At 36.0% G+C, this 250,000-nt stretch overlaps 4 protein-coding genes across 10 annotated transcripts in view; 1 reads left to right on the top strand and 3 right to left on the bottom strand.

Moving 5' to 3' along the window:
• dnmt3ab (DNA (cytosine-5-)-methyltransferase 3 alpha b) overlaps positions 1–39,935 on the bottom strand; it is a 79,266-nt gene extending 39,331 nt beyond the window's left edge. Inside the window, exons 1-12 of one of the 2 annotated variants that reach the window (XM_061924529.1) lie at positions 39,720–39,935; positions 33,866–33,964; positions 27,912–28,227; positions 26,356–26,402; positions 23,785–23,931; positions 14,550–14,855; positions 14,278–14,436; positions 5,292–5,399; positions 5,070–5,226; positions 4,858–5,004; positions 2,314–2,358; positions 2,160–2,239 (exon numbers count right to left, since the gene is read on the bottom strand). In XM_061924529.1, coding sequence (XP_061780513.1) covers positions 2,160–2,239; positions 2,314–2,358; positions 4,858–5,004; positions 5,070–5,226; positions 5,292–5,399; positions 14,278–14,436; positions 14,550–14,855; positions 23,785–23,931; positions 26,356–26,402; positions 27,912–28,227; positions 33,866–33,964; positions 39,720–39,785 — 1,677 coding nt within the window. In that variant the 5' untranslated portion in view covers positions 39,786–39,935. Of the gene's footprint in view, positions 1–2,159; positions 2,240–2,313; positions 2,359–4,857; positions 5,005–5,069; positions 5,227–5,291; positions 5,400–14,277; positions 14,437–14,549; positions 14,856–21,384; positions 21,453–23,784; positions 23,932–26,355; positions 26,403–27,911; positions 28,228–33,865; positions 33,965–39,719 lie in introns of those variants that run through there. The other variant, XM_061924530.1, reaches the window with a different exon arrangement.
• A 34,892-nt stretch (positions 39,936–74,827) lies between these two features.
• dtnbb (dystrobrevin, beta b) lies at positions 74,828–166,865 on the bottom strand. 4 transcript variants are annotated; one of them, XM_061924544.1, is made up of 19 exons: positions 166,417–166,865; positions 161,148–161,191; positions 151,367–151,434; positions 148,470–148,550; positions 148,181–148,394; positions 126,581–126,666; positions 126,342–126,496; positions 126,080–126,185; positions 118,716–118,882; positions 114,149–114,273; positions 100,495–100,585; positions 100,290–100,378; positions 96,251–96,364; positions 93,501–93,597; positions 87,376–87,396; positions 87,139–87,298; positions 86,977–87,066; positions 78,089–78,142; positions 74,828–75,860 (listed from the first exon to the last, which is right to left on the bottom strand). In XM_061924544.1, exons 3-19 carry the CDS (start codon positions 151,431–151,433, stop codon positions 75,835–75,837), a joined length of 1,743 nt encoding a protein of 580 aa, XP_061780528.1. In that variant the 5' UTR covers position 151,434; positions 161,148–161,191; positions 166,417–166,865; the 3' UTR covers positions 74,828–75,834. The 4 variants fall into 4 exon arrangements, with proteins under 4 accessions (XP_061780528.1, XP_061780530.1, XP_061780529.1 ...); XM_061924546.1 differs by having other exon boundaries at positions 93,501–93,591; XM_061924545.1 differs by having other exon boundaries at positions 126,080–126,182.
• Positions 166,866–177,682: 10,817 nt separating this feature from the next.
• asxl2 (ASXL transcriptional regulator 2) lies at positions 177,683–218,454 on the bottom strand. 3 transcript variants are annotated; one of them, XM_061924531.1, is made up of 12 exons: positions 218,270–218,454; positions 213,563–213,645; positions 208,113–208,221; positions 207,911–208,052; positions 205,906–206,027; positions 198,087–198,207; positions 194,749–194,808; positions 194,519–194,679; positions 194,360–194,456; positions 191,187–191,292; positions 186,850–187,558; positions 177,683–180,048 (listed from the first exon to the last, which is right to left on the bottom strand). In XM_061924531.1, the coding sequence occupies exons 1-12, from the start codon at positions 218,330–218,332 to the stop codon at positions 178,663–178,665; spliced, it is 3,159 nt and encodes a 1,052-aa protein (XP_061780515.1). In that variant the 5' UTR covers positions 218,333–218,454; the 3' UTR covers positions 177,683–178,662. The 3 variants fall into 3 exon arrangements, with proteins under 3 accessions (XP_061780515.1, XP_061780516.1, XP_061780517.1); XM_061924532.1 differs by having other exon boundaries at positions 207,911–208,049; XM_061924533.1 differs by lacking the exon at positions 194,749–194,808.
• A 12,373-nt stretch (positions 218,455–230,827) lies between these two features.
• LOC133571967 (F-box/LRR-repeat protein 14-like) lies at positions 230,828–233,115 on the top strand. Its single transcript, XM_061924534.2, has one exon. It carries the CDS (start codon positions 231,540–231,542, stop codon positions 232,749–232,751), a length of 1,212 nt encoding a protein of 403 aa, XP_061780518.1. The 5' UTR covers positions 230,828–231,539; the 3' UTR covers positions 232,752–233,115.
• Positions 233,116–250,000: the final 16,885 nt, after the last annotated feature.

Genomic DNA, 250,000 nt, shown 5'->3' with positions numbered 1-250,000 from the left:
GGCACAGAGAAAACACAACCAAATACACTATATTGCCAAAAGTATGTGGCCACCCGTCCAAATGATGTCCTAATCACTTGGCCCGGTGTATCAAATCAAGCACTTAGGCATGGAGACTGTTTCTACAAACATTTGTGAAAGAATGGGCCGCTTTCAGTGATTTCCAGCGTGGAACTGTCATAGGATGCCACCTGTGCAACAAATCCAGTCCTGAAATTTCCTCGCTCCTAAATATTCCAAAGTCAACTTTATTATAAGAAAAGTGAAGAGTTTGAGGAACAACAGCAACCAAGTGGTAGGTCACGTAAACTGACAGAGAGGTCAGCATAGTGCAAAGACTTTCTGCACAGTCAGTTGCTACAGAGCTCCAAACGTCATGTGACCTTCCAATTAGCCCACGTACAGTATGCAGAGAGCTTCATGGAATGGCTTTCCATGGCCGAGCAGCTGCGTCTAAGCCATACATCACCAAGTCCAATGCAAAGCGTGGGATGCAGTGGTGTAAAGCACGTCGCCACTGGACTCTAGAGCAGTGGAGACGCCTTCTCTGGACTGATGAATCACGCTTTTCCATCTGGCAACCTGATGGACCAGTCTGGGTTTGGAGGTTGCTAGGAGAACGCTACATTTCGGACTGCATAGGGAAATTTAATGGAGGAGGAATTATGCTGTGGGGTTGTTTATCAGGAGTTGGGCTTGGCCCCCTTAGTTCCAGTGAAAGGAACTTTGAATGCTCCAGGATACCAAAACCTTTTGGACAATTCCATGTGAGAACAGTTTGGAGCGGGATGAATAAATTAATTAATTGTTTTAATTCCTTGCTTCTTGTCTTGTTTAATAAATGCCATCAGTGTTTGAACCTGACACTGGGTTTGAAGGTTGCCAGAAGAACGCTACATTTCGGACTGCAGTGTGCCGAGTGTGAAATTTGGTGGAGGAGGAATTATGGCGTGGGGTTGTTTATCAGGAGTTGGGCTTGGCCCCCTTAGTTCCAGTGAAAGGAACTTTGAATGCTCCAGGATACCAAACATTTTGGACAATTCCATGTTGGAACAGTTTGGAGCGGGGCCCCTTCCTCTTCCAACATGACTGTGCACCAGTGCACAAAGCAAGGTCCATAAAGACATGGATGACAGAGTCTGGTGTAGGATGAACTTGACTGGCCTGCACAGAGTCCTGACCTGAACACCTTTGGGATGAATAAATTAATTAATTAATTATGTCTCTATTTAATTCCTTGCTTCTTGTCTTGTTTAATAAATGCCATCAGTGTTTCAACCTGACACTGGGCTTGGAGGTTTCCAGGAGAACGCTACATTTCGGACTGCATTGTGCTGAGTGGTAAATTTAATGGAGGAGGAATTATGGTGTGGGGTTGTTTATCAGGAGTTGGGCTTGGCCCCCTTAGTTCCAGTGAAAGGAACTTTGAATGCTCCAGGATACCAAACATTTTGGACAATTCCATGTTGGAACAGTTTGGAGCGGGGCCCCTTCCTCTTCCAACATGACTGTGCACCAGTGCACAAAGCAAGGTCCATAAAGACATGGATGACCCAGTCTGGTGTAGGATGAACTTGACTGGCCTGCACAGAGTCCTGACCTGAACACCTTTGGGATGAATAAATAAATTAATTAATTATGTCTCTATTTAATTCCTTGTTTCTTGTCTTGTTTAATAAATGCCATCAGTGTTTGAACCTGACACTGGGTTTGGAGGTTGCCAGGAGAACGCTACATTTCGGACTGCATTGTGCTGAGTGGTAAATTTAATGGAGGAGGAATTATGGTGTGGGGTTGTTTATCAGGAGTTGGGCTTGGCCCCTTAGTTCCAGAGAAAGGAACTTTGAATGCTCCAGGATACCAAACATTTTGGACAATTCCATGTTGGAACAGTTTGGAGCGGGGCCCCTTCCTCTTCCAACATGAGGTCCATAAAGACATGAATGACAGAGTCTGATGTAGGATGAACTTGACTGGCCTGCACAGAGTCCTGACCTGAACCCGATAGAACACCTTTGGGATGAATTAGAACGGAGACTGAGAGCCAGGCCTTCTCGACCTCACCAATGCGCTTTTGGCAATATAGTGTACGTTCTTTAACGCAAATGTGAGCTGCGATACTTTAAGCGGCCACTAGTTGGCGGCGAGCGATGGCTGACCTTGCAGCCCAGGCACATTCCTCCGGCAAAGAGCGGGTGTTCGATGCTCACGTGCAGACTTCCACAGGAGATACAAATGTCTGCGTGGGGGGAAATGATAGACAGTGGTTACATCCCACATGTGGTGTGTCCTCAGCGGAATGACGGGACTTACCCTCGATGTTGTGGATCTTCTGTCTCACGTCGTGAATGAGTCGCTCTGCAAACACAAGATTGAAGAAGTAAATGGAGTTGGTCAATGTTTTTTTTTGACGGCGCCAAAAAACTCAAGAACGGAGAGGGTTCTAGAACGTATGCCTGTGATACACCACCGCCTATTGGTAGGGCTGGGCCATAAATCTGTTACGGTACAGGGAGAAGAAGACGGCACAGAATGCAGGGACGTAGTTTTAGCTCTATTTATTATATTTACAAAAGTATGGAGTGTGAAACTAAACCAAAATGTGTGTGGCGTGCGACTATGTGTAGAGATGATCTGATGAGTGTTACCGGAAGTGTTGAGCGAGGTGCGGGAGGCCAAGGCGTGAGGTCAAAGGCAGGGGCGAGGTCGCAGAGTCCGTGTCCAGGTGGAGATCCAAGAGACAGCCAGGGAACCAGAGGGAATAGGGGGAGACGAGACGCACAGCTCGTGACGCGGGAACGGGGTAATGCTGTGTACTGGAACAGGTCGCTACGTTCTGGCCCGGAACGCAGGTTCGAACTGGCTTAAGGAGCCCAGGGAGCTGATCAGCGACAGGTGTGTTGAGTGCTGACTGATTGGCGATTGAATGCTGCAGCCGGAGCGGTGCGTGCAGGCGAGGGGAGCGCAGCGTACTGATGAATGGGCCGTGACAAAAACAATATCAATACACCGTATTTTCCGGACCATAGGGCACACCGGATTATAAAGGGCACTGCCGATGAATGGTCTATTCAGGTCTTTTTTCCATATATAAGGCGCACTGGATTATAAGGCGCATTAAAGGAGTCATATTATTATGATTATTTTCTAAATGTAAAAGACTTCCTTGTGGTCTACATAACATGTGATGGTAGTTCTTTGGTCAAAATGTTGCATAGATGATGTTTTACACATCATCTTCAAGTCAGGATGCGCTGTTTTGTGGGCGGGTCTTATTTACGTGGCTCGCCTTCGACAGCGTCTTCTCCCCGTCATCTTTGTTGTAGCGGTGTAGCGTGCAAGGACGGGAGTGGAAGAAGTGTCAAAAGATGGAGCTAACCGTTTTAATGACATTCAGACTTTACTTCAATCAATAACGGAGCAGCGTCTCCTCATCCGTGGCTCGCTAGTGCAACAACAAGGCTCGAAATGTGTCCCGTGAAAAAACGTCCGGAAAATTAGCTCAAAAAGCGAGCACTTTAATGTTAGCATGCTAGCATGCAAACATAAACATGCTAACGGTTAGCATGTGTCACATACCAAATTATACGTGTATGGCTGTGTAATTAGAGAAAGAAAAAAATCGTAAAGTTAGCTAAAAAGTTAGCACTATAATGTTAGCGTGCTAGCATGCTAAAGTTACCACGCTAACAGTTAATTAGTGTCAAATTCCAAGTTATATAGAATTTGACAAAAAAGTGCAATATTAGCTGGAAAAGTACTAATGCTAATGTTAGCATAATAGCATGCTAACGTGACCATAATAATAGTTAGCATGTGTCACATACCAAGTGATATGACTCTAAGGTGTAAGGCAGGGGAATTACAGAAAAAAAAGAAGAAAAAAAAGAGTACAAATAGCTAAAAAAGTTAGCACTTTCAGGTTAGCATGCTAACATAAGCATGCTAGCAGTTAACAAGTGTCACATACCAAATTATATGACTGTAAGGTAATGGCTGTGTAATTAGAGGAAAAAAACATGTAAAGTTAGCACTATAACGTTAGCATGCTAAAGTTACCACGCTAACAGTTAATCAGTGTCAAATTCCAAGTTATATAGAATTTGACAAAAAAAAGTGTAATATTAGCTGGAAAAGTTCTAATGCTAATGTTAGCATGCTAGCATGCAAACATAAACATGCTAACAGTTAGCATGTGTCACATACCAAATTATATGACTGTAAGGCTGTGTAATTAGAAGGAAAAAAAAACGTAAAGTTTGCTAAAAAGTTAGCACTATAATGTTAGCATGCTAAAGTTACCACGCTAACAGTTGATTAGTGTCAAATTCCAAGTTATATAGAATTTGACAAAAAAAGTGTAATATTAGCTGAAAACTTTCTAATGCTAATGTTAGCACACTAGCATGCTAACGCACGCTAACTGCTAGCAAACTTGCTCGACACTTGAACTGGGGGGGGGAGTGGGGGGGGCTCTGCTATCTGTCTACGTTGTGTGTCCAGTTTAATAATTATTTTTTACAGTTTGTCCTTTTATAATGTGTAGAAAACAATAGGTGTACAAATATGTAACGGCATACGTCAGCAGACTAATTAGGAGTCTTTGTTTAGGATTTTTTTGCTCAAATAAAGTGAATAATGACATTTTTTCTGGTCCCCTTTATTTAGAAAAGTGCTGAAAAGTATCGAAATACATTTTGGTACCGGTACCGGTACTAAAATATTGTACCCAGGAGGTAGAGTAATGTATTGAAGGACAGATGCTTAGAGATGGCGGAATGTTCCAAAGTAAGAATTTAACTGAAAAAAAAACAACACAAAATGGATCGTCTTACTTCTAGCATTTTCCGTGCTTACCTCGCGTCCTTTCGTCGACCACGTCCTTGTTCTTGGGTTTCTCCGACGTGCTTTTGCGAGGCCTTTTAGCCGGCGGGGGCGTGTAGGCCGCCGCTTCAGGCTCCGCCCACATTTCCGTGTAGACCTCCTTGTACGGGTTACGCTCCTCTGAGGGTACGACCAGCGTGGGATCAGTCGGACCGTCGCGTTCTCACCTTCCGGCTTTTTCTTACCTTCCGGCGGCTCCAAACCTTTGGGTCCTGCGGGCTGGAATCCCGCCAAAGCCCAAGCGATCATCTCCTTGTTCAGGACCTCCACAGACTTGGACGTCTCCGTCTCCTCGCTGTCGGGACACGCGGCGAACTTCTTGCCCGCTCGGCTGCCCGCCGCCTGGGAGGAGATTTGACCTGAGCTACAAGGGTGTGCAGGTTTTCATGGTGCAGGTGAGACCTCACCTGGAGCACCTCGTAGATGGCCTTCCTGTACATGGGCTGCTTGCTGTAGGTCGCCTGGTGGAAGGCCATGTTGAAGGAACTGAAAGGCAAGAGTTTCTCAACACAAACCTGCAAACACACAAGATATGTTATGTGCTGGTATCGCACATGATATCACACATGAGTAAACAGGTTGCAGGACTATTTGTATCGCACATGATATCATGCATAAGTAAACATGCTGCAGGACTGCTTGTATCGCACATGATATCGCACATAACTATCACGCTGCAGGACTGCTTGTATCGCACATGATATCACACATAAGTAAACACACTACAGGACTGCTTGTATTGCACATGATATCACACACAAGTAAACACGCTGTAGTACTGCCTGTATCGCACATGATATCACGCATAATGAAACACGCTGCAGGACTGCTTGTATTGCACATGATATCACAAATAAGTAAACATGCTGTAGTACTGCTTGTATCGCACATGATATCACACATGAGTAAACATGCTGCAGGACTGCTTGTATCACACATGATATTGCACATAACTAAAACGCTGCAGGACTGCTTGTATTGCACATGATATCACACACACAAGTAAACATGCTTCAGGACTGCTTGTATTGTACATGATATCACGCATAATGAAACACGCTGCTTGACTGCTTGTATCACACATGACATCACACACATGTAAGCACAATGCAGGACTGTTTGTATCACACGTGATATCACACACAATTAAACATGCTGCAGGATTGTTTGTATTGCACATGATATCACACATAAGTATACACGCTACAAGACTGCTTGTATTGCACATGATATCACACACAAGTAAACACGCTGCAGGACTGCTTGTATCGCGCATGATATCACACATAAGTAAACATGCTGCAGGACTGCTTGTATCGCACATGATATCGCACATAACTAAAACGCTACAGGACTGCTTGTATCGCACATGATATCACACATAAGTAAACACACTACAGGACTGCTTGTATTGCACATGATATCACACACAAGTAAACACGCTGCAGGACTGCTTGTATTGCACATGATATCACACACAAGTAAACATGCTGCAGGACTGCTTGTATCGTACATGATACCAAATATAAGTAAATACCCTGCAGGACTGCTTGTATTGCACATGATATCACACACAAGTAAACACGCTGCAGGACTGCTTGTATTGCACATGATATCACACACAAGTAAACATGCTGCAGGTCTGCTTGTATCGTACATGATACCACATATAAGTAAATACCCTGCAGGACTGTTTGTATCGCACCTGATATCAGACACAAGTAAACATGCTGCAAGACTGCTTGTATCACACATGATATTTTACACATAACTAAACACGCTGCAGGACTGCTAGTATCGCACATGATATCACGCATAACTAAACACACTGCAGGACTGCTTGTATCGCACATGATATCACGCATAACTAAACACGCTGCAGGACTGCTTGTATTGCACATGATATCACACACAAGTAAACATGCTGCAGGACTGCTTGTATCGGACATGATATCACGCATAACTAAATACGCTGCAGGACTGTTTGTATCGCACATGATACCAAATTGTAAGTAAATACCCTGCAGGACTGCTTGTATTGCACATGATATCACACACAAGTAAACACGCTGCAGGACTGCTTGTATTGCACATGATATCACACAGAAGTAAACATGCTGTAGGACTGCCTGTATCGTACATGATACCACATATAAGTAAATAGCCTGCAGGACTGTTTGTATCGCACATGATATCAGACACAAGTAAACATGCTGCAAGACTGCTTGTATCACACATGATATTTTACACATAACTAAACACGCTGCAGGACTGCGAGTATCGCACATGATATCACGCATAACTAAACACGCTGCAGGACTGTTTGTATCGCACATGACATCACATACAAGTAAACATGCTGCAGGACTGCTTGTATTGCACATGATATCACACATAAGTAAACATGCTGCAGGACTGCTTGTATCACACATAACTAAATACGCTGCAGGATTGCTTGTATCGCACATGATATCACACATAACTAAAACGCTGCAGGACTGCTTGTATCGCACATGATATCACACATAAGTAAACACACTACAGGACTGCTTGTATTGCACATGATATCACACACAAGTAAACATGCTGCAGGACTGCTTGTATTGCACATGATATCACACACAAGTAAACACGCTGCAGGACTGCTTGTATTGCACATGATATCACACACAAGTAAACATGCTGCAGGACTGCCTGTATCGTACATGATACCACATATAAGTAAATAACCTGCAGGACTGTTTGTATCGCACATGATATCAGACACAAGTAAACATGCTGCAAGACTGCTTGTATCACACATGATATTTTACACATAACTAAACACGCTGCAGGACTGCTAGTATCGCACATGATATCACGCATAACTAAACACGCTGCAGGACTGCTTGTATCGCACATGACATCACACACAAGTAAACAAGCTGCAGGACTGCTTGTATCGCACATGACATCACACACAAGTAAACATGCTGCAGGACTGCTTGTATCGTACATGATATCACACATAAGGAAACACACTACAGGACTGCTTGTATTGCACATGATATCACACACAAGTAAACACGCTGCAGGACTGCTTGTATTGCACATGATATCACACACAAGTAAACATGCTGCAGGTCTGCTTGTATCGTACATGATACCACATATAAGTAAATACCCTGCAGGACTGTTTGTATCGCACCTGATATCAGACACAAGTAAACATGCTGCAAGACTGCTTGTATCACACATGATATTTTACACATAACTAAACACGCTGCAGGACTGCTAGTATCGCACATGATATCACACATAACTAAACACGCTGCAGGACTGCTTGTATCGCACATGACATCACACACAAGTAAACAAGCTGCAGGACTGCTTGTATCGCACATGATATCACACACAAGTAAACATGCTGCAGGACTGCTTGTATCGGACATGATATCACGCATAACTAAATACGCTGCAGGACTGTTTGTATCGCACATGATACCAAATTGTAAGTAAATACCCTGCAGGACTGCTTGTATTGCACATGATATCACACACAAGTAAACACGCTGCAGGACTGCTTGTATTGCACATGATATCACACACAAGTAAACATGCTGTAGGGCTGCCTGTATCGTACATGATACCACATATAAGTAAATAGCCTGCAGGACTGTTTGTATCGCACATGATATCAGACACAAGTAAACATGCTGCAAGACTGCTTGTATCACACATGATATTTTACACATAACTAAACACGCTGCAGGACTGCTAGTATCGCACATGATATCACGCATAACGAAACACGCTGCAGGACTGCTTGTATTGCACATGACATCACACACAAGTAAACAAGCTGCAGGACTGCTTGCATCTCCCACATGATATCACACAAGTAAACATGCTGTAGTACTGCTTGTATCGCACATGATATCACACATAACTATCACGCTGCAGGACTGCTTGTATCGCACATGATATCACACATAAGTAAACACACTACAGGACTGCTTGTATTGCACATGATATCACACACAAGTAAACACGCTGCAGGACTGCTTGTATTGCACATGATATCACACACAAGTAAACATGCTGTAGGACTGCCTGTATCGTACATGATACCACATATAAGTAAATACCCTGCAGGACTGTTTGTATCGCACCTGATATCAGACACAAGTAAACATGCTGTAGTACTGCTTGTATCACACATGATATCACACACAAGTAAACACGCTACAGGACTGCTTGTATTGCACATGATATCACACATAACTAAACACACTGCAGGACTGCTTGTATCGCACATGATATCACGCATAACTAAACACGCTGCAGGACTGCTTGTATGGCACATGATATCACACACAAGTAAACATGCTGCAGGACTGCTTGTATCGGACATGATATCACGCATAACTAAACACGCTGCAGGACTGCTTGTATCGCACATGATATCACACATAAGTAAACATGCTGCAGGACTGCTTGTATCACGCATAACTAAATACGCTGCAGGATTGCTTGTATCGCACAAGACATCACACATAAGTAAGCATGTTACAGGACTGCTTGTATCACACATGATATCACACATAACTAAATACGCTGCAGGACTGCTTGTATGGCACATAATATCACACATAAGTAAACACGCTGCAGGACTGCTTGTATCGCACATGATATCACGCATAACTAAACACGCTGCAGGACTGCTTGTACCGCACATGACATCACACACAAGGAAACATGCTGCGGGACTGCTTGTATCGCATAACTAAACACGATGCAGGACTACTTGTATCGCACTCGATATCACACACAAGTAAACACGCTGCAGGATTGCTTGTATCGCGCATGCCATCACACACAAGTAAACACCCTGCAGGACTGCTTGTATCGCGCATGACATCACACATGGGTAAACACGCTGCAGGACTGCTTGTATCGCACATGATATCACAAAGACGGAACTGACTAGCCAACACACCACGGAGCGATGCCGATATCAATATGGGATCACTACACAAGTTACAGCACAACAAACACAAAGAGCACTCAACTTTACAGTTCTGTCAAAGTGAGGACCTCACGGTTCTGTCAAAGTGAGGACCTCACGGTTCTGTCAAAGTGAGGACCTCACGGTTCTGTCAAAGTGAGGACTTCACGGTTCTGTCAAAGTGAGGACCTCACGGTTCTGTCAAAGTGAGGACTTCACGGTTCTGTCAAAGTGAGGACCTCACGGTTCTGTCAAAGTGAGGACTTCACGGTTCTGTCAAAGTGAGGACCTCACGGTTCTGTCAAAGTGAGGACCTCACGGTTCTGTCAAAGTGAGGACCTCACGGTTCTGTCAAAGTGAGGACTTCACGGTTCTGTCAAAGTGAGGACCTCACGGTTCTGTCAAAGTGAGGACTTCACGGTTCTGTCAAAGTGAGGACCTCACGGTTCTGTCAAAGTGAGGACCTCACGGTTCTGTCAAAGTGAGGACCTCACGGTTCTGTCAAAGTGAGGACCTCACGGTTCTGTCAAAGTGAGGACTTCAGGGTTCTGTCAAAGTGAGGACTTCAGGGTTCTGTCAAAGTGAGGACCTCACGGTTCTGTCAAAGTGAGGACCTCACGGTTCTGTCAAAGTGAGGACTTCACGGTTCTGTCAAAGTGAGGACCTCACGGTTCTGTCAAAGTGAGGACCTCACGGTTCTGTCAAAGTGAGGACCTCACGGTTCTGTCAAAGTGAGGACTTCAGGGTTCTGTCAAAGTGAGGACTTCAGGGTTCTGTCAAAGTGAGGACCTCACGGTTCTGTCAAAATGAGGACCTCACGCACGGTTCTGTCAAAGTGAGGACCTCACGGTTCTGTCAAAGTGAGGACTTCACGGTTCTGTCAAAGTGAGGACCTCACGGTTCTGTCAAAGTGAGGACTTCACGGTTCTGTCAAAGTGAGGACCTCACGGTTCTGTCAAAGTGAGGACTTCACGGTTCTGTCAAAGTGAGGACCTCACGGTTCTGTCAAAGTGAGGACCTCACGGTTCTGTCAAAGTGAGGACCTCACGGTTCTGTCAAAGTGAGGACTTCACGGTTCTGTCAAAGTGAGGACCTCACGGTTCTGTCAAAGTGAGGACTTCACGGTTCTGTCAAAGTGAGGACTTCACGGTTCTGTCAAAGTGAGGACCTCACGGTTCTGTCAAAGTGAGGACTTCACGGTTCTGTCAAAGTGAGGACCTCACGGTTTTGTCAAAGTGAGAACCTCACGGTTCTGTCAAAGTGAGGACCTCACGGTTCTGTCAAAGTGAGGACTTCACGGTTCTGTCAAAGTGAGGACCTCACGGTTCTGTCAAAGTGAAGACCTCACGGTTCTGTCAAAGTGAGGACTTCACGGTTCTGCCAAAGTGAGGACCTCACGGTTCTGTCAAAGTGAGGACTTCACGGTTTTGTCAAAGTGAGGACCTCACGGTTCTGTCAAAGTGAGGACCTCACGGTTCTGTCAAAGTGAGGACTTCACGGTTCTGTCAAAGTGAGGACCTCACGGTTCTGTCAAAGTGAGGACTTCACGGTTTTGTCAAAGTGAGAACCTCACGGTTCTGTCAAAGTGAGGACCTCACGGTTCTGTCAAAGTGAGGACTTCACGGTTCTGTCAAAGTGAGGACCTCACGGTTCTGTCAAAGTGAAGACCTCACGGTTCTGTCAAAGTGAGGACTTCACGGTTCTGCCAAAGTGAGGACCTCACGGTTCTGTCAAAGTGAGGACTTCACGGTTTTGTCAAAGTGAGGACTTCACGGTTCTGTCAAAGTGAGGACCTCACGGTTCTGTCAAAGTGAGGACTTCACGGTTCTGCCAAAGTGAGGACCTCACGGTTCTGTCAAAGTGAGGACCTCACGGTTCTGTCAAAGTGAAGACCTAACGGTTCTGTCAAAGTGAGGACTTCACGGTTCTGTCAAAGTGAGGACCTCACGGTTCTGTCAAAGTGAGGACTTCACGGTTCTGTCAAAGTGAGGACCTCACGGTTCTGTCAAAGTGAGGACTTCACGGTTCTGTCAAAGTGAGGACTTCACGGTTCTGTCAAAGTGAGGACCTCACGGTTCTGTCAAAGTGAGGACTTCACGTTTCTGTCAAAGTGAGGACGTCACGGTTCTGTCAAAGTGAGGACCTCACGTTTCTGTCAAAGTGAGGACTTCACGGTTCTGTTAAAGTGAAGACCTCACGGTTCTGTCAAAGTGAGGACTTCACGGTTCTGTTAAAGTGAAGACCTCACGGTTCTGTCAAAGTGAGGACTTCACGGTTCTGTCAAAGTGAGGACCTCACGGTTTTGTCAAAGTGAGGACCTCACGGTTCTGTCAAAGTGAGGACTTCACGGTTCTGTCAAAGTGAGGACCTCACGGTTCTGTCAAAGTGAGGACTTCACGTTTCTGTCAAAGTGAGGACGTCACGGTTCTGTCAAAGTGAGGACTTCACGGTTCTGTCAAAGTGAGGACTTCATGGTTCTGTCAAAGTGAGGACTTCACGGTTCTGTCAAAGTGAGGACCTCACGGTTTTGTCAAAGTGAGGACCTCACGGTTCTGTCAAAGTGAGGACTTCACGGTTCTGTCAAAGTGAGGACCTCACGGTTCTGTCAAAGTGAGGACTTCACGTTTCTGTCAAAGTGAGGACGTCACGGTTCTGTCAAAGTGAGGACCTCACGGTTCTGTTAAAGTGAAGACCTCACGGTTCTGTCAAAGTGAGGTCTTCACGGTTTTGTCAAAGTGAGGACCTCACGGTTCTGTCAAAGTGAGGACTTCACGGTTCTGTCAAAGTGAGGACCTCACGGTTCTGTCAAAGTGAGGACCTCACGGTTCTGTCAAAGTGAGGACCTCACGGTTCTGTCAAAGTGAGGACCTCACGGTTCTGTCAAAGTGAGGACCTCACCCTATCAAAGTGAGGACTTCACGGTTTTGTCAAAGTGAGGACCTCACGGTTCTGTCAAAGTGAGGACTTCACGGTTCTGTCAAAGTGAGGACCTCACGGTTCTGTCAAAGTGAGGACCTCACGGTTCTGTCAAAGTGAGGACCTCACCCTATCAAAGTGAGGACTTCACGGTTTTGTCAAAGTGAGGACTTCACGGTTCTGTGAAAGTGAGGACCTCACGGTTCTGTCAAAGTGAGGACTTCACGGTTTTGTCAAAGTGAGGACTTCACGGTTCTGTGAAAGTGAGGACCTCACGGTTCTGTCAAAGTGAGGACCTCACGGTTCTGTCAAAGTGAGGACCTCACGGTTCTGTCAAAGTGAGGACCTCACGGTTTTGTCAAAGTGAGGACTTCACGGTTTTGTCAAAGTGAGGACCTCACGGTTTTGTCAAAGTGAGGACTTCACGGTTCTGTCAAAGTGAGGACCTCACGGTTTTGTCAAAGTGAGGACCTCACGGTTCTGTCAAAGTGAGGACTTCACGGTTCTGCCAAAGTGAGGACTTCACGGTTCTGTCAAAGTGAGGACTTCACGGTTCTGCCAAAGTGAGGACTTCACGGTTCTGTCAAAGTGAGGACTTCACGTGAGGACCTCACAGTTCTGTCAAAGTGAGGACCTCACGGTTCTGTCAAAGTGAGGACCTCACGGTTCTGTCAAAGTGAGGACTTCACGGTTCTGTCAAAGTGAGGACTTCACGGTTTTGTCAAAGTGAGGACCTCACGGTTCTGTCAAAGTGAGGACCTCACGGTTCTGTCAAAGTGAGGACTTCACGGTTTTGTCAAAGTGAGGACCTCACGGTTCTGCCAAAGTGAGGACTTCACGGTTCTGTCAAAATGAGGACCTCACGGTTCTGTCAAAGTGAGGACCTCACGGTTCTGTCAAAGTGAGGACTTCACGGTTCTGTCAAAGTGAGGACTTCACGGTTCTGTCAAAGTGAGGACTTCACGGTTCTGTCAAAGTGAGGACCTCACGGTTCTGTCACAGTGAGGACTTCACGGTTCTGTCAAAGTGAGGACTTCACGGTTCTGTCAAAGTGAGGACCTCACGGTTCTGTCAAAGTGAGGACCTCACGGTTCTGTCAAAGTGAGGACCTCACGGTTCTGTCAAAGTGAGGACCTCACGGTTCTGTCAAAGTGAGGACCTCACGGTTCTGTCAAAGTGAGGACCTCAGGGTTCTGTCAAAGTGAGGTCCTCACGGTTCTGTCAAAGTGAGGACTTCACGGTTCTGTCAAAGTGAGGACTTCACGGTTCTGTCAAAGTGAGGACTTCACGGTTCTGTCAAAGTGAGGACCTCACGGTTCTGTCAAAGTGAGGACTTCACGGTTCTGTCAAAGTGAGGACCTCACGGTTCTAAAGGTCTGCGGCTAGAGGTCGTTAACAAATGTAGCCTTGTGGTTAAAACGTGACATGGTCGTCTCAACCCGACTTTGTTTCTGAGAACCCTGCTTTGACCAGAAGTAGGAAATGCTCACCACTGAGAATTTCCCGTCCCCGAACCACATGACCCATCTGGTCCCCTCCACGGCCCTGCTGCGCCCCGTCATCCACCAGGACACGATGCGTCCCGGCCACCACGAGAACCCTCGCAGCTTCCCCCAGATCAGATCTCCGATGCCGAAACCCCGATCGTCCTGGGAATGAAACGTCAGCTTTGAGAGGTCAACAGCTTAGAGCCGTACCCGGGGATCCAGGATCCTATTAAGGAGCCAAAGCCGAAGACCACATTTGGAGTTTGTCGTCTCACCTCGTACTCGGGTTCAGTGTCTCCGGACTTGGGGGAAGTCTTGTCGCCACCTGTGATGGAGGCGGGCTCGGGGGCGGTGGCTACGGTGGGGGAGGCGGGGTCAGTAGGCTGTTGCTGATGTTGTTGTTGTGGTGACGGCTGTGACGGCGACGGACGCTGAGGCGGACTGTGCGACTGCGGCGGTCTGGGGGATGGCGAACACGGACTTGGGGAGACTTCCTGTTTCTGCGTCTCTTCTTCCTCCTTCTCCTCCTCGGGGTTGTTGGTCGAGTCCATCGCTGGCATCAGTTTGGACTTTTTCTCTGCCTGCAAACAAATCCAGGTAGGAAATGTGTTACGCAGTGTCAATACAGCTAATAAATGGGCAAACACTCACTGGGGCATCATTTACCCTTCACTAAGTGGCCACTCTGCTGCCCCCTGTTGATTGGGAGTGTGGAATGAGAATTTTTTTTATCCAAAGTGGGTCATTGAAAGCAAGCAATGGTTGGAGAGAAGCTTTTATTTTGAAAATACAGTATTAAAAATAATTATATGTATTACTTAGTGTTACTATTGACTACTAGGAAATGCAGTTTTGGATGTATACGGTACCTGCTAAACTAGAGGAAGAACAAAAAAAAAACGAGAGAAAAGCTAGCATGCTAACGTTAGCATTCAAATGCTAGCATGGTAAACATGTTTGAAGTAACGAAAATTGACTTTGAAGTGCGTCAGGTGAGCAGAAACAACCTTGCATGCTAACTGCTAACGCTAGCATGCTAGCACGTCAGAAATGAGCAAAGAAAGGCTTGCATGCTAAGTGCTAACGCTCGCACGCTAACATGCTAATATCGACATACTGAGGGTGAACATGCTTGATATGAAGTATTTGACTCTATTCGCATGCTAACTGCTAACATGATAACGCCCGCATGCTAAAAGGTAAACATGCTTGAAATAAGACAATATTTGACTCTGAGGTGTATAGCTGCAGAATTAGCCGAGAAGCTACAACGCTAACTGTCAGCACGTGTTGTGAATCAACAAAAATTTGACTTGCATGCTAACTGCTAACGTTAGCATTCTAAAGGTAAACATGCTTGAAATAACAAAATATTAGACTCTGAGGCGTGTAGGCGCTAAAAGCTAAAAAGCTACCATGCTAACGTTAGCATGTATTGTGAAGTAACAAAATGTTTTACTTTGAAGTGTATCAGGTAGACACTTCAGTAATGAGCAAAGAAAAGCTTGCATGCTAACTGCTAACGCTTGCATGCTAACATACTAATAGCAGCATGCTAAGGGTGAACATGCTTGAAATTAAGTATTTGACTCTGCTTCGCTTGCTAACTGCTAACGCTAGTGTCACAAAACTTTGTGTTGCCATGAGTTCCCGGCGAGAGGACAAAAGCTGTCTTTGATCCTACCAAGAAGGCTTGTAAAACTCCACTGTGTAGGATGGGAAGCAACATGAAGGTGTTCTGTTTCTTTGATGTATTGTAATCAACAGAAAGATATTGTCTTGACCCGAGAACTACAAAGCAGAGAGGAAGCAGGACCAGACTCCCCTCCAGACGACCTGTTCTTTGAACTGTTTTACGACCTTTTCTTTGAACTGTTTGTAACCAAGGGCGATGGCTGTTTACGACCCCCCTCCCTTAGAAACAGCTGTTGCCATGTAACCAGGGAAAATATTTGACTTTCAAGTGCATAAAGTAGACACTTCAGAAATGAGCAAAGAAATGACTAAGTCAGCAGTAATATGATGACATAGTCGTGAACAACAATTGTAACGCCAACATTTTATAGCGCATGCAGAGCTAGCTAACGCTGCCGGTCGTACTGTACTCCTCACAGCTGTGTTTACTTTGCACCCTCTCAGGTTTGTTGGGAGGAGGCGGGGCCTGCGTGAAGGGGGAGGGCTTTAAGTAGAAACATGTGCTCTTCAATGCCAAAGTGCTTTATAAATATCCTTCAAAGGCCTCAGGACACACGTGCTCTGACAACACTGCACTCTGTGTTCCTGCGCGCTCGCTTCCAGATGGCCGCTGAAGCCAACGTCAAAACGCCACGTTAGCGCGCACGCACACGCACGCCGCCGAGAAGACGAAACTAAACACTAACATGTTCTTCTCTATCAGGGGAAGGAGTAGAAGTAGAATACAAGTACAGTAAAAGTACAGTGAAAGTATAGTGAAAGTACAGAAAGTAAAGCAAAAGTAAAGTGTAAATATTTTAAAAGTATAGTGAAAGTAGAGTGAAAGTACAGTAAAAATATAGTTCAAGTACCGTGAAAGTACAGAAAGTAAAGCCAAAGTACAGCATGAATATATTAAAAGTATAGTGAAAATATAGTAAAAGTACAGTAAAAATATTGTTGAAGTACCGTAAAAGTATAGTGAAAATATAGTCAAAGTACAGTAAAAATAGAGTTAAATTACTGTGAAAATATAGTAAAAAGTACAGAAAGAAAGTCCAGTGTACATATATATTAAAAGTATAGTGAAAATATAGTAAAAGTACAGTAAAAATATGGTTGAAGTATAGTGAAAGTATAGTGGAAAATATAGTAAAAGTACAGTAAAAATATAGTTTAAGTACCGTGAAAGTATAGTGAAAGTACAGAAAGAAAAGTGAAAGTCCTGAGGAAATATATTAAAAGTATAGTGAAAATATAGTGAAAGTACAGTAAAAATATAGTTTAAGTACCGTGAAAGTATAGTGAAAGTACAGACAGAAAAGTGAAAGTCCTGAGGAAATATATTAAAAGTATAGTGAAAATATAGTGAAAGTACAGTAAAAATATAGTTTAAGTACCGTGAAAGTATAGTGAAAGTACAGACAGAAAAGTGAAAGTCCAGCCTACATATATTATGAAAGTACAGTAAAAAATATAGTTAAAGTACAGTGAAAGTATAGTGAAAGTACAGAAAGAAAAGTGAAAGTCATGAGGAAATATAGTAAAAGTATAGTTAAAGTACAGTAAAATTACAGTGAAAGTATAGCGAAAGTACAGTGAAAGTACAGAAGGAAAAGTGAAAGTCCACTATAAATATATTAAAAGTATAGAGAAAATATAGTCAAAGTACAGTAAAAATATAGTTAAAGTACAGAAAGAAAAGTGAAAGTCCAGAGGAAATATAGTATAAGTATAGTAAAACTATAGTTTAAGTACAGTAAAAGTACAGTGAACGTATACAAAAAGATATAGTGAAAGTACTGTAAAGGTACAGAAAAGTATAGTAATTGTACAGTAGAAAAGCGAAAATATAGTAAAAGTATAGTGAAAGGATAGCAAAGGTAAAGTGAAAGCGAAAGTATAAGTAAAATACATTCAAAGTATGGTGAAAATATAGTAAAGGTATACTAAAAGTAAAGTGAAAGTACAGCAAAAGTACAGTGAAAGTATAGTAAAAGTAAAGTGAAAGTAAAGCGAAAGTACAGCGTAAATATATTAAAAGTATAGTGAAAATATAGTCAAAGTACAGTAAAAATATAAAGTACCGTGAAAGTATAGAAAGAAAAGTGAAAGTCCAGAGGAAATATAGTAAAAATATAGTTTAAGTACAGTAAAAAGTACTGTAAAAGTACAGTGAAAGTATAGTAATTGTACAGTAGAAAAGCGAAAATATAGTAAAAGTATAGTTAAAGTATGGTGAAGTGAAAGTGAAGGTAAAATACATTCAAATTATAGTGAAAGTATAGTAAAGGTAAAGTGAAAGTAAAGTGAAAGTACAGTGAAAGTATAGTAAATGTAAAGTGAAAGTACAGCAAAAGTAACGCAATAGCAAAAATAAAGTGAAAGTACTGTAAAAGTACAGTAAAGTATAGTAATTGTACAGTACAACTATAGTTAAATCTCAGTGAAAGTACAGGAAATGTATAGTAGAACAATAGTAAAAGTACACTAAATGTATAGTAGAACTATAGTAAAAGTACAGTAAATGTATAGTAGAACTATAGTAAAAGTGCAGTAAATGTATAGTAGAACTATAGTAAAAGTGCAGTAAATGTATAGTAGAACTATAGTAAAAGTACAGTAAACGTATAGTGGAACTATAGTAAAAGTACAGTAAATGTAAAGTAGAACTATAGTAAAAGTGCGGTAAATATATAGTAGAACTATAGCAAAAGTGCAGTAAATGTATAGTAGAACTATAGTAAAAGTTTATTAAAAGTACAGTAAAAGTACAGTGCTAGAAGGAAATGTAAACCTCTTTTTTGGGGACGGGGCCTCACTGTGTGTATGTGTGTGTGTGTGTGTGTGTGTGTGTGTGTGTGTGTGTGTGTGTGTGTGTGTGTGTGGAAAGACTGGCCTGCAGCGTTTAAAAAGGGAGAGACTAGTAGATCATTTATGCAAGCGTGTACATATATACATACATATATACATATATATACACACATATATACATATATATACACACATATACATATATACATACATATATGTATATATACACACATATATACAAATACATACATATACACACATACATATACAAATATATACACATATATATACCGGTACACACATACATACATATACATATATACATACATGTATATATATATATATATATATATATATATACATACATACATATACACATACGTATATATATATATATATATATATATATACATTATATTGCCAAAAGTATTTGGCAAGTTGCCGATAAACATATATATATATATATATATATATATATATATATATATATATATATATATATATATATATATATATATATTTACACATATATATATATATATATATATATATATATATATACTGTACATACATATATGTATATATAAACATATATACATATATGCACATATTTTTGAGAGAAAGGGGACTCAATTGTGTTCCTCTACAGATGAGCTTGCCTTGAGTACACAACTACTTCAACTTTTGAGGTGGGGGGGGTGTATGAGTAGGCTTCACTACATGTCTTAAAATAAATCCTGTAGCGACAGATGCAGGAGCTGGAAATGCTATGCTAGTAGTGCTAACCTAGCATGATGTTCAATTGTAATGTTAGCATGTAGCTCACATAGATATGCTAGTGTTGCTAACCTAGCATGATGTTAAAATGTAATGTTAGCATGTAGCTCACATAGTTATGCTAGTGTTGCTAACCTAGCATGATATTAAAATGTAATGTTAGCATGTAGCTCACATAGATATGCTAGTGTTGCTAACCTAGCATGATGGTAGAATATAATGTTAGCATGTAGCTCACATCGCTATGCTAGTAGTGCTAACCTAGCATGATGTTCAATCGTAATGTTCGCATGTAGCTCACATAGATATGCTAGTGTTGCTAACCTAGCATGATGTTAAAATGTAATGTTAGCATGTAGCTCACCTAGATATGCTAGTGTTGCTAACCTAGCATGATGTTAGAATGTAATGTTAGCATGTAGCTCACATAGTTATGCTAGTGTTGCTAACCCAGCATGCATGATGTTAAAATGTAATGTTAGCATGTAGCTCACACAGCTATGCTAGTGTGGCTAACCTAGCATGATGTTAAAATGTAATGTTAGCATGTAGCTCACATAGCTATGCTAGTGTTGCTAACCTAGCATGATATTCAATTGTAATGTTAGCATGTATCTTACATCGCTATGCTAGTGTTGCTAACTTAGCATGATATTAGATTATAACAATAGCATGTAGCTCACATCGCTATGCTAGTGTTGCTAACCTAGCATGATGTTCAATCGGAATGTTAGCATGTCGCTCACATAGCTATGCTAGTGTTGCTAACTTAGCATGATATAAAATTATAACAATAACATGTAGCTCACATAGCTAGCATGATTTTCAATTGTAATGTTAGCATGCAGCTCACATCGCTATGCTAGTGTTGCTAACCTAGCATGATGTTCAATTTAATGTTAGCATGTAGCTCACATAGCTATGCTAGTGTTGCTAATTTAGCATGATATAAAATTATAACAATAGCATGTAGCTCACATAGCTATGCTAGTGTTGCTAACCTAGCATGATGTTCAATCGTAATGTTAGCATGCAGCTCAGATCGCTATGCTAGCGTTGCTAACCTAGCATGATGTTCAATTTAATGTTAGCATGTAGCTCACATAGCTATGCTAGTGTTGCTAACTTAGCATGATATAAAATTATAACAATAGCATGTAGCTCACATAGCTATGCTAGTGTTGCTAACCTAGCATGATGTTCAATCGTAATGTTAGCATGTAGCTCACATCGCTATGCTAGCGTTGCTAACCTAGCATGATGTTCAATTGTAATGTTAGCATGTAGCTCACATCGCTATGCTAGTGTTGCTAACTTAGCATGATATTAAAATACAACAATAGCATGTAGCTCACATCGCTACGCTAGTGTTGCTAACATTTACCGCTCTAACGTGTGCTCAATTGAAGCGTTGCTATGGAAACTATGTCCATGTATTTTAAGTTTCCGGCACTTATTGCGATTTAAATCCCTTTTTTTGTTAAAGTCACACTCATTAAACGAATAATCGAAGCCACAAAATATGAATGGTCACAAGTCATCTACTTCCTGTCCCTTACATCAGATACTGTTAAGTGACCATATTTGGTCGCTAAGGTGCTGGCGTAGAACAGGAAACACTTTAAGCACGTATCAAACCCACAGAGGAAAAAACTTTCTCAAACGCCTCCTCACATGCTCACATTGCCTCCACCCACCCCCACCCCCACCCCCGCTTCAAGCCGCAGATGGTGCACAAGAAGGTTTTCTAGAAAGAGCTGCAGTCAGCATATTTCCCCCAACCTTTTTGCTAAAATGCTACGTTGCTAAGTGGACGTGCAAAACAAACACATGCGGCACACATACCCAAACACGCCACGAGCCTCATGATCCAGTGTGGAGGGGAGGGCGGCTTTTTTTTTTTTTTTTTTTTTAAACAACTCTCCCCCTCGCACCCCCTCAAGAAAAAAAAAACATTTCTTTGTCTGGGAATTCGGGGGTCAGGTGGTCGCTGAGCACATTCCTGGTTGGCTGCAGGCCACTCCAGCAAAGCCTTGGCAGCCCGCCAGGAGGCCTTCAGCACACTCCTTTCCAGGGTGGGGGGGTTTGGGGGAGGGGGCTCCAGTGTTTAAAAAAATAATAAAAATAAAATAAGTTTGAGTGAGAGAGATGTTTCCAGGAGAAAGTGCAAGATAATCCCACAGCAGGAAAAAGTGCAGCTAAAAAATATCATTGCCTTCCTCAAAAAAAAAAAAAAAAAGGTCTGCAAATAAAAAAAACTAATTCTCCAAATTAAAAAAAAAGGTTTGCCGGTAAAATAAATGTTGTTTCTGGAAAAAAAATTTAAAAAAAAAAATTCGCAAGTAAAAAATTTTTTTTTTCTGCAAATACTTTTTTTTTTCGCAAGTTAAAAAAAAAGAGACAAAAATTCTGCGAATAAAATAAACGTTTCGCAAGTGAAATCAATTTTTTGGTTGCAAATTAAAAAACGATTCGCAAGTAAAAAAAAATGATTTCCTGGAAATAAAAAAACAATTTTTGCCAGTAAAACATTTTTTTTTTTGCAAATGAAAAAACGATTCGCAAGTTAAAAAAACAAAAACGTTTTTCTGCAAATAAATATTGTTTTCGCAAGTTAAAAGAAAAGAAGAAAATTCTGCAAATAAAATAAACGTTTCGCAAGTAAAATACATTTTTTGTTGCAAATTAAAAAATGATTCGCAAGTAAAAAAAAATATAATTTCCTGCGAATAAAAAAATATTTTTTGCCAGTAAAAAAATATTTTTTCTGCAAAAAAAAAATAATTTGCAAGTACAAAAAATGTTTTTCTGTAAATAAAAAAATGATTCACAAGTTAAAAAAAATAAATAATGTAAATAAAATAAACGTTTCGCAAGTAAAATCAATTTGTTTTTGTAAATTAAAAAACTATTTGCAAGTAAAAACATTTTTTATTTCCTGCAAATAAAAAACATTTTTTACCAGAATTTTTTTTTTTTGCAAATTAAAAAAAACAATTTGCAAGTAAAACATATTTTTTTCTGCAAATTAAAAAACGATTCGCAAGTAAAATTAAAAAAAGAAAACAATTCTGCAAATAAAAAAAACGTTTCGCACGTAAAATAATTCTTTTTGTTGAAAATGAAAAAACGATTCGCAAGTAAAAAAACAAATAATTCTGTACATGAAAAAAAAGATTTGCAAGTGAAAGGAACAATTTTCTGCAAATAAAAAAACAGATTTGCGGGTAAAAAAAATGTTTTTTCTGCAAATAATTTAAAAAAAGATTCGCAAGTAAAAATCAAAAAACTTTCTGCAAATAAAAAAACGATTTGCAAGTTTTAAAAAAAAGTATTTTTTGAAAACGAAAAAAAGATTTGCAAGTAAAATAATTTTTTTCTGCAAATTAAAAAAACGATTCGCAAGTAAAAAAAAAGAAAACAATTCTGCAAAGAAAAAAAACGTTTCGCAAGTAAAATAAATGTTTTTGTTGCAAATTAAAAAGAATATTTGCAAGTAAAAGAAAATTTGTTTTTGAAAATCAAAAAAACAATTTGCAAAAAAAAAAAAACATTTTCTGCAAATAAAAACAAATGTTGCCAATAAAAAAAATAATATTTTTTTCAAATGTAAAAATTTATTCGCAAGTAAAAAAAAAAAAAGAAAACAATTCTGCAAATAAAAAAAACGTTTCGCACCTAAAATAATTTTTTTTGTTGAAAATGAAAAAACGATTCGCAAGTAAAAAAAAAAAAAATTCTGTACATGAAAAAAAAGATTTGCAAGTGAAAGAACAATTTTATGCAAATAAAAAAAACAGATTTGCGGGTAAAAAATTTTTTTTTCTGTAAATAATTAAAAAAAAAGATTAGCAAGTAAAAATAAAAAAACTTTCTGCAAATAAAAAAACCATTCGCAAGTTTAAAAAAAAAAGTATTTTTTGAAAATGAAAATAAGATTTGCAAGTAAAATATTTTTTTTTTTGCAAATTAAAAAAAACATTTGAAAGAAAAAAAAAAAAATCTGTAAAACCCCCCCCCCCCAAAAAACAGCAACAATTGTCAGCACAAAAGCCAGAAAGCTGTTCCAGTGCTATTGTCATGTCGTATTAGATGATGTCATATAAGATGATGTCATATCAGATGATGCATCAAGTACTATGCTCCATCTCCCAAAATAAAATGGCAGCGGAGCTCCACGCCTGACTTTCTGTAGCCCCGCCCCCTTGCCAGAGATGGCGGCCGGAGGAGAGCAGTGGTACTCACCTCCATCTTCCACTTGGCCAGCCACTCCTCTCTGGTCCGCTTGCTAATGTAATAAGGGTCGCCAGCCTGGAAGGTAACTCTGGGCACGGGCCTCTGGCGAAGGCTGACTTCCCAGGCCACGCCCCCTCGCAGCCTCTCACCACCTCCCTGTTCAAGGCGTTCACAACAACAACACAAATTAGCTTCTCGCTTTTTTTGTTAGCTTTCTCTTTCAAACACAGCGCCGCCCTAGCAACCTTCTCCTTCTCCTGTATCTTCCATCATCAGCATCACTTTCCTTCATCACGCCAACGCCTCGCCATGGCGTCCATTTTTCATCTTTTCAGCTTCAGGAGCGTAAAAACACAGTCGTGTGTTCCTCTTCTCGCACAATCTTCACTTACAATCTTTGTTTCCGCTGAAACATAACCAACCAGCGAGCATCTGAAGCTTCATATAACTCAACTCTTCAACTGGCGACCCATCCCGCCCAATAATCGTGACACGCCCCTTGATGACATCACCTGTTATTGACGTCACGCCCGTTGATGACGTCACACCCATTATTGACGTCACGCAAAACATTATTGACGTCATTCCCATTATTGGCGTCACGCCCGTTGATTACGTCATGCCCATTGATGACATCACCCCTGTTAACGTCAACCCACGTTCATGACGTCATACCCGGTGTTGACGTCACGCCCGTTGACGCCTCTTATTTAAGTCACGCCCGTTACTGATGTTACGCCCGTTGATGACATCATCCTCGTTGACGACATAACCCTCATTGATGACGTCATGCCCCTTAATGGCGTCACACCCATTGATGACGTCACCCCTGTTGATGACGTCACGCCCGTTATTGATGTCACGCCCGTTGATGACGTCACCCTCGTTGATGACGTCATGCCCGTTATTGACGTAACACCCGTTGATGACGTCATCCCCGTTGATGACATCACCCCCGTTGATGATGTCACACCCGCTGATGACGTCACCCCCGTTGATGACGGCACGCCCGTTGATGACGTCACGCCCGTTGATGACGTCACGCCTCTTATTTATGTCACGCCCGTTGATGACATCACCCTCGTTGATGACGTCATGCCCCTTATTGACATCACGCCCGTTGAACACATCACACTTGTTGATGACGTCATGCCCGTTATTGACGTCACACCCATTGATGACGTCACCCCTGTTAATGACGTCACGCCCGTTATTGAGGTCACGCCCGTTGATGACATCACGCCCGTTATTGACGTCACGCCCTTTGATGACGTCACGCCCGTTGATGACGTCACCCTCGTTGATGACGTCATGCCCGTTATTGATGTCACACCCATTGATGACGTCATCCCTGTTAATGACATCACCACCGTTGACGTCACACCCGCTGATGACGTCATGCCCGTTGAAGACGTCACACCTGTTGATGACATCACCCTCGTTGATGACATCACCCTCGTTGATGACGTCATGCCCCTTATTGACATCACGCCCGTTGAACACATCACACTTGTTGATGACGTCATGCTCGTTATTGACGTCACACCCATTGATGACGTCACCCCTGTTATTGAGGTCACACCTGTTGATGACATCACGCCCGTTATTGACGTCACGCCCGTTGATGACGTCACCCTCGTTGATGACGTCATGCCCGTTATTGATGTCACACCCATTGATGACGTCATCCCCGTTAATGACATCACCACCGTTGATGACGTCACACCCGCTGATGACGTCACGCCCATTGATGACAGCACCCCCGTTGATGACGTCACGCCCATTGAAGACGTCACACCCGTTGAAGACGTCATGCCCGTTGAAGACGTCACACCCATTGATGACGTCACGCCCGTTATTGATGTCACCCCTGTTGATGATATCACGTCCGTTATTGACGTCACGCCCATTGATGACATCACCCTCGTTGATGACGTCATGCTCGTTATTGACGTCACACCCATTGATGACGTCATCCCCGTTGATGACGTCACCCCGGGTGATGACGTCACACCCGCTGATGACGTCACCCCCGTTGATGACATCACACCCATTGATGACGTCATGCCCGTCATTGACGTCATGCCCGTTGAAGACGTCACACCCGTTGATGACGTCATGCCCGTTATTGACGTCATGCCCGTTGATGACATCATATAGAGGATCTTTGACTCGTTTATTTTTTTTTAATGGAATCTTAAAAACTGTTCCTGTTATATAGAGGATCTTTGACTCGTGTTTTTGTAATGAAACCATAAAAGACAGCTTCTGTCACATTGAGGATCTTTGACCTGTGTTTTTGTAATGGAACCTTAAAAACAGTTCCTGTCATAAAAAGGATCTTTAACTCGTGTTTTTTTTTAATGAATCTTAAAAACAGTTCCTGTCGTATAGAGGATCTTTGACTGGAGTTTTTGGTAGTAGAACCTTAAAAACATCTCCTGTCATATAGAGGATCTTTTACAATCCGGACGAGACTGTTTTCACTTGGATGGCAAACGTAAGACGAAGTAAGAGAGTCCGGGACTTGTCCCATGGAAATGGACGAGCAGGAAAGAGGAAGTCCTCACGCTGACTTACCTCCATTTTCATCTCTTCACTCCCGTCCTCGTCTGTGTGCTCCACATCTGGAGAGGAAACGTTCATTTTAGTTTGGAAAAACTCATCCTTAGTCACCTACAAGAGGTTTGTACATGCAGAGCTTTTCTTCCTGTCACTCACACACACACACACCAGTGACCTGGACACACCTGACGGTTGTCAAAGGTTGTTTGTTCTGCAATAGTTGAATACTTATAAAATATGCTGACAGTTATTATTTCACTGATTATTATTATTTTTTACTTTTTCAATGTTATTTCAAGTAAAAAAAACTGGGGTTCCAGTTCTGCTGCAAAAAATATTGGGAGTGATTTTTTAGAGGCGTAATATTGATGATTATACATGCAACCAGCAGGTGGTGCTACTAGATTTTAAAAACTGACCAATCACAGCTCGGCCAGGATTTCTGGGCGGTACACGTAGGCCAAGACGGCAAGTTACGTGAGGCGAGAATATACGCCGGGCTTAACAGCCAATCGGGTAGCAGTATCAACTACCAATTTTGGTTGTGCCGGCTTGTTGCGTCGCAGTTGATTCTCTGCATGGAGTGAAAAGAGAGTAGTAAAAATGAAGAAATTGTGGAGACAAGAGGAAAATTCACCTCAACAGTGTGGTATTTTTTGGGGGGGGATATTTCCAAAGGTGGTCTGTGAATTAACACCTTAGTTGTGCTCACCCTTTAGAGCACAGCTGTTACTTCCTGGCTCTAAACCTGCAGACAATAGTTATTCTCAGGTTTCTCTACGTTTACATTCTCACACTATTTTGTTTCACCTTATTAAGCATTTCTTAGTAATTATCAGCCCTGATTACGTTTACATTCTCACACTATTTTGTTTCACCTTATTAAGCATTTCTTGCTAATTATCAGCCCTGATTACGTTTACATTCTCACACTACTTTGTTTCACCTTATTAAGCATTTCTTAGTAATTATCAGCCCTGATTATGTTTACATTCTCACACTATCTTGTTTCACCTCATTATGCATTTCTTACTAATTATCAGCCCTGATTATGTTTACATTCTCACACTATTTTGTTTCACCTTATTAAAAGCGTTTCTCACTAATTATCAGCCCTGATTATGTTTACATTCTCACACTATTTTGTTTCCCCTTAAGCATTTCTTACTAATTATCAGCCCTGATTATGTTTACATTCTCACACTATTTTGTTTCACCTTATTAAGCATTTCTTGCCAATTATCAGCCCTGATTATGTTTACATTCTCACACTATTTTGTTTCACCTTATTAAGCATTTCTTGCTAATTATCAGCCCGGATTATGTTTACATTCTCACACTATTTTGTTTCACCTTATTAAGCATTTCTTACTAATTATCAGCCCTGATTATGTTTACATTCTCACACCATTTTGTTTCACCTTATTAAGCATTTCTTACTAATTATCAGCCCTGATTATGTTTACATTCTCACACTATTTTGTTTCACCTTATTAAGCATTTCTTACTAATTATCAGCCTTGATTATGTTAAGTATTGTTATGTTATGAGTCAAACTAACAAGTACTTACATTTAGTCGGGCGCTCCAGTTTCCGTCTCCCTCGCTTCTGGTGCGGCGTCACCCGGTTGTCCCGCTCGCCGTCCTGCCGGAGTCTGTCTCCCTGAGAGGGACTCTGGTCCTGGGTGTGGTCCTCTGCTCGGCAGGAGGAGGAAGAGGAGGATAGTGATGAAGACGACCAAGGCTCCCTGAGGACCCCGTTCTTCACTTCCGTCCTCTCCGCCTTGGCGTCGGACGTCCCGTCTCTGTGCCCGCCCACGTCGCCGTTGTAGGACGAAGGCGGTGCCAGCCTGGCGCCCTCGTTGTTGAAGGAAATGCAGCTTTCTACCTGCGGGTGGAGGCGAGACAGGTTAGCACTCTGGATGTGGATCTTCAGGGTCACACAACGTGTTACTTGAAATGTGTTAACTGTTAACTTTTTCAGCCATTCACCTCAGGGTACAAGACACCTACCAACTGTTAGCATGCTAGCATGTTCACATTAGCACGCTAACTTTTTCAGCTAGTTGTGCAGCCGTTCACCTTAGTCATGTAACTTGATACTTGACACATGCTAACTGTTGGTATGCTAATGTTACCATGCAACCTGTTTCAGCTAATTTTGCAGCCGTTCACCTTAGGGTACTGGACACATGCTGTTAGCATGCTAAAAAAAATTTAAGCTAATTTTGCAGCCGTACACTTTAGTCATATAACTTGATACTCGACACATGCTAACTGTTAGCATAATAACATTTGCATGCTAACATTTGCATGATAATTTTTTTAAGCTAATTTTGCAGTCGTACACTTTAGTCATAAATGTTGATGATTGACACATGCTAACTGTTAGCATAGTAACATTTGCATGCTAACTGTTTTAGTTACTATTGCAGCCATTAGTCATATAACTTGATACTTGACACATGGTAACTGTTAGCATGCTAACATTAGCACACAAGCTGTTTCAGCTAATTTTGCAGCCGTTCACCTTAGGGTACTGGACACATGCTGTTAGCATGCTAACATTTGCGTGCTAATTTTTTTTTTTTTTTTGCGAATTTTGCAGCCGTACACTATAGTCATATAACTTGATACTTGACACATGGTAACTGTTAGCATGCTAACATTAGCATGCTAGCTGTTTCAGCTAATTTTGCAGCCGTTCACCTCAGGGTACTTGACACATGCTAACTTTGCATGATATATTTTTTTGCTAATTTTGCAGCTGCACACCTTAGTCATATAACCTGATACTTGACACATGCAAACTGTTAGCATGCTAACATTAAAATGCTAGCTGTTTCAGCTAATTTTGCAGCCGTTCACCTCAGGGTACTTGACACATGCTAACTTTGCATGATACATTTTTTTGCTAATTTTGCAGCTGCACACCTTAGTCATATAACCTGATTCTTGACACATGCTAACTGTTAGCATGCTAACATTAACCTGTTAGCTGTTTCAGCTAATTTTGCAGCCACTCACCTCAGGGTACTTGACACATACTAACATTTGCATGCTAATATTTTAGCTAATTTTGCAGCCGTTCACCTCCAGGTACTTGACATGTGCTAACTGTTAGCATGCTAACATTTGCATGCTAATTTTGCAGCTGCACACCTTAGTCATATAACCTGATACTTGACATATGCTAACTGTTAGCATGCTGACATTAAAATGCTAGCTGTTTCAGCTAATTTTGCAGCCGTTCACCTCAGGTCACTTGACACATGGTAATTGTTAGCATGCTAACATTAGCACACAAGCTGTTTCAGCTATTTTCACCTTAGGGTACTGGACACATGCTGTTAGCATGCTAACATTTGCGTGCTAATTTTATTTTATTTTTGCGAATTTTGCAGCCGTACACTATAGTCATATAACTTGATACTTGACACATGGTAACTGTTAGCATGCTAACATTAAAATGCTAGCTGTTTCAGCTAATTTTGCAGCCGTTCACCTCAGGGTACTTGACACATGCTAACTTTGCATGATAATTTTTTTGCTAATTTTGCAGCTGCACACCTTAGTCATATAACCTGATACTTGACACATGCAAACTGTTAGCATGCTAACATTAAAATGCTAGCTGTTTCAGCTAATTTTGCAGCCGTTCACCTCAGGGTACTTGACACATGCTAACTTTGCATGATACATTTTTTTTGCTAATTTTGCAGCTGCACACCTTAGTCATATAACCTGATTCTTGACACATGCTAACTGTTAGCATTCTAACATTAACCTGTTAGCTGTTTCAGCTAATTTTGCAGCCGCTCACCTCAGGGTACTTGACACATGCTAACTGTTAGCATACTAACATTTGCATGCTAATAGTTTAGCTAATTTTGCAGCCGTTCACCTCCAGGTACTTGACACGTGCTAACTGTTAGCATGCTAACATTTGCATGCTAATTTTGCAGCTGCACACCTTAGTCATATAACCTGATACTTGACACATGCTAACTGTTAGCATGCTGACATTAAAATGCTAGCTGTTTCAGCTAATTTTGCAGCCGTTCACCTCAGGGCACTTGACACATGCTAAATGTTAGCATGCTAACATTTGCATGCTAATTTGTAGCTAATTTTGCAGCCGTACACCTTAGTCACGTAACTTGACACTCGACACATGCTAAAGTTAGCATGCTAGCTGTTCCGGCTAATTTTGCAGCCGTACACCATAGAGTCACATAACCTGTTAGCACGCTAACATTTACATGCTAACTTTTTAACTAACTTTGCAGCTGTACACTTTAGTCATATAAATTGACACTAGCTTGACACATGCTAACTGTTTTAACTAATTTTGCAGCTGTATAACTCAGAGTCATATAACTTGGTACTTAAAAAATGTGCAGTTAGCAGAAAGGTAAAAAAAACAAACAATAAATACAGAACATTATTACAAATATCCTCAATGTTTCATAATCATTGGACAAATGCTACCAGGCAAAATATTAGCCACCACACCTTAAAAATTTGTTTTGTTTTTGTGTGAAAACAAAATAAAGTAATATAAATGTATGTATTTATCTTTTATTGCCAATTTTATGCTAAACACAGGCCCAATTCCAACAAGTATTTCCTCATTTCTCAGTCTCCGCCCACACGATGCGTTCATGCTCACAGACCGTGGGAAAAATTAGCATCCACATTCTTCAATATGTGAAAAAGTCGCAATGTTGTACAAAATTAAATATACATTTTAAGAGAATAATATAAAAAAAATTATGTGTATCGGGTGTTTTGAGAGATTAAATAGAAGATCTCAAAAAAGCGTTTTTTTTTCCAGAAAAAAAGAGTAATATTTAGAAAATTCGGCGGGAATTTCACTAGAATAGTCATTATTTCATAAGAAGATAGTAAAAAAAAAAAAAAATTATATATATACGTATATATCTATATATATATATAATTAAATAATATATATATTATTTAATATTCCAAAAAATACATGTTATTTTATGAGAATAAAGTCAGCTCAATGTTTTGTTTTGTTTTTTAAATAAAAAAAATTTTGCGATAAAGTCAAATTATTTTTAAGGAAAAACCTAATTTTGCTATTGCTATTGTTTTTTTTGTTTTTGTTTTTTTTACCACAGCACGCAAACATGTCAAGAATGTTAGCTGCTAATGTGTAGTGTAGTGTGTGTGTGTGTGTGTGTGTGTGTGTGTGTGTGTGTAAAAATAGAAACATTTAGTGGGCCAATGCGGGCGTAAAGTGGGACATGTCTTGTGAGATTTTGTCTGTGGAAACACTTTACTGGAAGACAAAAATGCTACATGCTAACATTACATTTTAACATCATGCTAAGTTAGCAACATTAACATAGCTATGTGAGCTACATGCTAACATTACAGTTTAACATCATGCTAGGTTAGCATATCTACTGCATTGTTGTATGTGATATAAAGTGACAGAAATGTGCTAGCTCGATGCTAATTTACATTGGCTATCCCATATACATGCTACTGATTAGCATTAGCGATTTTACATGGCGATTTCAACACCTTCAAATGTGTGCAGGAAAAGTACAACTACGATGCATGTTAAGATGTGTGTAAAAAGTACAACACTTACAGTATGAACACTTTGTTGGATGCCACAAAAGACGAGACTCAGTGGCTAATAGATAACTTCCTGACTACGGCAGCACACACAGGACGGACTGAAATTAATGCTACTCAGAAGTGTAAGAAGTTGTAGTGCAAAAGTGAAAGGTGTCAGATTTTACACAACTTATTTGGAACTTTGGAAAACAAACTTACAAGGAAAAAATTGATTTTCAAGATAAAAGTTGATTTTCAAGACAAAAAATTATTTTCAAGGTAAAAGTTTATTTTCAAGACAAAAAATTATTTTCAAGACAAAAAATTATTTTCAAGACAAAAAAATATTTTCAAGGTGAAAGTTTATTTTCAAGGTAAAAGTTTATTTTCAAGACAAAAAATTATTTTCAAGGTAAAAGTTGATTTTCAAGACAAAAAAAGATTTTCAAAGTAAAAGTTGATTTTCAAAGTAAAAGTTGATTTTCAAGACAATAAATTATTTTCAAGCTAAAAGTTGATTTTCAAAGTAAAAGTTGATTTTCAAGACAAATGATTTTCAAGGGAAAAAAAGATTTTCAAGGTAAAAGTTGATTTTCAAGGTAAAAGGTGATTTTCAAGGTAAAAGTTGATTTTCAAGACAAAACATGATTTTCAAAGTAAATGTTGATTTTCAAGACAAAAAATGATTTTCAAGGGAAAAAAATGATTTTCAAGGTAAAAGTTGATTTTCAAAGTAAAAGTTGATTTTCAAGACAAAAAATGATTTTCAAGGGGAAAAAAATGATTTTCAAGGGAAAATTTGATTTTCAAGGTAAAAGTTGATTTTCAAGACAAAAAATTATTTTCAAGGTAAAAGTTTATTTTCAAGACAAAAAATTATTTTCAAGACAAAAAATTATTTTCAAGACAAAAAAATATTTTCAAGGTGAAAGTTTATTTTCAAGGTAAAAGTTTATTTTCAAGACAGAAAATTATTTTCAAGGTAAAAGTTGATTTTCAAGACAAAAAAAGATTTTCAAAGTAAAAGTTGATTTTCAAAGTAAAAGTTGATTTTCAAGACAATAAATTATTTTCAAGCTAAAAGTTGATTTTCAAAGTAAAAGTTGATTTTCAAGACAAATGATTTTCAATGGGAAACAAATATTTTCAAGGTAAAAGTTGATTTTCAAGGTAAAAGGTGATTTTCAAGGTAAAAGTTGATTTTCAAGACAAAACATGATTTTCAAAGTAAATGTTGATTTTCAAGACAAAAAATGATTTTCAAGGTAAAAGTTGATTTTCAAGGTAAAAGTTGATTTTCAAGACAAAAAAATATTTTCAAGGTAAAAGTTGAATTTCAAAGTAAAAGTTGATTTTCAAGACAAAAAAATATTTTCAAGGGGAAAAAAATTATTTTCAAGGTAAAATTTGATTTTCAAGGTAAAAGTTGATTTTCAAAGTAAAAGTTGATTTTCAAGACAAAAAATTATTTTGAAGGGGGAAAAAATGATTTTCAAGGGAAAATTTGATTTTCAAGGGAAAATTTGATTTTCAAGGTAAAAGTTGATTTTCAAGACAAAAAATGATTTTCAAGGTAAAAGTTGATTTTCAAGATAAAAAATGATTTTCAAGGTAAAAGTTGATTATTCAAGACAAAAAATTATATTCAAAGTCAAAGTTGATTTTCAAGACACAAAATGATTTTTAAGGGAAAAAAATTATTTTCAAGGTAAAAGTTGATTTTCAAGACAAAAAAATATTTTCAAGGAAAAAAAAATATTTTCAAGGTAAAAGTTGATTTTGAAGGTAAAAGTTGATTTTCAATGTAAAAGTTGATTTTCAAGGTAAAAGTTGATTTTCAATGTAAAAGTTGATTTTCAAGGTAAAAGTTGATTTTCAATGTAAAAGTTGATTTTCAAGGTAAAAGTTGATTTTCAAGACAAAAAACTTACAGGAAGTTGCTTCCGCTTCCGTGCTAGCTTGGCGTGCGCAGACGAGGTGCAGTTAGCCTGGTCCGTCATCAGGTCCAAGTCCCGTACCGCGTTGTCTCGCTGCAAAGAAGGACAAACAGCACTTTTGGAACAAAGTCATTTTATATGTTTGTAGTTATTCATAATTATTATTAGAATGTCTTTTGCTGCCTGCGGATCATTCTAAAAATTCTATTATAAAAAATGTAAAACATAAAAATATGTAAAAAAGTTTTCCTTGGCAAAAAGGGCATAAAACAAACATAAAAAAATATTCAAAAATTATAATTGACGGATAGATCAGAAGTTGAGCTCGTAATATAAGAGTTGGAAGTAAAAAAAAAAAAAAAAAAAATGTATAATTTTTATTTTATGTTTTTTAATTAATTTTTATTATTATTTACTATTTTATATTTTGGTGTTTTTCTTTGAAACGGTCATCGTTCAAAAGAGTAATATACTGTAATCAACATTGTTGTGAATTATTGAAAATAAATAAATAAATAAAAAATAAATGAATATGGCTTATTTTTAACACTTCTATTAGTGTGGCCATTTTCAATCCCCAATCATTTTAGTGGGATTTTGTTTTAAACTGTCATTGCTCAAAAATAATAATCAATCAAAATTAATGTTATGAAATATTTATCTATTTAAGGCTTCAATTACTTCACATCAAATATTCCACCTTGAAATATTTTATGGGGGAATATTTTGTGTATTTTCCATTAAAAAAAACTAAGTTTTATTTGACGAAAATGCAAAAAACAAAACAAAAAAACCCATGTATGACTTATTTGTAAAAAAAAATCTTTGAGTGGGGCTCTTTTTGATTTTTGTTTTTTTAATTTGCTCAAAAAATAATAATCAATGTTGTCATGAATTATTGACCTATCTACGGCTCCAATTACTTCACATCAAATATTATACTTTGAAATATTTTTGAAGTATTTTTTACCATAAAAAAACTGTTTTATTTGACAAAAAATGCACAAAAAAAAAAAAAAAAAAAAAAAAAAAAGAACATGTATGACTTATTTGTAAAACTTTTTTGAGTGGGGCTCTTTTTAGATTTTTTAAAAATTAGCTAAAAAAAAAATAATGATTTAAAATCAATGTTGTCATGAATTATTGACCTATTTAAGGCTCCAATTACTTAATGTCAAATACTCCACTTTGAAACATGTTTGAAGTATTTTTTTTGCCATAAAAAACAAAGTTTTATTTGACGAAAAATGCAAAAAAAACAAAACAAAACATGTATGACTTATTTGTAAAACTTTTTTGAGTGGAGCTCTTTTTGGATTTACAAAAAAAAACTTACTTAAAAAATAATAATCAATCAAAATGAATAATGTTATGAATTATTGACCTATTTAAGGCTCCAATTACTTCACATCAAATATTCCACTTTGAAATATTTTGGGGGAATATTTTGTGTATTTGCCATAAAAAAAACAACTAGTTTTATTTGACAAAAATGCAAAAAATCAACAAAAAAAACATGTATGATTTATTTGTAAAAAACCTTTGATTGGGGCTCTTTTTGATTTTTTTAAAATGTGCTCAAAAAATAATAATGTTGTCATGAATTATTGACATATCTCAGGCTCCAATTATTTCACATCAAATATTACACTTTGAATTATTTTTGAAGTATTTATTTACCATAAAAAAACTACGTTTTATTTGACGAAAAATGCAAAAAAATAAATAAATAATACCATGTATGATTTATTTGTAAAACTTTTTTGAGTGGGGCTCTTTTTGGATTTTTTTAAAAATTTGCTCAAAAAATAATAATTGTTGTCATAAATTATTACCATTTCTCGGGCTCCAATTATTTCACATCAAATATTACACTTTGAAATATTTTTGAAGTATTTTTTTGCCATAAAAATGTTTGTTTTATTTGACGAAAAATGCAAAAAAAAGACTAACAAAAACAAAAAACCATGTATGACTTATTTGTAAAACAGTGGAAAAAGTTAGGACACCCCTGCTGTAAATGCCTTCATCACTGAAGAGCACGGCAGGTGTGGTGAAGAGTCTGCAACACGCCATTTTTTTCCCCTTTAGGGGGTAAAGAATCTACCAGGAAGATTTTCTGTCTTCAGGCTGGGGTGAAGCCTACGTGTGTGTGTGTGTGTGTGTGTGTGTGTGTGTGTGTGTGTGTGTGTGTGTGTGTGTGTGTGTGTGTGTGTGTGCGTGCGTTTACCATTACTGTCGAAGTAGCCGCTTACTACGGCTGTTGCTAGGCAACAAGATGGAGGCCAGTGCTGTGTAATGGCAACGTGGAAGCAAAAGGACACAACTGCCTTACGCTTACTACTACACCCCCCCCCCTCAAGCAGCCAACGCCCTCGCCACATACAGTATGTCACACCATCATCATCATCAAACATGGCACCAGTCCCATAATAAAGCGTCGGCGTGATGAAGTCCATTCACAAAAGAGGCGAGCGAGGTTATGAATTTAGACTTTTTCATTGAATTTATGTCAGATTATTTCTGTCAATCACTCGCTGGGTGATGTCAAATAAACACAAAAACCTGACGTTTGATGTCAAATAAACACAAAAACCTGACATCTGATGTCAAATAGACACAAAAACCTGACATCTGATGTCAAATAAACACAAAAACCTGACATTTGATGTCAAATAAACACAAAAACCTGACGTTTGATGTCAAATAAACACAAAAACCTGACATCTGATGTCAAATAAACACAAAAACCTGACATCTGATGTCAAATAAACACAAAAATCTGACATCTGATGTCAAATAAACACAAAAACCTGACATCTGATGTCAAATAAACACAAAAACCTGACATTTGATGTCAAATAAACATAAAAACCTGACATCTGATGTCAAATAAACACAAAAACCTGACATTTGATGTCAATAAACACAAAAACCTGACATTTGATGTCAAATAAACACAAAAACCTGACATTTGATGTCAAATAAACACAAAAACCTTACATCTGATGTCAAATAAACACAAAAACATGTTTTACATATATTTATGATACTATATTTTATTATTTCAATTTTTTTTCCCTTCGAATTTAGATATTTTTTAATTTAGGTTGTTTTAAATATATCTAATTTTAGAAATATAAACATAATATACATATACACACACAAATAGATATGTAATACTGTAAATATTTTTTTAAATGAATGTCATTTTTTTTATTTTTTTTTATGTATATACAGAATATATATGTCTGTAATTAAATTTTTATACGCTTTTTTTCCATTTAGGTATACATCTTTTAATTTAGATTTTCTTTTTAAATGGTAAATGGTTTGTCTTTATATAGCGCTTTACTATCCCTGGAATAATACCCAACCCAGTCACACACTGATTTTAAGTTGAATATATATTCATATTCTGTTCACTTAATGCACATAATATTTATTTGTTTTAAATTTCAATATAATTAAAAAAAAAAATGTTAAGTTTGATATATCTATATTTTGTTCACTTTATACACGGTGCACTATATATATTTATTATTTTACACTTAGCTATACATTCTTTAATTCTGATATATTTTTTAAATTAAATTATTTTTATTTTTTTTTCATTTTGGTATCTTTTAATTTTTCAATATATTTTTAAGTTTAATATACGTATATTCTTTTTTTTTACATTTAGATATACATTTTTAAATGATGATATTTTTCAAGTTTAATATATATTCTATATGTTTTATCTATATTTTGTTCACTTTATATATATATATATATGTGTATTTTTTTACATTTAGATATTCATTCTTTAGTTCTAATATTTTCTTAAGTTTAACATATATTTTTATTTTGTTCATGTATGAAATGTATATTATTTTGCATTTCCATACTTTATTTATTCTATTTTTTCAAGTTTAGTAAATCTATATTTTGTTCAGTTTATATTCTTTATATATGATATAAATTGTCATATAATATGTATTTATGTTTTATGTTTCGATATATCTTCTTTACGTCTGATATTTTTTCGAGTTTAATATACATTTTATAAATTAAATCTATTCATACTTTTTTTTCATTTTGGTATATATATATATTTTAATTTGGAGGTTTTAAGTTTAATATATATTCGTATTTTGTTCACTTTATTTACACTATTTTTTACTTCTAGATGTATATTTTTATTACCATTTTTTTTAAGTTTAATATATCAATATTTTGTTCACTTTATATATGCTATATATATTTATTTTTTTACATGTTGATATTTTTTCAAGTTTTATATATTTTTGAGCTGTCAAAGTTAACGCGTTAACTCTAACTTCTTTGTTTTGTAATGCAATCTGTGATATTTCCACCTAAACAAATGTTTTATAGCAGATTGAAACAAAGTTTATATTCTTTTATAACCTGTTCTCATTAAGAGTCTACAATTACAGAATGTTTAACAGGCTGAATATTACATTTGACTAATAAATAGAGACGGTTAAGACATTGTCATGCAGAGACATGAATATTATTAACTTGTCCAACATGTAATGTACAGAATATCAGGAGCATTTCTTTGACAATCAAAGCGTGATCGTAACAATCCACATTTTGTGTTATTAATGCGTGAAACTGGTGTCTAAACACGGAAGTGTAGCTCCTCCCATCTGAATGCAAGTGCTCCTACAGCAGGAACACACATTTTGTACTCCTACAAAATCTGGGAAGACACCGACACACTGCAGGGTTTTTTTTTAATTCCCTTTAAAAGCATGTTTATATCTTTTTTGTTTTGAGCTGTTTAAAAAAGCGTAATGTTTAAAAAAAACCGTTTAATTAAAGCAAACTAATTGTCCAGTCATGGCAATAAAAACTTGAAAATAATCTGTTTCGGGTTCTCTTATAAATAACAAAAAATTATATCTATCTGTGATTAATTTTGAGGTTACTATGAACAAACTGCGATTAAATGTTTTATTTTGTACATATATATATATATATATATAAAAAAAAATTGTGGTTATAGTTTATTTTTTTTTAAATGCATATTCTTTAATTTTGATATTTTCTTATTTTAATATATTTTTATATTTTGTTCACTTTTATATACTTTAGATATTTTTATTTATTTAAATACATATTCTTTAATTCTAATATTTTTTCAAATGTTATACATTTATTGTGTTCATGTTTAAAAAATGTTTTTCATTTAGGTATATACATTCCTAGTCTTTCAGTTTGATATTTTTATAAAGTTAATATATAATTGTATTTTTTCACTTCATATATATATATATATATATATATATATATATATATATATATATATATATATACACACACACATGTATATATATATATATATACACACACACATGTATATATATATATATATATATAGTTAAAAAAATAAATCAAATAATCAAAAATATATATATATATTTTTTTTTTTGTTTGTTTGTTTTGTTTTGTTTGTTTGTTTGTTTGTTATTTATTTTATGGGGTGTTTTTTTTGTTTTTTTTTAACATCAGTTTTGTGGATTTTCCTCAAATTCGGGGAACATCCAAACAATATTCAAATAAATACTTTTTTTTTCGGAAATGAAAAAGTGTGTAAAAATGCTACATTTCAACATTAGATAACCTGCCTGTCAACTAAAAATGGAGTTTGGTGTTTGTGTTGCAGCTGATGTCGACTTAAAATCAGTCCAAACTCGCCACCTCGACAAAAGAATATGACGAGTCAGCACGTGAGAAGTTGAAGTACGGGTTGGTTAAAAGTAGAAGTTAGCCGTACAATTTTGTATCAAAGGTAATATAAAAAAAAGGCAAAGTTGAACAAAGTTTTTAAGCTTCTTACCATTCTGCTTCCTGTAGAGTCGGCGGGGCCTTTGAATGTGGCGTTGGGGACGGCGTTGGACAGCATGGCGATGGGGTGGCGGGCGTTTGGGGTGATGATGATGATGATGGGTCACGTTGATGAAGATAAGAGAAAAAAAAAATAAAAAAAATGAGATGATCCCTCCTTTCTCCTAAAAAAAAAACACGACAAAATGAGACATTTTTACAGTTATGTTCTTCATGGACGACAATCAAATAAATAAAATAATAGGTTAATATGATAAAAAAAATTATTGATTAAATTAATTATGATTTGTTTTTAATTATATACATTTTTCATATAGTTAATGAATTAACAAATTAATAAATAAATAAAAGGAAAAAAAAATGAGATGGTCCTTATTCTCTCCCCCTAAAAACATGATCAAATTAGACATTTTTACAATCACTTCAACATATATCTGACATTGTAAAATACCAAAATTATAATTAATAAATTACATTAATTATTACAATTTATTTTATTATTTTAATTCGTTTTTTAATTAATCATCAACTTGGTTTGCAGTCCATCTCACTTTGTAAAATAATAGGATTATAATTATTACATTAAATTGATTACAATTTATTTTATTAATTTAAGTAGTTTAAAAAAATTAATTATCAATTAATAATTAATCAATTAAAAATTAAATAAAAATGAGATGGTCCTTCTTCTCTCCTGAAATAAACATGACCAAAATAGACATTTTGACAATCACTTGGTTTACAGGCTATCTCACTTTTATAATTATTAAATTAAATTAATTATTACAATGTATTTTATTCGTTTTATTGTTAATTTCATTTTTTTAAATATATATATATATATATATATATATATATATATATATATATATATATATATATATATATATATATATATATATATAAAATTAATAATGAACAATTAATTACTTAAAAATAAAAACAAACGAGATGGTCCTTCTTCTCTCCTAAAATAAACATGACAAAATCACTTCAACATCCAAGCTGGTTTACAGCCTATGTCGCTTTGTAAAATAATAGGGTAATATAATAAAAATTAATTAATTAAAATAACATATATATTTTTTATCAATTTATTTAAATGTTTTATTTAAATTTGGACACAATTATACATTTTTATAATCACTTTAACATCCAAGTTGGTTCACAGTTTATAATGCTTTGTAAACTAAGAGGACAATATAATTAAATTAACTAGTTAAATTAATTAATTATTATTAATATTTTTCATAATTTATTTTTTTTGTTTAAAAAAATATAAATGTTATTACTAATTAGAAATAACATACAAAATTAGATGATCCTTATTCTCTCCTCCAAAAAACATGACCAAATTAGGCATTTTTACAATCACTTCAACATCCAACTTGGATTACAGTCCATCTCACTTTGTAAAATACGAGAATTATGATTATTAAATTAACTTATTTATTACAATTGATTTCATTCATTTAATTAATAATTCAATTAGTTTAATTTTTATTAATTATCAATTAATAATAAATTACTTAAAAATAAAATAAAATTGAGATGGTCCTTCTTCTGTCCTAAAATAAACATGACAAAATTAGACATTTTTTCGATCACTTCAACATCCAACTTGGTTTACAATATATGTCGCTTTGTAAAATACTATAATTATAATTAATATTTAAATTAATTATTACAATTTATTGTATTAATTTAATTTATTTAATTAATAATGAATTACTTAAAAAATAAAATTAAAATGAGTTGGTCCTTCTCTCCTAAAATTAGACATATTTTAGAATCACTTCAACATCCAAGCTGGTTTACTGGTTGTAAAATAATAGGGTAATATAATGAAAAATAATTAGTTAAAATATTTATTTATTTATTTAAATTTGGACAAAATTATACGTTTTTACAATCACTTCAACATCCAAGTTGGTCCACAGTTTATATTGCTTTGTAAACTAATAGGATCATATAATAAATCATCTAGTTAAATTAATGAATTATTATTTAAATATTTTTCATAATTTATTTATTTTTTTTTTCAAAAAATAAATTATTTTATTACTGATTAGAAATAACATAAAAATAAGATGGTCCTTCTTCTCTCCTAAAATAAATATGACAAAATCACTTCAACATCCAAGCTGGTTTACAGTCAATGGTGCTTTGTAGAATAATAGAGTAATATACACAAAAAAAATTTAATTAAAAGAATATTCTTTTTTAAATTAATTTATTTACATTTTTTTTATTTAAATTTGGACAAAATTATAAATTTTTACAATCACTTCAACATCCAAGTTGAAGTGATAATAATATATATATATTTTTAAATATTTATAAAAAAATAAAAATAATTAATATTTAAACAAAAGTATAGATTTTAGAAAAGAATAATAAAATAATTGGCCCTAGAGTGTGAATGTGAGTGTGAATGTTCTGTGTTGGCCCTGCGATGAGATGGAGACTTGTCCAGGGTGTACCCCGCCTTCCGCCCAAAATGCAGCTGAGATAGGCTCCAGCACCCACCGCGACCCCAAAAAAGGGACAAGCGGTAGAAAATGGATGGATGGATGAATAATAAAATAATAAGGTAATATAATAATTTAAAAAAATACAATGATATATATTTTTTTAATTAATTAATTTAAAACATTTTTTTTTTTAATTTGGACAAAATTATAATTTTATACAATCACTTCAACATCCAACTTGGTTCACAGTTTATATTGCTTTGTAAAATAATAGGATAATATTATTAAATTAACTAGTTAAATTAAGTAATTATTGTTATTTCTCATAATTTATTTTGTTATTAAAATAAATAAAAAAATACATTATTTTTTAAACATTTGTAACATCAGTGGGTGTGTGAATGGGTGAATGTGGAAATACTGTCAAAGCGTTTTGAGTACCTTGAAGGTAGAAAAGCGCTATACAAGTACAACCCATTTATTTATTTATTATAAAACGATGTGTAATTATTCTTAGTTACTTTTTTTTTTTTTTTTTAATAAGTTATTTTTTTTAAACATTTGTAAAATAAGAAATGACAAAATGTTATTTTTTTTTTTTTTTAATAGTTAAAAGCGACAACGCATTCAAATGCACAGCAGGTGATGCGTTCACTTGCGCCATGATGGTGGGGAAAAACAGCTTTTTCGTCTCCCGCAGGTGAATAATGGCAGAATTTCGGCATGTTAAAATGCAATAATGGCTGTCAAGGTGACATGTGGCGATTAATCCGTCCTGCAGTAGGACCCTGAAGATCGATTATGGTAGCCAGAGAGGGTCTCCTCTTGCAGGCCGTGCTCGTCATGTTAGACGTCCCCTTCATGGCGGTTCTTTCCCCGCAAGTAGAAGTAGAATATGTCCGTGCTAACCCTCCTTTGCCACCTCCACCCTCCCAGCGCCTCATTTGCTGCCCGGCTTCCGATCGCTCTTCCCCGCCAGCATGCTCGCCCTCCCCCGCCTCCCTCCGCTTCCGTAGAAAAGGTGTGTGAGTGTGTTCGTTACCCGGCGTCCCTCCTCCCGAGTCCCGGACCTGACCCGTCCTCGCTCCGGTCTCGTCCACCCGGAGCCTCCTTCTTCCTCTCTTGTCTCTTCCCCGTCCTCCGCCTCCCCCTGGCCGGCCAGCGCTCCTCCAGATGCTCCGCTCTCTCTGCAGCGGGCCTTCACGCTGGCCAACCCGGGCGCCCCCGGGTCCTAAAGCCCGCCAAGGCAACTTAATCAAGGGTCAATTAGGACACAATACAATAAATAAATAACTTAATTATCATAGGAAATTATTACATACATTTTAAAAAAATTTTTTTTAGAAAAGTAAATTCAGTCATTGAATGATTTCAATATTTATGCAATAATTAAATTAAATTATCGATTACGTGATTCCTTCAATATTTCAGAAGGTTAAAAAAAGAAGGTTAAAAGAAAGTCAATTGAAGGTAAATTTAAAGTAAAAGGAAGGTAAACGAAAGTAAAACGAGTTAAATAGAAGGTAAATAGAAGATAAAACAAGATAAATATAAAGAAAAAAGAAAGTAAATTAAAGGTAATAGAAGGTAAAAATACGGAAGCATTTTTGTAGTAACATTTACAAATGCATACATCAGTACTCACCTGTCTGTCAACTAAGTGTGTGTGTGTGTGTGTGTGTGTGTGTGTACTCACCACTAGAGGGCGCCACTCACACTCTTGTTGAACATTTTATTTCCATCATGTTTTAGAAATAAAAAGTTGATGTTTTAGCAGCAACTTATTTTGTACTCAAATAAGTTGTTAGTCATTTATTTTCTTTTACCTTATTTTACATTCTATTAAACTGCTGTTACCTTCAATTTACCTTGTTTTACATTCTATTAACCTTGTTTTATTTTTTTATTTACCTTGTTTTACTTTTTGTTTGCCTTCCATTTACCTTGTTTTACTGTCTATTAACCCTCAATATACCTTTTATTTACCTTATTTTACATTCTATTAACCTTATTTTACCTTCTATTTGCCTTGAATTTACCTTGTTTTACTATCTATTAACCCTCAATATACCTTTTATTTACCTTATTTTACCTTCTATTAAACTTATTTTACCTTCTATTTACCTTGTTTTACATTTCATTAAACTTATTTTACCCTCTATTTACCTTCTTTTACATTATTAACCTTATATTACCTTGTATTTATCTTGAATTTACCTTGTTTTACTATCTATTAACCCTCAATATACCTTTTATTTACCTTATTTTACATTCTTATAACCTTATTTTACTATCTATTTACATTGAATTCACCTTGTTTTATTATCTAGTAACCCTCTATATACCTTTTATTTACCTTATTTTACATTCCATTGACCTTATTTTACCTTCTATTTACTTTGAATTTACCTTGTTTTACCTTCTATATACCTTGAATTTACTCTCTTGTTTACCTCATTTTACCTTATTTTACATTCCATTAACCTTATTTTATATGGCCCCGACTAAGACGTGGTTGAATTGTAGATGATTGATGAGCCTTTTGTTTGCTTTTGTGTATTGCTGCACCGAAGTGCAGTTGTCTGTGGCTTGATATCAATTTCATATATATCTTTATATTCTCTATATTTCAAATATCAGCCTGCACTGATATTTTTTTTTTTGAAGCAATCGATCCTGTCTCAGAATCAACCAATGAGGTGCTTGAGTCTTAAATTAGCAGAAGTGGGCCTTGAGTTTTGAAGAAACTACAATTTTCGCAATTAATTTATATACACTGCATTTTTTTAAACAGTAAATTCTTGTAAACTGTTTTTTTTTTTTTTTTTTTTTACACTGAATTTTTATAAGCATTTTTTACATTTTTCACATTGTCATAGGGTATTGTGTGTAGAATTTTGAGAACAAAAATGATAGTGTTAGATTTTGGAATAAAGACACACATTAACCGCCATTGTTCAGTATTTGAAAATTCATTGCAGAAAAATTCAGTATATAAACATTTTTTGTCACCGAACTTTTTTTTTTTTTTTAATGAAATTTTACCCGCTTTTTTTTAACATGAAATTTTACCACACTTAATTTTAAACATGGTTGCACCACTGTAATAAGTCCAGAGGTTTTTGCTTATTTTCTGCCATTTTTACAGGTAAATGTTGATAGTTATTATAGAACCTACAGCCTTCAAAATAAAAGCACGTCAGTAAAATAACACTGTTGCACCGCAGTAATAAGTCCAGAGGTTTTTCCTTATTTCCTTATTTTTACACTGAATTTTTATAAGCATTTTTTTACATTTTTCACATTGTCATAGGGTATTGTGTGTAGAATTTTGAGAACAAAAATTAATGTGTTAGATTTTGGAATAAAGACACACATTAACCGCCATTGTTCAGTATTTGAAAATTAATTGCAGAAAAATTCAGTATATACAAATTTTGTGTCACCGAACTTTTTTTTTTTTTTACATGAAATTTTACCGGCTTTTTTTAACATGAAATTTTACCACACTTAATTTTAAACATGGTTGCACCACTGTTATAAGTCCAGAGGTTTTTGCTTATTTTCTGCTATTTTTACAGGTAAATGTTGATAATTATGATAGAACCTACAGCCTTCAAAATAAAAGCACGGCAGTAAAATAACATGGTTGCACCGCAGTAATAAGTCCAGAGGTTTTTGCTTATTTTCTGCTATTTTTACAGGTAAATGTTGATAATTATGATAGAACCTACAGCCTTCAAAATAAAAGCACGGCAGTAAAATAACATGGTTGCACCGCAGTAATAAGTCCAGAGGTTTTTCCTTATTTCCTTATTTTTACACTGAATTTTTATAAGCATTTTTTTACATTTTTCACATTGTCATAGGGTATTGTGTGTAGAATTTTGAGAACAAAAATGATAGTGTTAGATTTTGGAATAAAGACACACATTAACCGCCATTGTTCAGTATTTGAAAATTCATTGCAGAAAAATTCAGTATATAAACATTTTTTTGTCACCGAACTTTAATTTTTTTTTTACATGAAATTTTACCCGCTTTTTTTAACATGAAATTTTACCACACTTAATTTTAGGTTTTTGTTTATTTTCTGCCATTTTTACAGGTAAATGTTGACAGTTATTAAAGAACCTACAGCCTTCAAAATAAAAGCACGGCAGTAAAATAACACTGTTGCACCGCAGTAATAAGTCCAGAGGGTTTTTGCTTATTTTCTGCTATTTTTTTTTTTACAGGTAAATGTTGATAGTTATGATAGAGCCTACAGCCTTCAAAATAAAAGCACGGCAGTAAAATAACATGGTTGCACCGCAAGAATAAGTCCAGAGGTTTTTCCTTATTTCCTTATTTTTTTACAATGCATTTTTATAAGCATTTCTTACATTATTCACATTGTCATAGGGTATTGTGTGTAGAATTTTGAGAACTAAAATTATAGTGTTAGATTTTGGAATAAAGACACATTAACCGCTATTGTTCAGTATCGGAAAATTCATTGTGAAAAATTTAATTTCAGAAAAATTCAGTATATAAACATTTTTTGTGTCACCAAAATTTTCTTCTTTTTTTTTTACATAAAATGTTACCCGCTTTTTTTTTTTTTTTACATAAAATTTTACCACACTTAAGTTTTCTGCAAGGATATATCTTTTTTTTGGGTGGTTGCAAAAAAAAAAAAAAGAACAATCAATTTGTACTGTGTTGTATTTCTGTTAGCTGGTGTGTAAAAAAAAATGTTAAAAAAAGAAAAGAAGAAAAAAAAGAACAAACAGTATTTGAAGTCTTTTTTTGATATCTCTCATTTGATTTATTTACAAAAGACGGCGGCTTGATCACATAAAAGTATGCATCTGTTTTTAAAAACAACTTGAGAAAGAAAATGTATTTACCGAAAGCATAAACATACAGAACACGCACGCACGCATGCACACACACACACACACACGCACACACACACACACACACACACACACACATATATAAATACTAATAAATAACATCAGGTGTTTACAAAATGAGTTAAAATGAAAAAGCAAACCTTAGCATAAGCACTTTTCTTTGACCGGCATTGTAAAAGAAAAACATGTCGGTAGATTTTATTGTAAAAAAAAAAAAATGGCTGTTTACTGTAATAATAACAGTGTTACCATTTTTCCATTGTAAAAAAAAACAAAAAAACATATATTTTACAGTAAAAAAAACTGTCAACTCAGTCGCCTTACTTTTTACTGTAAAAATAACAGTGGTACCGTTTTTGCATTTACAGTAATTCAGCATTAAAAAAAATATTGTGACTGAGCTGCCAGTTCTTTACCGCAAAAACAACAGATGAATTATTTTTTTTACAGTGTGTTTTAATTCAACTCTCTGCAGGGCGTAACACAAATTCTTTTTTTTTGGGTGAAACAAGCGACATTTGAGCGACGACGACGACGACACACGCTACTATAAACACTGCGGACAATGCGGGACGACACCGGCTGTGATCGTACGGGCGACTGCACAGTTTGGCACAAATGTAGAAAAAGGCTCGCTTGAAGAAATGAAGTCACACAGAGGCCGGCCGCGTCGTGGTTTTACAGCACTTTAAGAAAACCCATCAAAATAAGTCATGACTCGTGCATTTTGTGGCGTTTGCCTCAACTAACGGGAAGACAAGTCGCACCTGCTTTGTGTCGCGCGGCCGTGTTGTGGCCGTAAAGCAAGCAAAGAGACCGTGACTGGAAACAAAGCAAAGAAATTACGAGTGGAAACGAAGCAAAGAAATTGCGAGTGGAAACAAAACGAAGAAATTGCGAGTGGAAACAAAGCGACGAAATTGCGAGTGGAAACAAAGCAAAGAAAAGATTGCGAGTGGAAACAAAACAAAGAAATTGCGAGTGGAAACAGAGCAAAGAAGTTGCGAGTGGAAACAAGAACAAAGAAATTGCGAGTGGAAACAAAGCAAAGAAATTGCGAGTGGAAACAGAGCAAAGAAGTTGCGAGTGGAAACAAGAGCAAAGAAATTGCGAGTGGAAACAAAACAAAGAAATTGCGAGTGGAAACAAAACAAAGAAATTGCGAGTGGAAACAAAACAAAGAAATTGCGAGTGGAAACAGAGCAAAGAAGTTGCGAGTGGAAACAAGAGCAAAGAAATTGCAAGTGGAAACAAAGCAAATAAATTGTGAGTGGAAACAGAGCAAAGAAATTGCGAGTGGAAACAAAACAAAGAAATTGCGAGTGGAAACAAAACAAAGAAATTGCGAGTGGAGACAAAACAAAGAAATTGCGAGTGGAAACAAAGCAGAGAAATTGCAAGTGGAAACAGAGCAAATAAGTTGCGAGTGGAAACAGAGCAAATAAGTTGCGAGTGGAAACAAGAGCAAAGAAATTGCGAGTGGAAACGAAACAAAGAAGTCGCGAGTGGAAACAAAGCAAATAAATTGCGAGTGGAAACAGAACAAAGAAATTGCGAGTGGAAACAAAGCAAATAAATTGCGAGTGGAAACAGAACAAAGAAATTGCGAGTGGAAACAGAGCAAATAAGTTGCGAGTGGAAACAAGAGCAAAGAAATTGCGAGTGGAAACAAAGCAAAGAAATTGCGAGTGGAAACAGAACAAAGAAATTGCGAGTGGAAACAAAGCAAAGAAATTGTGAGTGGAAACAAAACATAGAGATTGCGAGTGGAAACAAAACAAAGAAATTGCGAGTGGAAACAAAGCAAAGAAAAGATTGCGAGTGGAAACAAAGCAAAGAAAAGATTGCGAGTGGAAACAAAGCAAAGAAAAGATTGCGAGTGGAAACAAAACAAAGAAATTGCGAGTGGGAACAAAGCAAAGAAATTGCGAGTGGAAACAAGAGCAAAGAAATTGCGAGTGGAAACGAGCAAAGAAATTGCGAGTGGAAACAGAGCGAATAAATTGCGAGTGGAAACAAAGCAAAGAAATTACGAGTGGAAACAAAGTAAATAAAATACAAGTCGCACCTGCTTTGTGTCGTGCGGCTGTGTTGTGGCCGTAAAGAAAGCAAAGAAGTTGCGAATGGAAACAAAACAAAGAAAATGCGAGTGGAAACAAAGCAAAGAAAAGATTGCGAGTGGAAACTGAACAAATAAATTGCGAGTGGAAACAAAGCAAAGAAATTACGAGTGGAAACAAAGCAAATAAAATACGAGTGGGAACAAAGCAATGAAATGGCGAGTGGAAAGAACGCAGAGAAAAGATTGCGAGTGGAAACAAAGCAAAGAAATTGCGAGTGGAAACAAAGCAAAGAAATTATGAGTGGAAACAAAGCAAAACAATTGCGAGTGGAAACAAAGCAAAGAAACTGCAAGTAGAAACGACAACAAAGAAGCTTGTTGTTTTTCTTAGAGAAAATACCAGAATATTGAAATGCTTTGTGGTCCAGCTTATTCGGAACCTTACGCTAGCCTCGCTCACAAAGCCGTACCGCATCGTATTACCACACCACCAAAGCGGAGAAGCGATCCACACCTCAACGTGTAATTAATTACATGTGCAATAACATCGGCGACAATCGTTTTCAACACAACAGTACACGCGTTTAACCCGATGCCTCACACACAGACATCCTGACGCTGGAATATTGCCGGGGCCACATTCTACCTCCATGCGGCTCATACGGCAGCGCCAAAGCACCGTAAATGCTCCAATTGATGCCAGTAATTATTATGATCATATATCATAATTATTGCCAGTGGCTGTAGGCAACCCCTCTGATGACATTTATCATATGGATTTGATCATCTGGAATCGACGTATGCTGTCTTTAAGGTTATTTTTTAGCAACACCTGGTGGCCACAATAATCTATTGAACTCATGGTGCATTAAATTGAGTGATGCGGACACGTTTGTTACTGGATACGTTTTAATACGCTGCTGCTTTAGGGACATTTTGTCTGTATTTGATATTTAACATCCCTCGATATTAAGTCGTATCAACATTTTAGCTTCAGCTCTATTTTTTCTTATATGTTTATTTGTTTTGTTTGATTTTACTTTGATGGCTGCAAACTGCAAATAGCCCCTACTGGAGCCGGTAAAGTCAGGCCTTCAAAATAAAAGCACGGCAGTAAAATAACACGGTCGCACCGCAGTAATAAGTCCAGAGGTTTTTGCTTATTTTCTGCTATTTTGACAGGTAAATGTTGATAGTTATGATAGAACCTACAGCCTTCAAAATAAAAGCACGGCAGTAAAATAACATGGTTGCACCGCAGTAATAAGTCCAGAGTCCAAAGTTTTTTGCTTATTTTCGGTTATTTTTACAGGTAAATGTTGATAGTTATGATGGAACCTACAGCCTTCAAAATAAAAGCACGGCAGTAATAAGTCCAGAGGTTTTTGCTTATTTTCTGCTATTTTTACAGGTAAAAGTTGATATTTATGATAGAACCTACAGCCTTCAAAATAAAATCACGGCAGTAATAAGACCAGAGGTTTTTGCTTATTTTCTGCTATTTTGACAGGTAAATGTTAATAGTTATGATAGAACCTACAGCCTTCAAAATAAAAGCACAGCAGTAAAATAACATGGTTGCACCGCAGTAATAAGACCAGAGGTTTTTGCTTAATTTCTTCTATTTTTACACGTAAATGTTGATAGTTACGATGGAACCTACAGCCTTCAAAATAAAAGCATGGCAGTAAAATAACATGGTTGCACCGCAGTAATAAGTCCAGAGTCCAAAGTTTTTTGCTTATTTTCGGTTATTTTTACAGGTAAATGTTGATAGTTATGATGGAACCTACAGTCTTCAAAATAAAAGCACGGCAGTAAAATAACAAGGTCGCACCGCAATAATAAGTCCAGAGGTTTTTTGCTTATTTCCTGCTATTTTGACAGGTAAGTGTTGATAGTTATGATAGAACCTACAGCCTTCAAAATAAAAGCATGGCAGTAAAATAACATGGTTGCACCGCAGTAATAATTCCAGAGTCCAAAGTTTTTTGCTTATTTTCGGTTATTTTTACAGGTAAATGTTGATAGTTATGATGGAACCTACAGCCTTCAAAATAAAAGCACGGCAGTAAAATAACAAGGTTGCACCGCAATAATAAGTCCAGAGGTTTTTGCTTATTTTCTGCTATTTTGACAGGTAAATGTTGATAGTTATGATAGAACCTACAGCCGTCAAAATAAAAGCATGGCAGTAAAATAACAAGGTTGCACCGCAGTAATAAGTCCAGAGGTTTTTGCTTATTTTCTGCTATTTTGACAGGTAAATGTTGATAGTTATGATAGAACCTACAGCCTTCAAAATAAAAGCACAGCAGTAAAATAACATGGTTGCACCGCAGTAATAAGTCCAGAGTCCAAAGTTTTTTGCTTATTTTCGGTTATTTTTACAGGTAAATGTTGATAGTTATGATGGAACCTACAGCCTTCAAAATAAAAGCACGGCAGTAAAATAACAAGGTCGCACCGCAATAATAAGTCCAGAGGTTTTTGCTTATTTTCTGCTATTTTGACAGGTAAATGTTGATAGTTATGATAGAACCTACAACCTTCAAAATAAAAGCACCGCAGTAATAAGTCCAGAGGTTTTTGCTTATTTTCTGCTATTTTTACAGGTAAATGTTGATAGTTATGATAGAACCTACAACCTTCAAAATAAAAGCATGGCAGTAAAATAACATGGTTGCACCGCAGTAATAAGACCAGAGGGTTTTTGCTTATTTTCTGCTATTTTGACAGGTAAATGTTGATAGTTATGATAGAACCTACAGCCTTCAAAATAAAAGCACAGCAGTAAAATAACATGGTTGCACCGCAGTAATAAGACCAGAGGTTTTTGCTTATTTTCTTCTATTTTTACACGTAAATGTTGATAGTTATGATACAACCTACAGCCTTCAAAATAAAAGCACGGCAGTAAAATAACATGGTTGCACCGCAGTAATAAGTCCAGAGTCCAAAGTTTTTTGCTTATTTTCGGTTATTTTTACAGGTAAATGTTGATAGTTATGATGGAACCTACAGCCTTCAAAATAAAAGCACGGCAGTAAAATAACACGGTTGCACCGCAGTAATAAGTCCAGAGGTTTTTGCTTATTTTCTGCTATTTTGACAGGTAAATGTTGATAGTTATGATAGAACCTACAGCCTTCAAAATAAAAGTATGGCAGTAAAATAACATGGTTGCACCGCAGTAATAAGACCAGAGGTTTTTGCTTATTTTCTTCTATTTTTACACGTAAATGTTGATAGTTATGATAGAACCTACAGCCTTCAAAATAAAAGCACGGCAGTAAAATAACAAGGTCGCACCGCAATAATAAGTCCAGAGGTTTTTTGCTTATTTTCTGCTATTTTGACAGGTAAATGTTGATATTTATGATAGAACCTACAGCCTTCAAAATAAAAGCACGGCAGTAAAATAACACGGTCGCACCGCAGTAATAAGTCCAGAGGTTTTTGCTTATTTTCTGCTATTTTGACAGGTAAATGTTGATAGTTATGATAGAACCTACAGCCTTCAAAATAAAAGCACGGCAGTAATAAGTCCAGAGGTTTTTGCTTATCTTCTGCTATTTTTACAGGTAAAAGTTGATATTTATGATAGAACCTACAGCCTTCAAAATAAAAGCACGGCAGTAAAATAACATGGTTGCACCGCAGTAATAAGTCCAGAGGTTTTTGCTTATTTTCTGCTATTTTTACAGGTAAATGTTGATAATTATGATAGAACCTACAGCCTTCAAAATAAAAGCACGGCAGTAAAATAACATGGTTGCACCGCAGTAATAAGTCCAGAGGTTTTTGCTTATTTTCTGCTATTTTTACAGGTAAATGTTGATAATTATGATAGAACCTACAGCCTTCAAAATAAAAGCACGGCAGTAAAATAACATGGTTGCACCGCAGTAATAAGTCCAGAGGTTTTTGCTTATTTTCTGCTATTTTTACAGGTAAATGTTGATAATTATGATAGAACCTACAGCCTTCAAAATAAAAGCACGGCAGTAAAATAACATGGTTGCACCGCAGTAATAAGTCCAGAGGTTTTTGCTTATTTTCTGCTATTTTTACAGGTAAATGTTGATAATTATGATAGAACCTACAGCCTTCAAAATAAAAGCACGGCAGTAAAATAACATGGTTGCACCGCAGTAATAAGTCCAGAGGTTTTTGCTTATTTTCTGCTATTTTTACAGGTAAATGTTGATAATTATGATAGAACCTACAGCCTTCAAAATAAAAGCACGGCAGTAAAATAACATGGTTGCACCGCAGTAATAAGTCCAGAGGTTTTTGCTTATTTTCTGCTATTTTGACAGGTAAATGTTGATAGTTATGATAGAACCTACAGCCTTCAAAATAAAAGCACGGCAGTAAAACAACATGGTTGCACCGCAGTAATAAGACCAGAGGTTTTTGCTTATTTTCTGCTATTTTTACAGGTAAATGTTGATAGTTATGATAGAACCTACAGCCTTCAAAATAAAAGCACGGCAGTAAAATAACATGGTTGCACCGCAGTAATAAGTCCAGAGGTTTTTGCTTATTTTCTGCTATTTTTACAGGTAAATGTTGATAGTTATGATAGAACCTACAGCCTTCAAAATAAAAGCACGGCAGTAAAACAACATGGTTGCACCGCAGTAATAAGACCAGAGGTTTTTGCTTATTTTCTGCTATTTTTACAGGTAAATGTTGATAGTTATGATAGAACCTACAGCCGTCAAAATAAAAGCATGGCAGTAAAATAACAAGGTTGCACCGCAGTAATAAGTCCAGAGGTTTTTGCTTATTTTCTGCTATTTTGACAGGTAAATGTTGATAGTTATGATAGAACCTACAGCCTTCAAAATAAAAGCACAGCAGTAAAATAACATGGTTGCACCGCAGTAATAAGTCCAGAGTCCAAAGTTTTTTGCTTATTTTCGGTTATTTTTACAGGTAAATGTTGATAGTTATGATGGAACCTACAGCCTTCAAAATAAAAGCACGGCAGTAAAATAACAAGGTCGCACCGCAATAATAAGTCCAGAGGTTTTTGCTTATTTTCTGCTATTTTGACAGGTAAATGTTGATAGTTATGATAGAACCTACAACCTTCAAAATAAAAGCACCGCAGTAATAAGTCCAGAGGTTTTTGCTTATTTTCTGCTATTTTTACAGGTAAATGTTGATAGTTATGATAGAACCTACAACCTTCAAAATAAAAGCATGGCAGTAAAATAACATGGTTGCACCGCAGTAATAAGACCAGAGGGTTTTTGCTTATTTTCTGCTATTTTGACAGGTAAATGTTGATAGTTATGATAGAACCTACAGCCTTCAAAATAAAAGCACAGCAGTAAAATAACATGGTTGCACCGCAGTAATAAGACCAGAGGTTTTTGCTTATTTTCTTCTATTTTTACACGTAAATGTTGATAGTTATGATACAACCTACAGCCTTCAAAATAAAAGCACGGCAGTAAAATAACATGGTTGCACCGCAGTAATAAGTCCAGAGTCCAAAGTTTTTTGCTTATTTTCGGTTATTTTTACAGGTAAATGTTGATAGTTATGATGGAACCTACAGCCTTCAAAATAAAAGCACGGCAGTAAAATAACACGGTTGCACCGCAGTAATAAGTCCAGAGGTTTTTGCTTATTTTCTGCTATTTTGACAGGTAAATGTTGATAGTTATGATAGAACCTACAGCCTTCAAAATAAAAGTATGGCAGTAAAATAACATGGTTGCACCGCAGTAATAAGACCAGAGGTTTTTGCTTATTTTCTTCTATTTTTACACGTAAATGTTGATAGTTATGATAGAACCTACAGCCTTCAAAATAAAAGCACGGCAGTAAAATAACAAGGTCGCACCGCAATAATAAGTCCAGAGGTTTTTTGCTTATTTTCTGCTATTTTGACAGGTAAATGTTGATATTTATGATAGAACCTACAGCCTTCAAAATAAAAGCACGGCAGTAAAATAACACGGTCGCACCGCAGTAATAAGTCCAGAGGTTTTTGCTTATTTTCTGCTATTTTGACAGGTAAATGTTGATAGTTATGATAGAACCTACAGCCTTCAAAATAAAAGCACGGCAGTAATAAGTCCAGAGGTTTTTGCTTATCTTCTGCTATTTTTACAGGTAAAAGTTGATATTTATGATAGAACCTACAGCCTTCAAAATAAAAGCACGGCAGTAAAATAACATGGTTGCACCGCAGTAATAAGTCCAGAGGTTTTTGCTTATTTTCTGCTATTTTTACAGGTAAATGTTGATAATTATGATAGAACCTACAGCCTTCAAAATAAAAGCACGGCAGTAAAATAACATGGTTGCACCGCAGTAATAAGTCCAGAGGTTTTTGCTTATTTTCTGCTATTTTTACAGGTAAATGTTGATAATTATGATAGAACCTACAGCCTTCAAAATAAAAGCACGGCAGTAAAATAACATGGTTGCACCGCAGTAATAAGTCCAGAGGTTTTTGCTTATTTTCTGCTATTTTTACAGGTAAATGTTGATAATTATGATAGAACCTACAGCCTTCAAAATAAAAGCACGGCAGTAAAATAACATGGTTGCACCGCAGTAATAAGTCCAGAGGTTTTTGCTTATTTTCTGCTATTTTTACAGGTAAATGTTGATAATTATGATAGAACCTACAGCCTTCAAAATAAAAGCACGGCAGTAAAATAACATGGTTGCACCGCAGTAATAAGTCCAGAGGTTTTTGCTTATTTTCTGCTATTTTTACAGGTAAATGTTGATAATTATGATAGAACCTACAGCCTTCAAAATAAAAGCACGGCAGTAAAATAACATGGTTGCACCGCAGTAATAAGTCCAGAGGTTTTTGCTTATTTTCTGCTATTTTGACAGGTAAATGTTGATAGTTATGATAGAACCTACAGCCTTCAAAATAAAAGCACGGCAGTAAAACAACATGGTTGCACCGCAGTAATAAGACCAGAGGTTTTTGCTTATTTTCTGCTATTTTTACAGGTAAATGTTGATAGTTATGATAGAACCTACAGCCTTCAAAATAAAAGCACGGCAGTAAAATAACATGGTTGCACCGCAGTAATAAGTCCAGAGGTTTTTGCTTATTTTCTGCTATTTTTACAGGTAAATGTTGATAGTTATGATAGAACCTACAGCCTTCAAAATAAAAGCACGGCAGTAAAACAACATGGTTGCACCGCAGTAATAAGACCAGAGGTTTTTGCTTATTTTCTGCTATTTTTACAGGTAAATGTTGATAGTTATGATAGAACCTACAGCCTTCAAAATAAAAGCACGGCAGTAAAATAACATGGTTGCACCGCAGTAATAAGTCCAGAGGTTTTTGCTTATTTTCTGCTATTTTTACAGGTAAATGTTGATAGTTATGATAGAACCTACAGCCTTCAAAATAAAAGCACGGCAGTAAAACAACATGGTTGCACCGCAGTAATAAGTCCAGAGGGTTTTTGCTTATTTTCTGCTATTTTTACAGGTAAATGTTGATAGTTATGATAGAACCTACAGCCTTCAAAATAAAAGCACGGCAGTAAAATAACATGGTTGCACCGCAGTAATAAGTCCAGAGGTTTTTCCTTATTTCCTTATTTTTACACTGAATTTTTATAAGCATTTTTTTACATTTTTCACATTGTCATAGGGTATTGTGTGTAGAATTTTGAGAACAAAAATGATAGTGTTAGATTTTGGAATAAAGACACACATTAACCGCCATTGTTCAGTATTTGAACATTCATTGCAGAAAAATTCAGTATATAAACATTTTTTGTCATCAAATTTTTTTTTTTTTAACATGAAATTTTACCACACTTAATTTTAAACATGGTTGCACCACTGTAATAAGTCCAGAGGTTTTTGCTTATTTTCTGCCATTTTTACAGGTAAATGTTGATAGTTATTATAGAACCTACAGCCTTCAAAATAAAAGCACGGCAGTAAAATAACACTGTTGCACCGCAGTAATAAGTCCAGAGGTTTTTGCTTATTTTCTGCTATTTTTACAGGTAAATGTTGATAGTTATGATATAACCTACAGCCTTCAAAATAAAAGCACGGCAGTAAAATAACATGGTTGCACCGCAGTAATAAGTCCAGAGGTTTTTCCTTATTTCCTTATTTTTACACTGAATTTTTATAAGCATTTTTTTACATTTTTCACATTGTCATAGGGTATTGTGTGTAGAATTTTGAGAACAAAAATGATAGTGTTAGATTTTGGAATAAGGACACACATTAACCGCCATTGTTCAGTATTAGAAAATTCATTGCAGAAAAATTCAGTATATAAACATTTTTTGTCACCAAACTTTTTTTTTTTTTTTTACATAAAATTTTACCACACTTAATTTTAAACATGGTTGCACCACTGTAATAAGTCCAGAGGTTTTTTGCTTATTTTCTGCCATTTTTACAGGTAAATGTTGATAGTTATTATAGAACCTACAGCCTTCAAAATAAAAGCACGTCAGTAAAATAACACTGTTGCACCGCAGTAATAAGTCCAGAGGGTTTTTGCTTATTTTCTGCTATTTTTTTTTTTACAGGTAAATGTTGATAGTTATGATAGAGCCTACAGCTTTCAAAATAAAAGCACGGCAGTAAAATAACATGGTTGCACCGCAAGAATAAGTCCAGAGGTTTTTCCTTATTTTCTTATATTTTTACAATGAATTTTTATAAGCATTTCTTACATTATTCACATTGTCATAGGGTATTGTGTGTAGAATTTTGAGAACAAAAATGATAGTGTTAGATTTTGGAATAAAGACACACATTAACCGCCATTGTTCAGTATTTGAAAATTCATTGCAGAAAAATTCAGTATATAAACATTTTGTGTCACCAAACTTTTTTTTTTTTTTTTTACATAAAATTTGACCACACTTAATTTTAAACATGGTTGCACCGCAGTAATAAGTCCAGAGGTTTTTGCTTATTTTCTGCTATTTTGACAGGTAAATGTTGATAGTTATGATAGAACCTACAGCCTTCAAAATAAAAGCACGGCAGTAAAACAACATGGTTGCACCGCAGTAATAAGACCAGAGGTTTTTGCTTATTTTCTGCTATTTTTACAGGTAAATGTTGATAGTTATGATAGAACCTACAGCCTTCAAAATAAAAGCACGGCAGTAAAACAACATGGTTGCACCGCAGTAATAAGACCAGAGGTTTTTGCTTATTTTCTGCTATTTTTACAGGTAAATGTTGATAGTTATGATAGAACCTACAGCCTTCAAAATAAAAGCACGGCAGTAAAATAACATGGTTGCACCGCAGTAATAAGTCCAGAGGTTTTTGCTTATTTTCTGCTATTTTTACAGGTAAATGTTGATAGTTATGATAGAACCTACAGCCTTCAAAATAAAAGCACGGCAGTAAAACAACATGGTTGCACCGCAGTAATAAGACCAGAGGTTTTTGCTTATTTTCTGCTATTTTTACAGGTAAATGTTGATAATTATGATAGAACCTATAGCCTTCAAAATAAAAGCACGGCAGTAAAATAACATGGTTGCACCGCAGTAATAAGTCCAGAGGTTTTTGCTTATTTTCTGCTATTTTTACAGGTAAATGTTGATAGTTATGATAGAACCTACAGCCTTCAAAATAAAAGCACGGCAGTAAAACAACATGGTTGCACCGCAGTAATAAGACCAGAGGTTTTTGCTTATTTTCTGCTATTTTTACAGGTAAATGTTGATAGTTATGATAGAACCTACAGCCTTCAAAATAAAAGCACGGCAGTAAAATAACATGGTTGCACCGCAGTAATAAGTCCAGAGGTTTTTGCTTATTTTCTGCTATTTTTACAGGTAAATGTTGATAATTATGATAGAACCTACAGCCTTCAAAATAAAAGCACGGCAGTAAAATAACATGGTTGCACCGCAATAATAAGTCCAGAGGTTTTTGCTTATTTTCTGCTATTTTTACAGGTAAATGTTGATAATTATGATAGAACCTACAGCCTTCAAAATAAAAGCAAGGCAGTAAAATAACATGGTTGCACCGCAGTAATAAGTCCAGAGGTTTTTGCTTATTTTCTGCTATTTTTACAGGTAAATGTTGATAATTATGATAGAACCTGCAGCCTTCAAAATAAAAGCATGGCAGTAAAATAACATGGTTGCACCGCAGTAATAAGTCCAGAGGTTTTTGCTTATTTTCTGCTATTTTGACAGGTAAATGTTGATAGTTATGATAGAACCTACAGCCTTCAAAATAAAAGCACGGCAGTAAAACAACATGGTTGCACCGCAGTAATAAGACCAGAGGTTTTTGCTTATTTTCTGCTATTTTTACAGGTAAATGTTGATAGTTATGATAGAACCTACAGCCTTCAAAATAAAAGCACGGCAGTAAAACAACATGGTTGCACCGCAGTAATAAGACCAGAGGTTTTTGCTTATTTTCTGCTATTTTTACAGGTAAATGTTGATAGTTATGATAGAACCTACAGCCTTCAAAATAAAAGCACGGCAGTAAAATAACATGGTTGCACCGCAGTAATAAGTCCAGAGGTTTTTGCTTATTTTCTGCTATTTTTACAGGTAAATGTTGATAGTTATGATAGAACCTACAGCCTTCAAAATAAAAGCACGGCAGTAAAACAACATGGTTGCACCGCAGTAATAAGACCAGAGGTTTTTGCTTATTTTCTGCTATTTTTACAGGTAAATGTTGATAATTATGATAGAACCTATAGCCTTCAAAATAAAAGCACGGCAGTAAAATAACATGGTTGCACCGCAGTAATAAGTCCAGAGGTTTTTGCTTATTTTCTGCTATTTTTACAGGTAAATGTTGATAGTTATGATAGAACCTACAGCCTTCAAAATAAAAGCACGGCAGTAAAACAACATGGTTGCACCGCAGTAATAAGACCAGAGGTTTTTGCTTATTTTCTGCTATTTTTACAGGTAAATGTTGATAGTTATGATAGAACCTACAGCCTTCAAAATAAAAGCACGGCAGTAAAATAACATGGTTGCACCGCAGTAATAAGTCCAGAGGTTTTTGCTTATTTTCTGCTATTTTTACAGGTAAATGTTGATAATTATGATAGAACCTACAGCCTTCAAAATAAAAGCACGGCAGTAAAATAACATGGTTGCACCGCAATAATAAGTCCAGAGGTTTTTGCTTATTTTCTGCTATTTTTACAGGTAAATGTTGATAATTATGATAGAACCTACAGCCTTCAAAATAAAAGCAAGGCAGTAAAATAACATGGTTGCACCGCAGTAATAAGTCCAGAGGTTTTTGCTTATTTTCTGCTATTTTTACAGGTAAATGTTGATAATTATGATAGAACCTGCAGCCTTCAAAATAAAAGCATGGCAGTAAAATAACATGGTTGCACCGCAGTAATAAGTCCAGAGGTTTTTGCTTATTTTCTGCTATTTTTACAGGTAAATGTTGATAGTTATGATAGAAGCTACAGCCTTCAAAATAAAAGCACGGCAGTAAAATAACATGGTTGCACCGCAATAATAAGTCCAGAGGTTTTTGCTTATTTTCTGCTATTTTTACAGGTAAATGTTGATAATTATGATAGAACCTACAGCCTTCAAAATAAAAGCACGGCAGTAAAATAACATGGTTGCACCGCAGTAATAAGTCCAGAGGTTTTTGCTTATTTTCTGCTATTTTTACAGGTAAATGTTGATAATTATGATAGAACCTGCAGCCTTCAAAATAAAAGCATGGCAGTAAAATAACATGGTTGCACCGCAGTAATAAGTCCAGAGGTTTTTGCTTATTTTCTGCTATTTTTACAGGTAAATGTTGATAGTTATGATAGAACCTGCAGCCTTCAAAATAAAAGCAAGGCAGTAAAATAACATGGTTGCACCGCAGTAATAAGTCCAGAGGTTTTTGCTTATTTTCTGCTATTTTTACAGGTAAATGTTGATAGTTATGATAGAACCTACAGCCTTCAAAATAAAAGCACGGCAGTAAAACAACATGGTTGCACCGCAGTAATAAGACCAGAGGTTTTTGCTTATTTTCTGCTATTTTTACAGGTAAATGTTGATAATTATGATAGAACCTATAGCCTTCAAAATAAAAGCACGGCAGTAAAATAACATGGTTGCACCGCAGTAATAAGTCCAGAGGTTTTTGCTTATTTTCTGCTATTTTTACAGGTAAATGTTGATAGTTATGATAGAACCTACAGCCTTCAAAATAAAAGCACGGCAGTAAAACAACATGGTTGCACCGCAGTAATAAGACCAGAGGTTTTTGCTTATTTTCTGCTATTTTTACAGGTAAATGTTGATAGTTATGATAGAACCTACAGCCTTCAAAATAAAAGCACGGCAGTAAAATAACATGGTTGCACCGCAGTAATAAGTCCAGAGGTTTTTGCTTATTTTCTGCTATTTTTACAGGTAAATGTTGATAATTATGATAGAACCTACAGCCTTCAAAATAAAAGCACGGCAGTAAAATAACATGGTTGCACCGCAATAATAAGTCCAGAGGTTTTTGCTTATTTTCTGCTATTTTTACAGGTAAATGTTGATAATTATGATAGAACCTACAGCCTTCAAAATAAAAGCAAGGCAGTAAAATAACATGGTTGCACCGCAGTAATAAGTCCAGAGGTTTTTGCTTATTTTCTGCTATTTTTACAGGTAAATGTTGATAATTATGATAGAACCTGCAGCCTTCAAAATAAAAGCATGGCAGTAAAATAACATGGTTGCACCGCAGTAATAAGTCCAGAGGTTTTTGCTTATTTTCTGCTATTTTTACAGGTAAATGTTGATAGTTATGATAGAAGCTACAGCCTTCAAAATAAAAGCACGGCAGTAAAATAACATGGTTGCACCGCAATAATAAGTCCAGAGGTTTTTGCTTATTTTCTGCTATTTTTACAGGTAAATGTTGATAATTATGATAGAACCTACAGCCTTCAAAATAAAAGCACGGCAGTAAAATAACATGGTTGCACCGCAGTAATAAGTCCAGAGGTTTTTGCTTATTTTCTGCTATTTTTACAGGTAAATGTTGATAATTATGATAGAACCTACAGCCTTCAAAATAAAAGCACGGCAGTAAAATAACATGGTTGCACCGCAGTAATAAGTCCAGAGGTTTTTGCTTATTTTCTGCTATTTTTACAGGTAAATGTTGATAATTATGATAGAACCTACAGCCTTCAAAATAAAAGCACGGCAGTAAAATAACATGGTTGCACCGCAGTAATAAGTCCAGAGGTTTTTCCTTATTTCCTTATTTTTACACTGAATTTTTATAAGCATTTTTTTACATTTTTCACATTGTCATAGGGTATTGTGTGTAGAATTTTGAGAACAAAAATGATAGTGTTAGATTTTGGAATAAAGACACACATTAACCGCCATTGTTCAGTATTAGAAAATTCATTGCAGAAAAATTCAGTATATAAACATTTTTTGTCACCAAACTTTTTTTTTTTTTTTACATAAAATTTTACCACACTTAATTTTAAACATGGTTGCACCACTGTAATAAGTCCAGAGGTTTTTGCTTATTTTCTGCCATTTCTACAGGAAAATGTTGATAGTTATTATAGAACCTACAGCCTTCAAAATAAAAGCACGGCAGTAAAATAACACTGTTGCACCGCAGTAATAAGTCCAGAGGGTTTTTGCTTATTTTCTGCTATTTTTTTTTTTACAGGTAAATGTTGATAGTTATGATAGAGCCTACAGCCTTCAAAATAAAAGCACGGCAGTAAAATAACATGGTTGCACCGCAAGAATAAGTCCAGAGGTTTTTCCTTATTTTCTTATTTTTTTACAATGAATTTTTATAAGCATTTCTTACATTATTCACATTGTCATAGGGTATTGTGTGTAGAATTTTGAGAACTAAAATTATAGTGTTAGATTTTGGAATAAAGACACACATTAACCGCCATTGTTCAGTATCGGAAAATTCATTGTGATAAATTTAATTGCAGAAAAATTCAGTATATAAACATTTTTTGTGTCACCAAAATTTTTTATTTTTTTTTACATAAAATTTTACCCGCTTTTTTTTTTTTTTTTTACATAAAATTTTACCACACTTAAGTTTTCTGCAAGGATATATCTTTTTTTTGGGTGGTTGCAAAAAAAAAAAAGAACAATCAATTTGTACTGTGTTGTATTTCTGTTAGCTGGTGTGTAAAAAAAAATGTTAAAAAAAGGGAAAAAAAAGAACAAACAGTATTTGAAGTCTTTTTTGATATCTCTCATTTGATTTATTTACAAAAGACGGCGGCTTGATCACATAAAAGTATGCATCTGTTTTTAAAAACAACTTGAGAAAGAAAATGTATTTACCGAAAGCATAAACATACAGAACACGCACGCACGCACGCACACATACACACACACACACACACACACACGCACACACACACATATATAAATACTAATAAATAACATCAGGTGTTTACAAAATGAGTTAAAATGAAAAAGCAAACTTTAGCATAAGCACTTTTCTTTGACCGGCATTGTAAAAGAAAAAAATGTCGGTAGATTTTATTGTAAAAAAAAAAAAATGGCTGTTTACTGTAATAATAACAGTGTTACCATTTTTCCATTGTAAAAAAAAACCAAAAAACATATTTTACAGTAAAAAAAACTGTCAACTCAGTCGCCTTACTTTTTACTGTAAAAATAACAGTGGTACCGTTTTTGCATTTACAGTAATTCAGCATTAAAAAAAATATTGTGACTGAGCTGCCAGTTCTTTACCGCAAAAACAACAGATGAATTATTTTTTTTACAGTGTGTTTTAATTCAACTCTCTGCAGGGCGTAGCACAAATTATTCTTTTTTTGGTGAGACAAGCGACATTTGAGCGACGACGACGACGACACACGCTACTATAAACACTGCGGACAATGCGGGACGACACCGGCTGTGATCGTACGGGCGACTGCACAGTTTGGCACAAATGTAGAAAAAGGCTCGCTTGAAGAAATGAAGTCACACACAGGCCGGCCGCGTCGTGGTTTTACAGCACTTTAAGAAAACCCATCAAAATAAGTCATGACTCGTGCATTTTGTGGCGTTTGCCTCAACTAACGGGAAGACAAGTCGCACCTGCTTTGTGTCGGGCGGCCGTGTTGTGGCCGTAAAGCGAGCAAAGAGACCGTGAGTGGAAACAAAGCAAAGAAATTACGTGTGGAAACGAAGCAAAGAAATTGCGAGTGGAAACAAAACGAAGAAATTGCGAGTGGAAATTGTGAGTGGAAACAAAACAAAGAAAAGATTGCGAGTGGAAACAAAACAAAGAAATTGCGAGTGGAAACAAAGCAAAGAAATTGCGAGTGGAAACAAAACAAAGAAATTGCGAGTGGAAACAGAACAAAGAAATTGCGAGTGGAAACAAAGCAATAAAATTGTGAGTGGAAACAAAGCAAAGAAAAGATTGCGAGTGGAAACAAAACAAAGAAATTGCGAGTGGAAACAAAACAAAGAAATTGCGAGTGGAAACAAAACAAAGAAATTGCAAGTGGAAACAGAGCAAATAAATTGCGCGTGGAAACAAAGCAGAGAAATTGCAAGTGGAAACAGAGCAAAGAAGTTGCGAGTGGAAGCAGCAGCAAAGAAATTACGAGTGTAAACAAAGCAAATAAATTGCGAGTGGAAACAGAGCAAAGAAATTGCAAGTGGAAACCAAACAAAGAAATTGCGAGTGGAAACAAAGCAAAGAAATTGCGAGTGGAAACAGAACAAAGAAATTGCGAGTGGAAACAAAACAAAGAAATTGCGAGTGGAAACAAAGCAAAGAAATTGCGAGTGGAAACAAAGCAAAGAAATTGTGAGTGGAAACAAAGCAAAGAAATTGCGAGTGGAAACAAAGCAAAGAAATTGCGAGTGGAAACAAAGCAAAGAAATTGCGAGTGGAAAAAAAACAAAGAAATTGCGAATAGAAACAAAGCAAAGAAAAGATTGCGAGTGGAAACAAAGCAAAGAAATTGCGAGTGGAAACAAAACAAAGAAATTGCGAGTAGAAACAAAACAAAGAAATTGCGAGTGGAAACAAAGCAGAGAAATTGCAAGTGGAAACAGAGCAAATAAGTTGCGAGTGGAAACAAGAGCAAAGAAATTGCGAGTGGAAACAAAAGAAAGAAATTGCGAGTGGAAACAAAGCAAATAAATTGCGAGTGGAAACAAGAGCAAAGAAATTGCGAGTGGAAACAAAACAAAGAAATTGCGAGTGGAAACAAAGCAAATAAATTGTGAGTGGAAACAGAACAAAGAAATTGCGAGTGGAAACAAAGCAAAGAAATTGCGAGTGGAAACAAAGCAAAGAAATTGCGAGTGGAAACAAAACAAAGAAATTGCGAGTGGAAACAGAGCAAAGAAGTTGCGAGTGGAAACAAGAACAAAGAAATTGCGAGTGGAAACAAAGCAAAGAAATTGCGAGTGGAAACAAAGCAAAGAAATTGCGAATGGAAACAAAGCAAAGAAATTGCGAGTGGAAACAAAGCAAAGAAATTGCGAGTGGAAACAAAGCAAAGAAATTGTGAGTGGAAACAAAACAAAGAAATTGCGAGTGGAAACTATAGAAAGAAATTGCGAGTGGAAACAGAGCAAAGAAGTTGCGAGTTGAAACAAGAGCAAAGAAATTGCGAGTGGAAACAAAACAAAGAAATTGCGAGTGGAAACAGAGCAAAGAAATTGCGAGTGGAAACAAAGCAAAGAAATTGCGAGTGGAAACAGAGCAAAGAAATTGCGAGTGGAAACAAAACAAAGAAATTGCAAGTGGAAACAAAACAAAGAAATTGCAAGTGGAAACAGAGCAAATAAATTGCGAGTGGAAACAAAGCAGAGAAATTGCAAGTGGAAACAGAGCAAAGAAGTTGCGAGTGGAAACAACAGGAAAGAAATTGCGAGTGGAAACAAAACGAAGAAATTGCGAGTGGAAACAAAGCGACGAAATTGCGAGTGGAAACAAAACGAAGAAATTGAGAGTGGAAACAAAGCGACGAAATTGCGAGTGGAAACAGAACAAAGAAATTGCGAGTGGAAACAAAACAAAGAAATTGCGAGTGGAAACAGAACAAAGAAATTGCGAGTGGAAACAAAGCAACAAAATTGTGAGTGGAAACAAAGCAAAGAAAAGATTGCGAGTGGAAACAAAACAAAGAAATTGCGAGTGGAAACAAAACAAAGAAATTGTGAGTGGAAACAAAACAAAGAAATTGCGAGTGGAAACAAGAGCAAAGAAATTGCGAGTGGAAACGAGCAAAGAAATTGCGAGTGGAAACAGAGCAAATAAATTGCGAGTGGAAACAGAGCAGAGAAATTGCAAGTGGAAACAGAGCAAAGAAGTTGCGAGTGGAAACAAGAGCAAAGAAATTGCGAGTGGAAACAAAGCAAAGAAATTGCGAGTGGAAACAGAGCAAAGAAATTGCGAGTGGAAACAAAACAAAGAAATTGCGAGTGGAAACAGAACAAAGAAATTGCAAGTGGAAACAGAGCAAATAAATTGCGAGTGGAAACAAAGCAGAGAAATTGCAAGTGGAAACAGAGCAAAGAAGTTGCGAGTGGAAACAAAGCAAAGAAATTGCGAGTGGAAACAGAGCAAAGAAATTGCGAGTGGAAACAAAACAAAGAAATTGCGAGTGGAAACAAAGCAAAGAAAAGATTGCGAGTGGAAACAAAACAAAGAAATTGCGAGTGGGAACAAAGCAAAGAAATTGCGAGTGGAAACAAGAACAAAGAAATTGCGAGTGGAAACAAAACAAAGAAATTGCAAGTGGAAACATAGCAAAGAAATTGCGAGTGGAAACAGAGCAAAGAAATTGCGAGTGGAAACAGAGCAAAGAAATTGCGAGTGAAAACAGAGCAAATAAATTGCGAGTGGAAACAAAGCAAAGAATTTGCGAGTGGGAACAAAGTAAATAAAATACAAGTCGCACCTGCTTTGTGTCGTGCAGCTGTGTTGTGGCCGTAAAGAAAGCAAAGAAGTTGCGAGTGGAAACAAAACAAAGAAAATGCGAGTGGAAACAAAGCAAAGAAATTACGAGTGGAAACAAAGTAAATAAAATACGAGTGGAAACAAAGCAAAGAAATTGCGAGTGGAAACAAAGTAAATAAAATACGAGTGGAAACAAAGCAAAGAAATTACGAGTGGAAACAAAGCAAAACAATTGCAAGTGGAAACAAAGCAAAGAAACTGCAAGTAGAAACGACAACAAAGGAGCTTGTTGTTTTTCTTAGAGAAAATACCAGAATATTGAAATGCTTTGTGGTCCAGCTCATCTTCCTTCCGGAACTTTACGCTAGCCTCGCTCACAAAGCCGTACCACATCGTATTACCACACAACCAAAGCGGAGAAGCGATCCACACCTCAACGTGTAATTAATTACATGTGCAATAACATCGGCGACAATCGTTTTCAACACAACAGTGCACGCGTTTAACCTGATGCCTTACACACAGACATCCTGACGCTGGAATATTGCCGGGGCCACATTCTACCTCGATGCGGCTCATACGGCAGCGCCAAAGCACCGTAAATGCTCCAATTGATGCCAGTAATTATTATAATCATATATCATAATTATTGCCAGTGGCTGTAGGCAACCCCTCTGATGACATTTATCATATAGATTTGATCATCTGGAATCGACGTATGCTGTCTTTAAGGTTATTTTTTAGCAACACCTGGTGGCCACAATAATCTATTGAACTCATGGTGCATTAAATTGAGTGATGCGGACACGTTTGTCACTGGATACGTTCTAATACGCTGCTGCTTTAGGGACATTTTGTCTGTATTTGATATTTAACATCCCTCGATGTTAAGTCGTTAAGTCGTATCAACATTTTAGCTTCAGCTTTATGTTTATTTGTTTTGTTTGGTTTTACTTTGATGGCTACAAACTGCAAATAGCCCCTGCCTTCAAAATAAAAGCACGGCAGTAAAATAACACGGTCGCACCGCAGTAATAAGTCCAGATGTTTTTGCTTATTTTCTGCTATTTTGACAAGTAAATGTTGATAGTTATGATAGAACCTACAGCCTTCAAAATAAAAGCACCGCAGTAATAAGTCCAGAGGTTTTTGCTTATTTTCTGCTATTTTGACAGGTAAATGTTGATAGTTATTATAGAACCTACAGCCTTCAAAATAAAAGCACGGCAGTAAAATAACACGGTTGCACCGCAATAATAAGTCCAGAGGTTTTTGCTTATTTTCTGCTATTTTGACAGGTAAATGTTGATAGTTATGATATAACCTACAACCTTCAAAATAAAAGCATGGCAGTAAAATAACATGGTTGCACCGCAGTAATAAGACCAGAGGTTTTTGCTTATTTTCTTCTATTTTTACACGTAAATGTTGATAGTTATGATACAACCTACAGCCTTCAAAATAAAAGCACGGCAGTAAAATAACATGGTTGCACCGCAGTAATAATTCCAGAGTCCAAAGTTTTTTGCTTATTTTCTGCTATTTTGACAGGTAAATGTTGATAGTTATGATAGAACCTACAGCCTTCAAAATAAAAGCACGGCAGTAAAACAACATGGTTGCACCGCAGTAATAAGTCCAGAGTCCAAGGTTTTTTTGCTTATTTTCGGTTATTTTTACAGGTAAATGTTGATAGTTATGATGGAACCTACAGCCTTCAAAATAAAAGCACGGCAGTAAAATAACAAGGTCGCACCGCAATAATAAGTCCAGAGGTTTTTTGCTTATTTTCTGCTATTTTGACAGGTAAATGTTGATATTTATGATAGAACCTACAGCCTTCAAAATAAAAGCACGGCAGTAAAATAACAAGGTTGCACCGCAGTAATAAGTCCAGAGTCCAAAGTTTTTTGCTTATTTTCGGTTATTTTTACAGGTAAATGTTGATAGTTATGATGGAACCTACAGCCTTCAAAATAAAAGCACAGCAGTAAAATAACATGGTTGCACAGCAGTAATAAGACCAGAGGTTTTTGCTTATTTTCTTCTATTTTTACACGTAAATGTTGATAGTTATGATAGAACCTACAGTCTTCAAAATAAAAGCACGGCAGTAAAATAACATGGTTGCACCGCAGTAATAAGTCCAGAGTCCAAAGTTTTTTGCTTATTTTCAGTTATTTTTACAGGTAAATGTTGATAGTTATGATGGAACCTACAGCCTTCAAAATAAAAGCACGGCAGTAAAATAACATGGTTGCACCGCAATAATAAGTCCAGTGGTTTTTGCTTATTTTCTGCTATTTTTACAGGTAAATGTTGATATTTATGATAGGACCTACAGCCTTCAAAATAAAAGCACAGCAGTAAAATAACACGGTTGCACCGCAGTAATAAGTCCAGAGGTTTTTGCTTATTTTCTGCTATTTTGACAGGTAAATGTTGATAGTTATGATAGAACCTACAGCCTTCAAAATAAAAGCACGACAGTAAAACAACATGGTTGCACGGCAGTAATAAGTCCAGAGGGTTTTGCTTATTTTCTGCTATTTTGACAGGTAAATGTTGATAGTTATGATAGAACCTACAGCCTTCAAAATAAAAGGTTGCACCGCAGTAATAAGTCCAGAGTCCAAAGTTTTTTGCTTATTTTCTGCTATTTTGACAGGTAAATGTTGATAGTTCTGATGGAACCTACAGCCTTCAAAATAAAAGCACGGCAGTAAAATAACAAGGTTGCACCGCAATAATAAGTCCAGAGGTTTTTTGCTTATTTTCTGCTATTTTGACAGGTAAATGTTGATAATTATGATAGAACCTACAGCCTTCAAAATAAAAGCACGGCAGTAAAATAACACGGTTGCACCGCAGTAATAAGTCCAGAGGTTTTTGATTATTTTCTGCTATTTTGACAGGTAAATGTTGATAGTTATGATAGAACCTACAGCCTTCAAAATAAAAGCACGGCAGTAAAATAACATGGTTGCACAGCATTAATGAGTCCAGTGGTTTTTGCTTATTTTCTGCTATTTTTACAGGTAAATGTTGATAGTTATGATGGAACCTACAGCCTTCAAAATAAAAGCACGGCAGTAAAATAACATGGTTGCACCGCAGTAATAAGTCCAGAGTCCAAAGTTTTTTGCTTATTTTCGGTTATTTTTACAGGTAAATGTTGATAGTTATGATGGAACCTACAGCCTTCAAAATAAAAGCACGGCAGTAAAATAACAAGGTCGCACCGCAATAATAAGTCCAGAGGTTTTTGCTTATTTTCTGCTATTTTGACAGGTAAATGTTGATAGTTATGATAGAACCTACAACCTTCAAAATAAAAGCACCGCAGTAATAAGTCCAGAGGTTTTTGCTTATTTTATGCTATTTTTACAGGTAAATGTTGATAGTTATGATAGAACCTACAACCTTCAAAATAAAAGCATGGCAGTAAAATAACATGGTTGCACCGCAATAATAAGACCAGAGGTTTTTGCTTATTTTCTTCTATTTTTACACGTGAATGTTGATATTTATGATAGAACCTACAGCCTTCAAAATAAAAGCACGGCAGTAATAAGTCCAGAGGTTTTTGCTTATTTTCTGCTATTTTCACAGGTAAAAGTTGATAGTAATGATAGAACCTACAGCCTTCAAAATAAAAGCACGGCAGTAATAAGTCCAGAGGTTTTTGCTTATTTTCTGCTATTTTTACAGGTAAAAGTTGATATTTATGATAGAACCTACAGCCTTCAAAATAAAATCACGGCAGTAATAAGACCAGAGGTTTTTGCTTATTTTCTGCTATTTTGACAGGTAAAAGTTGATAGTTATGATAGAACCTACAGCCTCGTTTGCATCAACAGGAGCATTTACAGCCGTTGTCGTCAGTATTTGTTTTTAGCGCCCCCCGGTGACGGACATGTTGCTTTGCTAATAAAAAAAGATACAAACACAAACAATATCCAACATGCGTCACCAAAATAAAACATCCAACTTAAAAACAGTTTGAATCCAAAACATAAGTTTGCATTGCAGTCTTTTCACCTAAAAAGCTTGTTGGTCACTTAAAAGCCTTCGTTTGTTTCTTCGTTATAAAAGCATTTGAATTTATTTGACACTGAAGTGATGCAACTGGATTGTTGTTGTGGTTGAATTATGCTTAGAATGTGGGAATCACCAGTTCAAGTTCCTACTTTTTGACGAAAACACGCCTAAAAAGACACGCTAAAAAATAAAAATTAATTGTCATTTTTACTTTGAAAAATGACCCAAGGCTGTAAAGAAAATCAAAAATAAATCATTCAAATAATATAACGAATACTAGCTTATCGTGGTTGTCGGCCTTGTTTTTGTTTACGTTTGACTCAACTAGAGATAAACCTGAATTCCCAAATAGGTGTTGCTCATGCACTTTTCTTCTTTCAAGACAATTCCGATACAGATAACTTCCTGCCTATCGAGACCGATACGGATAACTTCATTTTTTTTTTTTACTTGCAAATAATAGTTTTTTTTACTTGCAAATCATTTTGTTTACTTGCAAATAATAGTTTTGTACTTGCAAATCATTTTGCTTACTTGCAAAAAATAGTTTTTTAATTCCAAATAATTTTGTTTACTTGCAAAAAATTTTGCTTACTTGCAAATAATTTTGTTTACTTGCAAAAAATAGTTTTTTACTTGCAAATAATTGTGTTTACTTGCAAATAATTTTGTTTATTTTCAAATAATAGTTTTTTACTTGCAAATAATTTTGTTTACTTGCAAAAAATAGCTTTTTTACTTGCAAATAATTTTGTTTACTTGCAAAAAATAGTTTTTTGACTTGTAAATAATTTTGTTTACTTGTAAATCATTTCGTTTTTATTTGCAAAAAATAGTTTATTACTTGCAAATAATTTTGTTTACTTGCAAAAAATAGTTTTGTGACTTGCAAATAATTTTGTTTACTTGCAAAAAATAGTTTTTTGACTTGCAAATAATTTTGTTTACTTGCAAATTATTTTGTATACTTGCAAAAAATAGTTTTTTACTTGCAAATAATTTTGTTTACTTGCAAATAATTTTGTTTACTTGCAAATAATAGTTTTTTACTTGCAAATAATTTTGGTTACCTGCAACTAATTTTGTTTACTTGCAAATAGTAGTTTTTTACTTGCAAATAATTTTGGTTACTTGCAAATAATAGTTTTTTTTACTTGCAAATAATTTTGTTTACTTGCAAATAATTTTGTTTTTATTTGCAAATAATAGTTTATTTACTTGCAAATCATTTTGGTTACTTGCAACTAATTTTGTTTACTGGCAAATAATAGTTTTTTACTCGCAAATAATTTTGGTTACTTGCAAATAATTTTGTTTACTTGCAAATAGTAGTTTTTTACTTGCAAATAATTTTGGTTATTTGCAACTAATTTTGTTTACTTGCAAATAATAGTTTTTTACTTGCAAATAATTTTGTTTACTTGCAAATAATTTTGGTTACTTGCAACTAGTTTTGTTTACTTGCAAATAGTAATTTTTTACTTGCAAATAATTTTAGTTTTATTTGCAAAAAATAGTTTATTACTTGCAAATAATTTTGTTTACTTGCAAATAATTTTGTTTACTTGCAAATAATTTTGTTTACTTGCAAAAAATAGTTTTTTTTACTTGCAAATAATTTTGTTTACTTGCAAATAATTTTGTTTACTTGCAAATAATAGTTTTTTACTTGCAAATAATTTTGTTTACTTGCAAATAATTTTGTTTACTTGCAAATCATTTTGTTTACTTGCAAAAAATAGTTTTTTACTTGCAGATAATTTTGTTTACTTGCAAATAATTTTGTTTACTTGCAAAAAATAGTTTTTTACTTGCAAATAATTTTGTTTACTTGCAAATAATTTTGTTTACTTGGAAAAAATAGTTTTTTTGAGTTGCAAATAATTTTGTTTACTTGCAAATAATTGTATTTACTTGCAAATAATAGTTTTTTACTTGCAAATAATTTTGGTTACTTGCAAATAATTTTGTTTACTTGCAAATAATAGTTTTCTACTTGCAAATAATTTTGGTTACTTGCAAATAATTTTGTTTACTTGCAAAAAATAGTTTTTTACTTGCAAATAATTTTGTTTACTAGCAAATTATTTTGTATACTTGCAAAAAATAGTTTTTTACTTGCAAATAATTTTGGTTACTTGCAAATAATTTTGTTTACTTGCAAATAATTTTGTTTACTTGCAAATAATAGTTTGTTTACTTGCAAATAATTTTGTTTACTTGCAAATAATTTTGTTTACTTGCAAATAATAGTTTTTTACTTGCAAATAATTTTGGTTACTTGCAATTAATAGTTTTTTTTTACTTGCAAATAATTTTGTTTACTTGCAAATAATTGTTTTTATTTGCAAAAAATAGTTTATTACTTGCAAATAATTTTGTTTACTTGCAAATAATTGTTTTTATTTGCAAATAATAGTTTTTTTACTTGCAAATCATTTTGGTTACTTGCAAATCATTTTGTTTACTTGCAAATAATTTTGGTTACTTGCAAAAAATAGTTTTTTACTTGCAAATAATTTTGTTTACTTGCAAAAAATAGTTTTTTTGACTTGCAAATTATTTTGTTTACTTGCAAACAATTTTGTTTACTTGCAAATAATTTTATTTACTTGCAAATAATAGTTTTTTACTTGCAAATAATTTTGGTTACTTGCAAATAATTTTGTTTACTTGCAAATAATTTTGTTTACTTGCAAAAAATAGTTTTTTGCTTGCAAATAATTTTGTTTACTTGCAAATTATTTTATTTACTTGCAAATAATAGTTTTTTACTTGCAAATAATTTTGTTTACTTGCAAATAATTTTGTTTACTTGCAAATAATAGTTGTTTACTTGCAAATAATTTTGTTTACTTGCAAAAATTAGTTTTTTACTTGCAAATAATTTTGTTTACTTGCAAAAAATAGTTTTTTTGACTTGCAAATAATTTTGTTTACTTGCAAAAAATTGTTTTTTACTTGCAAATAATTTTGTTTACTTGCAAATAATTTTATTTACTTGCAAATAATATTTTTTTACTTGCAAATAATTTTCTTTACTTGCAAATAATTTTGTTTATTTGCAAATAATTTTGGTTACTTGCAAATAATTTAGTTTACTTGCAAATAATTTTGGTTACTTGCAAATAATAGTTTGTTTACTTCCAAATAATTTTGTTTACTTTCAAATAATAGTTTTTTTACTTGCAAATAATTTTGGTTACTTGCAATTAATAGTTTTTTTACTTGCAAATAATTTTGTTTACTTGCAAATAATTGTTTTTATTTGCAAAAAATAGTTTATTACTTGCAAATAATTTTGTTTACTTGCAAATAATAGTTTTTTACTTGCAAATAATTTTGTTTACTTGCAAAAAATAGTTTATTACTTGCAAATAATTTTGTTTACTTTCAAATAATAGTTTTTTTACTTGCAAATAATTTTGGTTACTTGCAATTAATAGTTTTTTTACTTGCAAATAATTTTGTTTACTTGCAAATAATTGTTTTTACTTGCAAAAAAATATTTTTTTACTTGCAAATCATTTTGTTTTTATTTGCAAAAAATAGTTTATTACTTGCAAATAATTTTGTGTACTTGCAAATAATTTTGTTTTTATTTGCAAAAAATAGTTTATTACTTGCAAATAATTTTGTGTACTTGCAAATAATATTTTTTTACTTGCAAATAATTTTGTTTACTGGCAAATCGTTGGACACGTTTGTGGAGTTTGGGCAGTCATTCCACGCCGTAGTACAGGTACTACTGCGTACTCGCGTTGTTGCGATGCTAACGTCCTAGCATGAAGTTTTGTTTACTTGCAAAAAAAATCGTTTTTTACTGGCAAATAATTTTGTTTACTGGCAAATCGTTGGACACGTTTGTGGAGTTTGGGCAGTCATTTCGCGCCGTAGTACAGGTACTACTGCGTACTCGCGTTGTTGCGATGCTAACGCCCTAGCATGAAGTTTTGTCGGGCGCTAAGGCTTAGTTATGCTACAGCGTCGTCGCCGCGCGAGGTCTGAGCGTGTGGCTTGCAGTTCACTGCCAAAAAAGCTAGGGGGCAGTGTTTTCCTGAGCGACCCTCGTTTCGAGCCATTTAGGTGATACCGGTTTTTTTTCCCGAGGGGCGGAGCCTTTAGCACGACAACGCCTTAGAGTCGTTGCAGCAACGCTAGCTTGTTTGAGACCAGCATTCCTGGCGCCGTACTTGTCGCTAATGCTAAGCTAGTCATTCTCTGTGTTCCGTTGCAGAGAGAACCATTAAAAAGCAGCATTTTTTTTGTTTTTTTCTCCATTTCTAAACGCCTAAAATAAAGTCCATACATGTGGCGAAGGTAGCTTATGCTACGTATAACATTGTAAACACGTGTTGATAAAGTGCTGCCTAGCAAGTGTACAGTAGTGATGGCCACACGTGAGCGTCATGCAAAGATGTGGGGGGGCGGGGCTAATCTTGTGACCGGAGCCAAGCGCCATTGTGGGCGTGGCCACGTGACGGCGGTGTTCTATGTACACGATGAGGCGCCGCGATGGCTAATTACGCCTGCTGCTTTCCGCAACATTGTTTACCATTTAGCTGAGATTACAGCATGCATAACTCTACGTGCTAATGGTGCGGGTGTTGTTGTTGTTGTTGTTGTTGTTGTTGTTGTTGTTGATGTTACGGATCGTTCCTGTCGGATGACCTGCAAGGATGGACTTGTCTCCTCCGCTCACTGCTTGTGTACTCGCATGGTGCCTGCACAAACACAAGACGACACCGAAATAAGCAGGGGCGTCCATGATAACGTTGCTCCAAAAGTTGTATGTACCTTTCAGCATTAATGGTGCCTTCAAAGATGTGTAAGTTACCCATGCTTTGGCCACTAATACACCCCCATACCATCACACATGCTGGCTTTTACACTTTGACAGTAGAACAGTCGGGATGGTTCTTTTCCTCTTTAGTCCCGGAGGACACGACGTCGACAGTTTCCAAAAAACAATTTGAAATGTCGACTCGTCAGACCACGGAACACTTTTTCCACTTCAGTCCATCTTAGATGAGCTCGGGCCCCGGGTGTTGTTGATAAATGGCTGTGGCTTTGCACAGTAGAGTTTTAACGTGCACTTACAGATGTAGCGACCGACTGTTGTTACTGACAGTGGTTTTTCTGAAGCGTTCCCGAGCCCATGTGGTGATATCCTTTACACACCAATGCCGCTTTTTGACGCAGTACCGCCCGAGGGATCCAAGGTCCGTAATATCACGGGTGTTGTTGATAAATGACTGTGGCTTTGCACAGTAGAGTTTTAACGTGCACTTACAGATGTAGCGACCGACTGTTGTTACTGACAGTGGTTATTCTGAAGTGTTCCTAAGCCCATGTGGTGATATCCTTTACACACCAATGTGGCTTTTTGACGCAGTACCGCCTGAGGGATCCAAGGTCCGTAATATCACGGGTGTTGTTGATAAATGACTTTGGCTTGGCATAGTAGAATTTTAACTTGCACTTACAGATGTAGCGACCGACTGTAGTTACAAGACAGTGGTTTTTCTGAAATGTTCCCGAGCCCATGTGGTGATATCCTTTACACGCTGATGCGGCTTTTTGATGCAGTACCGCCTGAGGGATCCAAGGTGCGTAATATCATGGCTTACGTGCAGTGATTTCTCCAGATTCTCTGAACCTTTTGATGAAATTACGGAGCGTAGATGGTGAAATCCCTAAATTCCTTGCAATAGCTGGTTGAGAAATGTTGTTCTTAAACAATTTGCTCAGGAGGACACGACGTCGACAGTTTCCAAAAAACAAGTTGAAATGTGGACTCGTCAGACCACGGAACACTTTTTCCACTTTGCATCAGTCCATCTTAGATGAGCTCGGGCCCCGGGTGTTGTTGATGAATGGCTGTGGCTTTGCATAGTAGAGTTTTAACGTGCACTTACAGATGTAGCGACCGACTGTAGTTACTGACAGTGGTTTTTCTGAAGCGTTCCCGAGCTCATGTGGTGATATCCTTTACACACCAATACCGCTTTTTGACGCAGTACCGCCTGAGGGATCCAAGGTCCGTAATATCACGGGTGTTGTTGATAAATGACTTTGGCTTGGCAGAGTAGAATTTTAACTTGCACTTACAGATGTAGCGACCGACTGTAGTTACTGACAGTGGTTTTTCTGAAGCGTTCCCGAGCCCATGTGGTGATATCCTTTACACACCGATGCCGCTTTTTGACGCAGTGCCGCCTGAGGGATCCAATGTCCGTAATATCACGGGTGTTGTTGATAAATGACTGTGGCTTTGCACAGTAGAGTTTTAACTTGCACTTACAGATGTAGCGACCGACTGTTGTTACTGACAGTGGTTTTTCTGAAGCGTTCCCGAGCCCGTGTGGTGATATCCTTTACACACCGATGCCGCTTTTTGACGCAGTGCCGCCTGAGGGATCCAAGGTCCGTAATATAACGGGTGTTGTTGATAAATGACTGTGGCTTTGCATAGTAGAGTTTTAACGTGCACTTACAGATGTAGCGACCGACTGTTGTTACTGACAGTGGTTTTTCTGAAGTGTTCCCGAGCCCATGTGGTGATATCCTTTACACACCGATGTCGCTTTTTGATGCAGTACCGCCTGAGGGATCCAAGGTGCGTAATATCATGGCTTACGTGCAGTGATTTCTCCAGATTCTCTGAACCTTTTGATGATATTACGGACCGTAAATGGTGAAATCCCGTCTCCGGGTGTTGTTGATAAATGACTTTGGCTTTTGCATAGTAGAGTTTTAACTTGCACTTACAGATGTAGCGATTAACCATTTTGGGGAAAAGTCTCGCGAAAAGGACGGAAAAGAAAGCAGGGGCTGATGTTTGGTACCATTTTGCAAGGTGGGATCTGAAGGCGTGTTGTCATGGCAACCACAACTCAGCTCTTTGCTTTATTCAACAATGAAACAGTATTTGTGGAAGTTGACATCTCACCTCTCTCTCCGCCGTTCCTCATGTTGGTCTCCTCCTCGTCCATGACGTCGTCCACTGCAAGGGTCAACATGGTATTGCATCATCACAACACACCATGCGACTTCTCCTCACACACCAAAACAACAAAGATTTGACTGAATTTGTGGCCCCCAAAAAACATTGCCTTTATTTTGGGATACTGTATTTATGTTTTACTTGTTTTATAGCACACAGACTTAAATGCAGATGGCAGTCAAAGCACATACTCGTTGTTAAATCATTTTACTGTTTGAGTTCATGATAGCCTACTATCAAAATGACTTTAAAAGTCTTATATAGTGTTATAATGAAGGCAACGCATGACGTAAGTGTCTATATTAGCCTACTATCAAAATTACTTTAAAAGTCTTATATAGTGTTATAATGAAGGCAACACATGATGTAAGTGTCTATATTAGCCTACTATCAAAATTACTTTAAAAGTCTTATATAGTGTTATAATGAAGGCAACACATGATGTAAGTGTCTATATTAGCCTACTATCAAAATGACTTTAAAAGTCTCATATAAGTGTTATAATGAAGGCAACACATGTTGTAAGTGTCTATATTAGCCTACTATCAAAATGACTTTAAAAGTCGTATATAAGTGTTATAATGAAGGCAACACATGATGTAAGTGTCTATATTAGCCTACTATCAAAATGACTTTAAAAGTCTTATATAAGTGTTATAATGAAGACAACACATGTTGTAAGTGTCTATATTAGCCTACTATCAAAATTACTTTAAAAGTCTCATATAAGTGTTATAATGAAGGCAACACGTGATGTAAGTGTCTATATTAGCTATATTAGCCTACTATCAAAATGACTTTAAAAGCCATATATAAGTGTTATAATGAAGGCAACACATGACGTAAGTGGCGATATTAGCCTACTATCAAAATGACTTTAAAAGTCGTATGTAAGTGTTTTAATGAAGGCAACACATGATGTAAGTGTCTACATTAGCTATAATAGCCTACTATCAAAATGACTTTAAACGTCTTATATAAGTGTTATAATGAAGACAACACATGTTGTAAGTGTCTATGTTAGCCTACTATCAAAATGACTTTAAAAGTCTTATATAAGTGTTATAATGAAGGCAACACATGTTGTAAGTGTCTATATTAGCCTACTATCAAAATTACTTTAAAAGTCTCATATAAGTGTTATAATGAAGGCAACACGTGATGTAAGTGTCTATATTAGCTATATTAGCCTACTATCAAAATGACTTTAAAAGCCATATATAAGTGTTATAATGAAGGCAACACATGACGTAAGTGGCGATATTAGCCTACTATCAAAATGACTTTAAAAGTCGTATGTAAGTGTTTTAATGAAGGCAACACATGATGTAAGTGTCTACATTAGCTATAATAGCCTACTATCAAAATGACTTTAAACGTCTTATATAAGTGTTATAATGAAGACAACACATGTTGTAAGTGTCTATATTAGCCTACTATCAAAATGACTTTAAAAGTCTTATATAAGTGTTATAATGAAGGCAACACATGTTGTAAGTGTCTATATTAGCCTACTATCAAAATGACTTTAAAAGTCTCATATAAGTGTTATAATGAAGGCAACACACGACGTAAGTGTCTATATTAGCTATATTAGCCTACTATCAAAATGACTTTAAAAGCCATATATAAGTGTTATAATGAAGGCAACACATGACGTAAGTGGCGATATTAGCCTACTATCAAAATGACTTTAAAAGTCGTATGTAAGTGTTTTAATGAAGGCAACACATGATAAAAGTGTCTACATTAGCTATATTAGCCTACTATCAAAATGACTTTAAAAGTCTTATATAAGTGTTATAATGAAGGCAACACATGATGTAAGTGTCTATATTAGCCTACTATCAAAATGACTTTAAAAGTCTTATATAAGTGTTATAATGAAGACAACACATGATGTAAGTGTCTATATTAGTCTACTATCAAAATTACTTTAAAAGTCTCATATAAGTGTTATAATGAAGGCAACACATGTTGTAAGTGTCTATATTAGCCTACTATCAAAATGACTTTAAAAGTCTTATATAAGTGTTATAATGAAGACAGCACATGGTGTAAGTGTCTATATTAGCCTACTATCAAAATGACTTTAAAAGTCTTATATAAGTGATATAATGAAGGCAACACATGATGTAAGTGTCTATATTAGCCTACTATCAAAATGACTTTAAAAGCCATATATAAGTGTTATAATGAAGGCAACACATGACGTAAGTGGCGATATTAGCCTACTATCAAAATGACTTTAAAAGTCGTATGTAAGTGTTTTAATGAAGGCAACACATGATAAAAGTGTCTACATTAGCTATATTAGCCTACTATCAAAATGACTTTAAAAGTCTTATATAAGTGTTATAATGAAGGCAACACATGATGTAAGTGTCTATATTAGCCTACTATCAAAATGACTTTAAAAGTCTTATATAAGTGTTATAATGAAGACAGCACATGGTGTAAGTGTCTATATTAGCCTACTATCAAAATGACTTTAAAAGCTTTATATAAGTGTTATAATGAAGGCAACACATGATGTAAGTGTCTATATTAGTCTCCTATCAAAATTACTTTAAAAGTCTCATATAAGTGTTATAATGAAGGCAACACATGTTGTAAGTGTCTATATTAGCCTACTATCAAAATGACTTTAAAAGTCTTATATAAGTGTTATAATTAAGACAGCACATGGTGTAAGTGTCTATATTAGCCTACTATCAAAATGACTTTAAAAGTCTTATATAAGTGATATAATGAAGGCAACACATGATGTAAGTGTCTATATTAGCCTACTATCAAAATTACTTTAAAAGCCTTATATAAGTGTTATAATGAAGGCAACACATGATGTAAGTGTCTATAATAGCCTACTATCAAAATTACTTTAAAAGTCTCATATAAGTGTTATAATGAAGGCAACACGTGATGTAAGTGTCTATATTAGCTATATTAGCCTACTATCAAAATGACTTTAAAAGCCATATATAAGTGTTATAATGAAGGCAACACATGACGTAAGTGCCGATATTAGCCTACTATCAAAATGACTTTAAAAGTCGTATATAAGTGTTATAATGAAGACAACACATGACGTAAGTGTCTATATTAGCCTACTATCAAAATGACTTTAAAAGTCTTATATAAGTGTTATAATGAAGACAACACATGATGTAAGTGTCTATATTAGCCTACTATCAAAATGACTTTAAAAGCCATATATAAGTGTTATAATGAAGGCAACACATGACGTAAGTGGCGATATTAGCCTACTATCAAAATGACTTTAAAAGTCGTATATAAGTGTTATAATGAAGACAACACATGACGTAAGTGTCTATATTAGCCTACTATCAAAATTACTTTAAAAGTCTCATATAAGTGTTATAATGAAGGCAACACATGTTGTAAGTGTCTATATTAGCCTACTATCAAAATGACTTTAAAAGTCGTACATAAGTGTTATAATGAAGACAACACATGACGTAAGTGTCTATATTAGCCTACTATCAAAATGACTTTAAAAGTCTTATATAAGTGTTATAATGAAGACAACACATGATGTAAGTGTCTATATTAGCCTACTATCAAAATGACTTTAAAAGTCTTATATAAGTGTTATAATGAAGACAACACATGTTGTAAGTGTCTATATTAGCCTACTATCAAAATGACTTTAAAAGTCTCATATAAGTGTTATAATGAAGACAACACGTGATGTAAGTGTCTATATTAGCTATATTAGCCTACTATCAAAATGACTTTAAAAGCCATATATAAGTGTTATAATGAAGGCAACACATGACGTAAGTGGCGATATTAGCCTACTATCAAAATGACTTTAAAAGTCTTATCTAAGTGTTATAATGAAGGCAACACATGATGTAAGTGTCTATATTAGCTATATTAGCCTACTATCAAAATCACTTTGAAAGTCTTATATAAGTGTTATAATGAAGACAACACATGATGTAAGTGTCTATATTAGCCTACTATCAAAATCACTTTGAAAGTCTTATATAAGTGTTATAATGAAGACAACACATGACGTAAGTGGCTATATTAGCCTACTATCAAAATGGCTTTAAACGTCTTACGTTTGTATGTAACATAATCATAATGACATAAAGGAACGCCACTAAAGGTTCTTGTTGTCGTCCACAAGTTGCAGACGTTCTCTATGTTGGTTTTACTCTTGAAACGTCTTTGTCCATTTTAATGACACATAGTCATTTTGATAGTAGGCTAATATAGACACTTACATCATGTGTTGTTTTCATTATAACACTTATATAAGACTTTTAAAGTTGTTTTGATAGTAGGCTAATATAGCTAATATAGACACTTACATCATGTGTTGTCTTCATTATATCACTTATATAAGACTTTTAAAGTCGTTTTGATAGTAGGCTAATATAGACACTTACATCATGTGTTGCCTTCATTATATCACTTATATAAGACTTTTAAAGTCATTTTGATAGTAGGCTAATATAGACACTTAGATCATGTGTTGTCTTCATTATAACACTTATAAGACTTTTTAAGTAATTTTGATAGTAGGCTAATATAGCTAATATAGACACTTACATCATATGTTGTCTTCATTATAACACTTATATATAAGACTTTTAAAGTCATTTTGATAGTAGGCTATTATAGACACTTACATCATGTGTTGCCTTCATTATAACACTTATATAAAGCTTTTAAAGTCATTTTGATAGTAGGCTAATATAGACACTTACATCATGTGTTGCCTTCATTATATCACTTATATAAGACTTTTAAAGTCATTTTGATAGTAGGCTAATATAGACACTTACACCATGTGCTGTCTTCATTATAACACTTATATATAAGACTTTTAAAGTCATTTTGATAGTAGGCTATTATAGACACTTACATCATGTGTTGCCTTCATTATAACACTTATATAAGGCTTTTAAAGTCATTTTGATAGTAGGCTAATATAGACACTTATGTCATGTGTTGTCTTCATTATAACACTTATATAAGGCTTTTAAAGTCATTTTGATAGTAGGCTAATATAGACACTTACATCATGTGTTGTCTTCATTATAACACTTATATAAGACTTTTAAAGTCATTTTGATAGTAGGCTAATATAGACACTTACGTCATGTGTTGTCTTCATTATAACACTTATATAAGACTTTTAAAGTCATTTTGATAGTAGGCTAATATAGACACTTACATCATGTGTTGTCTTCATTATAACACTTATATAAGACTTTTAAAGTCATTTTGATAGTAGGCTAATATAGACACTTAGATCATGTGTTGTCTTCATTATAACACTTATATAAGGCTTTTAAAGTCATTTTGATAGTAGGCTAATATAGACACTTACGTCATGTGTTGTCTTCATTATAACACTTATATAAGACTTTTAAAGTCATTTTGATAGTAGGCTAATATAGACACTTACATCATGTGTTGTCTTCATTATAACACTTATATAAGACTTTTAAAGTCATTTTGATAGTAGGCTAATATAGACACTTAGATCATGTGTTGTCTTCATTATAACACTTATATAAGGCTTTTAAAGTAATTTTGATAGTAGGCTAATATAGACACTTATGTCATGTGTTGTCTTCATTATAACACTTATATAAGGCTTTTAAAGTCATTTTGATAGTAGGCTAATATAGACACTTAGATCATGTGTTGTCTTCATTATAACACTTATAAGACTTTTTAAGTAATTTTGATAGTAGGCTAATATAGCTAATATAGACACTTACATCATATGTTGTCTTCATTATAACACTTATATATAAGACTTTTAAAGTCGTTTTGATAGTAGGCTATTATAGACACTTACATCATGTGTTGCCTTCATTATAACACTTATATAAAGCTTTTAAAGTCATTTTGATAGTAGGCTAATATAGACACTTACATCATGTGTTGCCTTCATTATATCACTTATATAAGACTTTTAAAGTCATTTTGATAGTAGGCTAATATAGACACTTACACCATGTGCTGTCTTCATTATAACACTTATATATAAGACTTTTAAAGTCATTTTGATAGTAGGCTATTATAGACACTTACATCATGTGTTGCCTTCATTATAACACTTATATAAGGCTTTTAAAGTCATTTTGATAGTAGGCTAATATAGACACTTATGTCATGTGTTGTCTTCATTATAACACTTATATAAGGCTTTTAAAGTCATTTTGATAGTAGGCTAATATAGACACTTACATCATGTGTTGTCTTCATTATAACACTTATATAAGACTTTTAAAGTCATTTTGATAGTAGGCTAATATAGACACTTACGTCATGTGTTGTCTTCATTATAACACTTATATAAGACTTTTAAAGTCATTTTGATAGTAGGCTAATATAGACACTTACATCATGTGTTGTCTTCATTATAACACTTATATAAGACTTTTAAAGTCATTTTGATAGTAGGCTAATATAGACACTTAGATCATGTGTTGTCTTCATTATAACACTTATAAGACTTTTTAAGTAATTTTGATAGTAGGCTAATATAGCTAATATAGACACTTACATCATATGTTGTCTTCATTATAACACATATATAAGACTTTTAAAGTCATTTTGATAGTAGGCTATTATAGACACTTACATCATGTGTTGCCTTCATTATAACACTTATATAAAGCTTTTAAAGTCATTTTGATAGTAGGCTAATATAGACACTTACATCATGTGTTGCCTTCATTATATCACTTATATAAGACTTTTAAAGTCATTTTGATAGTAGGCTAATATAGACACTTACACCATGTGCTGTCTTCATTATAACACTTATATATAAGACTTTTAAAGTCATTTTGATAGTAGGCTATTATAGACACTTACATCATGTGTTGCCTTCATTATAACACTTATATAAGGCTTTTAAAGTCATTTTGATAGTAGGCTAATATAGACACTTACATCATATGTTGCCTTCATTATAACACTTATATAAGGCTTTTAAAGTCATTTTGATAGTAGGCTAATATAGACACTTACACCATGTGCTGTCTTCATTATAACACTTATATATAAGACTTTTAAAGTCATTTTGATAGTAGGCTATTATAGACACTTACATCATGTGTTGCCTTCATTATAACACTTATATAAGGCTTTTAAAGTCATTTTGATAGTAGGCTAATATAGACACTTATGTCATATGTTGTCTTCATTATAACACTTATATATAAGACTTTTAAAGTCATTTTGATAGTAGGCTAATATAGACACTTACATCATGTGTTGCCTTCATTATATCACTTATATAAGACTTTTAAAGTCATTTTGATAGTAGGCTAATATAGACACTTACACCATGTGTTGCCTTCATTATATCACTTATATAAGACTTTTAAAGTCATTTTGATAGTAGGCTAATATAGACACTTACACCATGTGTTGTCTTCATTATACCACTTATATATGAGACTTTTAAAGTCATTTTGATGGTAGGCTATTATAGACACTTACATCATGTGTTGCTTTCATTATAACACTTATATAAGGCTTTTAAAGTCATTTTGATAGTAGGCTAATATAGACACTTACATCATGTGTTGTCTTCATTATAACACTTATAAGACTTTTTAAGTAATTTTAATAGTAGGCTAATATAGATAATATAGACACTTACATCATGTGTACCTTCATTATATCACTTATATAAGACTTTTAAAGTCATTTTGATAGTAGGCTATTATAGACACTTACATCATGTGTTGCCTTCATTATAACACTTATATAAGACTTTTAAAGTCATTTTGATAGTAGGCTAATATAGACACTTACACCATGTGCTGTCTTCATTATAACACTTATATATAAGACTTTTAAAGTCATTTTGATAGTAGGCTATTATAGACACTTACATCATATGTTGCCTTCATTATACCACTTATATAAGGCTTTTAAAGTCATTTTGATAGTAGGCTAATATAGACACTTATGTCATGTGTTGTCTTCATTATAACACTTATATAAGGCTTTTAAAGTCATTTTGATAGTAGGCTAATATAGCTAATATAGACACTTACATCATATGTTGCCTTCATTATAACACTTATATAAGATTTTTAAAGTAATTTTGATAGTAGGCTAATACAGCTAATATAGACACTTACATCATGTGTTGTCTTTATTATAACACTTATATAAGACTTTTAAACTCATTTTGATAGTAGGCTAATATAGCTAATATAGACACTTACATCATATGTTGCCTTCATTATAACACTTATATAAGATTTTTAAAGTAATTTTGATAGTAGGCTAATATAGCTAATATAGACACTTACATCATGTGTTGCCTTCATTATAACACTTATATAAGACTTTTAAAGTCATTTTGATAGTAGGCTAATATAGACACTTATGTCATGTGTTGTCTTCATTATAACACTTATATAAGGCTTTTAAAGTCATTTTGATAGTAGGCTAATATTAAAGTTAAAGTACCAATGATAGTCACACACACACTAGGTGTGGCAAAATTATTCTCTGCATTTGACCCATCACCCTTGATCACCCCCTGGGAGGTGAGGGGAGCAGTGAGCAGCAGCGGTGGCCGCGCCCGGGAATCATTTTTTGGTGATTTAACCCCCAATTCCAACCCTTGATGCTGAGTGCCAAGCAGGGAGGTAATGGCTCCCATTTTTATAGTCTTTGGTATGACTCGTACAGCTAATATAGACACTTCATTATAACACTTATATATAAGTCATTTTGATAGTAGGCTAATACAACCATAGGTCATAAAACAAATCAAGAGTTATGGATATAAAATGGTGACAGAGTTCAAAGCCCACCTGAGTGCAGTTCTTTCACCAGCGACGACATGGTGTTGGTGATGGAGTCGGCAGCCACCAGGAGGTCGTTGCGCAGATTCCGAGGTACACCTGCGACACCCAGAGCATTCCTTTACCTTTCCGGCCCCGCCCACTTTTATAAAAACAAATTATTTTTTTTACCCTGAGCAAAGGCCTCCAGCACGTCGCCTCCCACGCCCGCCAGGCAGTCCTGTGGCGTGTGGGTGGGGGTGGAGCCAGCCGAGGTGGAGCGTATAGGCATGGGCATGGAGCAGCCCGCCCCGTGACTGGGGGACGAGTGGGGGGAGCCTCCGGACTGGGACTGCAACAAAGACCGGGGCAAGGTCAGAGGGAAAAAGGCCTACTCCTCGCCAATCAGGGTAAGTTTATAGAACTTACTCCCTGCTTCTGTTCCTCGTCCTGCCAGTCGGCCAGAGAAGAGCATCGTTAGCATACATGTACATACCGCATGTTCCGGACTATAGGGCGCACCGGATTATAAGGCGCACTGCCCATGAGCGGTGTGGTGTGCAAGGACGGGAGTGGAAGAAGTGTCAACAACAACGGAAACAACGGGAAAAAAAGTTCGACCGGAACTCTCTAATAACTAAATTTACTTGGGTGAATAATGTAAACTCACTACACCGGTATGTTTTAGTGCTTTCATGGTGAGTTTACTGACAGATATAAGTAAGAACTTTACACTACTTTATATTAGAAATTTATGTTTTAGTGTTTTAGGTATGTTTTAGGTATGTTTTAGGTATGTTTTAGTGCTTTCATGGCGAGTTTACTGACAGATACAAGTAAGAACTTTACACTACTTTATATTAGAAATTTATGTTTTAGTGTTTTAGGTATGTTTTAGGTATGTTTTAGGTATGTTTTAGTGCTTTCATGGCGAGTTTACTGACAGATATAAGTAAGAACTTTACACTACTTTATATTAGAAATTTATGTTTTAGTGTTTTAGGTATGTTTTAGGTATGTTTTAGGTATGTTTTAGTGCTTTCATGGTGAGTTTACTGACAGATATAAGTAAGAACTTTACACTACTTTATATTAGAAATTTATGTTTTAGTGTTTTAGGTATGTTTTAGGTATGTTTTAGGTATGTTTTAGTGCTTTCATGGCGAGTTTACTGACAGATATAAGTAAGAACTTTACACTACTTTATATTAGAAATTTATGTTTTAGTGTTTTAGGTATGTTTTAGGTATGTTTTAGGTATGTTTTAGTGCTTTCATGGCGAGTTTACTGACAGATATAAGTAAGAACTTTACACTACTTTATATTAGAAATTTATGTTTTAGTGTTTTAGGTATGTTTTAGGTATGTTTTAGTGCTTTCATGGCGAGTTTACTGACAGATATAAGTAAGAACTTTACACTACTTTATATTAGAAATTTATGTTTTAGTGTTTTAGGTATGTTTTAGGTATGTTTTAGTGCTTTCATGGCGAGTTTACTGACAGATATAAGTAAGAACTTTACACTACTTTATATTAGAAATGTATGTTTTAGTGTTTTAGCTATGTTTTAGGTATGTTTTAGTGCTTTCATGGCGAGTTTACTGACAGATATAAGTAAGAACTTTACACTACTTTATATTAGAAATTTATGTTTTAATGTTTTAGCTATGTTTTAGGTATGTTTTAGTGCTTTCATGGCGAGTTTACTGACAGATATAAGTAAGAACTTTACACTACTTTATATTAGAAATTTATGTTTTAGTGTTTTAGGTATGTTTTAGGTATGTTTTAGGTATGTTTTAGTGCTTTCATGGCGAGTTTACTGACAGATATAAGTAAGAACTTTACACTACTTTATATTAGAAATTTATGTTTTAGTGTTTTAGGTATGTTTTAGGTATGTTTTAGTGCTTTCATGGCGAGTTTACTGACAGATATAAGTAAGAACTTTACACTACTTTATATTAGAAATTTGTGTTTTAGGTATGTTTTAGTGCTTTCATGGCGAGTTTACTGACAGATATAAGTAAGAACTTTACACTACTTTATATTAGAAATTTATGTTTTAGTGTTTTAGCTATGTTTTAGGTATGTTTTAGTGCTTTCATGGCGAGTTTACTGACAGATATAAGTAAGAACTTTACACTACTTTATATTAGAAATTTATGTTTTAGTGTTTTAGGTATGTTTTAGGTATGTTTTAGTGCTTTCATGGCGAGTTTACTGACAGATATAAGTAAGAACTTTACACTACTTTATATTAGAAATTTATGTTTTAGTGTTTTAGGTATGTTTTAGGTATGTTTTAGGTATGTTTTAGTGCTTTCATGGCGAGTTTACTGACAGATATAAGTAAGAACTTTACACTACTTTATATTAGAAATTTATGTTTTAGTGTTTTAGCTATGTTTTAGGTATGTTTTAGTGCTTTCATGGCGAGTTTACTGACAGATATAAGTAAGAACTTTACACTACTTTATATTAGAAATTTATGTTTTAGTGTTTTAGGTATGTTTTAGTGCTTTCATGGCGAGTTTACTGACAGATATAAGTAAGAACTTTACACTACTTTATATTAGAAATGTATGTTTTAGTGTTTTAGGTATGTTTTAGGTATGTTTTAGTGCTTTCATGGCGAGTCTACTGACAGATATAAGTAAGAACTTTACACTACTTTATATTAGAAATTTATGTTTTAGTGTTTAGGTATGTTTTAGGTATGTTTTAGTGCTTTCATGGCGAGCTTACTGACAGATATAAGTAAGAACTTTACACTACTTTATATTAGAAATTTATGTTTTAGTGTTTTAGCTATGTTTTAGGTATGTTTTAGTGCTTTCATGGCGAGTTTACTGACAGATATAAGTAAGAACTTTACACTACTTTATATTAGAAATTTATGTTTTAGTGTTTTAGGTATGTTTTAGGTATGTTTTAGGTATGTTTTAGGTATGTTTTAGTGCTTTCATGGCGAGTTTACTGACAGATATAAGTAAGAACTTTACACTACTTTATATTAGAAATGTATGTTTTAGTGTTTTAGGTATGTTTTAGTGCTTTCATGGCGAGTTTACTGACAGATATAAGTAAAAACTTTACACTACTTTATATTAGAAATTTATGTTTTAGTGTTTTAGGTATGTTTTAGGTACGTTTTAGTGCTTTCATGGCGAGTTTACTGACAGATATAAGTAAGAACTTTACACTACTTTATATTAGAAATTTATGTTTTAGTGTTTTAGGTATGTTTTAGGTATGTTTTAGTTATGTTTTAGTGCTTTCATGGCGAGTTTACTGACAGATATAAGTAAGAACTTTACACTACTTTATATTAGAAATTTATGTTTTAGGTATGTTTTAGGTATGTTTTAGTGCTTTCATGGCGAGTTTACTGACAGATATAAGTAAAAACTTTACACTACTTTGTATTAGAAATTTATGTTTTAGTGATTTAGGTATGTTTTAGGTATGTTTTAGGTATGTTTTAGTGCTTTCATGGCGAGTTTACTGACAGATATAAGTAAGAACTTTACACTACTTTATATTAGAAATTTATGTTTTAGGTATGTTTTAGGTATGTTTTAGGTATGTTTTAGGTATGTTTTAGTGCTTTCATGGCGAGTTTACTGACAGATATAAGTAAGAACTTTACACTACTTTATATTAGAAATGTATGTTTTAGGTATGTTTTAGGTATGTTTTAGTGCTTTCATGGCGAGTTTACTGACAGATATAAGTAAAAACTTTACACTACTTTGTATTAGAAATTTATGTTTTAGTGTTTTAGGTATGTTTTAGGTATGTTTTAGGTATGTTTTAGGTATGTTTTAGTGCTTTCATGGCGAGTTTACTGACAGATATAAGTAAGAACTTTACACTACTTTATATTAGAAATTTATGTTTTAGTGTTTTAGGTATGTTTTAGGTATGTTTTAGGTATGTTTTAGGGCTTTCATGGCGAGTTTACTGACAGATATAAGTAAGAACTTTACACTACTTTATATTAGAAATTTATGTTTTAGTGTTTTAGGTATGTTTTAGGTATGTTTTAGGTATGTTTTAGTGCTTTCATGGCGAGTTTACTGACAGATATAAGTAAGAACTTTACACTACTTTATATTAGAAATTTATGTTTGAGTGTTTTAGGTATGTTTTAGGTATGTTTTAGTGCTTTCATGGCGAGTTCACTGACAGATATAAGTAAGAACTTTACACTACTTTATATTAGAAATTTATGTTTTAGTGTTTTAGGTATGTTTTAGGTATGTTTTAGTGCTTTCATGGCGAGTTTACTGACAGATATAAGTAAGAACTTTACACTACTTTATATTAGAAATTTATGTTTTAGTGTTTTAGGTATGTTTTAGGTATGTTTTAGGTATGTTTTAGTGCTTTCATGGCGAGTTTACTGACAGATATAAGTAAGAACTTTACACTACTTTATATTAGAAATTTATGTTTTAGTGTTTTAGCTATGTTTTAGGTATGTTTTAGTGCTTTCATGGCGAGTTTACTGACAGATATAAGTAAGAACTTTACACTACTTTATATTAGAAATTTATGTTTTAGTGTTTTAGGTATGTTTTAGGTATGTTTTAGTGCTTTCATGGCGAGTTTACTGACAGATATAAGTAAGAACTTTACACTACTTTATATTAGAAATTTATGTTTTAGTGTTTTAGCTATGTTTTAGGTATGTTTTAGTGCTTTCATGGCGAGTTTACTGACAGATATAAGTAAGAACTTTACACTACTTTATATTAGAAATTTATGTTTTAGTGTTTTAGGTATGTTTTAGTGCTTTCATGGCGAGTTTACTGACAGATATAAGTAAGAACTTTACACTACTTTATATTAGAAATTTATGTTTTAGTGTTTTAGGTATGTTTTAGGTATGTTTTAGGTATGTTTTAGTGCTTTCATGGCGAGTTTACTGACAGATATAAGTAAGAACTTTACACTACTTTATATTAGAAATTTATGTTTTAGTGTTTTAGGTATGTTTTAGGTATGTTTTTAGGTATGTTTTAGGTATGTTTTAGTGCTTTCATGGCGAGTTTACTGACAGATGTAAGTAAGAACTTTACACTACTTTATATTAGAAATGGCAACAGCGGAGGATGAATGTCACATAACAAGAAGATAGAGGAAAAGAAGAAGCTTATGGACTACGGTGTTGACACGGACTACAAAGGCGGACGGGCGCAAATTTTCAGGACTTATGCAGATCCCAAATACAGATCAGATCCCAAATACTCACCCGGAAACAACAACCGTGAAAAAAACGTTCGACCGGAACCCTCTAATTAATAAAGTTCCTTGGGTGAATAATGTAAAGTCACTACACCGGTATGTTTTAGTGCTTTCATGGTGAGTTTACTGACAGATATAAGTAAGAACTTTACACTACTTTATATTAGAAATTTATGTTTTAGTGTTTTAGGTATGTTTTAGGTATGTTTTAGTGCTTTCATGGCGAGTTTACTGACAGATATAAGTAAGAACTTTACACTACTTTATATTAGAAATTTATGTTTTAGTGTTTTAGGTATGTTTTAGGTATGTTTTAGTGCTTTCATGGCGAGTTCACTGACAGATATAAGTAAGAACTTTACACTACTTTATATTAGAAATGGCAACAGCGGAGGATGAATGTCCCATAACAAGAAGATAGAGGAAAAAAAGAAGCTTATCGACTACGGTGTCGACACGGACTACAAAGGCGGACGGGCGCAAATTTTCAGGACTTATGCAGATCCCAAATACAGATCAGATCCCAAATAATCATCCGGAAACAACAACCGTGAAAAAAACGTTCGACCGGAACCCTCTAATAACTAAAGTTCCTTGGGTGAATAATGTAAAGTCACTACACCGGTATGTTTTAGCGCTTTCATGGCGAGTTTACTGACAGATATAAGTAAGAACTTTACACTACTTTATATTTGAAATGGCAACAGCGGAGGATGAATGTCCCATAACAAGAAGATAGAGAAAAAGAAGAAGCTTATCGACACAGACACAAATTTTCAGGACTTATGCAGATCCCAAATATCGGATCAGCAGGTACCGGAAGGTAAGAAAAGTTGCTTTTGCATAATATTGCGAAACAAAACGCCACATAATATGTCTTACCTTATACACACACCATAATAATACTCCTATGTTGAAGCACAGTACAATCCATCAAGCGGTGTGGCTTCATAGCTTACCAAAGTCCTACTAAAACATTTTCATAGATTTTTAAAGGCCGTGTGTAAGGTTCTATATTTTCAATGGAACATATAAAATGTTGGTGTTGTTCACTTGAGTCATTTTGCCATCATATTGCAGTCTACACGTATCTCTTATGTCTGACTGCCATCTCCTGGCCACACTTGTCATTGCGCCGCGTACCGAATGAATTAGCTTCGAGGTCGGTAAGCACAACCAGAGTTATTCCGTACATTGGGCGCACCGGGTTATAAGGCGCACTGTTGAGTTTTGAGAACATTAAAAGGCTTTTAAGTGCGCCTTATAGTCCGAAAAATAACGGTATTTTAAATATTGGTACCTTCAGCAGCCTCATGAGTCCTTCCAACTGCACCATCAGCTCCCGCCGGCTCTCCTGCAAGGCCGACATGCGACGCTCCAGCTCGTCTTTTCTGTGTCTGAACCACACACACACACACACACACACAAACACACACACACACACACACACACACACACACACACACACATTCTTGTATTTGTTACCTTCCCGAGACCTGAGAACAAAGCTTCCCTCTTTAGGACCAGCCTTTCTAGATATATAAAGAAGTGTATTTACAACATTAATAATATATACATACTATGCAAATATAAAAAGGCTTGTTGTGAAAAATGAGTTGGAATTTCACAAGAAAAAGGTCACAATTTCACAAGAAAAACTTAGAATGTTGGCAGTGTTATAATAAAAGTCATAAAATTACTCAGCGCAAGTCGACATTTTCCAAGAAAAACTGAACATTTGTGCAAAATGATGATAAAAGTTGGAATTTTACTCGATAACAGTCGCAATTTTACAAGAAAAGCTTAAAATTTGGGCAATTTTTTTTGATTGATTGATTGAAACTTTTATTAGTAGGTTGCACAGTACAGTACATATTCCGTACAATTGACCACTAAATGGTAACACCCGAATAAGTTTTTCAACTTGTTTAAGTCGGGGTCCACGTTAATCAATTCATGGTAACATTTTATGAAAAGAGTCGTAATTTTACTCGACAAAAGTCACAATTTTGTAAGAAAACTTTTAAAATGTTGGCAATATAACAATAATCGGAATTTTACTTTGAAAAGTCATAATTTTACTTAAAAAATGTCACTATTTTACAAGAACAACAACAAAAATTGGCAATATTGTGATAAAAGTCAGAATTGTATATGACAAATGTCACCATTTTTTAAGTTAAAGTACCGATGATTGTCACACACACACGAGGTGTGGCGAAATTATTCTCTGCATTTGACCCTTGATCACCCCCTGGGAGGTGAGGAGAGCAGTGAGCGGCAGTGGTGGCCACGCCCGGGAATAATTTTTTTGGGTGATTTAACCCCCAATTCCAACCCTTGATTACTGAGTGCCAAGCAGGGAGGTAATGGCTCCCATTTTTATAGTCTTTGGTATGACTCGGCCGGGGTTTGAACTCACAACTTTTGCATTAAAAAGTAATAATTTTACGAGAAAATATTGCAATATTACAGAAGCAGGAAGAATATGAGAAATTTTTCCCAATTTTATAAGAAAAAAGACTGCTTTTAGTGAATTTTTTGTTGTTGAATTTTTTGGTTTGTAATTGGTTTTTAATCTCCATTATTTACTTCAAGTTATGTTCCTATATACATATGTATTATTTTTTTTTTTTTGATACATTTTGGCCAAATTGGGGAGCACTTCAAATTGTTCCACACACTTGTTATTTCATATGTTGACCGGAGGGGGAGCACTTCAAGTTCTTACACACACTTGTTATTTCATATGTTGACCAGAGGGGGAGCACTTCAAGTTCTTACACACACTTGTTATTTCATATGTTGACCAGAGGGGGAGCACTTCAAATTTTTTCTACACACTTGTTATTTTATATGTTGACCAGAGGAGGAGCACTTCAATTTTTTTCCACACACTTGTTATTTCATGTGTTGACCAGAGGGGGAGCACTTCAAGTTCTTACACACACTTGTTATTTCATATGTTGACCAGAGGGGGACCACTTGAAATTCTTACACACACTTGTTATTTCATATGTTGACCAGAGGGGGAGCACTTCAAATTTTTTCCACACACTTGTTATTTCATACGTTGACCAGAGGGGGAGCACTTGAAATTCTTACACACACTTGTTATTTCATATGTTGACCAGAGGGGGAGCACTTCAAGTTCTTACACACACTTGTTATTTCATATGTTGACCAGAGGGTGAGCACTTCAAATTTTTTCCACACACTTGTTATTTCATATGTTGACCAGAGGGTGACCACTTCAAATTTTTTCCACACACTTGTTATTTCATATGTTGACCAGAGGGGGAGCACTTCAAATTTTTTCCACACACTTGTTATTTCATATGTTGACCAGAGGGGGACCACTTGAAATTCTTACACACACTTGTTATTTCATATGTTGACCAGAGGGGGAGCACTTCAAGTTCTTACACACACTTGTTATTTCATATGTTGACCAGAGGGGGACCACTTGAAATTCTTACACACACTTGTTATTTCATATGTTGACCAGAGGGGGAGCACTTCAAGTTCTTACACACACTTGTTATTTCATATGTTGACCAGAGGGGGAGCACTTCAAATTTTTTCCACACACTCGTTATTTTATATGTTGACCAGAGGGGGAGCACTTCAAATTTTTTCCACACACTTGTTATTTCATATGTTGACCAGAGGGTGAGCACTTCAAATTTTCTCCACACACTTGTTATTTTATATGTTGACCAGAGGGGGAGCACTTTTAAAAGCGACACACAGTCAAAGTGAAAAATCCGTTCTTTTTGGGACCACCCTCATTTTGATAGATGTCACCACCAGGGGGTGCAAATGAGACATTCTCTATTAGATGCAATGTTATTGGGACCATGATTTATGTCCTCACTTGTTCACACCTCCTCATATGGAAGATACTTTTCCTTGTCGATGTCTCAAGTAAGGGTAGAAATACGAGCACACTTAAAAGGGTTCCACTGCATGAAAACGCCAATCTTCCAATAGCAGAGTGCTGGAACAAGAAGTCATAATAAAATAAATAAAAATAAATAAAGTGGCTACCTCAGCAGCCGCAGCTCGGTGAGCAGCGTGGGGTTCTGCTGGGCCTTCTCCGGCGTGGGCTGGGAGGCCTGCTCGTGCTCCAGGCGCAGCCTCTGGATCTCCTGCAGGATCTCCCTGGGGAACAATCAGCAAAGACATCACTTTTTCATGAAAAAGGCTGAAAATAAGCTTGTTTTAAAGAAGCAGCTGCTCTCCTTTCTGGGCGAGGTTCTTCAACATTATACATAGCTAGCTAACTTGATTACAGATGTCCGATAATGGCTTTTTTGCCGATATTGTCCAACTCTTAATTACCGATACCGATATCAAGCGATACCGATATATACAGTGGTGGAATTAACACATTATTATGCCTAATTTTGTTGTGATGCATTAAACTTGGGGTGCTCATTACGTCGATCGCGATCTACCGATCGATCGTGGAGGGTGTGGTGTGTCAGTCGATCACCAGCCAGGCATTAAAAAAATAGTCCTAAAAATGAGCGATCATAAATCTTCACTATGACGTCACTTTCGTCACTTGATTGACATTCACGGCACCCGAGGGTCTTCTGAGATGACGCTGGCTGCTGCCAGCTCATTAAAATTACCGACTGGAAGGCGAGAAACACTTTATTTCAACAGACTCTGGCGCCGTACCTGTCGTCAAAACTCCGACTGCACAGTTGCACAATAAAAGCTCTGCTTCATCCTGCCTGCGCTACCAAAATAAGAGTCTCAGAAAGCTGGCGTGCACAAGCTAGCAAGCTACGGAGTTTTTTTTGCCGTCAATGTATTTCTTGTAAAGTGTATACAAAGGAGTACGGAAGCTGGACAAATAAGATGCCAAAAACCAACCACTTTCATGTGGTATTAGACAGAAAGGAGGACTTTTTTTCTCCTCCATTCGAAAATGCGGACGTTATCAGCACCACTGTCTGATTCCTATCAATGCAAGTCATCACAATCAGGTAATACACCAACTTATATTCTTGTCTTCATGAAAGAAAGGAATCTATATGTGTTAAACATGCTTGTATTATCTTTAAACACCTTTAACTTGTTAACAATATTAACTATTTGTGTTAAACATGCTTGTATTATTTTTAACCACCTTTAACTTGTTAACAATATTAACTATATGTGTTAAATATGCTTGTATTATCTTTAACCACCTATAAGTTGTTATCAATATTAACTATATGTGTTAAACATTATTGTATTATCATTAAACCCCTTTAATTTATTAACAATATTAACTATATGTGTTAAACATGCTTGCATTATCTTTAAACACCTTTAACTTATTAACAATATTAACTATATGTGTTAAACATGCTTGTATTATCTTTAAACACCTTTAACTTGTTAACAATATTAACTATATGTGTTAAACATGCTTGTATTATTTTAACCACCTTTAACTTGTTAACAATATTAACTATATGTGTTAAACATGCTTGTATTATTTTTAACCACCTTTAACTTGTTAACAATATTAACTATATGTATTAAACATGCTTGTATCATCATTAAACACCTTTAATGTATTAACAATATTAACTATATGTGTTAAACATGCTTGCATTATCATTAAACACCTTTAACTTGTTAACAAAAACATATATTTCATAAATAAGTAAATATAAATGATATATATGAATGAGGTAGATCCCCACGACTTGATCAAATGAAAAGTAGCTCGCCTGCAGAAAAAGTGTGAGCACCCCCTGCATTAAACAAGGTTTTCCAAAATAAATCAACTCAAATTATGGAAAAAATGCCAACATGGCACTGCCATATTTATTATTGAAGTCACAAAGTGCTTTATTTTTTTTTAACATGCCTCAAAACAGCAGCTTGGAATTTGGGACATGCTCTCCCTGAGATAATCCTGATACCCACTACAACTATGGGAAATACTATACTTTGACTTTCACAAAGTGCATTATTTGTATTTATTTCTAAACATGCCTCAAAAACAATGAAGGCACACAGCTTCAGTCCAGAGTATACTAGAGTAATAAAGTAAACAATAACATAGTCCTCCTTTAGTGCAAGACTGCCTGGCATACTGTCCATCCATCCATACATCTTCTTCCGCTTATCCGAGGTCGGGTCGCGGGGGCAGCAGCCTAAGCAGGGAAGCCCAGACTTCCCTCTCCCCAGCCACTTCGTCCAGCTCTTCCTGTGGGACCCCGAGGCGTTCCCAGGCCATCCGGGAGACATAGTCTTCCCAACGTGTCCTGGGTCTTCCCCGCGGCCTCCTACCGGTCGGACGTGCCCTAAACACCTCCCGAGGGAGGCGTTCGGGTGGCATCCTGACCTGATGACCGAACCACCTCATCTGACTCCTCTCGATGTGGAGGAGCAGCGGCTTTACTTTGAGCTCCCCCCGGATGGCAGAGCTTCTCACCCTATCTCTAAGGGAGAGACCCTCCACCCGGCGGAGGAAACTCATTTGGGCCGCTTGTACCCGTGATGTTGTCCTTTCGGTCATAACCCAAAGCTCATGACCATAGGTGAGGATGGGAACGTAGATCGACCGGTAAATTGAGAGCTTTGCCTTCCGGCTCAGCTCCTTCTTCCCCACAACGGATCGATACAGCGTCCGCATTACTGAAGACGCCGCACCGATCCGCCTGTCGATCTCACCATCCACTCTTCCCTCACTCGTGAACAAGACTCCGAGGTACTTGAACTCCTCCACTTGGGGCAAGATCTCCTCCCCAACCCGGGAGATGGCACTCCACCCTTTTCCGGGCGAGAACCATGGACTCGGACTTGGAGGTGCTGATTCTCATCCCAGTCGCTTCACACTCGGCTGCGAACCGATCCAGTGAGAGCTGAAGATCCTGGCCAGATGAAGCCATCATACTGTATAACAGGGAATTATAAACCGGGCTCAATCTGACCCGCTCTAACGTATTTGTATGAGTAACACAAATGTTCTGCAAGCTGGTGGTGAGTGCTTGGAGTTGCCTCGCAGTCACGTTGAGACAGGGCACCTCCGTTCACTGCAAGCTGCCAAGTGTGCGCCATGCAGGGCAGACTCCATTGGAGCTTTTGCCATACTGCGTGCGTTGTCCCTGACCATAACGTGAGCTTTCGCCCCGAGGTGGTTTTTGTTGTATTTTTGTTTTTTCCCGGCGGAGTCTTTTAGCGACAACTGTGTAGTACTACTTTTTTCGGTGTTTGCTTTTCATCCGTCTTCCGCTTGTATTCATCATGTATCTCCTTATGATTCTTGAAGAGGTGGCAGATCAAATTGGTTCCTCCTCGCAAAACCAACTTTTTGCAGTCATTGCAAATTGCCAGTTTTTTTTATCCGTCAGAGACACTTTAAAATAATCCCAAACCATAGACATGGTGTCGTTAGTCAGTCACCGAGCGAGCTCGCTTGTTAGCCACGGCTACAGCACCGGCAACGACACACTCTTGTTGTTATGCTCCGCTTGCGGCGGTTTGATGAGGTCATCAAGCGTCGCCAGTAAACCTCTCATGCTGCAGTTGTCAACTCCTGTGTTGTGTGTGGGAGAGGGGAGGGGCTACTGACTGGGAGACGCTCCTGTTCTGTACTTATCCCTACGTCCGGCGTTATAAAAAGTCATTAATTTCACTTTTTGAAACCGATATTTTCCGATATTACATTTTAAAGCATTTAAATATTATCGGACATCTCTAAACGTGATGAAGCAGTCGGAGTGGAGCCTTACGAGTCTGCACCGTACCGAAGCGGAGGACGTTCCCATAATGTTTAAACGACGGACATGTATCCATGAAAATATGGAGAAGCTGCTGGAAGGAGATAGCATTTATTGTACAATATTATTACATTCCTACATGCAACTACTACGTTGTATTGTATTGTACACAATATTACTAAGCAGCAACATTTAAAAGGAATGTTATATGTTAAAATTGTGATGTTTTTGAGGCCAAGCTACGATTAAAATGATTTTAATTCATTTCAGAATGCGAATTTTTCAAAGTACGAGCTGCGTCACGTAACCCGTCAAACTACCGCTGTTATCTTTGATTAAAAAGCGATGAATCTGACCTGTTTTTGTTCTCCAGCTCTGCAATCAGCTGCCTCTGCTGCTTGTTGGCATCAAAGTTGAAGCCCAAGTCGGAGGGAGGACATTGTTGCTGCGTGGCAAAGAAGAAAATCAAACAACATTCAAACTAGAGTCAGACTGGCTTTGACCAAAACAAAAATCTCATTCATCACAAAAAAAGGACGACGAAGCTCATCAGGAACTCACCGTAGAGTTCCCCGCCTCGGCCGCCAGGCGTGCGGCGTAGCGGGCGATCAGGCGATGCTCCTCGTCCAGCCGGCTGGGACTCTCCAGGACGCTGCAGAGTTACAGACACACTTTGTCATCACGTGAAGGCATCAAGACATGACGCGGGATGCTGATGGTCGCATGAACAGGAGATTTATGGACGCATCTCACTGGAGAGGGAGAGAGAACGTGTGAGCAAGGGAGGGAGAGAGAGAGAGGGAGAGAGGAAGGGAGTGTGAGAGGAGGAGCAAAAGAGAGAGAGAGAGAGAGAGAGAGAGAGAGACAGATATGCAGAGAGAGAGGGAGAGAGAGAGAGACAGTTAGAGAGAAGGAGAGAGAGAGAAAGAGAGCACAAGAAAGAGCAAGAGCAAAAGAGAGAGAGAGAGACAGAAAGAGAGAGAGGTACAGAGAAAGAGAGAGAGGTACAGAGAAAGAGAGCAAAAGAGAGAGGGAGAGGTACAGAGAAAGAGAGAGGGAGAGAGTGTGAGAGAGAGAGAAAGAGAGTGTGAGAGGAGGAGCAAAAGAGAGGGAGAGAGTGTGCACGAGGGAGTTGGAGAGAGAGAGAAAGAGATGCAGAGAGAGAGGGAGAGAGAGAGAGACAGCTAGAGAGAAGGAGAGAGAGAAAAAGAGAGCACAAGAAAGAGCAAGAGCAAGAGAGAGAGAAAGAGACAGAGAGAGAGAGGTACAGAGAAAGAGCGAAAGAGAGAGAGGTACAGAGAAAAAGAGAGGGGGAGAGAGAGAGAGGTACGGAGAAAGAGAGAGGGGGAGAGGGAGAGAGGTACAGAGAAAGAGAGAGAGAGAGAGGTACAGAGAAAGAGAGAGAGAAAGAGAGAGAGAGAGAGAGGTACAGAGAGAGAGAGGGAGAGAGAGAGAGAGAGAGGTACAGAGAAAGAGAGAGAGAAAGAGAGGGACAGAAAAAGAGAGAGAGAGAAAGAGAGAGAGAGAGGGAGGGAGGGAGAGAGAGAGAGAGAGAGGGGTACAGAGAAAGAGAGGGAGAAAGGTACGGAGAAAGAGAGAGGGGGAGAGAGAGAGGGAGAGAGAGGTACAGAGAAAGAGAGGGAGAGAGATAGAGAAAGAGAGAGAGGTACAGAGAAAGAGAAAGACAGAGAGAAAGAGAGAGGGAGAGAGAGCGAAAGAGAAAGAGAGAGGGAGAGAGAGAGGTACAGAGAAAGAGAAAGACAGAGAGAAAGAGAGAGGAAGAGAGAGCGAAAGAGAGAGAGAGGGGTACAGAGAAAGAGAGAGAGAGAGAGAGAGAGAGGTACAGAGAAAGAAAGAGAGAAAGAGAAAGAGGGGTACAGAGAAAGAGAGGGAGAAACAGTGAGACAGCTAGAGATAAAAAGAGAGATAAAGAAAAAGAGGGAGACAGGAGGAGAGAGAGAGCAAAAAAGACAAAAAGAGTAAGAGCAAAAGAGAGAGAGACAGAGAAAGAGAGAGAGAGAGAGAGAGAGAGAGAGAGAGAGAGAAAGAGCGAGACAGCTAGAGATAAGGAGAGAGAAAAAGAAAAAGAGGGAGACAGGAGGGGAGAGAGAGCAAAAAAGACAAAAAGAGTAAGAGCAAAAGAGAGAGAGACAGAGAAAGAGAGAGAGAGAGAGAGAGAGAGAGAGAGAGAGAGAGAGAGAGAGAGAGAGAGAGAGAGAAAGAGCGAGACAGCTAGAGATAAGGAGAGAGAAAAAGAAAAAGAGGGAGACAGGAGGAGAGAGAGAGCAAGAAAGAGCAAGAGCAAAAGAGAGAGACAGAAAGAGAGAGGGTGAGAGAGAGAGAGAGAGAGAGAGGGAGGGTGAGAGAAAGAAAGATAGAAAGAGTGAGACAGAGAAAGAAAGAGGGAAAGAGAGAGAGAGAAAAAGTAAAAGAGACAGCGAGAGCGAGAGAAAAAAACAGTGAGATAGAAAGAGAGTGAGATGCTAAACTTTTATTTAGTTTTTAGTTTGTAATTGTTTTAAATCTTCATTATTTACTTCAAGTTATTACAGTATATATATATAATTATATATATATATATATATATATATATATATATATATATATATATATATATATATATATATATATATATATATATATATATATGATATTAATTTTGGCCAAAGGGGGCGCATTTCAATGTCTTACACACACTTGTTATTTCATATGCTGACCAGAGGGGGAGCACTTTTAAAAGCGACACGCAGTCAATGTGAAACATCCCTCTTCATTTTCATAGATGTCACCACCAACTTGGTCACACCTCCTCATATGGAAGCTACTTTGCCTTCTTCGTGTCTCAAGAAGGCTAGAAACACACACACACACATACTGTGTGTGTATATATATATATATATATATATATATATATATCTTCTTCCGCTACTACATTGCTGCTGTCGCCACGGTAACTCCACAGTCACATGACCTGATGACGTCATAGATTCTCTCTCTCCAGTCTATGAATCTCCTCGTCTGACCCCGCCCCTCACCCTCAGTCCATAAATACAGCATGTTATATACGCTCTTAATACATACATATATATAGCTCTTTTTTTACTTTTATGATCAGACCCTTTTTGGATCCCTGAGACCTCTTAGTGTCATTTAAAAAATAACTACACTGTCAATGCTCCAAAATAATAATGAATCAAATCAATATTATCAATTCAAGGCTCCAATGACTTCACATCAAATATGGCATATTTTGTGGTTTTTTTATACATAAAAACAGGGATTTTTTTTTTTACCAAAAAAAAACAACCATGGCGTGGCCCTCAGTGGAAGTCATTGACACTGAATATAATGATTGGAGGAATGTTGTATATTGTTGCACACGCAGCACAAGTTGCCGTGTGATGTTGTTGTCATCTTTATTCTCTGCTATTTTGGTGATTTCAAAGCCTGCAGCCTTCCTCGGCTGTCAAGTGCCAGCAAAAACGCTTGAAAACGCCATCAGAACAGCGAGGAGAAGACAACTGGGAGAAGAGCGTCTGTTCAATCTGGGACACACACTCACACACACACACACACACACACACACACACACACACACACACACACACACACACACACACACACACACACACACACACACACACACACACATTTTTGTATTTCTTACCTTATTGAGACCTGAGAAAAATGCCTCCCCCTTTAGGACCAGCCTTTCTAGATATATAAAGATGTGTATTTACAACATTAATAATATATACATACTATGCAAATATAAAAAAGTTTGTTGTGAAAAATTAATTGGAATTTCACAAGAAAAAGGTCACAATTTCACAAGAAAAACTTAGAATGTTGGCAGTATTTTAATAAAAGTCATCATTTTACTCAACGCAAGTCAAAATTTTGCAAGAAAAAGTGAACATTTGTGCAATATTACGATAAAAGTTGGAATTTTACTCGATAACAGTTGCAATTTTACAAGAAAAGCTTAACATTTTGGCAATTTTATGCAAAGAGTCGTAATTTTACTGGACAAAAGTCCCAATTTTATAAGAAAACTTTAACATTTTGGCAATATTATAAAAATAATCGTAAATTTTACTTGGCAAAATGACGACAAAAGTCATAATTTTACTCAAAAATGTTTACTTTTGTATGCACATTAAATCAACAAAAAATCCTGACTTTGGAGCAATGTTCACGGACTCTATTAGATGCAATTTTATTGGACCATGATTTATGTCCTCACTTGTTCACACCTCCTCATATGGAAGATACTTTTCCTTGTTGATGTCTCAAGAAGGGTAGAAATACAAGAACACACACACACACACACACACACACACACACACACACACACACGCACACACACACACACACACATTCTTGTATATTGTACCTTCTTGAGACCTGAGAAAAATGCCTCCCTCTTTAGGACCAGCCTTTCTAGATATATAAAGATGTGTATTTACAACATTAATAATATATACATACTATGCAAATATAAAAAAAGCTTCTTGTGAAAAATGAGTTGGAATTTCACAAGAAAAAGGTCACAATTTCACAAGAAAAACGTATCATTTTGGCAGTATTATAATAAAAGTCGTCATTTTACTCAACGCAAGTCAACATTTGACAAGAAAAACTGAACATTTGTGCAATATTACGATAAAAGTTGGAATTTTACTCGATAACAGTTGCAATTTTACAAGAAAAGCTTAACATTTTGGCAATTTTATGCAAAGAGTCGTAATTTTACTGGACAAAAGTCCCAATTTTATAAGAAAACTTTAACATTTTGGCAATATTATAATAATAATCGTAAATTTTACTTGGTAAAATGACAACAAAAGTCATAATTTTACTCCAAAATGTTTACTTTTGTATGCACATTAAATCAACAAAAAATCCTGACTTTGGAGCAATGTTCACGGACTCTAGTATTTGGCTCTCTATAAGATGCAATGTTATTGGGACCATGATTTATGTCCTCACTTGTTCACACCTCCTCATATGGAAGCTACTTTTCCTTGTTGATGTCTCGAGAAGGATAGAAATACAAGAACACACACACACACACACACACACGCACACACACACATTCTTGTATATTGGACCTTCTTGAGAGCTGAGAAAAATGCCTTCCTCTTTAGGACCAGCCTTTCTAGATATATAAAGAAGTGTATTTACAACATTAATAATATATACATACTATGCAAATATAAAAAAAAGCTTCTTGTGAAAAATGAGTTGGAATTTCACAAGAAAAAGGTCACAATTTCACAAGAAAAACGTATCATTTTGGCAGTATTATAATAAAAGTCGTCATTTTACTCAACGCAAGTCAACATTTGACAAGAAAAACGGAACATTTGTGCAATATTACGATAAAAGTTGGAATTTTACTCGATAACAGTTGCAATTTTACAAGAAAAGCTTAACATTTTGGCAGTTTTATGCAAAGAGTCGTAATTTTACTGGACAAAAGTCCCAATTTTATAAGAAAACTTTAACATTTTGGCAATATTATAATAATAATCTGAAATTTTACTTGGCAAAATGACGACAAAAGTCATAATTTTACTGCAAAATGTGTACTTTTGTATGCACATTAAATCAACAAAAAATCCTGACTTTGGAGCAATGTTCACGGACTCTAGTATTTGGCTCTCTATTAGATGCAATGTTATTGGGACCATGATTTATGTCCTCACTTGTTCACACCTCCTCATATGGAAGCTACTTTTCCTTGTTGATGTCTCAAGAAGGCTAGAAACACACACACACACACACACACTTGTATTTCTTACCTTCTTGAGACCTCCGAATACGTTAACATTTTGGCAATATTATAATAATGATCGGAAATTTTACTTGGCAAAATGACGACAAAAGTCATAATTTTACTCCAAAATGTTTACTTTTGTATGCACATTAAATCAACAAAAAATCCTGACTTTGGAGCAATGTTCACGGACTCTAGTATTTGGCTCTCTATTAGATGCAATGTTATTGGGACCATGATTTATGTCCTCACTTGTTCACACCTCCTCATATGGAAGCTAATTTTCCTTGTTGATGTCTCAAGAAGGCTAGAACACACACACACACACACACACACACACACACACACACACACACACACACACACACACACACACACACACACACACACACACACACACACACACACACACACACACACACACACTTGTATTTCTTACCTTCTTGAGACCTCCGAATACGTTAACATTTTGTCAATATTATAATAATAATCTGAAATTTTACTTGGCAAAATGACGACAAAAGTAATAATTTTACTGCAAAATGTGTACTTTTGTATGCACATTAAATCAACAAAAAATCCTGACTTTGGAGCAATGTTCACGGACTCTAGTATTTGGCTCTCTATTAGATGCAATGTTATTGGGACCATGATTTATGTCCTCACTTGTTCACACCTCCTCATATGGAAGCTACTTTTCCTTGTTGATGTCTCAAGAAGGGTAGAAAAACAAGAATACACACACACACACACACACACACACACACACACACACACATTCTTGTATATTGTACCTTCTTGAGACCTGAGAATAATGCCTCCCTCTTTAGGACCAGCCTTTCTAGATATATAAAGATGTGTATTTACAACATTAATAATATATACATACTATGCAAATATAAAAAAGTTTGTTGTGAAAAATTAATTGGAATTTCACAAGAAAAAGGTCACAATTTCACAAGAAAAACTTAGAATGTTGGCAGTATTTTAATAAAAGTCATCATTTTACTCAACGCAAGTCAAAATTTTGCAAGAAAAAGTGAACATTTGTGCAATATTACGATAAAAGTTGGAATTTTACTCGATAACAGTCGCAATTTTACAAGAAAAGCTTAACATTTTGGCAATTTTATGCAAAGAGTCGTGATTTTACTGGACAAAAGTCACAATTTTATAAGAAAACTAACGTTTTGTCAATATTATAAAAATAATCGGAAATTTTACTTGGCAAAATGACGACAAAAGTCATACTTTTACTGCAAAATGTGTACTTTTGTATGCACATTAAATCAACAAAAAATCCTGACTTTGGAGCAATGTTCACGGACTCTAGTATTTGGCTCTCTATTAGATGCAATGTTATTGGGACCATGATTTATGTCCTCACTTGTTCACACCTCCTCATATGGAAGCTACTTTTCCTTGTTGATGTCTCGAGAAGGCTAGAAACACACACACACACACACACACACACACACACACACACACACACACACACACACACACACACACACACACACACACACACACACACACACATTCTTGTATATTGTACCTTCTTGAGACCTGAGAATAATGCCTCCCTCTTTAGGACCAGTCGTTCTAGATATATAAAGATGTGTATTTACAACATTAATAATATATACATACTATGCAAATATAAAAAAAGCTTCTTGTGAAAAATGAGTTGGAATTTCACAAGAAAAAGGTCACAATTTCACAAGAAAAACGTATAATTTTGGCAGTATTATAATAAAAGTCGTCATTTTACTCAACGCAAGTCAACATTTGACAAGAAAAACTGAATATTTGTGCAACGTTATGATAAAAGTTGGAATTTTACTCGATAACAGTTGCAATTTTACAAGAAAAGCTTAACATTTTGGCAATTTTATGCAAAGAGTCGTAATTTTACTGGACAAAAGTCCCAATTTTATAAGAAAACTTTAACGTTTTGGCAATATTATAAAAATAATCGTAAATTTTACTTGGCAAAATGATGACAAAAGTCATAATTTTACTGCAAAATGTTTACTTTTGTATGCACATTAAATCAACAAAAAATCCTGACTTTGGAGCAATGTTCACGGACTCTAGTATTTGGCTCTCTATTAGATGCAATGTTATTGGGACCATGATTTATGTCATCACTTGTTCACACCTCCTCATATGGAAGCTACTTTTCCTTGTTGATGTCTCAAGAAGGCTAGAAACACACACACACACACACACACACACACACACACACACACACACACACACACACACACACACACACACACACACACACACACACACACACACACACACACACACACACACACACACACACATTCTTGTATATTGTACCTTCTTGAGACCTGAGAAAAATGCCTCCCTCTTTAGGACCAGCCTTTCTAGATATATAAAGATGTGTATTTACAACATTAATAATATATACATACTATGCAAATATAAAAAAAGCTTCTTGTGAAAAATGAGTTGGAATTTCACAAGAAAAAGGTCACAATTTCACACAAAAAACGTATAATTTTGGCAGTATTATAATAAAAGTCGTCATTTTACTCAACGCAAGTCAACATATGACAAGAAAAACTGAACATTTGTGCAACATTATGATAAACGTTGGAATTTTACTCAATAACAGTCGCAATTTTACAAGAAAAGCTTAACATTTTGGCAATTTTATGCAAAGAGTCGTAATTTTACTGGACAAAAGTCCCAATTTTATAAGAAAACTTTAACATTTTGGCAATATTATAAAAATAATCGTAAATTTTACTTGGCAAAATGACGACAAAAGTCATAATTTTACTCCAAAATGTTTACTTTTGTATGCACATTAAATCAACAAAAAAATCCTGACTTTGGAGCAATGTTCACGGACTCTAGTATTTGGCTCTCTATTAGATGCAATGTTATTGGGACCATGATTTATGTCCTCACTTGTTCACACCTAACCCTCATATGGAAGATACTTTTCCTTGTTGATGTCTCAAGAAGGGTAGAAATACAAGAACACACACACACACACACACACACACACACACACACACACACACACACACACACACACACACACACACACACACACATTTTTGTATTTCTTACCTTCTTGAGACCTGAGAAAAATGCCTCCCTCTTTAGGACCAGCCTTTCTAGATATATAAAGATGTGTATTTACAACATTAATAATATATATATACTATGCACATATAAAAAAAAGCTTCTTGTGAAGAATGAGTTGGAATTTCACAAGAAAAAGGTCACAATTTTACAAGAAAAACGTATAATTTTGGCAGTATTATAATAAAAGTCGTCATTTTACTCAACGCAAGTCAACATTTGACCAGAAAAACTGAACATTTGTGGAATATTACGATAAAAGTTGTAATTTTACTCGATAACAGTTGCAATTTTACAAGAAAAGCTTAACATTTTGGCAATTTTATGCAGAGTCGTAATTTCACTGGACAAAAGTCCCAATTTTATAAGAAAACTTTAACGTTTTGGCAATATTATAAAAATAATCGTAAATTTTACTTGGCAAAATGACGACAAAAGTCATAATTTTACTCCAAAATGTGTACTTTTGTATGCACATTAAATCAACAAAAAATCCTGACTTTGGAGCAATGTTCACGGACTCTAGTATTTGGCTCTCTATTAGATGCAATGTTATTGGGACCATGATTTATGTCCTCACTTGTTCACACCTCCTCATATGGAAGCTACTTTTCCTTGTTGATGTCTCAAGAAGGGTAGAAATACAACACACACACACACACACACACACACACACACACACACACACACACACACACACACACACACACACACACACACACACACACACACACTCTTGTATATGTTACCTTCTTGAGACCTGAGAATAATGCCTCCCTCTTTAGGACCAGCCTTTCTAGATATATAAAGAAGTGTATTTACAACATTAATAATATATACATACTATGCAAATATAAAAAAAGCTTCTTGTGAAAAATGAGTTGGAATTTCACAAGAAAAAGGTCACAATTTCACAAGAAAAACGTATAATTTTGGCAGTATTATAATAAAAGTCGTCATTTTACTCAACGCAAGTCAACATTTGACAAGAAAAACTGAACATTTGTGCAATATTACGATAAAAGTTGGAATTTTACTCGATAACAGTTGCAATTTTACAAGAAAAGCTTAACATTTTGGCAATTTTATGCAAAGAGTCGTAATTCTACTCGACACTTAAACTTAAACATTTTGGCAATATTATAATATTCAGAATTTTACTCGCCAAAGTAATAATTTTACTCAAAATATGTCACTATTTTATAAGAACAAAAAAAATGGCAATATTGTGATAAAAGTCAGAATTTATAAGGCAAATGTCACCATTTTGCATTAAAAAGTAATCATTTTACATTGAAAAAGTAATCATTTTACGAGAAAATATTGCAACATTACAGAAGCAGAAAGAAAATGAGAAATTGTTCTCAACTTTATAAGAAAAAAGTCGACACATTGTGAGAAAAAGACTGTTCTTAGTTATTTATTTTTTTTGTAAATGTTTTGTTTGTAATTGTTTTTTAATCTTCATTATTTATTACAGTATGTCTCTATATACATATATATATATATATATATATATACATATATATATACATATATATATATATACATATATATATATATATATATATACATATATATATATATATATATATATATATATATATATATATATATATATATATATATATATATATATATATATATATATATATATATATATATTTTTTTTTTTTTTCATTAATTTTGGCCAAAGGGAGCGCATTTTAAATTTCTTACACACACTTGTTATTTCATATGTTGACAAGAGAGGAGCACTTCAAATTTCTTACACACACTTGTTATTTCATATGTTGACCAGAGGGGGAGCACTTACAAATTCTTACACACACTTGTTATTTCATATGTTGACCAGAGGGGGAGCACTTACAAATTTTTACACACACTTGTTATTTCATATGTTGACCAGAGGGGGAGCACTTTTAAAAGCGACACACAGTCAATTTGAAAAATCCCTCCTTTTTGGGACCACCCTCATTTTGGATAGATGTCACCACCAGGGGGTGCAAATGAGACATCCTCTATTAGATGCAATGTTATTGGGACCATGATTTATGTCATCACTTGTTCACACCTCCTCATATGGAAGATACTTTTCCTTCTTGGTGTCTCAAGAAGGGTAGAAATACAAGAACACACACACACACACACACACACACACACACACACACACACACACACACACACACGCACACACACTTCTAGGATTGGCAACAACATTCCTCTAATGTGTCATCAATAACAAAACTTGGCAGTGTTCCTGCCAACCATTCAGTCTGAGGGAAGACTTTTGTAGACAACAAATATGGGAACACTTGGCAAATATACATGTTTTTATTTGAAAACACTCAATCTTTGGAGTATTTCGCTGTGAGCCAGCGGCGTTTCCGGGTGTTGTTGATAAATGGCTTTCGCTTTGCATAGTAAAGTTTTAACTTGCACTTACAGATGTAGCGACCAACTGTAGTTACTGACAGTGGTTTTCTAAAGTGTTCCTGAGCCCATGTGGTGATATCCTTTACACACCGATGTCACTTTTTGATGCAGTACCGCCTGAGGGATGGAAGGTGCGTAATATCATGGCTTACGTGCAGTGATTTCTCTGAACCTTTTGATGATATTACGGAGCGTAGATGGTGAAATCCCTAAATTCCTTGCAATAGCTGCTTGAGAAATGTTGTTCTTAAACAATTTGCTCAGGCATTTGTTGACAAAGTGGTGACCCTCGCCCCGTCCTTGTTTGTGAACGACTGAGCATTTCATGGAAGCTGCTTTTATACCCAATCATGGCACCCACCTGTTCCCAATTAGCCCGTTCACCTGTGGGATGTTCCAAATAAGTCTTTGATGAGCATTCCTCAACTCTCTCAGTCTTTTTTGCCACTTGTGCCAACTTTTTTTGAAACATGTCGCAGGCATCAAATTCCAAATGAGCTAATATTTGCAAAAAATAACAAAGTTTACCAATTCAAACATGAAATATCTTGTCTTTGCAGTCTATTCAATTGAATATAAGTTGAAAAGGATTTACAAATCATTGTATTCTCTTTTTATTTACCATTTACACAACGTGACAACTTCACTGCTTTTGGGGTTTGTACATAAGTGTTTATATGTACATTTGTGTATATATATATTCATATATATAATCAAATGCATAGGCAATTGTGTAATAATAATATCATGTAATTAGACATAAAAAATCATATATATATTCATTGTTATTAGTGGCCCTTGGAGAGCAGCCATAAATGCAATGTGGCCCTCAATGAAAAGGACTTTGACACCCCTGGTATATGACATCTAGGGCTATAAAACAATAACAATATTTATCGTATTAATCGATGATAAAAAATATGTTTGGTAAAACGTTCGATAATTATTAGTCACGCAAAAAGTGCTCACTAAAAGCACTTTTAAACCGTCTATAGTCCAGCATCAAGACAACACACTTCTACACTTATTGAAAATTGTTTAAAAAAATAATAAAATAGAATAAAATAAAATAAATAAAATAAATACATACATAAATAAATAAAAGAAATACATAAAAGAAATAAAAGAAATAAATACATAAATAAATAAAATACAAAACAAAATAAAAGAAATAAAAGAAATAAAAGAAATACATACATAAATAAATAAAAGAAATACATAAAAGAAATAAAATAAATAAATACATTAAAAAAATAAAAATAAAACAAAATAAAATAAATAAGATAAATACAATAAATAAATACATAAATAAATAAAATAAATACATAAAATACATTAAATAAATAAATAAATACATAAATAAATAAAATAAATACATAAATAAATAAAATAAATAAAATAAATAAAATAAATAAAATAAATAAAATAAATACATACATAAATAAATAAAATAAATACATAAAAGAAATAAAAGAAATAAATACACAAATAAATAAAATATAAAACAAAATAAAATAAATAAGATAAATACAATAAATAAATACATAAATAAATAAAATAAATACATAAATAAATAAAATAAATAAAATAAATAAAATAAATAAAATAAATAAAATAAATAAAATAAATAAAATAAAGTAGAATAAAGAACCTGTTAGTGTTTTCTGTACAACAATACGTTGTTTGTGTTTGTGTGTCACAGCAACAAAAAACACAAAACGTTTTGTAGTGAAAATTGATGATGGGAGTCAGACATTTTTCAGCCCATTTCTCCAATGATGACTGGCAGACATTTATTCCCTCGGCCGAGCTTCTTTTCCAGCACGAGCCGCACCAAGTGTACATCAACACTTCTAGACCAGCCGATAACGCACCGGATTATAAGGCGCATTAAAGGAGTCATATTATTATTATTATTTTTCTACATGTAAAACACTTCCTTGTGGTCTACATAACATGTAATGGTGGTTCTTTGCTCAAAAATGTTGCATAGATGATGTTTTACACATCATCTTAAAGTCGCTTTGTGACAGTCGCTTCCGGATGCGCCGTCTTATTTACGTGCCTCCACTTCGACAGTGTCTCCCCATCCGTGGCTTACTAGTGCAACAACAACAAGGCCGGAAATGTGTCCCAGTGGAAAAACCGTCCAACCGGAACTCTCTAATAACTAAAGTTCCTTGGGTGAATAATGTAAAGTCACTACACCGGTATGTTTTAGTGCTTTCATGGTGAGTTTACTGACAGATATAAGTAAGAACTTTACACTACTTTATATTAGAAATGGCAACAGTGGAGGATGAATGTCCCATAACAAGAAGGTAGAGGAAAAGAAGAAGCTTATCGACGACAGTGGACTTTTCAGGACTTATGCAGATCCCAAATACAGATCAGCAGGTACCAGAGGGTAAGAAAAGTTGCTTTTGCATAATATTGCGAAACAAAACGGCAGATAATATGTCTTACCTTATACACACACTGTAATAATACTTGTATCTCTGACTATGGTAGTCGTAATGAGCCAAGCGGTGTGGCTTCAAAGTCGTACTAAAACATTTTGACAGATTTTTGAGTGCTGTGTGTAATGTTCTTTATTTTCAATGGAACATTTCAAGTTTTGGTGTTGTTTACTGGCGTCATATTGCAGTCCACACGTATCTCTTATGTGTGACTGCCATCTACTGATCACACTTATAATTACACCATGTACCAAATAAAATAGCTTCGAGGTCGGTAAGCACAACCAGGATTAGTCCGTACATTAGGCGCACCGGGTTATAAGGCGCACTGTCGATTTTAAAGAATTTTAAGTGCGCCTTATAGTCCGGGAAATAGGGTAAGCGGCGCGAGGACGCGGGCGCTGACACTTACACGGTGTGAGGGGGGTCTTGGGGTCTCTCGGCCTGCTCGGGGAACACGGGGTGGGGGGGCTCTCCGATGGGGACGCAGCCCAGAGATTTACTGATGGCGTGGCTCAGCTTTTTGGCGGGAGACTTCTGCAAAGACCACGGCAGAGAAGGGTCAGCCTCACAACAAAGATCAAAACACAAAATACTTTTTAGCAGGTATTTCTAACCACAGTGATAATGATACTTTCACAACTCCAAACCAATCCCCGCCTGCAACACTTCCAGTAAAAAGTATCTTCCAAGTATTATCATCACGATCATAACTAACCGCCAAAGCAAAAAAAGGAGTTTCTTACAAGTCCAATTATCAATATCACCGCTTGTCCCCGTATGGATGGATTATACTGTAAATAACTGCTAAAGGTTGTTTTTTTTACACAAAAACACACCCCCAAAAAAAGTTATTATTATAACTATTATTATAAATGACCGGTAAAGCGCTGTTTTTACACGCAAAAAAAAGTTTTTGTGAGTAACATTATAAGTCACCACTAAAGTGTTTTTTTTACACACAAACACAACACCGAAAAAAAATGTATACTAAAAATAATCACTATAAATAAAAGCTAAAGTGTTTTGTTTTTTACACAAAAACACACCAAAAAAAGTTTTTTCCAAGTATCATTATCACTGTCATTATAAATAACAGTGTTCTTTAAACAAAAACATTGAAAAAAAAAAAACGTTTCTTACAAGTATATCACTATCATAAAGTGTATCTAAAGTGTTTTTTTTTTTACAAAAAATTTTTTTGTTTATACAAAAAATGTTTTTGTTTACACAAAAAATGTTTTTTTACACAACATTTTTTTTCTTCCATGTATCATTATCACTTTTATTATATATATAAAAGATAGTGTTTTTTTTAAACACAAAAACATCCAAAAAGGAAGTTTTTTCCAAGTATCATTATCACTATCAGTATACATAACAGCTAGTGTCTTCTAAAGTTTCTTCTAAAGTATATCACTATCATAACTGCTAAAGTGTTTTTTTACACCATTTTTTTTCTTCCCAAGTATCATTATCACTATCATTATATATTTATATAAACGATAGTGTATTTTTAACACAAAAACACACAAACATTTTTTTTCCAAGCATCATTATCACTATCATTCCAAATAAAAACTAGTGTATTTTTACACAAAAACAAAATACCCTAAAAGAAAGTTTTTTCCAAGTATCATTATCACTATCAGTATAAATAACAGCTAGTGTTTTTACAAAAACACACAAAAAACGTTTCTGCCAAGTATATCACTATCATAAAGTGTATCTAAAGTGTTTGTTTTTTTAAACACACTTTTTTTTTTAAAACAAAAAAATGTTTTTTTTACACAAAAAAATGTTTTTTTACACAAATTATTTTTTCTTCCAAGTATCATTAACACTATCATTCCAAATAAAAACTAGTGTATTTTTACACAAAAACAAAACATCCTAAAAGAAAGTTTTTTCCAAGTATCATAATCACTATCAGTATAAATAACAGCTAGCGTTTTTACTCAAAAACACAAAAGAAACCTGTTTCTTTCAAGTATAGCACTATCATAAAGTGTATCTAAAGTGGTATTTTTTTTTACACAAAAAATGTTTTTTTACACAAAAAATGTTTTTTTTTTACACAAAAAATGTTTTTTTACACAAAAAATGTTGTTTTTCCAAGCATCATTATCACTATCATTATATATTTATATAAAAAAGAGTGGGTTTTTTAACACAAAAACAACACCCAAAAAGGAATTTTTTTCCAAGTATCATTATCACTATAATTACATATAAAACTAGTGGTTTTTTTACATAAAAACACACAACAAAACGTTTCTTCTAAAGTGTATCATTATCATAACTGAAACACCCTAAAAGAAAGTTTTTTCCAAGTATCATAATCACTATCAGTATAAATAACAGCTAGAGTTTTTACACAAAAACACAAAAAAAACCTGTTTCTTCCAAGTATATCACTACCATAAAGTGTATCTAAAGTGTTTTTTGTACACAAAAAATGTTTTTTGTACACAAAAAATGTTTTTTGTACACAAAAAATGTTTTTTGTACACAAAAAATGTTTTTTCTGTACACAAAATTTTTTTTTTCTGTACACAAAAAATGTTTTTTCTGTACACAAAAAATGTTTTTTGTACACAAAAATGTTTTTTGTACACAATTTTTTTGTACACAAAAAATGTTTTTTTGTACACAAAAAATATTTTTTTTTGTACACAAAATATGTTTTTTTTGTACACAAAATATATTTTTTGTACACAAAAAATGTTTTTTTTGTACACAAAAAATGTTTTTTTTTGTACACAAAAAATGTTTTTTTTGTACACAAAAAATGTTTTTTGTACACAAAAAATGGTTTTTTTGTACACAAAAATGTTGTTTTTTTACCCAATTTTTTTTTCTTCCAAGTATCATTATCACTATCATAATACTGTATATAAAAGATAGTGTTATTTTTTTTAACACAAAAACATCCAAAAAGGAAGTTTTTTCCAAGTATCATTATCACTATAATTACATATAAAACTAGTGTTTTTTACATAAAAACACACAACAAAACGTTTCTTCTAGTGTATCATTATCATAACTGAAACATCCTAAAAGAAAGTTTTTTCCAAGTATCATTATCAGTATAAATAACAGCTAGAGTTTTTACACAAAAACACAAAAAAAACTGTTTCTTCCAAGTATATCACTACCATAAAGTGTATCTAAAGTGTTTTTTTACACAAAAAATGTTTTTTTTGTACACAAAAAATGTTTTTTGTACACAAAAAATGTTTTTTCTGTACACAAAAAATGTTTTTGTACACAAAAAATGTTTTTTGTACACAAAAAATGTTTTTTGTACACAAAAAATGTTTTTTCTGTACACAATTTTTTTTTATTCTGTACACAAAATTTTTTTTTTCTGTACACAAAAAATGTTTTTTCTGTACACAAAAAATATTTTTTGTACACAAAAATGTTTTTTGTACACAATTTTTTTTGTACACAAAAAAATGTTTTTTTTGTACACAAAAAATGTTTTTGTACACAAAAAATGTTTTGTGTACACAAAAAACGTTTTTTCTGTACACAAAAAATGTTTTTGTACACAAACATTTTTTTCTGTACACAAAAAATGTTTTTTTTTGTACACAAAAAATTGTTTTTTTTGTACACAAATATGTTTTTTTGTACACAAAAAACATGTTTTTTTGTACACAAAAAATGTTTTTTTGTACACAAAATATGTTTTTTTTGTACACAAAAAATGTTTTTTTTTGTACACAAAATATGTTTTTTTTTGTACACAAAAATGGTTTTTTTTGTACACAAAAATGGTTTTTTTTGTACACAAAAAATGTTTTTTGTACACAAAAAATGTTTTTTCTGTACACAAATTTTTTTTATTCTGTACACAAAAAATGTTTTTTCTGTACACAAAAAATGTTTTTTCTGTACACAAAAAATGTTTTTTCTGTACACAAAAAATATTTTTTGTACACAAAAATGTTTTTTTGTACACAATTCTTTTTGTACACAAAAAAATGTTTTTTTTGTACACAAAAAATGTTTTTTTTTGTACACAAAAAATGTTTTTTGTACACAAAAAATGTTTTTTGTACACAAAAAATGTTTTTTCTGTACACAAAAAATGTTTTTGTACACAAACATTTTTTTCTGTACACAAAAAATGTTTTTTTTTGTACACAAAAAATGTTTTTTTGTACACAAAATATGTTTTTTGTACACAAAAAATATGTTTTTTTGTACACAAAAAATATGTTTTTTTGTACACAAAATATGTTTTTTTTGTACACAAAAAATGTTTTTTGTACACAAAAAATGTTTTTTTTGTACACAAAAAATGTTTTTTTTTGTACACAAAAATGTTTTTTTGTACACAAAAATGTTTTTTTTTGTACACAAAAATGTTTTTTTTTGTACACAAAAATGTTTTTTTTTGTACACAAAAATGTTGTTTTTTTACACAAATTTTATTTTTTCAAGTATCATTATCACTATCATTATACTGCATATAAAAGATAGTGTTATTTTTTTTAACACAAAAACAACATCCAAAAAGAAAGTTTTTCCAAGTATCATTATCACTATCATTACATATAAAAACTAGTGTGTTTTTTTTTTACACAAAATGTTTTCTTCCAATTATTATTATCACTATCATTATAAATAACAGCTAAAGTGTTTTACACAAAAACACAACACACACAAAAAAAACCTTTTCTTCCAAGCATCATTATCACTATCCTTATAACTCACTGCTAAAGTGTTTTTTTTAATACACAAAAACACCGAAAAAATAGGGAAAAAGTTTCCTCCAACTATCATAACTCTGAAAAAAAATTTTTTTTACACAAAAATACACCAAAAAGTATCTTCCAAGTATCATTATCACTGTCATTATAACTCACCACTAAAGTGTTGATTTTTTTGTATTTATCTTTGGAGCCAATCAACAATGAATACAATTTCCGCCCCGAGAGCGATATCGACTTTTCACCTCATCTTACCCAGGACGAGTGCTCCTTCATCTGGTGCTGGTTGCTATGGGGACCGTTGGCGTGGCCCCGCCAGAAGCAGCTCTGGCACAGCTGGTAGCCGTGGCACTGTTGGCACCTGTAGCGGAAACCCATCATGCTCTCGCTCCGGCAATAGGAACATTCCACCGGATGGAAGACTGAAGGGGAGGGGGGAGAAATGTGATTGGCTGGAGGATTTCAAAGAGGCGGAGCTCTTGTGTGGATAAGTGTAGTTGATGTTTTGTATGGAGGGTCAAATCGGACAAAATTAAATTAATTAATCTTCGAAATGTGTCATTAATTAATTATAATTATATAATAAATATGTTATGAAATGTGTCATTTAATTTAAAAGTACATTTAATTATTATTATTATTATTTGTTTCAATCACTGGACTAGATTTATGTAAGCCCCGCCCACTGACTTTGATGGCTGAGTTTGACAGACAAAATAAATTGATAAAGTAAATAAATAAATAATGAAATCACAAAAAAATTACTTAAATCATGAAATAATTCATTAAATTAGCAAAGATGAAATGGTACATAAATAATTAAACATTTAATTTATTCTTCAAATGATTTTAAAAATTAAATGGAAATTCACATTAAATAAATTAAGGAAACATCTAAGTAATAATTTAAAGATTGATTTATCTAATTTTGTCCCACTTGACCCTCCATATTTAATTATTGATTTAATTATTTTTATTTTTATTATTTCAATCACTGGACTAGATTTGTGTAAGCCCCGCCCACTGACTTTGATGGTTTCGTTTGACAGACCAAAATAAATTGATGAAGTAAATAAATAAATCATGAAATCACAAAAAAATAACTTAAATCATGAAATAATTCATTAAATCAGCAAATATTAAATGGTACATAAATAATTAAACATTTAATTTATTCATCAAATGATTAAAAAATTAAATGGAAATTCACATTAAATAAATTAAGGAAACATCTAAGTAATAATTTAAATATTGATTTATCTAATTTTGTCCCACTTGACCCTCCATATTTAATTATTGATTTAATTATTTTTATTTATATTATTTCAATCTCTGGACTAGATTTGTGTAAGCCCCGCCCACTGACTTTGATGGCTTCGTTTGACAGACAAAATAAATTGATGAAGTAAATAAATAAATAATGAAATCACCAAAAATGACTTAAATCATGAAATAATTAAATCACGAAATAATTAATTAAATCAGCAAATATTAAATGGTACATCAATAATTAAACATTTAATTTATTCATCAAATGATTAAAACAATTAAATGGAAATTCACATTAAATAAATTAAAGAAAAATCGAAGTAATAATTTAAAGATTTATTTATCTAATTTTGTCCCACTTGACCCTCCATATTTAATTATTTAAGTTTTTTGTTGCGCCCTAAAAAGTGTTCATACTGTAGGTATTGTACTTATTACACAGCAGCTGTTTGATTGTAACATGCATCTTAGTTGAAGTTTTAATTAACAAATTTGGAGGTGTTGAAACCGCCATGTAAAATCGCTAATGCTAATACAGCCTATCTATGGCAAACCCAATGTACCTTAGCATCGAGCTAGCACATTTTGTAAAAGTGGAGCGGTTTTTTTTGAGTCAATGACAGTTGCAAGGGCAAGACATTAGAGGGCAGTAGTGTATAGTGCATGGTGTGTCCTTTAGGTTTTTGTTGCGCCCTAAAAAAGTGTTAATACTGTAGGTATTGTACTTATTACACAGCAGCTGTTTGATTGTAATGTGCATCTTAGTTGTAGTTTTAATTACAAATTTGGAGGTGTTGAAACCGCTATGTAAAATCGCTAATGCTAATAGCCGCCTTTCTATGGCAAATCCAACGTAAATTAGCATCAAGCTAGTACATTTTGTAAAAGTGGAACGTTTTTTTTGAGTCAATGACAGTTGCAAGGGCAATACATTAGATGTAAGTAGTGTATAGTTTATGGTGTGTTAAGTTTTTTGTTGCGCCCTAAAAAGTGTTCATACTGTAGGTATTGTTCTTATTACACAGCAGTTGTTTGATTGTAACGTGCATCTTAGTTGAAGTTTTAATTAACAAATTTGGAGGTGTTGAAACCGCCATGTAAAATCGCTAATGCCAATAGCAGCCTATCTATGGCAAATCCAATGTAACTTAGCATCGAGCTAGCACATTTTGTAAAAGACAAGCAGTTTTTTTTGAGTCAATGACAGTTGCAAGGGCAAGACATTAGAGGGCAGTAGTGTATAGTTTATGGTGTGTTGTTTTGGTTTTTGTTTCACCCTAAAAAGGGTTAATACTGTAAGTATTGTACTTATTACACAGCAGCTGTATGATTGTAACGTGCATCTTAGTTGAAGTTTTAATTAACAAAATTGGAAGTGTTGAAATCGCCATTTGTAATATCGCTAATGCTAATAGCCGCCTATCTATGGCAAATCCAATGTAAGTTAGCATCAAACTAGCACATTTTGTAAAAGTGGAGTGTTTTTTTTGAGTCAATGACAGTTGCAAGGGCAATACATTAGATGTAAGTAGTGTATAGTTTATGGTGTGTTTAGGTTTTTGTTGCGCCCTAAAAAGTGTTAATACTGTAGGTATTGTACTTATTACATATTAGTTGTTTGATTGTAACGTGCATCTTAGTTGAAGTTTTAATTAACAAATTTGGAGGTGTTGAAACCGCCATGTAAAATCGCTAATGCTAATAGCCGCCTATCTATGGCAAATCCAATGTAAGTTAGCATCAAACTAGCACATTTTGTAAAAGTGGAGTGTTTTTTTTGAGTCAATGACAGTTGCAAGGGCAATACATTAGATGTAAGTAGTGTATAGTTTATGGTGTGTTTAGGTTTTTGTTGCGCCCTAAAAAGTGTTAATACTGTAGGTATTGTACTTATTACATATTAGTTGTTTGATTGTAACGTGCATCTTAGTTGAAGTTTTAATTAACAAATTTGGAGGTGTTGAAACCGCCATGTAAAATCGCTAATGCTAATAGCCGCCTATCTATGGCAAATCCAATGTAAGTTAGCATCAAACTAGCACATTTTGTAAAAGTGGAGTGTTTTTTTTGAGTCAATGACAGTTGCAAGGGCAAAACATTAGATGGCAGTAGTGTATAGTTTATGGTGTGTCCTTTAGGTTTTTGTTGCGCCCTAAAAAGTGTTAATACTGTAAGTATTGTACTTATTACACACAAGTTGTTTGATTGTAACGTGCATCTTAGTTGAAGTTTTAATTAACAAAATTGGAGGTGTTGAAACCGCCATGTAATTTCGCTAATGCTAATAGCAGCCTATCTCTGGCAAATCCAATGTAAATTAGCATCAAGCTAGTACATTTTGTAAAAGTGGAGCGTTTTTTTGGAGTCAATGACAGTTGCAAGGGCAAGACATTAGATGGCAGTAGTGTACAGTTTATGGTGTGTTGTTTAGGTTTTTGTTGCGCCCTAAAAAGTGTTCATACTGTAGGTATTGTACTTATTACACAGCAGCTGTTTGATTGTAACATGCATCTTAGTTGAAGTTTTAATTAACAAAATTGGAGGTGTTTAAACCGCCATGTAAAATTGCTAATACTAATAGCCGCCTATCTATGGCAAATCCAATGTAAGATAGCATCAAGCTAGTACATTTTGTAAAAGTGGAGCATTTTTTGGGAGTCAATGACAGTTGCAAGGGCAAGACATTAGATGCCAGTAGTGTATAGTTTATAGTGTGTCCTTTAGGTTTTTGTTGCGCCCTAAAAAGTGTTAATACTGTAAGTATTGTACTTATTACACAGCAGCTGTTTGATTGTAACGTGCATCTTAGTTGAAGTTTTAATTAACAAAATTGGAGGTGTTGAAACCGCCATGTAAAATCGCTAATGCTAATAGCCGCCTATCTATGGCAAATCCAATGTAACTTAGCATCGAGCTAGCACATTTGTTTTAGTTTTCATTACAAATTTGTAGGTGTTGAAACCGCCATGTAAAATCGCTTATGCTAATAGCCGCCTATCTATGGCAAATCCAATGTAAATTAGCATCAAGCTAGCACATTTTGTAAAAGTAGAGCGTTTTTTTTGAGTCAATTAAAGTTGCAAAGCCAAGACATTAGAGGGCAGTAGTGTATAGTTTATGGTGTGTTGTTTAGTTTTTTGTTGCGCCCTAAAAAAGTGTTAATACTGTAGGTATTGTACTTATTACACATTAGTTGTTTGATTGTAACGTGCATCTTAGTTGTAGTTTTCATTACAAATTTGTAGGTGTGGAAACCGCCATGTAAAATCGCTAATGCTAATAGCAGCCTATCTATGGCAAATCCAATGTAACTTAGCATCGAGCTAGCACATTTTGTAAAAGACAAGCAGTTTTTTTTGAGTCAATGACAGTTGCAAGGGCAAGACATTAGAGGGCAGTAGTGTATAGTTTATGGTGTGTTGTTTTGGTTTTTGTTTCACCCTAAAAAGGGTTAATACTGTAAGTATTGTACTTATTACACAGCAGCTGTATGATTGTAACGTGCATCTTAGTTGAAGTTTTAATTAACAAAATTGGAAGTGTTGAAATCGCCATGTAAAATCGCTAATGCTAATAGCAGCCTATCTATGGCAAACCCAATGTACCTTAGCATCGAGCTAGCACATTTTGTAAAAGTGGAGCATTTTTTTTGAGTCAATGACAGTTTCAAGGGCAATACATTAGATGGCAGTAGTGTATAGTTTATGGTGTGTTAAGTTTTTTGTTGCGCCCTAAAAAGTGTTCATACTGTAGGTACTGTACTTATTACACTGCCGCTGTTTGATTGTAACGTGCATCTTAGTTGTAGTTTTCATTACAAATTTGGAGGTGTTGAAACCGCCATGTAAAATCGCTAATGCTAATAGCAGCCTATCTATGGCAAATCCAATGTACCATAGCATCGAGCTAGCACATTTTGTAAAAATGTAGCGTTTTTTTTGAGTCAATGACAGTTGCAAGGGCAAAACATTAGATGGCAGTAGTGTATAGTTTACGGTGTGTTAAGTTTTTTGTTGCGCCCTAAAAAGTGTTCATACTGTAGGTATTGTACTTATTACACAGCAGCTGTTTGATTGTAACGTGCATCTTAGTTGAAGTTTTAATTAACAAAATTGGAGGTGTTGAAACCGCCATGTAAAATCGCTAATGCTAATAGCCGCCTATCCAAGGCAAATCCAATGTAAATTAGCATCAAACTAGCACATTTTGTAAAAGTGGAGTGTTTTTTTTGAGTCAATGACAGTTGCAAGGGCAAGACATTAGATGGCAGTAGTGTATAGTGCATGGTGTGTTGTTTAGGTTTTTGTTGCGCCCTAAAAAGTGTTAAAATTGTAGGTATTGTACTTATTACACAGCAGCTGTTTGATTGTAACGTGCATCTTAGTTGAAGTTTTAATTAACAAATTTGGAGGTGTTGAAACCGCCATGTAAAATCGCTAATGCTAATTGCAGCCTATCTATGGCAAATCCAATGTAAGTTAGCATCAAGCTAGCACATTTTGTAAAAGTGGAGCGTTTTTTTTGAGTCAATGACAGTTGCAAGGGCAAGACATTAGATGGCAGTAGTGTATAGTGCATAGTGTGTTGTTTAGGTTTTTGTTGCGCCCTAAAAAGTGTTAATACTGTAGGTATTGTACTTATTACATATTAGTTGTTTGATTGTAACGTGCATCTTAGTTGAAGTTTTAATTAACAAAATTGGAGGTGTTGAAACCGCCATGTAAAATCGCTAATGCTAATAGCCGCCTATCTATGGCAAATCCAATGTAAAATAGCATCAAGTTAGCACATTTTGTAAAAGTGGAGTGTTTTTTTTGAGTCAATGACAGTTGCAAGGGCAATACATTAGATGGCAGTAGTGTATAGTTTATGGTGTGTTAAGTTTTTTGTTGCGCCCTAAAAAGTGTTCATACTGTAGGTACTGTACTTATTACACTGCCGCTGTTTGATTGTAACGTGCATCTTAGTTGTAGTTTTCATTACAAATTTGGAGGTGTTGAAACCGCCATGTAAAATCGCTAATGCTAATAGCAGCCTATCTATGGCAAATCCAATGTACCATAGCATCGAGCTAGCACATTTTGTAAAAGTGTAGCGTTTTTTTTGAGTCAATGACAGTTGCAAGGGCAAAACATTAGATGGCAGTAGTGTATAGTTTACGGTGTGTTAAGTTTTTTGTTGCGCCCTAAAAAGTGTTCATACTGTAGGTATTGTACTTATTACACAGCAGCTGTTTGATTGTAACGTGCATCTTAGTTGAAGTTTTAATTAACAAAATTGGAGGTGTTGAAACCGCCATGTAAAATCGCTAATGCTAATAGCCGCCTATCCAAGGCAAATCCAATGTAAATTAGCATCAAACTAGCACATTTTGTAAAAGTGGAGTGTTTTTTTTGAGTCAATGACAGTTGCAAGGGCAAGACATTAGATGGCAGTAGTGTATAGTGCATGGTGTGTTGTTTAGGTTTTTGTTGCGCCCTAAAAAGTGTTAAAATTGTAGGTATTGTACTTATTACACAGCAGCTGTTTGATTGTAACGTGCATCTTAGTTGAAGTTTTAATTAACAAATTTGGAGGTGTTGAAACCGCCATGTAAAATCGCTAATGCTAATTGCAGCCTATCTATGGCAAATCCAATGTAAGTTAGCATCAAGCTAGCACATTTTGTAAAAGTGGAGCGTTTTTTTTGAGTCAATGACAGTTGCAAGGGCAAGACATTAGATGGCAGTAGTGTATAGTGCATAGTGTGTTGTTTAGGTTTTTGTTGCGCCCTAAAAAGTGTTAATACTGTAGGTATTGTACTTATTACATATTAGTTGTTTGATTGTAACGTGCATCTTAGTTGAAGTTTTAATTAACAAAATTGGAGGTGTTGAAACCGCCATGTAAAATCGCTAATGCTAATAGCAGCCTATCTATGGCAAACCCAATGTACCTTAGCATCGAGCTAGCACATTTTGTAAAAGAGGAGCATTTTTTTTTGGAGTCAATGACAGTTGCAAGGGCAAGACATTAGATGCCAGTAGTGTATAGTTTATAGTGTGTCCTTTAGGTTTTTGTTGCGCCCTAAAAAGTGTTAATACTGTAAGTATTGTACTTATTACACACAAGTTGTTTGATTGTAACGTGCATCTTACTTGAAGTTTTAATTAACAAATTTGGAGGTGTTGAAACCGCCATGTAAAATCGCTAATGCTAATAGCAGCCTATCTATGGCAAATCCAATGTAAATTAGCATCGAGCTAACATGTTTCGTAAAAAAAAAATTTTTTTTGGAGTCAATCGACTACTGACAGGACGCTTTGCGACTAATGGATCGGAGGCGGGGTTTTATTTTTTTTGCTAATTACCATTTTCGACGTTGGCGAGTCGGTGCATCAGCGGCAGCCAGACGAGGCATTGAGGTGGGGGGTCCGCCATCAACACGTCCAAAAAAGTGTTCAGCACGATCTTCTTCTAGATGCAAACACACACACACACACACACACACACACACACACACACACACACACACACACACACACACACACACACACACACACACACACACACACGGGCAGTGAGAGACAAAGGATGGCATAAGTGAGATGCTTAAGTTCTTCCTCCTCCCACCTGCTGGGGGAAGCAGGTCCTCAGCGAGTGCTCGGTGTAGCCAAAGGAGGGCCCCTCGAAGACGGCGGTGGGGAGCTTGAGCACCTCGCGGAGGAACTGGTCGAACTTGGCGAACACCATCACGCCGCTCGAGTCGGAGATCTGCGAGAAAATATCTGCAGGACAACACAGCGCCAAACGTTTAGCTGGACGACAGCACCCCCGTGTGGCCAGGCGGGGGAACTACTCTTCACACTCACAGCGCAGCTTGTCCACGATCTTGCCTCCGCACATTGTGGACAGCATGGCTTTCATGGAGAACACCGTCAGCTTGCCGTGGCTTTCGCTGCACAGGAAGGACGCAAAGCATGCTTCACGTTATCAACAACACCCGTTTGACTTCAAGTACAAAAGCCAAAAGCAGTCACGTTGTGTGAATGGTAAATAAAAAGAGAATACAACAACTTATATTCAATTGAATAGACTGCAAAGACAAGATATTTAACGTTGGAACTCATTTGGAATTTGATGCCTGCAAACATGATTAAAAAAAGCTGGCACAAGTGGCAAAAAAGACAGAGGAAGTTGAGGAGTGCTCGTCAAACCCTTATTTGGAACATCCCACAGGTGAACATGCTAATTGGGAACAGGTGGGTGCCATGATTGGGTATAAAAGCAGCTTCCATGAAATGCTCAGTCGTTCACAAACAAGGACGGGGGCGAGGGTTCAGCACTTTGTCGACAAATGCCTGAGCAAATTGTTTAAGAACAACATTTCTCAACCAGCTATTGCAAGGAATTCAGGGATTTCACCATCTACGCTCCGTGATATCATCAAAAGGTTCGGAGAATCTGGAGAAATCACTGCACGTAAGCCACGATATTACGGACCTCGGATCCCCTCAGGCGGTACGGCATCAAAAAGCAGTGTGTAAAGGATATCACCACATGGGACACTTCAGGAAAACCACTGTCGGTAACTACAGTCGGTCGCTACATCTGTAAATGCAAGTTAAAACTCTACCATGCAAAGCCACGGCCATTTATCAACAACACCCGGAAACGCCGCCTGGCTTCGCTGGGCCCGAATTCATCTAAGATGGACGGATACAAAGTGGAAAAAAGTGTTCTGTGGTCTGACGAGTCCACATTTCAAATTGTTTTTGGAATTCTTTCCCATTCTTGCTTGACGTACAGCTTAAGTTGTTCAACAGTCTCCCTTCTCATATTTTAGCCTTCATATTGCACCAATGGGAGACAGGTCTGGACTACAGGCAGGCCAGTCTAGTACCCGCACTCTTTCACTACGAAGCCACGCTGTTGTAACACGTGACTTGGCATCGTTTTGCTGAAATAAGCAGGGGCGTCCACGATGGCAACATATGTTGCTCTAAAAGCTGTATGTACCTTTCAGCATTAATGGTGCCTTCACAGATGTGTAAGTTACCCACTAATACACCCCCCATACCATCACACATGCTGCCTTTTACACGTTGCGCCTAGAACAATCCGGATGGTTCTTTCCCTCTTTGGAAATGCTAATAGGGTGAAATCCTTGGCAGCAGGGACAAACAGTACATCCATGGCCGAGTGGTCAATCACTGTCAGGCTCGGCAATAACCGGAGAGTTTTACGGTCGCTCATAAACCTCGACGTCCCATAATGCACCCTGCCTCGCCTTGGGAGCCAGGATGCATTCGGGTGTGCAGTGTTGTCCAGTAAAAAAATGTTTTCCAGGCAGTCACAGTTTGTCTCCCAGCACAGATTTAGCCGCTTTTTGGCAAACAATCGATGTTGATCCAATCCGCCACAAACGGCGGCTTGAATAGCACACTGAGCCCATGTAGCGTCACCATGGCAACCGCATCAGCATCTTTCCTGTTATCTTGAGTTACAGTCGGATTTCTTCTGAAACTACACCTGGCGTTTCAATTGACAAATTAGGAGGTGTTGAAATCGCCATGTAAAATCGCTAATGCTAATAGCACCCTATGTATGGTAAATCCAATGTAAATTAGCATCAGGCTAACACATTTTGTAAAAGTGTAGCGTTTTTTTTGAGTCAATTACAGTTGTAAGGACAATACATCAGATGGCAGTAGTGTATAGTTTATGGTGTGTTGTTTAGTTTTTGTTGCGCCCTAAAAAGTGTTAATACTGTAGGTATTGTACTTACTACACATTAGTTGTTTAATTGTAACGTGCATCTTAGTTGTAGTTTTCATTAACAAATTTGGAGGTGTTGAAATCGCCATGTAAAATCGCTAATGCTAATAGCAGCCTATCTATGGAAAATCCAATGTAAATTAGCATCAGGCAAGCACATTTTGTCAAACTTGAGCGTTTTTTGGAGTAAAATGACAGTTGCAAGGGCAAGACATTAGAGGGCAGTAGTGTATAGTTTATGGTGTGTTAAGTTTTTTGTTGCGCCCTAAAAAGTGCTAATACTGTAGGTATTGTACTTATTACACATTAGTTGTTTGATTGTAACGTGCATCTTAGTTGTAGTTTTAATTAACAAATTTGGAGGTGTTGAAATCGCCATGTAAAATCGCTAATGCTAATAGCAGCCTATCTATGGAAAATCCAATGTAAATTAGCATCAGGCAAGCACATTTTGTCAAAATTGAGCGTTTTTTGGAGTAAATTGACAGTTGCAAGGGCAAGACATTAGAGGGCAGTAGTGTATAGTTTATGGTGTGTCGTTTAGGTTTTTGCTGCGCCCTAAAAAGTGTTAATACTGTAGGTATTGTACTTATTACACATTAGTTGTTTGATTGTAACGTGCATCTTAGTTGAAGTTTTAATTAACAAATTTGGAGGTGTTGAAATCGCCATGTAATATCGCTAATGCTAATAGCAGCCTATCTATGGAAAATCCAATGTAAATTAGCATCAAGCTAGCACATTTTGTAAAAATTTAGCATTTTTTAAAAGTAAAATGACAGTTGCAAGGGCAAGACATTAGAGGGCAGTAGTGTATAGTTTATGGTGTGTTGTTTAGGTTTTTGTTGCGCCCTAAAAAGTGTTCGTACTGTAAGTATTGTACTTATTACACAGCAGCTGTTTGATTGTAACGTGCATCTTAGTTGAAGTTTTAATTAACAAATTTGGAGGTGTTGAAATCGCCATGAAAAATCGCTAATGCTAATAGCAGCCTATCTATGGTAAATCCAATGTAAATTAGCATCAGGCTAACACATTTTGTCAAAATTGAGCGTTTTCTGGAGTAAAATGACAGTTGCAAGGGCAAGACATTAGAGGGCAGTAGTGTATAGTTTATGGTGTTTTGTTTAGTTTTTGTTGCGCCCTAAAGAGTGTTAATACTGTAGGTATTGTACTTACTACACATTAGTTGTTTAATTGTAACGTGCATCTTAGTTATAGTTTTAATTAACAAATTTGGAGGTGTTGAAATCGCCATGTAAAATCTCTAATGCTAATAGCACCCTATGTATGGTAAATCCAATGTAAATTAGCATCAGGCTAACACATTTTGTAAAAGTGTAGCGTTTTTTTTGAGTCAATTACAGTTGTAAGGACAATACATCAGAGGGCAGTAGTGTATAGTTTATGGTGTGTTGTTTAGTTTTTGTTGCGCCCTAAAAAGTGTTAATACTGTAGGTATTGTACTTACTACACATTAGTTGTTTAATTGTAACGTGCATCTTAGTTGTAGTTTTAATTAACAAATTTGGAGGTGTTGAAATCGCCATGAAAAATCGCTAATGCTAATAGCAGCCTATCTATGGCAAATCCAATGTAAATTAGCATCAGGCTAGCACATTTTGTCAAAATTGAGCGTTTTTTGGAGTAAAATGACAGTTGCCAGGGCAAGACATTAGAGGGCAGTAGTGTATAGTTTATGGTGTGTTGTTTAGGTTTTTGTTGCGCCCTAAAAAGTGCTAATACTGTAGGTATTGTACTTATTACACATTAGTTGTTTGATTGTAACGTGCATCTTAGTTGTAGTTTTAATTAACAAATTTGGAGGTGTTGAAATCGCCATGAAAAATCGCTAATGCTAATAGCAGCCAATCTATGGCAAATCCAATGTAAATTAGCATCAGGCTAGCACATTTTGTCAAAATTGAGCGTTTTTTGGAGTAAAATGACAGTTGCAAGGGCAAGACATTAGAGGGCAGTAGTGTATAGTTTATGGTGTGTCGTTTAGGTTTTTGTTGCGCCCTAAAAAGTGTTCGTACTGTAAGTATTGTACTTATTACACAGCAGCTGTTTGATTGTAACGTGCATCTTAGTTGTAGTTTTAATTCACAAATTTGGAGGTGTTGAAATCGCCATGTAAAATCGCTAATGCTAATAGCAGCCCGTCTATGGCAAATCCAATGTAAATTAGCATCAGGCTAGCACATTTTGTCAAAATTGAGCGTTTTTTTGGAGTAAAATGACAGTTGCAAGGGCAAGACATTAGAGGGCAGTAGTGTATAGTTTATGGTGTGTCGTTTAGGTTTTTGTTGCGCCCTAAAAAGTGTTCGTACTGTAAGTATTGTACTTATTACACAGCAGCTGTTTGATTGTAACGTGCATCTTAGTTGTAGTTTTAATTCACAAATTTGGAGGTGTTGAAATCGCCATGTAAAATCGCTAATGCTAATAGCAGCCCGTCTATGGCAAATCCAATGTAAATTAGCATCAGGCTAGCACATTTTGTCAAAATTGAGCGTTTTTTTGGAGTAAAATGACAGTTGCAAGGGCAAAACATTAGAGGGCAGTAGTGTATATTTTATGGTGTGTTGTTTAGGTTTTTGTTGCGCCCTAAAAAGTGTTAATACTGTAGGTATTGTACTTATTACACATTAGTTGTTTGATCGTAACGTGCATCTTAGTTGTAGTTTTAATTAACAAATTTGGAGGTGTTGAAATCGCCATGAAAAATCGCTAATGCTAATAGCAGCCTATCTATGGCAAATCCAATGTAAATTAGCATCAGGCTAGCACATTTTGTCAAAATTGAGCGTTTTTTTGGAGTAAAATGACAGTTGCAAGGGCAATACATTAGAGGGCAGTAGTGTATAGTTTATGGTGTGTCGTTTAGGTTTTTGTTGCGCCCTAAAAAGTGTTCGTACTGTAAGTATTGTACTTATTACACAGCAGCTGTTTGATTGTAACGTGCATCTTAGTTGTAGTTTTAATTCACAAATTTGGAGGTGTTGAAATCGCCATGAAAAATCGCTAATGCTAATAGCAGCCTATCTATGGCAAATCCAATGTAAATTAGCATCAGGCTAGCACATTTTGTCAAAATTGAGCGTTTTTTGGAGTAAAATGACAGTTGCCAGGGCAAGACATTAGAGGGCAGTAGTGTATAGTTTATGGTGTGTTGTTTAGGTTTTTGTTGCGCCCTAAAAAGTGCTAATACTGTAGGTATTGTACTTATTACACATTAGTTGTTTGATTGTAACGTGCATCTTAGTTGTAGTTTTAATTAACAAATTTGGAGGTGTTGAAATCGCCATGAAAAATCGCTAATGCTAATAGCAGCCAATCTATGGCAAATCCAATGTAAATTAGCATCAGGCTAGCACATTTTGTCAAAATTGAGCGTTTTTTGGAGTAAAATGACAGTTGCAAGGGCAAGACATTAGAGGGCAGTAGTGTATAGTTTATGGTGTGTCGTTTAGGTTTTTGTTGCGCCCTAAAAAGTGTTCGTACTGTAAGTATTGTACTTATTACACAGCAGCTGTTTGATTGTAACGTGCATCTTAGTTGTAGTTTTAATTCACAAATTTGGAGGTGTTGAAATCGCCATGTAAAATCGCTAATGCTAATAGCAGCCCGTCTATGGCAAATCCAATGTAAATTAGCATCAGGCTAGCACATTTTGTCAAAATTGAGCGTTTTTTTGGAGTAAAATGACAGTTGCAAGGGCAAGACATTAGAGGGCAGTAGTGTATAGTTTATGGTGTGTCGTTTAGGTTTTTGTTGCGCCCTAAAAAGTGTTCGTACTGTAAGTATTGTACTTATTACACAGCAGCTGTTTGATTGTAACGTGCATCTTAGTTGTAGTTTTAATTCACAAATTTGGAGGTGTTGAAATCGCCATGTAAAATCGCTAATGCTAATAGCAGCCCGTCTATGGCAAATCCAATGTAAATTAGCATCAGGCTAGCACATTTTGTCAAAATTGAGCGTTTTTTTGGAGTAAAATGACAGTTGCAAGGGCAAAACATTAGAGGGCAGTAGTGTATATTTTATGGTGTGTTGTTTAGGTTTTTGTTGCGCCCTAAAAAGTGTTAATACTGTAGGTATTGTACTTATTACACATTAGTTGTTTGATCGTAACGTGCATCTTAGTTGTAGTTTTAATTAACAAATTTGGAGGTGTTGAAATCGCCATGAAAAATCGCTAATGCTAATAGCAGCCTATCTATGGCAAATCCAATGTAAATTAGCATCAGGCTAGCACATTTTGTCAAAATTGAGCGTTTTTTTGGAGTAAAATGACAGTTGCAAGGGCAATACATTAGAGGGCAGTAGTGTATAGTTTATGGTGTGTCGTTTAGGTTTTTGTTGCGCCCTAAAAAGTGTTCGTACTGTAAGTATTGTACTTATTACACAGCAGCTGTTTGATTGTAACGTGCATCTTAGTTGAAGTTTTAATTAACAAATTTGGAGGTGTTGAAATCGCCATGTAATATCGCTAATGCTAATAGCAGCCTATATATGGCAAATCCAATGTAAATTAGCATCAGGCTAGCACATTTTGTCAAAATTTAGCGTTTTTTGGAGTAAAATGACAGTTGCAAGGGCAAGACATTAGAGGGCAGTAGTGTATAGTTTATGGTGTGTTGTTTAGGTTTTGTTGCGCCCTAAAAAGTGTTAATACTGTAGGTATTGTAGTTATTACACATTAGTTGTTTGATTGTAACGTGCATCTTAGTTGTAGTTTTAATTAACAAATTCGGAGGTGTTGAAATCGCCATGTAAAATCGCTAATGCTAATAGCAGCCTATCTATGGAAAATCCAATGTAAATTAGCATCAGGCAAGCACATTTTGTCAAAATTGAGCGTTTTTTGGAGTAAAATGACAGTTGCAAGGGCAAGACATTAGAGGGCAGTAGTGTATAGTTTATGGTGTGTTGTTTAGGTTTTTGTTGCGCCCTAAAAAGTGCTAATACTGTAGGTATTGTACTTATTACACATTAGTTGTTTGATTGTAACGTGCATCTTAGTTGAAGTTTTAATTAACAAATTTGGAGGTGTTGAAATCGCCATGTAAAATCGCTAATGCTAATAGCAGCCTATCTATGGAAAATCCAATGTAAATTAGCATCAGGCAAGCACATTTTGTCAAAATTGAGCGTTTTTTGGAGTAAAATGACAGTTGCAAGGGCAAGACATTAGAGGGCAGTAGTGTATAGTTTATGGTGTGTTGTTTAGGTTTTGTTGCGCCCTAAAAAGTGTTAATACTGTAGGTATTGTAGTTATTACACATTAGTTGTTTGATTGTAACGTGCATCTTAGTTGTAGTTTTAATTAACAAATTTGGAGGTGTTGAAATCGCCATGTAAAATCGCTAATGCTAATAGCAGCCTATCTATGGAAAATCCAATGTAAATTAGCATCAGGCAAGCACATTTTGTCAAAATTGAGCGTTTTTTGGAGTAAAATGACAGTTGCAAGGGCAAGACATTAGAGGGCAGTAGTGTATAGTTTATGGTGTGTTGTTTAGGTTTTTGTTGCGCCCTAAAAAGTGTTCGTACTGTAAGTATTGTACTTATTACACAGCAGCTGTTTGATTGTAACGTGCATCTTAGTTGAAGTTTTAATTAACAAATTTGGAGGTGTTGAAATCGCCATGTAAAATCGCTAATGCTAATAGCAGCCTATCTATGGAAAATCCAATGTAAATTAGCATCAGGCAAGCACATTTTGTCAAAATTGAGCGTTTTTTGGAGTAAAATGACAATTGCAAGGGCAAGACATTAGAGGGCAGTAGTGTATAGTTTATGGTGTGTCGTTTAGGTTTTTGTTGCGCCCTAAAAAGTGCTAATACTGTAGGTATTGTACTTATTACACATTAGTTGTTTGATTGTAACGTGCATCTTAGTTGTAGTTTTAATTAACAAATTTGGAGGTGTTGAAATCGCCATGAAAAATCGCTAATGCTAATAGCAGCCTATCTATGGCAAATCCAATGTAAATTAGCATCAGGCTAGCACATTTTGTCAAAATTGAGCGTTTTTTGGAGTAAAATGACAGTTGCAAGGGCAAGACATTAGAGGGCAGTAGTGTATAGTTTATGGTGTGTCGTTTAGGTTTTTGTTGCGCCCTAAAAAGTGCTAATACTGTAGGTATTGTACTTATTACACATTAGTTGTTTGATTGTAACGTGCATCTTAGTTGAAGTTTTAATTAACAAATTTGGAGGTGTTGAAATCGCCATGTAATATCGCTAATGCTAATAGCAGCCTATCTATGGCAAATCCAATGTAAATTAGCATCAGGCTAGCACATTTTGTCAAAATTTAGCGTTTTTTAAAAGTAAAATGACAGTTGCAAGGGCAAGACATTAGAGGGCAGTAGTGTATAGTTTATGGTGTGTTGTTTAGGTTTTTGTTGCGCCCTAAAAAGTGCTAATACTGTAGGTATTGTACTTATTACACATTAGTTGTTTGATTGTAACGTGCATCTTAGTTGTAGTTTTAATTAACAAATTTGGAGGTGTTGAAATCGCCATGAAAAATCGCTAATGCTAATAGCAGCCAATCTATGGCAAATCCAATGTAAATTAGCATCAGGCTAGCACATTTTGTCAAAATTGAGCGTTTTTTGGAGTAAAATGACAGTTGCAAGGGCAAGACATTAGAGGGCAGTAGTGTATAGTTTATGGTGTGTCGTTTAGGTTTTTGTTGCGCCCTAAAAAGTGTTCGTACTGTAAGTATTGTACTTATTACACAGCAGCTGTTTGATTGTAACGTGCATCTTAGTTGTAGTTTTAATTCACAAATTTGGAGGTGTTGAAATCGCCATGTAAAATCGCTAATGCTAATAGCAGCCCGTCTATGGCAAATCCAATGTAAATTAGCATCAGGCTAGCACATTTTGTCAAAATTGAGCGTTTTTTTGGAGTAAAATGACAGTTGCAAGGGCAAGACATTAGAGGGCAGTAGTGTATAGTTTATGGTGTGTCGTTTAGGTTTTTGTTGCGCCCTAAAAAGTGTTCGTACTGTAAGTATTGTACTTATTACACAGCAGCTGTTTGATTGTAACGTGCATCTTAGTTGTAGTTTTAATTCACAAATTTGGAGGTGTTGAAATCGCCATGTAAAATCGCTAATGCTAATAGCAGCCCGTCTATGGCAAATCCAATGTAAATTAGCATCAGGCTAGCACATTTTGTCAAAATTGAGCGTTTTTTTGGAGTAAAATGACAGTTGCAAGGGCAAAACATTAGAGGGCAGTAGTGTATATTTTATGGTGTGTTGTTTAGGTTTTTGTTGCGCCCTAAAAAGTGTTAATACTGTAGGTATTGTACTTATTACACATTAGTTGTTTGATCGTAACGTGCATCTTAGTTGTAGTTTTAATTAACAAATTTGGAGGTGTTGAAATCGCCATGAAAAATCGCTAATGCTAATAGCAGCCTATCTATGGCAAATCCAATGTAAATTAGCATCAGGCTAGCACATTTTGTCAAAATTGAGCGTTTTTTTGGAGTAAAATGACAGTTGCAAGGGCAATACATTAGAGGGCAGTAGTGTATAGTTTATGGTGTGTCGTTTAGGTTTTTGTTGCGCCCTAAAAAGTGTTCGTACTGTAAGTATTGTACTTATTACACAGCAGCTGTTTGATTGTAACGTGCATCTTAGTTGTAGTTTTAATTCACAAATTTGGAGGTGTTGAAATCGCCATGAAAAATCGCTAATGCTAATAGCAGCCTATCTATGGCAAATCCAATGTAAATTAGCATCAGGCTAGCACATTTTGTCAAAATTGAGCGTTTTTTGGAGTAAAATGACAGTTGCCAGGGCAAGACATTAGAGGGCAGTAGTGTATAGTTTATGGTGTGTTGTTTAGGTTTTTGTTGCGCCCTAAAAAGTGCTAATACTGTAGGTATTGTACTTATTACACATTAGTTGTTTGATTGTAACGTGCATCTTAGTTGTAGTTTTAATTAACAAATTTGGAGGTGTTGAAATCGCCATGAAAAATCGCTAATGCTAATAGCAGCCAATCTATGGCAAATCCAATGTAAATTAGCATCAGGCTAGCACATTTTGTCAAAATTGAGCGTTTTTTGGAGTAAAATGACAGTTGCAAGGGCAAGACATTAGAGGGCAGTAGTGTATAGTTTATGGTGTGTCGTTTAGGTTTTTGTTGCGCCCTAAAAAGTGTTCGTACTGTAAGTATTGTACTTATTACACAGCAGCTGTTTGATTGTAACGTGCATCTTAGTTGTAGTTTTAATTCACAAATTTGGAGGTGTTGAAATCGCCATGTAAAATCGCTAATGCTAATAGCAGCCCGTCTATGGCAAATCCAATGTAAATTAGCATCAGGCTAGCACATTTTGTCAAAATTGAGCGTTTTTTTGGAGTAAAATGACAGTTGCAAGGGCAAGACATTAGAGGGCAGTAGTGTATAGTTTATGGTGTGTCGTTTAGGTTTTTGTTGCGCCCTAAAAAGTGTTCGTACTGTAAGTATTGTACTTATTACACAGCAGCTGTTTGATTGTAACGTGCATCTTAGTTGTAGTTTTAATTCACAAATTTGGAGGTGTTGAAATCGCCATGTAAAATCGCTAATGCTAATAGCAGCCCGTCTATGGCAAATCCAATGTAAATTAGCATCAGGCTAGCACATTTTGTCAAAATTGAGCGTTTTTTTGGAGTAAAATGACAGTTGCAAGGGCAAGACATTAGAGGGCAGTAGTGTATAGTTTATGGTGTGTTGTTTAGGTTTTTGTTGCGCCCTAAAAAGTGTTAATACTGTAGGTATTGTACTTATTACACATTAGTTGTTTGATCGTAACGTGCATCTTAGTTGTAGTTTTAATTAACAAATTTGGAGGTGTTGAAATCGCCATGAAAAATCGCTAATGCTAATAGCAGCCTATCTATGGCAAATCCAATGTAAATTAGCATCAGGCTAGCACATTTTGTCAAAATTGAGCGTTTTTTTGGAGTAAAATGACAGTTGCAAGGGCAATACATTAGAGGGCAGTAGTGTATAGTTTATGGTGTGTCGTTTAGGTTTTTGTTGCGCCCTAAAAAGTGTTCGTACTGTAAGTATTGTACTTATTACACAGCAGCTGTTTGATTGTAACGTGCATCTTAGTTGAAGTTTTAATTAACAAATTTGGAGGTGTTGAAATCGCCATGTAATATCGCTAATGCTAATAGCAGCCTATATATGGCAAATCCAATGTAAATTAGCATCAGGCTAGCACATTTTGTCAAAATTTAGCGTTTTTTGGAGTAAAATGACAGTTGCAAGGGCAAGACATTAGAGGGCAGTAGTGTATAGTTTATGGTGTGTTGTTTAGGTTTTGTTGCGCCCTAAAAAGTGTTAATACTGTAGGTATTGTAGTTATTACACATTAGTTGTTTGATTGTAACGTGCATCTTAGTTGTAGTTTTAATTAACAAATTCGGAGGTGTTGAAATCGCCATGTAAAATCGCTAATGCTAATAGCAGCCTATCTATGGAAAATCCAATGTAAATTAGCATCAGGCAAGCACATTTTGTCAAAATTGAGCGTTTTTTGGAGTAAAATGACAGTTGCAAGGGCAAGACATTAGAGGGCAGTAGTGTATAGTTTATGGTGTGTTGTTTAGGTTTTTGTTGCGCCCTAAAAAGTGCTAATACTGTAGGTATTGTACTTATTACACATTAGTTGTTTGATTGTAACGTGCATCTTAGTTGAAGTTTTAATTAACAAATTTGGAGGTGTTGAAATCGCCATGTAAAATCGCTAATGCTAATAGCAGCCTATCTATGGAAAATCCAATGTAAATTAGCATCAGGCAAGCACATTTTGTCAAAATTGAGCGTTTTTTGGAGTAAAATGACAGTTGCAAGGGCAAGACATTAGAGGGCAGTAGTGTATAGTTTATGGTGTGTTGTTTAGGTTTTGTTGCGCCCTAAAAAGTGTTAATACTGTAGGTATTGTAGTTATTACACATTAGTTGTTTGATTGTAACGTGCATCTTAGTTGTAGTTTTAATTAACAAATTTGGAGGTGTTGAAATCGCCATGTAAAATCGCTAATGCTAATAGCAGCCTATCTATGGAAAATCCAATGTAAATTAGCATCAGGCAAGCACATTTTGTCAAAATTGAGCGTTTTTTGGAGTAAAATGACAGTTGCAAGGGCAAGACATTAGAGGGCAGTAGTGTATAGTTTATGGTGTGTTGTTTAGGTTTTTGTTGCGCCCTAAAAAGTGTTCGTACTGTAAGTATTGTACTTATTACACAGCAGCTGTTTGATTGTAACGTGCATCTTAGTTGAAGTTTTAATTAACAAATTTGGAGGTGTTGAAATCGCCATGTAAAATCGCTAATGCTAATAGCAGCCTATCTATGGAAAATCCAATGTAAATTAGCATCAGGCAAGCACATTTTGTCAAAATTGAGCGTTTTTTGGAGTAAAATGACAATTGCAAGGGCAAGACATTAGAGGGCAGTAGTGTATAGTTTATGGTGTGTCGTTTAGGTTTTTGTTGCGCCCTAAAAAGTGCTAATACTGTAGGTATTGTACTTATTACACATTAGTTGTTTGATTGTAACGTGCATCTTAGTTGTAGTTTTAATTAACAAATTTGGAGGTGTTGAAATCGCCATGAAAAATCGCTAATGCTAATAGCAGCCTATCTATGGCAAATCCAATGTAAATTAGCATCAGGCTAGCACATTTTGTCAAAATTGAGCGTTTTTTGGAGTAAAATGACAGTTGCAAGGGCAAGACATTAGAGGGCAGTAGTGTATAGTTTATGGTGTGTCGTTTAGGTTTTTGTTGCGCCCTAAAAAGTGCTAATACTGTAGGTATTGTACTTATTACACATTAGTTGTTTGATTGTAACGTGCATCTTAGTTGAAGTTTTAATTAACAAATTTGGAGGTGTTGAAATCGCCATGTAATATCGCTAATGCTAATAGCAGCCTATCTATGGCAAATCCAATGTAAATTAGCATCAGGCTAGCACATTTTGTCAAAATTTAGCGTTTTTTAAAAGTAAAATGACAGTTGCAAGGGCAAGACATTAGAGGGCAGTAGTGTATAGTTTATGGTGTGTTGTTTAGGTTTTTGTTGCGCCCTAAAAAGTGCTAATACTGTAGGTATTGTACTTATTACACATTAGTTGTTTGATTGTAACGTGCATCTTAGTTGTAGTTTTAATTAACAAATTTGGAGGTGTTGAAATCGCCATGAAAAATCGCTAATGCTAATAGCAGCCAATCTATGGCAAATCCAATGTAAATTAGCATCAGGCTAGCACATTTTGTCAAAATTGAGCGTTTTTTGGAGTAAAATGACAGTTGCAAGGGCAAGACATTAGAGGGCAGTAGTGTATAGTTTATGGTGTGTCGTTTAGGTTTTTGTTGCGCCCTAAAAAGTGTTCGTACTGTAAGTATTGTACTTATTACACAGCAGCTGTTTGATTGTAACGTGCATCTTAGTTGTAGTTTTAATTCACAAATTTGGAGGTGTTGAAATCGCCATGTAAAATCGCTAATGCTAATAGCAGCCCGTCTATGGCAAATCCAATGTAAATTAGCATCAGGCTAGCACATTTTGTCAAAATTGAGCGTTTTTTTGGAGTAAAATGACAGTTGCAAGGGCAAGACATTAGAGGGCAGTAGTGTATAGTTTATGGTGTGTCGTTTAGGTTTTTGTTGCGCCCTAAAAAGTGTTCGTACTGTAAGTATTGTACTTATTACACAGCAGCTGTTTGATTGTAACGTGCATCTTAGTTGTAGTTTTAATTCACAAATTTGGAGGTGTTGAAATCGCCATGTAAAATCGCTAATGCTAATAGCAGCCCGTCTATGGCAAATCCAATGTAAATTAGCATCAGGCTAGCACATTTTGTCAAAATTGAGCGTTTTTTTGGAGTAAAATGACAGTTGCAAGGGCAAAACATTAGAGGGCAGTAGTGTATATTTTATGGTGTGTTGTTTAGGTTTTTGTTGCGCCCTAAAAAGTGTTAATACTGTAGGTATTGTACTTATTACACATTAGTTGTTTGATCGTAACGTGCATCTTAGTTGTAGTTTTAATTAACAAATTTGGAGGTGTTGAAATCGCCATGAAAAATCGCTAATGCTAATAGCAGCCTATCTATGGCAAATCCAATGTAAATTAGCATCAGGCTAGCACATTTTGTCAAAATTGAGCGTTTTTTTGGAGTAAAATGACAGTTGCAAGGGCAATACATTAGAGGGCAGTAGTGTATAGTTTATGGTGTGTCGTTTAGGTTTTTGTTGCGCCCTAAAAAGTGTTCGTACTGTAAGTATTGTACTTATTACACAGCAGCTGTTTGATTGTAACGTGCATCTTAGTTGTAGTTTTAATTCACAAATTTGGAGGTGTTGAAATCGCCATGAAAAATCGCTAATGCTAATAGCAGCCTATCTATGGCAAATCCAATGTAAATTAGCATCAGGCTAGCACATTTTGTCAAAATTGAGCGTTTTTTGGAGTAAAATGACAGTTGCCAGGGCAAGACATTAGAGGGCAGTAGTGTATAGTTTATGGTGTGTTGTTTAGGTTTTTGTTGCGCCCTAAAAAGTGCTAATACTGTAGGTATTGTACTTATTACACATTAGTTGTTTGATTGTAACGTGCATCTTAGTTGTAGTTTTAATTAACAAATTTGGAGGTGTTGAAATCGCCATGAAAAATCGCTAATGCTAATAGCAGCCAATCTATGGCAAATCCAATGTAAATTAGCATCAGGCTAGCACATTTTGTCAAAATTGAGCGTTTTTTGGAGTAAAATGACAGTTGCAAGGGCAAGACATTAGAGGGCAGTAGTGTATAGTTTATGGTGTGTCGTTTAGGTTTTTGTTGCGCCCTAAAAAGTGTTCGTACTGTAAGTATTGTACTTATTACACAGCAGCTGTTTGATTGTAACGTGCATCTTAGTTGTAGTTTTAATTCACAAATTTGGAGGTGTTGAAATCGCCATGTAAAATCGCTAATGCTAATAGCAGCCCGTCTATGGCAAATCCAATGTAAATTAGCATCAGGCTAGCACATTTTGTCAAAATTGAGCGTTTTTTTGGAGTAAAATGACAGTTGCAAGGGCAAGACATTAGAGGGCAGTAGTGTATAGTTTATGGTGTGTCGTTTAGGTTTTTGTTGCGCCCTAAAAAGTGTTCGTACTGTAAGTATTGTACTTATTACACAGCAGCTGTTTGATTGTAACGTGCATCTTAGTTGTAGTTTTAATTCACAAATTTGGAGGTGTTGAAATCGCCATGTAAAATCGCTAATGCTAATAGCAGCCCGTCTATGGCAAATCCAATGTAAATTAGCATCAGGCTAGCACATTTTGTCAAAATTGAGCGTTTTTTTGGAGTAAAATGACAGTTGCAAGGGCAAGACATTAGAGGGCAGTAGTGTATAGTTTATGGTGTGTTGTTTAGGTTTTTGTTGCGCCCTAAAAAGTGTTAATACTGTAGGTATTGTACTTATTACACATTAGTTGTTTGATCGTAACGTGCATCTTAGTTGTAGTTTTAATTAACAAATTTGGAGGTGTTGAAATCGCCATGAAAAATCGCTAATGCTAATAGCAGCCTATCTATGGCAAATCCAATGTAAATTAGCATCAGGCTAGCACATTTTGTCAAAATTGAGCGTTTTTTTGGAGTAAAATGACAGTTGCAAGGGCAATACATTAGAGGGCAGTAGTGTATAGTTTATGGTGTGTCGTTTAGGTTTTTGTTGCGCCCTAAAAAGTGTTCGTACTGTAAGTATTGTACTTATTACACAGCAGCTGTTTGATTGTAACGTGCATCTTAGTTGAAGTTTTAATTAACAAATTTGGAGGTGTTGAAATCGCCATGTAATATCGCTAATGCTAATAGCAGCCTATATATGGCAAATCCAATGTAAATTAGCATCAGGCTAGCACATTTTGTCAAAATTTAGCGTTTTTTGGAGTAAAATGACAGTTGCAAGGGCAAGACATTAGAGGGCAGTAGTGTATAGTTTATGGTGTGTTGTTTAGGTTTTGTTGCGCCCTAAAAAGTGTTAATACTGTAGGTATTGTAGTTATTACACATTAGTTGTTTGATTGTAACGTGCATCTTAGTTGTAGTTTTAATTAACAAATTCGGAGGTGTTGAAATCGCCATGTAAAATCGCTAATGCTAATAGCAGCCTATCTATGGAAAATCCAATGTAAATTAGCATCAGGCAAGCACATTTTGTCAAAATTGAGCGTTTTTTGGAGTAAAATGACAGTTGCAAGGGCAAGACATTAGAGGGCAGTAGTGTATAGTTTATGGTGTGTTGTTTAGGTTTTTGTTGCGCCCTAAAAAGTGCTAATACTGTAGGTATTGTACTTATTACACATTAGTTGTTTGATTGTAACGTGCATCTTAGTTGAAGTTTTAATTAACAAATTTGGAGGTGTTGAAATCGCCATGTAAAATCGCTAATGCTAATAGCAGCCTATCTATGGAAAATCCAATGTAAATTAGCATCAGGCAAGCACATTTTGTCAAAATTGAGCGTTTTTTGGAGTAAAATGACAGTTGCAAGGGCAAGACATTAGAGGGCAGTAGTGTATAGTTTATGGTGTGTTGTTTAGGTTTTGTTGCGCCCTAAAAAGTGTTAATACTGTAGGTATTGTAGTTATTACACATTAGTTGTTTGATTGTAACGTGCATCTTAGTTGTAGTTTTAATTAACAAATTTGGAGGTGTTGAAATCGCCATGTAAAATCGCTAATGCTAATAGCAGCCTATCTATGGAAAATCCAATGTAAATTAGCATCAGGCAAGCACATTTTGTCAAAATTGAGCGTTTTTTGGAGTAAAATGACAGTTGCAAGGGCAAGACATTAGAGGGCAGTAGTGTATAGTTTATGGTGTGTTGTTTAGGTTTTTGTTGCGCCCTAAAAAGTGTTCGTACTGTAAGTATTGTACTTATTACACAGCAGCTGTTTGATTGTAACGTGCATCTTAGTTGAAGTTTTAATTAACAAATTTGGAGGTGTTGAAATCGCCATGTAAAATCGCTAATGCTAATAGCAGCCTATCTATGGAAAATCCAATGTAAATTAGCATCAGGCAAGCACATTTTGTCAAAATTGAGCGTTTTTTGGAGTAAAATGACAATTGCAAGGGCAAGACATTAGAGGGCAGTAGTGTATAGTTTATGGTGTGTCGTTTAGGTTTTTGTTGCGCCCTAAAAAGTGCTAATACTGTAGGTATTGTACTTATTACACATTAGTTGTTTGATTGTAACGTGCATCTTAGTTGTAGTTTTAATTAACAAATTTGGAGGTGTTGAAATCGCCATGAAAAATCGCTAATGCTAATAGCAGCCTATCTATGGCAAATCCAATGTAAATTAGCATCAGGCTAGCACATTTTGTCAAAATTGAGCGTTTTTTGGAGTAAAATGACAGTTGCAAGGGCAAGACATTAGAGGGCAGTAGTGTATAGTTTATGGTGTGTCGTTTAGGTTTTTGTTGCGCCCTAAAAAGTGCTAATACTGTAGGTATTGTACTTATTACACATTAGTTGTTTGATTGTAACGTGCATCTTAGTTGAAGTTTTAATTAACAAATTTGGAGGTGTTGAAATCGCCATGTAATATCGCTAATGCTAATAGCAGCCTATCTATGGCAAATCCAATGTAAATTAGCATCAGGCTAGCACATTTTGTCAAAATTTAGCGTTTTTTAAAAGTAAAATGACAGTTGCAAGGGCAAGACATTAGAGGGCAGTAGTGTATAGTTTATGGTGTGTCGTTTAGGTTTTTGTTGCGCCCTAAAAAGTGCTAATACTGTAGGTATTGTACTTATTACACATTAGTTGTTTGATTGTAACGTGCATCTTAGTTGTAGTTTTAATTAACAAATTTGGAGGTGTTGAAATCGCCATGAAAAATTGCTAATGCTAATAGCAGCCTATCTATGGCAAATCCAATGTAAATTAGCATCAGGCTAGCACATTTTGTCAAAATTGAGCGTTTTTTTGGAGTAAAATGACAGTTGCAAGGGCAAGACATTAGAGGGCAGTAGTGTATAGTTTATGGTGTGTCGTTTAGGTTTTTGTTGCGCCCTAAAAAGTGTTAATACTGTAGGTATTGTACTTATTTCACAGCAGCACTGGTTTTTGATACTTCGCGTCATCTTAGAAGTATGCTAACTTATCCTATGTTAGCATGCTAAGATTTTATGCTATCTTTTTCCTTTTTTTATACTTGCGTCATCTCAAAAGCATGCTAACTTACCCTATGTCCGCATGCTAACATTGGCATGCTAACGTTTTATACTAGCTTTTTCTTCATTTTCATTTGTTTAATCCTAAAAAGCATGGATTTTTATACTTCACGTCCTCTTAGAAGTATGCTATCTTATCCTATGTTAGCATGCTAACATTTGATGCTAGCTTTTTTCTTTATTTTCATTTGTTTAATCCTAAAAATTATGGATTTTTATATACTTGGCGTCCTCTTAAAATGTGCTAATTTATCCTATGTTAGCATGCTATCATTTTATACTAGCTTTTTACTTTTTTATACTTGGCGTCATCTCAAAAGCATGCTAACTTACCCTATGTCAGCATGCTAACATTGGCATGCTAATGTTTTATACTAGCTTTTTCTTCATTTTCATTTGTTTAATCCTAAAAAGCATGGATTTTTATACTTCACTTCCTCTTAGAAGTATGCTATCTTATCCTATGTTAGCATGCTAACATTTTATGCTAGCTTTTTTCTTTATTTTCATTTGTTTAATCCTAAAAACCATGGATTTTTTTAATACTTGGCGTCATCTCAGAAGCATGCTAACTCACCCTATGTCATCATGCTAACATTGCCATGCTAACATTTTATACTAGCTTTTTCTTTCCTTTTCTCCGCATCAACCTAAAAATCATGTTTTTTTATACTTGGCGTCATCTTAAAAGCATGCTAACTTATTCTGTGTTAGCATGCTAACATTTTATACTAGCTATTCCTTTACTTTCATTTGTTTAATCCTAAAAATCATGGATTTTTATATACTAGGCGTCATCTCAAAAGCATGCTAACTTACCCTATGTCAACATGCTAACATTGGCATGCTAACGTTTCATGCCAGCTTTCCTTTATTTTCATTTGTTTAACCCTAAATATCATGGAATGTTATACTTGGCGTCATCTTAAAATTTGCTAACTTATCCTATGTTAGCAGGCTAACATTGGCATGCTAACGTTTTATGCTAGCGTTTTCTTCATTTTAATTTCTTCAATCCTAAAAATCATGGATTTTAATACTTCACGTCATCTTAGAAGTATGCTAACTTCTCCTATGTTAGCATGCGAAAATTTTATGCTAGCTTTTCCTTTATTTTCATTTGTTTAATCCTAAAAATCATGGATTTTTATATACTAGGGGTCATCTCAAAAGCATGCTAACTTACCCTATGTCAACATGCTAACATTGGCATGCTAACATTGGCATGCTAACGTTTCATGCCAGCTTTCCTTTATTTTCATTTGTTTAACCCTAAATATCATGGAATTTTATACTTGGCGTCATCTTAAAATTTGCTAACTTATCCTATGTTAGCAAGCTAACATTGGCATGCTAACGTTTTATGCTAGCTTTTTCTTCATTTTAATTTCTTCAATCCTAAAAATCATGGATTTTAATACTTCACGTCATCTTAGAAGTATGCTAACTTATCCTATGTTAGCATGCTAACATTTTATGCTAGCTTTTCCTTTATTTTCACTTGTTTAATCCTAAAAATCATGGATTTTTATACTTGGCGTCATCTTAAAATGTGCTAACTTATCCTATGTTAGCATGCTAACATTGGCATGCTAACATTTTATATTAGCTCTTTTTTTATTTTCATTTCTTTTAATCCTAAAAATCATGGAATTTTATATACTAGGCATCATCTCAAAAGCATGCTAACCTACCCTATGTCAGCATGCTAACATTGGCATGCTAACGTTTTATGCTAGCTTTCCTTTATTTTCATTTGTTTAATCCTAAATATCATGGAATTTTTATACTTGGCGTCATCTTAAAATTTGCTAACTTATCCTATGTTAGCATGCTAACATTGGCATGCTAACGTTTTATACTAGCTCTTTCTTTATTTTCATTTGTTTTAATCCGAAATATCATGGATTTTTATACTTGGCGTCATCTTAAAAGCATGCTAACTTATCCTGTGTTAGCATGCTAACATTGGCATGCTAACATTTTATACTAGCTTTTCCTTCATTTTCATTTGTTTGATCCTAAAAATCATGGATTTTTATACTTGGCGTCATCTTAAAATGTGCTAACTTATCCTATGTTAGCATGCTAACATTGGCATGCTAACATTTTATATTAGCTCTTTCTTTATTTTCATTTCTTTTAATCCTAAAAATCATGGAATTTTATACTTGGCGTCATCTTAAAATTTGCTAACTTATCCTATGTTAGCAGGCTAACATTGGCATGCTAACGTTTTATGCTAGCTTTTTCTTCATTTTAAATTTCTTCAATCCTAAAAATCATGGATTTTAATACTTCACGTCATCTTAGAAGTATGCTAACTTATCCTATGTTAGCATGCTAACATTTTATGCTAGCTTTTCCTTTATTTTCATTTGTTTAATCCTAAAAATCATGGATTTTTATATACTAGGCGTCATCTCAAAAGCATGCTAACTTACCCTATGTCAGCATGCTAACATTGGCATGCTAACGTTTTATGCTAGCTTTCCTTTATTTTCATTTGTTTAATCCTAAATATCATGGAATTTTATACTTGGCGTCATCTTAAAATTTGCTAACTTATCCAATGTTAGCAAACATTGGCATGCTAACATTTTATACTAGCTCTTTCTTTATTTTCATTTGTTTTAATCCGAAATATCATGGATTTTTATACTTGGCGTCATCTTAAAAGCATGCTAACTTATCCTGTGTTAGCATGCTAACATTGGCATGCAAACATTTTATACTAGCTTTTCCTTCATTTTCATTTGTTTGATCCTAAAAATCATGGATTTTTTATACTTGGCGTCATCTTAAAATTTGCTAATTTATCCTATGTTAGCATGCTAACATTGGCATGCTAACATTTTATACTAGCTTTTTTCCTTTTTTCGCACCAACCTAAAAATCATGGTTTTTGATACTTCACGTCATCTTAAAATTTGCTAACTTATCCTATGTTAGCATGCTAACATTGGCATGCTAACATTTTATACTAGCTCTTTCTTTATTTTCATTTGTTTTAATCCGAAATATCATGGATTTTTATACTTGGCGTCATCTTAAAATGTGCTAACTTATCCTATGTTAGCAGGCTAACATTGCCATGCTAACATTTCATACTAGCTTTATTTTTTCCCCCCGTATCAACCTAAAAATCATGGTTTTTGATACTTCACGTCATCTTGGAAGTATGCTAACTTATCTTATGTTAGCATGCTAACATTAGCATGCTAACACATTAGCATTTTAGCAAATTTTTGTATGTTTAGCCCTAACTCATGTCACGTATCAAACGACAGAAGAATAAGTGTAGATAGAAACACGTTACAACACAAAAGGAACAAGTAGATAGTTACTAGTTAGGATAAAATAATAGAACTGGGAATGATTAAATGTGTTACTGCATATGTCAGCAGCTAAATTATTATTCTACATTTTACCTGTCGTAGGTGGCCACCATGAAGTTGAGCAGCAGGCCGATGGACTGCTCCACGTTGATCTGGTGGGTGGTGGGCAGCCGCTTGTTGAGCTGGTAGTAGATGGAGGACAGGATGGTCTCCAGGCGCGACACGTTGATCTCGGCGCCGTGGTCCAGCGTGTTGAGGCCGTTGTCCCGGAAGGCCTCGATCATGTTCCACACGTCCACCAGGTGCACTGACACACACAATTAATGACCACTACGTGACCTCGGTCTACCATTACTAGGCGGCGTTTGTTTCTTTGTCTTACGGTTGCATCGCTTATGCACAAAGCGCAGTTTGCAGGCGGTCCTGTAGGTGGACAGTCTGATCACGTCAAAGTTCTGAGCTCCTGGAAACACAAGTTAAGCTTAAAGGCCGTTTGCTATAGTTATCACTGAGTGCGCAGCTCCAAACGTTTCTCCTCATTGGAAAAAATGAACTCTGTCTCTGCCTGTTCAGTGGCCTAGTGGTTAGAGCGTCCGCCCTGAGATTGACAGTTTGTGAGTTCAAACCCCGGCCGAGTCATACCAAAGGCTATAAGAATGGGTCATGCAAACAGTGAGAGTACAACCTGTTCTTCGCATTTCCCACATTTTGGTATGTTACAGCCTTATTCTAAAATGGAATACCGTATTTTCCGCTGCTGATGAGCGGGTCTATTCAGGTCTATTTTCACACAAAAGGCGCACCGGGTTATAAATGTTCGAATTCATCCATCCATTTTCTACCGCTTGTCCCTTTCGGGGTCGGGGGGAAATGTTAGAATAATTATATAAAAGTTTTCACACGACTCTTATGCTTAAAGGCCGCTTGCTATAGTTATCACTGAGTGTGCAGCTCCAAACGTTTCTCCTCATTGGAAAAAATGACCTCTGTCTCTGCCTGTTCAGTGGCCTAGTGGTTAGAGTGTCCGCCTTATACTATAAAAATGGGAGCCATTACCACTCAGCATCAAGGGTTGGAATTGGGGGATAAATCCCCCAAAATTATTCCTGGGCGCGGCTACCGCTGCTCACTGCTCCCCTCACCTCCCAGGGGGTGAACAAGTGTGATGGGTCAAATGCAGAGAATAATTTCGCCATACCTAGTGTGTGTGTGACAATCATTGGTACTTTAACTTTAACTTGATTCCTTGCTTCTTGTCTTGTTTAATAGATAGTTCGGTGTTCGAACCTGACAATAAGGCGCATTAAAATTATTATTTTTTTCCAAATTTACCTTATTTTCCGGACTATGATGCGCACTTTAAATTATTATTTTTTCTAAAAACTCGACAGTGCGCCTTTCGGAACAGAATAATTCTGGTTTTGCTTACCGACAGAGCAATTTTATTTGGTAGATGGTGTAATGATAAGTGTGACCAGTAGATGGCAGTCACACATAAGAGATACGTGTAGACTGCAATATGATGGCAGTCACACATAAGAGATACGTGTAGACTGCAATATGATGGCAGTCACACATAAAAGATACGTGTAGACTGCAATATGATGGCAGTCACACATAAGCGATACGTGTAGACTGCAATACGATGGCAGTCACACATAAGAGATACGTGTAGACTCCAATATGATGGCAGTCACACATAAGAGATACGTGTAGACTGCAATATGATGGCAGTCACACATAAGAGATACGTGTAGACTGCAATATGATGGCAGTCACACATAAGAGATACGTGTAGACTGCCATATGATGGCAGTCACACAAGAGATACGTGTAGACTGCAATAAGATGGCAGTCACACATAAGAGATACGTGTAGACTGCAATATGATGGCAGTCACACATAAGAGATACAGTACGTGTAGACTGCAATATGATGGCAGTCACACATAAGAGATACGTGTAGACTCCAATATAATGGCAGTCACACATAAGAGATACGTGTAGACTCCAATATGATGGCAGTCACACATAAGAGATACGTGTAGACTGCAATATGATGGCAGTCACACATAAGAGATACGTGTAGACTCCAATATGATGGCAGTCATACATAAGAGATATGTGTAGACTGCAATAAGATGGCAGTCACACATAAGAGATACGTGTAGACTGCAATATGATGGCAGTCACACATAAGAGATACGTGTAGACTGCCATATGATGGCAGTCACACATAAGAGATACGTGTAGACTGCAATAAGATGGCAGTCACACATAAGAGATACGTGTAGACTGCAATATGATGGCAGTCACACATAAGAGATACAGTACGTGTAGACTGCAATATGATGGCAGTCACACATAAGAGATACGTGTAGACTCCAATATAATGGCAGTCACACATAAGAGATACGTGTAGACTCCAATATGATGGCAGTCACACATAAGAGATACGTGTAGACTGCAATATGATGGCAGTCACACATAAGAGATACGTGTAGACTCCAATATGATGGCAGTCATACATAAGAGATATGTGTAGACTGCAATATGATGGCAGTCACACATAAGAGATACGTGTAGACTGCAATATGATGGCAGTCACACATACGTGATACGTGTAGACTGCAATATGATGGCAGTCACACATAAGAGATACGTGTACACTGCAATATGATGGCAGTCACACATAAGAGATACGTGTAGACTGCAATATGATGGCAGTCATACGTATGTGATACGTGTAGACTGCAATATGATGGCAGTCACACATAAGAGATACGTGTAGACTGCAATATGATGGCAGTCATACATAAGAGATATGTGTAGACTCCAATATGATGGCAGTCACACAAGAGATATGTGTAGACTGCAATATGATGGCAGTCACACATAAGAGATACGTGTATTTTTGCTGTTGTTTACTGGCGTCATATTGCAGTCTACACGTATCTCTTATGTGTGACTGACTACTGGTCACACTTATCATTTCACTATGTACAAAATAAAATAGCTTCGAGGTCGGTAAGCACAAGCAGAATTATTAGTTTTGAGAAAATTTAATAATTTTAAGTGCGCCTTACAGTCAAAAATATACGGTAGATCGACTGCTAACCCGAAGATGGCAATATTTTAAAAAAAACTTTTCACATTCTCATTATGAGGTATTGTGTGTAGAATTTTGAGGACAATTTATTCCATTTTGGAAGAAGGCTATAACATAACAAAATGGGGAGAAAGCGCTGTGAATACTTTCTGTATGACGGCGTTGACTCACTCATCTCCATGAAGAGCTGCCTCTTCTCCACCACCGCCTTCCCTCGCTTGCTGCCCTCCTCGATCATCCTGACACACCCAACATCAACAACATTAAACACTGGTCTTTCACACTTCAAACATCAACAGCATTAAACACTTGTCTTTCACACTTCAAACATCAACAGCATTAAACACTGGTCTTTCACACTTCAAACATCAACAGCATTAAACACTGGTCTTTCACACTTCAAACATCAACAACATTAAACACTGGTCGTTCACACTTCAAACATCAACAGCATTAAACACTGGTCTTTCACACTTCAAACATCAACAGCATTAAACACTGGTCGTTCACACTTCAAACATCAACAACATTAAACACTGGTCTTTCACACTTCAAACATCAACAACATTAAACACTGGTCTTTCACACTTCAAACATCAACAACATTAAACACTGGTCTTTCACACTTCAAACATCAACAGCATTAAACACTGGTCTTTCACACTTCAAACATCAACAACATTAAACACTGGTCTTTCACACTTCAAACATCAACAACATTAAACACTGGTCTTTCACACTTCAAACATCAACAACAATAAACACTGGTCTTTCACACTTGAAACATCAACAACATTAAACACTGGTCTTTCACACTTCAAACATCAACAACATTAAACACTGGTCTTTCACACTTCAAACAACAGCATTAAACACTGGTCTTTCACACTTCAAACATCAACAACATTAAACACTGGTCTTTCACACTTCAAACATCAACAACATTAAACACTTGTCTTTCACACTTCAAACATCAACAGCATTAAACACTTGTCTTTCACACTTCAAACATCAACAACATTAAACACTGGTCTTTCACACTTCAAACATCAACAACATTAAACACTGGTCTTTCACACTTCAAACATCAACAACATTAAACACTGGTCTTTCACACTTCAAACATCAACAACATTAAACACTGGTCTTTCACACTTGAAACATCAACAACATTAAACACTGGTCTTTCACACTTCAAACATCAACAACATTAAACACTGGTCTTTCACACTTCAAACAACAGCATTAAACACTGGTCTTTCACACTTCAAACATCAACAACATTAAACACTGGTCTTTCACACTTCAAACATCAACAACATTAAACACTTGTCTTTCACACTTCAAACATCAACAGCATTAAACACTTGTCTTTCACACTTCAAACATCAACAACATTAAACACTGGTCTTTCACACTTCAAACATCAACAACATTAAACACTGGTCTTTCACACTTCAAACATCAACAACATTAAACACTGGTCTTTCACACTTCAAACATCAACAACATTAAACACTGGTCTTTCACACTTCAAACAACAACATTAAACACTGGTCTTTCACACTTCAAACATCAACAACATTAAACACTTGTCTTTCACACTTCAAACATCAACAGCATTAAACACTGGTCTTTCACACTTCAAACATCAACAACATTAAACACTCGTCTTTCACACTTCAAACATCAACAACATTAAACACTGGTCTTTCACACTTCAAACATCAACAGCATTAAACACTGGTCTTTCACACTTCAAACATCAACAACATTAAACACTGGTCTTTCACACTTCAAACATCAACAACATTAAACACTGGTCTTTCACACTTCAAACATCAACAACATTAAACACTGGTCTTTCACACTTCAAACATCAACAACATTAAACACTGGTCTTTCACACTTCAAACAACAACATTAAACACTGGTCTTTCACACTTCAAACATCAACAACATTAAACACTTGTCTTTCACACTTCAAACATCAACAGCATTGAACACTGGTCTTTCACACTTCAAACATCAACAGCATTAAACACTGGTCTTTCACACTTCAAACATCAACAACATTAAACACTGGTCTTTCACACTTCAAACATCAACAGCATTAAACACTGGTCTTTCACACTTCAAACATCAACAACATTAAACACTGGTCTTTCACACTTCAAACATCAACAGCATTAAACACTGGTCTTTCACACTTCACCCTTTTAAACCTTTCCTCTCCTCAACATTTACTTCTATTTATTTCATATTTTGTTTATCTTATTTGAAGTCTTTTTCATTATTAATCGAGCACAAGATTGTTGCTGCCATTCATTCATGTAAGAGCAGCCATTGCATGATTTTTTTAATTTTTTACCACGATTTCTATGACTTTGTGGATTATTTCCAGTCCTAATTGGGGTCGTTAAAATGATTTATTTTGAACAAGATTGCTGCTTTCATACATTTTTGCAAGTGCAGCCATCGCATAAATTCAACAAAAATGTTTCATTGTGTTATTCTATTTCAATTTCTATGATTTTGTGGATTATTTCCAGTCCTAATTGGGGTCGTTGAGATTATTTGTTTTGAACAAGATTGCTGCTTTCATTAATTTTTGCAAGTGCAGCCATCGCATGAATGCAACAAAGTGCTCTATTGTGTTATTTTACTTTAATTCCTATGACTTTGTGGATTATTTCCAGTCCTAATTGGGGTCATTAAGATTATTTATTTGGAACAAAATTGCCGATTTCATAAATTTTTGCAAGTGCAGCCATCGCATAAATTCAACAAAATGTTTTATTGTGTTATTCTATTTCAATTTCTATGACTTTGTGGATTATTTCCAGTCCTAATTGGGGTCGTTGAGATTATTTGTTTTGAACAAGATTGCTGCTTTCATTAATTTTTTCAAGTGCAGCCATCGCATGAATTCAACAAAATGTTTTATTGTGTTATTCTATTTCAATTTCTATGACTTTGTGGATTATTTCCACTCCTAATTGGGGTCATTAAGATTATTTATTTGGAACAAAATTGCCGATTTCATAAGTTTTTGCAAGTGCAGCCATCGCATAATTTCAACAAAATGTTTTATTGTGTTATTCTATTTCAATTTCTATGACTTTGTGGATTATTTCCTGTCCTAATTGGGGTCGTTAAAATGATTTATTTTGAACAAGATTGCTGCTTTCATTAATTCTTGCAAGTGCAGCCATCGCATGAATTCAACAAAATGTTTTATTGTGTTATTCTATTTCAATTTCTATGACTTTTGTGGATTATTTCCAGTCCTAATTGGGGTCGTTGAGATTATTTATTTTAAACAAGATTGCTGCTTTCATTAATATTTGCAAGTGCAGCCATCGCATGAATGCAACAAAGTGTTCTATTGTGTTATTTTACTTCAATTTGTATGACTTTGTGGATTATTTCCAGTCCTAATTGGGGTCGTTAAGATCATTTATTTGGAACAAAATTGCTGCTTTCATTAATTTTTGCAAGTGCAGCCATCGCATAAATTCAACAAAATGTTTTATTGTGTTATTCAATTTCAATTTCTATGACTTTGTGGATTATTTCCAGTCCTAATTGGGGTCATTAAGATTATTTGTTTTGAACAATATCCGATGACTTTGTGGATTATTTCCAGGTTTGATTTGGAGTTATTTTCTAAAAAGTATGTTGCCCTAAAATGCTGCCATCATTAATTGAATACATGTGATGGCTGCTCTCGTATAAACAAAATGTTCTATTCTGCTGTTTTACTGCAAATTCTATGACTTTGTGGATTATTTCCAGTCCTAATTGGGGTCGTTGAGATTATTTATTTTAAACAAGATTGCTGCTTTCATTAATTTTTGCAAGTGCAGCCATCGCATGAATGCGACAAAGTGTTCTATTGTGTTATTTTGCTTCAATTTCTATGACTTTGTGGATTATTTCCAGTCCTAATTGGGGTCATTAAGATTATTTATTTGGAACAAAATTGCCGATTTCATAAGTTTTTGCAAGTGCAGCCATCTCATAAATTCAACAAAATGTTTTATTGTGTTATTCTATTTCAATTTCTATGACTTTTGTGGATTATTTCCAGTCCTAATTGGGGTCGTTAAAATGATTTATTTTGAACAAGATTGCTGCTTTCATTAATTTTTGCAAGTGCAGCCATCGCATGAATGCAACAAAGTGTTCTATTGTGTTATTTTACTTCAATTTCTATGACTTTGTGGATTATTTCCAGTCCTATTTGGGGTCATTAAGATTATTTATTTGGAACAAAATTGCCGATTTCATAAGTTTTTGCAATTGCAGCCATCGCATAAATTCAACAAAATGTTTTATTGTGTTATTCTATTTCAATTTCTATGACTTTGTGGATTATTTCCAGTCCTAATTGGGGTCGTTGAGATTATTTGTTTTGAACAAGATTGCTGCTTTCATTAATTTTTTCAAGTGCAGCCATCGCATGAATTCAACAAAATGTTTTATTGTGTTATTCTATTTCAATTTCTATGACTTTGTGGATTATTTCCAGTCCTAATTGGGGTCGTTAAAATTATTTATTTTGAACAATATTGCTGCTTTCATTAATTCTTGCAAGTGCAGCCATCGCATGAATTCAACAAAATGTTTTATTGTGTTATCCTATTTCAATTTCTATGACTTTTGTGGATTATTTCCACTCCTAATTGGGGTCGTTGAGATTATTTATTTTAAACAAGATTGCTGCTTTCATTAATTTTTGCAAGTGCAGCCATCGCATAAATTCAACAAAATGTTTTATTGTGTTATTCTATTTCAATTTCTATGACTTTGTGGATTATTTCCAGTCCTAATTGGGGTCGTTAAAATTATTTATTTTGAACAAGATTGCTGCTTTCATTAATTCTTGCAAGTGCAGCCATCGCATGAATTCAACAAAATGTTTTATTGTGTTATTCTATTTCAATTTCTATGACTTTGTGGATTATTTCCAGTCCTAATTGGGGTCATTAAGATTATTTATTTGAAACAAAATTGCCGATTTCATACATTTTTGCAAGTGCAGCCATCGCATAAATTCAACAAAATATTTTATTGTGTTATTCTATTTCAATTTCTATGACTTTGTGGATTATTTCCAGTCCTAATTGGGGTCGCTGAGATTATTTGTTTTGAACAAGATTGCTGCTTTCATTAATTTTTGCAAGTGCAGCCATCGCATGAATGCAACAAAGTGTTCTATTGTGTTATTTTACTTAAATTTCTATGACTTTGTAGATTATTTCCAGTCCTAATTGGGGTCATTAAGGTTATTTATTTGGAACAAAATTGCCGATTTCATAAGTTTTTGCAAGTGCAGCCATCGCATAAATTCAACAAAATGTTTTATTGTGTTATTCTATTTCAATTTCTATGATTTTGTGGATTATTTCCAGTCCTAATTGGGGTTGATAAGATTTTTTGTTTTGAACAAGATCCGATGACTTTGTGGATTATTTCCAGTTTGATTTGGAGTTATTTTCTAAAAAGTATTTTTCCCTAAAATGCTGCCATCATTAATTGAACATGTGATGGCCACTCTCGCAAAAACAAAATGTTCTATTCTGCTGTTTTACTGCAATTTCTATGACTTTGTGGATTACTTCCAGTCCTAATTGGGGTCGTTAAAATGATTTATTTTGAACAAGATTGCTGCTTTCATTAATATTTGCAAGTGCAGCCATCGCATGAATTCAACAAAATGTTTTATTGTGTTATTCTATTTCAATTTCTATGATTTTGTGGATTAATTCCAGTCCTAATTGGGGTCATTAAGATTATTTATTTGGAACAAAATTGCCGATTTCATACATTTTTGCAAGTGCAGCCATCGCATAAATTCAACAAAATGTTTTATTGTGTTATTCTATTTCAATTTCTATGACTTTTGTGGATTGATTCCAGTCCTAATTGGGGTCGTTGAGATTATTTATTTTAAACAAGATTGCTGCTTTCATTAATTTTTGCAAGTGCAGCCATCGCATGAATGCAACAAAGTGTTCTATTGTGTTATTTTGCATCAATTTCTATGACTTTGTGGATTATTTCCAGTCCTAATTGGGGTCATTAAGATTATTTATTTGGAACAAAATTGCCGTTTTCATAAGTTTTTGCAAGTGCAGCCATCGCATAAATTCAACAAAATGTTTTATTGTGTTATTCTATTTCAATTTCTATGACTTTGTGGATTATTTCCAGTCCTAATTGGGGTCGTTGAGATTATTTGTTTTGAACAAGATTGCTGCTTTCATTAATTTTTTCAAGTGCAGCCATCGCATGAATTCAACAAAATGTTTTATTGTGTTATTCTATTTCAATTTCTATGACTTTGTGGATTATTTCCAGTCCTAATTGGGGTCGTTAAAATTATTTATTTTGAACAAGATTGCTGCTTTCATTAATTCTTGCAAGTGCAGTCATCGCATGAATTCAACAAAATGTTTTATTGTGTTATTCTATTTCAATTTCTATGACTTTTGTGGATTATTTCCAGTCCTAATTGGGGTCGTTGAGATTATTTATTTTAAACAAGATTGCTGCTTTCATTAATTTTTGCAAGTGCAGCCATTACATGAATGCAACAAAGTGTTCTATTGTGTTATTTTACTTCAATTTCTATGACTTTGTGGATTATTTCCAGTCCTAATTGGGGTCATTAAGATTATTTATTTGGAACAAATTTGCCGATTTCATAAGTTTTTGCAAGTGCAGCCATCGCATAAATTCAACAAAATGTTTTATTGTGTTATTCTATTTCAATTTCTATGACTTTGCGGATTATTTCCAGTCCTAATTGGGGTTGATAAGATTTTTTGTTTTGAACAAGATCCGATGACTTTGTGGATTATTTCCAGTTTGATTTGGAGTTATTTTCCAAAAAGTATTTTGCCCTAAAATGCTGCCAGCATTAATTGAACACATGTGATGGCCGCTCTCTCATAAACAAAATGTTCTATTCTGCTGTTTTACTGCAAATTCTATGACTTTGTGGATTATTTCCAGTCCTAATTGGGGTCGTTAAAATGATTTATTTTGAACAAGATTGCTGCTTTCATTAATTCTTGCAAGTGCAGCCATCGCATGAATTCAACAAAATGTTTTATTGTGTTATTCTATTTCAATTTCTATGACTTTGTGGATTATTTCCAGTCCTAATTGGGGTCGTTGAGATTATTTATTTTAAACAAGATTGCTGCTTTCATTAATTTTTGCAAGTGCAGCCATCGCATGAATGCGAAAAAGTGTTCTATTGTGTTATTTTACTTCAATTTCTATGACTTTGTGGATTATTTCCAGTCCTAATTGGGGTCATTAAGATTATTTATTTGGAACAAAATTGCCGATTTCATAAGTTTTTGCAAGTGCAGCCATCTCATAAATTCAACAAAATGTTTTATTGTGTTATACTATTTCAATTTCTATGACTTTGTGGATCATTTCCAGTCCTAATTGGGGTCGTTGAGATTCTTTATTTTAAACAAGATTGCTGCTTTCATTAATTCTTGCAAGTGCAGCCATCGCATGAATGCAACAAAGTGTTCTATTGTGTTGTTTTACTTCAATTTATATGACTTTGTGGATTATTTCCAGTCCTAATTGGGGTCATTAAGATTATTTATTTGGAACAAAATTGCCGATTTCATATATTTTTGCAAGTGCAGCCATCGCATGAATTCAACAAAATGTTTTATTGTGTTATTCTATTTCAATTTCTATGACTTTGTGGATTATTTCCAGTCCTAATTGGGGTCGTTAAAATGATTTATTTTGAACAAGATTGCTGCTTTCATTAATTCTTACAAGTGCAGCCATCGCATGAATTCAACAAAATGTTTTATTGTGTTATTCTATTTCAATTTCTATGACTTTTGTGGATTATTTCCAGTCCTAATTGGGGTCATTAAGATTATTTATTTGGAACAAAATTGCCGATTTCATAAATTTTTGCAAGTGCAGCCATCGCATAAATTCAACAAAATGTTCTATTGTGTTATTTTACTTCAATTTCTATGACTTTGTGGATTATTTCCAGTCCTAATTGGGGTCATTAAGATTATTTATTTGGAACAAAATTGCCGATTTCATAAATTTTTGCAAGTGCAGCCATCGCATAAATTCAACAAAATGTTTTATTGTGTTATTCTATTTCAATTTCTATGACTTTGTGGATTATTTCCAGTCCTAATTGGGGTCGTTGAGATGATTTGTTTTGAACAAGATTGCTGCTTTCATAAATTTTTGCAAGTGCAGCCATCGCATGAATTCAACAAAATGTTTTATTGTGTTATTCTATTTCAATTTCTATGACTTTGTGGATTATTTCCAGTCCTATTTGGGGTCGTTGAGGTTATTTATTTTAAACAAGATTGCTGCTTTCATTAATTTTTGCAAGTGCAGCCATCGCATGAATGCGAAAAAGTGTTCTATTGTGTTATTTTACTTCAATTTCTATGACTTTGTGGATTATTTCCAGTCCTAATTGGGGTCATTAAGATTATTTATTTGGAACAAAATTGCCGATTTCATAAGTTTTTGCAAGTGCAGCCATCGCATAAATTCAACAAAATGCTTTATTGTGTTATTCTATTTCAATTTCTATGACTTTGTGGATTATTTCCAGTCCTAATTGGGGTCGTTGAGATTATTTATTTTAAACAAGATTGCTGCTTTCATTAATTTTTGCAAGTGCAGCCATCGCATGAATGCAACAAAGTGTTCTACTGTGTTATTTTACTTCAATTTCTATGACTTTGTGGATTATTTCCAGTCCTAATTGGGGTCATTAAGATTATTTATTTGGAACAAAATTGCCGATTTCATAAATTTTTGCAAGTGCATCCATCGCATAAATTCAACAAAATGTTTTATTGTGTTATTCTATTTCAATTTCTATGACTTTGTGGATTATTTCCAGTCCTAATTGGGGTCGTTGAGATGATTTGTTTTGAACAAGATTGCTGCTTTCATTAATTTTTTCAAGTGCAGCCATCTCATGAATTCAACAAAATGTTTTATTGTGTTATTCTATTTCAATTTCTATGACTTTGTGGATTATTTCCAGTCCTGGGGTCGTTGAGATTAATTATTTTGAACAAGATTGCTGCTCACATTAATTTTCGCAAGTGCAGCCATCGCATGAATGTAACAAAGTGCTCGATTGTGTTATTTTACTTCAATTTCTATGACTTTGTGGATTATTCCAGTCTTATTTGTAGTCATCAGGTTGCTGCTGTGATTAGTTTATGTGAGCAATCGCATTAATTAAACAAAATGTTCTATTTCACTATTTTACCACAAGTTCTGACTAATTTTTTAAAGTATTTTGTTTGCATTTGCTGCTACCATTGATTTATGTAAGAGCAGCCATTGCATGACTTTTTTTTAATCACGATTTTTAGGATTTAGTGGATTATTTCCAGTTTTATTTGGAGTTATTTTCTAAAAAGTATTTTGTCCTAAAATGCTGCCATCATTAATTTAACACATGTGATGGCTGCTCTCGCATAAACAAAATGTTCTATTCTGCTGTTTTCCTGCAAGTTCAATGACTTTGTGGATTATTTCCAGTCCTAATTGGGTTCGTTAAGATTATTTGTTTTGAACAACATTAAATACATTTTTTTTTAATGAATTAACTCTCAAACAGTGAGAATTTGTGACAGCTTATATATTTCAACGAGGTAAACAAATGACTCGTGTTTGACATTTAGCGCTCAGTTCCTAGTGTACGGGTGTTGTTGATACTTCTCATCATTTCTTTGATCCTCGACTTAAACAAGTTGAAAAACTTATTGGGGTGTTACCATTTAGTGGTCAATTGTACGGAATATGTACTGTACTGTGCAATCTACTAATACAAGTTTCAATCAATCACAAAAAAAGAGTGGCTAAGCTAACTAGCTAACTGTTAGCATGCTAGCGGAGTGTTTACCTGTCAGTGGAGTTTCACACAAATTGTAGCTCTGGACTTTGACCCTGTGAAGGTAAACAAATACATGGTTAAAGTAAGTCACATTAAAACATTGTACTTTTACAAAGATAATTACGCTGGCTTTTGAGTGACACCGTCAACGTTAGCATATCGCTAATGCTAAGCAACCTTTCTGGAGTAGAACATTTTGTCGACATTTCGGGCACTTTTTTTTTGTTTTTTTTCATCTGGGAGAAATATTAAGTTAAAGTTAAGTTATCTTTAATATATTATATTAAAATATTACTGAGTTGGATGACGTGACGACCCACATTAAATGATGTTACAGGCCACTTTAAATGATTTTACAGGCCACATTAAATGACGTTACAGACCACTTTAAATGACGTTACAGGCCATTTTAAATGACGTTAAAGGCCACTTTAAATGACGTTACAGGCCACTTAAATGACGTTACAGGCCTCTTTAAATGACGTTACAGGCCACATTAAATGGTGTGGAAAACCATGTTGGATGAGGTGACGGGCCAGATTTAATGAAGTGGAAGACCACATTAAATGACCTTACAGATCACTTTAAATGACGTTAAAGGCCACCTTAAATGACGTTACAGGCCACATTAAATGACGTTACAGGCCAATTTAAATTACGTTACAGGCCACCTTAAATGGTGTGGAAAACCATGTTGGATGAGGTGACGGGCCAGATTTAATGAAGTGGAAGACCACATTAAATGACCTTACAGACCACTTTAAATTACGTTACAGACCACTTTAAATGACGTTACAGGCCATTTTAAATGACGTTGCAGACCACTTTAAATGACTTTACAGGCCACTTTTAATGACGTTACAGGCCAACTTAAATTACGTTACAGGCCACATTAAATGGTGTGGAAAACCATGTTGGATGAGGTGACGGGCCAGATTTAATGAAGTGGAAGACCACATTAAATGACCTTACAGACCACTTTAAATGACGTTACAGACCACTTTAAATGACGTTACAGGCCATTTTAAATGACGTTGCAGACCACTTTAAATGACTTTACAGGCTACTGTAAATGACGTTACAGGCCAAGTTAAATTACGTTACAGGCCACCTTAAATGGTGTGGAAAACCATGTTGGATGAGGTGACGGGCCAGATTTAATGAAGTGGAAGACCACATTAAATGACCTTACAGACCACTTTAAATGACGTTAAGGGCCAATTTAAATGACGTTGCAGACCACCTTAAATGACTTTACAGGCCACTTTAAATGACGTTACAGGCCAAATTAAATGACGTTACAGGCCACTTTAATGGCGTTACAGGCCACTTTAAATGGCGTGGAAGACCATGTTGGATGACGTGATGACCCACATTAAATGACGTTACAGACCACATTAAATGACGTTACAGGCCACATTAAATGGCGTGGAAGACTATGTTGGATGATGTCAGGGGCCAGATTTAATGAGGTGGAAGACCACATTAAATGACGTTATAGACGACGTTAAATGGCGTGGAAGACCATGTTGGATGATGTGATGGGCTACTTTAAATTACACTGCAGGCCACATTAAATGACGTGGATGACCACACCAAATGAAGTTACAGGCCATATAAATGGCGTGGAAGACCATGTTGGATGACGCGACGGGCCACATTTAATGAAGTGAAAAACCACATTAAATTACCTTACAGGCCACTTTAAATGGCGTGCAAGACCATGTTGGATGACGTGACAGACCACATTATATGAAGTGGAAGACCACATTAAATGACGTTACAGGCCACATTAAATGATATGGAAGACCATGTTGGATGACGTGACGACCCATATTATATGACATTACAGGCCACAATAAATGGCGTGGAAGACCACGTTGAATGACGTTACAGACCACATTATATGATGTGGAAGACCACATTAAATGACGTTACAGGCCACATTAAATGGCGTGGAAGACCACGTTGAATGACGTGACGACCCACATTATATGATGTGGAAGACCATTTTAAATGACGTTACAGGCCACCTTAAATTGGCATGGAAGACCATGTTGGATGACGTGACGACCCATATTAAATGACATTAAAGGCCACAATAAATGGCGTGGAAGACCACATTGAATGACGTTACAGACCACATTATATGATGTGGAAGACCACTTTAAATGACGTTACAGGCCACATTAAATTGGCATGGAAGACCATGTTGGATGATGTGATGGGCTACTTTAAATTACATTACAGGCCACATGAAATGATGTGGAGGACCACATCGAATGACGTTACAGGCCATATAAATGGTGTGGAAGACCACATTGAATGACGTGATGGGCCAGATTTAATGAAGTGGAAGACCACATTAAAGGATGTTAAATGATATGGAAGACCATGTTGGATGACGTGACGACCCATATTAAATGACATTACAGGCCACAATAAATGGCGTGGAAGACCACGTTGAATGACGTTACAGACCACATTATATGATGTGGAAGACCACATTAAATGACGTTACAGGCCACATTAAATGGCGAGGAAGACCATGTTGGATGACGTGACGGGCCAGCTTTAATGATGTGGAAGACCACTTTAAATGACGTTACAGGCCACAATAAATGGCGTTACAGACCACATTATATGATGTGGAAGACCACTTTAAATTACGTTACAGGCCACAGTAAATTGACATGGAAGACCATGTTGGATGATGTGACGGGCTACTTTAAATTACATTACAGGCCACTTGAAATGCCGTGAAGGACCACACAGAATGACGTTACAGGCCACATTAAATTGGGGTGGAAGACCATGTTGGATGATGTGATGGGCTACTTTAAATGACATTACAGGCCACTAGAAATGACGTGGAGGACCACACCGAATGACGTTACAGGCCATATAAATGGTGTGGAAGACCATGTTGGATGACGTGACGGGCCACATTTAATGACGTGAAAAACCACATTAAATGACCTTACAGGTCACTTTAAATGGCGTGCAAGACCATGTTGGATGACGTGACAGACCACATTATATGAAGTGGAAGACCACCTTAAATGACGTTACAGGCCACATTAAATGATATGGAAGACCATGTTGGATGACGTGACGACCCATATTAAATGACATTACAGGCCACAATAAATGGCGTGGAAGACCACGTTGAATGACGTTACAGACCACATTATATGATGTGGAAGACCACATTATATGATGTGGAAGACCACGTTAAATGACGTTACAGGCCACATTAAATGGCGTGGAAGACCACGTTGGATGACGTGACGACCCACATTATATGATGTGGAAGACCACTTTAAATCACGTTACAGGCCACATTAAATTGGCATGGAAGACCATGTTGGATGATGTGACGGGCTACTTTAAATTACAGGCCACATGAAATGCCGTGGAGGACCACACAGAATGACGTTACAGGCCACATTAAATTGGGGTGGAAGACCATGTTGGATGATGTGATGGGCTACTTTAAATGACATTACAGGCCACATGAAATGACGTGGAGGACCACACCGAATGACGTTACAGGCCATATAAATGGTGTGGAAGACCATGTTGGATGACGTGATGGGCCACATTTAATGAAGTGAAAAACCACATTAAATGACCTTAAAGGCCACCTTAAATGGCGTGGAAGACCATGTTGAATGACGTTACAGACCACATTATATGATGTGGAAAACCACATTAAATGACATTACAGGCCACAATAAATGGCATGGAAGACCACGTTGGATGACGTGACGACCCACATTATATGATGTGGAAGACCACTTTAAATGACGTTACAGGCCACATTAAATTGACATGGAAGACCATGTTGGATGATGTGACGGGCTACTTTATATTACATTACAGGCCACTTGAAATGCCATGGAGGACCACACAGAATGACGTTACAGGCCACATTTAATTGGCATGGAAGACCATGTTGGATGATGTGATGGATTACTTTAAATGACATTACAGGCCACATGAAATGACGTGGAGGACCACACCGAATGACGTTACAGGCCATATAAATGGTGTAGAAGACCATGTTGGATGACGTGACGACCCATATTAAATGACATTACAGGCCACAATAAATGGTGTGGAAGACCACGTTGAATGACGTTACAGACCACATTATATGATGTTACAGGCCACATTAAATGGCGAGAAAAACCATGTTGGATGACATGACGGGCCAGATTTAATGACGTGGAAGACCACATTAAATGACGTTTAACACCACATTGAATTCAAGGTGGAACACATTAAATGAGGTGGATGACCACAATAAATGATGTGGCGGGCCACAATAAATGATGTGGCGGGCCACGTTAAATGATGTGGAAGACCACATGAATGTGGCCCTCAGGGCCTGGAGTGTGATACATGTAAGGGTAAGGTGCACAAAAAAATAGTTTCACATCCGAATTGCGATGATAATTCAACCCGATTCTAAATCGATTCATCATTTTCAAAAATGGATTCTGAATGAAATCGCCAGGCCAGGAATCAGAATCGGATCATGAGGTTCTCAAATATTCCCACCCCTACAAGAGGGCTCTCATAACGTATTTAAAAAGACTTTATATCCTCGAGCTATGAAAATATTCCATTTATAGTAAATAATTCCTACTTTTTGGACATTCAGGAACCAATTAACAGTCTTTACTGAACTGCAAAATTTGACATTTTACTTTAAATATTTATATATGTAATTTAATAAGTAATAATTATATTTATTTTAATTTAAAAAAATATATAAATGTAATCTAGTCAATACTTAAAATTAAATGTATTGTAAATATGTGTTCTGTTTTGGAAAAAACAACACAACAATAGCAATGAAATCCTAATACACCCAATTATTGCACATAATTACATAATGTATTATTTGTTTGCCATATTTTGATACATTTGTTTTCATCATATTACTCTAAACTAGATGTTGACAATTAGATATATAAAATAAAAATAATAATCTTGCATATTTTAATGATGAACTATACAGGAATGCAACATAGTCGTGCACAAACAGGCGCTGGTGCTTGTGCGTGACGTCACCGTCCTAAAAAGGTGCATTCACGTAACCGCACCTTTTTGAGCATCGCTCGACGCTGCTCTGCGGCGATCTTTCCCCCTTCGCGATCACTCATGTGCGGCCATGATGCGCCGCGTCGTGACGGTGACGGTGACGACGAACCGTCTTACAATGTTTTGTTTATAAAAAAAAAGAAAAAAAAAGAAATTCTAATCTCACCGGTGTCGGTCCGTCGAATGACGTCAGTTTAGAGCATCGTCAGCATCCCGCATCAGCACCGCGAAGGCAGGACGTCAAAGAGGAAGAAAAAGGAATCCGAAACGACGTACGACGCTCTCACCACCGGAAGTAGCGTCCATCAGTCCTCGACGCGTCCTCGCCCCCCGGAGCACTGCGGTGGTGGCGGCGGCCGCGCACTCGGCATCGTCACGGCAGCCAGGCGGCGGAGATGGAGAGGAGACCGGAGGTTGCCATGCGCGGGCATGCGGCCGTCTTCCCCTTTGCCCGCAACCGCGCGCGCACGCCCGCGTCCAATCGCCGGCGAGGATGCGGCCCGTGTGCGTTTAGGGGCCTCTCAGACTGTAGGAAAGTACACAACTCGCGCATGCTGTGAAAAGTGCGTTCTAATCAATTTAATCGGTGCTTAGTTTCGCCGTAACAACAATCTTATCACGTGACATGACTTTTAAAACGTAAATTGTCAATAATCATTTTAATCGGTGCTTAGTTTCCCCGTAACAACAATCTTATCACGTAACATGACTTTTAAACGTCACAACAAAGGTAACAAATTAATACAGTACAATAGAACACAGGTGTACTTACTAGTTTTACTGGGTAGCAGTAGTAAGTACACATTTTTTTGTGTACTTACTACTTTCATTGGGTAGAAGTAGTAAATACAAATATGTTCCTGGGTACTTACAACTTTACTTACTACTTTTACTGGGTAGAAGCAGGAAGTACCCATGTGTTCCTTTGTACTTACTACTTTTACTGGGTAGAAGCAAAAAGTGCCCATGTGTTTCTTTGTACTTACTACTTTTACTGGGTGGAAGTAGTAAGTACACAGGAACACGTGTACTTACTACTTATACCCAGTGAAAGTAGTAAGTACAGAAAACATGTGTTAGTACTTCCACCCAGTAAAACATGTGTACTTACTACTTCCACCCAGTAAAAGTAGTAAGTACACATGTTTTCTGTACTTACTACTTTCACTGGGTAGAAGCAGGAAGTACCCATGTGTTCCTTTGTACTTACTACTTTCACTGGGTGGAAGTAGTAAGTACATAGGAACACGTGTACTTACTACTTCTACCCAAAGTAGTAAGTACACATTTTTGTGTACTTACTACTTTCATTGGGTAGAAGTAGTAAATACAAATATGTTCCTGGGTACTTACAACTTTACTTACCACTTTTACTGGGTAGAAGCAGGAAGTACCCATGTGTTCCTTTGTACTTACTACTTTTACTGGGTAGAAGCAAGAAGTACCCATGTGTTCCTTTGTACTTACTACTTTTACTGGGTAGAAGCAGGAAGTACCATGTGTTCCTTTGTACTTACTACTTTCACTGGGTGGAAGTAGTAAGTACATAGGAACATGTGTTCCTTTGTACTTACTACTTTCACTGGGTGGAAGTAGTAAGTACATAGGAACACGTGTACTTACTACTTCTACCCAGTAAAAGTAGTAAGTACAAAGGAACACATGGTTACTTCTTGCTTCTACCCAGTAAAAGTAGTAAGTACAAAGGAACACATGGGTATTTCCTGCTTCTACCCAGTAAAAGTGGTAAGTTGTAAGTACCCAGGAACATATTTGTATTTACTACTTCTACCCAATGAAAGTAGTAAGTACACAAAAATGTGTGCTTACTACTTCTACCCAGTAAAAGTAGTAAGTTCACCTGTGTTCTATTGTATTGTATTCATTTCTTACCTAAACTTGTTACCTTTGTTGTGACGTTTAAAAGGCATGTTACGTGATAAGATTGTTGTTACGGGGAAACTAAGCACCGATTAAAATGATTATTTATAATATACGTTTTAAAAGTCATGTTACGTGATAAGATTGTTGTACTACTTTTACTCGGTGGAAGTAGTAAGTACAAAGGAACACATGGGTACTTCCTGCTTCTACCCAGTAAAAGTAGAAAGTACAAAGGAACACATGGGTACTTCCTGCTTCTACTCAGTAAAAGTAGTAAGTAAAGTTGTAAGTACAAAGGAACATATTTGTATTTACTACTTCTATCTAATGAAAATAGTAAGAAAAGTTGTAAGTGCACAGGAAGACATGCGTACTTACCTGTAAAAGTAGTAAGTAAAGTGGTAAATATACAGGAACACACGCCTACTTACTATCTCTACCCAGTTAGAGTAGTAAGTAAAGTGGTACGGACAAAGTAACTCATGTGTACTTACTACTTCTACTCAGCAAAAGTAGTAGGTACACAGGAACACATGTGTACTTACTACTTCTACCCAGTAAAAGTAGTAAGTAAAGTTGTAAGTACACAGGAACATATTTTTATTTACAACTTCTACCCATTGAAAGTAGTAAGAAAAGTTGTAAGTGCACAGGAAGAGATGTGTACTTACCTGTAAAAGTAGTGAGTAAAGTAGTACATATACAGGAACACACGCCTACGTACTACCTCTACCCAGCTGGAGTAGTAAGTAACTCATATGTACTTACTACTTCCAACAGTAAAAGTAGTAAGAAAAGTAGTAAGTACACAGGAACAGATGTGTACTTATACCCAGTGAAAGTAGAAAGTACACAAAACATGTGTACTTACTACTTCTACCCAGTAAAAGTAGTAAGTACAAAGAAACACATGGGCACTTCCTGCTTCTACCCAGTAAAAGTAGTAAGTAAAGTTGTAAGCACCCGGGAACATATTTGTATTTACTACTTCTACCCAATGAGAGTAGTAAGAAAAGTTGTAAGTGCACAGGAAGAGATGTGTACTGACTACTACCTTCCAGTAAAAGTAGTAAGGAGAGTAGAAAGTACACATAAACACACACGTGTAGTGACTACTACCTTTCAGTAAAGGTAGTAAGGAGAACACGTGGACTTACTACTACTACCCAGTAAAACTAGTAGGTAAAATAGTAGGTACACAGGAACACATGTGTACTTACTACTTCTACCCAGTAAAAGTAGTAAGTAAAGTTGTAAGTACACAGGAACATATTTGTATTTAAAACTTCTACCCAATGAAAGTAGTAAGTGCACAGGAAGACATGTGTACTTACCTGTAAAAGTAGTGAGTAAAGTAGTAAATATACAGGAACACACGCCTACTTACTACCTCTACCCAGCTGGAGTAGTAAGTAACTCATATGTACTTACTACTTCTACCAGTAAAAGTAGTAAGTAAAGTAGTAAGTACACAGGAACACATGAGTACTTCTACCCAGTGAAAGTAGTGAGTAAAGTAGTAAATATACAGGAACACACGCCTACTTACTACCTCTACCCAGCTGGAGTAGTAAGCAACTCATATGTACTTACTACTTCTACCAGTAAAAGTAGTAAGTAAAGTAGTAAGTACACAGGAACACATGTGTACTTCTACCCAGCGAAAGTAGTAAGTACAAAGAAACACATGGGCACTTCCTGCTTCTACCCAGTAAAAGTAGTAAGTAAAGTTGTAAAGACCCAGGAACATATTTGTATTTACTACTTCTACCTAACGAAAGTTGTAAGTGCACAGAAAGACATGTGTACTGACTACTACCTTCCAGTAAAAGTAGTAAAGAGAGTAGAAAGTACACATAAACACACATGTGTAGTGAAAGTAGTAAGGAGAACACGTGTGGACTTACCACTACTACCCAGTAAAACTAGTAGGTAAAATAGTAGGTACACAGGAACACATGTGTACTTACTACTTCTACCCAGTAAAACTAGTAAGTACACAGGCACTTATGTACTGACTACTATCTTCCAGTAAAAGTAGTAAGAAAGTACACAAGCACACAAGTGGACTTACTATTTCTACCCAGTAAAAGTAGTAAATACAAAAGCACACATGTGGACTTACTATTCCTACCCAGTAAAAGTAGTAAATACAAAGGCACACGTGTACTTACTATTTCTACTTAGCAAAAGTAGTATGTACACAGGAACACACATGTACTTACTACCTCTACCCAGTAAAAGTAGTAAATACAAAGGCACACGTGTGCTTAATACTTCTACCCAGTAAAAGTAGTAAGTACACAGAAACACACGCGTACTTACTACTTCTACCCAGTAAAACTAGTAAGTAAAGTAGGAAGCACACTATCTTCCAGTAAAAGTAGTAAGGAAGTACACAAGAACACATGTGGACTTACTACTTCTACCAAGTAAAAGTAGTAAAATAGCAAGTACACAGGAACCCGTGTGTACATACTACTTCTCCTCAGTAAAAGCAGTAAATACAAAGGCACGCATGGGCACTTACTGCTTCTACCCAGTAAAAGTAGTAAGAAAAGTTGTAAGCACCCAGGAACATATTTGTATTTACTACTTCTACCTAACGAAAGTTGTAAGTGCACAGAAAGACATGTGTACTGACTACTACCTTCCAGTAAAAGTAGTAAAGAGAGTAGAAAGTACACATAAACACACATGTGTAGTGAAAGTAGTAAGGAGAACACGTGTGGACTTACCACTACTACCCAGTAAAACTAGTAGGTAAAATAGTAGGTACACAGGAACACGTGTACTTACTACTTCTACCCAGTAAAACTAGTAAGTACACAGGAACTTGTGTACTGACTACTATCTTCCAGTAAAAATAGTAAGAAAGTACACAAGCACACAAGTGGACTAACTATTTCTACCCAGTAAATGTAGTAAATACAAAGGCACACATGTGGACTTACTATTTCTACCGAGTAAAAGTAGTAAATACAAAGGCACACATGTGTACTTACTATTTCTACTTAGCAAAAGTAGTATGTACACAGGAACACACGTGTACTTACTACCTCTACCCAGTAAAAGTAGTAAATACAAAGGCACACGTGTGCTTAATACTTCTACCCAGTAAAAGTAGTAAGTACACAGAAACACACGCGTACTTACTACTTCTACCCAGTAAAACTAGTAAGTAGGAAGCACACTATCTTCCAGTAAAAGTAGTAAGGAAGTACACAAGAACACATGTGGACTTACTACTCCTACCAAGTAAAAGTAGTAAAATAGCAAGTACACATGAACCCGTGTGTACATACTACTTCTACCCAGTAAAAGCAGTAAATACAAAGGCACACATGTGTGCTTACTACTTCTACTCAGCAAAAGTAGTAAGTACACATGAACACACGCGTACTTAATACTTCTACCCAGTAAAAGTAGTAAATACAAAGGCACATATGTGTGCTTACTACTTCTACTCAGCAAAAGTAGTAAGTACAGAGGAACACACGTGTACTTACTACCTCTACCCAGTAAAAGTAGTAAATACAAAGGCACACGTGTGCTTACTACTTCTACCCAGTAAAAGTAGTAAGTACACAGAAACACACGTGTACTTACTACTTCTACCCAGTAAAACTAGTAAGTAAAGTAGGAAGCACACTATCTTCCAGTAAAAGTAGTAAGGAAGTACACAAGAACACATGTGGACTTACTACTTCTACCAAGTAAAAGTAGTAAAATAGCAAGTACACAGGAACCCGTGTGTACATACTACTTCTCCCCAGTAAAAGCAGTAAATACAAAGGCACGCATGGGCACTTACTGCTTCTACCCAGTAAAAGTAGTAAGAAAAGTTGTAAGCACCCAGGAACATATTTGTATTTACTACTTCTACCTAACGAAAGTTGTAAGTGCACAGAAAGACGTGTACTGACTACTACCTTCCAGTAAAAGTAGTAAAGAGAGTAGAAAGTACACATAAACACACATGTGTAGTGAAAGTAGTAAGGAGAACACGTGTGGACTTACCACTACTACCCAGTAAAACTAGTAGGTAAAATAGTAGGTACACAGGAACACATGTGTACTTACTACTTCTGCACAGTAAAACTAGTAAGTACACAGGCACTTATGTACTGACTACTATCTTCCAGTAAAAGTAGTAAGAAAGTACACAAGCACACAAGTGGACTTACTATTTCTACCCAGTAAAAGTAGTAAATACAAAAGCACACATGTGGACTTACTATTTCTACCCAGTAAAAGTAGTAAATACAAAGGCACACGTGTACTTACTATTTCTACTTAGCAAAAGTAGTAAGTACACAGGAACACACATGTACTTACTACTTCTACCCAGTAAAACTAGTAAGTAAAGTAGGAAGCACACTATCTTCCACTAAAAGTAGTAAGGAAGTACACAAGAACACATGTGGACTTACTACTCCTACCAAGTAAAAGTAGTAAAATAGCAAGTACACAGGAACCCGTGTGTACATACTACTTCTCCCCAGTAAAAGTAGTAAATACAAAGGCACACATGTGTACTTACTACTTCTACTCAGCAAAAGTAGTAAGTACACATGAACACACGTGTACTTACTACTCCTACCCAGTAAAAGTAGTAAATACAAAGGCACACATGTGTACTTACTACTTCTACCCAGTAAAAGTAGTAGGAGTCATTTGTAGAAAATGTCACCTCATGTTGATGTCATTGTTTGGTTTAGTTATGAATGTTTACTCTGGCATGCCAGCCAGAAAGATGGCACAGAAGACAGGAGATAGTGAATATGTTTTTCTATTTATTCATAATAGTCTATGTAGCTTTTGGATTAAATACACTTTGTTTACAAGTGCTGACAATGACAGTACATTCACTTTTAAAACAGGGACACCAAAATGACGTCGCTTTTCCTGTTGGTTTTTCTACAACGCTTGTTGTTCTACGACAAATAACTCCCAACAAAGTGTTGTCTTAAAGGAAAACTGCACTTTTTTTCTTGGGGGGGGGGGGGGGGGGGTGAGGAAACAAAACAAAACACATCTTACCTTTCCCTGTGCGTTCTAAAGAGTAAAAAACTGCTAGCACGAGGTGGCTAACATCTATAAATCCCTCTAAAAAAAACATTCCAAACCAGCGATAACACTTCATTTACGAGCATATTAACCAAGGTATACCATATTGTTATCGTAGGAGGTAACACAGAGGAACTACTTCTCTGTGTTACTAGCTCTCAAATTAAACCCAACGACACTGCTCGGCTGCGCTCGGCATTTTTGTTTTTTGTTTTCTTACCTGAGGGCTTTTCTGAAATTCAACACACAAAAAGGGTAAAGATGTGTGTTCCGGCCTCACATAGGGATTGTGGGGGGAATGACAACACATTGAACAGTTTTCCTTTAAAATAAATACAGCCTCATGACATTCAACAAACACAAAATTATTTGTAAATAGATTTTCGGGGTATTAAATCGTATCAGTTTACGGGAATTAACGTATGCATGACAGCTGAAAGAAATCCCATGCTTACCAATTCGACTTCAAATGGGCACGGAATAATCCGCTGACAAACTGTCATGTCCACAATTAGAAGTACAGTCAAACCTTGGTTTTCGTATGCAGGAAATAAAAAATAAAAAACATTGGGCAGCTTTTTTTTTTACTATTGTACCAATAAAAAAAAATTGGTATCCCTTTTTGTATGCTTTACTTCAATCAATCAATCAATCAATCAATCAATCAACTCGTGGCTCTGGCTTTTTTCCACCCCCAGAGTAAGAAAAGTTTGCATTTTTTAAAAAGAGCTCTAGAATTTTAGACTGTCTGTGAGGCCGTGAGTGCGCATAGGCCGAGTCCTGAGGTGCAAAAAACGCAAGTGAAAGACTCTGGAACCCTGAGTTTGGTATATCTTCTCAGGTGTGGAACCCCTTAGATCGGGGGTCAGCAACCCACGGCTCTTTAGCGCTGCCCTAGTGGCTCCCTGGAGCATTTTTTTAAAAAAGGATTGAAAATGAAAAAAGATGGGGGAATTTTTTTGTTTGTTTGTTTTAGTATGGTTTTTGTTTGAGGACAAATATGACACAAACCTTGCCAATTGTTAGAAAGCCCACTGTTTAATACGGATATTTGGTGAACATAGTTATGTCCTACTCATTTCGCCGGTCCTTGAACTCACCATAGTGCGGACTGTGACGCAACAGTTTGTTTACAGGTAAAAACTTCCAATTGTTAGAAAGCCCACTGTTCAATATGAGTATTTGGTCAACATCGTTTTGTCCTACTAATTTCGGCGGTTTTTGAACTCACCATAGTGTGGACTGTGACGCAACAGTTTGTTTACATGTAAAAACTTCCAATTGTTAGAAAGCCCACTGTTCAATATGAGTATTCCGTCAACATCCTTTTGTCCTACTAATTTCGGCGGTTCTTGAACTCACCATAGTGCGGACTGTGACGCAACAGTTTGTTGACATGTCAAATCTTCCAATTATTAGAAAGCCCACTGTTTAATGAGTATTTGGTCAACATCCTTTTGTCCTACTAATTTCGGCGGTTCTTGAACTCACCATAATGCGGACTGTGACGCAACAGTTTGTTGACATGTCAAATATTCCAATTGTTAGAAAGCCCACTGTTTAATATGAGTATTTGGTGAACATCGTTTTGTCCTACTAATTTCGGCGCTTCTTGAACTCACCATAGTGTGGACTGTGACGCAACAGTTTGTTTACATGTCAAATCTTCCAATTGTTACAAAGCCTACTGTTTAATATGAGTATTTGGTCAACATCCTTTTGTCCTACTAATTTCGGCGGTTCTTGAACTCACCATAGTGCGGACTGTGACGCAACAGTTTGTTTACATGTAAAAACTTCCAATTGTTAGAAAGCCCACTGTTCAATATGAGTATTTGGTCAACATCGTTTTGTCCTACTAATTTCGGCGGTTCTTGAACTCACCATAGTGCGGACTGTGACGCAACAGTTTGTTTACATGTAAAAACTTCCAATTGTTAGAAAGTCCACTGTTCAATATGAGTATTTGGTCAACATCGTTTTGTCCTACTAATTTCGGCGGTTCTTGAACTCACCATAGTGTGGACTGTGACGCAACAGTTTGTTTACATGTCAAATCTTCCAATTGTTAGAAAGCCCACAATCAATATGAGTATTTGGTGAACATCGTTTTGTCCTACTAATTTCGGCGGTTCTTGAACTCACCATAGTGTGGACTGTGACGCAACAGTTTGTTTACATGTAAAAATCTTCCAATTGTTAGAAAGCCCACTGTGTAATATGAGTATTTGGTGAACATCGTTTTGTCCTACTAATTTTGGCGGTTCTTGAACTCACCATAGTGCGGACTGTGACGCAACAGTTTGTTGACATGTCAAATCTTCCAATTGTTAGAAAGCCCACTGTTTAATGAGTATTTGGTCAACATCCTTTTGTCCTACTAATTTCGGCGGTTCTTGAACTCACCATAGTGCAGACTGTGATGCAACAGTTTGTTGACATGTCAAATCTTCCAATTGTTAGAAAGCCCACAATCAATATGAGTATTTGGTGAACATCGTTTTGTCCTACTAATTTCAGCGGTTCTTGAACTCACCATAGTGTGTACTGTGACGCAACAGTTTGTTTACATGTAAAAATCTTCCAATTGTTAGAAAGCCCACAATCAATATGAGTATTTGATGAACATCGTTTTGTACAACTAATTTCGGCGGTTCTTGAACTCACCATAGTGCGGACTGTGACGCAACAGTTTGTTGACATGTCAAATCTTCCAATTGTTAGAAAGCCCACTGTGTAATATGAGTATTCCATCAACATCGTTTTGTCCTACTCATTTCTGCGGTTCTTGAACCCACCATAGTGCGGACTGTGACGCAACAGTTTGTTTACATGTCAAATCTTCCACTCTGTCTTTGTCTCGTTTTGTCCACCAAAAGTTTTATGCTGTGTCCGGCCCAAACTGATTTACTTCTGGGGGAAAACTTGGGGTTTTCATGCGTTTTTGTTTTGGTCTGACTTTTTGAGAGGGATTACCAACAACAACAAAAAAAAAAAACAAGGTTTGACTGTGTTTATGTTTATGCAAGAACATCACAAAAGTGCTTAAGACAATAAAAGCCCTACAGTGGCCTGTCTGGTCCAAACAAAAAAATCACAGGAAAAACACAAGGCCAATATATTAATAATAATAGGAGTAAATATACCCTGTTGTTTTAAAAAGTTCTATATTAAAATATATCATTGAAAATATATTACTTTGATTAATTAGTAAGACATTTAAAATGAGATCTGATTTGTATTTTCATTAAGGTGACTTTGGCATTTGGAAAGAATCGCTATTGCACCTCCGGGAAATGTAAAGTTTATTAAAAAAATGTTTTATATAAAGTGAAGTGTTTTTCGTATTGCACTTCAAAATCATTTGCTCGCACAAAAAAAAGCAACGCCGTGCCGAACCAATCAAGTACTTACACGCAGACTTAGCCTTTTATGCTAAAGCGTTAGCGTTTTGACTCGTACATTTTGCGATAAATCGCCTCCGATTATTTCTGCAACTGTTTCCATCCGCCTTAAATATTTACAGAACAAAATGATCTATTTTTGACATGAATGTGAGCATCAGTTTGAAGGTGTAACAATATCTACAAATCAGTAGGAAACCATACCGCAGGTCACGAAAATATATATTTTTTAAAGTGTGTGTATATATATATATATATATGCATACACACATACATATATATGTATGTGTGTATATATATGTATGTGTATATATATATGTGTGTATGTGTATATGTATATATATATATATATATGTATGTATATATATATACATACATATATATTAGGGCTGCAACAACTAATCGATTAAATTGTTTAAAATCGATTATAAAAATAGTTGGCGATTAATTTAGTCATCGATTCGTTGGATCTTTGCTATGCAAAGATATTTTTTATTTCATTTTTTTTAATAAACCTTTATTTATAAACTGCAACATATACAAACAGCTGAGAAACAATAATCAAAATAAGTATGGTGCCAGTATGCTGGTTTTTTTCCAATAAAATACTGGAAAGGATAGAAATGTAGTTAGTCTCTTTTATCCGATTATTAATCGATTAATCGAAGTAATAATCGACGGATTAATCTATTATCAAATTAATCGTTAGTTGCAGCCCTAATATATATATATATATATATATATATATATATATATATATATATATATATATATATATATATATATATATATATATATATATATGTGTGTGTATATATATATATATATATGTGTATATATATATATATATACATATATATGTATATATATATATATATATACACACATATACATACATACATATATATACATATATATATATATATATACATATATATATACATATATATACATACATACATACATACATACATATATATATATATATATATATATATATATATATATATATATATATATATATATATATATATATATATATATATATATATATATATACATATACATACATACACACACACAGTACAGCCCAAAGGTTTGGACACACCTTCTCATTTCAATGCATTTTCATTATTTTCATGACTATTTACATTGTAGATTGTCACATCAAAACTATGAATGAACACATGTGGAGTTATGTACTTAACAAGAAAAAAGGTGAAATAACTGAAAACACGTTTTATAGTCTAGTTTCTTCAAAATAGCCACCCTTCGCTCTGATTACTGCTTTGCACACTCTTGGCATTCTCTCCATGAGCTTCAAGAGGTAGTTTTCACTTCACAGGTGTGCCTTATCAGGGTTGATTCGTGGAATTTCTTGCTTTACCAATGGGGTTGGGAGCATAAATTGTGTTGTGAATGAGAAGGTGTGGCCAAACTTTTGGCCTGTACTGTATATATAAAAATATATATGTATATTTGCACATAAATTCAAGTGCAGAATATATCTTCTTGTCACATGCCGTTTTTCTTAACATGATTAAATGTTGATTCTTATAGTTGTATAAAGTTTACCTTAAATGTATTTAAAAATCTTTTTGAAAAACTATACATTATTTTTTGTAAAGTTGTGATTGTAATGACAAAATAGTGTTGCACTTCTTCCCTGCTGTACGCACATAAATGCCAAATAAGTTTACTTGTTTTTCTTACAAACAATGATTATCAGCGCCCCATTGTCTTTTTTTTTTCTTTTTTTTTTTGCAGCTTACTAATAAGCCCGATAGTAAAAAGTGTCAGTCTAAAACACAACAGTCTTTAGGTTCTACAAAAATAGCCACATTCATTTTTTCCCTCCTTGTTAAAAACTACACAAATATATATATATATATTTTTAAAATATATCACACTAATGCTAGCGAGTGCAAACGCTGCCGGATTTCATCTGGCAGACTTGACGGGATTAAAAAGGGATTTCTAAGGACAAAACTACACATCCAGTGTAGATGTGGTGGTGTCGCTACCGACTACCTGTGAAAGACCCGCTGGACGCGTCATCGTACCACCAGACAGGAGACGCAGAGTTCCGAGGGCCCGATGCAGTCGTGGTGGCAGAAGGCTCCGCATCCTTTGCACATGATCATGGCCTTCAGCCGACAGTAGCACGTGGACTGCATGTTGTCCTCCATGTTGGGGCCCTTCATGAAGGCCGGCTCGGGCGACGTCTGGCTCTGGCTGACGGAGTTACCGGCGGGTATGGTGGTGACCGTCACCGAGAAAGACATGACGCTGCCAGCGTCCGACGGGGAGGGCGCGGCGGCGGCGGCGGCGACGACCCCCTGAGAACTGCGATTCCAAGCGTGAGGTACGGACATGCTGATGGTCCCGCCGTAACGGGGCGCCGCGGTTTCCTGATGGCGCTGGTGAACGGAGTCATTAAGGAGGAGGTATGGCTCGGATTTCCCTCGATTGTTATTGCAGAGTTCAAGTTGTTTGCGGCTTGACTGGCAGTAGAGGGTGTTGCTGCCGGTGCTGATACCACCGTCCTCGGCTTTGATGTCGGAGCGAGGCAGGATGCTCCCTGCGTCCTCGCTCTGGCTTACAGTCGCCGCCTCCTCCTTACCATCGCCATCTTCCCTTTTAAGGCCGCACACATTCGGGAGGATGGACTGGTGACGGCGTTTGCTCTCCGACCCGCGGCCGTACGTGGACACGTTGAGGAGGTAGTGTCCCGACATGGCGGGCCTTGGCGTCCTCTTACGACCCAGGGAGCCGACAGACATCCAGGGTCGGTCCTGGTGCTGGTCTCCGTGAGTGGTTTGATGGGTTTTGTACAGCAGCGACTGAGGAGACGGCCTCTGCTGGACTTTCTTCTCCATGAGAGTCTGAAGAATCTGCTCCTGAGTGTCTCTGTCAGGAGGTCTGGAGTAGCTTGAGGCGGCGTGCTGCTGGTGGTCAGGATCACCAGCGGTCTTCATCTTACTAGAGTGAACGTTGGCCTTCACCTCCGTCTTGGTGAGGGGTTTCGGGAGGATCTGCTCCAAAGGAACCTCTTTGCCTTGAAGAAGCCTCGTGACCAGTGGATTGTTCGCAGGGATACAAGAGGCGGTCCGGGTTGAATGCACTGACACTGCTGGCTCAAGACTACTGTTCTGCTCGGAGGGACTTGGACCGAGTGGACCAACAGGATCCTGTTGGCAAGAAGGAGCTGTGCCGGTGTCGGCTGCTAACCTGGCCGAGGCCGGCGGAGATGCCGGGCCGAGACCCGGGGACGGCAAAGGCGCGGCTTCTTTTGAGGCGGCGGCAGCCGCGGCTCGCTGCGCCCGCGCAAGCTGGGCCTTGGCTTTGATGTCGGCCAAAGTGCGAGCTCCCGTACGAGCCGGGGAGGGGAGAGGCATCATCGGTGACACGGGGACGGGAAGAATTCTTGACACGGGGATCTGCAGAGAGACAATACAGTAGGGATGTCAAAGTGGTTTTCATTGAGGGCCACATTGCAGATATGGCTGCCATCAGCGAATAACAGAGGTGGGACCAAGTCATTGTTTTGCAAGTCACAAGTAAGTCTCAAGTCTTTGCCCTCAAGTCCGAGTCAAGACAGGCAAGCCCCGAGTCAAGTCCAAAGTCAAGACTGGAAAGTCTCAAGTCAAGTCCTAAGTCCTGCATTTTGAGTTTCGAGTCCTTTTAACCACAGACTAATATATTAACACAGATTGTGTATGCTTTTCAAACGCTGTATTTATTTATTAAAACAAGTGCATTTTAAATTGCAGGAAAGAAAATTGTGCTGACATTGCACTTTATAATAGCACTATTAACCAGTCATTTTAAACATTAACTCATTCCTTTACAGAACAAACACATTGAAAAATAAAGTGCAAATGTACTTATTTGTACAAAAGTGTTAACATTGAAAAAACATGACATATACGTGAACATAACAAAAAAGTTGTACTTATTATATGTCAGGGCCCTATGCTGCATTGCATTTGCAAAAGACCAAATTAGCCAAGAGTCTGTCAGTCATTTGTGCACGATGGGGGCGTAGTATGATGCCACCATGGCTGAAAACTCGCTCCACTGGAGCACTGGAGGCAGGCACTGCCAAGACTCTCATGGCCACTCGGAACAGTGAAGGAAGAGTCTTCATGTTCAATGCCCAGAACAAAAGGGGGAGAGTTTTTTGGGGGTTGGTGCACTACTTGTAAGTGTATCTTGTGTTTTTTATGTTGATTTAATTAAAAAAAGAAAAAAAAAAGAAAAAATTCTTGTGCGGCCCGATACCAATCGATCCACGGACCAGTACCGGGCCGCGGCCCGGTGGTTGGGGACCACTGAGGTAAACAACCAACAGTATGTCAGAAAGCTAGCTAAAACGGTACACATATTCATAATATAGTATACATTTTAACTGACCTTTATTTTACTATTTTTGTCTTTTTTTAGGTGGCTAAAATACGCGGTGCTGCTGACCGCCGTCTAACGTTACGTGTGATATATTGACTAACGTAACCCTGCTTAAAAAAAATCACTGAACAAAAAGTATGAATAAGGTAGTGAACTGCAACAGATTCCCGTGTTTGCAATAACGTTATAACGTTAGCAGTGAGTTTACAGCCTCACTGATTTAACTACACAGCAAATAAAAGTCACGTTACTTAGCCAATAAACATTATCTTACATTCAAAACTTACCGTTCTTTGTGCAACTTCAAATGCCGGACGAAGTTGGAAGTTGTTGCCTCTCCATCAGTAATTTTCGAACCGCATGTGTTGCATACTGCAAACCGTTTTGTGTTGACCACCTCGTAATTTTTATACCCAAACGAAATTATTTTAGGTATCATTTTTTGTTCACTGGCGTGTGGTTTGGACATGTCTTCTTCGTTGGTTGTCCTGCAATTTGATTGGATGAATGCTGTGTGATGATAACAAAGTAGATCTAATTTGATTGGCTGTTGTACTGAGACCACACCAGCTGACACACGCAACGCTGATAGACAAGTACACAATGAAAAATACGGAGCGCTCCCGAATAACTTTTTCATCTTTGGGTTTTGGGGAAAGTAGCAAGTCATGTCAAGTCATGTCAATTCAAAAGGCTCAAGTCCAAGTGAAGTCACAAGTCATTGATGTTAAAGTCTAAGTCGAGTTGCAAGTCTTTTTACATTTTGTCAAGTCGAGTCTAAAGTCATCAAATTCATGACTCGAGTCCAAGTCATGTGACTCGAGTCCACACCTCTGGCGAATAATGTATGAATTTGCCTCTGGATTTCATTATTAATTGTGTGAATGCTCCAAAACATTCACACATATGGTTTTCTACGCCAAAATTCCTCTCTTTATTATTATTATTATTCTGCAGATTTTGGCGCGCTCTACCTTCCACATTTTTCACCCGATTCAAAACGTTCCAACTTCAAACTGTTCAGCCTATTCGAGAATCGCTGGCTTTCCCTTGACAAATTCCAAAAATTCCCAGATTTCCAGGTTTTCCGGGACATTTTTCCCATTCAAAATGAATTGGCCATTTTTCAAAGTTCCACCATTTCCAAATTTTTCAACCGATTCAAACCATTCCACCTTCAACCCTTCTAAAAATTAAAACTATAATTTTTCCAAGTTCAAAAACAGTCCAGGAATTCCCAGAAGCCCTATTTCCACCCTTTTCTCTGGCGACTACTCCGCCCACATTTTTCAACGCATTTCAACCGTTCCACCGTCAAAACATTCCTCTTAATCAGGACAAAAAAACAAAGTTGTTTATTGAACTGGAAAAAGTCCGGAAATTCCATAATACCATTTCTCAATTCAACATGTTACTACTTGAACATTACTCCACCGATTTGAAAAATTCCAACACCAACCATTTCAACTCATTCAGACTAGAGATGTCCGATAATGGCTTTTTTGCCGATATCCCGATATTGTCCAACTCTTAATTACCGATTCCGATATCAACCAATACCGATATATACAGTGGTGGAATTAACACATTATTATGCCTAATTTTGTTGTGCATTAAACAATGTAACAAGGTTTTCCAAAATAAATCAACTCAAGTTATGGGAAAAAAAATGCCAACATGGCACTGCCATATTTATTATTGAAGTCACAAAGTGCATAATTTTTTTTAACATGCCTCAAAACAGCAGCTTGGAATTTGGGACATGCTCTCCCTGAGAGAGCATGAGGAGGTTGAGGTGGGGGGTAGGAGGGTAAGGGGTAGCGGGGGGTGTATATTGTAGCGTCCCGGAAGAGTTAGTGCTGCAAGGGGTTCTGGGTATTTGTCCTGTTGTGTTTATGTTGTGTTACGGTGCGGATGTTCTCCCGAAATGTGTTTTGTCATTCTTGTTTGGTGTGGGTTCACAGTGTGGCGCATATTTGTCACAGTGTTAAAGTTGTTTATACGGCCACCCTCAGTGACCTGTATGGCTGTTGACCAAGTATGCCTTGCATTCACTTGTGTGTGTGAAAAGCCGTAGGTATTACGTGACCGGGCCGGCACGCAAAGGCAGTGCCTTTAAGGTTTATTGGCGCTCTGTAATTCTCCCTACGTCCGTGAACACAGCGGCGTTTTAAAAAGTCATACATTTTACTTTTTGAAACAGATACCGATAATTTCCGATATCACATTTTAAAGCATTTATCAACCGATAATATTAGCAGTCTGATATTATCGGACATCTCTAATTTCAACTCATTCAGACCATTCAAGTTTTCTTTTACCATTTTCAAAAAAATTCCCGCTTTTTCCCGAAATCCCCAATTTTTTGGGAAATTCCCATTGGAATCAATGGGACATTCTTCCACAACGCCCACATTTTACATCTGATTCAAACGGTTCCAACATCAAAATATTCAGCCCGTTTGGGAATTGTGTGCTCTACTTCAACAATTCTAAAAAAAATTCCAGGATTTCAGTTCAACTTCAGCATTGGAGCATTCACACGCAATTCCTTCAGGAATTGCCTCATCTCGTTATATATATTTTTTAAGTAGACTGTCGATTTTACTGTAAAAACTTTACATTTACCACATTTTACGGTAAATAGAAAAACAGTACCATTGTTTTTTGGGAGGGTTTTTACGGAAAAAGCTGGCAGCTTAGTTGCCAGAATTTTTGTGTTAAATTGACATTGGTTTTTACAACATTATATTGGTAATGGAAAAACAGTACAAGTTATTTTCTTATTCTGGCAACTTAGCTGCCAGTTTTTCTACCGTCAAAACAAATGTACCGTCTTTCCATTTACAGTAATACACCGTTAAAAACAAGATTTTACAGTAAATAAGTAAATCTGGATCCTGCCCCTGAAATTGCTTTGCTTGGCATTTCTAACACTTCAGACAAAATGGGTCGGAATGTTAGCACAGTGGTGGCCTATGGTATGCTCATAGCATACTTGCCAAGCTTGAGACCTCCGATTTCGGGAGGTGGGGGGGTGGGGGGTGGGGCGGGGGGCGTGGTTAAGATATATATATATATATATAAGAAATACTTGACTTTCAGTGAATTCTAGCTATATATATATATATATTTTATTACACACATATATATATATATATATATACACACATATATATATATATATAAATAAAATAAATACTTGAATTTCAGTGTTCATTTATTTACACATATACACACACACATAACACTCATCTACTCATTGTTGAGTTAAGGGTTGAATTGTCCATTCTTGTTCTATTCTCTGTCACTATTTCAGAACACACACATCATACAAATATACATTTTAAAATCAATAAGAAAACGGGAGCTCTAATTTGGGAGTCTGAATTAGGATCAGAAGTTCCTATATAAACATTGCGCACTCACGTCACCTTTTTGTATTGATTACTGCAGCTGTGCACTGGATTCATTCACAAATACAAACTACAACTCACAAACACTTTAGAGTTAGGCTCCACCATCAGAATGTGTACTTAAACTTATAAAGATCACATGGATATTATTCAGTGAGTTGATTCACCAAAACTAATCTGTTAATACAGGAGGAAGAAGCACACAGGACGTTTCAATTGTTCACAGACTGGTCGCGCTCATCAGAATGACAAGACACTTCCGGTCTGCAGGTGATAGCATTCAATTGGGAAGAAACGCCCTACTGCCCCCTACTGACCGATAAATGTGTAATGACAGCTCCAAAAACGAATTCAAACCACAAAATAAAATAAATAAATCAACACAAAAATGTGACACATTATGGGTGGGTCACATATGCATGTACAGTAGATGGCAGTATTGTCCTGTTTAAAAGTGTCACAACATTGCTGTTAACGGCAGACCAACTGCTTTATGGTAGACGAAAACTTGACTGCTGTTGTTGTGTGTTGTTACCGCGCTGGGAGGACGTTAATGAAACTGCCTAACAATAAACCCACATAAGAAACCAAGAACTCGCCCTCGATCATTAGCTGTTTATATTGTGGGAAAGCGGACGTGTGAACAGGCTGTCAACACGTCACTCAGGTCCGCATGGAGCTGGAGGGGGCGTGGCCTCCAGCTCCGCCTGAATTTCGGGAGATTTTCGGGAGAAAATTTGTCCCGGGAGGTTTTCGGGAGAGGCGCTGAATTTCGGGAGTCTCCCGGAAAATCCGGGAGGGTTGGCAAGTATGGCTCATAGCAAAGAGATGCATTTTGAGAGCGTGGAAATCTGACTCACCACCTAAGTTTGAAGCCTGGTTGGGGGAGCTAGTGGGACTCCTCCACATTGAAAAACTGAAATATGAGATTTCTGGTAACTTACATACATTTCGTGATGTGTGGAAACCAATCTGGAATACCTGAAACTGCTGGTTGATGCTTTTATTGGTTTCTGTATTGTGTAGTTATAATTATATGCTTTTACTTGTAATTGTATTGAGTTTGTGGACCCCAGGAAGACTAGTGGGTTGCTGTGGCAACCAGCCAATGGGGATCCTTAATAAAAATCAAATCACATCATAATGGCAGCTACACTTTCCCTCTTAAAGATGTAAAAAAATTATTTGGGAATGTCCGGCGGGCCAGATTGGAAAGCTTAACGGGCCTTAATTTGCCCAGGTGTGCTTTACAGGGTACAGACTAGAGATGCGCGGATAGGCAATTATTTCATCCGCAACCGCATCAGAAAGTCGTCAACCATCCGCCATCCACCCGATGTAACATTTGATCAGAACCGCACCCGCCCGTTGTTATATATCTAATATAGACGATGCAAGGCATTAGTGAGGTTATAAAGCTTTTGCCTGTTAAAGAAAGGAGACTGATCCAATGCAGCACAGACATTCGCGTGCCACGCTGTCACGACCCAGACGCACACCAGTGCGCAATCATATGGGAGCCGCGCTGAGCGCACTTCCAAGCGCGTCTCGCTGCCGGCGACGGCCGGGTATGGGCCCGACGCTCCAGCGCCATCCATTTTCAGGGCTAGTTGATTCGGCAGGTGGGTTGTTACACACTCCTTAGCGGGTTCCGACTTCCATGGCCACCGTCCTGCTGTCTATATCAACCAGGGTGAGCCCCACCCCTTTCGTGAGCGCACTGCGCGCGGAGTGGCCCCTGTTACGCTCCCCCGGCAACAGGGGTGGCGGGCAGGTAAGCTGCGCGGGCGGAGCGACCCCTGTTACGAGCCCCCGGCCACGGGGGTGGCGGGCAGGTAAGCTGCTTACCTGCTACGCGTGACGCCGGCCGCGGCAAAAGCGGACGAGGCGGGGTGTCGGTGCGGTGGGCGCGGTGGTGACCCTGGACGTGCGTCGGGCCCTTCTCGCGGATCGCCTCAGCTACGGCTCCCAGTGGGGCCCTCTCGGGGGAAGGGGCCTCGGTCCCGGACCCCGGCGAGGCGTCCCTTCTCCGCTCCGTAAAAGTGTCCATCTCTTTTTTTTTTTTTCTTCTGTTGTGGCATATGCAGCAGGTGCCTGCTCGTTTTTCGTATGTGGGTAACAACATTTAACTATGTATATATATTTCCGAATTGGTTTAACTGCCACCCGCCTGAATCTATTTAAAATCTAATTTTTTTTTTTTTTTCAACCGCCCGACCCGACCCGCGGATAAAATCTAATTTTTTTTTATTTCATCCGCCCGATCCGCGGATAATCCGCGGACTCCGCGGTTGTGCCCGCAAACCGCGCATCTCTAGTACAGACGTATTTACTGTTGCTGAAAAACAGTATTATTTGCAACCTTTAAGGCGTGAACTGAACGTGAACCAATCAACCACATCTGGATAATCTCCCTACCTTGAGTGGTGGAACTCTGGGTTTGCCAGTTGACGTGGGCGTCGCAGGGCTTGGTGCGGACGACGCCGTGGGAGACACTGACGAAACGGAAGACGACGCGGAGGAAGCTGAGGACAAGCGCGGTCTTTTCTCTGGTGTCACCTCATCCTCCCTCGCGTCGGGAGACTTCCTTTTCTGCTCCTCGGGGGTCCCGTCAGGTTCCGACTTGATCTCCCCCAGGGGCTTAACCGTGGACACCGGCTGATCCTCCGTTACCTCCGGCTCGACTTTTAGCGGCAGGCTCTGCTCAACCTTTGGCTCGAATATTGGCGGCGGGCTCGGCTCGACGGGAGCCCGGGGGAGTTCTGGTTTATCCTCTTCCTCGCTCCGCTCAGTCTGTGTCACTGCCGGGGCGTCTTCGGTCTGCTTCACGGGCTGCGCTGGTGGCGGTGCAGGGGTTGGAGCAGGCTGAAGAGCTGCGTGCATCTTACGATCCTCGGCGTACTGAGAGCGCCTGGTCTTCATGGGTTCCGGGATGGAGAGAGATGGTTTCGGAGGCTGCGTCTGTGACGGCGTTGATTTTGCCGCCACGCCGTCGGTCCACTGGCGGTTCTTGGCGCCTTTGGTTTCCACCGACGCTTTAACGGCCGTTACCGACTGATGAAGCTTTTTCTCCCGTTTCAGATCCACTTTGGTCAGCTCTTTGGATTCCTCAATGCTTAGTCCGGAGCTGCAGAGAAAGAAGCTGTCATTTTTTTTAGAAAATTTGAAGCAACACCTCCTAGACTGGACTCTCACTATGGACTGGACTCTCCCACTATTATGTTAGATCCACTATGGACTGGACTCTTACTATTATGTTAGATCCACTATGGACTGGACTCTCACTATTACGTTAGATCCACTATGGACTGGACTCTCACTATTATGTTAGATCCATTATGGACTGGACTCTCACAATATTATGTTAGCTCCACTATGGACTGGACTCTCACTATTATGTTAGATCCACTATGGACTGGACTCTCCCACTATTATGTTAGATTCAATATGGACTGGACTCTCACTATTATGTTAGATCCACTATGGACTGGACTGTCACTAATATGTTAGATCCACTATGGACTGGACTCTCACTATTATGTTGGATCCACTATGGACTGGACTCTCACTAATATGTTAGATCCACTATGGACTGGACTCTCACTATAATGTTAGATCCACTATGGACTGGACTCTCACTATTATGTTAGATCCACTATGGACTGGACTCTCCCACTATTATGTTAGATCCACTATGGACTGGACTCTCACACTATTATGTTAGATCCACTATGGACTGGACTCTCACTATTATGTTAGATCCACTATGGACTGGACTCTCCCACTATTATGTTAGATCCACTATGGACTGGACTCTCACTATTATGTTAGATCCACTATGGACTGGACTCTCCCACTATTATGTTAGATTCAATATGGACTGGACTGTCACTATTATGTTAGATCCACTATGGACTGGACTGTCACTAATATGTTAGATCCACTATGGACTGGACTCTCACTATTATGTTGGATCCACTATGGACTGGACTCTCACTAATATGTTAGATCCACTATGGACTGGACTCTCACTATAATGTTAGATCCACTATGGACTGGACTCTCACTATTATGTTAGATCCACTATGGACTGGACTCTCCCACTATTATGTTAGATCCACTATGGACTGGACTCTCACACTATTATGTTAGATCCACTATGGACTGGACTCTCACTATTATGTTAGATCCACTATGGACTGGACTCTCCCACTATTATGTTAGATCCACTATGGACTTGACTCTCACTATTATGTTAGATCCACTATGGACTGGACTCTCACTATTATGTTAGATCCACTATGGACTGGACTCTCACACTATTATGTTAGATCCACTATGGACTGGACTCTCACTATTACGTTAGATCCACTATGGACTGGACTCTCACACTATTATGTTAGATCCACTATGGACTGGACTCTCACACTATTATGTTAGATCCACTATGGACTGGACTCTCACAATATTATGTTAGATCCACTATGGACTGGACTCTCACACTATTATGTTAGATCCACTATGGACTGGACTCTCACACTATTATGTTAGATCCACTATGGACTGGACTCTCACAATATTATGTTAGATCCACTATGGACTGGACTCTCACACTATTATGTTAGATCCACTATGGACTGGACTCTCACACTATTATGTTAGATCCACTATGGACTGGACTCCCACACTATTATGTTAGATCCACTATGGACTGGACTCTCACACTATTATGTTAGATCCACTATGGACTGGACTCTCACTATTATGTTAGATCCACTATGGACTGGACTCTCACACTATTATGTTAGATCCACTATGGACTGGACTCTCACTATTATGTTAGATCCACTATGGACTGGACTCTCACACTATTATGTTAGATCCTCCTAGACTTTTGACTTTTGACAAGAACCACAAAGTTTGATCATATTACGCCTATACTGGCTCACCTGCACTGGCTTCCTGTGCACTTAAGATGTGACTTTAAGGTTTTACTACTTACGTATAAAATACTACACGGTTTAGCTCCATCTGCGTTTAAAGAACTCCGGCTTATTAGTGATTCCCAGAGCCCAAAAAAAGTCTGCGGGCTATAGAGCGTTTTCTATTGGGGCTCCAGTATTCTGGAATGTTCTACCGGTAACAGTTAGAGATGCTACCTCAGTAGAAGCATTTAAGTCCCATCTTAAAACTCATTTGTATACTCTAGCCTTTAAATAGACTCCCCTTTTAGACCAGTTGATCTGCCGTTTCTTTTCTTTTCTCCTCTGCCCCCCTTGTTAGATCTACTATAGACTGGACTCTCACTATTATGTTAGATCCACTATGGACTGGACTCTCACTATTATGTTAGATCCACTATGGACTGGACTCTCACACTATTATGTTAGATCCACTATGGAGTGGACTCTCACAATATTATGTTAGATCCACTATGGACTGGACTCTCACTATTATGTTAGATCCACTATGGACTGGACTCTCACTATTATGTTAGATCCACTATGGACTGGACTCTCACTATTATGTTAGATCCACTATGGACTGGACTCTCACTATTATGTTAGATCCACTATGGACTAGACTCTCACTATTATGCTAGATCCACTATGGACTGGACTCTCACACTAATATGTTAGATCCACTATGGACTGGACTCTCACTAATATGTTAGATCCACTATGGACTGGACTCTCACTATTATGTTAGATCCACTACGGACTGGACTCTCCCACTATTATGTTAGATCCACTATGGACTGGACTCCCACACTATTATGTTAGATCCACTATGGACTGGACTCTCACACTATTATGTTAGATCCACTATGGACTGGACTCTCACTATTATGTTAGATCCACTATGGACTGGACTCTCACTATTACATTAGATCCACTATGGACTGGACTCTCACACTATTATGTTAGATCTACTATAGACTGGACTCTCACTATTATGTTAGATCCACTATGGACTGGACTCTCACTATTATGTGAGATCCACTATGGACTGGACTCTCACTATTACGTTAGATCCACTATGGACTGGACTCTCACACTATTATGTTATATCCACTATGGACTGGACTCTCACTATTATGTTAGATCCACTATGGACTGGACTCTCCCACTATTATGTTAGATCCACTATGGACTGGACTCTCACACTATTATGTTAGATCCACTATGGACTGGACTCTCACTATTATGTTAGATCCACTATGGACTGGACTCTCCCACTATTATGTTAGATCCACTATAGACTGGACTCTCACTATTATGTTAGATCCACTATGGACTGGACTCTCACTAATATGTTAGATCCACTATGGACTGGACTCTCACTATTATGTTAGATCCACTATGGACTGGACTCTCCCACTATTATGTTAGATCCACTATGGACTGGACTCCCACACTATTATGTTAGATCCACTATGGACTGGACTCTCTCACTATTATGTTAGATCCACTATGGACTGGACTCTCACTATTATGTTAGATCCACTATGGACTGGACTCTCACTATTATGTTAGATCCATTACGGACTGGACTCTCACAATATTATGTTAGATCCACTATGGACTGGACTCTCACACTATTATGTTAGATCCACTATGGACTGGACTCTCACTATTATGTTAGATCCACTATGGACTGGACTCTCCCACTATTATGTTAGATCCACTATAGACTGGACTCTCACTGCATCCGGTCTTCCATTGATTGATTGACCTCCCAGATTGTCCACCTACTTTTCACCAAAGTAACTTTCGAAGAAGGCCTCCTTCCACTGCTCGACCTTCTTTTCCTTCTCAATTTCCTGCCGCATTCGCAGTTGCAGCTCCGGAGTAAATTCACCTGGAGGCAAAAAAGTCCAAGTAAAAAAAACAGCATCCACTAAAAAAAATCTGCATATTTTTTTTATACAGTACAGGCCAAAAGTTTGGACAGTATGGCAGTTTTTTCCCCCCAAAGTACCGTAGTCAGACCAATGTGGTCTGTAAATGATGCAACTCTTCCCCACTAAGACCGGCAATACCACAACACCATTTTGTAAAAACAAATGCGAAAAACAGGCATTACCTACAGCAGGAAACATTAAAAAATTAAACTCGGCAGAGGATATTCAGGATAAAAAGTCGTTCTCGCAATTGTTGGATATGAATTCAAACCATAACCAACCACGCATCAGTATAACTCTTGTCTCAAAGTAGGTGTACTGTCACCATCTGTCACATCATGACGTGACTTATTTAGAGTTTTTTTTGACGTTTTCCTGTGTGTAGTGTTTTAGTTCTTGTCTCACGCTACTATTTTGGTGACTTTTCCAGTTTTGTTAGGATTTTCCTTGTAGCAGTTTCATGTCTTCCTTTGTTTTGTTTTCGCAATCAAGACTATTTAAGTTGTGCGGACGCTATCCTTCTTTCTGGGGACATTGTTGATTGTCGTGTCAGTACTTTGTGGACGCCGTCTGCTCCACACGCTGTTAAGTCTTTGCTGTCGTCCAGCATTCTGTTTCTGTTTACTTTGCAGCCAGTTCAGTTTTAGTTTTGTTTTGCATAGCCATCCCTAAGCTTCCATGCCTTTTCTTAGCGGCCACTCGCCTTTTTGTTTATTTTTGGTTTAAGCGTTCGATACCTTTTTACCAGCACGCTGCCTTCCGCATATCGTGATCACGACAAACCATGTTCCCGACATCTACACAGAAATTAGCTACCTGCTGCCACCTACTGATATGGAAGAGTATTACACGGTTACTCTGCCGAGCTCTAGGCAGCACAGACACTCAACAACGGCACATTATATGCGGATTATTAGGGCCCGCAATGGCCCATTGCATAAGGACTCCCTTCGGGAGTCCTTTTGCAATGGGCCATTGCGATGAGCTTCAAGAGGTAGTCTTGAAGCTCATCGAGAGAATGCCAAGAGTGTGCAAAGCAGTAATCAGAGCAATAGACCTAAAAATTATCGATCATCAATCTTCACCAAGACGCCACTTCCGTCACTTGATTGACATTCACGGCACCCGAGGGTCTTGTGAGATGACGCTGGCTGCTGCCAGATCATTATTAAGAAAAAACGACCGACAGGAAGGCGAGAAACCCTTTTTATTTCTACAGCTTCTCGCGCCGTACCTGCCGTCAAAACTCTAAAGACTGACTACACACAAGACACGGAGTTTGCCGCCAATGTATTTCTTGTAAAGTGTATAAAAAGGAGTATGGAAGCTGGACAAATAAGATGTCAAAAAGGAAGCACTTTCATGTGGTATTGGACAGAAAGGAAGACTTTTTATGGCGTCACATTAGTGCCAAAAATTCGAGCGCATAAACTGTTATCGCGCGCTGACTCTCCACTTCGTGCGCGACACCATTTTGCGCGCGCGGTGCCTTTCTGTGCGCGCGGTGCCTTTTTGCGCGCTCTCTGTGTACTCCTGGCATCTCTCCTCGCGCTGTCATGTTTCTTTTTGGCACTTTGGGGGAGGGTATGCTTAGACGGCCCCTCCTTTCTGATTTGCTGTGAGCATTTTTCATATGACCAATCATTCTCCAGTGTAGCAACGTTGTAGCCATCTTACCTCGGACATCTAGCCTCAATCATTACATTGAAGTCAATGGTGCATGTACTAATTAAATTACCATAACTTGCTCGATTTTCGACCAATTTACAAACGGTTTGCCTTGTTACAAATCTTATTACATGTAGATATGACATAGGATGCTGTACCTGTTGAAATTACCTCTTTCGCTTTAAAAAAAAAAGACTTAATTGTGAAACATAGTTGTGTAGGGTCAGTGTTAGTCAGTTTTCTGATTATTTTAAACTGTTTCAGAATACATTATTAAAAGCTATTTTTAACATTTTAAAAACAAAATTCAAAGATTATTTCATTAGTTTTATGGCTGAATCAAAAGAAATTCCATAAATTAGAAAACAAATGTTCAAGAAGAAGTGAAAATATAAAATAATGTTATGGTTGGGTGTTATTGCTGGTGGACCAGTTCTGGCTGAAAGATGTGATTATGGTGTTTGTTGTCTTATTATTTATTTGGCTCACATTTTGTATTACCCTGTATTGTGTTTATGTGGTATGAAATAACCTTCATCAGCGCGCGACATTTTTTTATCCACTTCTTCCTCCGTAAATCTTGATACATATTGACGATGACCCGCCCTGCTATACTTCTGATTGGCTCTGAGCATTTTTCAGCGTTTTTCGCCTGACCAATCAGAAAGAAGGGGCCGTCTAAGCATACCCGCCCCCAAAGTGCCAAAAAGAAACATGACAGCGCGAGGAGAGATGCCAGGAATACACAGAGAGCGCGCAGAAAGGCGTTGCGCGCGCGCAGAAAGGCACCGCGCGCGCACAGAAAGGCACCGCGCGCGCGCGAAGTGGAGAATCAGCGCGCGATAACAGTTTTTATGCGCTCGGATTTTTGGCACTAATGTGACGCCATAGAGAGATGCCAGGAGTACACAGAGAGCGCGCAAAAAGGCACCGCGCGCGCACAGAAAGGCACCGCGCGCGCACAGAAAGGCACCACGCGCGCGCAAAAGGGTGTCGCGCGCGCACGAAGTGGAGAATCAGCGCGCGATAACAGTTTTCATGCGCTCGGATTTTTGGCACTAATGTGACGCCATAACTTTTTTTCTCCTCCATTTGAAAATGTGGACGTTATCACTTCTGTCTGATTCCAATCAATGCAAGTCATCACAGTCATACCAACTTATATTCTTGTCTTCATGACAGAAAGGAATGTTAAACATGCTTGTATTATCATTAAACACCTTTAACTTGTTAACAAAAACCTCTCTTTCATAAATAAATCAATATAAATGATATATATGAATGAGGTAGATCCCCTCCACTTGGTCAATTGAAAAGTAGTTGCCTGCAGAAAAAGGGTGGCACCCCTGTACTGACCCTCAGCCAGCCTTTCTTTCCACGACTGGGCTGCTGATGTGAAGAACTCGTTGTTTAAGGCAGAGGTGGTCACCTTGAGGAGGCCGTCCATGCAGGCCTGCCAAAGAAGACACAAAAATCAGCACATCGAAAAACGTGCACGGGTATGGGAAGCGCCACCTGCTGGTCGACTTGGGGCAGAAGTCGCAGGAGTTTCTGCTGGCAGTCTGGCGGCAGGACAGAGAAGGTGTGCTTGTTGATAATCGCCCGCAGGTTGGTGTTGACCAAAATGGAGTCCGGCGTCTCGACGTCTATTTTACACTTGTTGCGTTTCAGGTGCCCTTTGGAGCAAACACAAGACAATAAACGGACTTAAAAAACACCAATAAAAACAGGTTCTTCAGATTTACCTGCACTCAGACGACTCGACCTTGGAGAAACTTTCCTCGGTACGACGGGGAGGTAAAGATCTTTGAAGAGGAAAAAAGGAGACTCTTAAAGGGGAATTGCGCTTTTTATTTTTTATTAAACAATAGTCAACATTCAAAAAAAAAAAAAAAGCAGATCTGCACTTTATTAGTACCGGTGTATCGAACAACCCTAGTTTATAGTAGTACTATTGTGTATAATAATATGATATAATATATATAATAATATAAACTCACTACACCGGTATGTTTTAGTGCTTTCATGGTGAGTTTACTGACGGATATAAGTAAGAACTTTACACTACCATACCTGCCAACTTTTGAAATCAGAAAAACCTAGTAGCCAGGGTCCAGGGGCCGCAGGCCCTGGTAGGTCCAGGACAAAGTCCTGGTGGGGGGTTCAGGCCGACGCAAAATGATTATTAGCATTCAGACAGGTTAAAATGTTGCTAAAACCATCACTTTTCTATCAGTCACAGTGACTTTTCAAAACAAAAATATTACAGCAAAAATCATATGGGTTGATTGACATGTTTATTCTGTAAGCTAACTTCAATAGTTTGAAATTATGTTGACAGTTAATGCCAGTTATCCTGTCAACCTTTCACAAGACTTCAATTTGTTAATTGAAAGTATAAACAGTATAAACACTTTTTACAGTAAACAAATGGTAAAACAGTACTAAACAATTCCATAAAAAAAAAAATTGGTGTCATTATTAACTTTCTGTCCAAGCTTGTATAATCTACTGCCTTGTTCAATTGTAAAAAATATTCTGTGCCTAAAATTCACATTTCTATCACAATTATCATACTGTAAACATGGTAAGCTAACTTCATTAAAATTAATAGTCCTGTCAATAGCATGGAATTACAATTCAAATGTAGTTTTTTTGTAAGCCTTTCAAAAGAATTCAAAATATGAAAAATTCATGAAAATTAATTTAAGCCATCAGACACTTGAAAAGTGGCACATCACATCTCTAATGTAATCATTTGAACTTTTCAACAGAAATAGCACTGCAAAAATATTAAGGACATACTTCTGTATTTTGGTAGTTATGCTGTCAACATTTAACAAGATTTCTTCAACTTGGACTTGAAAGCATAAATAGTACAAACACTTTTAACAGTATAACAGTACTAAACAATTCCAATAGATAACATTGGTGTCATTACCTTTTTGTGGCTAAAATCCGAAATACGTTGAAAGTTTTCCACTTGTATCGCTAGCAACGGCATTAGACTTGTGTTCTTTTGTCCCAACGTGGTCTTTTACATCGCTAATTCCTCCGTGTCCGATCGAAAAATCTTGTCTGCACAAGGTGCAATTCGCGTAGTTTTCACCCTTTTTGGAACGGATAATTATTCTCGGATAGGCTTTTGAATATTCTTCACGGAATGACTGCAGTTTTCTTTTCGGTTTAAGACTCGTTTGCGATTTTTCTCCGGCTGATTCCATGATCGTTCGCTCGTTTGGAAACAATGGCAACTGGTGCCTCGTGCTTGGCAGCGGTGCTATAAATAGCCTCGCGCATTTTTAAAAAATATATTTTTTTAATTAATGAAAAACCGTATTTTTTATCACCGTAACCCGGAATAGGTTGATGAAAACCGTACTAATTACGGGAAAACCGGAATAGTTGGCAGGTATGCACTACTTTATATTAAAAATGGCAACAGCGGAGGATGAATGTCCCATAACAAGAAGAAGTTTATCGACTACGGTGTCAGCACGGACTACAAAGGCGCAATTTTTCAGGACTTATGCAGATCCCAAATACACATGAGCGGGAACCAGAAGGTAAGAAAAGTTGCTTTTGCATAATATTGTGAAACAAAACGCCAGATAATATGTCTTACCTTATACACACACCATAATGATACTCCTATGTTGAAGCACAGTACAATCCATCAAGCGGTGTGGCTTCATAGCTTACCAAAGTCATACTGAAATATTTTCATAGATTTTTGAGCGCCGTGTGTAATGTTCTATATTTTCAATGGAAGATTTTGGTGTTGTTTACGTGAGTCATATTGCAATCTACCGTATTTTCCGCACTATTAGCCGCACCTAAAAACCACAAATTTACTCAAAAGCTGACAGTGCGGCTTATAACCCGGTGCGCTTTATATATGGATTAATATTAAGATTCATTTTCATAAAGTTTCGGTCTCGCAACTACGGTAAACAGCCGCCATCTTTTTTCCCCGTAGAAGAGGAAGTGCTTCTTCTTCTACGCAAGCAACCGCCAAGGTAAGCACCCGCCCCCATAGAACAGGAAGCGCTTCTTCTTCTACTGTAAGCAACCACCCGCCCGCGAAAGAGAAGAAGAGGCGCGCGGATATTACGTTTCATTTCCTTTGTGTGTTTACATCTGTAAAGACCACAAAATGGCTCCTACTAGCGACAGGTTTCCGGTTCATGAAAAGACGCAATCTCTCCATCCGCACACGGACTACTATTTCACAGCAACTGCCTAAAGACTTTCAAGAAAAGCTGGCTACTTTCCGTGCATATTGTAAAAACAAGATAGCTGAAAAAAAGATCCGGCCAGAGAACATTATCAACATGGACGAGGTTCCACTGACTTTTGATATTCCTGTGAACCGCACTGTGGATACAACGGGAGCACGTACGGTGAATATTCGCACCACAGGGAATGAGAAGTCATCCTTCACTGTGGTTCTAGCTTGCCATGCTAATGGCCAGAAACTTCCACCCATGATGATATTCAAAAGGAAGACCTTGCCAAAAGAGACCTTTCCAGCCGGCGTCATCATAAAAGCTAACTCGAAGGGATGGATGGATGAAGAAAAGATGAGCGAGTGGTTAAGGTAAGTTTACGCGAAGAGGCCGGGTGGCTTTTTTCACGCAGCTCCGTCCATGTTGATATACGACTCCATGCGCGCCCACATCACGCTGGTTTTTAATATATTATTAAAGTTTGACTGACCTATCTGACTGTTTTTTTGACATTCCGTTAGCGCAGTTAGATGCGGCTTATAACACGGGGCGGCTTATAGGTGGACAAAGTTTTGAAATATGCCGTTCATTGAAGGCGCGGCTTATAACCCAGGGCGCCTTATGGTGCGGAAAATACGGTACACATATCTCTTATGTTTGACTGCCATCTACTGGTCACGCTTATCCTTTCACCATGTACCAAATAAAATAGCTTCGAGGTCGGTAAGCAAAACCAGAATTATACCGTACATTAGGCGCACGGGCTTATAGTCCGGAAAATACGGTGAATTAGACACTGACATAATTACGTGAACCCCTGTTAAATGTGTAATATGTGCATCGATGCTACTCACCGGTCTTCGCAGTGATATTATCGGCCATATCTTTGATGGTCTTTAGAAGCAGCCTGGAGCTGGAGGTGGTTGGCATGGCACCCTGTCGGCGCTGGTTCCTCTGTTGCTGTTGCTTCAAGGCCTACGGGAAAAAGCAGCGTAAGAAAAGTCAAACGTGTCAAAAAGAAAGTGTGTATGTTCTCAGACATCGGCGCACTCCCTTCAACCACTTTGCCTGCTTAGCTGCCAGCTAAATGACAAAGGCTTGTGTAAGACAAATACACAAGTCGGAGGCTGAACGCTCCTCAGCGGCACAGATGGAGTGAATTACGATCTGAAACCTCATCATGAAACACACACACAGCAGAGAGAAAATGCTGATCAGGTGGATTACGAGGACATGGACGCTGGAAAACTCAGCTTCGGGCATTGTTTTGCCTCCCCCTCCAGAAGACAAATTGTATGTGCCTCACAATGAGGACAGGTGTCCATGCAGGTCAACTACACATGTCCTTAAGCAAGCAATCCTCTAAATCATGATTGAATATTATATATATATGTATATATATACATATACATACATACATACATACATACATACTATGGACTGGACTCTCACTATTATGTTAGATCCACTATGGACTGGACTCTCACACTATTATGTTAGATCCACTATGGACTGGACTCTCACACTATTATGTTAGATCCACTATGGACTGGACTCTCACACTATTATGTTAGATCCACTATGGACTGGACTCTCACACTATTATGTTAGATCCACTATGGACTGGACTCTCACTATTATGTTAGATCCACTATGGACTGGACTCTCACACTATTATGTTAGATCTACTATGGACTGGACTCTCACAATATTATGTTAGATCCACTATGGACTGGACTCTCACACTATTATGTTAGATCCACTATGGACTGGACTCTCACACTATTATGTTAGATCCACTATGGACTGGACTCTCACACTATTATGTTAGATCCACTATGGACTGGACTCTCACTATTATGTTAGATCCACTATGGACTGGACTCTCATTATTATGTTGGATCCACTATGGACTGGACTCTCACAGTATTATGTTAGATCCACTATGGACTGGACTCTCACACTATTATGTTAGATCCACTATGGACTGGACTCTCACACTATTATGTTAGATCCACTATGGACTGGACTCTGACAATATTATGTTAGATCCGCTATGGACTGGACTCTCACACTATTATGTTAGATCCACTATGGACTGGACTCTTACACTATTATGTTAGATCCACTATGGACTGGACTCTCACAATATTATGTTAGATCCACTATGGACTGGACTCTCCCACCATTATGTTAGATCCACTATGGACTGGACTCTCACACTATTATGTTAGATCCACTATAGACTGGACTCTCACAGTATTATGTTAGATCCACTATGGACTGGACTCTCACACTATTATGCTAGACCCACTATGGACTGGACTCTCACACTATTATGTTAGATCTACTATGGACTGGACTCTCACTACTATGTTATACCCACTATGGACTGGACTCTCACTATTATGTTAGATCCACTATGGACTGGACTCTCACACTATTATGTTAGATCCACTATGGACTGGACTCTCACTATTATGTTAGATCCACTATGGACTGGACTCTCGTTATTATGTTAGATCCACTATGGACTGGACTCTCTCACTATTATGTTAGATCCACTATGGACTGGACTCTCACTCTATTATGTTAGATCCACTATGGACTGGACTCTCACACAATTATGTTAGATCCACTATGGACTGGACTCTCACAATATTATGTTAGATCCACTATGGACTGGACTCTCACTCCATTATGTTAGATCCACTATGGACTGGACTCTCACAATATTATGTTAGATCCACTATGGACTGGACTCTCACTCTATTATGTTAGATCCACTATGGACTGGACTCTCACACTATTATGTTAGATATACTATGGACTGGACTCTCACAATATTATGTTAGATCCACTATGGACTGGACTCTCACAGTATTATGTTAGATCCACTATGGACTGGACTCTCACACTATTATGTTAGATCCACTATGGACTGGACTCTCACACTATTATGTTAGATCCACTATGGACTGGACTCTGACAATATTATGTTAGATCCGCTATGGACTGGACTCTCACACTATTATGTTAGATCCACTATGGACTGGACTCTTACACTATTATGTTAGATCCACTATGGACTGGACTCTCACAATATTATGTTAGATCCACTATGGACTGGACTCTCCCACCATTATGTTAGATCCACTATGGACTGGACTCTCACACTATTATGTTAGATCCACTATGGACTGGACTCTTACACTATTATGTTAGATCCACTATGGACTGGACTCTCACAATATTATGTTAGATCCACTATGGACTGGACTCTCCCACCATTATGTTAGATCCACTATGGACTGGACTCTCACACTATTATGTTAGATCCACTATAGACTGGACTCTCACAGTATTATGTTAGATCCACTATGGACTGGACTCTCACACTATTATGCTAGACCCACTATGGACTGGACTCTCACACTATTATGTTAGATCTACTATGGACTGGACTCTCACTACTATGTTATACCCACTATGGACTGGACTCTCACTATTATGTTAGATCCACTATGGACTGGACTCTCACACTATTATGTTAGATCCACTATGGACTGGACTCTCACTATTATGTTAGATCCACTATGGACTGGACTCTCGTTATTATGTTAGATCCACTATGGACTGGACTCTCTCACTATTATGTTAGATCCACTATGGACTGGACTCTCACTATTATGTTAGATTCACTATGGACTGGACTCTCACTATTATGTTAGATCCACTATGGACTGGACTCTCACACTATTATGTTAGATCCACTATGGACTGGACTCTCACAATATTATGTTAGATCCACTATGGACTGGACTCTCACTCTATTATGTTAGATCCACTATGGACTGGACTCTCACTATTATGTTAGATCCACTATGGACTGGACTCTCACTATTATGTTAGATCCACTATGGACTGGACTCTCACTATTATGGTAGATCCACTATGGACTGGACTCTCACACTATTATGTTAGATCCACTATGGACTAGACTCACACACTATTATGTTAGATCCACTATGGACTGGACTCTAGAGCCACTATGGACTGGACTCACACACTATTATGTTAGATCCACTATGGACTGGACTCTCACTATTATGTTAGATCCACTATGGACTGGACTCTCACAATATTATGTTAGATCCACTATAGACTGGACTCTCACTATAATGTTAGATCCACTATGGACTGAACTCTCACTATTATGTTAGATCCACTATGGACTGGACTCTCACACTATTATGTTAGATCCACTATGGACTGGACTCTCACACTATTATGTTAGATCCACTATGGACTGGACTCTCACACTATTATGTTAGATCCACTATGGACTGGACTCTCACACTATTATGTTAGATCCACTATGGACTGGACTCTCACACTATTATGTTAGATCCACTATGGACTGAACTCTCACTATTATGTTAGATCCACTATGGACTGGACTCTCACACTATTATGTTAGATCCACTATGGACTGGACTCTCACAATATTATGTTAGATGCACTCGACGTCCATTGCACCGGTCGCCCAGTGGGGGGGTTCCCCACATCTGCAGTCCTCTCCAAGGTTTCTCATTGTCCCATTGGGTTGAGTTTTTCCTTGACCTGATGTGGGATCTGAGCCGAGGATGTCGTTGTGGCTTGTGCAGCCCTTTGAGACACTCGTGATTTAGGGCTATATAAGTAAACATTGATTGATTGATTGATTGAATATTTTCATTTTAATATATTAAGGGCTGCAACAATTCATCGATTACAATTGATTAAATTGAATAATTTGAAAAGAAAAAATATATCATTTAAATTATGTTGTTTTTATCAATTGTTTGAATAATAAAAATTCATAAAATTTGGACTGCATAAAACAGGGGTCGGTAACTTGTAACTTTTTAGCGCCGCCCTAGGGGATCCTTGGAGCTTTTTCAAAAATGTATGAAAATTGAAAAAAATAACAATAAATTGTTTTAATATGTTTTCTGTTGTTTTAATACGGTTTCCGACCGGTAGGAGGCCACGGGGAAGACTCAGGACACGTTGGGTAGCCTAAGTCTCCCGGCTGGCCTGGGAACGCCTCGGGATCCCCCGGGAGGAGCTGGACGAAGTGGCTGGGGAGAGGGAAGTCTGGGCTTCCCTGCTTAGGCTGCTGCCCCCGCGACCCGACCTCGGATAAGCGGAAGAAGATGGATGGATGGATGGATGGATGGTTTCTGTCGACCAGGGATGTCAAAGTGGTTTTAATTTAGGGGGCCACATGGCAGTTATGGCTGCATCAGAGAGCCGCTTGTAACAGTGAATAATGTATGAATTTTTGCCACTGGATTTCATTATTAATTATATAAATTGTTTTAAGTAGACTGTCAATTTTACAGTAAAAACTTTACATTTACAAAATGTTACTGTAAAATAGTGGGTTTGTTATTTTTTGTTTTACATTTTTTACATTACATTTTTTTAACATTTTACGGTAAATGGAAAAACACTACCACTGTTTTTTTGGGGGGGGTTTTACGAAAAAAGCTGGCAGCTTAGTTGCCAGAATTTTTGTGTTAAATTGACATTGGTTTTTACAACATTATATTGGTAATGGAAAAACAGCACAAGTTCTTTTTTTTATTCTGGCAATTTTTCTACCGTAAAAACAAATGTACCGTCTTTCCATTTAGTAATACACCGCCAAAAACAACAACTGTAGATTTTACAGTAAAAAATATGGCAGCTCAGTCAACAGAATTTTAACGCAAAAAAACAGTAGTTTTTTTCAATTTACAGTAAGATGCGGTAAAGAACAACGTCAAATTTGTTGTCATTTTTATTCATTTGATGGGTAGTTTGCTATAAAGTTAAGCATTTTTATTTAGACAAAAACATGTTTGGAAAGTATGATAATATACTGTAATATTTGTTGCAATATTGGATACTATTAAAGTTTAAAAGGCATGCAATTTCAAACAAATTCCATTACATTTAGTGAGAAAATATTAAATATTTTACACTCTTACTAATAATGCGCCACACTGTGAACCCACACCAAAACAAGAATGACAAACACATTTCGGGAGAATATCTGCACAGTAACACAACATAAACACAACAGGACAAATACCCAGAATCCCATGCAGCCCTAACTCTTCCGGGATACATTATACACCCCCGCTACCAAACCCCGCCCACCTCAACCGACGCACAGAAAGAGGGGGGGGGTTGATGTGTGAGGGAGCAGGGTTGGGGTGGGGGCGGGGTTTGGTGGTAGCAGGGGTGTATAATGTAGCCCGGAAGAGTCAGGGCTGCATGGGATTCTGGGTGTTTGTTCTGTTGTGTTAAGGTGCAGATGTTCTCCCGAAATGTGTTTGTCATTCTTGTTTGGTTTTGGTTCAAAGTGTGGCGCATTATTAGGCATGCAATTTCAAACAAATTCCATTACATTTAGTGAGAAAATATTAAATATTTTATTGACACATAATTTCCAGGTGTTTGCGAGCCAGATAAAATGATGTCGCGGGCCTTGAGTTTGACACATGTGCTGTAGGAGGACAAACATGACACAAACCTTCCTGATTGTTAGAAATCCCCCTGTTGATATGAAACATACTTCAATGATGAGAGTATTTGGCGAGCGCCGTTTTGTCCTACTAATTTCGGCGGTCCTTGAACTCACCATAGTTTGTTTACAGTCTCCGATGCTGCCACAGAAAGACGTGTTTTATGCCACTCCTTCTTTGCCTCATTTTGTCCACCAAACGTGTTATGCTGTGCGTGAAAGCACAAAGGTGAGTTTTGTTGACGTTATTGACTGGTGTGGACTGCTAATCAGGCATATTTGGTCACTGCATGACTGCGAGCTAATCAATGCCAACATGCTGCTTAGGCTAGCTGTATGTACATATTGCATCATTACGCCTCATTGTTGGTATATTTGAGCTCATTTAATTTCCTTCACTTATGTCCTATGTGTATTTAATTTATATTTGCATGTCTCATGACGTATTATCTGTATGTGGTATTGGCTGCATTTCTAATAGTTGTTTGTGTAAAATATGTCAAAGAAGGTACATCGGAAGGTAAAATAAGGTAAGTAAAAGGTCAAATGAGTTAAATAGAAGGTAAAAGAAGGTAAGTAGAAGGCAAAAGAAGGTAAATAAAAGGTAAAAGATGGATTATAGAAGTTAAAATGAAATTAAACACGTTCAAATATGTCAAATAAGGTAAATATAAGGTAAATAAAAGGTCGAATGAGTTAAATATAAGTTAAAAGAAGGTAAATAAAAGATACAAGGTAAAAAAATATATACAAAAGAAGGTAAAAATAAGATAAAAGCAGGTAAATATAAGGTAAACAGGGTAAAATAAGTCAAATATAGAAGGAAAAGAAGGCATATAGAAGGTAAAACAGGGTAAATATTAGGTAAACAGAGTAAAATAAGTCAAATATAGAAGGAAAAGAAGGCATATAGAAGGTAAAACGGTGTAAATTTAAGGTAAACATGGTAAAATAAGTCAAATAGAGAAGGAAAAGAAGGCATATAGAAGGTAAAACCGGGTAAATAGAAGGTAAACACGGTAAATAAGTCAAATAAAGAAGGAAAAGAAGGCATATAGAAGGTAAACAGGGTAAAATAAGTCAAATATAGAAGGAAAAGAAGGCATATGGAAGGTAAAACAGGGTCAAAGAAGGTAAATAGAAGGTAAACAGGGTAAAATAAGTCAAATATAGAAAGAAAAAAAGGCATATAGAGGGTAAAAGAAGGTAAAACAGGGTAAAAGAAGGTAAACAGGATAAAATAAGTCAAATATAGAAGGAAAAAAGACATATAGAAGGTAAAACCGGGTAAATAGAAGGTAAACACAGTAAATAAGTCAAATATAGAAGGAAAAGAAGGCATATAGAAGGTAAAACGGTGTAAATTTAAGGTAAACATGGTAAAATAAGTCAAATAGACAAGGAAAAGAAGGCATATAGAAGGTAAAACCGGGTAAATAGAAGGTAAACACGGTAAATAAGTCAAATAAAGAAGGAAAAGAAGGCATATAGAAGGCATATAGAAGGTAAACAGGGTAAAATAAGTCAAATATAGAAGGAAAAGAAGGCATATGGAAGGTAAAACAGGGTCAAAGAAGGTAAATAGAAGGTAAACAAGGTAAAATAAGTCAAATATAGAAGGAAAAAAGGCATATAGAGGGTAAAAGAAGGTAAAACAGGGTAAAAGAAGGTAAAACAGGGTAAAATAAGTCAAATATAGAAGGAAAAAAGGCATATAGAAGGTAAAACCGGGTAAAAGAAGGTAAATAGACAGTAAAGGTTATGGCAAATATCAAATATTTTTGTTTATTTAAACTATTTTCCTTAAAATACACATTGAGGCTCTAAAGTGTTTTTTTCCAATTACTCGATTAATCAAACAAACTCATCAATAGATTACTCGATTACCAAAATAAGCGACAGTTGCAGCTCTAATTTTCATCGTAATTGATGTTAGCACAAAACAAAACGTGTTTCTTCTTAACCAAACAAGCAAAAATAAGAGTGCACTTCTTAAAACGACAGCACGAGTCTGCTTGCCGCACTTTTTCAAATCGAGGTGCCGAACAACGTTTGTGTTGCCATTTTTGAAACTCCAAGGACGCACTTCTCACTTGGAGGCGGGCGGGACCACCTACCTGTTTGAGAGCCTTCTTGCTGTGCTTCTGCGAGGGCGAGATGAGCTTGGCGCCGGACACGGAAGGCGAAGCGCATCGAGGCTGCGGCGGTGAAGACGGCGGCGGCTGCAACTTGGAGGGAACTGTGAGGACACACAAAAGACAGATGTTACAAAAGACACTTCCTGAGGGTGGTGCGGCGACTGTAACCCTTCGTTGTGGCAATGAAACTCAAACTGCTGGATAGCACAATGGCGGCAGATGGGATTACTTTGCAACAATAGAACAAAAATGATGCGGTCAGTGGCACCATTGTTACGAACAATCTCTGCAGACATTTTAAAGTCCATAATAGACTACCAATGAGGTGTCAAAGTGGTTTTCACTGAGGGCCACATCGCAGTTGTGTTTGGCCCCAGAGGGCCGCTTCTAACAGTGAATACTATTATTACACCATTTTTTTATGTATTTTATTACTTCTTTTTTTTTTAACTAAAATGTAAAAAAATATATGGTAAATTGCTATAATTTCACCTCAAAATGTAGTGTATATTACTGTAAATGGAAAGACTGTACTGCTGTTTTTATGGTTTAAAAAAAGGCAGCTGACTTGCCAGAATTTTACTGTAAAATTGACTTTTATTTTTTATTTTTTACTGTAAATAAAAAAACCTGCAATTTTACAGTAACATTTTGGCACCTGAGCTGGCAGTTGTTGTTTTTTTTACCACAAATCAGCAACTATAGATTTTTTTGGTGTATTACTGGAAATGTCAAAACAGCACCACAGTTTAATACAGTAAAAAGAGTACTGGACAAAGCTACGAACAATGGGAGACCGGGCTTTCTGCTCCGCCGCTCCCAGTCTGTGGAATGCTCTCCTTGACCACCTGAGGGAACCACAGACTGTGGATGCTTTTAAAAAAGGCTTAAAATCCCCCTTTTTTTTTTTTTTTAAAAGCCCTTTTTTTTTTTTAAAGATATATGCATACTAGTTCTAGCTATTTGGCTGTTCTAGTTTTTATTTGTATTTATTTTTTATTATATTTTCTTTTTTTTAATACACTGTAGCACTTTGAGGTTGTTTACTCAATGTAAAGTGCTTTTTACAAATAAAATCTATTATTATTACTGGGTTTTTTTCATTTAGAGAAAAATGCTGTAAAAACCACAGTAAAGTTCAGAATTTTACCATGAAATCTATTGCTATTTTTTCATTGCACAATTTGATGGATAACTTGCTTGGAAATCATTATTATTAGTATTTATTTCTATTAAAAAAATGGTTTGAATGTTTGATAATATATTTTTGCATAATTAGACAGTATTTAAGTGAACATAATTTGCGATTAAATGGAGTACATATATTTTTTTTCTCCCAAAATAGAAAGAAAGAATACATTTACCGTATTTTTCGGACTATAAGTCGCAGTTTTTTTTCATAGTTTGGCCTTAAAATATCGCAATATTAAAAAAAGGCCATATCGCCCAGCCCTAGTTCAATGATGCCATTTCTGTTTGTCATGTATAATTTTGTCTATTTTGTGTTTACCCTTGAATAAACAGGTCAGTTTCTTGTTACCAACCATTGTGTATTATTCAAACTCCCCTAATTCAGCTGGCTAGTTGTTATCAAGAGTACTAAAACCCTTTTCAACATGATTCTGACAACTAAGTAGGCTAAATAACTTTAAACTTTATGCTCGGATAGGCCAGTATCGGTATCGGTCAGTATCGGTATCGGATCGGAAATGCAAAAAACAATATCGGTATCGGATCGGAAGTGCAAAAACCTGGATCGGGACATCCCTAGTGAGAATATACTTATTTTAAGGTATTTTTGGGTTCATTGAAGTTAGCTAATTTTACTTGTTTTGGAAAGTCTTGACAAGCCACATTTTCTTGTTCTATTGGCAGATCATTTTGCTTAGTTCAAGTAAAATACCCCTCATTTTTGTATTTTTTTTCTTGTTTTTGAACACTGACTTTTTGCAGTGTAAAAGATGTAGTAATACTGCGTACATACCTCCCCTCATCCACTTTCTTCTGCGGCCTTCCCGATGACTGCTGTTGTGGCGGTTCTCCGTGCTGCGGGAGTCGGAGAGGTTGTCGCTGCTGTCCTCGGACGCCTCTCCCGACAGCTCCTTTGCCGCCTCGGAGATGTCCTTCTAGGGTACACAAAGCAGGTCGCAGTTTGCCCACCTCGCGCTGGGTGTCGCCCGACTGACCTTCAGCGTGTACACTCCCATCCTGCCTGGGACCTTGTAGAACATCCCCTCCTCGCCGCGGGAATTTGTGTGCAACATGGCGTTCAGGCATGCCAGCGGCGACGTTCCGCTGCGTTGGCAGAGCATGTGTGTTAGTTACATTGTCAAAGGCTGCTTTTAGGCATGGAGAGAAAACACGGGTTTCATTTTGTAGAACAAGAACTCTCCTGCGTGAAATGAACGGATCGAATTTTCCTCAAACTAATCATTTGTGCTATTTTTGTGCTGCAGACATTTTTGTTTGTGCCGTTACTAGGGATGATGTTTGATAAGAAATTATCGAGTTCGAGCCCATTATCGAATCCTCTTATCGAACCGATTCCTTATCGATTCTCTTATCGAATCCAGATAGGTTGATGTATATGGAAAAAAACACAATATTTGGTTCAACAAAAGCTCACTTTTATTTTATGAGAAAAAATAAAATAAAATAAATAAATAATTGACTGTTACCCCCCTAAAAAAAAAAAAAAAAAAAAAATATTGACTGTTGTTACCCAAAGTATATTAAGTGGGATTTTTCAGAAAAACAAATATATACAGTAGGGATGTCCCGATCCAGGTTTTTGCACTTCCGATCCGATACCGATATTGTTTTTGCACTTCCGATCCGATACCGACCGATACCGATACTGACCTATACTGGCCTATCCGAGCATGTATTAAAGTTGAAAGTTATTTAGCCTACCGTATTTTCCGCACTATAAGCCGCGCCTAAAAACCACAAATTTTCTCAAAAGCTGACAGTGCGGCTTATAACCCGGTGCGCCTTATATATGGATTAATATTAATATTCATTTTCATAAAGTTTAGGTCTCGCAACTACGGTAAACAGCCGCCATCTTTTTTCCCCGTAGAAGAGGAAGCGCTTCTTCTTCTATGGTAAGCAACCGCCAAGGTAAGCACCCGCCCCCATAGAAGAGGAAGCGCTTCTTCTTCTACTGTAAGCAACCACCCGCCCCCGTAGAAGAAGAAGCCCCCGGATATTGCGTTTCATTTCATTTGTGTACATCTGTAAAGACCACAAAATGGCTCCTATTAAGAGACACGCGTACAACGCAGAATTCAAACTCAAGGCAATAAGTCACGCAGTAGAACACGGAAATAGAGCAGCAGCGAGAGAATTGAACATAAATGAATCAATGGTGCGTAGGTAGAGGAAGCAACAAGATGACCTGCGCCACTAAGACAGGGAGACAGCGCCGGACGACATACGCCAACATCTGCCAGTGGATTGTAAATGCCTGGCGGATATATCGGTCTCAACTGTGGTCCGAGCTTTCCGGAAGGCAGGATTCACGGAACTGCTGGACAACAACAGCGACATTGACTCTGATGACTTCGACGAGACGGAGCCGGCCATTTTGGATGCCGTATTCGCCCAACTTTTTAATTCAGACACTGAAGAAGAATTCAAGGGATTTATGGATGAGGAATAATTTCAGAAAGTGAGCTTTAAATCTTTATTTTGTGTGTTGTGTGACATTAACGTTCGAGCAACATTGAGTTATTGATGTTACTATTGCTCTGCACTAATTTGAGTGTTACTATTTTTGTGATTGCACATTTGCACATTACATTTTGGGGGTGAACAGAGTTGTTAGAACGCTGGTTTGTAATATATTATTAAAGTTTGACTGACCTATCTGACTGTTTTTTTGACATTCCCTTTAGCGCAGCGTAGGCGCGGCTTATAACCCGGGGCGGCTTATAGGTGGACAAAGTTTTGAAATATGCCATTCATTGAAGGTGCGGCTAATAACCCGGGGCGGCTTATAGTGCGGAAAATACTTAGTTGTCAGAATCATGTTGAAAAGGGTTTTAGTACTCTTGATAACAACTAGCCAGCTGATATAGGGGAGTTTGAATAATACACAATGGTTGGTAACAAGAAACTGACCTGTTTGTTCAAGGATAAACACAAAATAGACAAAATTATACATGACAAACAGAAATGGCATCATTGAAACTAGGGCTGGGCGATATGGCCTTTTTTAAATATTGCGATATTTTAAGGCCATATTGCGATACACGATATATATCTCGATATTTTGCCTTAGCCTTGAATGAACACTTGATGCATATAATCACAGCAGTATGATGATTCTATGTGTTTTGATTGATTGATTTGAGACTTTTATTAGTAGGTTGCACAGTGAAGTACATATTCCGTACAATTGACCACTAAATGGTAACACCCCAATACGTTTTTCAACTTGTTTAAGTCGGGGTCCACTTAAATTGATTCATGATACAGATATATACTATCAGATATATACTATCATCATAATACAGTCATCACACAAGATAATCACATTGAATTATTTATAATCCGGGGTGTGGATGGGGGCGCCGGATGTAAGTGTCAAAAAGACAACTAAAAGAGTTTGATATGAGAATAAATCTAAAGTTAAAATATAGGGTAGAAATGCACACATTTGCAGGAAATGTAGTCTTGATTTTCAAAATTTTCTTTCAAGGCTTGCATGTCTACATTAAAACATTCTTCTTCATACTGCATTAATATATGCTACTTTTAAACTTTCATGCAGAGAGGGAAATCACAACTAAAAAAAAATCACTATTTTTTTCATACGGTGCTGATGTGGAAATGTTTGCCTCAGCATTTTGATGGTGTGGACGTGTGGCACCGAATGGAGATAAGCGTCTCGACAGACCTTACAATATTTGAACAATGATGACGAAAACTGTTTTCTCTGTCGTGTCCGTGTGTCGAAAATTGTTATGCGCTTATTTTTTTATTTGATTTTGTGCGTGGCATAGATTTGCCGTGCGCAGAGGACGCTTGAGTAAGCGCGCACCTTAGCGGCTGCGCTAGCATCACAGCTAACGTTAGCCATGCTGCTACTTCTCTGCTCGGGGAGGGCGTATACGTATGTGACGTATGACGTGACAGTATGTGACATATGACGTGACAGTATGTGACATATGACGTGACAGTATGTGACGTGTGTAAGAAGGTGCGCTTGCTGTCTGTGAGAGGGAGACACAGGAAAGAGTGAGAAGAGCCTGTAGTGTAATGCCAGCAGCTAAAAGCAACTGCGTGAGAATCCACAGACCTGTGGATGTGTTGAAGGTGTGCTGGAAAATGCGGAACGGAAATTAGGGAGCAGCAGAAAAGTGGAATGTATTATTTAAATCAGTGCGTTGGAAAACACGGACCGGAGTTTTTTTTTTAAACTGGATCTGGATCGGCATTTTCCCATGCCTTGCCGATACGCATTTTTTGGCAAATATCGGCGGCCGATCCGATCCAAATATCGTATCGGGACATCCCTAATATACAGTAACACAAAAACAACCTGTCTCTGTGATCACTATAGGTGTATAAATAATAATATAGTGTTAAATAAAATCAGTCCCTTGGGCACAAAACTGAAAATAATACAGCTCTCCAAAAAGTGCACTTCCGCTGCTATTGGAACATACTAACTACACACACTATGACACTAAGAACACCACAGTCATCAATCAACAATTCTTCCCCCCTTACATGAGAGCGAAGCCTGGCAATAATTGCATATTGCCTGTTCTGCCCTCACTATACGTGTTGAGGTTATACATCTTGGCAGACAGCTAACAAACAATCCAAAGCAGATTAATCCATTTAGGCTCTTTATTGTTGTTGATCTTGCTTTGTCTTTTCCTATCTTTACTTTTGTCTTGCACTGGACTGTTTTTTTTAAAAAACTGAAATACACACAATGACAAATGTATAAGCTATGTGATTCAATTTATTTTAATTTATTAGATTCACACAAATATACAGTACTATCATCAAACAAATACTTCTGAGTGTTGAAACTATTTCGATGGTGGAAATACACGACTGGCAGCCATTTTAAGTCCTCAAAACATCGATTGAAACAGTGCACAAAAATCGTTTTTCAATAAACATGTTAGTATCAAACTTAAACACTTTCCACCTTAATATTGAGTTATATAAACAAGTTAAACAGTTTACTTACAGACTTATCTTTTCCAAGGCTTGTAAGAGCTAACACAACTTGTCTACTTCTCAATTGTCTCAACCCGGAAGTGCCCAAACTAATGACGCGTAGTATTTTCATATTGCCACAAGGTGTCAGTAAGAGTCTAAAATCAAATGGGCATAACATTGCAGGTCCCACAGGGCATTTCCTGTACTGGGAAAGGATTCGTTCCCAGGGATTCGAATAAAGAACCAACTCTTTTTCTTTACTATAGTGGCCTCGATAACGGGAACCGGTTCTCAAAAGGGGATTCGAGTCCATGGAATCGGTTCTTTTCTTATCGAACAACCGGGAGAACCGATTTCGAACATCATCCCTAGCCGTTACGCTTTTTAAGTTATTCTAAAATACATGTTCTGACTAGTAAATGGTAAATGGGTTATACTTGTATAGCGCTTTTCTACCTTCAAGGTACTCAAAGCGCTTTGACACTATTTCCACATTCACCCATTCACACACACATTCACACACTGATGGCGGGAGCTGCCATGCAAGGCGCTAACCAGCAGCCATCAGGAGCAAGGGGTGAAGTGTCTTGCCCAAGGACACAACGGACGTGACTAGGATGGTAGAAGGTGGGGATTGAACCCCAGTAACCAGCAACCCTCCGATTGCTGGCACGGCCACTCTACCAACTTCGCCACGCTGTCCCCTGATGTCATCCAGGCCCTATTATTTATCTTTGTTTACCTTTTATTTATCTTTTTATTACCTTTTATTTACTTATTTTAATTGCTATAGTCCTTTGTTAACCTTCGATTGGGCTGTAGTTCATACACGAATTTACCACTAAACTGGAACTAAAAACGGTCTTAGAGTAGGGCTTAATTCCTGAAGCAAGAGAAGCCGCTGCCTCACTGTGCACCGCCATGGTAAATTAGTCTACTACTTTTACCTTCTATTTACCTTCTTTTAATCTTATTTGACCTTTTATTTACTTTTTTTTTTTTACCTTGTTTCACCCTCTCTTACTTTTAATTCCTGTTTTCTACCTTCTATTTACCATCTTTTACCTTCTATTTAACTTGTTTTACCTTCTCTTACGTGGTACGGACTTTATCCTTTTTTACGAGCCACACTTAGACGATTAATTAAAGCAACAGAATATAAATCAAATCGTTGCAGCCCCCAGTATAGAATATAAGACACTTGAGCGTCAGTAACGTGCAGAAAGTCACAACAAATAGTGAGTTTGTTACGCATGGAATGTGTAGGAAGAAAGGGGCGGGGCACTAACATGTTCTTACCTTCTGGATGAAAACAGTGAGGATAAAACGAAAAAAGAAAAACATGAAACTATTAGAGAAATGTTCAAGGATGAGAAAGTTTAAGGAGAAAGCTGCAGTGACAACAACACAAGTTGGTGTGCGCACGGCAAACACGTTTTTTTCTGCTGACCTTATTTCTTTAAGTCGTTCTCTTTGGATCACCTGGAGGATTTCCTTGTGGCTCATGGGCGTGTTGGGGTATTTCTCCAGCACCTGCCACCAAAAGACGAGTAGAATTATTCACTTTGTTACACAACTTAACGAGAACACGCATCAAAACAACTCAGATTCTACATAAACCACTGATGATGGATGCAAATAAAGGTTTCTCATAATGATGCCATGCAGTTGTGCACCAATTTACAACTACACTACAACCACAGCGATAAACACAATTGTTAAATAAAAGAATACTTTGCAAAAATGTCTACAAAAATAAATAGTATTTGCTGTTAAGACACAACTAATATTTTCTGGTTGGCTTTCATGGTTGCATCATATTAGATATTTATACAACTTAAGGTACTAGTCAGCAAGTTAGTCTCTATGTGCAAAAAACTATATATAATTTAATTGTCAAAAACAAACAGTAAAAGTAGCATGTAAACCTTCTGTTAAAATGTTGGTTACTGTACGTTCATTGAAAATGTCTTGAATGTTGAAAGTGTGAGCAGAAAGTGTTTCTTCTTGTTAATTTAACCTAAAGTGTTGGTTACACTTTATGCAAATAAGATGTGAATGCATTGGACCATTAATTGTTGTTTACATCCATAATTCATTTATAATGTGGGCTTTGTACTGAGGATGTTGTTGTGGCTTGTGCAGCCCTTTGAGACATTTGTGATTTAGGGCTATATAAATAAACATTGATTGATTGATTTATACATAATTCCCTTACAAGAAATAACAAGAATATAAGACACTTCACCTCATGTCCGGTATTTATTTCACAATTACACTGCTTGATGTTTTATGCTAAAAAGTTACTTTCAACTCACTGAATCGTTTTGGATGGTATTGTTCTAATAAAATTATTATATATATATATATATATATATATATATATATATATATATAGATATATATATATCTTTATAAAAAAATATGACATGTTCCAGGTAATATTTGGCTTTTCCCTATAGTCATTTAACTTAATCTTATAAAGTTTAAAAATAAAATAAAATCTTCTAATATTACTTTCTTTAAACCACTTTTTTTTCTTGTGAGTTTCTATTTACGGTATTCCCATAAAATATACATATATATTTTTGTTTTTACAAAAAATAAGTTTTCCTTCAAACACTGTTACTGTGAAATATTATAATTCAATTATGATTTTTTTCTTGCAAAATTAGGTTTTTCCTTAAAAATAATTTGACTTTATCGCAAAAAAAAATGTATATTTAAAAAAAAACAAAAAAACATTGAGCTGACTTTATTCTCATAAAATAACATGTATTTTTTGGAATATTAAATTATTTTTTTTTTTACTATCTTCTTATGAAATAATGATTGTATTCTACTGAAATTCCCGCCACATTTTCTAAATATTACTTGTTTTTTCTGGAAAAAAACACTTTTTTGAGATTTTCTATTTAATCTCACAAAACACCCGATACACATCATTTTTTTGTATTATTCTCTTAAAATGTATATTTAAGTTTGTACAACATTGCGACTTAAGTGCATAATTTTTTTTTAACTTGAATTCTGTAAAAGTCCAATTAATTGTAATAGTAAAAAATAAGTTTTCCTTGAAACATTGTTAGTGTGATATATTCTAATTAAATTATGATTTTTTTCTTGCAAAATTAGTTTTGACTTAAAAATTATTTGACTTTAATCGCAAAAAAAAAAAAAATTATCTTCAGAAAAAAAATAACATTGAGCTGACTTTATTCTCATAAAATAACATGTATTTTTTGGAATATTAAATAATTGTTGTTGTTTTTTTTACTGTCTTCTTATGAAATAATGACTTTATTCTACTGAAATTCCCGCCAAATTTTCTAAATATTACATTTTTTTCCTGGAAAATTTAATCTCACAAAACACCCGATACACACCATTTTTTTATATTATTCTCTTAAAATGTATATTTAATTTTGTACAACATTGCGACTTTAGTGCATACATTTTTTTTACTTCAATCCTGTAAAAGTCCAATTAATTGTATTAGTAAAAAATAAGTTTTCCTTTAAACATTGTTAGAGTGATATATTTTAATCAAATTATGATTTTTTTTTTTTTTTTTCAAAATTAGTTTTGACTTAAAAATAATTTGACTTTCATCGCAAAAAAATAATAATTGATATTTAGAAAATAACATGTATTTTTTGGAATATTAAATGATTGTTTTTTTAACTATCTTCTTATGAAATAATGACTTTATTCTACTGAAATTCCCGCCAAATTTTCTAAATATTAAATTTTTTTCCTGGAAAATTTAATCTCACAAAACACCCGATACACACCATTTTTTTATATTATTCTCTTAAAATGTATATTTAATTTTGTACAACATTACGACTTTAGTGCATACATTTTTTTTTAACTTTAATCCTGTAAAAGTCTAATTTATTGTAATAGCAAAAAAATATGTTTTCCTTTAAACATTGTTAGAGTGATATATTTTAATTAAATTATGATATTTTTTTTTTGACAAAATTAGTTTTGACTTAAAAATAATTTGACTTTAATCGCAAAAAAAATAATTGATATTTAGAAAATAACATGTATTCTTTGGAATATTAAATAATTGTTTTTTTTACTATCTTCTTATGAAATAATGACTTTATTCTACTGAAATTCCTGCCAAATTTTCTATATATTCCTTCTCTTTTTTTTTTAAACACTTTTTTGAGATTTTCTATTTAATCTCACAAAACACCCGATACACATACTTTTTTTATATTATTCTCTTAAAACGTATATTTAATTTTGTACAACATTGTGACTTTACTGCATACATTTTTGTTCACTTTAATCCTGTAAAAGTCCAATTAATTGTAATAGTCCTTTAAACATTGTTAGTGTGATATATTCTAATTAAAATTGTTCTTGCAAAATTAGCTTTGACTTAATAATTTGACTTTAATAGCAGAAAAAAACACAATTGATATTTAGAAGAAGAAAAAAACATTGAGCTGACTTTATTCTCATAAAATAACATGTATTTTTTGGAATATTAAATTTTTTTTTTTACTATCTTCTTATGAAATAATGACATGTTTCATGCAAGATGTGACTTTTCCTTATAATAATTTCACTTTATTCTTCTAAAATTCCCCCCAAATTTTCTTTAAATATTAAAAATATCGTATTTTCCGCACTATTAGCCGCACCTAAAAACCACAAATTTACTCAAAAACTGACAGTGCGGCTTTTAACCCGGTGCGCTTTATATATGGATTAATATTACGATTCATTTTCATAAAGTTTCGATCTCGCAACTACGGTAAACAGCCGCCATCTTTTTTCCCGGTAGAACAGGAAGCGCTTCTTCTTCTACGCAAGCAACCGCCAAGGTAAGCACCCGCCCCCATAGAACAGGAAGCGCTTCTTCTTCTACTGTAAGCAACCACCCGCCCGCGTAGAAGAAGAAAAAGCGCGCGGATATTACCGTACCGGTACGTTTCATTTCCTTTGTGTGTTTACATCTGTAAAGACCACAAAATGGCTCCTACTAAGCGTCAGGGATCCGGTTCATGAAAAGACGCAATCTCTCCATTCGCACACGGATTACTATTTCACAGCAACTGATATTCCTGTGAACCGCACTGTGGATACAACGGGAGCACGTACGGTGAATATTCGCACCACAGGGAATGAGAAGTCATCCTTCACTGTGGTTCTAGCTTGCCATGCTAATGGCCAGAAACTTCCACCCATGGTGATATTCAAAAGGAAGACCTTGCCAAAAGAGACCTTTCCAGCCGGCGTCATCATAAAAGCTAACTCGAAGGGATGGATGAAGAAAAGATGAGCGAGTGGTTAAGGTAAGTTTAAGTTTACGCGAAGAGGCCGGGTGGCTTTTTTCACGCAGCTCTGTCCATGTTGATATACGACTCCGTGCGCGCCCACATCACGCTGGTTTTAATATATTATTAAAGTTTGACTGACCTATTTGACTGTTTTTTTGACATTCCTTTAGCGCAGTTAGATGCGGCTTACAACACGGGGCGGCTTATAGGTGGACAAAGTTTTGAAATATGCCGTTCATTGAAGGCGCGGCTTATAACCCAGGGCGCCTTATGGTGCGGAAAATACGGTAAATTCTGGAAAAAACATTTTTTAATCTCACAAAACATCCAATATACATCATTGTGTTGATATTATTCTCTTAAAATGTATATTTAATTTTGTACATATACTTTTTCCTTGAAACATTGTGACTTTAGTGCATACATTTTTTATTCTATAAATAATAAAATTATATGTCTCTGGATCATATCGGCAGCCATACATTCTGAATCGAATCGAATCGAATAGTTGCTAAAACGAATCGCTACTATGCAATATAATGACAGTAGCTGCAATTACACAGCATTGAAGGTTGTTTATTTGTGCGTGTTTGGGAGTGTCATCGTGTTTTGTTGGCAAACATTATAAGCAAGAAAAGTTGTTTACAGTGGAGTGGCCTTAGCATGCTATCCTAGCCTGTTTTAAACTTTCTCGACAAACCTGTCCCGAAAGAGCACTTTTAGATGCAGGAATAACTTAGTTGGATGACATTTTATATGTTATAAGACTTGTGAAGGTGGTGAAGTCCAACATAACAACACAAGTGCGCTACTAGCTAAAGAAGGCGGCTTAATAATGGCGCCTCGCTCGGTACCGTCTTGGCCGCTTCCGCCCACGTCCTCCCCTTCTTCTTCTTCTTCTTCTGTCTCTCCCTCATGGCGGCCGCCGGGGCTGTAAAAAGCCTCGCTCGTCTGTTAGTAAATGTATCGTCTCGGTCGCCGCTTAGGCCTTAGTCTGCCCGCCATGTTGTTTTTTCTTTTTTTTTAACCTACTACTGGTCACGTGAGCACCGCCAAGGCAACGTGACGTCACTTTATGTATGACAGCGCGCACGTCAATGAAGTCTCGCGAGATTTCTATGACGGCCCCACATTCGAAGAAAGCTACTGTTTATCGAGTATTGTACTGTTTTGTACTGTTTTTTGTACTTGTTTTGGTCGTTATTGTTCATATGTTTGTTTGTAAGTGTTGAACTTTATAAATAAAAGTATATAAGACAAATAAAAAAATAAAAACAATTGGCTGTTTTTTTCTTCAAACGCCATGTTGGATTTTTTTAACCTCCTACTGTAAGTGGGTCACGTGAGCAAAGCCAAGGCAAGGTGACGTCACTTTATATATGACAGCACGGACGTCAACGAAGTCTCGCGAGATTTCACTATTTAAAAAAAGAAAGGCTGTTTATTGAGTATCGTGCTGTTTGTGTACTTGTTTTGGTTGTTATTGTTCACATGTTTGTTTGTAAATGTTGAACTTTATAAATAAAGGTATATAAAAAAATACATAAATTAAAATATAAAATAAAATTGGCTGTTTTTTTCATCTTCTCGCGGGATTTTTTTGACGGCCCCATGTTTGTTTGTAAATGTTGAACTTTATAAATAAAAGTATATATAAAACGCCATGTTTAATTTTTTTTGTATCTACTACTGTAAGTTGGTCACGTGAGCACCGCCATGGCAACGTGACGTCATTTTGTATTTGACAGCAAGCACGTCAACGAAGTCTCGCGGGATTTTTTTGGACGTCACCACGTCCCCCCTATTAAAAAATTGGCTGTTTATTGAGTATAGTACTGTTTTCGTACTTGTTTTGGTTGTTATCGTTCATATGTTTGTTTGTAAATGTTGAACTTTATAAATAAAGGTACCGTATTTTCCGCACTATAAGGCGCACCTAAAAACCACAAATTTTCTCAAAAGCTAACAGTGCGCCTTATAACCCGGTGCGCTTTATTACGATTCATTTTCATAAAGTTTCGATCTCGCAACTTCGGTAAACAGCCGCCATCTTTTTTCCCGGTAGAACAGGAAGCGCTTCTTCTTCTACGCAAGCAACCGCCAAGGTAAGCACCCGCCCCCATAGAACAGGAAGCGCTTCTTCTTCTACTGTAAGCTACCGCCCGCCCCCGGAAGAAGAAGAAAAAACGCGCGGATATCACCTTACGTTTCATTTCCTGTTTACATCTGTAAAGACCACAAAATGGCTCCTACTAAGCGAAAAGGATCCGGTTCATAAAAAGACGCAATCTCTCCATCCGCACACGGATTACTACCGTATTTCACAGCAACTGATATTCCTGTGAACCGCACTGTGGAACGGGAGCACGTACGGTGAATATTCGCACCACAGGGAATGAGAAGTCATCCTTCACTGTGGTTCTAGCTTGCCATGCTAACTTCCACCCATGGTGATATTCAAAAGGAAGACCTTGCCAAAAGAGACCTTTCCAGCCGGCGTCATCATAAAAGCTAACTCGAAGGGATGGATGGATGAAGAAAAGATGAGCGAGTGGTTAAGGGAAGTTTACGCGAAGAGGCCGGGTGGCTTTTTTCACACAGCTCCGAAGGCGAACACACCTTCACTAAGACGGGCAGACAGCGCCGGACGACATACGCCAACATTTGCCAGTGGATCGTAAATGCCTGGGCAGATATTTCGGTCACAACTGTGGTCCGAGCTTTCCGGAAGGCAGGATTCACAGAACAACAGCGACACTGACTCCGATGACTTCGACGAGACGGAACCGGCCATTTTGGATCCCACGCTTGCGCAACTTTTCAATTCGGACACCGAAGACGAAGAATTCGAAGGATTTACGAATGAAGAATAACTTCAGAAGGTGAGCGCTATGTTTATTTTGTGTGTTGTGACATTAACGTTCGAGCAACATTATGTTGCTATTGCTCTACACCATTTTGAATTTTACTATGTTTGTGATTGCACATTTGCGTACATTTTGGGACAGAGTTGTTAGAACGCTGGTTTTCAATATATTATTAAAGTTTGACTGAACTATCTGACTGTTTTTTTGACATTCCCTTTAGCGCAGCGTAGGCGCGGCTTATAATCCGGGGCGGCTTATTGGTGGACAAAGTTATGAAATATGTAATTCATTGAAGGTGCGGCTAATAATCCGGTGCGCCTTATAGTGCGGAAAATACGGTATATAAAAAAATACATAAATTAAAATATAAAATAAAATTGGCTGTTTTTTTCTTCTTCTCGCGGGATTTTTTTGACGGCCCCACATTCGACGAATACTATTAAAAAATGTCTTGTTTATCGAGTATTGTACTGTTTTGTACTGTTTTTGTACCTGTTTTGGTTGTTATTGGTCATATGTTTGTTTGTAAATGTTGAACTTTATAAATAAAAGTATATATAAAACGCCATGTTTAATTTTTTTTTTATCTACTACTGTAAGTTGGTCACGTGAGCACCGCCAAGGCAACGTGACGTCACTTTGTATTTGACAGCAAGCACGTCAACGAAGTCTCGCGGGATTTATTTGGATGTCACCACGTCCCCCCTATTAAAAAATTGGCTGTTTATTGAGTATAGTACTGTTTTCGTACTTGTTTTGGTTGTTATTGTTCACATGTTTGTTTGCAAATGTTGGACTTTATAAATAAAAGTATATAAAACAAATAAAAAAAATTAAAAAAATTGGCTGTTTTTTTTCTTCAAACGCCATGTTGGATTTTTTTTACCTACTACTGTAAGTGGGTCACGTGAGCAAAGCCAAGGCAAGGTGACGTCACTTTATATATGACAGCACGGACGTCAACGAAGTCTCGCGAGATTTCTTTGACTGCCCCACGGTCGAAGAACACTATTTTAAAAAATGGCTGTTTATTGAGTATCGTGCTGTTTTTGTACTTGTTTTGGTTGTTATTGTTCACATGTTTGTTTGTAAATGTTGAACTTTATAAATAAAGGTATATAAAAAAATACATAAATTAAAAAATAAAATAAAATTGGCTGTTTTTTTCTTCTTCTCGCGGGATTTTTTTGACGGCCCCACATTCGACGAATACTATTAAAAAAATGTCGTGTTTATCGAGTATTGTACTGTTTTTGTACCTGTTTTGGTTGTTATTGTTCATATGTTTGTTTGTAAATGTTGAACTTTGTACATAAAAGTATATATAAAACGCCATGTTTTTTAATTTTTTTTTATCTACTAGTGTAAGTTGGTCACGTGAGCACCGCCAAGGCAACGTGACGTCACTTTGTATTTGACAGCAAGCACGTCAACGAAGTCTCGCGGGATTTTTTTGACGTTCCCACGTCCCTCCTATTAAAAAAATTGACTGTTTATTGAGTATAGTACTGTTTTCGTACTTGTTTTGGTTGTTATTGTTCACATGTTTGTTTGTAAATGTTGAACTTTATAAATAAAGGTATATAAAAAAATACATAAATTAAAATATAAAATAAAATTGGCTGTTTTTTTCTTCTTCTCGCGGGATTTTTTTGACGGCCCCACATTCGACGAATACTATTAAAAAATGTCTTGTTTATCGAGTATTGTACTGTTTTGTACTGCTTTTGTACATGTTTTGGTTGTTATTGTTCATATGTTTGTTTGTAAATGTTGAACTTTGTACACAAAAGTATATATAAAACGCCATGTTTAATTTTTTTTAATCTACTATTGTAAATTGGTCACGTGAGCACCGCCAAGGCAACGTGACGTCACTTTGTATTTGACAGCAAGCACGTCAACGAAGTCTCGCGGGATTTTGTTTGGACGTCACCACGTCCCCTCTATTAAAAAATTGTCTGTTTATTGAGTATAGTACTGTTTTTGTACCTGTTTTGGTTGTTATTGTTCATATGTTTGTTTGTAAATGTTGAACTTTATAAATAAAGGTATATAAAAAAATACATAAATTAAAATATAAAATAAAATTGGCTGTTTTTTTCTTCTTCTCGCGGGATTTTTTTGACGGCCCCACATTCGACGAATACTATTAAAAAATGTCTTGTTTATCGAGTATTGTACTGTTTTGTACTGTTTTTGTACCTGTTTTGGTTGTTATTGTTCATATGTTTGTTTGTAAATGTTGAACTTTATAAATAAAAGTATATATAAAACGCCATGTTTTTTAATTTTCTTTTTTATCTACTACTGTAAGTTGGTCACGTGAGCACCGCCAAGGCAACGTGACGTCACTTTGTATTTGACAGCAAGCACGTCAACGAAGTCTCGCGGGATTTTGTTTGGACGTCACCACGTCCCCTCTATTAAAAAATTGTCTGTTTATTGAGTATAGTACTGTTTTCGTAACTTGTTTTGGTTGTTATTGTTCATATGTTTGTTTGTAAATGTTGAACTTTATAAATAAAGGTATATAAAAAAATACATAAATTAAAATATAAAATAAAATTGGCTGTTTTTTTCTTCTTCTCGCGGGATTTTTTTGACGGCCCCACATTCGACGAATACTATTAAAAAATGTCTTGTTTATCGAGTATTGTACTGTTTTGTACTGTTTTTGTACCTGTTTTGGTTGTTATTGTTCATATGTTTGTTTGAAAATGTTGAACTTTGTACATAAAAGTATATATAAAATGCCATGTTTAATTTTCTTTTTTGACTACTACTGTAAGTTGGTCACGTGAGCACCGCCAAGGCAACGTGACGTCACTTTGTATTTGACAGCAAGCACGTCAACGAAGTCTCGCGGGATTTTTTGGGACGTCACCACGTCCCCTCTATTAAAAAATTGTCTGTTTATTGAGTATAGTACTGTTTTCGTACTTGTTTTGGTTGTTATTGTTCACATGTTTGTTTGTAAATGTTGAACTTTATAAATAAAGGTATATAAAAAAAATACATAAATTAAAATATAAAATAAAATTGGCTGTTTTTTTCTTCTTCTCGCGGGATTTTTTTGACGGCCCCACATTCGACGAATACTATTAAAAAATGTCTTGTTTATCGAGTATTGTACTGTTTTGTACTGTTTTGTACCTGTTTTGGTTGTTATTGTTCATATGTTTGTTTGTAAATGTTGAACTTTATAAATAAAGGTATATAAAAAAAATACATGAATTAAAATATAAAATAAAATTGGCTGTTTTTTTCTTCTCCTCGCGGGATTTTTTTGTCGGCCCCACATTCGACGAATACTATTAAAAAAATGTCGTGTTTATCGAGTATTGTACTGTTTTGTACTGTTTTTGTACCTGTTTTGGTTGTTATTGTTCATATGTTTGTTTGTAAATGTTGAACTTTGTACATAAAAGTATATATAAAACGCCATGTTTAATTTTTTTTTTATCTACTACTGTAAGTTGGTCACGTGAGCACCGCCAAGGCAACGTGACGTCACTTTGTATTTGACAGCAAGCACGTCAACGAAGTCTCGCGGGATTTTTTTGACGTTCCCACGTCCCTCCTATTAAAAAATTGTCTCTTTATTGAGTATTGTACTGTTTTCGTACTTGTTTTGGTTGTTATTGTTCATATGTTTGTTTGTAAATGTTGAACTTTATAAATAAAGGTATATAAAAAAATACATAAATTAAAATATAAAATAAAATTGGCTGTTTTTTTCTTCTTCTCGCGGGATTTTCTTGACGGCCCCACATTCGACGAATACTATTAAAAATGTCTTGTTTATCGAGTATTGTACTGTTTTGTACTGTTTTTGTACCTGTTTTGGTTGTTATTGTTCATATGTTTGTTTGTAAATGTTGAACTTTATAAATAAAGGTGTATAAAAAAATACATAAATTAAAATATAAAATAAAAGTGGCTGTTTTTTTCTTCTTCTCGCGGGATTTTTTTGACGGCCCCACATTCGACGAATACTATTAAAAAAATTTTGTGTTTATCGAATATTGTACTGTTTTGTACTGTTTTTGTACCTGTTTTGGTTGTTATTGTTCATATGTTTGTTTGTAAATGTTGAACTTTGTACATAAAAGTATATATAAAACGCCATGTTTAATTTTCTTTTTTATCTACTACTGTAAGTTGGTCACGTGAGCACCGCCAAGGCAACGTGACGTCACTTTGTATTTGACAGCAAGCACGTCAACGAAGTCTCGCGGGATTTTTTTGGACGTCACCACGTCCCCCCTATTAAAAAATTGTCTGTTTATTGAGTATCGTGCTGTTTTCGTACTTGTTTTGGTTGTTATTGTTCACATGTTTGTTTGTAAATGTTGAACTTTATAAATAAAGGTATATAAAAAAATACATAAATTAAAATATAAAATAAAATTGGCTGTTTTTTTTCTTCTTCTCGCGGGATTTTTTTGACGGCCCCACATTCGACGAATACTATTAAAAAAATGTCTTGTTTATCGAGTATTGTACTGTTTTGTACTGTTTTTGTACCTGTTTTGGTTGTTATTGTTCATATGTTTGTTTGTAAATGTTGAACTTCATAAATAAAAGTATATAAAACAAATAGAAAAATAAAAAAAAATTGGCTGTTTTTTTTCTTCAAACGCCATCTTGGATTTTTTTTTTACCTCCTACTGTAAGTGGGTCACGTGAGCAAAGCCAAGGCAAGGTGACGTCACTTTATATATGACAGCACGGACGTCAACGAAGTCTCGCGAGATTTATTTGACTGCCCCACGGTCGAAGAACACTATTTTAAAAAATGGCTGTTTATTGAGTATCGTGCTGTTTTTGTACTTGTTTTGGTTGTTATTGTTCACATGTTTGTTTGTAAATGTTGAACTTTATAAATAAAGGTATATAAAAAAATACATAAATTAAAATATAAAATAAAATTGGCTGTTTTTTTCTTCTTCTCGCGGGATTTTTTGGACGGCCCCACATTCGACGAATACTATTAAAAAAATGTCGTGTTTATCGAGTATTGTACTGTTTTGTACTGTTTTTGTACCTGTTTTGGTTGTTATTGTTCATACGTTTGTTTGTAAATGTTGAACTTTATAAATAAAAGTATATATAAAACGCCATGTTTAATTTTCTTTTTTATCTACTACTGTAAGTTGGTCACGTGAGCACCGCCAAGGCAACGTGACGTCACTTTGTATTTGACAGCAAGCACGTCAACGAAGTCTCGCGGGATTTTTTTGGACGTCACCACGTCCCTCCCTATTAAAAAATTGTCTGTTTATTGAGTATAGTACTGTTTGTGTACTTGTTTTGGTTGCTATTGTTCATATGTTTGTTTGTAAATGTTGAACTTTATAAATAAAGGTGTATAAAAAAATACATAAATTAAAATATAAAATAAAATTGGCTGTTTTTTTCTTCTTCTCGCGGGATTTTTTTGACGGCCCCACATTCGACGAATACTATTAAATTTTTTTCGTGTTTATCGAGTATTGTACTGTTTTGTACTGTTTTTGTACCTGTTTTGGTTGTTATTGTTCATATGTTTGTTTGTAAATGTTGAACTTTATAAATAAAGGTATATTAAAAAAATACATAAATTAAAATAAAATTGGCTGTTTTTTTCTTCTTCTTGCAGGATTTTTTTTGACGGCCCCACATTCGACGAATGCTATTAAAAAATGTCTTGTTTATCGAGTATTGTACTGTTTTGTACTGTTTTTGTACCTTTTTTGGTTGTTATTGTTCATATGTTTGTTTGTAAATGTTGAACTTTATAAATAAAAGTATATATAAAACGCCATGTTTAATTTTTTTTATCTACTACTGTAAGTTGGTCACGTGAGCACCGCCAAGGCAACGTGACGTCACTTTGTATTTGACAGCAAGCACGTCAACGAAGTCTCGCGGGATTTTTTTGGACGTCACCACGTCCCCCCTATTAAAAAATTGTCTGTTTATTGAGTATAGTACTGTTTTCGTACTTGTTTTGGTTGTTATTGTTCATATGTTTGTTTGTAAATGTTGAACTTTATAAATAAAGGTATATAAAAAAATACATAAATTAAAATATAAAATAAAATTGGCTGTTTTTTTCTTCTCGCGGGATTTTTTGGACGGCCCCACATTCGACGAATACTATAAAAAAAATGTCTTGTTTATCGAGTATTGTACTGTTTTGTACTGTTTTTGTACCTGTTTTGGTTGTTATTGTTCACATGTTTGTTTGTAAATGTTGAACTTTATAAATAAAGGTATATAAAAAAATACATAAATTAAAATATAAAATAAAAGTGGCTGTTTTTTCTTCTTCTCGCGGGATTTTTTTGACGGCCCCACATTCGACGAATACTATTAAAAAAATGTCGTGTTTATCGAGTATTGTACTGTTTTGTACTGTTTTTGTACCTGTTTTGGTTGTTATTGTTCATATGTTTGTTTGTAAATGTTGAACTTTATAAATAAAAGTATATATAAAACGCCATGTTTAATTTTTTTTTGTATCTACTAGTGTAAGTTGGTCACGTGAGCACCGCCAAGGCAACGTGACGTCACTTTGTATTTGACAGCAAGCACGTCAACGAAGTCTCGCGGGATTTTGTTGGACGTCACCACGTCCCCTCTATTAAAAAATTGTCTGTTTATTGAGTATTGTACTGTTTTCGTACTTGTTTTGGTTGTTATTGTTCATATGTTTGTTTGTAAATGTTGAACTTTATAAATAAAAGTATATAAAAAAATACATAAATTAAAATATAAAATAAAATTGGCTGTTTTTTTCTTCTTCTCGCGGGATTTTTTTGACGGCCCCACATTCGACGAATACTATTAAAAAAAATGTCGTGTTTATCGAGTATTGTACTGTTTTGTACTGTTTTTGTACCTGTTTTGGTTGTTATTGTTCATATGTTTGTTTGTAAATGTTGAACTTTATAAATAAAAGTACATATAAAACGGCATGTTTAATTTTCTTTTTTATCTACTACTGTAAGTTGGTCACGTGAGCACCGCCAAGGCAACGTGACGTCACTTTGTATTTGACAGCAAGCACGTCAACGAAGTCTCGCGGGATTTTTTTGGACGTCACCACGTCCCCTCTATTAAAAAATTGTCTGTTTATTGAGTATAGTACTGTTTTTGTACTTGTTTTGGTTGTTATTGTTCATATGTTTGTTTGTAAATGTTGAACTTTATAAATAAAGGTATATTAAAAAAATACATAAATTAAAATATAAAATAAAATTGGCTGTTTTTTTCTTCTTCTCGCGGGATTTTTTTGACGGCCCCACATTCGACGAATACTATTAAAGAATGTCTTGTTTATCGAGTATTGTACTGTTTTGTACTGTTTTTGTATCTGTTTTGGTTGTTATTGTTCATATGTTTGTTTGTAAATGTTGAACTTTATAAATAAAAGTATATATAAAACGCCATGTTTAATTTTCTTTTTTATCTACTACTGTAAGTTGGTCACGTGAGCACCGCCAAGGCAACGTGACGTCACTTTGTATTTGACAGCAAGCACGTCAACGAAGTCTCGCGGGATTTTTTTGGACGTCACCACGTCCCCCCTATTAAAAAATTGACTGTTTATTGAGTATAGTACTGTTTTCGTACTTGTTTAGGTTGTTATTGTTCACATGTTTGTTTGTAAATTGTTGTTGTTTGTGGTTACCAGTAGGAAGAACCATGTCGAGCTGCATGAATAACTTGGCTTTAATAAAGACTTCAGGAGGACAGCAATTTTACATACGCACTGCATGAGAGAGTGGTAATAACTGATTCCCTGATGTGCACACCCTGGTGGTGTGTTCGAAAATTACAACAACAAAACAGTCATTTTACCAAATGATCTACATAAATGTTGAACTTTATAAATAAAGGTATATAAAAAAATACATAAATTAAAATATAAAATAAAATTGGCTGTTTTTTTCTTCTTCTCGCGGGATTTTTTTGACGGCCCCACATTCGACGAATACTATTAAAAAAAGGTCTTGTTTATTGAGTATTGTACTGTTTTGTACTGTTTTTGTACCTGTTTTGGTTGTTATTGTTCATATGTTTGTTTGTAAATGTTGAACTTTGTACATAAAAGTATATATAAAACGCCATGTTTAATTTTCTTTTTTATCTACTACTGTAAATTGGTCACGTGAGCACCGCCAAGGCAACGTGACGTCACTTTGTATTTGACAGCAAGCACGTCAACGAAGTCTCGCGAGATTTTTTTGACGTTCCCACGTCCCTCCTATTAAAAAAATGTCTGTTTATTGAGTATTGTACTGTTTTCGTACTTGTTTTGGTTGTTATTGTTCATATGTTTGTTTTGTAAATGTTGAACTTTATAAATAAAGGTATATAAAAAAATACATAAATTAAAATAAAAAATAAAATTGGCTGTTTTTTTTCTTCTTCTCGCGGGATTTTTTTGACGGCCCCACATTCGACGAATACTATTAAAACATGTCTTGTTTATCGAGTATTGTACTGTTTTGTACTGTTTTTGTACCTGTTTTGGTTGTTATTGTTCATATGTTTGTTTGTAAATGTTGAACTTTATAAATAAAAGTATATATAAAACGCCATGTTTAATTTTCTTTTTTATCTACTACTGTAAGTTGGTCACGTGAGCACCGCCAAGGCAACGTGACGTCACTTTGTATTTGACAGCAAGCACGTCAACGAAGTCTCGCGGGATTTTTTTGGACGTCACCACGTCCCCCCTATTAAAAAATTGTCTGTTTATTGAGTATCGTGCTGTTTTCGTACTTGTTTTGGTTGTTATTGTTCACATGTTTGTTTGTAAATGTTGAACTTTATAAATAAAGGTATATAAAAAAATACATAAATTAAAATATAAAATAAAATTGGCTGTTTTTTTCTTCTTCTCGCGGGATTTTTTTGACGGCCCCACATTCAACGAATACTATTAAAGAATGTCTTGTTTATCGAGTATTTTACTGTTTTTGTACCTGTTTTGGTTGTTATTGTTCATATGTTTGTTTGTAAATGTTGAACTTTATAAATAAAAGTATATATAAAACGCCATGTTTAATTTTCTTTTTTATCTACTACTGTAAGTTGGTCACGTGAGCACCGCCAAGGCAACGTGACGTCACTTTGTATTTGACAGCAAGCACGTCAACGAAGTCTCGCGGGATTTTTTTGGACGTCACCACGTCCCCCCTATTAAAAAATTGGCTGTTTATTGAGTATAGTACTGTTTTCGTACTTGTTTTGGTTGTTATTGTTCATATGTTTGTTTTGTAAATGTTGAACTTTATAAATAAAGGTATATAAAAAAAATACATAAATTAAAATATAAAATAAAATTGGCTGTTTTTTTCTTCTTCTCGCGGGATTTTTTTGACGGCCCCACATTCGACGAATACTATTAAAAAAATGTCGTGTTTATCGAGTATTGTACTGTTTTGTACTGTTTTTGTACCTGTTTTGGTTGTTATTGTTCATATGTTTGTTTGTAAATGTTGAACTTTATAAATAAAAGTATAAATAAAACACCATGTTTATTTATTTGTTTTATCTACTACTGTAAGTTGGTCACGTGAGCACCACCAAGGCAACGTGACGTCACTTTGTATTTGACAGCAAGCACGTCAACGAAGTCTCGCGGGATTTTTTTGGACGTCACCACGTCCCCTCAATTAAAAAATTGACTGTTTATTGAGTATAGTACTGTTTTTGTACTTGTTTTGGTTGTTATTGTTCACATGTTTGTTTGTAAATGTTGACCTTTATAAATAAAGGTATATAAAAAAATGCATAAATTAAAATATAAAATAAAATTGGCTGTTTTTTTCTTCTTCTCGCGGGATTTTTTTGACGGCCCCACATTTGACGAATACTATTAAAAAATGTCTTGTTTATCGAGTATTGTACTGTTTTGTACTGTTTTTGTACCTGTTTTGGTTGTTATTGTTCATATGTTTGTTTGTAAATGTTGAACTTTATAAATAAAAGTATATATAAAACGCCATGTTTAATTAATTTTTTTATCTACTACTGTAAGTTGGTCACGTGAGCACCGCCAAGGCAACGTGACGTCACTTTGTATTTGACAGCAAGCACGTCAACGAAGTCTCGCGGGATTTTTTTGGACGTCACCACGTCCCCTCTATTAAAAAATTGTCTGTTTATTGAGTATAGTACTGTTTTCGTACTTGTTTTGGTTGTTATTGTTCACATGTTTGTTTGTAAATGTTGAACTTTATAAATAAAGGTATATATATATATTAAAAAAAATATTGGAGAATGATTAAGAGCACAAAAGCCCTTAAATTGCTATCTTTGTTAAAAGTTTGTTTTTGTCTTTTTTTTTTTTTTTTTTTTTTCATATTTTTTATTATTATTACCCTATCTGTATTTGCTTTTGTTTTCTTTACTTGATGCTGAAAGTGCCGTGACTTTTGTGTGAATTATAAATGTATGTTTGTTGTTCAATACAAATAAATAAAATAAAATAAATAAATAAAAAAGTGGCGCTGTAAGCAGGAGTCTCCATGCAGTACTCCTCCCCTCCACTAGTCGCCGCTGGCGAGCCGTTAGCCTCCCCCGGCTAGTCGCTCCAAGCTAACCGTCAATGGCGGTCCTGGATGCTACAACGCCGCTGGAAAATGCATTCGGAGGTAAAGCCGCCTGGCCGGCAGATACAAAACGTCTTTTATAAATGAACATTCGTGTTTTTGTACGCGTTTCGTGACGACATGCCGGACTGGAGCGTCGTAAAAAGGACAACGAAGGTTTAGCCCGCAGCTAGCCTAAGCGCTGTTAGCCTAGCCGGCTAGGTAAATATTGTCCCGCGCGTCTTCCATCCGCAATATAAGTCATTTTAAAGATATTAATAATAGTTTTGATTATACCCGGGTGAATAATTGACGTGGCTCAGACATGGACTGGGTGGTAGCGAGCTTCGCACGGCTGTCATAGCGCATTAGCAATGGCTAGCCTGCTAGCGTGCTAACGCAAGCGAGGCATTGTTATTTTATTTTATTTTTTAATATATATATATATATATATATATATATATACATTTTTATATTTTACTTTTTTGCAGCGGCTGCATTGTTTTTTTTTAAAAACATTTTTTATTTTTTTGCCCCCGGCTCCGCTCGAGGCATTATTTGAATTTTTTTTTAAAAATATATATATATACATTTTTTTATATTTTATTTTTTTGCAAGGGCTACATTGTTTTTTTTTTTTTAATTTTTAATTTTTTTCCGCCGCCATGTTCGAGACGGAGACCCACGTTTCGTGCCTTTTCCCCGAGATCCTGGCCATCATTTTCAGCTACCTGGAGGTGAAGGACAAAGGCCGGGTGGCGCAGGTGTGCGCGGCGTGGAGGGACGCGTCCTACCACAAGTCGGTGTGGCGCGGCGTGGAGGCCAAGCTCCACCTGCGCCGCGCCAACCCCTCGCTCTTCCCCAGCCTGCAGACGCGCGGCGTCAAGAAGGTGCAGATCCTCAGCCTGCGGCGCAGCCTGAGCTACGTCATCCAGGGCATGCCGCACATCGAGAGCCTCAACCTGTGCGGCTGCTTCAACCTGACGGACAACGGCCTGTGCCACGCCTTCGTGCAGGACATCCCCTCCCTGCGGGTGCTCAACCTCAGCCTGTGCAAGCAGATCAGCGACTCCAGCCTGGGCCGCATCGCCCAGTACCTGAAGAACCTGGAGGTGCTGGAGCTGGGCGGCTGCAGCAACATCACCAACACGGGCCTGCTGCTGGTGGCCTGGGGCCTGCACCGGCTGCGGAGCTTGAACCTGCGCAGCTGCCGCCACGTGTCGGACGTGGGCATCGGGCACCTGGCGGGCATGACGCGCAGCGCCGCCGAGGGCTGCCTGGCGTTGGAGAAGCTCACCTTGCAGGACTGCCAGAAGCTCACCGACCTCTCGCTCAAGCACGTCTCCAAGGGGCTGGGCCGGCTCAAGGTGCTCAACCTGAGCTTCTGCGGCGGGATCTCGGACGCCGGCATGATCCACCTGTCCCACATGACGCACCTGTGCAGCCTCAACCTGCGCTCCTGCGACAACATCAGCGACACGGGCGTCATGCACCTGGCCATGGGCTCGCTGCGCCTCTCGGGCCTGGACGTGTCCTTCTGCGACAAGATCGGCGACCAGAGCCTGGCCCACATCGCCCAGGGACTGGACCGGCTCAAGTCGCTGTCGCTGTGCTCCTGCCACGTCAGCGACGACGGCATCAACCGCATGGTGCGGCAGATGCACGAGCTGCGGACGCTGAACATCGGCCAGTGCGTGCGCATCACCGACAAAGGCCTGGAGCTCATCGCCGACCACCTGGGCCAGCTGACGGGCATCGACCTGTACGGCTGCACCAAGATCACCAAGCGGGGCCTGGAGAGGATCACCCGGCTGCCCTGCCTGAAGGTCCTCAACCTGGGCTTGTGGCAGATGACCGACAGCGAGCGCTTGAGGTAGAGGCGGTTGCCATGGATACCAAACATTTCACCGGACAGCTACCACAGCAGTGCCTAACCACGTGACGTCGTCTATTTTTACAAAGTAATAATCAGTCTAATTCCTAAACAGTATTTTTCTAACTATCTTTTTCAAGGGGAATAAATAATGTCGGTACTTCAAATTGAAGTGGTCACATTCCACAGGATGAGAAGGAAAAAGTACGACTTGCGATCGCCTCCTTGACGGATTATGCAAGAACAAACTCTTGGAAACGAGCTCTCAGTAATCTCAAGAGTATTTCTTTTAAGTAAACAGTAATTTAAGATGGTTTTATATTCATACTGTAGTGATATTTATAAATAAAAATGGCAAATATGTTTCACTTTTTTGGTGGTGTGGGCTTTTTTTGTGCAACATGATTGAAACGCCCAACATTTAAAAACTCCATTTTCAGGTTGAATAAAAAGGCGTTTGTACTAAACCCCAAAACTAAATGGTAAATAAAAAGAGAATACAACAAATCCTTTTCAACTTATATTCAATTGAATAGACTGCAAAGACAAGATATTTCATGTTCACACTGAGAAACGTAATGGTTTTTTTTGGCAAATAATCATTCATTTAGAATTTAATGGCAATGGTTTGAATGGGTTGAAGAATGTGGGAATTGTGCAACTTGGAGAAATGTCCCATTCATTTCAATGGGAACTTCCTGGAAATTTGGGGAAATGCGGGATTTTTTTGAAAATAATTAAGAGCATGAATGAGCTGAATTGGTTGGTGTTAGAATTGTTTAAATCAGGCAAGAAATATTGAAGTAGTAAATGGTATTAGGGAATTTCGTGAATTTTTTTTTAATTAGTAAAAAGGGTAGTTAGAATTTCCAGAATGGTGGAATGTGTTAAAGGTGGAATGGGTTGAAGAATGTGGGAATTGTGCAACTTGGAGAAATGTCCCATTCATTTCAATGGGAACTTCCTGGAAATTTGGGGAAATGCGGGATTTTTTTGAAAATAATTAAGAGCATGAATGAGCTGAATTGGTTGGTGTTAGAATTGATTAAATCGGGCAAGAAATATTGAAGTATTAAATGGTATTAGGGAATTTCGTGAATTTTTTTTTAATTAGGAAAAAGGGTAGTTAGAATTTCCAGAATGGTGGAATGTGTTAAAGGTGGAATGGGTTGAAGAATGTGGGAATTGTGCAATTTGGAAAAATGTCCCATTCATTTCAATGGGAACTTCCTGGAAATTTGGGGAAATGCGGGATTTTTGGAAAATAATTAAGAGCATGAACGAGCTGAATTGGTTGGTGTTAGAATTGTTTAAATCGGGCAAGAAATATTGAAGTAGTAAATGGTATTAGGGAATTTCGTGAATTTTTTTTTAATTAGGAAAAAGGGTAGTTAGAATTTCCAGAATGGTGGAATGTGTTAAAGGTGGAATGGGTTGAAGAATGTGGGAATTGTGCAATTTGGAAAAATGTCCCATTCATTTCAATGGGAACTTCCTGGAATTTTGGGGGAAGCGGGATTTTTTTTAAATGATTAGAAGCATGAAAGTCCTGTATAAGCTGAATTGGTTGGTGTTGGAATTGTTTAAATCAAGCAAGTAGTAAATGGTATTAGGGAAATTCGGGAAAATCTGGAATTTGGAAAAATGGTAGTTAGAATTTCCAGAATGGTGGAATGGGTTGAAGAATGTGGGAATTGTGCAACTTGGAAAAATGTCCCATTCATTTCAATGGGAACTTCCTGGAAATTTGGGGAAAAGCGGGATTTTGTTTGAAAATGATTAGGAGCATGAATGAACTGAATTGATTGGTGTTAGAATTGTTTAAATCGGGCAAGAAATGTTGAAGTAGTAAATGGTATTAGGGAATTTCGGGAATTTTTTTGAATTAGGAAAAAGGGTAGTTAGAATTTCCAGAATGGTGGAATGGGTTGAAGAATGTGGGAATTGTGCAACTTGGAAAAATGTCCCATTCATTTCAATGGGAACTTCCTGGAAATTTGGGAATTTTGGGGGAAGTGGGATTTTTTGAAAATGATTAGAAACATGAATGTCCTGAATAAGTTGAATTGGTTGGTGTTGGAATTGTTTAAATCGGGCAACTGGTAAAGGGTATTAGGGAAATTCGGGAAAATCTGTAATTTTTTGGAATTTGGAAAAATGGTAGTTAGAATTTCCAGAATGGTGGAATGTGTTAAAGGTGGAATGGGTTGAAGAATGTGGGAATTGTGCAACTTGGAAAAATGTCCCATTCATTTCAATGGGAACTTCCTGGAAATTTGGGAAAATAATTGTTTATATCGGGCAAGAAATGTTGAAGTAGTAAATGGTATTAGGGAATTTCGGGAAAATCTGGAATTTTTTTTAATTAGGAAAAAGGGTAATTAGAATTTCCAGAATGGTGGAATGGGTTGAAGAATGTGGGAATTGTGCAACTTGGAAAAATGTCCCATTCATTTCAATGGGAACTTCCTGGAAATTTGGGAAAATGCGGGATTTTTGGAAAATAATTAAGAGCATGAATGAGCTGGTTGGTGTTAGAATTGTTTAAATCAGGCAAGAAATATTGAAGTAGTAAATAGTATTAGGGAATTTCGTGAATTTTTTTTTAATTAGGAAAAAGGGTAGTTAGAATTTCCAGAATGTGTTAAAGGTGGAATGGGTTGAAGAATGTGGGAATTGTGCAACTTGGAAAAATGTCCCATTCATTTCAATGGGAACTTCCTGGAAATTTGGGAATTTTGGGGGAAGCGGGATTTTTTTTAAATAATTAGAAGCATGAAAGTCGTGTATAAGCTGAATTGGTTGGTGTTGGAATTGTTTAAATCGGGCAAGTAGTAAAGGGTACTAGGGAAATTCGGGAAAATCTGGAATTTTTTGGAATTTGGAAAAATGGTAGTTAGAATTTCCAGAATGGTGGAATGTGTTAAAGGTGGAATGGGTTGAAGAATGTGGGAATTGTGCAATTTGGAAAAATGTCCCATTCATTTCAATGGGAAATTTGGGGAAATGCGGGATTTTTGGAAAATAATTAAGAGCATGAATGAGCTGAATTGGTTGGTGTTAGAATTGTTTAAATCGGGCAAGAAATATTGAAGTAGTAAATGGTATTAGGGAATTTCGTGAATTTTTTTTTAATTAGGAAAAAGGGTAGTTAGAATTTCCAGAATGGTGGAATGGGTTGAAGAATGTGGGAATTGTGCAACTTGGAAAAATGTCCCATTCATTTCAATGGGAACTTCCTGGAAATTTGGGAATTTTGGGGGAAGTGGGATTTTTTGAAAATGATTAGAAACATGAATGTCCTGAATGAGCTGAATTGGTTGGTGTTGGAATTGTTTAAATCGGGCAAGTAGTAAAGGGTATTAGGGAAATTCGGGAAAATCTGGAATTTTTTGGAATTTGGAAAAATGGTAGTTAGAATTTCCAGAATGGTGGAATGTGTTAAAGGTGGAATGGGTTGAAGAATGTGGGAATTGTGCAACTTGGAGAAATGTCCCATTCATTTCAATGGGAACTTCCTGGAAATTTGGGGAAATGCGGGATTTTTTGAAAATAATTAAGAGCATGAATGAGCTGAATTGGTTGGTGTTAGAATTGTTTAAATCGGGCAAGAAATGTTGAAGTAGTAAATGGTATTAGGGAATTTCGTGAATTTTTTTTAAATTAGGAAAAAGGGTAGTTAGAATTTCCAGAATGGTGGAATGGGTTGAAGAATGTGGGAATTGTGCAACTTGGAAAAATGTCCCATTCATTTCAATGGGAACTTCCTGGAAATTTGGGAATTTTGGGGGAAGTGGGATTTTTTTTAAATGATTAGAAGCATGAAAGTCCTGTATAAGCTGAATTGGTTGGTGTTGGAATTGTTTAAATCGGGCAAGTAGTAAAGGGTATTAGGGAAATTCGGGAAAATCTGGAATTTTTTGGAATTTGGAAAAATGGTAGTTAGAATTTCCAGAATGGTGGAATGGGTTGAAGAATGTGGGAATTGTGCAACTTGGAAAAATGTCCCATTCATTTAAATGGGAACTTCCTGGAATTTTGGGGGAAGTGGGATTTTTTGAAAATGATTAGAAGCATGAATGTCCTGAATAAGTTGAATTGCTTGGTGTTGGAATTGTTTAAATCGGGAAAGTAGTAAAGGGTATTAGGGAAATTCGGGAAAATCTGGAATTTTTTGGAATTTGGAAAAATGGTAGTTAGAATTTCCAGAATGGTGGAATGTGTTAAAGGTGGAATGGGTTGAAGAATGTGGGAATTGTGCAACTTGGTAAAATGTCCCATTCATTTCAATGGGAACTTCCTGGAAATTTGGGGAAAAGCGGGATTTTGTTCTAAAAATGATTAGGAGCATGAATGAACTAAATTGGTTGGTGTTAGAATTATTTAAATAGGGTAAGAAATGTTGAAGTAGTAAATGGTATTAGGGAATTTTGGGAAAATCTGGATTTTTTTTTAATTAGGAAAAAGGGTAATTGGAATTTCCAGAATGATGGAATGGGTTGAAGAATATGCAACTTGGAAAAATGTCCCATTCATTTCAATGGGAACTTCCTGGAAATTTGGGAAAATAATTGTTTATATCGGGCAAGAAATGTTGAAGTAGTAAATGGTATTAGGGAATTTCGGGAAAATCTGGAATTTTTTTGAATTAGGAAAAAGGGTAATTAGAATTTCCAGAATGGTTTGAAAAATATGGGAATTGTGCAACTTGGAAAAAATTTCCAGAATGGTGGAATGGTTTGAAAAATATGGGAATTGTGCAACTTGGAAAAATGTCCCATTCATTTCAATGGCAACTTCCTGGAAATTTGGGGAGATGCAGGATTTTTTGAAAATAATTAAGAGCATGAATGAGCTGAATTGGTTGGTGTTAGAATTGTTTAAATCGGGCAAGAAATGTTGAAGTAGTAAATGGTATTAGGGAATTTCGGGAAAATCTGGAATTTTTTTGAATTAGGAAAAAGGGTAATTAGAATGAGGTGGCGACTTGTCCAGGGTGTACCCCGCCTTCCGCCCGATTGTAGCTGAGATAGGCTCCAGCGCCCCCCGCGACCCCAAAGGGAATAAGCGGTAGAAAATGGATGGATGGTAATTAGAATTTCCAGAATGGTGGAATGGGTTGAAAAATATGGGAATTGTGCAACTTGGAAAAAAATTCCAGAATGGTGGAATGGTTTGAAAAATATGGGAATTGTGCAACTTGGAAAAATGTCCCATTCATTTCAATGGGAACTTCCTGGAAATTTGGGAAAAGAGGGATTTTTTTGAAAATGATTAGGAGCATGAATGAGCTGAATTGGTTGGTGTTGGAATTGTTTAAATCGGGCAAGTAGTAAAGGGTATTAGGGAAAATCTGGAATTTTTTGGAATTTGGAAAAATGGTAGTTAGAATTTCCAGAATGGTGGAATGTGTTAAAGGTGGAATGGGTTGAAGAATGTGGGAATTGTGCAACTTGGAGAAATGTCCCATTCATTTCAATGGGAACTTCCTGGAAATTTGGGGAAATGCGGGATTTTTTGAAAATAATTAAGAGCATGAATGAGCTGAATTGGTTGGTGTTAGAATTGTTTAAATCGGGCAAGAAATGTTGAAGTAGTAAATGGTATTAGGGAATTTCGTGAATTTTTTTTAAATTAGGAAAAAGGGTAGTTAGAATTTCCAGAATGGTGGAATGGGTTGAAGAATGTGGGAATTGTGCAACTTGGAAAAATGTCCCATTCATTTCAATGGGAACTTCCTGGAAATTTGGGAATTTTGGGGGAAGTGGGATTTTTTTTAAATGATTAGAAGCATGAAAGTCCTGTATAAGCTGAATTGGTTGGTGTTGGAATTGTTTAAATCGGGCAAGTAGTAAAGGGTATTAGGGAAATTCGGGAAAATCTGGAATTTTTTGGAATTTGGAAAAATGGTAGTTAGAATTTCCAGAATGGTGGAATGTGTTAAAGGTGGAATGGGTTGAAGAATGTGGGAATTGTGCAACTTGGTAAAATGTCCCATTCATTTCAATGGGAACTTCCTGGAAATTTGGGGAAAAGCGGGATTTTGTTCTAAAAATGATTAGGAGCATGAATGAACTAAATTGGTTGGTGTTAGAATTATTTAAATAGGGTAAGAAATGTTGAAGTAGTAAATGGTATTAGGGAATTTTGGGAAAATCTGGATTTTTTTTTAATTAGGAAAAAGGGTAATTAGAATTTCCAGAATGATGGAATGGGTTGAAGAATATGCAACTTGGAAAAATGTCCCATTCATTTCAATGGGAACTTCCTGGAAATTTGGGAAAATAATTGTTTATATCGGGCAAGAAATGTTGAAGTAGTAAATGGTATTAGGGAATTTCGGGAAAATCTGGAATTTTTTTGAATTAGGAAAAAGGGTAATTAGAATTTCCAGAATGGTTTGAAAAATATGGGAATTGTGCAACTTGGAAAAAATTTCCAGAATGGTGGAATGGTTTGAAAAATATGGGAATTGTGCAACTTGGAAAAATGTCCCATTCATTTCAATGGCAACTTCCTGGAAATTTGGGGAGATGCAGGATTTTTTGAAAATAATTAAGAGCATGAATGAGCTGAATTGGTTGGTGTTAGAATTGTTTAAATCGGGCAAGAAATGTTGAAGTAGTAAATGGTATTAGGGAATTTCGGGAAAATCTGGAATTTTTTTGAATTAGGAAAAAGGGTAATTAGAATGAGGTGGCGACTTGTCCAGGGTGTACCCCGCCTTCCGCCCGATTGTAGCTGAGATAGGCTCCAGCGCCCCCCGCGACCCCAAAGGGAATAAGCGGTAGAAAATGGATGGATGGTAATTAGAATTTCCAGAATGGTGGAATGGGTTGAAAAATATGGGAATTGTGCAACTTGGAAAAAAATTCCAGAATGGTGGAATGGTTTGAAAAATATGGGAATTGTGCAACTTGGAAAAATGTCCCATTCATTTCAATGGGAACTTCCTGGAAATTTGGGAAAAGAGGGATTTTTTGGAAAATGATTAGGAGCATGAATGAGCTGAATTGGTTGGTGTTGGAATTGTTTAAATCGGGCAAGTAGTAAAGGGTATTAGGGAAATTCGGGAAAATCTGGGATTTTTTGGAATTAGGAAAAAGGGTAGTTAGAATTTCCAGAATGGTGGAATGGTTTGAAAAATATGGGAATTGTGCAACTTGGAAACATTTCCTATTCATTTCAATGAGAACTTCCTGGAAATTTGGGGAAAAGCGGGATTTAAAAAAAAAAAAAAAAAAAGATTAGGAGCATGAATGAACTGAATTGGTTGGTGTTAGAATTGTTTAAATCGGGCAAGAAATGTTGAATTAGTAAATGGTATTAGGGAATTTTGGAAAAATTGGGAATTATTTTGAATTTGGAAAAAAGGTAGTTAGAATTTCCAGAATGGTGGAACGTGTTAAAGGTGGAATGGGTTGAAGAATGTGGGAATTGTGCAACTTGGAAAAATGTCCCATTCATTTCAATAGGAACTTCCTGGAAATTTGGGAAAAGTGGGATTTTTTTTAATTTGGAAAAATGTAGTTAGAATTTCCAGAATGGTGGAATGTGTTAAAGGTGGAATGGGTTGAAGAATGTGGGAATTGTGCAACTTGGAAAAATGTCCCATTCATTTCAATGGGAACTTCCTGGAAATTTGGGAAAAGCGGGATTTTTAAAAATAATTAGGAGCATGAATGTCCTAAATGAGCTGAATTGGTTGGTGTTAGAATTGTTTAAATCGGTCAAGAAATGTTGAATTAGTAAATGGTATTAGGGAATTTCGGGAAAATCTGGGATTTTTTTTTTAACTTGGAAAAAGGGTAGTTAGAATTTCCAGAATGGTGGAATATGTTGACGGTGGAATGGTTTGAAGAATGTGGGAATTGTGGAAGCTTGAAAAATGGCCAATTCATTTTGAATGGGGAAAATGCACCAAAAAAAAAGGAATTATGGGAAATCCGGGAATTTTTTTTTAGAATTGTTGAAGTAGAGCACACAATTCCTGAACAGGCTGAATATTTTGAAGTTGGAACGGTTTGAATCAGATGAAAAATGTGGGAGTTGTGGAACTTTGAAGAATGTTCTACTCATTTCAATGGGAATTTCGGGAAAAGCGGAATTTTTTTAAATAAATGGTCAAAAATGTGAATGTTCTGAATGAGTTGAAATGGTTGGCGGTCCTTGTTTGTGAATGACTGAACATTTCATGGAAGCTGCTTTTATACACAATCATGGCACCCACCTGTTCCCAATTAGCCTGTTCACCTGTGAGATGTTCCAAATAAGTCTTTGATGAGCATTCCTCATCTTTCTCAGTCTTTTTTGCCACTTGTGCCAGCTTTTTCGAAACATGTTGCAGGCATCAAATTCCAAATGAGCTAATATTTGCAAAAAATATCAAAGTTTCTCAGTGTGAACATGAAATATCTTTGCAGTCTATTCAATTGAATATAAGTTGAAAAGGATTTGTTGTATTCTCTTTTTATTTACCATTTACATGAGAAATGACCCAAGTAAGTGATAAAAATATTTAATACATGTATACTTTTGGGAAATAAACATTTTTATGAAGAAAAAAAAATGTATACATACATACCAGCATTTATTTTTTTTAATGGGCAGTTTTGTTTTTTTTACGAGCTACGACCCAACTCTAAGAAGTTATTTTTAACTAAAATATATCATCCAACAATTATTTTGAAATATTTATTAGCTTTTCTATTTGATTTTATTGACAATTCCATATGATTTTTTTTTATGTGAATTATTTTATTTTTACTAGAAATATCCCAAGAAAGTGATAAGTAAACATATTCAATATATTTAAGCAAACATTTTCATTTAAAAAATATTTATTAGCTTTTGTATTTGATTTTATTGACAATTGCATGTACAAAATGATTCATAAATATGATTTTATGTGAATTATTTTTTAACTAAAAATAACCCAAGTAAGTGATAAGTAAATATTTTTTAAAAACCCATTTATTTAAAAAATATTTATTAGCTTTTTTATTAGATTTGATTGACAATTCCATGTACACGATGATTCATAAATATGATTTTTTTTAAACTAAAAAATGACCCAAGTGATAAGTAAAAATATTCAATATATTTAAATAAACATTTTAAAAAATACTAGCTTTTTTATTTGATTTTATTGACAATTTGTACACAATTATTCACAAATTATTTTTTTTTAATGTGATTTTTTTTTTTTTAACTATAATTGACCTAAGTGATAAGTATAAATATTGAATATATTTATACTTTTGGGAAATAAACATTTTTATTTAAAAAATATCAGCTTTTTTTCATTGATTTTTAATGACAATTCCATGACCAAAATGATTCATAAATATTTTTTATGTGAATTATTTTTTTACAACTAGAAATAACCCAAGTAGGTGATAATTAAAATAATTTATTAGCTTTTTTATTTGATTTTGACAATTCCATGTACAAAATGATTTATAAATATGAATTTTGCTATTGTAAATGATTTTTTAAAAACTAGAAATGACCCAAGTAAGCGATAAGTAAACATATTTAATATATTTGTATAAACATTTTAATTTAAAAACAATATTAGCTTTTTGTATTTATAAAATGATTTACAAATATTTTTTTTTTTATGTGAATTTTTTATTGATTTTTTTTAAATTATAAATGACCTAAGTAAGTGATAAGTAAATATTTAATATATTTATACTTTTGGGAAATAAACATTGTATTTAAAAAATATTAGCTTTTTTTCATTGATTTTTAATGACAATTCCGTGACCAACATTAATCATAATTTTTTGTTTTTTAATGTGAATTTTTTTTTTTTTAAACTACAAATAACCCAAGTGTGTGATAAGTAAAAATATTTAATACATTTAAATAAAACATTTTCATCTAAAAAATATTAGCTTTTTTATTTGATTTTGACAATTCCATGTACAAAATGATTCATAAATATACATTTTTTTAAATGTGAATGATTTTTTTTAAACTAGAAATGACCCAAGTAAGTGATAAGTAAAATATTTAATATATTTAAATAAGAATTGTAATAAAAAAATTGCTCTTTTTTTATTTGATTTGACATTTTGTACAAAATGATTCACAAATGATTTTTTATATTTATGTGAATTATTTTACTTTTTTCAAACTATAAATGACCTAAGTAAGTGATAAGTAAATATATTTAATACATTTATACTTTTGGGAAATAAACATTTTTTATTTAAAAATATTAGCTTTTTTCCCCATTGATTTTTAATGACAATTCCATGACCAAAATGATTCATAAATTTGTATGTGAATTATTTTTTAACTAGAAATGACCCAAATGGCTAAACAACGTAAGAAGTAGATTTTTTTTTTCAGTAAAAATATTGTATATATATATTTATAGTTGTAGAAAAAAAATACACTTTTTTCCCCCCAAAATATTAGTTTTTCTATTTGATTTTATTGACTATTCCATGTACAAAATGAAATTCATAAATATGAATTTTTTTGTTTAAACTAGAAATGACCCAACTTAGTGATAAGTAAACATATTTAATATATTTAAATAAACATTTTAATTAAAAAAGAAGCTTTTTTTATTTGATTTTTGACATTTTGTACAATGATTTTTTTTTTTTCCAAACTATAAATGATTTAAGTAAAAATATTTCATATATTTATACTTTTGGGAAATAAACTTTTTTTTTTATATTAGCTTTTTTTCATTGATTTTTAATGACAATTACATGACTAAAATTCTTCTTTTTTTTTAAAAAATGAATTAGTATTTTTTAACTAGAAATTACCCAAATAGTGTATTTTTTCCTACAAGTATAAATGTATACATACATATTTTTTACTGAAAAAAATCTACTTCTTACGCTGTTTTATTCCAAAAATATTTATTAGCTTTTTTTCCATTAATTTGCCGCTCGCATTGCCTGATTTAAAAAAACAAACAAACAAGAAACAAGGCTTATAATTTATTTATTTACATACATACAAAACCCAAACAACTCACAAACAGTTTTCTTGCAACATAAACAGATCCAAGGCAGCACTTTTCTGTTTTTTTTTAGTTTTTTTTTTACAAATACTCAAGAGTGAATGAATAGAAAAAAAGGTAGAATAAATGAGACATTTAAGGCATATGCAGGAGTTAAAGTGTACATGAAGACATGAGAGCACCGCACTTTCATCTCAAGGTCACGTGGAAACCAAGGACAATTTGCACCAAATGTTCCACTAAAGTGTCAAAAATCATCTTAGTGACCTTGATTCATCTTAGTGACCTTGATCCAGAGAGGAGCTCCTGCTCAGAGGATGTGTGCAAACATTCACCACACTTAACGTGTCGAGGCCTTTTAGATTCACAACTTTCTACACAGCATCTTCCATAAGGAGTGCTCACACACACACACACACACACACACACACACACACACACACGTATTTCTTACCTTCTTGAGACCTGAGAATAATGCCTCCCTCTTTAGGACCAGCCTTTCTAGATATATAAAGATGTGTATTTACAACATAAATTATATATACATACTATGCAAATATAAAAAAGCTTGTGAAAAATGAGTTGGAATTTCACAAGAAAAAAGGTCACTATTTCACAAGAAAGACGTATAATTTTGACGGTATTATAATAAGTCCTAATTTTACTCAACGCAAGTCAAAATTTTACAAGAAAAACGGAACAAAGTTATGATAAAAGTTGCAATTTTAGAAGAAAAGCTCAACATTTTGGCAATTTTATGAAAAGAGTCGTAATTTTACTCGACAAGTCACAATATTATAAGAAAACTGTAAAATATTGGCAATATAACAATAATTGGAATTTCACTCTGCAAAATTATGACAAAAGTCATAATTTTACTCAATTGTCACTACTTCACAAGAACAACCAAAAAATTGGCAATATTGTGATAAAAGTCTGAATTTTGTATGATAAATGTCACCATTTTGCATTAAAAAGTAATGATTTTACTTTTTAATTTTTTTTGTAAATTTTACGATAAAATATTGCAATATTACAGAAACAGAAAATGAGAAATTGCTGCCAATTTTATAAGAAAAAATGTGTGAGAAAAAGACTGCTTTTAGTAAAAAAAAAAAAAAAAATTTAATTTTTTGTTTGTAATTGGTTTTTAATCTTCATTATTTACTCCACGTTATTACACTATGTCTCTATATACATTTTTTTTTTAATTAATTTTGGCCAAAGGGGGCGCATTTAAATTTCTTACACACACTTGTTATTTCATATGTTGACCAAAGGGGGAGCACTTTTTGGGACCACTCTACTTTTGATAGATGTCACCACCAGGGGGTGCAAATGAGACATTCTCTATTAGATGCAATGTTATTGGGACCATGATTTATGTCATCACTTGTTCACACCTCCTCATATGGAAGATACTTTTCCCTGTTGATGTCTCAAGAAGGGTAAAAAAATACAAGAACACACTCACAGCACTGCTTTCCACCATTTTTTAAAAATGTTTAAATCTCCAAAGACGGCCCACTGACGTCAATCACTGGTAAATATCTACAGGCCTCCTTTAAAAGGAAGTCAAAGAGCCCCAAAGAGATTGAAAAAAATAAAGAGCCTTACTTACATTTGTGCATTTATCCTAGGGGCCTTACTGGAACATTTCTTGGATCAAAAACCAAAAGGACTTGAAGGACAATTCATCTTGATTCTCATTATGACATCATGCCTTAGTAGCACCAGGAGGACCCAGGAACACACTTCCTCTTTTACTGGTCCTGCATGCTCCAAGGACACCACTACAAACATTGTATACCACAATACATGTGTGTGTGTGTGTTCTTGTGTTTCTACCCTTCTTGAGACATCAACAAGGAAAAGTATCTTCCATATGAGGAGGTGTGAACAAGTTAGGACCGAAATCATGGTCCCAATAACATTGCATCTAATATAGAACCAAACACTAGAGTCCGTGAACATTGCTCCAAAGTCAGGATTTTTTGTTGTTGATTTAATGTGCATACAAAAGTAAACATTTTTGAGTAAAATTATGACTTTTGTTGTCATTTTGCCAAGTAAAAATTCTGATTATTATTATAATATTGCCAAAATGTTAGTTTTCTTATAAAATTGTGACTTTTGTCGAATAAAATCACGACTCTTTTCATAAAATTGCGAACATTTTAAGCTTTTCTTGTACAATTGTGACTGTTGAGTTAAATTCCAACTTTTATCATAATATTGCACAAATGTTCAGTTTTTCTTGTAACATTTTGACTTGTGTTGAGTAAAATGAGGACTTTTATTGTAATACCGTCAAAATTATACGTTTTTCTTGTGAAATTCCAAATAATTTTTCACAACAAGCTTTTTTATATTTGCATAGTATGTATATATTATTAATGTTGTAAATACACTTCTTTATATATCTAGAAAGGCTGGTCCTAAAGAGGGAGGCATTATTCTCAGCTCTCAAGAAGGGAACATATACAAGAGTGTGTGTGTGTGTGTGTGTGTATTGTATTGTATTTCTGCCCTTCTTGAGACACCAACAAGGAAAAGTAGCTTCCATATGAGGAGGTGTGAACAAGTGAGGACATAAATCATGGTCCCAATAACATTGCATCTAAGAGAGCCAAATACTAGAGTCCGTGAACATTGCTCCAAAGTCAGGATTTTTTGTTGATTTAATGTGCATACAAAAGTAAACATTTTTGAGTAAAATTTTGACTTCCATCATAATTTTGCCAAGTAAAAATTCCGATTATTATTATAATATTGCCAAAATGTTAGTTTTCTTATAAAATTGTGACTTCTGTCGAGTAAGATTACGACTCTTTTCATAACATTGCCAACATTTTAAGCTTTTCTTGGAAAATTGCGACTGTTGAGTAAAATTCGAACTTTTATCATAATATTGCACAAATGTTCAGTTTTTCCTTGTAAAATTTTGACTTGCGTAGAGTAAAATTACGACTTATTATAATACTGTTTTTCTTGTGAAATTGGGACCTTTTTCTTGTGAAATTCCAACTCATTTTTCACAACAAGCTTTTTTATATTTACATAGTATCTTTATATTATTAATGTTGTAAATACACATCTTTATATATCTAGAAAGGCTGGTCCTAAAGAGATGGGCCTTTTTCATAGGTCTCAAGAAGGTAAGAAATACAAGAACGTGTGTGTGTGTGTGTGTGTGTGTGTTCTTGTATTTCTGCCCTTCTTGAGACAACAAGGAAAAGTAGCTTCCATATGAGGAGGTGTGAACAAGTGAGGACATAAATCATGGTCCCAATAACATTGCATCTAATAGAGAGCCAAATACTAGAGTCCGTGAACATTGCTCCAAAGTCAGGATTTTTTGTTGATTTAATGTGCATACAAAAGTAAACATTTTTGAGTAAAATTCTGACTTCCGTCATAATTTTGCCAAGTAAAATTTCCGATTATTATTATTATAATATTGCCAAAATGTTAGTTTTCTTAAGATTACGACTCTTTTCATAACATTGCCAACATTTTAAGATTTTCTTGTAAAATTGCGACTGTTGAGTAAAATTCGAACTTTTATCATAATATTCCACAAATGTTCAGTTTTTCTTGTAAAATTTTGACTTGCGTAGAGTAAAATTACGACTTATTATAATACTGTTTTTCTTGTGAAATTGGGACCTTTTTCTTGTGAAATTCCAACACATTTTTCACAACAAGCTTTTTTATATTTACATAGTATGTATATATTATTAATGTTGTAAATACACATCTTTATATATCTAGAAAGGCTGGTCCTAAAGAGATAGGCCTTTTTCGTAGGTCTCAAGGTAAGAAATACAAGAACGTGTGTGTGTGTGTGTGTGTGTGTGTTCTTGTATTTCTGTCCTTCTTGAGACACCAACAAGGAAAAGTAGCTTCCATATGAGGAGGTGTGAACAAGTGAGGACATAAATCATGGTCCCAATAACATTGCATCTAATAGAGAGCCAAATACTAGAGTCCGTGAACATTGCTCCAAAGTCAGGATTTTTTGTTGATTTAATGTGCATACAAAAGTAAACATTTTTGAGTAAAATTTTGACTTCCATCATAATTTTGCCAAGTAAAAATTCCGATTATTATTATAATATTGCCAAAATGTTAGTTTTCTTATAAAATTGTGACTTCTGTCGAGTAAGATTACGACTCTTTTCATAACATTGCCAACATTTTAAGCTTTTCTTGGAAAATTGCGACTGTTGAGTAAAATTCGAACTTTTATCATAATATTGCACAAATGTTCAGTTTTTCTTGTAAAATTTTGACTTGCGTAGAGTAAAATTACGACTTATTATAATACTGTTTTTTTGTGAAATTGGGACTTTTTTCTTGTGAAATTCCAACTCATTTTTCACAACAAGCTTTTTTATATTTACATAGTATGTATATATTATTAATGTTGTAAATACACATCTTTATATATCTAGAAAGGCTGGTCCTAAAGAGATAGGCCTTTTTCATATGTCTCAAGAAGGTCAGAAATACAAGAGCGTGTGTGTGTGTGTGTGTTTTCTTGTATTTCTACCCTTCTTGAGACATAAACAAGGAAAAGTAGCTTCCATATGAGGAGGTGTGAACAAGTTAGGACATAAATCATGGTCCCAATAACATTGCATCTAATAGAGAGCCAAATACTAGAGTCCGTGAACATTGCTCCAAAGTCAGGGTTTTTTGTTGATTTAATGTGCATACATATATCTAGAAAGGGTGGTCCTAAAGAGGGAGGCATTTTTCGTAGGTCTCAAGAAGGTAAGAAACACAAGAATGTGTGTGTGTGTGTGTAAAACCTTTGACAAATGAAAATGTCACAAACATTTCACTCCCACCTTCTCTCTCTCTCTCTCGTCTTCATAACAAATAGTGTGTGACATGACAGTCTTGAAGGTCCTCTACACAAGTCACAACTACACAGACTGGGCCGCTAACTTCCTTTATCTGAATAGCAATTTGTGCTTTATAGCCTGAAATAACAAACATGTTGTTTATGTTTGTTGTAAAACAGCAATGAAAATGACAAGTAGCATGTAGCAAACATGTCTGCCACAATCATGTGTGTTCTAAATGTGTCATTTTAATCCAAAACATGGAATTAAATGAAATACAAATTGAATGAGCACATTCTCACTTTGGGCCCCCCTTGCTATAGAACTCTACAGAAGTGGACAGCGAGCCAGCTCCAAGCCCCCCACCTGACCTCTGCCCTTTAGCGCTTTCCTGCCCCCCCTTGTGGGGATCAAATGAAGCCCTTTTATTTTGAAAGGATTGCCAAACAAACAAGCCAACGTGCGACTCGAACTGTGCTTGACGGTACCGTGACTGGAAGTAAACGTGCAGACTTTGTGCTTCTTTCACCCCCGTGCAGTGGAACCTCTTAACTCCAACACCCCCTGAGTTTCTTGGACTCCAACTTGGAACAAATATTGGGTTAAAAAAAAAAAAGTTTCAAAAGGATGAGCTGTTTTGTACGGAGCCCCTAAAGGGACATGAGGGGAAAACATTTATTAAAATTTTTTTTTTTTTTTTTAGACATGTATCTCGTACTATATCGTGCACACGAGAAACTTTTTATAAAGTTATAAAAAAAATTAAAATTTCTTTTTTTTTTTTTAGACATGTATCTTGTGCACATTAGGTACATCATAAAAATAAAAAAAATAATTAAATTTTTTTTTTATAACTTTATAAAAACTTTCTCGTGCGCACAAGAAACTTAAAAAAAAAAAAAATTCTAACTTTATAAAGTTTCTCGTGCGCACAAGAAACTTTTTATAAAGTTAGAAAAAAAAATTTTTTTTTTTTTTTAGACATGTATCTTGTGCGCACTAGATACATCTTAAAAATTAAAAAAATTATAATAAAATTTTTTTTTCTTCTAACTTTATAAAAAGTTTCTCGTGCGCACAAGAAACTTTTTATAAAGTTAGAAAAAAAAAAATTTTTTTTTTTTTTTTTAGACATGTATCTTGTGCGCACTAGATACATCTTAAAAATTAAAAAAATTATAATAAAAATTTTTTTTTTTCTAACTTTATAAAAAATTTCTCGTGCCCACAAGAAACTTTTTATAAAGTTAGAAAAATTTTTTTTTTTTTTTTTTTTAGACATGTATCTCGTGCGCATGAGATACTATCTCGTGCGCACTGGATACATATCTTAAAAATAAAAAAAATTATAATTAAAAATTTTTTTTTTAAAATAACTTTATAAAAAGTTTCTCTGGTGGACGAGAA

This window comes from Nerophis lumbriciformis, linkage group LG29 (genome assembly GCF_033978685.3).
Source record: "Nerophis lumbriciformis linkage group LG29, RoL_Nlum_v2.1, whole genome shotgun sequence".
Lineage (NCBI taxonomy): Eukaryota > Metazoa > Chordata > Actinopteri > Syngnathiformes > Syngnathidae > Nerophis > Nerophis lumbriciformis.
This window is presented reverse-complemented; position numbering and strand designations above follow the sequence as displayed.

Excerpts from the sequence above, each read along its gene's own strand:
- dtnbb (XM_061924544.1), bottom strand. The coding sequence starts at position 151,433 with ATGATCGAGGAGGGCAGCAAGCGAGGGAAGGCGGTGGTGGAGAAGAGG. Across the intron at positions 148,551-151,366 it reads GCAGCTCTTCATGGAGATGA|GAGCTCAGAACTTTGACGTG; the intron begins GTGAGTCAACGC and ends TTGTGTTTCCAG. Across the intron at positions 148,395-148,469 it reads TGTGCATAAGCGATGCAACC|TGCACCTGGTGGACGTGTGG; the intron begins GTAAGACAAAGA and ends TGTGTGTGTCAG.
- asxl2 (XM_061924531.1), bottom strand. The coding sequence starts at position 218,332 with ATGAGGGAGAGACAGAAGAAGAAGAAGAAGAAGGGGAGGACGTGGGCG. Across the intron at positions 213,646-218,269 it reads GGGCGGAAGCGGCCAAGACG|GTGCTGGAGAAATACCCCAA; the intron begins GTACCGAGCGAG and ends TTTTGGTGGCAG. Across the intron at positions 180,049-186,849 it reads CCAGAGTTCCACCACTCAAG|ATCCCCGTGTCAAGAATTCT; the intron begins GTAGGGAGATTA and ends GTCTCTCTGCAG.
- LOC133571967 (XM_061924534.2), top strand. The coding sequence starts at position 231,540 with ATGTTCGAGACGGAGACCCACGTTTCGTGCCTTTTCCCCGAGATCCTG.